Raw genomic sequence first — 232959 nt, 5'->3', positions numbered from 1 at the left:
GCCGCAGGGATCTCCATTCTGGCAAAGTTGCGTGGTTTTCTCTTCCACCTGGCCAAGAGGGGGTCTGCACTCTGCTGAAACTGCATGGCTCTCCCTCCTAATGGCTACAGGGGTCTACATCTTTCTAAATAGCGTGGCTCTCCCCCTCATCTGGCCAAGAGGGGGTCCTCACTCTGCTAAAGCCACATGGCTCTCTCGCAGGCACTCTCTCCGAGAAGCAGCTCCCAATTCCCAGCCTGGTTTTCCACCACTCTGCTAAAGCCACATGGTTCTCAAGCAGGCCCTCTCTCAGAGAAGCAGCTCCCAATTCTAGCCTGGGTAGCCGCCACTCCCTTCTCCCTGGCCCAGAACTTGGCCACAGCTATTTAACATATCTATGAAACCAGTTAAAGGTTATAGATATGTTAAATGACCATTCCAGAGGTTAGCTACAAAACTGTTGCTATGCAAAACAGCTCTCAATGGCCCTGCTCCATTCATCCCTTCCCCCAACTGACACCTGGGGGGGGGGTGAGGACATCTCAATATTTCCTCCAATATTCCTGTACACCTTGAGTTCTGGACACCATTCCAAATCTTTTCTGGGCCCCCCCCCCCCGGCTGCACCCTGTATCAATTGCAGCCCAGCAGAGGGGAAATGACAAGACCAGACCAGAATGAGCAGCACAGCCTGAGGGGGAACTTGCCCTGGGGCTGCCTCACTTGTGGGGGTGGGGGGTGGCCCTCACAGCCCTGGGGCTTCACAACTTAAGCAGCAGCACTGGGCTGACCCACACAGGTGCTGCTTCATGATTCACCTGTGACAACAGCGACCCTCCTAAAAGCCATGCTGCTCTCACAGCCATTACTATCACAATGGAGTTATTTACACTAAATAGTTTCCTTCTTCCCCACACCCCAACTCTGGAACTTCTGCTGGCATTGAATTGGAGCCAATGAGCAATTCACAGACACCAGATGCCAAATACAGACTTGGGACCCTAGACTCAAGAACCTGGACCCTGGAGCAGACCTAGGACTGAAAGCTGAACCCCAGACTCCGGCCCTAATCCCAAAACTGTCCCCACAACCCAGGCCAGACCATAGACCCTGAATGCCAGATGCTCAACACCAGAGACTGACAGAGAACCCTGGACACCAGATTCCATACATCAGACCCTGGAGCCAGAGCTGCATATGGACCCCACACACCAACCCAGGATGTAAAGCCACACCCGAAGAGATCCCAGATCCCAGACACACAGACAAAGACAGATTTAACTCCAGGACACAGAACCAGGAGACAGAACCCAGATCTGGAACCAGGACCCCACAGCCAGACTCCAGAGCTGGAGCTGGACAATGGAGCCCAGTTGCCACATGCAGGAGTGGAACTGAGTCCTCACAATCTAAACTGAGCCTGGAGTCAATAAAAAACATTCCTGATTCTCTAAGTCCAAGCAACTGGCCTCACAAATGTTTTTTTCATGCCAAAGCAAATGTACAAGAGAAGAAAATAAGCACCTCTTAATTATACCACTACTAAATCCCCGCACTACTAAATCATACCAAGCCCTTCAGAAATAGACCAAAAAGGCTGACAGAGCAAAAAGTGATAATAATGTTTACCCTTGCCAAGAGATGCCATGATCTCTCAGAGGCTGCACTTCCCAGAAGTTAGTGTCCCAGCCATGAATGTCACATGGCCAGCTCACCAAACCTGTGGGGGAATAAAGAATTATTTTTGTCGTACCTTCTAAGTTCTAACAGCTGAAATAATAATCAAATTCACACAATCTGATTAATGGGAGGAATTCTACATCTACTACATGCACTAAGAAAATTCATATTCAAATGAATACCAAACACAATGAGGTAATATTGGGTATATAGGGTATTTTGGAAAGTGGAAGAACAGAGTCTTAGATTTCAAATGTGAAAGGAGGGACATGCAGGTAATTTAGATAAAAGGCAACATACCTGGCAGGTTGATTTTTGTTGGGCAAGCCCCAAAACTTTAAGACCCAAAGAGAAAGGTAACAGGGTCAACAAGCTCTTGCCAGCAGTGTTACTGTCTGAAGCGGAGGTGACTGAGCTGAAGCTCTCTTCCTAAACCAAATTTTGGCAACTAAGCCTCTTAGGAAGAAATGAGATGACAATCCTAAGTAATTTCTCAGTCTTCCCTAACAGCCAGTTTAAAATCAACCTGCCAAGTCCAAAATGTTGGCCCTCTTCATTACCACCTTTGAATGTTTAAATAGAAGGTTTATACCCACAAGCTAAATTAGTACATTGTTCCACACTTCATTGTCATATTCAGTTTTGAGAGTCAGTTACTTCAGTTAAATTATTAAATCTTATTTACGTAAGTGATTATGATCATGTACTCCCCACATTCACCTCCTATGAAATATCTGACTGTTTGCTAATGTGGTGGAGAAACAATCCTTCCTCTAACCTCAGGAATCTCTGGGCTGGTCTGATAATCCAACAGGTTTGGTACAGATTAGCAGACGAAACAACCAAATTTGAGAAAGACATGAGCATGGAAACCTCACTCACAGGAGAGAGTGAGAAACCCCAGAAGAGCATCAGAAATAGAAAGGAAACGCGAGCACATAAAAAGTACTGAGGCTGTGATGGTGTGAGGGGCCCTGAGGCTTCAAAGTGACCTTGCAAAATGATGGGGGCAGATGCTATGAAAAGGGTGCTATTCCCATGATGTCCACTAGGTGGCAACAAAAAAATTTCCTGCTGACTTCCACTCAGATGCTATTCTAAAGATGCACGCTAGATGGCGGTGTGCAGCAGTGTGAGGCGGTACCACTCAGAGAGTGGGGGTCCTGCCGTCAGCTCTGGGTCCTCTGACTGCTGGGAGAAGTACTATTACCTAGGAGAGGATGGAGCCCCATAACATGAGCTCTGAGTCCTCCCAGAGCATAAGAGGTCGTGTCAGGTCAGCTCTGGGTCTAATGAGTAAGGGGAGGGCCCCCCTGTGACTTCAGGCCTGAGCCACTTGAGTGTGAAGAGGACCACATGGGAGATAGGAGTGTCCTGATACTGCACACCTGTGTCCTATGAGGGTTGAGAAAGGTCTCTTCCTGTGAAATGTAAGTATCCTGATCTTTCACCTTTGAGCCTGACGATTGTGGGGAGGGTCTGACTTGAGACAGCAGGGGTTCCTGTCACCTCAGCTCTGGGTCCTGGGAGCCTGAAGACAGCTACCTTCTGAGAGTACAGGGCTCTGCCACACTGGCCCTGTGACTGCAAGGTGCGCAGAGGCTCAGAGTCCATGACTGTGGGGACAGTCCCTGCCTGTGAGTATGACAGGCCCTGTCCTATCACCTGTGCACTGTGGGTGGGGTACAGGGGCTTCCTGGAGAAAGCTGGGGGCCCAGTCACTTCAGCCCTGCATCCTGGTTCCCCTGTCTCAGTTCGTTCCACAAGACAAAATTAATTCCCTTTCTTTGAAAAATACATGCCCATTTTTCATACCTTCTTATTCAGTCACAACATATCTTGTTTTTCTATTATACGGTTATTTTCTCCGTTGCTTTTTTGTGTACTTTAATTAGAATTCTGAATCTTTTTAAAAAACCTTCATTCCTAGTGAAAACTAAGAGTAAGGAATTATGGATTGCCTGTTACACCAGTATTCTTTAGGTTGATAAACAAATTCAATCACTTGTAGAGATATATTTAGAACACAAATTTTTTACTATTCCACAACAAAAGCTTACTAATAGTCTTGAATATCCTTACTTCCTCTATAATTTGCAACAAAACACAAATACATCTGTGTTCCTTCAGCCTAACCCTTACCCAAACTCTCACTGCCTTACACCACACAAAACCTTAAAAGCCCGCAATTTTCCTCATGGAGCAGAGCCAAACTCTGCTGTCCTCTGCAGACTGACACTGCCTCTGCCTCACCTGTTCCTCCTGGTCCCAGGAGACGCCAGCTGGGGGCTGCTGGGCGTCCAGGGATGCCATCACCCCGTATGTGTGCCCAAGTGCCTGTGGGACGTGGAGGTGGCTCTGGCGCCCCCTACGGGAGGGGCCGTGCAGCCCGCACTTCACAGTTCGGGGCCGGCCTGGAGGTCCCCTTCCAGCCATCCTGACTAAACTTGGAAAAATTCCAGCAGCAATGGAGCCACATATTCCGTGACTTCTCCTAAAATAGTTACACTGCAATCGGAAACTACAGTCCCCAGGAAAAGAGGCCTCCGGGTCTCCACATCACTCACTGCTCGAAGATAAGGACAAAGGCCACCAACGCTGTGGTCCCAGTTATTCAATAACGACAAGTCGCAGAACAGCACCAGCTCCGAGAACTTCCAGACTCAGCAACTCCTGGCAAGAAAGGTCCCAAATTTAACAACCTCAGGGAAAAGTAACACCTTCTCCCTCTGACACCTTCTACCTGATTCCTCAAGACCATGTGGGACCCGCCCAGTTTTGTTACAATATCAACGTTCACCTGCATGTGCGGGGAAAACTGGTCACCGTGGCTACAGCAAAGAAGATCCTCTCCATCAATCATGTCACTCATCGGACCGGAAGTGTCCCCAAACTCTGTCTCAGCCCTTCCCCTGGCCGAGCGCACAGTGAGCCCGAGACGTCCCCTGAGGTGGCGTCCGCATTTCTGACATAAATGCTGACCTTCCCTACTGACACCGAACAGCTGAAAAAAGGTCTGGAGAGAAAAGCGCGCGTGTCACCACCCTGCCGCCCGGAGGCCGCCCGTGTGCGCGAGTCCCCGGCTCAGGGGCCTTGAGCCTCCGCGTCCGAACGTGGGGTCCAGCGCAGCGCGATGCTGTCCCGGTCCTCGCACCTCGGAAAACGGGAGAAGTCTTTCGCTTCTTCACCACGCTCCGGGGACACCAATTTTCCCTATTTTTCCTTTTCATAACCAGGAAAGAGAGGGTGAGCCAGGCGACTTTGGAGAACGTGTCCACGTGAACCCTCGACCCGCTCCGCGAACCCCTGGACCTGCCCTGCTCCCCGCCCGCCCACGAGAAGCCGAAGGCCGTGCGCGCCACTCGCTCCCTCCTCCTCCCCACGGGGCAGAGGGACCCCACACCGATGGGGACGCCCCCCGGTTCCGTCTCCACCCCATCGCCCTCCCCCACACCGTCCAACCCCCGCGGGCCTCTCCGGTCCCTCCCTCCCCGGTCCCGCCTCTTCTCAGCGCCGCGCACCAGGGTCCGGTTCCCCTTCCAGACACGAGCCGCCCTTCCCCTCCCTCCCGGACTTCGCCCCCGAACCCGGACCCCGACCCGCCGGGGCCGCCGCACCTCCACCCCTCACCGGGCGGCGTCCTGGAGGTTCTCGAAGTTGCCGGGACGGGCGTCGCCCGCGTCCAGCCCCGCTCTCGTCCCGGAGATCGTCGCCCCGCGCCGCCCGCCGGTGCCCCTCAACCCCCTGCCGCTCTTGCTCCGGGTCCCTCCGCGGCCGTGGGGGCAGAAGGCGGACGGCAGGGCCGCGGGGAGGGGGCCGGACAGGCTGGACCTGAGAAGGGCTCCGGGACCGGGCGGGTCCGCGAGGCCGCCAGAACGCAGGGGCCCCGGCCGGGCGCGGAGGACGCGAACCGGAGGGCGGTCTCGCCCGGGAAGGGAGCGCTGACACTCGGGACACTCAGGTGAAGCTTTTGCTGGTGTCGGGCCCGGGGCCGGGCATCTCGTGTGTAATACAGGACACGCACTGGGGAGAGGGACACACATGCCTTCGTGGAGCTCACTGCTCACAGGGGTAGAAAATAAATGTATTACTTTGCACGGAGGTAAGTGCTGTGAAGAAAGAACAGAATAGTCGGACAGAAAAATGAGTGATCAGAAAAAAACAAACCTCTCTCGGAAGAAGCGGCGTGGACACTGAGACCCGAAGGGCTGGGCATAGGGCGGAGCCGGGATGGAAGCGTCCGGGCTGAGTGGACACCTGCCCAAGCGGAACGGACCAGACACCTGGGGAGACTGAGTCACGGTGGTGATGCGCTGCAGGCGTCTGAGGATGAGGGCCTTCTTTTACGGCGCACTCATCACTCCTTACTAACTGGCGTATAATATTACTAAAAATAATCTTATATTTTTAGAGTCCAAAATTCACCATCTAAAACCTTATTGAAAATGTGGACATTTGCCATACTGTGACTTCCTCAGATAACCTAGGAGGGGCCATCTTCACTTACAAAGTAGTTCTATCTCTAGAAGACTGTGGGTCCAAGCCCTGAATTCATTTCAAATGTTAAGTATCCACTTATTATTTCATTTAATCATTAATGAACTTACCACCAATAAAACTTTTTCCAAACTCATCACATTACCTGATTTGTTCATGTTTTCTTCCACACTTTACCTACTTTTACATGGATTTACATAGCTAAAGTAATGCAATTTTATTATTGTATACTACCTTATTTACCTCGATAAATCATGAGAAGCAACTTTATTACAAATAATGGAATTTATCACAGTGAAGGAAAATAATGTGCACAAATAAATATCCTTTATGCATATGTAGAAACAGTAGGTTAAAGATATAATCAAAGAAAAGAACCAATAGCAACAAGACAGATAAAATACCTAAGATTGACTTTAACAAGAATGTGTGTTATCTGTATGAACAGTGAGAGATACTTAAACAACGGGAAAGTAACATGTTCTTGGATTTAAAAAACACTAAGATGGCCCTGGCTGGTGTAGTTCAGTGGATTGAGCACAGCCCTACGAACCAGACAATCGTGGTTCAATTCCCAGTCAGGGCACATGCCTGGGTTGCAGCCCAGTTTCCGGCAGGGGCCAGTTCCCTGCAGGGGATGCACGAGAAGCAACCATACATTGATGTTTCCTTCCTCTCTCCTTCCCTTCCCCTCTAAAGATAAATAAATAAAATATTTTTTAAAAAAACACACTAGGATGTCACTTTACAAAGCTGTTTTTAAATTTAACATGGTATAGATAAAATATCATCAACATCTTTAAAAGTAAAATAAACTTGTATTCAGTTCACTGGTTAAAATAAATATGCTTTATAATTAATTATTTTATATTTATAAAAATATTTATCCCTGGCTGGTGTAGCACAGTGGATTGAGCTTGGGCTGTGAACCAAAGGGTCACCAGTTTGATTCCCAGTCAGGGCACACGCCTGGGTTGCAGGCCAGGTCTCCAGTGCAAGCTATGTGAGAGGCAACCACACATTGATGTTTCTCTCCCTCTCTTTCTCCCTCCCTTCCCCTCTCTCGAAATAAATAAATAAAATATTTTTAAAAATTTAAAAAATATTTAGAAACAAATATTTTTAGATATACAAAGAACAATTTAAACATATACTCAAAGAAAAGAAGCAATAGCAACAAAATTGATAAAATGCTTGAGCATAAACTTAATACTCATAATCTGAATGAACAAAATTTTTAAATGAACAAATGGAAAGTTACATTATATTTTTCATTAGAAAAATCATACATAGACGTCATTTCCCAAAGGTGTTTATATGTTTAATATAATCTATATTAAAATATTAAAAATACTTTAAAACAAGAATTTTAAAGAAAATTCTGAAAAAGCAAGGTACTAAATAGAAGCTATCCTAATTAGACATAAAAATGTAAATGTGTTATATTATAAGCTACAGTAATACAACAGTTTGGTTTTGTGAATAGACAAATTGATTAAACAGAAGTTCCAGTAATAGATGCAGAACCACACAGAAATTTTGAATAAAGAGATCTCCTTAGATCAGTGGGCAAATCATGGTTACTTAAAATGCTGAGCCATTGTTACACATAAATGCTGAGTCATTGTTGTGTACTATATGGCACCAGAGAAGAGCTTTTATTAATCACTTCGGCTGAGCGTTATTCCAAAGAGAGTAACTTTTTATGTTTACACACAATCAGGAGCTATTCAATAGCTTCACACTTAATGGCAGAGGAAAAGAGCCTTTTTGGTGACCTCCACCAAGACGTTACACACAAAATGAGCAAGAGACAGCAGCAAGGGAAGCTTTTTTGTGTGTCAACAACTCAGGTGTTACTCACCAGATGCACACCAACAGCAGAAAACTTTGACACACACTTGGGTGCAACTCATCGATTGTACACTAGATGGAAGCAGAGCAGTGTTTCTTCGTGACCTCAACCATAGCGTTATTTGTAATTTATGTACTAGATAGCAATGACAAAATGCTGTTCTTCACACCATGCCTTCAGGACATATTTCAAAGCAAAGAAGAGCTGTGGGGGGTGGGGTGGGGAGAGAACCAGCCCAGAATTATTCACCACATACAGATTCGATGGTAGCAGAAAACAGATTTTTATAACATGCAGGCAGGTGTTATTTACTAGGTCCACCCTAGAAAGCAGCAAAGTAGTGCATTTCCTGGTGACATTTACACAGACGTTACTCCCAATTTACACACAAAATGGAAGCATAGAAGAGCTTTCTCAGGTGAGCTCCACTCAGGTGAGCTCCACTCAGGTGAGCTCCACGATGTTCACTAGATGGCAGAAAAGAGATGCATTTTTGATAACCTTCAAAATGGGGTTATTACCAGTTTCCACACTAGACGGCAACACAGAAGTGCTATTCTTCATGACCTGAGTTAAGTTTCATTCCCAAAGGGACACTGCATGGTAGACGAGAAGAGGTTTTTTAATTGACAGGTGTTGTTCACCAGATGCACACTGGATGGCAACAGTAACTCTTTATTATAAGAGCCTTGTCAGATGATCTCCAATAATTTTTATGATGACATACAATGTTTTTAAAAAATGTTTGTTTATTTATTTTTACAGAGAAGGGAAGGAGAAAGAGAGGGAGAGAAATATCAATGTGTGGTTGCCTCTAGCGTGCCCCCTACTGAGGACCTGGCCAGCAATTCATGTATGTGCTCTGACTGGGAATCGAACCAGTGACCCTTTGGCTCTGAGGCCTGAGCTCAGTCCACTGAGCTACACCAGCCAAGGCCATACAATAACATCTTAGACACTACTTGCACAGTAAGTGGCAGCATAAAAGAGCTTTTTTGGAGACAGGAGGTCACATGGTATTCACAAGATGCACATAGATGGCAGAAGAGAATAACTTCTTATGATCACTTACACTCAGGTATTATTCATTAGTTGCCCACTAAATGGCAGCATAGCAGTGCATTTGATGGTGACCTGCATCAATATGTTATTCCCAAGATGCATGGGAATAGCAACTGTAACTTTTTCTGTTGACATATAATCAGGAGTCATTCACTAGTTGCACACTAGATGGCGGCAGAGAAGAGCCTTTTTGGTGACTTCCACTTAGGTGTTATTCTCAAGGTGAACACTAGCTGACAGCAGAAAGGAGCTTTTTTTAACTTAACTTTTTCTTGTTTCATTAAGGCCATTTCTAAAAGGAACTGTGGAGCCTGGGCTGTGATTTCTGATGTGTGTCCATTTTAAAGTACATATATTCAAACATCTTTACTATATGCAGGGTGCTGTGCTAGGTACGTGACAGTAAACGGCAAGTGACTTGTGCGGCTGCAGAAGGGCTCACTGGAGTACCCACTCATAGAGTACCCACACGTGTCTCTTCCCTGCAGCCATCCGTCCCTCTGTCCCTCCGTCCCTCCTTCCACCCACCCACCCACCCACCCACCCTTACACCCTGAAGGCAGAGGGGGCCCACAAGTGCCCAGTTAGAAGTGCAACACAGCATAATCGGAACTTGAATCCAATACCTGTCTCCTGTCCGGCTGGTGGGAAACTCACCTCCCGAGCTTACCCTACTGCTTCCATGCAATGCTGGGAGTGGGAAGAGAGCATTCATGAACTGGTACCTGGTAGGTTGTTTGATGATAAGTAAGGCTTTCTTTAAAGGCAAATTCTGAGATTCCCCATGAGCAATGTGTGCTTTTTCTGATGTTTCAACAGAATGTGATTCTTGACAGTGCTTAGTGTTTGTGTGGCGCCCGAAGTCTTTGCCCATTAGAGTCTCGGCTCAGCCCTGTGGGAGAGGCACGTGAGGCTTTTCTTCTTGCCGAAGAGCAGACTGGCAGGGGGTGAAGCGGCTCTTCTGGGCCTGTAGTTGGTCCCTGGGAAAGCAAGAGCTAACTGGAGTGATTGGCTTACTTCCTAGCATATGCTGCCTCGGAATGAATACAAGTATTTTTTATTATTATTTACTTATTTCTAGAGAGAGGACAAGGGAGGGGGGAGAGAGAGGGAGAGAAACATGGATGTGAGAGAGCAACATTAATGGGCTAACCTCTGGCACGTGCCCTGACCCAGGACTGAACCTGCAACCCAGCCATGTGCCTCAACTGGAAATCAAACCAGCAACCCTTCACTTTGTGGGAAGACACCCAACCAACTGGATGCAATACTGGATTCTCCCCATCTGTGGAGGCCTCTGGAATCTGGGTAGAGGGTAGAAGAAAACCTAGCAACCAGCACAGCTCAGTGGTGAGGAGGGATACCCCGACACAGGGGGCTGCTCTCCCAGGTTGATGGCGACAGTTCCCTCGCCTCTGTGTCCACTGTGCTTGTGCCAAGGAAGGGCAGAAAGACTTTTGTCTTTCAAATCACAGGACATAAGGGGCACACAGGTCCTGTCTTCGCTGAAAGAAGATGGTATCCATTTGGGTTTTCCTTGTGGGGACTAAAGTTCATACCCAGTTGGAAGATACCACTGTCCTGTTACTGCCATCCAGCCCAGACCTCATTGCCCTCACTTCTCCCACCAGAAGCCCCCAAAGCTTAAATCAGACATTGTGTTCCTTGCAGTTAAGGACCAGCCATGGCAATAAAGCGAGTCTCACTATAAAGGGACTCCTGCTTTCTTGCTGGTGGAGGGTCTTGCCTTCGATTTGTAAAAAAATCATACCAGTGATGTGTAATACAAAATGGGTGTCATCAAAACACTGTCACGTGGCCTTTGAGGTCCCTTCAAGCACAGACCCCAAAAATGACATCCCTCCCTTTATTTTTTGGTCCTAAAGTATTATCAGACCACAGGCAAATGGGGCTGTGAACAAATGAATGATTATACACAGGGACCCTGAAGAGAGAGGCAGGGACCTCCGTGAACAAGTCAGCTAAGGGCTCAGAAACGTGTTCCTAGAGTGCTTACAGCTGGAAGCTGTACTTATTTGCTCTTTTTCCCATTTTTTTTACTGTGGTGGAATACACAGAAAATTTACTGTCTGAACTATTGTTCAATGCACGTCTCCGTGGCATTACGTACACCCACACAGTTGGGCAGCCGCCGCCAGCATCCTCCCCAGAACTACCTCACCTTCCCAAACTGATACTCTGCCCCCTTTAAACACCCACTGCCCCTCTGCCCCCCAGCCCCCCACACCCACCATCTACTTCCCATCTCTGATTTTTTCTGCTGAGGCATTATTTGTGCATATGCATCACATCCCTACAGAAAGGATCCCAGGATTTTCCCTCCTGTGTGTGTTTGTCTGGCTTCCTCACAGTCCATGACACCTGCTGAGGTTGTCCGTACCATGAAACCAAACTGATGGGGTAGAAGCAGCTTGTGCTGCCATTTTTCTAGATCTTTGAGTTACTCATCAAAGTTGGGGCTGATGGCTCCACACTCGTCTAACCTGCCTGTGAGGTTCACCACCATTTTTGCAGCTCTGCGGTCACCAGTAACTGCCAATTCGCCAATGTAACCATGCTTCTTCAGCAGAGTCAGAAACCAGACCGTGACTCTGAAGCACAGGCTCACAGACCTGGCGAGTGCCCCTCTCTCCAGCGTTGGTGGTACTTCTAAGCACATCAGCCAGGACACTGTGTGCACCGTTGTGATGGCACCGAGAGACGTCTCTGGCCCTGACAACTCCACGCACCTCACGTGAGTGAGGCCTCTCAGCATTTGTCTCCTTGCGCCCGCCCGCTCCGCGGGGCATCGTGGCCTCCAGCTCCATCCATGCTGTATGTGAGTCAGGACTTCCTTCTTTCTGAGGCTGAGAAACCTCCCACTCTGGGGCGGGGCCACATTTTTCTTACCCATCCATCTCCCATGGACACTTGGGCTCCTTCCACATTCAGCTATTGGGGATAATGCTGCTGTGAACATGGGTGTGCAAACACTTGTTTTCATTTGATTTTAACTAATACTCTGAGTGTCCAAGGTACCAGTATGGCTCAACGGTGAAGCATGTGTCACAAGAGGTGACATGTGGTAAGGCCCCAGCCACACATGCATAGTGAGGCTGGGAGTTTCTTCTTTGCGTCTTCTGTATTCTACACAAAACCAATGTGTATTTACTTGTCTAAAAATGTAAGTGGTGTGTCATCTAACAGTGTTGCGGTTGGAAAAGTGATTATATCCCGTCGGCCCACGAAGTCTGTTCACAGTCGTCACAGTCCTCGGTGAAGGGGCTGCCCGACTGCGCATGTTTCAATGCTTGGCATTTAAGAGGCAGCAAGCGGGTCACTGGCTTGGCTGTTGATCACCCCCAACAGCAAAGTTCTAGGACACACGAGTAATTAAAATGTCTTTATTACCTTTGAAAACTGAGTGCAAGAAAACCAACAGCAGTGCCTTAGAGGGGCCAGTTCTCCTGCCAGAACCGACCTCGCAAAAGTGTTCTGAAGCTTCCTCCTGCACTGCTTTCTTCCCTGCAGCACGGAGGCTGCAGGTGTGCACTTAGCGGCAGCTCTGTCTCTGGGGTCTTCGTGGGGCTGGGGATGCCCCACAGCTCTGTGCCCTTGCCCAGGAGCCCAGGGATGGAGACTCTGCAGGGCAGACAGGCAAGAAGCCAGAAAGCAGCAAAAAAATTTTCTGGTCTTGACACAAATTTAATGTTTGTTGGAAAAAACCCTCATCGCCACACCTGGCAAGTTTGAATAAGGCTGTCTGCAGGGCCTGTTCCAACCTGTAAGCTGCCTGCAGAGACGGGGTTGCAGGCACTTCCTCCTGCCTCTTTCCTGAAACTACGTAACCATCATGATTTATCTCCATGTATCCTCTGGGCTCTGGTACACACAAGTCTCTGCCTAATGCTGGGGATGAAGCGGGAACCGACGGAGCCCCCAGCCCACAGCCGTGAGCTGCGCTGAGTCTGTGCTGCAGGATCCGGGAGGGCACCACCAGGAGAGGTGGGAATCAGAGTCGAGGAGAAGGCAAGTTCTCGCTACAGCTTTGCTGAGGAAATGCACTTGGTAGCGCTCTATGGCAGGACGTCTGTGTGCCTGCAGCAACAGCCCACCTCTCCCCTCCCTGTCCCTCTCGGTCAGACTCAGGGGCAACCCTGTGGGGCCCTGCGGGGTGGGGTGCTGGGGTGGGCAGCAGGGTGGGAAGGAAGGAGGGTTTGGAGTGGCACCATGGCCATTGTCCCCACGTGTGCAGTGAGGAGGATTTCGGGCATAGAGAAGCCCAAGCCAGGGGTGGGTACTGAGGGGTGTGCAGCCCTGTGAGGCGTGGAGGTGGCGCAGTGGCTTGGCAGGGCTGTGGGACCTGTGTGTGGGTCCTGGTGGAACCTGGTGGAGAAGTGTCCTGGGGGTGGACTTTCTCACACATGTGTGTGCACACATGTGCTGTCATTGCACACACAGGCACAGGGCCAGTTCTGCTCCGGAGAGACTGACACTCCTTGTCCCATCTGGCCAGGCTGCGTTCTCTTTCAGGGCTGAGTCACGTTCCATTGCAGAGATGCACCAAAGCTCCATCCCCTCATCCAGTGACAGACACTGAGGGTGTGGCCATGGCTTGCCTATTCAAAAAATGCTGCAACGAACATAGGGATGCATATGTCTTTTAAAGCTTAAAAGCTTATTTTGGGGTTTTTTAATACCTAGAAGTGGAATTGCTGGATCATAAGGTAGTTCTATTTTTAATTCTTTGATGACCCTCAGTGCTGTTTTCCACAGCAGCTGCACCAGTGTACATTCCCACCCACAGTGCACCAGGGTTCCCTTTTCTCCACATCCTTGCCGGCACTTCTTGTCTCTGTGGTGATGTCTCACCCGGCTGTGAGGGAGAACGTCCAGCTGCTGGAGCGTCCCTGACTTGAAACTGGGCACCGGCTGCTTCTGGCTCACATAGCCACATGGGCCTGACTCTTCTAGAGCCACTGGTGCCCGCTCTGTCGCTGCAACACTGGTGATGTCCTCCATAAGGGGACTGTGCGGCCGTGGCCCACAGGTAGTGATACCAGAACAATAGCGTGTCCATGGAAATTTTGCAAACCTGAGTCTATTTTGGAAAAGCTGTAACTAAGTAAGTATTCAGAAAAGCTTTCTCAAAAGGACTTCAAAAGAAGGTTCTAGGCCTAAGACATAACAATCTCCCACCAAACATGAGTATAATTTGATAATTTAAGATGATCCACTACCTGAGTTTGGGCCCATTTTCTCATCTGCAAAATGAGGTCAGTGCCTGCACCGGCACGCGGTGCGCGGCCCAGGCTTCCCACCTGCGCTGGCTGCTCCTGGCTGCTCACCGTCAGCACGGGCGTTCTTTCTGCTACTCAGAACACAAGGAAAGAACACCATTAAAAGCGAAGCAAACCTTTTTATTCTTTGATATATAAAACCAAGAATATGTTAACATGTGATACAACATAACTTCTTTTTAAAGAAAATGCAAGAAGTATAGAACTGGGTAGAAAAATACTCTCAAGAGGCTGTTCCACGCAGTCTCTGACCCTAAAATTATGAGTGGTGCACAAATTTGAGTAAGCCATTTCTTTTCTTTAGAAAAAGTATTCACATTTGCTTAACTTAAAACATGGTAAGAAATACAACTTCCTTTCTTGTCAACAGACCCAGTTATTTGACAAGACACTCATGAACCATCAGTGATGGTAGAAGAATATTTCCCTTGTGGTAGTAAATTAGCATTACATCTTTGGTTATAGACTACTTGTCACTGTAAAAATAAAAGAAAAACGTTGGGCCGCTGGCTCACCAAACCACTCGCACGCAGTTCAGCGGTGCGCCCCGCCTCTGGAAGTGAGAGCCTCCCACTGGGCCCCCGCAGGGGAGGGTCTTTGGTCTGCCCTGTGCCTAGGAACAAGATGGACAAAGAGCCTGGCATTCAAATTAAAAAGTCAAACATGGGCACAGGAAACAATTCCTCCATCAAAGCTATTTCTGAACAATAAATAGTTTCTGCACAAAAGAAAAATAATTTGCTTCTCGCTTAACATGTTCAGGAAAAATGAAAACAGTGAGATACAGTTTTCCTTCTGTTACCAGCCTGACATCCACGAAGGCGGGACAATTATGCCGCCCACCAGCAGGGGGTGCTGGGCCACAGGAGAAGCAGCCGCATTGAAAGGGCATCTAGAAAAATACTTTTACCTGTGTTTATACGAAAGTTTTATTTGGTCAAAGTTTAGTTCTGAAAATATAACTGTAACATTTTCTCCTCAACATCGGATTCAAACAGAATATACACTTCATATAAAATTTCATTGGTATAAACATGAATAAACATTCAAAATTACTAAATAGGTAAATATTGCTAGAAGACCAAAGTGAAGTGATAATGAACTTAGTCCATGTTAAAAATCGCTACGTTTTATAGGACCGGTTATTTAAAAATGAAGATAACCCATGTGCCCGAATGTCTGAGCTTTCAAAGTCCTGGGGAAATAAACGCCCCGCGAGCTGCGCTCAGAGTCCACGAAGCCGTGGGAGGGGCTGGCTTTTATCTCCGAGTAACACTGGCTTTCCTCCCAACCAGTACCTCGGGGCAGCGTGCCAAGTCCCGGCTGCCCACCCGCTGGCCCTGGGCCGCAGTCCCCGCAGCAGGGCCTCCCAGGGGCGCTTTCCTTCCCCGTGAGGTCTGGGAGCTCAGCGCCCCCTTGGCTACTGGAAATAGCACCTCGAACAACAAAAGCTGGAGGCATCGCAGGTGCGGGCGCATCTGTTCGCAGCAACCAGCCCGAACCTCCCGTGTTGGCGGGTCTGCAGGATCCGCGCGGGGCGGAGAAGCCTCGGTGCCAACAAGCAGCGTGTGTTTGCGTGGCTGAAGTTAAAGACACGAATTTGTCCTTTTAAAAAGTAATTTTAAAGCTTCATTTAAAAAATAAAAGTTATTGAAATTTAAAAATTAGCCCTGGACCTGTACCATCCTGGAGCGCACGTGCGTGCCCTTTCTGTTTGTGGATAAATTTATAAAAATAGACTGTATCGTCACTTTCTGTCCTTAAGTTGAAACAAAGAGTAGGGTTATGGAAGAAAAGGGAAGGATAAATAAAAACACAGAAGGAACGGTAACACATACAATTAGTTTCTTATTTTAAGACGAGAGTGCACATCTGGGAAGTGGGGCTGCCGGCCCGCCTCCGCCCGGACGCTACAGGGTCACGGCCGGGCCGTGCTCCTCCACCCCGCCCGGGGGCAGCGCCAGGCTGTGGCGGGGGTCGGAGCGCAGCGAGCTGAGCAGCCTGAGGACGCTGCCCTCGCGCCCCAGGCCGGGCGGTCCAGATGCTGGGCCTGCGCCGTTGACCCGGGTGAGGCTGCCCGGTGGCCGTGGTACCAGCCGGGGCTCCAGGGCCCCCTCGAGCACGACGTCAGGCTCCTCGTCGCTCTCCATGTCGTCGGGGTGCAGGCTGAGCGGTGCGGGGGCCGGCAGGCTGTGGCGGCTGCCCACGCTGTCCGAGGAGCGGCCAGAGCTGCCGGACGCGCGGCCGCCGCGCAGCACGTTGTTGCGCTGGTTGGCCGGCTTGACCGTGACAATGAGGTTGTGGCTGTTCGCGATCATCATGTCCGTAACCTGGTCCAGTGTCTTGCCCGCCACCTCGATGCCGTTTACCTCCAGCACCTCGTCGTCCACGGCCAGCAGCCCAGTGCTCTCGGCCAGGCCGCCAGGTACCAGGCGCGAGATGAAGATGCCGGGCACCTTCTCCAGGCCCTGTGGCGCCACCCGCACGCTGGTGCCGTCGCGGATGTAGAAGCCCAGCGGCTTCTGGCAGCCGTGCCGGTACAGCCTCACGCGCCGATGCGTCTCAGGCAGGATGTCCACGTCGATGATGGAGGACACGGGGCGGAAGTCGTGGGGGAGCCCAATGTGCAGGTGTGGGCGTCGGCGCGGTCCCTCCTCCCGCAGCGCCAGTGCCTTCCTGCGCCGCGACAGGGAGCCAGTGGCCAGGCCGTGCTCCGCCTCCTCTGGAAGAGCAGAGGGGACAGTCAGAACAGGGGACACGCAAGGACAAAGCACAATCAAATCACGCAGGAACACCCGGAGCCCAGGCTTCCTGCCATATAGCTCAGCTCCGTCTGTGATTGCCGCTCACCGTCCAGCCACTTCTCCCACGGCCAGCCCCGGGGAACCGCACACACACCTCGCATGAGCCTCAAGGGGAGCTGTCTGTTCATGCTGTCACCCTTGTCACACTCCCCTGTACTGCTACGTATCAAACAGCCCCCAGGATGCCATGTGCACAGCTGTCCTGGTGCTTACTGAGCTGGCCCAACAGTACTCACCAGGCAAACATTTGAGGCCAAGTTCAAGTGCAATTAACTTTCTACACATCTCCAAATTGACCCATAGCAGCCAATGAAATGAGGGAAGGTAAGAGGACCAGGACCAGGCACCACAAGGAAGAGAATTAACAGGGGACAGAAGGATGATGAGGACTTGCCGGGCCCCTAGAAGATGGTTACAAGGACGCACCAAGACCTTCTCCTCAGCAGGGGAGCTGCAGGGGCGAGACGGTCTGAGGCCACTATTTGGGAACTCTGGGGTGGCGCTGCAGGCTTACAATGCCAGGAAGAAGAGCTGGATCTAACTGTGGTCAGTTTTGGTACATCCCCCTACTGGTACCACAGCGGGGCGGCCTCCACCCCAGCCCCAGCAGGCCGCTGTGCACTGGTCACGGCGCGGCTCATGCCCAGTCGGTGGGAGCCCACAGAGGCCACCAGAGTCTGTCCTCCCGGCACTGGGGGTGGATGCTGGGGGCTGACTGCTGCTGTTGGTTAAGGGGGTGAGGACCAAGAGGTGGGCAGGGTTGTGGCTGCCCTCCCCCCTGCCCTGGCCCTGCAGCGGGCTCCTGCCCTGGTGGTTTACGTGGCTCCAGGAAATGTAAAGGGAGAGTGTGCAGGAGCCGGACATGACAGACCAGAACACAGAGGAAAGTCAGACAGTGACCACCCTTCCGCAGGGAACAGCTCGGAAAAGACCTGAAGAGACACTGTGTTCACACCTCCAGCTGATTCCAGGCACAGAGAGAACCCTACAAAAAATGATTTAATGACAAAAAACCCACACACCCTGAGGAAGGGGAAAGTCTGATTTCCAGAGCTAAGTTATTAGGTACGACTGTCCATGGTTCAGCTAAAAACAACGGCAACAACAACAAAAACACCCAAGAAATTCAAAGCAACAGGAAAGTACGGCTCATTTGAAGGGAAAAAAACCAAAACCAGAAACTGTCTGCGAAAAGACTGAAAAGAAGACAAGAAAGCAATGAGTGAATAAATTGAAAATATCAGTAAGTGAAAGAACATCTAAGAGGAAACCAAACAGAAATTCTGGAGCTGAAAGGTACCAACAACTGACATGAAAAATTCACCAGGGGGTTCAGATGTTGCTTTGTACACCCAGAAGGAGGAATGGATGAATGTACAATAAAGAGCTCAATGTAAGTTGTCATCGCTGAGAGGTCAAAAGAAGAAAACTGAGCCCTGACCAGTGTGGCTCAGGGGGCTGAGTATGGTCCTGCAAAGCAAAAGGTCAACAGTTCGATTCCCGGTGGGGGCACAGGCCTGGGTTGTGGATTCAGTCCCGGTTGGGGTGCACAGAAGAGGCAACCAATCAATGTTCCTCACCCTCTCATTCTCCCTCCCTTCCCCTCTCACTAAAAGTAGTAAAATCTTTTTTAAAAAATGAAGAATAGTGAACGAGCCGCCCCTCAGGACCTGCAGGACCCCACGAAGCACCATAAACCATGACGCCAACGGGGCCCCTTTAATGTGGAGCCGAGCTGCCCACCCGGAGGGACTCGCTTGCATGTCTCAGGTCTCGAATCTTTGGATGCTCGATCCGGACAAACTAACAGGAGAGGCCTCAACAAACTCAAGCCCCTGAAAACTGCAAAGATAACAAGGAAACAGTTGTTAGGATACTAAATGGACGACAACCAGACTGAAACCTGAAAACATTACCCAGAACTGGCGTCACTGTGCCATGTCATCGGCACCAACAGAAACACCCTCCTTCCAGGATACAATCGCCCCCTCCCCTCTCATAAACACCCCTTGTTTGTTTCCTGACCGGAACCCTCCTGGGCCTCTGCCCGAATCAGTGCTTCCTGAATGGCCATTCCTACTGATCTCACATAAACACTGGTTGCTTCTCTTTCTGAAAAGCCTTTTATTTTTAGGTTAACACAACTGACATGCGCATCATGGGAGTTTCAGGTGGAAAGAACAGGGTGGAGAGAACATTTGAAGAAATAGTGCCTGGAATTCCCCAAATTTGATGAAATGCTTGAATATAAACATCCAAGAAGCTCATCAAACTCTAAGTAAGATGAAGTCAAAGAGACCAAAACTGAAACGCAATACAATAAAAATTTCAAAACACAAACACAGGAGAGACTCTTGAAAGCAGCAAGAGAGGAGACAGCTATTACACACAGGGAGTGGGGGCTCGGTAAGATGGGCTGCATATTTCTTATTAGAAACTTCGAGGACTGTGGACAGTGGGCTGATGTGGGCAGTGGAAAGTGGGCAGTGGGCTGATGAAGTGTCACTAAAAGGAAAAGAACTGTCAACCAAGAATCTTATATCCGGCGAAACTGTGAGAAATCTAGATATGCCCAGACAAACACAAGCTGAGGAGTTTGTGAGCGCCAGGCCCACCGCCCCACCAGAAGTGCTCCAGGGTGTCCTGTGGGTGACATGAAGGGACCCTAGACAGGACCTCGAAGCCATATGGAGCAATACAGATCTCGGAAAAGGTAAATGCATGGGCAGTCGTCAACGCTGGAATCAGTCCAACCAAGGCCTGCGTTGGACTGCACTGGTTGTCCCTCCACGGTTTAAGAGGCCATGCGCTTAAAGGAAAATGTAAAGAAAAAAATAATTCGTCTGAAAACTAGTAGTAGTGTTACTTTGGTTTGCAACATCAAATCTTCTTTTCGCTAAAAGAAGTAAAGCATTTACAAGAACTGTTAGTTTATGTTGGGGGCACACATGTGTAAAGATGTGGTTTTGTGACCTCAACAACCCGAAGGACTTCGAGTGGATTGAGAACTGTAAAGGAGCAGGGTTTCGTCTGTTGTTGAAGTTACGCAGCTATAAATCGATGTCAGAATGTCCTACCTTTACGAAGATAAATGTGCTCTACGTGGCAATCACAAAGAAAACAGCTATAGAAGAGACATGAAAAGAAGAAAGGAAATTAGATATTTTACTATAAAAAATCTACTAAACACAAAAGAAGACAAATGCAGGGAATAAGGGACAAAACACCTATAAGGTAACATAGAAAACAAACAGAAATATGACAAGTAATTTCGTTCTTAATCAGTAATTACTTTAAATGTAAATGGATTAAACTCTCTAATCAAAAGACAGAGGTTGGTGAAATAAACGGATAAAAGCACATGACCCAACTATGCCCTGCCTGTAAGGGACCCACCTGGAAACCAGCGACACCACAGGCTGAGTGACAGTGCGAAAAAGACATTCCCTGCAGTGATGACAAGAGCGGGGGGGGGGGGGGGGGGGGGCTACACTAATACCAGACAGAGTTAGATTTGAGATGAACAACACACAAGGTAAAGAAGGGCACTATCCATTAATAAAAGGTTCGAAAGAGCAAGAAAATGAAACAATTATAAACATTTATACACCTAATGACCTGTCATCAAAATATACAAAGCCAAAACTGACAACACTGAAGGGAGAGAGTTCTGTAACAGCAACTGGACTTCAGTGCACGCCTCCCAGGACTGGCATCGCGGACAACCAGCAGGAAGGTCAGGGAGGAAACGGAGCACCTGGCATGATGACCCACCAGCCTCCGACAGGCAGGCACGCAGCCCCCCGGCGGCCCGCAGAGCTGTCTCACCTGTGCACACAGCACGTTCCGGGGTACAGTGTGTGTCAGGCCTCCAGTTAAGGCTCCACGGATTTAAAAAGACACACACCGTACAAAGAATCTTCTCGGACCAGAACAGAGTCAAGCTAGACATCAATCCCACAAAGAAACCTGGAAAATTAACAGACATGTGGAAACCAAGCAACACGCTGTTAGACAACCAGTGCATCACGAGGCTGAAACCACAGGGCAATCAGAAAACACACAGAGATGCGTGAAAATAAAACTGTAACTTAGCAAAGCGTACGGAGCCCAGTGACAGCGGCGGTGCCCTTTACCGCTTCCATTCAACACGGCGCCAGATGTTCCAGCCAGAGTGGTTAGATGAGAAAGAGAAAGAAAAGTCCTCCAAACTGGAAGAAAGAGTGTCAAATTATGTCTATTTTCAGATATGATCCTACACGTAGAAAACCCTAAAGACTCCACAAAGAGCTTTACATCTAATAACTGAGCTCAGCGAAGGCACAGGCTGCAGTCGACACACGGGAAGTGGGTGCGTTTCCGTCCACGAGCGGGAGTGATGTGAGCAGAAGCTGCCTGCCCGACTGGCAACAGTGGGGAACTGAGCTAAACGTCTCCTCAGTCAGAAACACAGCCTGCTTGGTTTCTCCCTCTTTTTTTCCCATACTCTGCTACTTTATTGTTGTTTGTTTGCTTGCTTGTTTGTTTTAGAATGCGGCTCTTTCCGAAAAGCACCGGGAGCAGAAGGAGGTGGTTTGTGGGGATGGGAGATGAGGGCCATTAACGCAGGGCCGCTGGGCAGGAGGAGCCATCCGGGAGCTGTGCCCGCTCCAGGGTGTGGCCACACGTGCAGGTCCAAGTTTGCACGTGGAGTCTGTGCTGCACCCCTGGGCCTGCCTGTTTGGGGCGGAAGCCGCCTCTGAGCTTTGCTGCTGAGAACTTGGCAAGGGGGCTGCCGCTCCTCACCCCCCACCTCGGACACGTGTGCCGCAGCAGCTACAGCAGGGACCGCGCACGGGCACCCACGGGGCAGTCTGTGTGTCAGCAACACTGGTCCCCTCCTCATGCGTCTGCGAGACAGAAGACGGATCGGCTACAACGCAGTGACCCCCAGAAGGCACGGGTGGGGCAGCTGGGTTGGAGAAAAGGGACCACGGGAGGGGAGCAGCTGGGAATAACCGTGGGCGCCGCCGGGAGATCGCCCTCAAACGCCTGTGGGGGAGGGCATGCCCTCCAGTTCGGCTCCCTCCGAAAAGGCCTCCACACCTCCCTCAACTGACGAGCCCGGCACCCACCCTCCGGGGCCCACCCCTGTCCTGCCTGGGTCAGAGGCGGCTTGGCCTTCGCACATCAGCAAGCAGGCTCGCTGCTTGTGGCTGCTTCTGGGGACCGCAGACCATTGGTCCAGCCCAGGAAAGGACTTCAAAGACAAAAGGACACCCATGTGCAGAGCGGGAAGTCGGGCAGCTTGGAGCCAAGGACACCGACAGGTCCGCACACACTGATGCCGACACACCTGGGCCTGCTGAAGGCTCGGCGCCCGGAGCCGGGGTCCCAGACCAGCCTTCAGCTGACTGATCCTTGAACTGATTACACCACCAAACTATCATCATTTTTTATTCCATGTTGATATAGCAAAGTCCAGAAGGACATTTGAGATAAGGTGCTTTTTAAAAAATTACACTTGTAACCCATGAACATATTCTGTTCTGCCCTGCAGATGTGCCCAGCACTGTGTGGACCCTTCCACAAGCTCACTGGGATCATGCACAGCTGTCTGCACCTTTGGCCCCTCAGGTCCAGTGTGGATGACCAGCTGGTGTGCTCCCACATGGTCCCCGAGCTCCTCAGGGCACGGCCATGAGTTAGAGACAGTCAGCCCTGAAGAGACCTCAAAGCTAGTGGCAGGGAGAGGCACAGACAGTTTTGAGTGAAACTGTTTGGAAAACGCAGTGAGAAGAGTAAGCACTGGACGTGGCGGGGACAGTGCCATCTCGGGTCGGGAACTCACCTCCCACCAGCTGGGAAGAGGAGCCAAGTGGAATGAGAGAGGCCAGGCCAGTTCACAGACTCACACAAACATTAATTACAGGAGACACCCTGCTGACATCGGATAGAGGAGACTTCAGGCAAAGGGGCTGCGGGGAACAGGGACATGGAGGGACACGGAGGGGCATACAAGGAGTAGCCCACAAATGACGCGAACTATGTGCAAGTCACAGGAAGCAGAACTAACATGCTGAAAAGACTAGCAAAACCCCTAGACGACCTGAAGAAAGAAAGAGGCCCCCAGCTACAGTGGGGATGCCGACCCTCCTCTCAGCAACTCATAGACCAAGTGCACAGAGAATAGGCAGCGCGGCCAGCCAGCGGGAGCCAGCAGACACGTCTGAGCAGCCCCGATGGTGGGCCACGCATCCACGCCCCCGGGGAACGCAGCGGAGACAGACGGTGTCCTGGATGGCGCAAACCGAGCTCCGCAGCCTTAAACACAGAAACCGCACCCCGCGTACGTGTGAATCATGAGATCGAACTAGAGACCAACACCAGGGAGACCACAGGTAAGTCTCCAAACACTCAGAAAACAACGGACACACTTCGAGCCTGCGGCTCAAAGGGGGCGCCTCCGAGGAAGACGCCGCACTGACCTGCGCGAACCCGACCGGCGGCCGAGCGTGCAGGGCTGACCAGTGCGGGCGGGCAGCAGCACCCACACCAGGGAGGGGAAGTCAGGGCAGTGCTCTAGGCCCCAACCTCAGAAACCTAGAAAAGGAGCAAAAGAAACCCACGGAGACACAGGATGGAAATTATGAGGGTAAAACGTGATTCGATAAAACTGAACACCTGAGGAGAGCAGAGAACATCAACGAAGCAGGGCCCTTCTGCTGCAGCTGGATGCAGGCCCAACTCTGCGGCCCCTCAACCTGCCCCCACCTGCCTCACGCTCAGGACACCAGGCCCAAACCACCGCCAGTGCGCCTGGTCCCGCTCCAGGGCTCCGGGGCCTTCCCCTTAAAGGGAATTCCCTTCACAGCATGTTCTCGTGTCTAAGGGGCCACAGTGCCTGAGCCCGTGGGCAGAGTCAGCTGGTTGGCGTCATTCCACCAACTGAAAGGTCACCACTGGACTCCCAGCCCGTACACCTGCCTGGGTTACAGGTTCAGGTCCCGGTGGCGGCGCCTGTGGAAGGCAGCCAACTCCGGGTTTCTCTCTCACATCGATGTTTCTCTCCATTTTTCTCTCCCTTCTCCTCTCTCTAAAATCAAAAAGAGGTTTTTAAGTTAGAGGGCAATAGCTTAGAGTTCTCATTTCAGCGTGTCTGTGGGGTCCACACCACTGGTCCCCGCCGTCCTGTCTGAATGTCGTGTCCACAGCAGAGCTGACCGTAGGGCCCTGGGCCTCTTCAGACCCTCAGAGAGGATGCACGCCAGGGCCACGCACACCCAGGGGTGAACAGCACCCCCTGCAGGATGAGGGCTCCACCTCCAGGCTCTGGTGTGGCAGGAGGGGACGCTCAGCAGGTGGGGGGAGGGACCCCCGCAAGCGCAGAGCAGGACACTGGGCTCTGGACCTGGGCAGCCCTGCTGTAGGGGGTGGGCAATGCCTCCCCTGCCCTGTGACCCAGGTCTGGGTGGTGACGATGCGGGTCAACTAGGCTGTGCCTCCACCACCCACAGGTTTTTTTACTTGAGATGGTGACAAAAGTTAGTGACATTCCCTAAGTTGGAAACCAGCTGCTGAAACTCACAGGTGAGCAGGTCCAGGTGTCTGTCAGAGTCGGCGGCTCCGAGGGGGCCAGTGTCTGTGACTCTAGCTGCTCCCCGGGCCGGGCCGCGCAGGCTCTGGGTGGGGCGGGTGAGGTGCGCAGGCAGGCAGACCTGCTGGGGGGTGGGGGCACTGGAAGAAGGCGCGGCTGCCCCGAGCCACCTGTGCCCACACCGGATGCCCCTCCCGAGCCTGATGCCACACCTGGTGCTGCACCTGACCCGTCGGAGCTCCACATGTGGATGGACTCTGTCCGTTGAAAATTCCCAACCGTCCTAAAACAAAAACTTCTCCTAAAGCCTCATTCCTAAGAGTCCAACTCAGGCTCCACATACTTCTTACAAGACCAAGCCGCCACAGCTTCTTTGTCAAGCAACCTGTCAAATCCCGTGTTTCCCCCAAAGTGCACTATGAGGCAGATCCGCCCTCCCTCTCCCCATCCTTCTCCACTTCCACCAACAGTGAGTGACATTTCCGTTTCCACTTCCAGGTCCCGTATCAGCAGGAGATCCCACCAGAGCGGGACCTGGCACCGCAGGCTCGGCCCTCAGGGTCCTGCGACACAAAAAAGTGCCGCTCAGAAGCACCTCCACGTGACAGCCGGGGACCTTGCCGTGACCCAGGGCCAGGCACACGCGGCAGCAGTGGACGCAGGTCGCCGACAAGAGTGCCATCGCGCTGCTCGCAAGGAACGTTCACTCTGCAGAGGTTCTTCTCTGAGATCCTTTCAAAGACCTGAGGAACCCCCCCCGCCGATCTGCCCGGACTCGTGTGTCCCCAGCCTCACGCTGCACCGGCTTTGAGACCACTCTGCCCCCTCACACACCACAGCCAGGCAGGCAGGGAGGGCATCGCGGGGACTTTCAGTGTCACTGTGCAGCGACGTCATGGGGCAATGATGTCACCATGCGAGGACTGCAGCCGCCTGCATGGGTCACGCACCTGCGTGACAGGGTGAGGTGACAATAGGAAGGACTGTGAGAAAGCGCAGTCCACACAGCGGCCGTTGAAAATTCATACACCGCAAACGCAATACCCAGAGCGGGGCTCTGCGCAGAAGCACCGAGAGCCAGCAGGCACCCTGTGGGATGACAGGACGCACAGTGTGAGGTGGGGGCTCCACCCACGCACCTCATTCTTGGAGCAGAAACCCGGGCGCAGGGCGGAGAGCGGCGTACTCCCTGGGAGGGAGGGTGGCTGGGCTGCCACGCCCTCCACCAGCTCGGTTGGCCCTGCATCGCCCACTCCCGTTCTACCACCGCGGAGAAGAGGGAAAAGAGGGAAAAGAGATTCCTAAGCAGCCAAACTTGACAACAGGGACACAAGATGGGCCGCTGGGAGCCCATCCCACCTGGTCCCCTGGGAGAATCATCAGGGCCAAACACCATAGAAAGTGAGCTAGTAAATGGATGTTGTCTTCCGTCAAAGCAGGAACAGTGTAGAAGTAAAGTGGGGTGCTATTTGCCGCTGTCTCTGACGCACACACAGGGGGGCCCGAGCACACCCCCAGTGACCGGACGTTGGGCCTCCGTCCGCCACTGCCAGGCCGGCTCCAGTCTCAACTTGTCCTGGGCAGGTGTGCACCCCACGCCTGAGCGAACACGCAGGCACACGCAAACCTTCTGGAAGGGCTGCTCCGCCGGATCGGAGCAAGTCAGGACAGGGCTTCTCTCTGACAGGCTCCGGAAATGTCAACGCCATCAGACGCCACCACGCAAGCCGAACAACAAAATGTGGCCCATTTCACAACAGGACCCACGACTCCTAGCAGTGTCCTCTGGCCCAGACTCTGTCCCGAAGCCTTAAACTGTCTCCTTGCTCTACAGGCCCCTCCTGCCCCCAGTGTGCACCGCTCATAACAGACTCCTGGGTGGGCACACGCCCGCCTCGCCCCAGCGCCTCCCTCTGCTGCCTGGGTGCAGGCGTGAGACTGGGCGGCACCCCGGCCGGCCGGCTGCTCCCGTCTTGCAGGAGCACAGTCCTTCGGGCTCAGGGCGGGAGTCAGAGGGCGTCCGGGGCCACCTCACCACACACACCCCTCCCCGCATGTCGGGAACTGGCTGCATGGGCTCCCAGAGTGTACGGCTGCTTTGGCCAGTCTGGTTCCAGACCCAGAGAAAGTTTAATGGACGTTTTTACCCAGTGACCACACGGGCTGCGGACGAGGATGCAGGGCAGCACCGGCAGGGCAGCACCGGCGTCTGGCCGAGGGTGGGACCGCTCCGGCGACGAAGCAAGTGGGGCACGGACGGCTCTTGGCGGGAAACGGTCCCTCCAGCCGTGAGGGCACTGCTCCATCCGTGCCCCTCAGGGAGCTGGGGTCCCCTGAACCAACCCTGCCCACCCCCGAATCTCAGACGTGGCCGGGCCGAGGGCTTTGAAATGCCGCCTCGCCGAAGCCCTGAGCCGATGCCGTCGCCTCCTCCACAGCCTTGCCGGTCTGGACGCGACGCACAAACAGGCTGACGTGCGGTGTGGCCTGTGAATCGGTCTCCTTTCACCCACCACCACACTTCCCAGGTCCCTTGGGTCGCGTCACCACGGTCAGGGCCTCCTTCCTTCTCGTGCGGGACGGACCCCACTGGGTGGGTCTATGCGTCCTTGTGGACGCTCGAGTTGTTTCCACGGTCTGGCTATGGGGAGTGTCACCGCCACAGACGGTCAGGAACAGGCTCCTGTGTGGAGGTGGGCACACACCCAGGAGCGGTGTGGCTGGTGGCACTGTGCCTCTGACGCCCGCCTCAGGGACCACCAGCTGCGCTGCCTGAGGGCCCAGCTCCTCACATCCCCAGTCTGTGTCTGTCCGTCCTTCCCGTCGGCCTGGGCACACCGGCCATTTGTGCGTCTCTCGGAAGGAGCAGGGGTGCAGACCCTTGGCCCACGTTCGGTGTTCCTTGCAGAGTCTAGATGCCTGGTCGCACAGGACAGACGACTCGGAACACTTCTTCTGCTCTCTTCATTCTCTTCTTGGACACCCAAGGGATTCACATTTGCATGAAATCCAATTTATTTATCTAATTTTGGTTTTTTGCTTTGTGATTTTGGTGTTGTATTTAGGAAACCACGCAAGGTCATGTTCCTGTGCATTTCCAAGTAAAGTAGCAAACGAAAGTAGTTGTGGCCCTTGTTTTAAAAACCACAGAAACGTAAAGAACACCCCGTACTTGGGGGCTGGTCTCAGGAGGTCCTCTGTCCGCCCTGCACAAGTTGCCTGGCCCACAATGCCAGGTGCCAGTAGGAGGAGCCTGGGACCAGCGTGACATAAAATTCAGCAAACCAAGCCCGCGAGGTGGACGATCCTAATTTAAGAAATTAAGTCCCATGCAGTTCAACTGCCAGTTTCCCCAACTTCGTGCGAGTGCTGGGGAGTCTGTCACGGAGAAGACAAGCTGAGAGCATGCGTGACGGCGGCACCTGGCCGGCAGGGCGGCAACCCAGGCAGACACACCTGGAAGATGAGGCGAAGGCACACACCAATCTTCGATTTTCCCGTGACGAGTTTCCTCAAACAACAGATCTTTCCTGAAAGCACCTCCAAGTGAAAATCGAGTCAACTCCGAAAGACATTTATCTGCTGAAGAGGAGCCACGCTCAAGCTCTGGAAGGCTTTGGATGGCTCCCTGGAGGCTCTGCCGAGACACTCTCAGCGCCCAGTGACTGCGCTGGGCTCCTGGGCAGCAACCAAGTCTGTCCTCTGAGATTTCGGGTCCAGGCTGCTGACAAGACTGCGGAGGTCGGCGGTGAGGGTCGCACAATGTGCTTCTCTCGGTGTCACAGGGTCAGGGCACGGGGAGCAGCCTGCTGTCAGCCGAGGCGGTCTCCCTCAGCAGGAAGCGCAAAGGCGCCTGCAAATGCCAGCCCTGCCCCAAGTTCGTCACCCCACCTACCCCCTCCAACCTGCTCTGGGTGCTGAGCAGCCCACCCCCCCGAGGACCCGAGAGTATGACAGCTGAGCTCACCCATCCTGGAAGCAGGGCCCAGGCCGGGGCTTCCTACCCCTTTCCTCCTGGTCCTCGTGGCCCTTGAGGTCACTGATGTCTTCCTTCAGCAGATGGGGACACTGAGGCTAGAGGCCACTAACGCTGCATAATAGGACAACCAGGTGCTGTGCTGGACGCAGGAGGGACCCTCGAAAGGCCAGTGCTTCTCTGTCACAGTGAAAATGTCATTAGAAAACTTGCGTTATCTCTGCTCACTTGTCACCTGTCTACACCGTGGGCGAGGAAGTGCTGAAACCCAGCTGCCGGAAGCAGAATGCAAAGAGGGCGGATCAAGTGGACAAGCAAGCCACATGGAAGGAAAAGCCTGGGGGGCCCAGCCCCATCCGGAAGGCTGCCAGGGCCGGTCTCCCAACTGTCCCGTGCAGCCAAGACACACGTGTGCCCATCCGGTCTCTCCGGGTACACGGAACAGATGGGACAGGTACAGATGCCCATGAAAGTTCTGCCCCAGGAACAGCTTGGGCAGGTGTGCCAGCTGGGAGGTCCCCGGCCACTCTCGAGCTGGAAACCCAGGAGCCCCTGGCGTGGGCTGGAGGTGGCCGACGCTGGCTCCCGCATCTGGGCCGCCTGCGGGCTCAGCGGGCTGGATGGCCCCCCACCATCTGCGTGACTCGGTCTGCTGACACGCCACCTGACCTGAAAGCGTCGCCCCCACATGGACAAGTGACGTCTTAGCCACCGAACAGGCACCCGTCAGGCCAGTCAGGCTGACACACCAAACTGACCATCAAAGTCCCCCCCCCACACACAGCAACACGCAGAACAACAGCTCGGGAGCTGTCTGGTGGCAGGACTGGGAGCGGGCGTGTCAGCTCCAGCTGCTGCAGCTGGACAGCACAGGCGGACAGCACAGGCCGGCGGCTGGGACAGCAGACCGTCACCCGGTGGGGCTGTGGAGGCTGAGGCTGCGCTCAGGCCCTGGCAGCCAGGTCAGTGGTGCCATGTCCTGGCCTGTGTCCTTGCTACACGGGCCAGCGACAGGCTCTTCCCTCCCTGTGAGGACCCAGCCCTGCCCATGCCCGATTCAAGCTCAATGCCCCTGTGGACCCTTGCCCTGGCACTGGGGCTTCACCGCATGGGCTGTGGGCACAACTCCAGCCCCAGAACTGTGCTCCCCGTCACAGCCAATTCGCCCCTTCCTGAGTCAGGACGGAGCCTGGCCACCACGCTGCTGAGGGCACACTGCTTCTGACGGGCTCTCCCTGCCATGCAGCCGTTGGGCTTCAAACCAACACGCAGGACCAGGGTGGGACGTTCCCTGCCAGCTCCTCCAATAGTGGTGACCCCGCCGCTCCCCTCCCCCAAGCCGCTGCAAGGCCATTCTGCCAGGAGGACAGTCAGACTGAGGGGCTTCCTGGAGGGGGGGCTCTGGAAGGAGAGGGAGGCTTATGGGTTTGCACCCAGGGTCTGTGGGGAGGGCTGGCCCAGGCCTGGAGGAGGGAGAAGGTGGGAGGAGGTCAAAGGGGTGGGGGGCGCATGGACACTCCCGAAACTGTCGGAATTCAGTTCTAACTGGAAAGTATCAGTGACAGAGAAGCACTCGAAACACGAGCACCAGTGGCTATGGGGACAGAGGTGACGAAACGCCGAGCAGACACCCAGCTGGCCCTAAAGGACATATCTGTGCTTTGTAACCAGCATTTCCTAACTGTCTGCCTGGAAAAGCTCGACACACTGAGAAGAGACTGATGGACGTGTCCCTGTGGCCAGTTTGAACATAGAATGTGCTTTTCCAAACCTGTCACTCCACTTCCAAAGTGCATTTCCTACTCCCTTCAAAACTGAAGATGAACTGCCCCCCACAGCCCCGAACAACAAAGCCAGCAGCTGCTGCAGGACCTCAGCTCCAGGGGCCTTGGCCTGGGGAGGCCCAGCACCCACACAGCCAGCCCTCTGGGCACCAGGCCCCCGGGTGGCCCCAGGCTGGGGCGCTCTGGGGAGGACTGGCCGAGCAAACCTTTGTCCGGGCAAGTGGCCATTTCCCAGCCCTGGAAACAGAGGAGACACACCCAGCCAGCCTGCAGTCCCAGGAGACAGCACGTCCCACCCCAGGCAGGAGCAGCGGCTGTTCCGTGTCCTGTTGTACCGGATGGAGTTCTGCGATCCACTCCTGAAAGCCACAGGAGCCCACATGGCCAGGACATGGCTGGGAGCGCCAGGGAGTCCGACGTGGTCACCGAGGGGGTGGCAGCAGAGTCACAGGGACCCGTGCACTACTTCCGACAGCCATCAGCTAAAAGACATTCTCAGTAAAAACTCCGCCCCAGCAGAGCGTGGCTCCCAAGGCCCAACCACCGGGTGCAAGGGCAGAAACTCTGCCTCCGGCTGAAGCACTGCGCTCAGTGCCTTTGGGGCCAAGTCCTCCCTGAGCTCACTGGCCTTCTGAGCGCAGCCCCAAGCCCCTTCCGTATCCTCAGTGGCATTCACGGCAGGAGCCTTCCCAGAGCCCTCTGCACTCCAGGATGCAGAGGGGAGCCCAGAGGCTGAGAGCCCGTAGGACCTGCTGGCTAGCAGGCAGCCCCGGCTGCACACTCCCTGGTCGTGGGTGGCCATTGCTCTCAGCCGGGGCCAGCCCAGAACAGTGATTCGAAAAGGGCTGGGCGGGTGGGAACTGAGTTTGAAGGAGCATCACCTTCAGCACCAACCTCTTATCACAGTTTTTCTGGGAAACCACGGAGCGTCTCCACCTCCACAGCAAAAGACCCGGTCAGCCAATGAGGGTGATGGAGGCTCACCTGGTGAGGGGCGTGTGGGGTCCCTGCCGCTCAGAAGGGACAGAGACCAAAGATGAATGAGCGGAGGGACACCTGGAGCCTCCAAGGTGACCCCTGAATGTCCTTTCCTGAGCCCACCCCTCCCTCCCACATACAGGACCATGTCAACTCCAGAACAGCCCGTGGTTTCTTGCCAGGTCCCGGAAGCAGTGGGAGGGAGCCGACCTGGGCTGGTGGGGGGCGGGGGGGCGACATGCCAAGTCCAGGGCAGAAGAGAGCCAACCCTCCAATTTCCCACATTTTTGCAGAAGCCACAGAGGGAGGCTGAGAAGAAAGCACCAATCAGAACTCAGGGTTCCGCCTGGAGCCCACGTGGGGGCATTTCTCACCAAACCTCCTGGCATTGTGCCCAGGGCCAGGCCCATGAGGCGTGGCCCCCTTGCCTGCCTGAAAGATGCTTGCAGTCACATTTTTTAACCAGGAGGTGACATTTTTACTCAGTCATCGTGGGAGGAAAAATCACCCAGGTGTCACTCAGTGAGGCAGCCTCCAACACAGCGAGGCCAGGGCACAGGGCAGTCACCTGCAGCCAGGCTGGCAGGCCCCGGAGCCCAGCAGGGGAGAACATTCCTCTCCTTACAGGGACGTGTTCTGTTACCACCAGCCTCGGAGAGCAGGGGGCTCTGGGAGGTGTGGGTGCAGCTGGCTAAGCACTGCAATCCAGACGGCTGTGGCTCAGCCCTGCCCAGCCCCGCAGGCTCCCCTGGGCCTGCGCAGCTGCCTCGCAGGAGGCAGAGGTCTGCCTGCAGCCCCACTGTGCCTCTGGCCGTAGCGAATGTCCAGCACTCTGCAGAGAGGGGCTGTAGGCAGCTGCGCACCCTGCTCCAGGTGTTCAGTCCTGGCAGCCCTGCCAACCAGGGTTTTGAGCAGGGTGAGGCAGTGACAGCTGGGTGACAGCAGGCAGGGACGGGCAGCATGGCCCATGGGATAGCTCTTGGCGCTGTGCCTGGGGAATGGACTCACGCTGTGTGGGTTCTCGGCCATGCCGAGAGCAAGGGGGACCCTGAGGCACGTGCCCAGCTCCCGGGCACTCCCCAGACCGATCTGACCAGGCTCAGGGTGGAGCCCAGGATGCAAGGTCCCTGTTCTTCCCAGTCCTGGTGACATTAACTGCAGCAGGGCTGGGAACTACCCAGTGCTAGGGTCTGCAGCTGCCCTGGACATTTCCAGAAGGACCATCGGTTTTAAACTGGCTTGTTTCCATCTCACTGGTGGCGGGGTCCTTGGCATGGTGTAAGGAGCAGGCCTGGCCCAGCTGCTGCCCATCACTGTCCCGCACCTGCACACCCAAGACCCCGGGGCAGCCTTCCTGGGAAGGCCAGCCTCAGCCTATAGCCCAGCGAGTGGCCGGCCTGAAACTAGACAGCCAGCACCGTGTGAAGACAGGGTCACACGAGCTGGCCAGCAGGGGTGGGGTAGGCACAGTCCAGCACCTCCGATCAGGGACACAGAATTCCCGTGGAGATGCCTGAACCCTTCTCCCCCAGTGTCCCCAACCCAGGTCAGACCCTGGGCCCCAGAGCTGAGAGGAGGCCTGGCCTTGTTCCTCATCCTGCTTGGTAGGGGCCGCCTGCCACTCTGGCCCTCCAGCCGAGGGTCCTGCCCCTCCCTATGTGAGGTGATGCAGGGCCTCGCCGGACAAGTGGGACCATGCGGCTGTCCCTGAGCTGGACCGCAGGATGCTGACACCTGCCCCACAGCGAGATCCCACGTACCCGCATCTGACTGCACCCTTCCCCCACTGGCGGGGAAACAGGCCGGAAGCAGGGGGTCACCCAGGACCTGAAGACCCCCCCCTTCAGCCACAGGTGCTGCGTCCCCTCCTGAAGCATCCGGCCCAAGTCTGGGCTGCACCAGTCACCCCACAGCCCGGCATACTCCCGCAGCTCACCGACACCGGGATCGCTTCCTTAGAAATTTGCCGTCATTGGGTGGGCAGGTCAGACGCCCACTGACACCTTTCCAAGTCCCTGCCACAGCCTGACTTTCCCGTGCTGGGCGCAGCACTGAAGCCCGACATAAAGCACCGAGGTGCCTCATCTGCCACCAGAGGCCCCTCCTCCAGCCTCATGTGGCCCAGGTGTCCCCCCTCTCGGACTCCATCCTGGCCCACCCTTGTGAGCCCCCTGTCTGAAGAAGGATCTGAAGGGAAACTGAGGAAGAAGGAGAGGTGGCCATGTGAAAGTCAGTGACTGACAGTGACAGCTGATTTCTGTCAAACAGGCTATGAATGAGCGGTGGGGGGAGGGGCACAGGAGGGTCACAGTGGGGAAATATGCTGGTCTTCCCAAAACTGCTTCTGAACAATAAAACTGAAAAACCCAAAGATGCAAAACTGCCAGGGTCTCCTCCTTCCTTTATTCCACATTTAGGAAACTCTCCGTGGCCCTGAGGGCGCATGCTGGCCCCCCCTTCACGACAGAGTGGGACCAGCTAACCCCGCTGTCAGCTGAGCCAGCCTCACACACACATCCCACCCCAGTACTGTCAGGGGCCTGTCTCCGTCTCCGTCTCTATGCTATGAATAACCAGCACTGCTCCCAGGAGGCCGGTGACACCTCGCTGGTTTCTGCACATTCCTCTGGCTTCCGCACCCCACTGTTCCCCAGACCACAAAGATGAGAATTTAGCAAAACCAGTCATAATGACCCTTCTCTACCCAAACCAGCCTTGACAACGTTTTGTATGACTTTTAAACAAAAAGGAATGGAAAATACAATGCAACTGATCCTCTAAATAGAGCTGTGGTATATAGTTTAAATTCCCCGAGCCAGGAAGTCGGCTCCGACGCCCTGGTGTGGGCCGAGAGCCCAGGGACACCAGGACACCACACGGACAGACACAAACCGCAGCTCGATTCCAATGACGTGCACGCAGGGAATGTTGACATGGCTGAAAGTGTTTTAACTCTTGTTTTTATGGACTTTCTTTTTATAACTATGTCAGTGGTCAGGTAGCTCTGCTGTCTTTGATCCTTTTTGGTTCCCAAATGAGATGGAAGTAAGAACACCGCCCTCCCCCAAAGGCATTTGCCCTGACGTAACAAACACTAGAACCCCATGCTCACTGAGGGAAGACTGGGTGCTTTCACCCCCAGGTCCATAGCAGCACTGTGGACCCTGAGAAAGAAGGGACCTACCAAGAGGAGCTCCTGGTGCCTTAACTGGTGGCTGAAAAGGAGCCATTCCTGCCCGGGGTGGGGGGTGGGGGGGTGGGACGGCCCTCATGCAAACCGCATGACAGGAAGCAGCCCACATGGACCTGCTTGCCTGCCCCCGGTTCCTGGCATCAGAGCAGCCCTTACAGCGGGTTTTTGGGATCCTGCTTCAACCAACAGGACCAAGGCTTTCCCCACTGAATCCGGACTGTGCAGCTATAGCCCCATCAGCATCCCACTGACCAATCTAGTGGCTCCATGCTGACCAATCGTGACAGTGCCTTTTGGACCAATCAGACTGTGAGGATTTGGAGTCTTCTTCTGCACAAGAACAGATGCCTCAGGGACCCGCAGAGGGGCTTTCTGTCTGTACAAGCCGGGTGCCCTATGGCTCTCAGAGGGCACCTTCCTTCCCCTCTGCAGACTGCTGACTGCATTTCCCCACAACCCGACCTGCAACACCAAAGAAGACATCCTGCCAGCACAGGGCCGAGCACACCAAACCTGCATGTGGAGCCGACCAGAGCAGGCCTGGGCAGCTGCATGGCTGTGCTGCTTCGCACTGAATGAAGTTTCCTCCTTCACCACAACCCAAACTGGGAATTCCTTTTCATACCAAATTGGAGCCAGCGACCATCCCTTAACAGGACAAGGGCGCCTGCTCTTCTATCTGACCTACACTGGAGGTTCTAGCCAGGGCATTCAGCAAGAAACAGAAGTCGGCCCTGACCAGTGAGGCTCAGTGGGTTAGGGTTTTCCTGCGAACTGAAAGGTCACCAGTTCAATCCCCGGTCAGGGCACCTGCCTGGGCTGCACACTCAGTCCTCAGTCAAGGCACCAGAAGTGATGCTTCCCTCTCACATCGACATTTCACTCCCTCTCTTTCTCCCTCCCTTCCCCCGCTACAAGAATAAATAAAATTTTATTTAAAAGATTAAAACAAAGAAAAAGAAATCAAAGGCATCCAGCCCTGGCTGATGTGGCTCAGTGGACTGAGTGCTGGCTTGTGAACCAAAGGGTCACAGGTTCAATTCCCAGTCAGGGCACAGGCCTGGGTTACAGTCCAGGACCCCAGTAGGGGGCACATGAGAGGCAAACACATGATGTTTCTCTCCATCCTTTCGCCTTCTCTCTAAAAATAAATAAATAAAATCTTTTAAAAAATAAAAGAAAGAAATCAAAGGCATCCAGGTGGGAAAGGAAAAAGTAAAACTATGTGTAGGAGTGGAATTGCTGAGTCGCATGTTAACTCGATGCTTAACACTTTGAGCAACTGCCAAGTTGAACTGAACACCTTCACCTACACAGTAACTTGCACAAGATCATTGTAAAAGTTTGCCCTCGATCCCTAAAATACGCTTTCCGACCCAATGTCTTCACACCTTTTCTGGTTCAGAACCATCTTAACAAATCAAGGAAGAGTCCAATAAGAGTTGCTGTGATGGTCTTGAAATCCAGTGGGGCTTCTTTCCACAATGAGACCAGGAAGCCTGACTCTGCATGGGGGGAGGGGCAACAGGCCCTGCACACCTGACCCCTCCCCCATGAACACTCCACCTTCAGCCGGGGCTTCGATGCCCTTACACTCTGCTCCAGGTGCCGGGAGCTGGCGCCCACAGGCAGCGTGAAAACGGCAGCTTTGGGGGGCCTGGTGACAGCGGTAGCCAGGGAGACGCTCCGCACTTTGGGGACAGGCGTTGGGCAGTGGTGGCTCAGGTGGGGAGGGAGCCAGCAGAGCCAGCCCTTCCCTCCTGCTGCTCAGAGGCCAGGAATGCTCGTCACACCTCCCGGGCCACAGGAAGGGGCGTGGCTGCTCACACTCGCGAGGCACAGCCTGATGTGTGGACCCTGTTCTGAGAGGTTTCCTAATATTTCATCACCTCGAACGGGTTTTGACAGGTGAGGAAGCCGAGGCACAGGGGAGACGAAGTGACCTGCCAAGGCCACACACTGGTAAGCAGAGGAGACAGGTCACTGAACTGCGGACCTGTGCAGGTGCCACAGCAGCCCCACAGTGGGAGGACGCCAGTGGTCTCCGGGTGTGGGACTGGAGCGCCCTGGACACAAAGAAGGAGCCTACACTGCGAACACTCAGCAGAGGCAGGCGGCAGGAACGGCCGACGCCGGTGCCTGGGACTCAGCCCACCCCTCTTGCTCAACCAGGTTCCTATACTCCTGAGTCGTGATGTGCATGCGGTCAGACAGGACTTCCTCTCAGGTCTCAGGCTCAGTGACCCCAAGCGGTGGGGTGTGGGTGACCACAGGCCCTCCTGTGGCCCACGTCAAGGACTAGCAACCCATCTTCCAACACCTGGAACCAAGACAGTAGCCGTTCTAGGGGCTAACTAGCTTTGTCAGTCAGCTGTCCAGCCCGGCCGGGTAACGAGCCACACTCGGGGGCCCCCACCCTGCAGCCCTGCACACCATGCTGAAGGCCAAGCCCAGCTCCGGTCCCCTCCCCTTCCCAGCTGCCTCTGAAGCCCAGGGCTGTGATTCAGCCTGTTTACAGGACGTGGCAGCAGTGACCAGACGGGACGACTGTAATCAAACAGCTGAAAATAACTGCTGGCAGGCAAGCCCCACACGTGGCGCGGACCCTCCATCGACGGACGCACAGCAGCAGCTGTGGCCATGTGGCCAAGGTGCCACACCCACTGTCTCCTTTCCTTTCGCAGAACTGAGGAGCCCACAAGGGCCCCGGGGGTGCCAGCCAGGTCCCCGTCCCATCTCAGCTCAGCCAAGGCTCCGGGCAGAACAAGACCCGCCAGCCACCAGCCCTTCCTTGGCAAGGGCCACAGGGCAGCCCCAAGTGCTACTGGGCCACTGTCTCGGCCGCGCTGAGCCTCCCCCGGCACTGGCCCCTTGGGCATGCGTCTCCACACCAGCAGCACCGGAGAGAGAGGCTGGGGGAAGGGCCCCCACGGTGACCTGAAGTCCAGCTCTGGCCTGTGTCTCCACTCACCAGACCTTGAAGACCCCAGAGGAACATGGCCTGGTGGGTGTCCCCATGTCACCTCTGTTATGTGAGACCTGCCTCCCAGAGGAGGGGCAGAGCACCAGCTTCCAGACCAGGTTCTGAGATGGTTGGACTGAGACGTGGTGCGGCGCCTGGCCCACCCGCCACTGAGCTCACGTGTGAGTCTGCACAGGTCAACAGTCCCTGGTGCACTCACTGCTACCTCCCACTGTTCATGGCCCCCAAAGAAGGCCCTGGGGGACACAGTGCACCCCTGCTCAGGTACGCGCTGCCAAGAGGCTAGTGGCCTCGACACACCCTGGTTTTCGGTGGTCTCTGCGCTGAGGTCCCACCGGGGTAGGCGGGGCCACTAGGAGCCCAGGAGGGGCCCCAGCCAACTGCAGCCCTGGGGGAGCCTCGGCCTGGGCAGGGCAGGTCTGATGCCACAGAGGGCCACTCCAGGGCAGCAGGTGGGCCTGCTGTGTGCATGGCCCAGGGTCCAGTGACACCAAGACACGAGGACAGGAGGGGGCCCAAGGAAGGCACCTCCAGCATGTCCCTCTGGGTGAGGAGGCTCCCCAGCCCAAAGCCTACCCATTGTCCCGCTCCTGTCCCTGTGGGCAGACAGCCTCTGGGGCTTCACAGCTTCAGAGAGGGGCTGTGGGGGCGACAGTAATTTTCTGTGATCTGCTTTGATTTGGAACTTCTCACAAGACTGTGGACAGATCTCACTTGTGAATGTGTCCATGCACATGTTACAGGAGGGTTACACTCCCAGGCACAGGGCTGCTGCTTGGAATCTGACTCTGACTCAGCCAAGTGGGTACTGTTGTACCGCAACCGTCCCAGATGGGAAAAGGAACCCATTCGGGAGAGGCGCGGTGGGCACACAACACAGTGAATGAGCTTGAAGGTGCTGAGTAGCAGTTACCCACGGCTACACTGGTAACTTCATGCTGTGAGTGCTCTGCCCCAATAAAACCCAGCCTCTGTTGTTACTCAGTACACGGGGGGAGCACCTCCCCGCCCCGCCCCGTACAGGCCCCCAACCCACCGCCACACCCTGTGCTTCCGAGGAGGCTGGGCACGCCCTGCACCCATGGCCCCACAGAGAGCAGCTCAGGAGTGGGCCGCTGCAAAGCCAACCGTCAGCCCCACCCCAGTTCTGTCTGCATCTGGTAGAGGCTGCGAAGGGCTTGGCGTGCACAGGAACCCGGGGGCAGGTGGAGCCCCGTGCTGAGGCCCTTTCCCACAGGACGGTGTGGACAGCGCAGAGGCACTGGGAGAAAACAGGAAGACAAACTGTCGCGCAGGAGGAAATCCCGATCTTGCTTACGCTGCTGGAAAAGAGGAGCGGCCAGGGTGGAAATTTTTACATCTCTGGGCTCCAAACGGGTACAGGCAAGACCCTCTGTCCACTGAACACTCCACAGCGATGCGCCATGGGCGTCTGCTGTGTCTGAGTGGGCACCAGGGAGGGCGGCGGAGGCTCTCGATCAGTGGCCTTCGGGAGGGTCCAGATGTCAGGGTGCTGTCGGGCTGAGCCAGGCACCACCCTCTGGGTCAAAGGGGAACAGAGCATGGACCCACTTTTGGAAGGCACCAGAGGCCAAACCCTGTGGCAGCACCCGTGGCCACCCACCCCCACCAGGGCCTCGCAGCATGAATTTAACCCCTTCTGTCCCAGAGCAGGTGGGGGGTGGGGGCCCTTGTTCTTTCAGCTTCTGAATAGAGCCAGATTTTAACCCCACACTCTCCAGACGCAGCAGGACCCTCCTGAACCGCACCTGCTGCAGGAGCCACTGCACAGAGAGCCTCCCCTCGTCCCCGCTGGACAGAGCAAGGCCGCCACACAGGGCCCGCCCACCTCCAGGGATCTGCTGTGCACCCACCGCCCCAGGAGAACCTGCGCGCACACCGCGGTGCCAGCAGCCAGTGTGCAGCCTGCATGGCCGGGGGCGGGCGGGGGGACTAGGGCTCTGCGACCCCAGCTCCATCCCAGAGGTCAGGCACACGGGAGGGGGGGCCATGGACTGTCCCAAGCAGAGCCATTCTGGGATCAAGGAACCCCCACCCCAAAAGCCGCACAGGCCCAGAGCCCTGACCTGCAGGCAGACATGGTGTGGTTCATCCTCCGAGGAGTTGGCCTCTCTTCCTTCCAGAGAGAAATCCCACCAACAGCAGTGGCCTGACAGCTGCCACTCGGGTCAGGGTCACAGGCTTAACCACGGAAAGAGCCCCAGACTCTGCTGGGCCCTATTTCCTGTCAAACATGGGGATCCTCAAGCTTGTCCTCATTGCGAACCAGCCTGAATAAATGTGTCCTTGACACAGTGAGCCCCTCCCATGTGACAGAGAAGAAACAGTGAGGGGGCCAGTCCAGCCACCAACACTTTGGCCTCCAGGGAAGCCACCTGTCCCCAGCGTGGCCCCGCCTTGGGGACGTCCTCTGCCACTCAGTGAGGCCAGGCTGCACGGGGCCCTCTGACCACAGGACCTGGAACACCAGGTGTGGGGGGCAGGGCAGTCGCTGATGGGGGTCCCAGACTCGCGGGGTCTGCGGCCGGCCACGCTGGGTGTGGTCCTAGCAGAAGGGCAGACCCCACCCCACACCTCGCAGGCCTCCCCCACAGCGTGGCACAGGCTCAGTTCAAGGCCCATCTGTTTCCACCACAAGCTCTCCAATTCAAAGTCCTTCTGCTCACGCCCTGCTGAAGACGGGCGCCCTGACCACAAACACGTGGTCCAGAACATGCGTGAATACACGTGCCCTTTAGTCCCACAAGGACTGCCAGCCAACCTGCACTGCAGCAGCCCACACGTTCATGATAGTGAGAAACTGGAATGGCTGAAACATGAGTTACTAAGGAACTGGTTACCTTTTGTGACATTCACACGACCAACCGATATGTCCGTTAAAAGGGTGACATACATCTAACTACATGTACAGAAGGTGAAAAATGTCCCTCTGGGCTAGAATAATCCCTACAGTACACACGTCACCTCCCAGTCTGGACATGGACGCTAGACCCCACCAAAATGGGGACAGTGGTCACCTCAGAGTGGGGGCTGTTTCCATGGTTTTGATTTCCTTTTACAAATACGCTATAAACAGAAAAGACTTTCAAAACAAAAACTTTCACAAAGAATTTAATGGCATAGGACATGGTTAGGATGTTCAGTTTTTTTAATGCATGAATCCAAACTATAAATATACTATGGACTTGAATATGTAAAAGTACATGTAATTAGAAAATAAATATGAGAAGAACAGAATCCAATTCCACTGTGCAAACTCTGGCCATTTACACACCAGGGGGGCTGCTGGGCTGTCAGAAGGTGGGATCGGTGGCGGGGAGATGCTGCCCGGACACAGGTGGACAGCGCTGCCCGCAGCTGCTCAGGGCAGCCGTCCGTCCGTTCAGGACGAGCCCCGGGCTCCCGGCCGGTGGGCGGCTCCGTTTCCCGTTCCAGGAGCTGCATCAGCACATTCTCTCCCATCATTCCCACTTGGGGGTGGGGAGGGGCTGAGGGTCAAACGTCTGTTCCTGCATCTTCCCACAGGAGGTGGTGGGAGAGGGTTTGCCCTCTTCTTCAATTAAAAATAAAACAGAAAGAAAGAAATTCTCCAAATACAAACACTCCCAGGAATCGGTGACAAGGGAAGGAGCAAATGTGTCTCAGGAGAAAGTGAAGGCCGTGGAGCCCCGGGGCCTGCAGACACGGGGCCCAACCTGGCCAGCCCGCGCCCTGCCCTCAGCTCAGCCGGCCTCGGCAGCCTGGCTGGGTCTGAGCAAAGTGTAAGACGGGGCAGGGACAGAAACCGGCAACACGGCTGTAACGCCAGGCGCATGGAGGGCTTCCTGCTTCAAGGCAAGCCCCAACTGAAAGCCCAAGATGCGGCTACTTTCCAGGAAGAGTCCGAGAAGAGCCGTCCGTCCGGATGGGCACTGACAGGCCCGGTGCCCTAAGGTCCTGCTGATGGCCCCACACGGTCCCCACAGTTCCAGGCAGGTAACTGGAAAACACCCCTCACTGTCTTTTCCGGCAACTCGCTTAAGTGAAATCGCAAAGACCGCCCCTCACCCCAGCTCCCAAACATGTAACTTCTAATAAAGCAAAATGTACAGATGTGTCTTCCTCATTCCAGGGACCCCAACAAGGGCCAGGGAACAGTGAACAAATACATGTGAATGCACTATAGTCAGGCTGGTTTCAAAGTAAACAGTGTGCGTGCTCTGATGGTTCTGGAATTCTGCGGCACACGGAAGGCTTCCTCAGCCTCTGGTGCCCTGGGCGGCCCAGGTCCCAGGGACAGACAGCAGCTGGAGCTCAGTGACGGTCCCACCTGCACTGCCGGCCGGGCCCGGGCCACAGAAAGGCCCGTCTCCCAAACACCAAGAGTCCAGCACCCGCTGGCAGGTGAAGTGACCATGTGGTAGGTGTTTGCACTTCCTGTTTATCCTGCGGGAATCAGAAAAACGGACTCCCGTTGTCTCTGCGGGTCTCGTCCCGCTCGCTCTCTGGCCGGCGTCTCGGGGAGGACAGGGGCGCACAGGGCACAGAGAGAAGGGCTTCCCTGACACCGGCTGGGCTTGTGACCCCAGACGCTGCCTCTGTCACCTCTCGACCGTCTCGCCAGAGTGGGCGAAGGCATAGGAACTCACTGAGCCGAGGAAAAGCCACAGCTTTCGACAGCAGCCAGCCTGGGGAGAGGCGGAAAAGCCTGGCAGGAGTGCCGCGCCCCACGGCCAGAAACCCCCTCCCGCGTCCTCAGGAAAAGCCCCAGCCAGGCTCCTGGGCAGAACGGCCCAGTCGGCTGTGGCCTGTGGTCCGAGCCCTGGGTGCCCACTGGGGGCCACAGCCTGAGGCACGAGGCCCTGGGCAGCCTCACGGGGCTTGGGAGCGAGTCTCAGAACAATGTTTCTCGAGCCCTAAAGTGAATAAAGTGAAACGCAGGGGATCACAGCACACGGTCACTGTGGAGACGATGATCAAGATACTGCAGCAAACACACGAGACCACATGGGCCTGCCATCCCTCAGTGTCCATGGGGACTGGTCCCAGGACCCCCTACAGACGCCAACATCCACGGTGCTCGAAGCCCCCTTTAAAACCGTGGCTTGTTGGTGTACAACCTGTGTCAGCCTCTGTGTCCTTTAAATCATCTCTGCACTCCTTACAGCTCCCAGTGCGAATGCCCTGGGGACCGTTGTCACACCACCTTGTCCGGGGGGTGACGAGGGAACGGTCTGCGCACACTCCGTGCAGACGCAGCCACTGCAGCCTCACTGCACGCTTCACTGCGCAGCACGTGTCTGCAAACACAGAGCGGTGCTGGGTTGACCCCGTGGATGCTGAGCCCACAGGCAGGGAGGGCTGGCCGAGGTGTTTTCTTACTAACACAGTAAATAACAATCTGTACCTTGTTTTATAATAACGATTTACTGAGACTGATTCTCAAGACATCTGGCTACCACGCACGACGGCACAGGTCCGTGATTCCTGCGGTGACCAGGCCCCAGGCCCACTGCGCCTGACAGGACACTGACGCTCCCGTGAACCCTGGAGCATCTTCCTGCTTCCGCCTGAAAACAGCCCGTGGGGCTCAGAGGAGGCCAGGAGGACCAGCTGGTCGCAGCCAGGGACCAGGTGCCAGACGGAGGGCTGGCACTCAGGGGCCCGGAGCACCTTGTTGTCACATGGCAGAGAAAGGCAGGGACTATGGGTGACACACTCGGGCTGAGAACAGGAGGGGCTGGAATGGGCCCCTTTGACTCGTCCTCCGAGGCCACAGGAAGGAGAAGTAGATAACGAAGCCAGGATGCAGGAGCTCGACCCCACGGGAGGGGCAGAGCTGTGGAAGTTCACACGTTCCCACCTGCAAAGCCAGACCGGAGCTTCCTGCGTCACTCGGCCTCAGGGACCCAGCTGTGACGTGCCAAGTGTCATGAGGACGGGCGCCCTCAGTCCCTCTCCATGCCCCACCCCACCATCCCACAAGCGGCAAAGCCCAACGGTCGCTGTGCACGAGGTGCCTCAGCCTTCTGCTCGCCTCCCACACTGACGAGCAGTTGGCGTGACCTGTGTGGGCAGAGCTGGGGGCAAGCCAGCCCCAACAGCAGTGGGTGGGCGCCCTCCGCAGAGGGTGGCGTGAACACCGCCTGCGTGCCACGCAGTGGGAGCTGCAGGGGCAGCTACAGCAGGGCCAGGCCCTGCAGAGGCGGAGGAGGGCCCTGGTGCCACAGCCACCCCCACCCCGGCACTGTGAGGAGGGGCAGCTGTGTTGACTTCTCAGACCGGCAGCAGGACACTGGGCTCAGCAAGAACACAGATGCGGAGCTTTCTGATCTCGTGCCAGACGGAGGCCAGAGGTCTGCTGCCGCCTCCGTCGCCACAAACAAGAAGACACAGCGGCTCACAGCCACGGAGCACCGGCCAGCGTGCTCTGAGCTCTCTCCGCATGCACTGCCCACTGGCCTCCTGACCACCTGGGCAGAGAGCGGCACCAGCCCGCCCGAGTGCCCTCGGGCCTCCACCCAGGACACTGTGGCTGCTGCTTCCAGCCAGGGCTCAGGCTCCGCCCCAGGGAGCCGCCCACCACCTGGAGATGGGGACCCTTCCCGTCCTGCCAAGCTCTAAGTCACAGCAGCACAGAGGTGAGCTTCGAGGGGCCTGAGCCGCTCCCCTCCTGGCGGGCCCTCAGCACCCACCTGCAACAGAAGGTGCCCTTGGGGAAGGAGGGGCCCTCATGACCAAGTCCACCACCAGACACCACTTTCGGAATGTCAAGTGCTCCCTCAGGTACCTCTCCCTGTCAGCACAGATGACCCTTGAACAGCACCATACGTCCTACACAGTCCAGTCACACACGCGCTTCCTGCAACGACCACCCGCTGCTTCGGGAAACACCAGGACTCCCAGTGCACCTGAACCTCAGGGACACTGGCAGGCAGGCAGGCGCGCACCGTGTCCCAACCCCAACCACACTGGCAAACTCACGTTTCCTGCCCGGGTCACTAAGGCCTTTTTGTTATTGAATTCACTTGCTGCAATTCACATACTGAAAGTATCAATACCATTTTCTCTTCAGCATTTAAAAACCAGAAAGCAACACTATTTCAAGCGGGAAATGCAGTTTACACATTTCTCAAGCCTTTCTAATAAAGTCGTTTTGGCCAAGCAGACGCGATTCCCCTCATCTCTCGCCACTGGCGAGAGTCCAAGGCCTGCGGCTCCGCCTCCAGCCGGGGGCAGGCGCCGCCCCCAGTACCTCGTTTCTGGATGAAGACCCTGAGCAGGGGGTTCGCGCTGGACACGGCCTTGCAGAAGTTGTCATCGTTGTTGATGGGCAGCAGGTCGCCGTGCACGTCCGCGTAGCCGATGGCGACCTCGGTGTGGGCGATGTGGTGGGTGTGCACGACCAGCCGGTAGAAGTCCTCGAACTTGCCAGGCTTCTGCCGGTCTAAGGAGAACCTCCGGAACTCAGCCCCAAACTGCAACGCAAGACACGGGCTAAATGAGCAGCCGAGAAAGGGCGCCGAGAGGCAGTAACAAGCGCACTCCGAGCCTCCACAGGCCTGGGCAGAGTGGCCGTCGGGGGTCCCCAGGGAGCTTGGGGAGCCCCCAGGGGACAGCTGCCGCTGCTTAGGTCGCAGGGGAAGAAAGCAGTGTCCAGGTGAATCGTCACCCAAGGATGGAAGGAAACAGGAGTTCCTCCCTCATCCCTTGTGCCCCTCCCCCACCGGCCAGAGGAGGCACAGCTGAACTTGGGGGTTTTTCCTAAGGGCATGGGACGTCCTGGAACACTTTTGGTTTAAACAAGGAAGTGACTGGATGTAATTTGTATTTTAAAAAGAACAAATAGAGGCACTTCAAAAGGATCAGAAGTGGAAGCAAATGAAAGAAAGAAGAAACCTGGTAAAAGGGTGCTTCACAAACCACAGGGGGACAGAGCAGGTCTCTCTTCAAAAGCGATGCTCCTCACTCCCCCTGCGTTGGGAGGCGCCCCGCCCCTCTTTCCCAGCCTCTGGGCCCTGACTCAGATGCCACAATGCTGGGCAGAGCTCCAGGAGAGGACCCCAGGTCACCTCCCACCGGGTGGCCTGTGCAGGGGTCCAGAGACGCCACCTCTGTTTGTTTGCACGGAGGTCTGGCTGCTTTCCTCACTTGGCAACAGGCAGGACAGTCTGCACTCCTCAGCGCAACTGCAAAGTCCTTCTGCTGGTTCCAAAACACACAGAAGTGGGATGCCTGGTGTTTACACAGAACCAGTCGCTGTGTCCTCTGGGCTCCAGGTCAAGGCAAACCCACTCACCCCACACAGGTCCACCGGGCTCTCGCTCCTGGGCAGGCACCGGGACGGCCCCGGTCTGCAACCAGCAGCTCGAGAATTTGCATTTCTCACAAGTTCCTAGACGAAGCCGAAGCCCGAGGTTGTTGGCCTGGGGACCCCACACACAAATCCCCTGGTTTTAAGGGAATTACTGGCCAGACGTCAACTTCCACTGACTCAGAGAACTAGTCTCCCGAGGCATTCCCCTTTTCAAAAGCAAAGGGAAGCAAACCCCTCCCCCACCCCGCACTGCCCCGGAACAAAAAACTCCCAGACTCACGCAGCAGTGGGACAGCCTGAAAGCACTGGTCTGGCAAAGTCCTCCGCCAGCAGCGGAGTTAGGGCGGCAAGGATGGGGGCTCCCAGGGCCTGGCGGGGGGCGGCAGGGCCAGGGGAGGGCTGGCCTGGAGCAAACCTGAGGCCTCCCCTGTTCCCAGCACAGCTGGCCCACAAGGGCCCCAGAGCTTTTGGGACGTAAGACGCCAAGCCCACAACTCCAGGGTGAGGCGAAGTTTTCCAGGTCTGGCTTCTGGCCACACTGGACATGTTCACTGGTGTCACCCATCACCTTTCCCCTCTCACACATCTGGTATCTGCCAGCTTCCCCAGCGATTAGTTTGTAATCACTGCACACCTCTCTCACCCAATACATAAAATAAGGACTTTCATCGTGTCTGATAGAACTGTACAAGTGTCTCGTCTCCCCACACTGAGCACCACACCCTCGTCCTCCTCTGGAGCACACAGACCCCCCCCCCACCGCGCCCCACGGCCTCCCGGGCTGTGCCCCACCCTGTGGTCGCCGTGAGGGACGCCGCAGGCCCCACATGTGGAACGCAGCCGTGTCTCTGTCAGAGTGGCACGTGACACTCAGTCAAAGACGAATCTCCATTTGTTTCTCAGTCCCTTTAATGACGTTCCTCAAATGTGTCTTAGCATGTCGACGTGCGACTTTTTTAAGCTGAAATGCAACTGTCCTCCAAACTTATGTGGGGTTCGGGTGCACAACAATTTTGATTTTAAGGGAAAGCGAGCAGAGATTCTCCCTGGCGAACGCAGGTCCGACCTGTGTTTGACCTCCGTTGGATGAGCTGCAGAGTTTGGAAGGAGAGGTGTGAAATGCGATGTAATTAGAAGCATTTTTCCCACTTCGTAATTGTGGCAAAATACACGGAACATAAGCTTGACCATCTTAACCACTCCTGCATTTCTTTATTTTCCAGAGCCAGGCCACATGCAGTATTACACCAGTTTCGAGCGCACGGCATGGTGGTAGGACAACCACACGGTTTACAAAGTGATGCCCCAGGAGAGTCCGGTGCCCACCTGGCACCACTCCGTTTTGACGGTATCACCGACTCTGTTCCCCAGGCTGCGCTTCCCATCCTTGTGGCGCTTCCCATCCTTGTGGCTCGTCTGGGACTGCGGGTCTACGCTTCTCGCCCTTCACCTTTTTCACTCAGTTCCCCAGCCCCGCTCCCACCTGGCAACCATCGGTCTGTTCTCTGTGTCTGTGAGTTAGTTTTTGGTTTCTTTTACTTATTTTGCTTTTTAGACTCCACAAGTAAGGGAAATTAGTTGGTATATGTCTTTCTCTATCCGACTGACTTCACTGAGCACAATGCCCTCTGGGTCCATCCATGTTGCTGCCAATGGAGAGGTTTCATTGCTTTTCACGGCTGAGTCACATTCCATTGCACCTCTGGACCACGACATCTTCATCCACCCACCTGCCGATCAACAGACCTCAGGTTGGGTCTGCATCTTGGTTACTGTGCATTCGATGTTCTTCTTTGTCTTGATACACTCTCTGCTTCACAGTCTGTTCTGTCTAAGCACTGCTGCCCCAACTTTCTCATCTGTTTGTTGGCAGGCATTTGCAGGAGACATCTTTTCCGCCCTGCCCTTTCAATCTCTCTGTCTTCTGAGGTGGGTCTTTTGGAGGCAGCCCATGTCCAGGTCTTGTTTTCTTGCCCACTTCAGCCTCCCTGTGTCTCTTGATTGGAGCATTTAGTCAATTTACATTTAAAGAGATTGTTCATAGGTATCTAGTTATTGTCATTTTCTTATTCATCTTTTTCACTTTTTCTTCTTCCTTCTCTTCAAGAAGTCCCTTTAAGGTTTCTTGTAATACTGATTTGCCGGTGGTGAACTCCTTCAGCCCTCCCCTGTCTGGGAAGCTCTTCATCTGCCTTTGATTCTAGATGACAGCTTTGCCCGGTGGAGTAATCTTGACTGCAGGTCCCTGCTTTTTATCACTTTGAATATTACATGCCAGTCCCTTCTGGCCTGCAAAGTATCTGTTGAGAAATCAGCTGACATTCTTATGGGAGCTCCCTGGTAGGTAACTCTTTCTCTTGCCCCTTTTAAGATTCTCTTTTTGTCTCCGATCTTTGGCATTTTAATCAAGATGTGTCTTGGAATGGCCTCTTTGGGTCCATCTTGTCTGGGACTCTCTGGTCCCAGCACACGTGTGTGCATTTCCTTCACCAGTTTAGGGCAGTTTTCGGTCATTGTGTCCTCGACCCCTTGCTCTCACTCTTCTCTTTCTGGGACCCTCATACCGGAACACTACTACATCTGATGCTGTCCCAGAGGTCCCTTGAACCACCCTCATTAAATTTTTTTCTTTTTGCTGTTTTGATTGGGTGGCTTTTGCTACCTTATCTTCCAAATCACTGATCCAATCTCCCATTTCATCAAATCTCCTATTGGTTCCATCTAGTATATTCTTTTAAAAAATTTTTAAAAATTTTAATTGTTGTTCAAGTACAGTTCTCTATCTTTTACTCCCATTCCAGCCCACCCACCCCCATCTAATGTATTCTTTTTTTTTTCAATCTTTAGAGGGGAAGGGAAGGAGAGAGGGAAAGAAATATCAGTGTATGGTTGTCTCTCGTGCGTCCCCTGCTGGGAACTGGCCTGCAATCCAGGCATGTGCCCTGACTGGGAATTGAACCGCAATCCTTTGCTTCGCAAGCCCACACTCAATCCACTGAGCTACACCAGCCAGGGCCCCCATCTAATGTATTCTTAATGTCAGTTACTATATTTCTCGTTTCTGACTGGTTCTTTCTTATGGTTAAAAAATTATCTCTCAACAGCCAAAGATGGAATTATTTGTGCATTTGATCATTAGCAAGGACCATAACTGCTGGAACACATACAGTATGTATATATAAATACACTTGTTTATAATAACTAAAAATTTATCCTTCACTTTCTGAATGAGGTCAGGAAAACAACCCACTGTTTTGAAAACTGGTAAAGAATCAAGTACTCTCTCAAAAGGAACATCATTTGTTATCAGGAAACTCACAGAAGTATACCACCTTATTTCCCAGAGCTTGCAGATAAATAAACTGTCCTTCTATTATTATTTTGATAATAATTACTATATTTCATAGCTGAACCCAGCTATTATTCCTACACTAGAACAGTAAAAAGGGGGTTACCTCTTAAAATTAAAAAAAATTATCTCAAACACAAAGTAAAGAGGCAATAAACAAAAGTGAACCAATCAGCTTCTGAATATAATTCATTTCTATTTCCTTTAAAAACAGTAAACAAGCAACAGCATTATGGTACTGCACCCTCCTCAGAAAAGAAAGGTTCTGTCTCTCTACCTCCCTCCCCACCAATCTAATTTCTCGTCACAGTCGAGGTGGGGAGGTGGCAGCGGGTGCTCCCAGGGTGAAGACCACCCCTGGTCACAGCGGTGACACGGTGCTGAGTGAACGAGCTCACTGCCAACGCTCTGTGACCCAGAGCAAGACGCTCCTCCTGGGCCAAGGAGACTGGACGTGGCCGAAACCCAAGACAGCTCGGCACCTGGGAAGCGCATGCCGTTGCCGTCTCCCGGCCCCACGGAGAGCCCCTCGGGGACGGTGGACTGAGTGGCAGTCCGCACAGCTCCACGCGTCCTGCGAGCAGCAAGAGCGCTGGCGGCGGCGGGCACAACCCACTTTCCAAGGATCGTGGGAATTAACCGCAGGTTGTGACCATTCGAGGCGTGTCGTTCCGAACCCCGGAGCAGCGAGCTCTGCGGAGGCTTCGCTTCCTCCCTCGCTCTCCTCGGCTTTGGCAACCAGCCGCCTAACAGCCGCCCCGAGAGGGCAGGACGGGGCGCGGCCCCCCGAGAGCCCCTCACCCAGGAGCTGTCCCCGGGAAAGCCGCACTCACAGGCTTGTCTTCACTGGACCTGAGGCCGAGCTTACTCGGGGCGACACCCCTCCCCTCCGGCATTTGTAAAGGACAGTCAGCGGCAACTGTTTAATGATGAAAGGTCCCACGAGAAAAGTTCTATTTTTAAATGAAATTTTCACAACATGGTAGAAATTACGTACTTTGTAGCTATATATTTACTGCGAGAAAATTAGATGCCAACTCCCGCGTATGTTATCACCCGTAGAGACGAAATTCTCAAAATTCTTTCAGGGGGTTGTGATGTTTGAAGACTCTCGGGGGACAGGAGTCCCGGGGACAATGCCCGAGGCGAGGTGTGTGCCACGGCAAGCCGGAGCCGGAGCCGGAGCGCCGAGGAATGCTGGGCGTCACACCCGGCGGGACGACCACTGTACAAAACACACGGGCTCACACCAAAAAGCAAGTTTTGGTGAAGATACGAAGAAATCAGAACCCTAATTAAAAACAGAATTATCCTTTGACCCAGCAATTCCACTTCTGAGTGTATTCCCAGAAAACCTGAGAGCAGGGTCTCAGAGAGACGTCCCCAGGGGGCTTTCTTCACAATCGCCAAACTGCAGACGCGACTCAGAACAGACCCGTGAAGTGCGGTTTGTGCCTTCGACGAGGAACTATTCTGCCTTAACAGCGAGGGGGTTCCGGCTGGTGCGACAGCTGAGTGACTCCAGGACAACGTTGTGACCGAGTGGAATGGCTGCCAGGGGCGGGGGGGTGGGCGGGAAGCAGTTGTCTCCAGGGCACAGAGTTTCGCTTTCATGAGACAAAAGGAGGTAGATGGTGGTGATGTTATGGCTGCATAACACCACAAATGTACTAAATAGCACTGAATGTACACTCAAAAATGCTTCAGATGGTAGATTTTGTCAAGTGTATTTTACTATAATGCAAAAAAGAGGAAAAGGATACGCTGGGGAGTGAGACGTTCATGGGCAGCTTGGAAATGCCTGCCACTTAGAAATCTGGAGGGCACCCAGGCAGGCGTGGGCTGTGTGGGCTGGGACCGTCCCAAGAAGCGCATCCTCCCTTTCGCCTGGCTGACCGTGGGACCCTGTGCCACCGGGGGCAGGAGGCTGACGGTGTGATGTGCTGGCGGGTGGAAGGTGCGCCCTGCCACGCGCACAGAGGCCGAAGCACAGGCCGGAAGGCTCGTTGCTCCTGCCACTGAAGGAGCTCTGTCCAGCTGTCAGGTGGCCGCCAAGCTGACTAGGCAGATGCTTCGGTGGCCACACATGAGAAGGAGTACACGGCGCAGAATTAGCCCAGGAGAGTCAGGACGCAAACAAACACCAGCACCAACCACAAACCCGCAAGAAGGAAGAGTCTTAATTCCAGAGTGGTGACACAGTATTTAAAGTGTCACCAAAAAGGAAAATATTTAGGAATAAGTGTAACAAAAGAAGTGAAAAGACTTGTGCACTGAAAACTACAGTGTATATAATACTGTTGAAAAACTAAATGCAACCCTCATAGTATTTAGATGGCTAAGTCAGTGGGCATATAAGCAGGATAAAGCAAAAGAAAACAGACTTTCACTCATGAAGTTTGACTATTTGAAATACAGTCACCTTGCTCTTCATTTCTGATACATGAATGACAGTTCTCTGTTCTGCCCAGTATTCTGCTCACAGTTATCAGCAAATATCTTCAGAGGACAGATAAAGTTACTCAAGGCATTAAAAACAGGAAGAAAAAAGACATTTGATGTTCACGGGTTGTAAGACAATATTTTTAGACGGCAGTACCCCCCAAGTTGATTAAAGATTCAGTTCAACCCATATTGAAACCCTAGCTTCCTTTTTTGCAGAAATCAGCAACCTGTTCCTAAAGTTTATACAGAAATGCAAGAGGAGCCTCCCCCCCGCCCCAATCCAAAAGATCCTTGAAAAAGAACAGAGAGTTAGAGGACTCACACTTTCCAACTTCAAAACTCACAGTGTGGCACCAGCACGAAAATAGACACACGACTGATAGGCCAGAATTCAGAGTCCGGAGAGGAGCAACCTTGCATTTGCGGTCCATCGGCTTTTGAGAAGAATGCCAGGAAGGCCCCGTGGTGGAAAGAGCAGCCCGTGGACAGATGGTGCCGGCTCCACACCGCACGCACACCGCTGAGGCCGGACTCCTAGCTCACATCACAAGCAAAAATTAGGTCCTATTGGATACAGACGCAAATGTGATACATTTATGAAATTTTAGAAGACACAGAATTACATTCTCATTACTTGGGCTAGGCAATGATTCTTTGGTCTAAAAGCATAAGCAACAACAGAACAAAATAGATACACTGGCCAGCATCAAAGTGAAAAACTATTGTACTTCAAAGGACACCATCAAGAAAGTGAAAAGAAAACCAACAGCATGGGAGAGACTACTGCAAACCATGTGTATAAATAATATGAGACTTGCGTTAAAGATACATAAAGAACACCTAAAATTCAAGGCTTCCAGCCAAGATGGAGGCATAGGCAGACACATTGCACCTCCTCACACAACCGAAATAAGGACAACAAAAATTTAGAAACAAAAAACCAGAACTGACAGAAAATTGAACTGTATGGAAGTCTGACAACCAAGGAGTTAAAGAAGAAACATCCATCCAGACTGGTAGGAGGGGCGGAGTTGGGAGGCCAGGAGGAGGGAGAGGGGTCATGACAAAGTGGAGGCTGGCGGATCCCAGGCGTGCAAGGCGACAGCAAGCGGACCCAGCAAGGCTGCAGATTGTGGAGGGGTGCGGTACACAAGGCGGCTGGAGGACCGGGCAGTCCCACATTCGTGCACAGATAAAACAAGCGAAACTGGGGATGGGATGAACTGCACAACCCAGGGTCCCAGCGCGGGGAAATAAGGCCTCAAAACACCGATTGAAAACACCTGTAGGGGTTGAGGTGCCTGGAGAAACTCCCAGCCTCACAGGAGAGTTCGTTGGAGAGACCCACAGGGTCGTAGAATGTACACAAACCCATGCACACAGGAATCAGCACCAAAAGGGCCCAATTTGCTTGGGGGAAGCAGCGGAAGTGACTAAAATCCAGCAGAGAGCAGAGCAAGAGGCATTGTTCCCTCTCAGACCCCTGCCCCACAGACAGCATGACAATCCAGTGACTGGGTTGCCGCGCCCTGGTGAACACCTAAGGCTCCACCCCTTACTACATAACAGGCACAACAAGACAAAAGAATGGCCCAGCCCTGGCTGGTGTAGCTCAGTGGATTGAGCGTGGGCCTGCAAACCACACGATCACGGTTCGATTCCCAGTCAAGTGCACATGCCTGGGTTGCAGGCCAGTTCCCGGTTCCCGGCAGGGGACGCACAAGAGGCAACCATACACTGATATTTCTCTCCCTCTCTTTCCCTTCCCCTCTAAAGATAAATAAGTAAAATCTTTTTAAAAATGGCCCAAATGAAAGAACAAATCAAAGTTCCCGAAAAAATACTAAGCAACAAAAAGATAGCCAACCTATCAGATGCACAGTTTAAAACACTTGTAATCAGGATGCTCACAGAACTGGTTGAATTTGGTCACAAATTAAATTAAAAAATGAAGGCTACACTAAGTGAAATAAAGGAAAATGTACAGGAAACCAATAGTGATGGAAAGTAAACTGGGACTCAAATCAATGGAGTGGACCAGAAGGAAGAAAGAAGCAACCAAACAGAAAAGAATGAAGAAACAAGAATTCAAAAAAATGAGGAGAGGCTTAGGAACCTCCAGGACATCTTTAAACATTCCAACATCCGAATTATAGGGGTACCAGAAGGGGGAAAGAAACAGCCACGAGTGGAAAACTTATTTGAACAAATAATAAAGGAGAACTTCCCCAGTCTGGTAAAGGAAATAGACTTCCAGGAAGTCCAGGAAGCTCAGAGAGTCCCAAAGAAGTTGGACCCAAGAAATAACATACATAAGGCACATCATAATTACACTAGCCAAGAGTAAAATGAAGGAGAGAATCCTAGGAGCAGCAAGAGATAAGGGGACAGTCACCTACAAAGGAGTGCCCATCAGACTGTCAGTTGATTTCTCAAAAGAGACCTTGCAGGCAAGAAGGGGCTGGAAAGAAGTATTCCAAGTCATGAAAGGCAAGGAGCTATCTCCAAGATGACTCTATCCAGCAAAACTTTCATTTAGAATGGGAGAGAAGTGCCTCTCAGATAAGGTCAAGTTCAAGGAGTTCATCATCACCAAGCCCTTATGATATGAAATGTTAAAGGGACTTATATAAGAAAAAGAAGATGAAAAAACATGTACAATAAAATGACAGCAAACTCACAATCATTAACAACCACATCTAAAACAAAAACAAAAATAAAAGCAAACTAAGCAAACAACTAGAACAGGAACAGAATCACAGAAATGGAGATCACATGGAGGGTTATCAGCAGAGTGGGGGGAGGGCAATGGGAGGAAAAGGTACAGAGAATAAGTAGCATAGACGGTAGGCAGAAAATAGACAGGGGGAGGGCAAGAACAGTAGGGGAAATGGAGAAGCCAAAGAACTTACATGTGTGACACATGGACATGAACTAAAGGTGGGGAATGTGGGTGGGAGGGGGTGGGCAGGGTGGAGTGAAGGTGGGAAAATGGGACAACTGTAATTGCATAGTCAATAAAATATATTTAAAAAAATAAAAAAGAACACCTAAAATTCAACAATAAAAAGGCAACCCCATTAAAAATGGACAAAAAACTTAAATATTTTTCCAAAGAAGATGCACAAATGGCCCATAAACATGAAAAGACCTCAGCATCATTCCTCTTCAGAAAGACGCAAACCCACCCACGACGAGGTGCAACTCCACCCCGGGGTGACTTGGACCACAGAGGCGGGGACAGACGGCGATGCTCGGGGAGGGTGGCGGAGGGACCTGAACCCTCGACTGTGGGAAGAAAGACAAAGTGGTCAAAGCTGCTTTGGAAATCAGTCTGGAATCTGAAGAGTGTTGGCCACAGAGCCACCACAGGGCCCGGAAACCCCACTCCTGAGGGACAAACACAGATGTCCACACCAACTGCACGTGAATGTCCACGCTGCGTCCTTCACAACACAGCCAAGAGTGGGAACAAGCCAGATGCCCCCACGGACGAAGGAGGAGAGAACGTGGTCTATCCTTACGGCTGTTATACATCCACGAGATGGAGGAAGTGCCAGCACACACCACCACAGGGAGGAACCTCGACAACACCCGCCACATGAGAGACGCCAGACCCTGAAGCCCAAGGTCACGCGATTCCATCTGCATGGAACACGCACACCAGCAGTTGCCGGGGCCTGGCCTTCGGGGGGACTGAGAATGACGGCCAACGGGAGGCAGTGACGTAAGTGCTCTGAAGTGAGTTAGTGGTCACGGTCACGCAACGCTGTGGATGTGTGAAAAACTACTGAACTCACACTGTAAAGTTGTGACTTCTATTTCCTGTGAATTACAGCTCTGAGAGCGATTGTTTAACTATTTCACCTACAGAATAATTTTTAAAAGACAGTTGAAAGGTGATTAAAAACCACATTCGCAAACACAGAAACCAGGGGCCACACTGCGTATGTGTAAATGAAGGTACTGCTTCTGCCCCAGACAGACGGGGCCCAACGGACGGGCTCCAACTATGGGCTGTCATCAGTATAGAAGGTGAAGACCTAAGAACTTGGGGAAGGCTCCCCATGACAGCCTGGCCTTGCAGCGGAGAGCAGGGGGTGACACTGGGTCCCAGCTGGCAGGGCCGGCTTTTCCGGTTCCCACTGGCCGACAGAGTTGAACTGGGGAGGAGGATCGAGGCCCAGCACCGGAGCAGGACGGAACCGCCCGTCACCCACACGCCCCGCTCCACCCTGACCATACACGGCAGAAGGCCCTCGGCCTCTCTTCTCCGACTTGGAGACTGGAGCTTCCTGTGAAGGGCATTTCGGGAGTCACAAAGCTCTGGCAACATAAATCTGTTTTCATCACTTAATGTCATGTGACCCCAAGGGGAATCCATTACCATGATTATTATTTTTTGCATGTTAAGGACATTAAGAATGCACAACTTTCTTCTTCTTGATACGTAATGTCTCCACACTCACCCATAAGTTGAAGCAAGTGCACTGTGGGGAGAAGCCAAAGTAACTCCATGGCAAAGGCATGTTTGCTGGGCACCTCAAGGCTGACTGCTGTCTGCGTGCTCACCACAGCGCTGGCAGGCTCCCCACTGGCAAGTGCCCTTCCGACCCCCACACTGACTGGTCCTGTCGGGGTGGCAGCTCGGACTCAAGGTGCTCTGAACTTGAGTAAGGTGAAGTCACCGAGCCCTGGGTTTGGAAGGTGCCTACGAGACACACTGGGTGTTGTCATACTCACCAGGCGAGGCTGCAGGAGCCAGGCACTAAGGAAGAGTGTTTACGAGTTAAATCAGCTCCGTAATTGGGTCACTCTGAGACACCTCCCAGACCCCAGGCAGCCACAGATGTTTAACCACCGCACGCACAAGCCCGTGAGAGCAGGTCTGGCTGGGGCAGCCCCGCACCCTCTGCGTGCAGCAGGCAGTCAAATCTTCATTGCACTCATGAAGATTTGCACTCATTACACTCATTGCACTCATTACACTGCTGTTAACCATTTTCAATAAAACTCTACAGGGTTCCACTGAGTTAGCATGACTGACAGTCACAAGGCCTGCACCTGCCTCACCTGTGACCCTGAAGCAGGGGCCACGTGTCAGCAGGAGGTGTTTCCACAGGTGCCACAGAGAAGGCACATGGGGACATGTGAGAGCGGACTCTCAAGAGGGGCCTCTCAGAGTGTCAAACCCATGTTCTCTGCAGGGAGCCAATAGGGCGCTTGCTGTGACTTTATTTCAGACTTCAAAGCTCAACACTGGATGCCAGTTTGAAAGACACAAAGTCTCACCTGCTCTCGACTAAACCCTAAGGCCACCCGAAGGCACTGGGCACTTCCTTGAGAAAAGTCAGGGTGGCCATCATCCTCCTGCACTGCTCCCTCCAAGAGAGTGGCCCCATGTACCCCAAACCACCAGGACCCTCATAGAAGCATCATTTAAAGTGACATGTGTCTCTTTACTTGAACTCCCTCCTCCAAACTGCCAACAGGGACTTACTGAACAGACACTGCCCTGCACTCGGCTTTTTATCAGTAAAAAACAGTGACCCGATTTCGTCCCCCACAGGCCTGGGCAGTCACAAGCACTCAAAACGTGTTCCCGAAAGGAGGGACGAGAGTGAGGTATGGGCCCTGCTTTCAACCACCCTCAGACTTCGTCTCTGGGCCCACACTGCCCTACACACCGGCGAGCGCAGTGAGCAAAGCGGAGCAAGGCCTGTCCTAGTGGAACTGGCCTCCTAGTGGGGAAGAGGGACGGTTCAGGAGCCGCGAACACAGCTAAGCAGTGCAGTGTGAGGAACGCAGGAGGAGGGAATGGGAGATGGGAGGGGCCCTCCAGCCCACCTTCCCGTAGGGACAACATGCGGGCTCAGGTCGACATGCGGGCTCAGGTCGCCCAGTGGTCCTGACACTGGGCCTGCTCCGGCCTCTCGGGGCTCCCATTAGGCACGTGAGGGCGGGGCTGTAGGGATTCGCTCACACAGCAGGTTGGGGCTGAGACCCCTCCGGCCCAATACTATCATGGCCCTGATCTGCAGGGACCAAGGGCCCTGGACCCCCAGCCCTCTGGTTCCGATCCTCCCACTCCCTCCCAACATCGCTGCCTGCCCCAGGCCTGGCCAAGGAGCCTGGGATGCCTTGGTCATTCCCCAGTGTCAGAGGTCATGTTCACCTGGGACACAGGTTCCTGTGGGCAGCAGGGGCTAGGATGCCCTCCACACGAGGACGGCCCTGATACCTGTCCTGCAGTGCACACCTGAACCGAGCACACGGTGAGGCTGGTGTGTGGTGACCCAAGCCCCTAGCAGATGAGCTGACGGGCTGGTCTTGCCTACTGAGGCCCCGCCCATAGCAAGGCCCCACCCTCGGCAGCAGCTCCCAGGTGGGCCTGACTGTCAGGTGTGAGCAGCAGCAGGTCATCAGAAATTGAGGATGGTGGAGAACGTTCATCAAAGCATTTACATCAGTGAAAAACGGAAGCTGTAAAAGCTCACCGAACGAAGCACGTCCCAGGGATGAGATGTGAAGAAGCTGCCAGGGTGCTGCTGTTTCGGGTACTGACCCTGGAAGCCTTACCGTATGGAAGCTGAATCCGAGGTGCGCCCCAGTGAGGTCAAAAATCACAGAACAGGCAGCAGGGCCCGCGGAGGGGTGGGCGTTCTCGGGGGCGGGCGTTCTCACAGCTGGAGCCCTGCACACCTAGCCCTGCACACCGGGGCCGCAAGCCCGGGTCTCTGGGCCAGACCCCCAGGTTCTGAGATGCCAGCCCTGCTCGGGAAGGCGCAGCAGCAGCAGCAGCGCACCTGGGCTGGCAGAGGCACACGGTCTGCATCCTGACCGCACACTGGTCTGAAACGCAGTGTCGGAAACATCCGGTAAGCATCTTGCTAGTGTCCCTTACAGGCTGGTTCATTCAACAAAATGGCCTGAACGCAGACAGGGGCCAGGTCCTGAGCCTCTGACGGGACTGACGGTTTGTCTGACAGCCCAATGGCGAACAACGGTGCAGTTATACACGATGCAAACGCAGAGACTTCGGCCCAGGCTGGGTTAGAAGGGCAGAGGGAGGGTAGGGGCGGCTGCGCCCACGGTGCTGCCCAGGGCGGCAGCCCAGGAACAGCAGGTGCAGCATGGGCGGCCAGACCCGCAGGCCCACGGCACGCACCTCTGGGTTCGGCAAGGATGGTTCTGCAGCTGGCATCTCTGATGCACCCTGTGCACCGGGGTGGGTCCTAGGGTCACGAACAGCACGGCACTCAGAGGAAGAGCACCCTCCATCACACTGGCAGGGGGTGTCCGCGCCCCTCTCTGAGCCAATCCCTGCAGGGGAGCAGGGCCCCCATGACCCTCACAGCCTCCCACCTCGGGAAGGGTCAGGGCTTCTGTTGTCAGCAGGGGCTGGACCCAACCAGAAGAGACCTACGCAGAGTGCAGGGGTAGGATCCACATGGGCATCTTGGGACCGTTTGGGGACAGGGCCAAGGGACCAGGTAGAAAACTGAAACCCCTGTTTGGGGAATGGTCGCAAAACAGCAGCACCTGCCAGAGTCTGCTGGAGCATCGGCTCTGCCGCGGCACTGCTTCCTGGCCTGGCCCGTTGGGGCAGGTCAGAGTAGGGCCACAGGCCTGTGAGTCAGTGGGTGGGGCCGAGCGAGAGCCCACCGCAATCCAGGGCGATGACGGGGCCCGCGGTCGGCACGGCAGACTTGCCCCGACAAGTCTACATCCTGGCGGAGGCCACCCAGCTCCTGCTGGGGACCGAGGACCCACTGCACCCACGGTCCCCTCAGTGGGCCTGCGTCTCGCCTGCACCCAGGGACCCAGCACCGCACCGCAAGCGCAGCAGGGCTGTGGGAGGGCAGAGAGGTTCAGGGCCCCAGCCTGTGGCCTCTGCCCGGCAGGGAGTTCCAGTTTAGGGGAGGTGTGGCCGGCACCAAGCACTGTGTGCTCACTCTTTCATCCTGACAGCAACCCAGTGTCCCTGCTCAAGGACAGCAGCCTGGGGCCCCCCAGGACTCCGAACCTGCCTGGTCTCAAGGCTCCTGAACAAAGTCACCCAGGCTGTCACAGGAGGGGAGGGGGACAACCCTGCAGAGCCCACGGCAGTGGAGAACTCCCCAGGGAAGGGCAGGGTGGCACAGGGGTGCCCCATATGGGCAGGAAACGCCCAGTAGGAAAGGACAGCTGCCTCTGTAGGCAAGGAGGGGAGCCAGGGTGCAGGTGTGGCGAGACCTGGGTGCTGGGAGATGAGCTGCAGAGGGGGCGGCTCGTGGGTCCCACGCGTCCCTGGGACATTCACACACCAGAAACCCACTCCGCCAAGGGGTCTGGACCCCGATCTGCACAGGGAAGCAGAGTCACATCCCAGCATGAGCTTGAGACGGAGGAAGCAGGCTGAGAAGGGGTACGGGCTGACCAGGGCTGCCTGGTCTCAAACCGTGGGGCAGAGCCTCTCCGAGCAAGGCCTGGATGGGAACAGCAGTGTAGACTCCTGGCTCGTTGCTGGCTGCGCAACTTGTGGCCATTTCAACCTGAGTGAATCTCCTCCTTTGCAAAACAGGGGGAAAGCGCATTCTAGCAGGGTTGGTATCAGAATGAAATTCAAGTGCACGTGCCAAGAGAGACCCCGCACAGGGCAGCGGCTCAGCAACAGCTTTCCAGGGCCTTCCACGGAGCCCCCTCCTCTGGGCTGAGCACGGGGGCAGGGGGTGCACGGGGGCAGGGGGCGCACGCCTCTGGGGAACCTTGTGCACCACGCACACCACCACTCTCCTGCACACGTGCTTTCCAACAGCAGACCAGCCTCCTGACCAGTCTCCTGGTCAGCAGACCAGCACGCCCCCTGCCCTGTGAGGCGCCTCCTCAGTGCTGACCAGGGAGATGGCTTCCTTAGGCCTGTCCCTTCCCTTTCGGGCAGGCTGTTATCTCTCAAGGCTGTGCTCACACGTGGAAACTCGGCCCAGCAGGTGTGCCCACCCCCCTGTGAAATTCAAGGGGCCTCAGCTAAGTGACATGTCCAGGTGACACAGTAAGGCTAGGGCCCTGAGAAGTCACTAATGACACTCCAGCGACAGCTGCAAAGAGCCTATGTAACAGGACAGGAGGAAGTGAGATAGGCAACCAGGGACCCCTACAGCCACCCCCCTCACACACACAGGCCGTGCTCTTGGGGGTCCACAGGCAACCAGGGTCCAGGACACCTGGGGAGGGAGGTGCTGGGACACAAGCTATGACTTCAGATCATGTCAGAGCAGGTGGGTGGTGTCTATTTCCCAGGACATGGAATCCAGGAGTAGGGGAACTGGATGGGACCAGGTGTGACGGCTGAGCGTTTAGGACCTGGTTCTGCCGCTTCAGGCCAGGACCGTGGTTGGCTGGGTGAGCGGACCACCAGGTCAAGCTCCCAGGGCCTCCACTCTGCAGCGAGAAGGAACCCAGGACTGAGTGACCCCTGAAACACACCTGAGATGGAACTGCAGGGCAGCCCCCAGCCCATCCACTCTCAAGGGCTGGTGCTCAGCTGGGCTGCAGCCAGAGTCTGCGACCCCCCGAGCCAAGAAGAGGCACCACTGACAAGCAAGGTGCCATGACATCCCTGGAACATGCTCCCAGCCCAGGACAGGGGCAGAGAGGCCAGGTCACGCCAAGCTCAAGGGGAGCGGTGGAGTGGGGCTTCCTCAGCACGCCACTCTCACAAGCGGGTCCCCTGACACCCGGGGTGTCTGTCTGCTGTCTGCGCAGCACACAGAGCTCCTGCATCCCCTTCGGGGCACCAGGAGCATTTCTGGGGAAGTCTGATTCCCACCTACCTATGCCTGCCCTGCAGGGCGGCTGATGGGCCGGAGGCCACTGCCCCTGCAACCGCCTCCCCTGCACGTCCCAGGCAGGGGAGTTTGGCCATAACAACACCCGTTATTATTTCAGACCAGTGAGGGAAGTGAGGTCAGGACTTGTGGGTGGGGAGCCAGCGGCTGAGGCCCCCAGGCCGTGGAAAACAGGATACCTGCATCACTTCAGTGCCCTGCTCCCAGCACAGCTGTCCAAAGGGCTCTCAGTCCCACAGCCCCAACCCAGGGGCTGCAGGGCCTGTGCACCCACAGCAGCTCCTGTCCCCGAGCGGGGCCACTGGGCCACACACCAGTGCTCACGTCACATCTCAGAAGCCAAGGCACAGGGAGCTCCGCTGGGTGGTGTGACTGAAGCGGACCCGGCACCCGACAGGCGCTCTGAGGTCACGTGGAAAGGTAACGCTCCTGCTCGCTAAGCAGGGGGCTTCGGGAGGGCAGAGAAATCCAGTCACAGAGCCCTCGCCCTCCTCCGGCACACGGGTGAGCTGCACGTGTTGCTCCACAGGTCTCCACAGCCCGCAGCCCACCCCCGGGAGGCTGCTGGGTCGCCCTCCTGTGTGGCAAACTATTCTCCCACCCTAACGGAAGAGCCTGTGGCCTGAGCTGCCCTGTGACCTGCGAGGAGCCCCCAGGCCCACCTGTGCTCCCCAACGCCCAGCCCGCCAGGGCAGCTGGCAGCAGTGGGAGAGGACAACAGGGCACCTGGAAGGACGGGAGAGCCACAAGTCAAACACAGGCCTAAACAAAGGACTTGGAGAGCCCTCCACACATCTGGTGGGGCCCTAACACTCCGTGAGGCAGGGGACACCTCCCAGCTCCGCCTCCCATGTGTGTGGACGGCCCCATAAGCTGGAGTTGGAGGCCTCGGGAGCCTATGGCAGCCAGGGCCAGGGTCCGCATCCACACACCTGATTTGGAAGCAGCCACCCGAGTGGTGGGCGAGACTCCTCGGGACCGCCCATCCTGTGAAGCTGGGGCTCTGGCAGCCAGGTGGCTGCTGAGACTGCAGGGGACCCACGAGGAGCTCACACACAGCCTCCAGAGGAGCGCGCGGCTCAAACTGCAGGGGCTGCTGGGACCGTAACACAGACCGATACACGGAGGAACCCCCGGCACCCTTGAGAAATCCGTCTGCTCCCTTGCGCAGCAGGGGCAGACCTTAGGGACAAAGCAGTGCGTGTGGACACTGCATCCTTGGTGACAGAGCCCCTGCCGGGGGTTACGTGAGTGCAGGCTGGCGAGGCAAGCACGAAAGAGCCTTCCCACGCACTGCTGGGAAGTTCCACACCTCACCCTGAACAGTGGTCACTGGGTGTGCACACATGAAGCCTAATCACGCTGCTCGCCTGAGATCAGTGAGCTTTGCTGTCACGCCCACTGGACACCCCACCGAGCTCCGCCCCCACCACCCCACGGAGAAGGCGGGCCCACAGCAGCTTCCAGAGCCTGAGCTTCTGTGGACGACAGGAGGAAACGACTGGGTTGCTGGACGCTCGGCTGTGGACTGGGTGGGGACAAAGGAAGAATTTAATGGCCGGGCCACACGGGAGGAGCCGGGTGCTTCCAACTCTCTAAGTGGCAAAGGCGCTTCTTCTTCCCCCTCCAAGTAAAATGCTGCACAGACGCCCCAAGTATAGACGGGATGCTGGGTTGGCGATGCGGACGGGGCCACCAGCTTGGTGGAAGCAAAGCCTTGGGGTGACTGAGGGATGGACAGCGGGTGCAAGACATGGCTGCAGTGCTAACACTTGGAAGCAAATCACACAGTTCCAACACCGACTGGCTGGGTGACTTTCGTGCCCAGCACAAGCCCCACACCTGGCACACGGTGGTTGGGGGTGAATAAACGAGTGGATGGTGGGACCAGACTTCAGGGACAGCTACAGAGCAGAGGATTTCCCTGGAGGCCGCAGAGCAGGAAACAGGTGCAGAGAAGCAGGAAAAGCAGAAGTTGTTCCCCTAAAAGCACCCTCCTGGGATCCAGATCCACACAGCCGAGGGGCCATCTCCTGGCACACGGCACAAGCCGGGAACACTCGCGAGGATAGGCACCAGGACTCAGGGCTGCCTGAGGGAGGGGTCAAGACAGGACAGCAGTGGGGATAGTGAGTGGACTCTGACCTGGGGCAGCTCCATGACTCTCCCGGAACTCCGTGTGGTTAGGATGGGGGTACACACAGACCCATCCCACCAGGTAGCAATGGGGACTAGTGAGCTATTCTTTGCAATCACAGTGCATTCTGAACAGCATCTGGCACATAAACATGCATCTATTTGGGGTGGGTGGTTAATAAATTTGAAGAAATACTTGTGCATGCAGCCTATACCAAGGGCAATGTCCAGCCTGGGCCATCAGGGGCGGCCACAGCTCCAGGTTCACAGAAGAGCAGAAATCGGGCCAGGAAGTGGGGAGCCTGTAACCATGACAACAGCCAGCGGAACAAGTGAGCCCCAGGACCCCTCCAGCACCCCAGCTGTGGGGCCCCCGCTGCAGTCGCTCCAACCTCCTTCCTTGCTGGCCTCTCGAAGTCCGGGAGGGCCCATCATCACGGGAAACACCGGGGGGCCTCCCCTGGGTGCTGATTCACAAATGAGAAATTCTGACACCTGGACACGCTGCATCTTCTGACCCTTGACACTGCTCCTTTCCTGAGGTCAGGGAGCAGCTATCTGAGATGCTAGGGGTGCTAGGAAGGGGCCTGAACCCCAGCTGGCTGGTGGCCCCCAGGAAGGTTCACAAGGCTTCCTGCCACACAGGCTTGTCATCGACACCCACAGAGCCCACAGACTGACATCCCCACTGGTCCCCCAGGACAGTTTCCTCTAGGTACCGTGTCACAGACCAAGTCACCCAACCTGTTGGAACAGGGCATGCACAGATATAAAACCAGAGCCTTAAAAGGGTGTAGCTGACACACAGGTGAGTCAAACCCTGTCAGGCAGTTCCCAACGGGCCTCAGAAGGCAAGGGTCCAGCGCCCGTAAGGAGCCTGGCCGGGAGCCAGCGCAGCAGACGGAAGGGCGCGTCCCTGCGGGCGGGCGGGCAGAGACAAGATGTGGGGACCAGGGGACACACGGACTCACAGCACTGTCACACCAGAACCATGGCGTGGTTGACTTGAGACGGGATATTGGTCAAATTAGAGTTTACAAATAAGATGGAATATTGTGTAATCATTTTTATAACGTGTTTTCTAAATATACTTATGACAGGAGAAAACACTCCCCATGCACGGAGAAGTGCAGTGGACCGGGCACCATGCCCGTGACGCCCGATCCCGCTCCTGTGAAGTGAAGCCACAGCACGTACTCAGCACAGAAGGGCCAGCAGCACGGGCGCAGCCCGGGCAGTGGCTCCCCTTTGGATGCCAGAATTACCCCCTCCTCTGCCTATTTGTTTAGAGTCTGAAAGGCCTTTAAGTAATGCTTTGTTTAAGCATTACTTAAACAAAGTAGCAGAGAACTGTGTCAAAACCTTCCGACATGTTATTCTGCTCCACATGCCCTCGTCCCTGCTGAGAGCCAGCATATGAGAAAGGGCCCCAGGATGAGGGCCCACAGAAAAGGGGCCAAAGGACAGGGGGCGCCCACCAGGTGCAGGCAGGGGATGGCCTCTCAGGAAGGTCGTCCCGACTGGAAAGGCTCAGAGACAGCATTTCCAGAGGGGCAGGGAACGTGGACAAGACCAGCAAGGGGCTGGCGAGGGCGTGGCATGCACCTGAGACGCACCTGGAAGGGTGTCTGCTCCCGGTGGACCCCCAGGAGCTGCCAGCTCCCTGGGACTGGGCACAGGGAATGGGGCAGGTGCGACCCAGAACAGCATTAATGTTAGTGTCGGCGACCACTGTGGAGGGGCCGCAGGAGGAGCCTGGAGACAGTACTGCTGGTGGCAGGAATGTGCACAGGACGGAAGTGGCTACGGCCACACATGCCAGCGCGTCTGCTGAGGTCCTGGATGGGTGGGACACTGTCTAGAATGTGTCACCTGTGAGGAGTCTGTGTATTTGACCCTGAAGCTGCCTGGGAATCTAGGATGATCTCAAAATAAAAGTTTAAAACACGAAACACCGCATTGCTCAGCTATTGTAGTGGACAACAAGCTAAAAAGGCCGCATTCCCTCTGGGCTAAACAAATCAACAGTTATTCGGAACTCGCACCCATGCCTGTGGGTTCCCCCACCCGCCGACACGACTTAGGGGGCATATTTGATTGGGGGGGCGGGGCACCGCCCGGCTAAAGAGCAGATGGGTTGGAGGGAGGGCCACAGAATCAGCATTGGGGGGACAAGACTGATCTTACTGAAAACTAGGGGTTCATAAAAAGTCTGTATGAGTGAAGATGAGAATAAAATCCTGCAACTCACTGCAGCTTCGAAACTCCCACAACCCCCTTCGTCCGCGGATGCCCTGGAAATCCTACACCAGAGGACCCCCTTCTCCAGTAGGGGCAGCCAGGTACCGAGCCGCGCACTCGGTTCCCTAGACACCCGGCCAGGGTGCACCGGACCCAACAGTGCGCACAGGTGGGGGTCGGAGCCCACCCCCCAGGCTGCTCCCCTCCCCCACGCCGGCTGGACCGCAGGGAGGGCACGCAAAGAGAAAGGCGAAGAGGGCCGGCTACCAGGCAGGATTCAGCGAAAGGCCCAAGGGGCCCCTTCTCCAGCACCCCGAACAGCTGCAGCTCTGCCTCTGCCTGCGGGGTTCCCCACCTAGACCCTCGCAGACAAAAGCGTCTAGGGCAAAGGAGCCGCCTCTGCAAAGTACCGAAGCGCCAGATCCTATCAGCTAGGAACCCAAGCGCGCACTGCTGCCCACAAGTTCGGGCACGCTCGGGCCGGGCGCAGGCAAAGGGAGCAGCCGCAGAGGGAGCAGCCGCGGAGGGCGCGCCCGGGGAGGCTGGGCCGGGGGCGCGCCGGGAGACTGGGGTCGGGTCCGGGGGTCCAGGCCCGCTTCCCTTTTCCCTTCGCGGGTTATGAGGTTCCTCCGCAGCTAAGGAGGCGGCACGGTCAGGGCCTTCCCCCCGCCGGGCCCCCGAAGCTCCCAAACCCTCCGGCGTGCTGGGAGCCTACCGCTCGTGGAACAAAAGAGCCGCTCCCGCGGAGGGTCCCGAGCCCGCGCGGCCCGGGCCACGGCTCAGCCCTCGGAGAGCCGGAGCTCCCGCTGGATGCCTGGGGCTGCGGGCTTTGTGTGTGCGCAGGGGCGGGAAGGGCGGCTGGACCCTGCACAGCGCAGACGGCGTCCGCGCGCCAAAGCAATCGCTTGCGCAGGCCCCCACACCTCCCTGCGCCCGCCGAGAACCCATTCATTCGCCGGGGTAGCAGACCGCCGGCGGAGCTCACCTTGCTCTTGACTTCCACCGCGCTGCAGCTGTAGAAGCGCAGGGTCTGAGACTTGTGGAAACTCCGGTTCATGGTTCCGGCCCCACTCAGCCCTGTCTTCGCCCTCGCCCCGCTCTAGGGGCTGCAGACAAACGCTGGGGGCGGCGCCCCCCGCCGCGGCCTCGGCCCCGGCCCGCGCTCCCCGGCCGCGGGGTTGCTAGCACTGCGGCGGCCGGAGCTGGGCTGGCCGCGCGCCTCTGGGACTTCAGCGGCCGCGCGCGGGAGGGGCGGAGGACGCCAGCGCGCCACCCCGAGCACAGGTCGTAAATCCCCGCCCCTAACTCCGCCCCGCGCGCCCAAGGACCCTCCCCCCATCCCCAGCCTTGAAACCAAGAACCAGCCCCAGGATCCTCCCCCAATCCCCGCCCCGCACTCCGAGGGCCCGCCCCATGAAGGCCCGCCCCCAATCTCCCGGACCTATTAAACCCTCTCCCAGTACCCACAACACCCTCCTCCTCCAAGCCCCTCTCCGCGGCCCAAGGGCCGGCCCCCAGAACACGGGGGTCTCGTCCTCCGAGGGCTGTCCGGGAGGCTGCGGATGACCCAAGGTGCGCGTTTCTGCCGCCGCCATCCCGAGCCCGAGGCTTGAAGCCAAGCCCCGCCGCTGGGTGCCTCACTCCCACCTCTGCTCCCGCTCTTTCTCCCTGGAGCTCGCCTCCACTTTCACCGCCGTGACCGGGAAGGGGGCTGCTTTGGGATGATTTTTGCCTCGTCTTGCCCGTCATGGAACCACACCTATCTGTACTAGCTGCCAGGTGGGGGGTGGTCAGGGCAAAGGTTCTGCAGGCGGCACACTCCTGCCGCACACCCGGCGCAGCCAGACGAGAGGGAAAGACTTCTTTTTGCCAAGGCTCATGGAAAAGCACGCGCCGACAGAAAGGGCATCGATTGTTACGACCCAGACAAAATCCTCACAAAATATACTGCAAATAATTATAATGTATAAGTTATATAATTATGCATTTATTATATATAAACTTATTGTAAAAGACATGTAGAGAATGTGAAGAAATGAAAGGGAAAAGGTGACAGTCACCAATAGTCACACTACTCAGCAATTTTATTAACCTTTTGGTATATTCTGATGTCTGTTTGTCTTCTGCATATACTTATGTATTTCACAACATTGTGAGGATGCAATCTGGCAGCCTCGTGTTATATAAAGAACATTTCATTTTGTGCTCTTGGAAAATATGGTTTTCAAAAGCTGCACATATGAATACAGCCACAATTTTGGATTCAATTCCATTATTGAATATTTCAGATGTTTCCAATGTTTAGCTTTTATACAGTGCTGTTTCTTGAATTCACTTATTTCTAATTATTTCATTAAAATCAACTCCTAAACATTGAATTACTAGGCCACAGAGAACACGTATCTCTAAACCCTTTAATACAGATTGCCAAATTATGTTACCTAATATTTGATCTTCATTTAACTTTCACTAAATGAACAGATTTCCCTAAATCTGCTCTGTGCAGAATCCAATCACAGAGGCCCAGAATTACAGTCCCTGTGCAAGAGGGAAACCCCAGGCTGGCCAAGGAACCAGACATGCAGGCAGAGTTCTAAAACAAGGCATCTGGCCAGGTAGCTCAGTTGGCTGGAGCGTTGTCCCAACAGCAAAGTGGGAGGTTCCATCCCCGGTCAGGGCTCACAGGAGAAGCAACCAAGGATCCATTGATGTCTCCCCTGCTCTCTCTCCCCAACACCTTCCTCTCTCTGCAAAACCAATAAATATTAAACGTCTAATAAACATTTAGGGCTGCTCATGCTTCTGGTCTACAGCTACGTGACACCGGCTCACAGGGAACATGAGAACGTGAGAGTGAGGGCAGGGTCCAGAGCAGCCTGGACACAGGCCTGAGTTGCACAGGCTTTGCAGGAGCCCCAGGAGCCTCTGGGGATGAGGGCGGAGCCACGTGGACTCTTTGGGTTCCCAACATTAATGACGGGTTTTGACCAACTCTAGCAACCCGTACTATGTATAACATAGTGATGAAGGCCACGTTTATCCAAAATTACCTACGAACATACCTCGGAGGTATTGCAGATGCGGTTCCAGACCACCACAATAAGGCGAGTCTCACAGTAAATCAGGTATTGCAATAAAGCGAGTCACGGGAGATGTTCGTTTGCAGAGGGTCTGCCTCGACGTTGACGAAGACGCAGTATCTGCAAAGCACCGTGAAACGGGAATGTCTTCAACAGCTGAAGCACTTTATCTGGTGTCATTGGGCCTCAAGCTGCCCTTCGTATTCTGATTAGCATCTCTCCCATACTGGACACGTCATCTAGTCTGACATAGGCTTCGACAGGCAGACAAATGTACACAGCACGTCCCCAGGGAAATCTGGTCCAAAGATCCTTCACGGACTTAGCAAGAAAGGTATTGTCTGTACAGAGAACTTTTTTGTTTCCCTCCCTTAGGGCATTGGGTTTCTTTTTTCTTTTTCTTTTTTATTGTTGTTCTGCTATAGTTGTCCCATGTATAGTGAACTTTTTATAAATTAATTTTGCTGATAATCTTTGAGTATGCATAAAAATAATGCTTTATTTATAATGAGGAATAGGACAGTCACATAATTTCAAAGTAGCTGTCCACACAGGTATTCATCACAAAGCAAAATAGCGGAATTTCACAGTGCAAAGCCTGACAGACACCATTTAACCAAGCGATGGACATGAGCGCCAGTCATGGGCCAAGTCACAACTGTGCACAGCCTGACTGGATGCAGCAAACAGGTTGCTAACATTTGGAAACACTGGTGGGAGAGCATAACATTACCCAATGTAGCCAGCAGCTTAATTTCTTAAATAAATGAACATTAAGTTTTAAATTAAACGCTAACTAATCCGGTCCTGTCTTCCTGGAGGTCCCTCCTGCACTTCGCTGTCCTCACAGGCAGACCTGGTGGCCTAGGTGCACAGACCAGGCAGGAGGGACAGTCTCGATCTTAAGGCTCGTGTGTTCATCTCCCTAGTACAGGTGTGCAGCCAAACAGCTGAGGTCAAGGTGGACTTCATATGACAGAGCACAGAGACCTGGGGTTGTCCTCAAGAATACACTGCATCTTCCTGTCTAGGAAGATAGTAATCTTTTCTATTTTTTTTTGTAGTCGCTTTAGAAACCAGTGGGAGAATGCGGCACAGATGCCCACTAATCTGTCCTTGTGCGGGTCCGCAAGTCGGCATCTCCAAACTGCTCAGGAAGTGGCAAAGACCTGCTCTCTGTTTCTGGTGCATGGACCGTAAAACATGTCATTATATTGAGGCCACTTCTTACACAATGACTTAATCCACCTCCTCCCTTCTGTCTTCGGTGGCAAAAGAGGCAGCAAGCACCTGGCGCAGGTTCTCAGATATGATAGGATAGGATTAAATGGTTCACATTCAGAACGTCTTAAGTGTTGAGAAACTGCATTGGGTATTTAAATATTACTAAGTCCCTCAGATATTATGGGTAAATAGTTTGATCCTGGAAACAAGTAGGTTTCAATTGGACAATATTGTGCTACTATAAACATATATTTAAGGACTTATTTCCAAGTGGGACTCAAAATGATAAACACTTTAAATATGGTATTCTCCCCAGATAATCTAACTTTATTATTGAATACATTTCATATTGAAATTACCAAGTTTGTCATTTTCATTTTTAAAATACTGAGTTGATACTATGTTTAACATTTCTGTAGCACTACATCTATTTTTAGTATCTCAACTTTTACCTTTAGTTGTCAAACCCATTAACACAGAATGTTATATAGAAGACAAAAAAATTGGAAGAAATAGCTGGAATATGGCTAGAAAATTGTATGGTACTGGAAAATTGTTGATCTATGTTTATTCTGCTACCTTCTAAATTAGTAACACACTGGACAGAGATGTTCAGAACCACCACGGGGAAATCCAACAAGTCAGCAGTGACATAGTGACCAGAAAACAGCACCAAGAACCCCTGTAGTGTCAACCTGCAGTTCTGGTCAGAGTCTACCGGCTTTCCAGCAACTTACTGAAGAGCACCCACATAGAACCAAGCAGGCAGTGGGCCTTTGTTAGCACCCTTGTCATGTGACTAGAGGGGAGAGCAGTCACAGGCGGGGGGGCTGGACTTGTGGTTTGCCCACAGCATTGGCTACCGTGCCCCCTTTTTCCTGTGAGTTGTCTTATTGGTCTACACATTCACCCTAGTTATTTGAAAGCACTTATGGCCCTGGCTGGTGTGGCTCAGTGGACTGAGTACCAGCCTGCGAACCAAAGGGTCCCAGTTTGATTCCCACTCAGGGCACACAACTGGGTTGCAGGCCAGGTCCCCAGTAGGGGGTGCATGAGAGGCAACCACACAATGATGTTTCTCTTCCTCTCTCCCTTCCTTCCCCTCTCTCTAAAAATAAATAAACATTTTTAAGCACTTATAAAATCTAGACAAAGTTAGTTTTTGAAATAACCAAAAATTACCTCCCCTGCAAAATGCATAATTTCTCTGAAACGAGTTCTCATACATTCCCCATGGTTTTCAGAAGCCATTTCCACAGGATGACAGTAAACTGGACAAAGCTCCTCTGCTGTTTAGGACCAAAGACACTTTCCACTTTCCTTGTGAGGAGAAAACCTGATCACTCACTGAATCTGTTTGAAAGCTCCTTCATTGTCAGAGAAAACCGTCTTAAGAAACTTAACTACTGAACCCATTAAAGCCTTATTATTATTCACTGCTAGTAATTATTCAATTTTCTCCTTTACTTTTATGTAAATTACTTAACATTGTATTAAAATCCCCATATTGTGGGTTTAAACGGCAAGAAACTAATTTCTGAAAAAAGATAATCATTCCTGGCTACTAATTCTGAATTTGTATTGAAAAGTATAAGCACACAATCTTAGTTTATGCATAGAAAACCTGTCTATACGGTTGCTGAATTTTGGTTTATAATTTTTAAAAAATTTTTGCATACAGTACAAAAGCTTTATTTACTGTTGAACGTCCTGTCCAGGGGCCACATTGTCCACCTAGACATCCAGGACCCAGATGCCAACTCAACGCAGCCTCAGCCCCTTGCTCTGACTCCAGGAAAGCAAGCATGTTGCCTTCGCGCACAGGGCCTTTCACGTTGCGGACGACGGAGTGGTTCGTGTTGTCCATCAGCTCCACAGGCACCTGCGTGCACTGCCCCTGCAGGCCAGTCCTGCCCAGCACCTTGGTGACCCTGGCTAACTTGATAAGTTACACTACTTGTGTCCATGACAGTGGCAGTGGTTTGGCGGATTGTAACTTAAATATTAACAATATTTTAAATTTTTATTGAAAAAGCTTCCCTTCTGAAAAGGACTTTATGTACTTTGTTTAAAAATAAACAATCATATTGCTCATGATTTCATGAGAGGATAAAGTGGTTTGGGAAGCACCTTCTTTCTTTCTTAAGATTTTATTTTATTTTTATTTTCCAGAGAGAGAGGGAGGGAGACAGAGAGAAAGAGAAGAATCAATGTACAAAAGAAACAGTGATCCATTGCCTCTCTCACACACCCCCAACTGGAGACCTGACCTGCAGCCCAGGCACCTGCCCTGACCAGGAATCCAAGCAGAGAACTTCCAGTTTGCAGGCTGGTGCTCAGCCCACTGAGCCACACTAGCCACTGTGGGAAGCACCTTCTTTTAAAGGCTGTAAAAAACGAACCTTAACTACTATTTGGCAATATTATATATTTTTTCTTCTCAAAGTGTGTAAATAGATCATTTGTGTGATTTGCTTGAATGACTAGTATTAGTAGTATTTGTTTTCAAAGTGACAATATGGTGGATTTATGGTGGACAACATGGTGGATAATATGGACCTCTATCAGATACAACAGATCTTGATTTTAAGCTGTCTCACCAGGCGGCCCTCCTGGAGAGAAGACCGGAGACTGTCATATGGTTTAGGTGTCTCCACGTGCCATTATCACAGGCCTTGGAGGTTGGTGGTGCAGGTAAATTCAGCTGTGCATTGTGGGAAATCTGATGATGTGATCTAGACTTAAACTTCTGTTGACATCACATCTTCACTCTATGGCTCATGAATCCTGGAACGCCTGAGGTTAGAGTCTGAAAGCACTGCCGGCTGCTGCTGCAAGGAGTGTGTTCCGGCGGCACGGTCACCAGAAGTAAGGGCTTTCCCTATGTCACATCTTCACTGGGAAATGATTTTTAAACTTGTAGTCACTTTTAAAGACTAAGTAATTCAAATTACCGAAAATTAGAAAACTTCTCAAGCTGAAATTTAATCGCTGCAGAACAGAAACCCTAAATTCTGGAAGCATCGGTTGGCAGCTGTGCTATGAAGTGAAGCTTCAGATGTAAGAAATGCCCCTTTAGGTAAGTACTCTGACCACCCACAAGATGAGAACTGGTCTGAAAACACTAAAATTATAACAAAATAAAATTCAACTCAAGTTTTTAAGACTAAAAATAAGTTTTCTGGAAGTAACTCCTACATGGACTTTTTATTCCTTAGTCAATAAAAAGCTCAGCATGGCCCTGGCTGGTGTAGCTCAGTGGATTGAGCGCGGACCTGCAAACCAGAGGATCGCAGTTCAATTTCCAGTCAGGGCACATGCCTGGGTTGCAGGCCAGTTCCCAGCAGGGGACGCACAAGAGGCAACCATACATTGATATTTCTCTCCCTCTCTCCTTCCCTTCCCCTCTAAAGATAAATAAAATCTTAAGATTGTCACCTTGTTCACCAGAAAAGTTTCAAGTCCCACCCCCCAGTGGGGGTGCATGCAGTAGGNCCAGAGGATCGCAGTTCAATTTCCAGTCAGGGCACATGCCTGGGTTGCAGGCCAGTTCCCAGCAGGGGACGCACAAGAGGCAACCATACATTGATATTTCTCTCCCTCTCTCCTTCCCTTCCCCTCTAAAGATAAATAAAATCTTAAAAAAAAAAAAGCTCAGCATGGCTCAGTTGGTCAGATTGTCACCTTGTTCACCAGAAAAGTTTCAAGTCCCACCCCCCAGTGGGGGTGCATGCAGTAGGCAACCAATGGATGTCTTCATGCGCTCTCCCCCTATCCCGCTTCCATCCTCTAAAATCAGTGAAAATTATCCTTGGTGAGGATTTAAAGAAAAAAAACTCAGCTATCAGTAGCAGGGGGGAAATACCCCTCAAGCACCTGAGAAGCAAAACCGTGCGTCTTCTACTGTTGTGCGAACCCGAACCTGAACCCAACCAAAGGGTCCCTCTCACTCCTCACTGCACCCCGCAATGCATTCACATGACGCCTGGCACCTGGCACCGTGGGCGGTTCTTGTCCACGTTGATACTGGAAGGGGAGTCTTGGGTCAGATGTCCCTTCGTACCGTGGCACTGAAGAGCTGCGTAGGAGTCTAGATAGCAGGGTCTCAGACACAGCAGTGCATCATCTACTGACATGTCACCTTAGGGAGGAAGCTGACCTTTGAGTAGGGTACCAACTTGCCCCTGCTCACCTGGATGTTTCCAGTCTGGGTGCTGAAAGTCCCGAAAAATCCAAGTCCTGAGCAAACTGGCGCAGTCAGCCACTTGACCTCTGAATCCATTTCTTCATCTGTACAGTGCAGACAAAATAACACCTGCGTCACAGAACCGCTGAGGTTTAGGTGGGTAACCTGAGCAGAGGCACGATCTTCTGAATGAAGCCAGACCTCCCCACTGTTGGCCCAGTTCTCTCCACCTTACTTCCCCCAGACCAGGGTCAAACTGGGCCTCTGGGTCTGCATGTGTGAAATGGAACACAGCCACCCACTTTGTGGTGAAACACATGCCGCCCTTGCAACAGTGCAGAGAACACAGCCAGCCCTGAGTGCGACGTTCCTACTATTGAAGTATTTGGTTTATTTCCTAGCAATGGTTGATGTTTATTCTTTACTAGGAAGGCCTGCCTAAAATCTATGGTAAAACAGTTAAAGTTTTGGGGCTGATTTGTTTCCTTTTCTTGGGCAGGGTCAAGTTGCTCTGCTCAGTGGAGTGCAGGTCCATCGTGGGATGACAGGGACAACTGGAAGAGTACGGTGGGCACCCCTCCCAGGTCACATCGGGACCTTGTGGGAGCAAGGCCACACTGACCTCAAAGGACACCCACCCACTGGGGACCCGGCCAGGTGCTGTCCCTGAAAGGGAGTCTCAAGAGTGTCCACTACAGCACAGTACATGTCAAGGCCCTCAGTTGGAGCTTCACAAAAAGCAAGCACATGGACCCCAAGTCTGGTGCCCAGTGCCACAGGCAGACAGCAGGTCTTAGATCAGCAGTAGCCTTTTCCTGGTAATGGCGAGGCCCAGCAATTCCCAGGGGCAGCACCCTGAAGCACCTCTGAGCCCAAAATACTGACATCAGGCTGCGGCTGGAGCCCAGCATGGTGCCACAGCAGCTGGGCAGAGCCTGCGTTGCCACATCAGTGGCTGGCAGATGGATGCTCATCTTCTGGAGGCTTTTTCACTGACTGGCTGCTTTGGCCGCACTCAGGGATGGAGGTGGAGGATAAGGAAGAGTGCCCTGGCGGAGCTTCCCCGGCCCAGGACCCTGGCCCAGTCCGTCAGCACTGGCACGATCAGCTCCAGGCTCAGGCCACCGCATCCTGGCTGACTCCAGTGCCCAGGCTGCGAGCAAGCATGCCCAGCACCTGCTGGTCCCCGTGCCATCCTCATCTGTTGCCCAGGTTTGCACCGTGGCCCATGCAACAAAGCAACTGCGGGCATGCACCCTGCAGCTTTGCAGGAGTCACGCTGTTTTTGTCTGGGCCAGCTCACTTATTCACTGATAATGAGGGAACTGATGTGGCTTTTATTTATTAAAAACATCGTTAAATGCCACTTAATTCAGAGAAGCTAAAATAGTTTGCTATATTTTAACTGAAGACTTCAAGTATACACTTTAAAAACTTACGCTACATACATATTTTACACCATTTTTTGTAACCATCAAAAAAAGTCTCCCTCCCTTCTTAATCTCTGGTCATCTTTGAAGGCAGTTTTAACAACCCCACCACCACCTATTACCCTGTAGCGCAGTTTTCCATTTTTAAATGATAAGTACAGGGCGGGCAAAAGCAGGTTCACAGTTGTGACAGTCTCGAGTTGGCGAAGCTGTTGCGACCACCTCCCCCTGCCTGCCTGCCCTGTCCAGCCACACGGGGGTCTGCGTCTGCCCTGCCCTGCCCTGCCCTGCACACTCGTCTCCTCACGTCTGCAGGAACTCCCACGGGCGCTTTCAGAAGCTCAGCTTACACCACATGTTGCCTAACTTTGGGGACCTGAAAAATGGCTCAGTAACCAACGGCTAGCCTAACAAGAGACTCAGCACCCTAAGCTGGACCACAGCTGACGGACAGTTTCAAGCCAGCATTTCTCTTGCGCAGCAGTTCCCGGCAGGACTGACTCTGCCCCCGGGGCACTTGGAAAGGACAACTTTGATTGTCAGGACTAGGCAGAAGCAGAGGCAGAGACACTGCTGCTGTCCTGCAACGCACAGGACAGTCACCCCAATGAGTTGTCTGGCCCAAAACGCCAACAGAAAGCCTGGTACACACAGCTACAGCAAGGCGGGGCAAACCAGGAGACCGCAGCCAGCCGCTGACCCCTCCCAACCTGGCCCACCCCCACCAGCCCGGCCCCCACACAGGTGACCCCTCTGAATAAGGACACTGACCCGTCAGGAAGGTCCAGCCACATGTCTCTGGTGAACCCAGTAACCGACTAGCCTCTTGGGTTATACTGGCTCGTTTTCAGTGACGAGGTGCGTGTGTGTTTTTTAAGAAAATACATGTGGTGCCTATTTCCATGCTGACATCAATCCTACAAGTCACAGTGACATCTTAATGATTACAAGAGTTAAACCATTCTATTTGTAGTGATGTAACAAATTTTAATTCAAAATAGACACTCTGAAAACAATAGGTAAAAAAAAAATAAACTTCAACAACCTCTTTTTGAATTTACAAGAGTACACCAATAATCACAGACCAGTTTCACAACTGCCTCAAAAAATGCACACTATAGCAATTACATGCAAGTATTACATTTTAAACTCATACAGTAACATTACCTTATCTCCCAGAGACTCATATCCTCTGAACATACTGGACAGGTGCCTCTGCTGTGTGTCACCAGAAGTAAATATGAATTAAGGTCTCACCTGGCTGGTCTCCATTACTGGTTCTGGTGCTTTAAGTTCTTTTACGTTGTGTGATTATGTGAAAAAACCCCGAGGTCCAACTGTCCAGAGAACAGTGTCGCAATGGAGCTCCTTAGCTATGCCCGGCCCATCAGCCAGCCACCAGGGTGCTCTGCAGAGCACCAATTCCCCCAGGACGGACATGCTGACTTCTAGGAAACTGTCAAAAATAATGGCCCAACCACAGAACTTGGCTCTGGGTCTACTGGTTTCCCGTTATCCCTGAAAACCTATGTCTACATGTCAGTATCCACACTCAGGGGTAAAAGCTTTATTCCTGAGTAACACGGTCCTTGTCCTTCCCTTCTATGGTTTAAGAGTAGCTAGGTTAGTAGAAGAATTTGTGTATTTTCAGTGTTTAATCTAAAGGCACTAAAGATTTATTGTCTCACCTTTGAATGAAAAAATGACTCATCACCATATCAAAAAGAGGGATAGTGTACACTGAAAAGTATTCCTGCATCTACAGAATTACTTTATTTGTAAAATAACTCTTGGCTTATGAGCTAAAATACCAGACTTCAGGTATTTATTTTCTAACCAATGAAAATATTTGGTTCTCTATGAATTATGATAAAAAATGGCTAAGACAAACCTGAAAAAATGTAAATGAAAACCATAACCTAGTAAGTATCTTACAAAGAAGCAATCGGCAGATGAAGGCCGTGCACCCTCAGGAGCCGCACACGTCACAGGGTTTAAGCTCACATCACTGAACGGTTACTGCATCACTTGCAGCTACACATGAGGCTGAGGGAGATCAAAGCTTTAATTTGCAGGTAATTAAGTATTCTGAAACAAGCTGAAATTTCCTTAAATGAAAACACCAACATGTGTAGATTTCAGTTTTTATCGTGCGGTCCTGCCACTACCAGGAAAGCAAGGCGTGCATGGAATATCGAGAGATTTAATTGACTCGACAGAGAAAAAAAACTAAAAATAACTGTGACAAAACCCAACTGCAGGGAATAGTAACTTTGAAAGAACTATCACTTCTTCATACAGAAGTCTTGCTGAGCACCTGAAATACATCTAAAGAGCAGCATAAAGACCACTGAAATTGATTAGTTCAATATACAGTGAAGAAAATAACATTTTTTAAAATCTCAATTGAAAAAACTACTACTTTCCTATTTTTTTACACGTTTTGTGGTTCATACTCAAAGTTCAATCTGTGTTTAACATTTTTAAGTTCAGACATATCAAAGCCTAAAAGGACAGAAGGCTTGTGACTTTTTATTGCTTTCATGCAAATGTATCTTCTTTTACCAAAAAATGAAGCGACGTCAATTTTCCATACCCACAAGAGTGAGGAAAGCAGCTCTATTTCCTTTTTACTAGGGTATGGTCTCTTGTGGAAATAATCTTTAAGAAATTGCTTTTTTTCTTCATACGAACGGTCTTCATACTTTTTGGGATTTAATGCTAAAATCTGAAGAGCGTCCTCATTAACAACAAGCGGTCCCTCCGTCCTGCTCTCATTCCTTTGTCGTTTAAAAGGCACGACACTCGTTACCTTCTCTGGAGCTGGGGCCACTTCGGTGTTTATGACCAGAGGCCGCTGTTCCCCTTCCCGCCCGTCTTCAGCCCCAGAGTGGCCCTCAGGGAGCTTCCTCTTCACAGCGAAGCTGGAGTCGTGCGCCACCTCGCCATTGACCAGCAGCAGCTCACTGTTCTGGATGAGGTCTGGCTGGACCTGCAGGTCCGAGCTGCTGTCCTTCGGGGCACTCCTGCAGCGCAGCAGGTGGATGGCGATGGCCGCCAGTGTCATGTTCCCAGTGTAAACCCCACAGCAGTGGATGCATTTGAAAGCTGGAGACTTCAGAATCGTGTGGACTGTGGGGGTGATGTGGTGCCTGTCCTTCAAGTGCAGCTCATACGTCTCGGTTGTCAGGAAGGTGCCAAAGCAAAAGGGGCAGGTCAACACCTGTTTGCTGGGGCCCCCGGGCACACCCTCCGTCTGCGGTCTCACCTTAATGTACACAGGAACGAGCGACTTGGAGTGCATCCCGGCCAGAACTGCCAAGTAGACTTCCCGCTCCCCCAGCTCTTCCTTTGGCAACACGGTAATGAAATCGAGGTGGGGAAAGAGCAGGTTGCCATTGGCATCGATGTCCAGCTGGAAACCTTTGTTACTGTAATCCACAGGCAGCTTCTTCTTCCCCAGGTGCGTGGTCCTGCTGTGCTCTGCGAGGCCCCTGATGTCGTGGAACGTGCGTGGACAGAAGAGGCAGCCCAGGCCGTGCATCAGCAGGTGGTGCACGAGCTCCTCCTCTGAGACCGTGCACTTACAGGACAGGCACCGGGCCGTCTTCTCCCTCATCCACTTTAAAAAGGGCGCACAGGCAGCCAGCTTCTCTGGCTCCAGTCTCTCAGCAGCTCCAGACTCACTGTGCTTATGAGCCACCTCCATGTGCACCTGGTAGACGTTAGATGGGAAGAGCTCGTTGCACACCGGGCAGGTCTTCCACTGCTTCGCCGGTTTGAGCCCCGGGCTCACTTCTGCCACGGAGCAGGAGGGCTGCAGGAACACATTCGGAGCCGCACTCACCACCACTGGTGGGGAGGGCATGCCCGCCATGGGACTGGCCATCTGTGTGGCTGCACCCGACTGCAGGAGCTGCATGGGCACCTGGGGTGGGGCGACACCTGCGACACCTCCAGGGGGCACGGGCAGAGTGACAGACACTGGGGCAAGTGTGTATGTGGGAATCCCATTCACCTGCTTCCCCGTAGGTATCAGCTGCCTGAGAATAGAGCCTGACGTCAGGAAGGCTGTGTTCTGTGAAGCGCCAGGTCTCACCGGCTGGTTCACAGGCAGGATGTTGGTGTTCACAGACTGACTGAGCTGCAGGACCCCAGGCCTCCCTGACTGGCTCACTGGAAGAACCCCTGACACAACCGGCTGGCTGAGATGCAGCACGCTGGAATTCACACCCTGACTCCCAGGGAGAAGGCTGGATGAGACTGTCTGGTTGGGAGAGAGGAGCCCAGGTGGGACCACCTGGCCTGCGGGGAGAACCCGCAGCGGGACTGTCTGGCTAGGAGGGAGTGGCCGTGGTGGCGCCGTCAGCCCAGGGGGAAGAACCCCCGATGGAGCCGTCTGGCCGATAGGGAGGACCCCAGATTGGACCATCTGGCCAGCAGGGAGCACCCCAGAAGTTGCTGTCTGTCCTGAAGGGATAACCCCAGCAGGGGTCATCTGGCCTGCAGGAAGGACGCCCGATGGGACAGTCCGACTCACAGAAATCACTCCTGGTGAGACGGCCTGAAGAACGCCGGGAGTGACAGACGGGCTGACAGGAAGGACAGCTGACCCAACGGGCCTATTTACTGAAAGAACTCCAGACCCAACTGGTCGGCTTACGGGCCCAACAGGCCGGCTGAGGGGTAAGACACCTGGGCGGATGGTCTGGTTCATGGGCAGGACACCAGTTCCAACAGACTTGACAGGGCCCACTGGCCGACTCAGGGGCAGCACAGGAGGGTTTGCTGGCTGGTGAAGCGGGACTCCAGGAGACAGGAAGACAGGTTGCGGTGGCGCAGGTGGCAGAGTGAGGCTGTTCTGGCCCCCGGGCAGGGGATTGGAGACCAGAGTCACGTGGGACTGGACAGCAGAGGGTGGAGAATGAGTGAGGCTTCCGGAAACGCCCGAGGTCACTGTCACTGGCTGGACCGTGCCCTGAACTGGCTGGACAGCGGTCTGGCTTTGACTGCTTGGTGGCAAGGTGAGATGAAAGCAAGGGGATGTGGCGGGGACACCCAGAGTGCTGCTGCTCGGGGGAATGGCAAAGTGTGCCACTGGTTTGGGAGCAATGTGCATTTGCTTCAAAAGTCCAGTCTTCTTGATGTGCTCTGAAATCACAGACCTAAGCTTATTCTCCAAATCCCTGTGTGTATCTGATGTCAAAATATGATACATTAATGCATCCTGGCTGCTGGCATTGGCATTGCATTTTTTACAGTAATACTTGTCAGAGGGTGGCATCTTCTCCGTAGGAGGGGGGTCATCAGTTCTGGGTCGCTCACTCACTTCCTCTGTTCGCAGGCCAAAGTAGGAATTAATCAGGTAGTGAAAGTGGGCTACCAGCACATGTTTCTTCATGCTGTAGTACAAAGTGTTGGAGAAGTTACACTTCAAACACGTAAAGCTGATGACATCACTCCTAGACGACTTAGTCTCACCTAAGATGTTCACCGTGTAGTTCTGGACTTTCCGAACAGGCGCATGGAACATTCTGAAATGCCTTCCCACCACCTTGGGCTGAGAGGAAAATACACAGTTTGGGCAAGGGATCACCAGCTCTTGGTCAATTTCATCTTCATGGTAGCGATGTAAATGATTTTTGAATGAAGTTAGCACTTTTGTAGAGTATTTACAGAGGCCACAACAGTATGGCTTTGTTCGGTATCTCTGTTAAAAGAAAAAGTCGAGCATCCTTTAATAAAGCTATGCGATGCCAGCTGCACTGTAGACAGTTCACAAGTACATGACTTCTTCTCTTGTGCTATGCTAGATAACCAACACTGTCACCTCTCAGGGAACAATGTGAGTTTTAAGCCAGGGCAAGCTTTTTCTTAAAGGGACAGAGAGTAAATATTTTAGGCTTTTGGGGCCACAAAGCAGCTTCAGCAGCAACCACTCAGCATTGGCTGGTAAGACAAATGAACGAACAAATCACATGAACACCCACGAGCATGGCTTTGTGTCAATAAAACTGTGCTTATTCAAATTTTTATGATTTCCATGTACAGAATGGTATTTTTTTCCATTTTTTCCTTCTCAAACAATTAAAGACTTAACAACTCTTCTTAGCTTCTAATCCATACAAAAACACACATGATCCATTTCCAAACCACCCACTAAAGCCACAAATCTCTTTCCTTTGTCTTATACTTCAAACTAACTACATCAATGAAAATCAACTCAGTTCTCTGCAAAGATATAGTTACTTTCTCCTCTTCCCATCCTATTTTTCTTATTTTTACTCCATGTTCTAAAACCTCCAGAACTTACCCAGGTAGCCTGACTTGCAAAGTGTGACACCCAACACAACTGCTACCCCCTACCCCTGTTTCTAGTCCTGGGGAGGCTAAGAGCCTGAAGGACCAAGCTCAGCAGGCGTAAGGACCCAAGAAACCATGTGGCACACTGTGCACATCCTCAGCTAGGTCTCGCTAGGGCTCAGGCCCCAAAAGACAGTGCTGACAAAGATGGAATATCCCTTTGAGGCCCATGTGGGGGAATGTGACAAGCTCAGGCATGAGAACAGGCTCTGAGCCCCCTGGCCAGCGAGGGAGGCCGCACAGGCACCCGCTCATCCGTGCAGCTGTTCCAGGAGGGGCCCTCAGGCCTCCGTAGCCTCCAGACCCTGGAGCCATGCACCACGAACACCCGGCCCTGGTGCGACCTGGACAGACTGATGCTTATTCCAAGGCCCCACTGTGGGCTGTGTGGATGTCATCCCCCATGGGGATGGGGACCCTGCTCCCTGCTGCAGTGTCCCCAGGTCAGCAACCCCCACAGACCTGAGCTGCCCCGCCCCCAAGTCCCTCTCTCACCACACACTGCGCTCCCGTCTGTGGCTGTCACCCTGTCTCACTCCTGCTCTTCATCATCCTGGGACCTGAACCACAGAGACCACCCAGACATGCTCAGTGACACGTCCCGCCTCCTCTGTGGTCAGCAGCCCCAAGTTCTGGCATTTCTGGGAGAAGTGACCATAAACCCAGGGCCACAGCCAACCACACACTAAAATCTCCATTTCTCAAAGATTCTGAGAGACTCCTTTTCGTGCTTCAGTGTCTCCAAAGTCTGGGAACACTTTACAGCTGATGGCTCAGTGGCACGCAGTTTAAGTGAAGTATGACTTTAGTTTAATCAGAGGTTCATCAGAAAACAGTATCTTATATCAATGAAACACTACATTGAAAAACAGGACACTCAGCAAAAACTACACTCAAGAAAAAGCCAACAGAATTCACTGACAACTGCATATCATCATCTTTTAGTGCGGAACAGATCGCTCAACTGGCAGAAAATGTCTTGAATACAATCCTTTTATTAAATAAAAGGAAAAAACAATAAACTAAACTTCATCAAGGTAAGACAGCTTCCGCTCTGTGAGAGCCACGGCACAAAACCAATGGCAGCAGCCCCAGGCTGGGGACAGCAGCTGCCGCCATGCACCCCCTCCACCCCTCAGAAATGAGCCAGCCCTCACGCCCAGCTTTGGAGGAAACACGAAAACTGAATGCAAAGATACATACCATTTTCTTTCCAGAAGGTTCCCAGAGAGAAATGTCTCCCCATGATGTGTTATGAAAGTACTTCTCTCCTGGGTCAAAGCTTTTAAGGTCCTTTTTGAAAAAGGGAAAAAGGAGAGAAATCATTACGGAATTTCAGCAGATAAAGAAATAGTCCTTAGAACCTAAAGGGATTCCTTGCCACCTAAGGACTCTACACGGGGAAAGTTAAATGAAACTGCAGCCCACCAGCAAACAGTGACAGAGCGCCTGTTAAGTATGAGACTGAGGAAAAGGTTGAAAGAATCCAAGTTAAAATTACAGTTTTATAAGAAATAAGCAGATGGCACTTCCCACAAGTAGTTTCTAGGAGAGAGAAGTCCTGAGCCTGCACCACTCCCATCGGCAGTGAGGAACGCCAGACGCTGGGGTGTGCAGGGGGGGCACGCAGGCCAGGACACCAGGCGTCAGCCGCAGGGAGGCCCGTGGGCCAGGATATGGTGCTTGTGACAGCGAGGGTGCCAAGACGGAAGGGGATGGCATCACTGAGAACCCAGTACCAGATGCAGCCTGGCCCAGAATGAGTACTGGCTCAACAAACCAAGTGTAAAAGATATTTGGGGGAAACTGGAGAAATCTGGATATAAACTGAGTAATAAGTAAGACAGACATTTAGTAACACAGAAAGCAAAGTGCAATCAACGGGAAATCAAGGTGTAGAGACCACACACAGAGATAAGGCTCAACACTCAGGTGTCAATACTGGTGACCTCTGCATGTTGGAAGTGTGGCATTTAAAATTCCACTTTTTGAAGAAATGCTACCTGCAGTTATTTCTCTTTCACAGTTTGTATTTCTGTTTTTATAATAAGGTCTTTTTAATTTATTACAAATACTAATTAAACAGAAGAAGACAGTTAATGTAATTGCTGTCTCTGCATATACCTGTGCTAACACACTGAGTCAGTTTAGAACCAGAGCACAGCACACACGGTGACAAGGACGCAAACTGGGAACACATGCTGTGCAGCTGTCTCACACCGCAGGGAGGCAAGAAGGGATGGCAGCACCCAGGTGGGAAGGGGGAGAGCATGCATGCCATCTGAACAGCCAATGATAGCACAGAGCTCATAAGCCAGTAATGGAGGTGAAAATGGAATCATAAAAATGCGCAATCCAGAAGAAGGGGGCAGGAGAAAGAACAGATGAGACAAGTAAAACCAAACAGCAAGTTGGGAGACTGGACCGGACTGTCCACAATCATCTTCAGCAACAGGGGCTGGTGAGCCTCTGTGAAGGCCCAACAAGGCCCTCAGCAAGGCCCTGCGGCAGTTCAGGCTCTGACCCCATGACTTGACCCCACCATTGCATACAGGGCAGCCAGAGACAACATGCAGGCCCCAGCAAGCCAGCTGTGTTCTGGAAAGTTTGCTGACAGAGCAGCCAGATTTGGCCCCTACTTTGTTTGGGCCACAGTTTGCCTATACCAGGTTGAAGTTCTCAAATTAAGAGACACAGACTATCAGATTGGGTATAACAAGACCCAATTATATGCTGTCTACAGAATTCTCACCATAAATATAGAGACACCCCATAGCCAGAAAGAACCCCCAGTGTCTTCCCTACTTCTCCACTGACCCCATCTGTGTTTGTTACTCCAACCCAGAGCTGCACTCCTCTGCCTCCCAACTACTGTGGAGCAGAGCCGCCATCTGAGGAACAGGCGCACCCAACCGGGGCAACCTCAGAGCAGAAACGGGCAGGACTGACCCGCGTTGTGGGTCTGGCGCACTCACATATGCCACATACGTTCCTAACAGCAGTTCTACAAAGAAACTTTTTGTCATGTTTCACATGGGAACTCTCAGCAAAATAACAAATATAAGTGAAAACATGCTAAGAGCAAATGTAGCAGAAAATTTCACACGGCTGTCCTGTAGCATTAAAATATAATTCAGCCCTGGCTGGTGTAGCTCAGTGGATTGAGCACGGCCTGTGAAGCAAAGGATCGTGGTTCGATTCTCAGTCAGGGCACATGCCTGGGTTGCAGGCCAGGTCCCCAGTAGGGGACACAGGAGAGGCAACCACACATTGATGTTTCTCTCCCACTCTTTCTCCTTCCCGTCCCCTCTGTCTAAAAATAAATAAAATATAACCTTATATATATATAAAGTTCAGCAGAAGCCCATGTGCTCCATGCCTCAGCTTCCTGGTGTTCAGAGAGGACCTGAGTAGAACATGTGGAGAGAAGGGGTCTCAACCTCCAGCTGCACATTAAAATCAAAATTACTTGGGAAGTGAGCAAAGAGGAAAAAAGTAAAATCAAACAAACAAAAAGGTGCTTATTTGAAAAAATTAACAAAATTTACAAATGTTTAACTACACTGACAGAAAAAGAGAGAACGCAAAAATTATTGAAATCAGAAATGAAAGTGGGGGCATTATAACTGAGCTCATAGAAGGAAAAAGGTTAGACAAGAATAAATACTATCAAAACTGTACGCACACAGATAAATTAAATGAACTGGAAAGAGTCCTAGAAACACAGAGAATTACCTAAACTGATTCAAGAAGAAACAGAAAATTTCAAAAGACAACTAACAAGTAGAGATTAAAACAGTAATCAAAAATGTCGAACAAGGAAATGTCTAGGGCCCTGATATCAGAGCCAAATACAGACATCGCCAGAAAAGAAAATTACAAAGTCTTCATAAATAAAGATGAAAAACCCTCACCAAAATACTAGCAAACACAACTCTACAGTATATGAAAAAAGACTGTATACTATATCCAAGTGGGATTTATACCAAAGACACAAGGGCGGAGTGCTCAGCATGAGAAAATCTACTGGTGTGACATCACGCCATCACGAAAGAAGGGAGAAAACCACACAATTGTCTTCGCCGACACAGAGCAGGCCTCCGACAGGGCCCAGCTTCATCCCAGGACAAAGCATATTCGGGGACTCCCTCAGCATGACACACGAAATTTTACCAAAGCCATCCTGCTCCATGGTGACAGACTGAAGGTTTCCCCTGAGATCAGGAAGAAAACAAGGGTGCTGGCTTTCACCACTGTTCGTCAATAGTGCTGTACTCAAGTTCTAGCCAGAACAATTAGTTCAGAAAAAGAAATAAAAGACATCTAAGTTGAAAGAGAAGAAAAACTATTTCTATTCACAAATCACATAATTCTATCTGTAGAAAGTGTCAAAAAATCCATACACACACACACCTACCAGGAGTAATAAGTTCAGTAGACCTGCAGGTTAAAAACCAACACATACAAGTCAGTTGTGTTTCTACAAACCTGCAATAAATGATCTGAAAAGGAGATAAAGAAAACAATTCCATTTTTGATACCATCAAAAATAATCTGCCTAAGCTTAAATTGAACCAAGGAGGTGAAAGTCGAGGACACTGAAAATGCTACCCGATTAACCGAAGACATTTACGACCAAAATAAAAGAAAGACACAGAGAAGACCAAGGGCAGGTCCCCAGAGCCCCATCTGCAGGGCTTGCCTTCTCCCCATCAGATGACTCCCAACAAATCCCTTTCTGAGTTGGTCACCGTGGGTTTCTGTTGCTTGAAAACAAGAAGCTCTGGAGAGACTTCCGCCAAGATGGAGGTGTAGGTGGAAACTCTGTGCCTTCTCCCACAACCAAGTTTGAATACAACAAAGGTTTGGAGAACAAAGACACAGCCAAAGAACAGAAAATTGAACTACACGGAAGTCCGACAACAACGAACCGTTCAACCCCACCGGTAAGAGGGGCGGAGCCAGCAGCGGAGTGGGGAAGTCCAGCGGACCCAGTGAGGGCTCAAGGCGGCGGGCTGGCTGCAGTCACACATTTGCGAGCAGATAAACCAGCAGGGGAGTGAGCAGTGAGACCGATCACACAGGCCCCAGCAGCGAACCCAGCCGCAGTGGGCTGACCTCGGTCGCACATTCGCACGCAATGGGACCCACTGCATGGCCCTCGATGGCGGCGGGAGGCAGCAGAGGGGGCCCACCATTGCTTTCCTTTGGCCCCACCCCCACATACAGCATCACAACCCAGCGACTGAGTGGCCCGGCCCTGGTGAACACCTAGGGCTCCACTTCTCACATGTAACAGGCACCAACAGTCCAAAATAAGGCTCAAGAAGAACTCAAAGCCCCAGAGCCGATAACTCTAAGCAACCAGGAAATAGCGAACCTCTCAGATGCACAATTCAAAACACTGGTGATCAGGATGCTCACAGATGCTCAGCCAATCACTAAAAGACAAATAACTGGTTGATTTTAGCCACAAATTAGAGGAACATATGAAGGCTAAATTAATTGAAATGAAGGGAAAAGTACAGGAAACAAATAGTGATGGAAAGGAAACTGGGGCTCAAATCAAGGGGGTGGACCAGAAGGAAGGAAGAAATGACCAAACAGGAAAAAGTGAAGTTACAAGAATTTTAAAAAATGAGGAGAGGCTTAGGAACCTCCAGGACATCTTTAAATGTTCCAACATCCAGATTATAGGGGTACCAGAAGGGGGAAAGAAACAGCCACCAGTGGAACACTCATTTGAACAAATAATAAAGGAGAACTTCCCCAGTCTGGCAAAGGAAATAGACTTCCAGGAAATCCAGGAAGCTCAGAGAGTCCCAAAGAAGCTGGACCCAAGAAGGAACACACCAAGGCACATCAAAATTACATTAGCCAAGATTAAAATGAAGGAGAGAATCCTAGAAGCAGCAAGAGATAAGGGGACAGTCACCTACAAAGCAGTTCCCATCAGACTGTCAGCGGATTTCTCAAAAGAGACCTTACAGGCAAGAAGGAGCTGGAAGGAAGTATTCCAAGTTATGAATCCAAAGACCTACATCCAAGATTGCTCTATCCAGCAAAGCTTTCATTTAGAATGGAAGGACAGATAAAGTGCTTCTCAGATAAGGTCAAATCAAGGAGTTCATCATCACCAAGCCCTTATAGGAAATGTTAAAGGGACTTATCTAAGAAAAAGAAGATGAAAAATATGAACAGTGAAAGGACAGCAAACTCACAGTTACTAACAACCACACCTAAAACAAAAGCAAACCAAGAGGACAGCTAGATCAGGAATGAAACCATAGAAATGGAGATCACATGGAGGGTTATCAACAGGGGAGTGGGAGGAGGAGAAGGCAGGAGAAGGTACAGAGAATAAGTAGCATAGACGGTAGGTAGAAAATAGACAGGGGGGAGGGCAAGAATAGTAGGGGAATATAGAATCTAAAGAACTTGAGACACGTCATAAACTAAAGGGGGGGAAGGGTGGGGGAGGGGTGTGCAGGGTGGAGGGGAATGAAGGGGGGGAATAGAACAACTGTAATGGTATAATCAATAAAATATATATTTTTTAAAAAACCAAGAAGCTCTGAACGCTACGGCAGACTAAGGGCGATGCGTGCGATGTGGGGAATGCTCTCACTGTGAGAGTCTATGCAAAGGGAAAAGACCTGCGTGGTCCCGTCCCGCAGGTGCCATCTGAGAAGATGCGGAAAACACACAACAGCAACAGCAATGGGTACTCTGGGGCAACAGCACACAACTCATTCTTCCCTTCCTCACTACATTTCTGCGTACACAGCATCTTCTAACTGCTCTATAATAAACTTTTACAGTACTTGAATTTTTTAATTTAGTAAATATAGAACCAACTACAAATGAATTAAGACAAAAAAATTTCCCGCAAAAGAATTAGTTAACATTTAACCCAGGAGTCAGTCTAACGATATTTGTAAGCTGTTCAGATCTTTTGTTTTATTTAAAAATAAAACAAAACCAATTTTGTAACAGAATTTCACTTGAAAACTGAGGTCAGCCCTGACCAGTGTGGCTCAGTTGGTTGAGTATGGTCCTGCAAAGCAAAGGGTCACCAGCTCAATTCCCAGTCAGGGCACAGGCCTGGGTTGTGGGTTTCGTCCTGTTTCTCTCTCACATCGATATCTCTCTCTAAGAATAATATCTTTAGAAATATATATTTCTTTAAAAAAGAAATAAAATAAAAGTAAAACTGAGTTCACACTGAAGGACCTAAAGACACATGACAACCAGAAGCATCACCTGACCCTGGCCTGGGCCCATCACTGTGGAGAACAAGGCGCTCTAAGCAATTAGACCAGACACGGGTATCTTACCAATGCCAAACTCACTTAGCTTGGTAATCATCCTGTGATGAGACTATTCTTTTACTTTTCTAAAAAGATTTTATTTATTTACTTTTAGAGAGAGGTGGAGGGAAGGAGAAAGAGGGAGAAACATCCATGTGTGGTTGCCCCTTGTGCACCCCCTACTGGGGATCTGGCCTGCAAGCCAGGCATGTGCCCTCCCTGGGAATCGAACTAGTCATCCTTTGGTTTGCAGGTTGGCACTCAATCTCCTGAGCAACACCAGCCAAGGCAAGAGTCTACAATTATTCTTAGAAAACACACTTGAAGCATTTAGGTAGTAGGGGTCATGAGATATGCGGATGACTCTCAAGTGTCTCAGGAAAAATAGCACACAGACAAACACACACATCCAGCACAAGCAAAGGAATGAGCTGTTAGAGCAAGTGTTAAATCCAGGTAAAAGGTAGTAGTATTCCTTGTCCATTTTTATTATTGTAAGATTTCTGTAAGTTTAAATTATTTCCAAATGGAACAATTTTAAAAAGAAACCTTGATCAACTTGTTCTGGTTTGATGGAAGTCAGTCAGCTGGGCGTGGCCTCTATCCTAAGTTCCTGGGTAGGAACTTCTCTCCCTCTCCATTCTTTCCAACAGTTTCTGCCCCACCTCCGCAATCAAGGCTCCAGTGCCTCCAGCCAGATGGGACCTTGCTGCAGGTTTCTCTCTAGTGCTGTTTGAGCTGGCCTCTCAGCTCCTACTGGACTGTCACCTCCCTCCTGGGGCTCAGGGTCTGACTGAGTCTCTCTCCTCAGTCACTGTCCCGGTGAAGACACTGAGGCCCAAAGAGGGACTGCACTGCCAAGGGTCACACCATTTCCCAGTAGCTAGGACTGAAATAAAATACATCTCTTTAACCCCAAATAATTCAGCAATATTCTCAGTCTGTTCACCAAAGGGAACTATTATACCTTCTCGGTTAACTTTTTTAGTATCTACCACACAAAAGGCACATTCTAGTAGTTTCCCATTTATTAATGGTTGAAATTTCCTCTCTATACATATACACTTGTGTTCTTAGCTTGTTTTTACACTCTGCAAATACTAAATTCATATCCTTCTTTATTATTAATGGACTATGTGTCTACTATCCACCTTCTTAACCTTGTATACAAATAATTACCCTGCTTTCTTCCTCATCGAGTCATAAACCATGACTTACAGACAGGGCTGCAAAAAACTCTGGGAGTTTTGTTATTTGAACACTGCTCCTGAGAAATCGTTTGCCTAAAAGCTTCCACTTTGGTATCTCCCTTTATTTCCAAATGAACTTTCAGTCAATCTCTTATTAAAAGTAGTTACTTTCACCGATTCCTTTAAAAATTTTGGTTAAAAGATATACATACATTTGCTAAGCATCTCTATGCCAGACATAATTCTAGCCAGAGGTAGGAGAGTTGACGACAAAACAGGGAGGCTCCCGTCTCCCTACACTCAGGGGTGGGAGGTGGAGAAGGAACCTGGCACTTCAGGGCCCTGGGAGCCACGAAGGCAGCAGCGCAGGCAGCAGAGCAGAGCACAGTGGAGAGGCCCCACCGGAGCGGGAGGATCTCTCTGGGGTCCTTTAGAAATGAACATTTGTCTACCTGCTGACCATTAATGAGAATCCTGGAAATTACTTCTCTTGCAGTATCCGAATGCCATTTTATAAGGAAAATCAATGTGGTTGAAAGTCTGAGATTTGAAAATTGAAAAAACTAAACTCTTCCCAGACCAAAATACTTTGAGTCAAATTCTTCACAAGTTTAAAAAAATCAAAGCAGACATTTCATAACTATTTTAATAGTTACGAATAAAACACGTTTAGAATTACCAATGGCTATAAGGTCACACAACGTGCCTTATGTAACAATTTTTACTTCTTTACCAGACATGCCAACCATGTACTCTCTCAAGTTCTAAGAAAGGATGTAGAATTATAAGTGAACACAACTTATCAGTAGTATAGTTGTGACCTTAATTTTTAAACTTTTGTAAGAATGAATATATTAAATTCACAAGTCAGAAAAAACAACACCCTATAATATCATGTATGCATCCCATTTATTTATTACTCAAACAATACTGGGGGATTACGTTAGGGTCTTCTGCTAAAATAATAAATAATTCAACACATTCCCCTCAAAGAGCAAAAACAAATACACAGTTAACACTTGAAGGACATGGGGGTTAGCGGTTGGAACCGCTAACCCCAGCCCTCTGCCCACAGCTGAAAACCCACATATAATTTTCAACACCCCAGAAGTGTGGTTGTCCCTGGGCAGCTACAGGGGATTGGTTCTAGGACTTTGGGGACCTTCAAGTCCCCTCTATAGAATGGCCTAGAACATTGCACACGGTCAGGCCCCTGCACCTGCAATTCCCAACCACAGGTCGGAACTATGGGTTTTGGTCTGCTGTTGGTTGAACCCACAGATGCGAAAACACAGGGACACAGAGAGCCGACTGCACATCTCCTGAAAGACCCGTGTACAGGTGGGCCCATGCAGCTTCAATCCATCACTCAAGGGTCAATGGTATATTAAAAATAATGACTATTAAAAAACCCTCATAAAAGTCACTTAAAAAACTTAAACAGCTTAAAATAACCCAGTTCACATCACAGAGATGTAAATAAGAACTAATAACAATCTCCACCTTGAGGAATCTTAGCCATTCTTCCAAAACTCCCAGGTCAACTCTCAGCTCCAAAAGGCCAACCCTGGGACCCTGGCACCCTGAGGGTCACTGGCTACTCTCCACCTGACCCTGACGATCTCTTACCTGCAGCAGCTCCTTGCAGCTCTCAAGCCCAATGTCCACAAGAATGCTTTTCACCTTTTTTCGTACCTTCCTGATGTTGTCGAGATTTTCCACGGGAATTTGAAACATTTTTGAAATTTTCCTTGGAAGGGAAGAAAACAAAGTGGAAGTAACAGGGTTGGTAAAACACTAAGAAGAGATTGTCAACAAGTCATGCTGGGTCAACTCGTTAACCACATGCAAAAGAGTGAAGTCACACTCTTTTTCTACACCATACACAAAAATCTACTCCAAACAGATGTGCACCTCCCATGTAAGAGCTATAACTTTAAAACTCACAGAAAAAACACAAGCGTAAACCTTCATGACCCTGGATTTGGCAATAGATTCTTAAGATGACACCAAAAAGCATCAAGAACAAAAGAAAAACCAGGTAAGTTGGACTTCTTGAAAATTAAAAACTTTTGTGCTTCAAAGGAAACCATGCAAAAAGCCAAAAGAGAATCCACAAAATGAGAGAAATGTTTGCAAATTTTATTCTGATAAGGAACTTATACCTGGGATATAAAGAGAACCCTGATAACCCAATCACTAAAAGACGAATAACTCAACTTACAAATGGGCAGAGGACCTGAATCCCTACTTCTCCAAAGACAATACACCAATGGCTGTTCAGTACATGAAAGATGCTCAACATCAGCCACGTGGAGATGCACATGGGAACCAGTGTGGTGACGCTGCTTCACACCTACTGGAAAAGCTGTAATTCTGAGAAGAGAAGAAAACAAGTGTAAGCAAAGACACTGGGACGGCACCCTCTCAACCTCACCGGCAGCACTGTCAACGGTGCAGCCAGTGGGAGGACAACCTGGTCACTCCTCAACAGAATAAACCGGGCGCCCTGAGGCAGCAACTCCATCAGATTCACAGCACGCATCCACACAAATACCTGCACGGGAGCAGTCACAGTGGCAGTGTCCCTAACAGCCAAAATGTAGAAACCACCCGAACACCCACCATGAATGGCTGAGTAAAGCGTCGTGCACTCACAGGATGAGTATTGTTTGGCCCTGAAAAGAGATAAAGCGCCAACACGTGTCACAGTGTGGAGGAGCCTTGGGGAACATGGTGCTCCGTGGCAGAATCCAGACACAAAGGCCACATATTGTCTGAATCCACTGTCGTGTCATGCCCAGAGCAGATGAGGTACACACAGACACAGAAGGTCAACACCGGCGGCCCAGGGCTGAGGAGGGGACAGCTGAGCAGAGGCTGAGGAGAACCAGGAGATGGTAAGCCGAGGGAACCAGTCTTCCTTTTCTTCTTAGATTTTATTTATTTTTTTAGAGAGAGAAGGAAGGAGAAAGAGAGGGAGAGGAACAGCAACGCCAGGAACATCGATTGGTTGCCTCTTGCTCACCCCTAACTGGGGACTGAACCTGCAACCCAGGCACCTGCCCCAACCAGGAATCAAACCAGTGATGTTTTGCTCTGCAGGACGATGCCCAGCCCACTGAGAGCCACATGGGTCAGGGCAGGGGAAGCTTCTTTTTGGATTAAAGACAATGTCCTAAAGCTGACTGTGGTGATGGTGGCATAACTCTGCAAATATACTAAAAGTGAACTGTACACTTTAAACAGCTCAATAAATATGCTTTTAAAATATCTGAAAAGGCATGAAATTAAAATAAGCCCTGTGATACTTGACTGGACAAGAAGGCACAGGTGTCGCTGTCCTGCTTTTAACCCACATACACACAGAAAATAACTGGGTGTGTACCATTTCACATCTCTGCCGTAGGAGCAGTCACACAGCCCAGCAGCAGTGAACACTCCTTGGGCACAAACCTCAATTTCTAAATACCACTGTCCATGAAAAGGAAACAGGCTCCTTAGAAAAACAGCCAATCTGAGGGCTGGAGCACAGAAAAGACAAGCTGCTCCTGAAACACCTTGTGCCAGAAGCTAAGAAAGGTGGTCAAAGAATGGTGACATGTGTCAAAAGGTCTCGACGGAAGCCAGTTTGAAGAAGTTCCCACAAGCCAAGTATGAGACAACTGGGGCATTAAACAATCAGAGTAACAGCCTATGCAGCCAGTGGCAGTCAGTTTTCCAAAGATAATGCAATACTATCTCCCACCCCACATGCTGTTCTTCAAACAGGATGTCAAAATGCCTTCCAGAAAGTGAGGGCGTCAAAGCCTCTGGAACCTGAACAGCACCTTATGGCTGCCCCCCACCCCCGACAAGGTAAGGCGGGATCAATGCCATGAGACCCCCAAGGCTAGACCATCAAAATGCTATACTTCTGCCTGTTCTCTGGGGCCCATCACACTTGGAATCCAGACCCTATGCTGTGATGAAGTTCAATGAGCCCTGGAGCCCACGGGTGGACAGTTCACACCAGAGGTGAGAGTGCAGATGCCTCGGGAACCCATCCAGTGTACTGCAGCCCGAGTTCCCAGACCAGGGCCCAGACACTGAGGGACAGGGGCGGGCCGTCTAGAGTAGGGAATCCTCCCTGAACTCCTGGCCAAAGAGCTATTGAGCTTTTTAAATACAATGTTTTATTTCACCCAATTCTGGTTGTGTGGTATGGCATGCAATGGTAACTAAAACATCATCCACCAGAATACAAACCTAAGTCCATGGTGCTCTAATTAAATAGATGAAAGTTTGATGAGAAATGGGATATTCACATGATGTCCAAGAATCTCCCAACAAAATACTTAATGACCAAGGAAAAAAAGTGTAGCTCACAGAAATCTGGCAGAGAACCCCAAATTAAGAGTGTTAAAAAAAAAAAAAACAACTAGCCTAAAATGGTCAAGTGTCCAGATCATACAAGGTAACACTTCTCATAGTAGCCAAAATGTGTAAACAGTCCACAAGTCCATCAAATGGTGAAGGGCTGAAGGAATGAGGCAGAACTGGACACAATGTGGCACTGGGAAGGGACTAGGGACTGACACATGCTGAAGCACAAGTGGGTCTCAAAAACAAGATGTTAGGTCAAAGGAGACAAATGCCAAAGCCCTCAGACTGTCTGACCCCAGGGATAGGGGACATCCAGAGAAGACAAATCTACACACAGAAGACAGATTAGTGGTTGGCCAGGGTAGGAACACGTAATGACTGCCAATGGACAGGTTTGGGACGAGGACCAGAGGAGTGCTGGGAATGTTTTAGCATTGGATTGTGGTGATGGTTGTACAACTCTGTGAATTTACTTAAAAACCAATTTATACACTTAAAAAATCATGGCCCTGGCTAGGGTGGCTGAGTGGACTAAGTGCCAGCTTGAGAACAGAAAGGTCACGAGTTCAATTGTCAGGGCACAAGCCTGGGTTGTGATCCAGGTCCCCAGTAGGGGGCGTGTGAGAGGCAACCACACATTGATGTTTCCTTCTCCCTCTCTTTCCCACTGTCTAAAAAGTCTTAAAAAAAGAAAAGATTATGGAAGGGAAAACTAAGGAACTGTTCCAGTTTGAAAGAAACCAGGTAACTAAATATAATATGCTGCAATTCTATCTCGATTCTTTTACTGTAAATGTCATCGGAACTGGCCAAACTTTAATGGCGATAATGTATTGATTTCCCGCTTTGATGGCTGTGCTCTCCATAGGTTAGAGAATATTCTCATTTACAGGAAATAGACAATATTTGAGGTAATGTGGCATCTTCTTTGGTAACCCACTTTCAAATAAATCAGGGGCAAAAGTTTTTGTACTTGCAACTTTCCATAAATCTGCAATTAGTTCAAAAGAAGTTTTTAAATATATAAACTATAAAAGCTAAAAACAAAATCAGTACAACTTCAGTTAAAGAAATGCCAGGTAAAATAACAAATGCCAAGTTTTAATGATCAAAACAATAACTTTTAAAGATTGACAATATTCACTAGTAGTGAAAGTAAGTAGAAAAATTGTAATTTATTCACAATTAGAGGGCAACTGGGTGGTACCTCCCAAGATTTTTGAGTGACGGTTTCTGTGGGTCAGCAGTTCCACCATGGGCCTTTCCTGTGACCCATTACCCCAGGAATCCCCAGAGGACCAGCTTGTAATTCCCTCATCACACTCACCTCATTGTGCTGTAATTACCTATTTATATCTATTTCCCCTATTGGACTAAGCTTTGGGGGAGGAATCATGTTTTATCTGCATGTCTGGGCCTATCACAGAGCGTAGTACATAGCAAATGTTTATAATAAATGAGCGAAAGGTATAAAAATAAAACAGTAAGAATCATGAGACATGGAGAAAGGGCTAAAATAACTGAGGTAAAGGAGGAAAAGTCTGAATATGTTTGGCAAAAGGTAAATTAAGCAAAAAAGGTAGACTGGAACACAATGGGAGGGTGGGGAGCAGGGAGGGTTAACATGTAAGGTTAACACTGTGGTCAATAACAAGAAAACATGAAGTTTTTAAAAAGCTGATTTGGAATGGGTAAATTTTTCAGACAAGTTATCTATGTGGAAAGTATCCTAGGCTCAGGAGGATGCAGGGGTGTCCGACCTCTGGCCAACAATGGCTATGAATGCGGCCCAACACAAAATCGTAAATTTACTTAAAACCTTTTTTTTTTTTGCTCATCAGTTTTCACTAGTGTTTGTGTATTTAATGTGTGGCCCAAGACAACTCTTCTTCTTCCGGTGTGGTGCAGAGAAGCCAAAACACTGGAGAGCCCTGGAAAAGATCATTTAGTATTGTACAACTCGGTAATAGTAAAATTATCAAAAGTAAAATATGTTGAATTGGGTTCTAGTCTTCAAAAACATCATCTGACAGAGGAACTGTCAAGAACCTCATGATGGCTTTCTTAAAAAGCTAGGTACAAGGCCACTTTCCAGCCCAAACTGCCTTCTTTGCAGAGCAAGGCCTCTACCAAATCACCTGTTAGATGCTTTCCGCTCAGTCAGACTTGTTTTCATTTCCGCCTTGAAGTTCCACTATCCTCTCTAACCCAAGGAGGCCAAGTTTATTGCTTGCAAAGAAGTCTGGCCCTACCTAGCACCTGATCTTATTACATGTTTTGAGAAACACAAAGAACAGGGATTGGTGGACTGCCCAGCAGCAGTTTGGGGATGGGCTGATTTCATAGGCTGGTGCCTGGAGGCTGCAGCAGAATGGCAGTCTCGGGAGGAGACTGAAAAGAGGCTGTGATTGGGCAAGTTTCAAATAGGCTCCACAGTCACCTGACGTTCAAGGTTAGGAGGAGGGTCAAGGAACTGTTAGTCTTCTCTCTTAAATTTGGAGAATAGAAAATTTTTATTCTCGCCCTGGCTGGTGTAGCTCAGTGGATTGAGCGTGGGCCTGCGAACCAGAGGATTGAGGTTCGATTCCCAGTCAGGGCACATGCCTGGGTTGCAAGCCAGTTCCCTGCAGGCCAACTCCCAGCAGGGGACGCATGAAAGGCAACCATACATTGATGTTTCTCTCCCTCTCCTTCCCCTCTAAAGATAAATAAATAAATAAAATCTTAAAAAAAAAAAAAGAAGCTAAGATTGCCCAAAGCAAGACTTTAAAAAAAAAAAGAAAATTTTTATTCTCAAATTGTACGTGTCCCCATTCCCTCATCATTGTTACTGTGCTTCCCCCCAAACCAAGCACACTGATCCCTTTTTTAGCAGTTTGCTGTTTAAGGATAACAAAAAAACAAAATAGGTAAATTATAAAAGCTTCATAACCTCTCAAGGGCCCCAGTCTAATGGTATAATTTTGGGGAAAAGCAGCTAAGTTTTACCAGGATTTTTCCATTCCAAAATACCATAATTTATCTAGTCTGAGATGCAGGATTCTATACAAAATGCCCAATAGATTAACCAGGAAAGAAACTGTTCAATGTTTTCACATTTACAGATCTTCCAATGACACTGCTCTCCATCCGTCCGTCCTTAGTACTCAGTTAGATCTGTGTGTCTGTAATCGGTGCACGTCAGGAAACAGCAGGCCATCAGCAGGCCACTGATCTTTCAGCCTCAGTTCACAGCAAACTACTTTTAATTTCTTAGTGCTGGACAGACCTGGAGTTACCAAAAAGTCCCTTGACATTTGGTACAAGCAAATGTTATTTCCCAAAGGGGCACTTAAAGGGTTTTCCTTTGTTGTTTTCTAATATCAGGACCATTTAAGAATATTCCATTATGGAAAAAAATACCCTCTAAAATACAGGTGGCAAATACATGAGGCCGCGGGCCGAATCCAGCCCAACACCTTGATTCTACCTGCAGCAGTGCCAAGCTCCTTGTCACTAGTTAAGGAGCAGTTACATTTATACAGTGCTAAAATTACATAAGGCCCTTTGAAGGCAACCTCGAAGCTGATGTGGCCCCCAGTGAAAATGAGTTTGACACCCCTGCTTTAAAACATAAAGTCAATCACATAATAAACACCTTTTAAGTCACAGAACCTCTTTACAGTTTCTCTGAAATCTCACTTCTAAAAGAATTTCACCTGAGAGGCACCACAGCACCATGACGGCACCGGCAAGGGTTCCAGTGCCACAGTGCCTGGGTGCAGATCGGCTCTCCAGGTCCTTAGCTCTGCAATCTGTGGCAATTCACTTAACCCCAGGCCTTAGCTGCTTGCGACACTGGCACAGACAAGCTACTCCAGGAAAGAGTTGTGAAGATAAATGAATTCATACAAGGAAAGCACTTAGAACATCCACACTGAGTCTGCTACTGGTCTAATTCCAAAAATCTAAATGAAATGTCCCAAGCATTGGAATACGGGACTTAAAATAAAAAAATAAAAAACTTCAAAAAACACCTGTTATTTGTGCCATACGCGAAAGCTCAATTCAGAAGGTCTTGGCTGGCTTTCAGCAAGTTATCAGCCTTCGTGCTTCCTCCTACAAAACATGCTGCCTTAACAGGTGTGTTAGCAGAGTGGAAGGAACACAAAATGTTGGGGACCTGGTCCTGGAAAGAGACCACCATCATAAATCCACCAACAGCCTATGCAAACTGGGTCCAAGTTCAAGAGGTACCCCAGAATATCTTCGACTAGAGGTAGGGCACGCCCCCCACTGCCACACTCACTCTGCAGCCCCCACTCCAGCCTCTGACTCGCACAGGTGACCCCTAGTCCCCATCCTCCAGCAGCAGCGCAGAGTCCCTCTACGAAGCTCGACTCCAACGGGAGACGAACGCGCAACTTTCACGACCCTCCTGCTTTTACGTGGGGTCATCCCCCACCAGCGCCTCCCAGACCCCGACTCACTGATGAAACCGGCAGACCCTCTTATCATAATTTTAACAGCGTCCAGGCAAGTCTCTCCTCCTAATGCAAATAAAACACTTGAAATGTTTCATCGTTGGCCATTCTGCAACTGCGCCCAATCTCAACTGGCAGTTAGAATTTCTGACATTCCAAAGCCAAATGTTAGCAGAAATTTGGCAAACAATCTGCGTCCACGCAATCAGCACATGAAAAGTTAAAATTTTAATGTAACACCTGCCTATTAAATTATCAGTATGCACAAGAAACGCTCAAGGCCAGAGGAATAGGATCTGCCCTCAGCGTTGCTGGATCCGTACGCTCCTTCTGGGGGGAAACACCACGGGGCCGACGAAGGTACGACCGCATCTCCCCGGCCCACACTCGCGCCACCCAAGGCGGCTACCGGGACGGGCTGGGGGAGAACCGAGCCGCCCTCCCCCGACCCGCGCCCCCTCTTCCCCGCTCGGTTCCTTCTCCACCACCCCCACTTCCCCGCCACTGCGCCCCAGTCCCGGCCCCTCCCCCTCCGCGGCCCCGCCCCGCGGCGACCACCCGGCTGCACGTGACGAGGAGGAACGACCGGCACCGTTCGGGCCGCGAACCCGCGCCTGGAGAATGCCTCGGGATTCGTGAGGCGGCCGCGGGTGTGGGCGGGGCGGGGCGGGGCCGCCACCCAGACTTTGCGGGCCGGGCCGAGTCGGGGGCGTCGTCGCGGGGCTGAGCCGGGGTCATACCTACCGCCGGGCGCCTGAAGCGCCACCGCGTCTCCCGCCGCCTTTCGCCTCGCCCCGCCGGGGCCCACTCCCGCCTCCGCCCCACGCGGCGGGACCCCCGCCTCGGCGCGCTCCCACCCTCGCGCGACCCTGTCCCCTCCTCCTAGCTCTGCCAGAAAGAGAAAATGGCGCTCGATTTGCCTCCGGAAGTGACGCGCATCCTTATTTGCATGCCAGTGCAACCAGCCAATGGGAAGAGAGGGTGCATGGGACCCCCTGGGCCGGGCCCCACAGACCCCTTGGGTCCCCTGCCTAAAGCTGGACTGGAAGTTCTGGGGTGGGAGTGGGGTTGCCCTGCAAGACCCCCTACCCTGACCACCTTCCTGCCCAGTGGACTGTCCTGCTAGCCCCTCACCATCATGTGTGCAAACTCTCGTGAGAGTTTGAGTGGGTAATGACGTCATTGAAGGGGTGGGGCAATGTGTCATCAACTGCGTGGCCAATCACAGGCTCACCAGAGTTTTGAACTCATTTGCATGAATTGGGGGTGGAGCTAGTGGCTGCAGCAGAAATGGATGGCCCCGCCCACATCTTGGGACCAATAGGAAACTAGCTAGGAGGGAAATGCTGCCATGCCATTGGAGAGTAGAACTTGGGCTATCAGGACTTTTGCAAGTGTGTCATTGAGTGATACATCTTGGTGAACTGAGTGGATAGGGTCTCCTCCTGACTGGTCTATGAACCCTTATGTCACACCTTTGCTTGAGAATTCTGATTTTTAAGTCAGAGCCACTATGTATTTTGTAAGTTAATTGCATACATTTGTAAAAACTCCTAAAGGGCTTTAAAGTTCACTTATGCCCAGATTTATTAAATATTGTGAAGCAAGAATATATTTTTCCAAATGAGTGAAAACATGGAGTAGCTTTTAAAATGGCTTTGGGTCTTCATCCATTGAGTCAAGCGCCCACAAGGACCAGATGGACTACACCGCCCGCAGGGAGCTTGCAGTGAATGAGGCCTGACGTGTTTGCCGACACCTACTCTCATTTATCGGTCCCTGTCCTACTCCCGCCCCCTAATGACTGCTCTGGACCTTCCCCGCTTCACTGAGACTTTCTGAGCAACACTTGCTTCTCCTCAACATACTTTTCGGGGGAAGGGCGCTCTCTTCCTCCTTCAAGAACTCCAGGGCCGTCAGACTTGGTCGCCCTGGGCCTCCCAGCCATGCATGCGCACCTATTTCCTCATCAACCAGCCTGACCGTGGACGCAGTTTCCGAGCAAGTGTCTGCTCGCGTTCAAGACCAGCCTGTCAGTGGCTGGGCCTAGTGTGCCCGCCCTGCAGGCTTCTCATAGTCTAGTCTCTCTAGAGACTCTCTCTCTCTCTCCCTACTAGGACCTTCCACTCAGTTTTAGCAATGTAACAGTCACTAAGTAAATGTCTGGTTGACCATAACTGAAGGACAGCTTTATGCTTATTAATTATGGCTTGATAATGAGATACAGCGATAAGTGGGTGTGCTAGCTCTCCATATGGCTTCCTTCGATACACTGAGTGTGATGCAAAGGCAATTCAAAGCCTTCCAGGCCATCGCAGTCCACCAAGAGTGCTGGGGCACACTTCCCCAAAGGACCTCTGGTGCCCCTGGCCAGTCCTCAGGCTCTCTGCCCCGCCCACCCCACTCTGCGCAGCGCTGTGGTCACCCGTCACCTCCACCTCGTTGAACCCAAGAACAGGTTTTCATCCTCATCTCTTTGTAACCCCTCTGCCTCCCTGGCGACTCCTAAAAAGGCCATGTAATTGTCTCCACCTTTCTGATGGCTCCTGGCTTCCTCATCAGCTTCCCTTCCTCACCGATCCTTGAAAGTGGGTCTCCATGGCCCTGCCCACTTGTGTTTGCTCCTCCCCCACATTCATCAGCCCTGTCTGGAGTGCCAAGCACTGCACTCGGCATGGAAAACCAACACCTATTGTGTGTTACTCTGCCTACTCTTCCTTTTACATCACAACAGCGGATTCAAACTTCACTGTTTCAGTTCAAAATTGGTATTTCCACTTCTTTCCTAAGTTTCACTTTTATTTTTCTGCTGCCAGTTGGGCAGCACCCACTTGGGTGCTTTAGAGGTACTTCAAATGCAAAATGTTTAACATTATACCCATTACCCCCTCCTCAACGGGCTCTCTTACAGTCAGCAGTGCACTGCCCTATTCTTTACTTCCCCCATTTCCAATTTCCCGGTCTCACATCCCAGACGTTCCTCAAACTGGCTCCCTCGGCTGCAGCCTGTCTCCTGGAGGAAACTCCAACACCAGCACCTACCGGCCTTCAGCTTCGGTGCCTCAGGGGCCTTTTCACGCCAGCCACCCTAGCTAGTGATCTCGGTAGCTACGAGCTTGTCTGACCCTGTCACTCCCTTTCATCCCTTCAGCCACCCCAAGTCCCCAGCAGTCCCCCAGAGGGTCAGCATGCACACACCAGCCCCCTGAGACTGACCCAGCGCAGCCCAGCCCATTCCCTGCTCGCGCAAACACCACCGGGTTTGTTCGTGGAATGTCTTTTCTTCCCACTACCTGAACTGATTTCGATCTCATTACCATTCAAGGCTGAGTTCTGTGGACCTCTCTTCCAGAAAGATCTCCCTGACCACCGCCGCCATACTCAATGTGACACATGACACAATGTGGTGGGTACTTGATATTTCCAGAACACTGCGAGTGCCTTTCACTGCACTTACTGTATTGCTTTACTTCCCCGCCCCCTGCCACGTGCTTCCCTCTGATGTGCTTCCCTCAGGAAGGCCACACCTTCCTGAATAGGAAGGGACCATGCCTCCCTATTCCTCACTGTTTCCCTGATGCCTAGGCTACTTTAAAACAAAGAAATGAATGTATTAATAAATATGAAATTTTAATAAATGTTGAGTGAAGTTTCCTTCAACATCTCATGAAAATCTTGGGACATACTGAAAAGTGAAATAATTGTGCAGTCAGCACCCCCTCCAAGATCTTACAACTAACCTCTTGCTGCATTCACGCCATCACCCAGCCGCCCAACTCTTCATCTCTTAACATTTATTCATTTATTTATTTGTTTATTTATTTATTTATTTATTTTTGGATCCAGACATTAATCCACTACTATCCCAAGTACTTCAGCATGGGTATATGAGAAATGGCATGTAAAATTGCAGGTAACGGCTTTGCTCCCGAAAGGACGGTCCCTCCCAGCACAGCAGGAATGAACAGTGTGGCTCAGTGGGACTCATCAAGATTATATATGCAATATATTCTGTTTCAAGATTGAGGAAGGCACGTGACAGCGATGACATTAAGTCATCCTAAACCAGGAGTCAGACCTGAGGACCTATCTGTGCCTGAGGGCATGTCACAGCCTGTGCAAGCTTGCTCTGCCTTTTCAGCCGACGCGGCATCACCATATGTTCTGGGGCTTTGCTTTCAGTGGTCCAGTTTGGTGTGAAAGTGAGGATGCTACGCTGCCCCTCTCCAACCCTCTCATCTGGCTCCCCTTAGAGTCGGCACCAGCACTTGTTAAGGTGCCATCCAGCACAAAGACAGCCACTGGGAGGCCCCAGAATACAGACAAATCTCACATGGGCCCAGAGTCTGTACATCAGCCCGCCTTTGTGGAAACTGGAAAAGGGAGCAAGCCCTGTGGGCGTGTGGTGCTGGAGAGCTCAGCTCCAGGACAAAAGTGCTGTTACCAAGTGCCAGCCCCTCTCAGGGTGCAGACTTGGGTAGTGCCAGAGGCTGGATTCCAGCTGCCACTCCCCTACCTTCGCTCTTTTCCATACAGCACACGTACAATGTACATGTACTCCTGCCCTTCTTGCCTCTGTTCTACGTGTGCTTTATGTGTGTCTACTAGGTGCCAAGCAGTCACGAGGAGCAGAAAAGCAGACTCACTCTCTGTTTTCCTACAGCTTAGGCCCAAGTGGAGAGGAATGCCACTGATAGAATGACTGCACAGTGAAGCGTTGGAAGGTAGGCTCTCCAAGCATCTGCGGCCAAGAAGACAGATCTAGACCAGCCATCTTGGAGATGTGATGACTTGAAGCAGATTGAAGCAGTGAGGTGGGCAAGAGAGATGACTCCAAGCACCAGGAATAGCCCCTGCGAAAGCCCTGTGCAGGGAGGGAGGGTGGCAGTCAGGTGGATGAAAGAAATAAGAAGGACTGCTGTGCAGGGTACAGAAAGGAAAGTGTTATGAGGAGAGACTAAGGACCAGACCATGAAGCCATTTGGTCTTTGTAAGACCAAGGAGAAGCCAATGAAGTGTTTTTAGTGGCTGGGTTGATAGAAGCAGATCTGCATTTGAAAAGTACGGCTGGCATTTTTCTTAAAAAAAAAAAAACCACCACCACTACCACAAACTTCAAGCTGGAGTACCACTGAAGCTGTACAGAGCCATACAAACCAAAGTTCTGCTTCTGATGCATTTAGTGTTTATTTCTTCAAACTTTTGTCTTACACTTACTTTTCCTTGCTTGCAAATAAGCATATAAAAATGGCAACAAACTGCAAATGACTTCAAGAGTATTTAAAAGTCTTTTAAAAGCATCCCCCCAAATTACTATTGATTTCTATTTACTTACCCTGGGAATGCACAGTATCTGAAAACAGAAATTGGTACCTTGCATACATCATCAGTAAACTGTTTGGTTTAAAATATGGTAGATAATTAACCAAGGTAGAATGAGTTTGTAATGTAACAGCTCTTGGGCAATATTCTTCATACATATTGGTGACAAGAGGTTGATATTTATTTTGACATTTGTTTGGTTATAGTGCAATATATTCTGTATGCAAGCAGTTTCAATAAAGCTTGAGCTTCCTTTATTAAACTGATGTGGATGCAGTTCTTACAAATGATTGCTTTTTTCAAGATAGGGAAATAAATCAATAGAAAAGTATTCTGCTACAAAATGTAACTGTTACAACTGGAAACATCACATCATAGGAAGTGAGCCATTATCTACCAACATTCAAGAGCTTGATCTTGTTTAATAAGGTGAAGGAAATCAGCAAAATGGTAGAGAAGCACACTGTGCCATTGCAAAATGCAGTAAGTCTTTTTTTTTTAAATAAAGGCTGAATTCAGCAAGGCACTAACTTGCCTAAATGTGAATTACTAACTTCTAAAACTGTAATTTGATTCACACATTTTAAAATGGAGTTGGAGTTTATTCATATTACAACATTTGTGTGCTAAACATGTATGTTTTCCAGTTCCAAGTCATGATCTTTTAAATAACTTATTAGAGTTTCAAAAATCTGGGAAAAAGAGGAAGTACAGCTGGCTGCCATGTGCACAGCACTGGAGGAAAGGCAGATGCAGGAGTGAGAGCGAGGGGACAGCTGGAGAGGGCGGGCGGGAGAGGATGGCAGTCGGGAACTGAAGAATGCGGTGTGCGGCACTGAAGGTGAGGAAGAGCGGGCAGGGTTGAGATACGTGGGGTGAAGTGAACAAGGCTTGACAATTGTCTGGCCTCAGCTGTGAGTGGAGAGTCAAGAATGGCAGCACTGAGGATGGAGTGGAAACGCTGGAGAGAGGATGAGGGGTCACAAGATTTGCTTCACCCTCATTGACTGTGGCTGTCGAGACCTGTAGGCGTCATTGTCAAACAGATAGTTGGAAATCCAGGTCTGGATACAAGAGAGCCTGGGGTAGAAATACGAATTTAAAGGCACCATAATATGGATGATAACTGGAGCCATAAACGTGGATGAGAGAAAACCTCGAGCCCAGCACAAAGGAGTGTAGCAGGCGGAGGTTGCTTTCTGAAGCCACTGCCACCGTGTGATTTTACTACCTGAATACAATAATAGTCAAAATGCCAATCACTTTCACAATTGCTTTCCCAGGTTTTTAGGACAAATAATGAACACAAGGTAATGAAGTCTTGCAGTCCATGAGCATGGGGTGTGTTTCCATTGATTAATGTCTTCTTTTTTTTTTTGAATTCTTGTAGTTTTCTTTGTATAAGTCTTTCCCCTCCTTGGCTAAGTTAATTCCTACGTGTTTTATTATTTTGAATTGATTGTAAGTGGAATTGTTTTATAATTTCTCTTTTTCAGATAGTTCATTGTGTATAGAAATGTCTATTTTTTTGTATTGTTCTATATCTTGCTCTCTGCTGAATTCATGTATTAGAGCTAACAGCTTCTTTGTGGAGTCTTCAGGATTTTCTACACATAAGATCATATAATCTGCAAAAAGATCATTTTACCTCTTCCTCTCCAATCTGCTGTAATTTTATTTCTTTTTCTTGACTAACTGGTCTGGCCAGAACTTCCAGTATGTTGAACAGAAGTGGTGAAAGTGGACATACTTGTCTTATTCCTGAAGGAAGGCTTTCACCATTTTCACCATTATTATGTCTGCTGTAGACTTTTCATACATGGCTTATATTGAGCTATGCATGGTGTTATATTAAGAAACTTTCCTTCTATTCCTATTTTGTTATTTTTCATGAAAGTATTGAATTTTGACAAGTGCTTTTTCTGCATCAGTTGAGATGATCATGTTTTTTCTCCATTAATTTTGTCAACATGGCATATTACATTCATTTTTCATGTGTTGAATCTTGCATTCCAGGAATAAATCCCACTTGGTCATGATGTGTAGTGCACTTAATACAGCTGAATTCTGTTTGCTGAAATTTTTACATCAATGTTCATAAAGATACTGGTCTGTAGTTTTCTTAGCTTGTACTGTTTTTGGCATTGGAATCAGGGCTGTGCTGGCTTCTTAGAAGGAGTTAAGAAGTGCTTCTTCCTCTTCAAGTTTTTCTCAAAGTTTGAGAAGGATTGGTATTCATTTTCTTTAAACATTGGGTACAAGGTAAAGCCATCAGGTCCAGGTAATTTTTGTTGTCTTTGGGAGATTTTTGGTTACTGAGTCAATCTTCTTACTTGTTACAGGTCTCTAGAGACTTTCTGATTTTTCATGGTGTAGTCCTGGTAGACTTCTGTTTCAGGAAATTGTCCATTTTGTTGAAATTTTCCAATTTGTTGGTATATAATTTTTAAAAAATATTTTATTGATTATACCATTATAGTTGTGCTATTCCCCCCCTTCATTCCCCTCCACCCTGCACCCCCCTCACCCACCACTCCCCCCCTTTAGATTATGACCACGTGTCTCAAGTGCTTTAGATTCTATATTCCCCTACTATTCTTGCCCTTCCCCCTATTTTTTACCTACCATCTATGCTACTTATTTTCTGTATCTTCTCCCCCTTCTCCTCCTCCCACTCCCCTGTTGCTAACCCTCCATGTGATCTCCATTTCTATGGTTTCATTCCTGATCTAGCTGTCCTCTTGGTTTGCTTTTGTTTTAGGTGTGGTTGTTAATAACTGTGTGTTTGCTGTCCTTTCACTGTTCATATTTTTCATCTTCTTTTTCTTATATAAGTCCCTTTAGCATTTCATATAATAAGGGCTTGGTGATGATGAACTCCTTGAACTTGACCTTATCTGAGAAGCACTTTATCTGTCCTTCCATTCTAAATGAAAGTTTTGCTGGATAAAGCAATCTTGGCTGTAGGTCTTTGGATTTCATGACTTGGAATACTTCTTTCCAGCCCCTTCTTGCCTGTAAGGTCTCTTTTGAGAAATCCGCTGACAGTCTGATGGGTACTCCTTTGTAGGTGACTGTCCCCTTATCTCTTGCTGCTTCTAGGATTCTCTCCTTCATTTTAATCTTGGCTAATGTAATTATGATGTGCCTTGGTGTGTTCCTTCTTGGGTCCAGCTTCTTTGGGACTCTCTGAGCTTCCTGGATTTCCTGGAAGTCTATTTCCTTTGCCAGACTGGGGAAGTTCTCCTTTATTATTTGTTCAAATAAGTGTTCGACTGGTGGCTGTTTCTTTCTCCCTTCTGGTACCCCTATAATCCGGATGTTGGAACATTTAAAGATGTCCTGGAGGTTCCTAAGCCTCTCCTCATTTTTTAAAATTCTTGTTTCTTCATTCTTTTCTGGTTGGATGTTTCATTCTTCCTTCTGGTCCATTCCATTGATTTGAGTCCCAGTTTCCTTTCCATCACTATTGGTTTCCTGTGCATTTCCCTTCATTTCAATTAGTTTAGCCTTCATATGTTCCTCTAATTTGTGACTATAATCAACCAGTTCTGTGAGCATCCTGATCACCAGTGTTTTGAATTGTGCACCTGAGCAGGTTCGCTATTTCTTGGTCAGTTAGAGTTATCGGCTATGGGGCTTTGAGTTCTTCTTGAGCCTTATTTTGGACTGTTGGTGCCTGTTACATGTGAGAAGTGGAGCCCTAGGTGTTCACCAGGGCCGGGCCACTCAGTCACTGGGTTGTGATGCTGTATGTGGGGGTGGGGCCAAAGGAAAGCAAAGGTGGGCCCTCTCTGCTGCCTCCCGCTGCCACCGCCGCCGCAGCTGCCTCCGTTGCTGGGGGCCCATGCATTCCATCCCACTGCGCATGTGTGCAACCTCCATCAGCCCGCCACTGGGTTCACCTGCTGGGGCCTGTGTGGTCGGTCTCACTGCTCACTCCTCTGATGGTTTATCTGTGCTCGAATGTGTGACCGCAGCCAGCCTGCCACTCTATGCCCTCACTGGGTCCACCGGACTCGGGGCCACCTGGGTGCCTGGGTTCCAGGGATCTTTCTTGCCCGTCCCCACTCCGCTGCTGGCTCCACCCCTCTTACCAGTTGGGTTGAATGGTTTGTTGTTGTCGGACTTCAGTATAGTTCAATTTTCTGTTCTTTGGCTGTGTCTTTGTTCACCAAACCTTTGTTGTATTCAAACTTGGTTGTGGGAAAAGGCAGTATTTCCACCTACGCCTCCATCTTGGCGGAAGTCCTCGGTATACAATTTTTTATACTCACAATTATGCTGCTTTTCATTTCTGTAAAATAGGTAGTATTGGCCCCACTTTCATTTCTGATCTTAGCGATTTGAGTATTTTTCTTACTTCATCTAAAGATTTCCCAATTTTGTTGCCCTTTTTGAAGAAACATTTAGTTTCACTGATATTCTGCAGTTTTTCTGTTCTCTGGTTCATTTATCTCTGCTCTAATCTTTTCTTCCTTCTGCTAGCTTTAGACTTCATTTGTTCCTTTTCCATTCCCTTATATTGTAAAGTTACACTATTAGTTTGACATTTTTTGTTTTTATGTAAGCATTTATAGCTGTAAATTTCCCACGAAGCATTGCTTTTACCACGTCTGGTAAGTTTCACTATATTGTTGTTTCACTTTCATTCACCTGTTTTCTCATTTGCCTGTGGTTTATTTTATCCACTGACTGAGTTGTTAGTCCTCTCTGCTGTGGCAAACATAGTTGGACCATCATCCCATAACCCAAAGTTGGCAGGTTTGATTCCAGGTCAGGGCACATACCTAGGTTGTGGGCAACAACCCCCAGTATGTGTGCATATGGGAGGCAACTAATCAATTCTTCTATTTCTCGTTGATGTTTCTTTCTCTCTCTCCCTTCCTTTCTAAAAGCAATGAAAAACTCATCACTACCCATCCCCATGGTAAGGATTAAAAAAAAAGAGAGAGCATGTTGTTCAATTCCCAGATTTGAATTTTCATTTTATTTTTATTGGTTTCTAACTTCATCCCGTTATGTCCATAGAAGATATTGCATGGTAGTTCTTAAATCTTCTGGGGCTTGAGACCTGATGGTCTGTCCTATGGAATGCCTCATGCACATGTGAGAACGTGTGCGCTGTTTGTTGTGTGTAGTACATTTGTTGTAAGTCCTCCACTTCCTTACCTATCTTCTGGTTCTTGCGTCCATCACTGTGAGAGGGGTACTGAAGTCTTCAATTGTTATGTTAGAACTGTTTCTTCTGCCACTCATGTTCATTTTTCTTAATATTTGATGGTTCACCATGAAGTGCCTAAATGTTTACTATGTGTTTTATTTTATTGAAACTTCTCTTAGTAAAGTTAATCTCTTCTAGAAAGCATATAGTTGGACAGTTTTTCTTTTTTTAATTCAAACTATGGTTTTTTCGTTGGAGAGTGGAATCCANCTGATGGTCTGTCCTATGGAATGCCTCATGCACATGTGAGAACGTGTGCGCTGTTTGTTGTGTGTAGTACATTTGTTGTAAGTCCTCCACTTCCTTACCTATCTTCTGGTTCTTGCGTCCATCACTGTGAGAGGGGTACTGAAGTCTTCAATTGTTATGTTAGAACTGTTTCTTCTGCCACTCATGTTCATTTTTCTTAATATTTGATGGTTCACCATGAAGTGCCTAAATGTTTACTATGTGTTTTATTTTATTGAAACTTCTCTTAGTATAGATCCTCCTTTGTCTCAAGTAACCTTTTCTATTTAAAGTTGCTTTTGCCTGGTGTTAGGGCAGCCAACTGCAGTATCTTTCAGTTACTATTTGCATGGGATAGTTTTTTACACCCTTTCACTTTCAGTCAATTTGTGCCTGAATCTAAAGTTAATCTCTTCTAGAAAGCATATAGTTGGACAGTTTTTCTTTTTTTAATTCAAACTATGTTTTTTTCGTTGGAGAGTGGAATCCATGTATATTTAAAATAATTACTGATAAGGATGGACTTCTGTTGTTTTGCTACTTTTTTTGGGAAATATTTTTAATTAATTATTTCTCTTTAGAGGGGAAGGGGAGAGGGAGAGAAATATCAATGTATGGTTGCCTCTTGTGCGTCCCCTGCTGGGAACTGGCCTGCAACCCAGGCATGTGCCCTGACTGGGAATCGAACCGTGATCATGTGGTTCTGCTATTTCTTTTCTGTATGCTGTATGGCTTTTTCTGTCCCGCATTTCCTGCATTACTCTGTGGGTTTCTTGTAAACATTTAAATTCCTTTCTCATTTTATTTTATATATCTCCCTGTATACAATCTAAAGCTATTTTCCTTGTTGTTACTACTGGGGTTACATTTAGCATCCTAAAACTGTAACATTCTGAATTTACACCGAGTTAATTTCAGGGACACACAGAATCTGTACTCTAAGAGCTACATCCCTGACCCTTTGACTTTTGTCACAAAGATACACATGTGTACATCATGTGCCTTAGAACATAAACTAATGGTTCTTTTAAATGCTGTTGTCCTTTAAATTAAGTAGAAAACAAAGATGTGGAAATATATTCACACTAGCTTTTACAGTATTATTTCAAAGGGGAACATCAATGTGTGGTTGCCTCTCCTGCACCCCCTGCTGGGGACCTGGCCCACAACCCAGGCCTATGTCTTGACTGGGAATTGAACAGACAGGAAACACTTTGGCTTGCAGTCTGGTGCTCAACCCACTGAGCCACACCAGCCAGGGCTATACTATTAATTTATTAAAATGTATTGGTCTCTTTTAAATCACAAAAAACTAAAGTAGTTACAAACTTCTCTTCAGTAGAACTAGCTTTTATAATTGTTCATGTATCTACCTTTGAGATCTGTATTTCTCCATAAGGCTTCAAGTCACTCTCTAGGATCCTGTCAATTCACCTGCAAGACTTTTTTTTTTTTTTTGAGACTCCTTTCTTGCAGGGCGGATCCAGCCATCACAAAGTGCTAGCTTCTATGTGGGGATATCTTAATTTCTCCCTCCCTTGAGGACACTTTTCCCAAATATAGGGTTCTTGGTTTTTTCTCTCCCTTTTACCACTTTGAATCTATCAGCCCACTGCCTCCTGACCTTCAAAGTTTCTGATAAGAAATGTTCACCTAATTGAGGATCCCTTGCATGTGATGATTCACTTCTGTTGGTGCTTTGGATTCTTTGTGTTTGGCTTTTGAAAGTCCAACTATGTGTCTCTCAGCTCCTCTTCCTTGGAGCACACTGAGGGTTCATCCATTGTAGAAAAGTCGCAGCCATTATTTCTTTAAATATTCTCTCTACCCCTTCCCTCTTCTCTCCCTAGGACTCCCACAGTATGTGGTCTGTTTCACAGTGTCCCACAAGTGCCTAAGGCTCTGCGAATGTCTCTCCAATCCTTTTTTCCCCCGTTCCCTAGACTATAATTTCAATTATCTTGTTTTAGTTTGTTTCTTTCTCATGCCTGCTCAAATCTGCATTTGAATCACTCTAGCGAATATTTCATTTCATTATTGAGCATTTCATTCCAAAATTTCTGTATGGTTTGTTTTTTCTTTGTTGCTAGCTTCATTTTGTTCATGTACCATTTGCTACATTTTCTCTGATTTTTAGCTCGTTGAGCACTTTAAGACAGTTTTAAAGTCTCTGTCTAGTAAATCTACCTCCAGAACTTTTTAGGAGACAGTTTCTGTGGATTTTTTCATTTGAATGGGCCATAGTTTCCTGTTTCTTTGCAGTTTTGTTGTTGTAGTGTAGTAACTCTAGAAATCAGATTGTGATCCTTCCGCAGCCTTTGCTGTCTTATTATCCTCTTTTTTTTCTCTCATTGTGGGTTGTATCCCTGACCTTGATGGGTGTGGGGCTTCCTCAGATGGAGCCAAACCTACAAGACACGTGTTGGTGGCATAGGCTGGGCGAGAGTGCCTGTCACCATTGTTGTATCTTAAGATCTTGCAGGCCTAAGCTCGTGCACAGGTACACACATACATAGTCACGCACACGGACACCCGCACAGGTGTACACTTGCACACATGGGCACACACACATTTTAGGACAGTGCTCTGAGGTTGTATATAGCACACATCCAGGCTTTGCTGGTTTATATGAAGAGAATTCAGGCAAAATCTGCAGTGAATCTTGTCATTTCTCATAGATTCTTCCTCTGCTTTTCTTCTTCTGGTAACTAAAACACACTCACAATTACTCTTGGCTTTCCCACTTCGATTAACACAGTCTGATAAAACCACTTGGAAGACCTAGTATTGGATCACAGGAGGCAGAAGGTGGCAGCTGACCCCTCACAAACTTTCTCGGCCCCAATGACGTGTGAGGCAGGTATCTGGCCCATGTGCCAATTTGCAAGTCATGGGCCTGAGCAGGGGCTAATGTCAGCAATTCAACTTGCCTAGAGGGAGGGACCAGCCTGCACAGCACAGAGGCCACTGTCACACCAGTCACTCTGCTGGAAGAACAGGGTGCCTCTCTGCATCACACATCGGACTCATCCCTGCATCGAGCCCCTCAGCAAACGCAGTGCCCAAGTGTCTGCTCACAAAGTGGAAGCACAGGGAGGCATGCAGTTTGGGGCAGAGTGAAGAGGCTTTAGTGGACACATATTTATTGAGAGTTCCACATAAGTTCTTCCCAGAACAGCTTACTTTTAAAAACCGAATGTGACTTTCTTGTGCTCCATGCTAAGAGGTACTATGTATAAGTGAACCTTATAAAAATAGGGTCACAGGGCATGCCTTCCACAGAACTTAGCATTATCCAGAGATAAATGAAATACTGCAGGCTAAAATTTTTCGGCTCTGCCTTCAATTGCTGAAAGTTTGTTTTTTAAAAAGATAGACGGAAACCAAATTGCTCTCATACCTACTGGGAACATCTGTGCTCCTGGTCAGGGCACATCCCTGGGCTGTGGGATCAATCCCTGGTCTGGTGTATGTTTCTCTCCCACACTGAGGCTTTCTCCTTCCTCTGTCTCTAAAATGGACAGACATATCCTCAGGTGAGGATTAAAACAAAAAAGACAAAAATGTGGACAACATGGCACGAAACCCACCATGAAAAGCAGCCATTTACAGCAAGACAGGAATGCCTGAACCTCCGTGGAGACGTGTGCATCACAGGACTCTGAAGCCCCACCTCTGTGGGTGCATCCCAGAATAAACGTGACTGGGGTCACCGGGATACAGCGAGGAGGCAAACCTGCAGGCCATGAGGAGCCAGCTCCCCATCACCTGTCTCACCTGGCACAGGGACAGCAGCCACAGGGTGGAGAGAGACAAGGTGGGCACCTCCGCTGCCAGTCACCAAAGGCTTTCCTGAGAAAACACTAGAGCTGACAGTGCTTCCTGAAGCAGAACTCCGATGGGGCAGCCTCAAAACCCAGGCCCGTCACCAACAGTAGCCTCAGTCCTCCTGCCCCCGCCTCTCTCTGCCTTTGTGTCGGGCTCTGCTTATCCTCGCTCCCACTTGCATCCTGGGGTGAGTTTCTTAGGAAGGGTCCTGCCACATTCCAGGCCGTCTCCATCCACCAGCTCCCACAGACAGTTCTCGGGGGAGAGCTCCTCGACTGTGTGGGGCCTGGCTTTCTTCCGCCTTTTCCTTTGTCTTCACAGCTCAGCCGCCGTCTCCAGCCCCAGGCACCCCGGGCTCTCACTCTCGCCCCTGCGCCCTTTCTCCTTCCTCCTCTTGTACTCCGCGATTTGCTTGTGCAGAGCCTCGTGATCAATCCCACACAGACTGGAGCCCATGGCAGGCCCTGGGATGTCATATGGTGAGGGGGCCTCTGGGGCCTCAAGGTCCCTGGAGGAGAGAAGTACAGATGAAGCTCCAGAACAACTGAGTGGGGCGCCTGGCTGGCTGGTGCTGAACCTCCCTGCGCCCTGTGCCCGTGAGCCATCCTCATGCCGGGCAGCAGCCTGCGGCACGTGGCAAGGCCGGCACAAGTCTGCAGCCCACGACCGCAAGGGGCATTGGTGTTACCTGCCTGTGGCACCAGCCATCCCAGTTCTGACGCTGCCATTTGCACTGTCATTAAACACGTTTTTAATTTTTCCCCCATTTAAACTTGGCCAATGCCCAGTGAAACAGTTGTGGGTGGGGACTTTGATACTCAGCCGACCTGATGAACCAAAGCAAGAGAGAAGCTTCTATGCTGACAGCAAACTGGGAGAAACCTTTAAACCTGAAATCGGCTGTGTCGCCCCTTTGAACCCTTCAACTCTCCACTCCGGAGGCCCCACACCCACAGCTTTGGCCCCTACCTGCCCCCGCCTCCTGCGGCTCCTCGCTGGTCCGAGACACAGCCCCGCGGTCCCCGAGTGGAGCACGCCTGGCTGGCTGGGGTCCTAACAGAGCCCAGGGAGGCGGGTGCAGCCAGTCTCGGACCCCGGGCCACAAGCCTGCTCGGGCTGTTCCCCTGCCTGGACCGGCCCCTCCACACACCCCGCAACTCCTCACCACCCTTTCCAAAGCCCACCCTGCAACGTCGCCTCACCCACCGCACTTGTCTCCACGTTCACTGCTGCCAGTCGGCCTCCCCACAAAACGCGGGCCCCACACAAGGCCGAGCGTCTGCTCACAGGGCTGCGCCGTGCAGCCCTGACCTACGAGCCTTTGCAGTGTCCGCAGCCCCCTCTGGGCCAGAGGTCCCAGCACTGCGAGCGGACGCCCACAGGCCCAGGGCACGCAGAGGCCTGTAGCCAGGCGCCCCCGGGCCACGCAGCCCTCCCGCCCACCCACAGACACAGCTGGGCGCCAGGGCAGCCGCAAAGCCGCACCCGCCACCCGCCGGAGACCTGGACGGACGTCCACATGTATCACCTGAGGTCCCTGTGTACAAGGTCTTCATCTGCCGGTCCGAGATCAGCGACTGCCAGTAACCGGCCCACCTGAAAAGGAACGGAAAGCCCTCAGCTCTCCAGATCACGCGACGTCGCGTCAGAGTGACGTCAGAGGGATGTACGACCGCCGTGGGCTCTTTCCGGCGCCGGTAGATGTCGCTACTGGAGGTGACAATCTCACCCCGTGTGCTTTCAAACAGCTGTTGTTCTAACAGCCCCGTTTTCTGATGAACAGTTTTTAAAAACTGTATTTAAGAATATAAAAAATATCAAAACTGGATTTAAATGTGTAAAAGTCAAGGTTATGACCCAGAAGCTGGACATCCGCTGAATTACCCAGGCAACTCGCACCGCCGCACGGGACGTGCTGAGGGCGTGGGGAGGGGAAGGCCGGCAGAGCGCGTCCCCTGGAGCCGGAGTGCAGGGTCACCACCGCACTGGGAACAGTCCTGGACGTCCGAGGACGCAGACCTGGGCAGCGTCTGAGCACAGACCTGGCAATGCTGCACACCACGGACAGGCGGGGAGGAAAAACTTGCAACGCGCGCTCTGACCAGGGATGTGGACTGGACCGGGCGGCTGCACAGCCAACCAGTGGGACCCGAAGGCATCACCGAAGGAGGGACGACCTGCAGGACTCCAGCCATGCACTGACCTCACCAGGCTGGGCACTCCCAGTCTGCAGGTGCCCATGGAGTGGGCAGCTACTACCAGTCAGCATAGGGCAACTGCCCACCACAGCCTCTCTTGGACAGACGACCACCAGGTGCCGACAGGTGGAGAGTCCCTGTGCTGTGTCCCCAGGGCAGATACCTGTCCCCAAAGGGGCCACACCCACAGGAAACACTGGGATGAGCCTTGAAGCACTGCCCGAGCCAGAGGCCCAAAGTGACAGTCCTCAAGGCCCAGAAATCAGCCAGGGGCGGGGGAGCCAGATACTCAGGGTGAGCAGGGAGGCGTGCATCCTGTGCCCATGATGGGAGATTACCCATCGATAAAGCTTATTTTAGAAGGGTTATCAAAGGACCAAATGCAGCCCTCAATTCTGACCTGTGAACGCTGGCGCACTGCGTCTCCAGGCCCATCCTGCAGGGGGCTCCACGTGCAGGCCCCACTGACTCCACCAGGCTGGCGCTCTGCACTCGGCCGGTGGACAAGCGAAAGGAATAAACCACTAAATTGGCCTCCAAGTCCATGCATTTTCTTTAAAAATTTAGACTTTTCTCTTTATAGTTATGAAAAAACTCCATTGTAAACACCTTCTGGTTGAAGTCTAAGATGTACAGGACAAGCACACAAGCCCCTCCACGCACAGCTCAGTGCCTCACACAGCAACCCCAGGGGACACCCCACCAGACTTTTGGAGACCAAGCCCTCCTTGACCCCCGCCCCAAAGCAGCCTGTGTTCTGACTTCCAAAGCCGTAGGTGAGGCACGCCTGTCCTTGCACTTCTTATAAACAGAACCGGAGCACAAGCCTCTCCTGGTGTGAGGTGCTGGGCACAGGAGGGCAGGTGGCTCACACCAGAGTACGTTCAGCTGCTGCTAACGTAAGCCCGGTGTCTGTGGGAACTCCACACACGCGCCCCCCCCCACTGCCATCAGTACCCCCAGGGGATGGTGGGGCACAGTCCACTCAGCTTCTGCAGGTTCACCCTCAGCCTCCAAAGTGGGGCTGCCCATAGGCCACTCCCCAGCAGCGCGGGAGACTGTTGCTCTGGTCGGGACCTGCAGTATCCTCACTACTGTCTGGTTAGCCTCACTGAGACAAGGTGTGCACTGGGACTTTTGTGGTTTCACGTATATGCTCCTGATGACCATGACACTGAGCCCCGCACCGGGCTTTACAAGCAGTAGTGGGCTCAGTGTGGACAGAGCTTATCACTACCTCTCTTTGAAATGTCCACACCAGTGACCTGTAGACCATCCTGAGAATGTACAGGAAGGAGGCAAAACTGTTAACACTACTACCATTTGCACCCCCTGCAAGTTTTCCACAGAGTGCACCCAACATAAGAAACCTAATAAACTGGTCGAAGACTCAAAGTTTCATCCATATTCCCAGCTTTAATTTTTGTGTCTATCCAAGCTGCCTTCGCATTGGCTGACTTCAGCCTATCACAAATGCAAGGGCAAACAGGAAAGAACGTGCCCTCAAATACTCCTCTGTTCAAATCTGAGACCCCCTCCTAGTCTGGCCTTTACTTACTTCTACCTGTCATGAGACAGACTTCAGGACAGTGAGCCAAGCCAAGACCAAGTCTTCACTTTGCCTCCACTCAACACCCAGGCTCCCCTGGGCGCTGGGCACCTGCAGGACCCACCCTGGCCGTGGGACACATAATCAGGTGCTTTACCACCTCCTCTGGGCACACGTGGGATGCAGTGGGACAGACACAGTGGGACGGACGCTGCACGGGCCTGAGGCAGCCTCCAACACACCCACCAGCACCAACTCTGAAGAAAGGGCCTCTCTAGAATGAGCATCTTAGGCACTTCCCTCCTTCTAGCAGCTTCTTCTGGACAGGAACCCACAGATCCAGGCAGGGCCTGGTGACTGCTGGTTCTACCACCTCAGAGGAAGGGGCAGGGCAGGCAAGGGAGCAGAGGGCTCATCCTCCTGCCAGGTCAGGGTTTCCTTCTCCCAGTTTGACCACATGTGTCGGGTGGATTCTTTTATTTCATTTTATTTTTTATTTTAGAGAGGGGAAGGGAGGGAGAAAGAGAAGGTGAGAAATATTGATGTGAGAAACATCGATTGGTTGCCTTCCATATGTGCCTAAGGGTAGGGGTCCCCAACCTCCAGGCCACAGGCTGGTGCTGGTTGGGGGTGAGTTTAAATGTAATGTCATTGAATCATCTCAAAACCATCTGCCCCAGCCCAGGCCATGAAAAAAATTATCTTCTCCAAAACCCGTCCCTGGTGCCAAAAAGGTTGAGGACCTCTGCCCCAGGGAACTGAACCTGCAACCTAGGTACATGCCCTGACTGGGAATCTAGCCAGCAACTCTGTGGTTCACAGGACAATTCCCAATCCACTGAGCCACACCAGCTGGGGCTTTGCTAGATTCTTTAAGACAAACACTGTAACTTCACTCCTTTTTTTCTTTTCCATCTGTCAAGGTTATTATTTGTATAATACTTGTAATATCACTTGTATAATGAATAATGAGACAAAAAAATGTCCAATTAGATATTTTTTCTCTGTGGATCTGAATACTTAGTTCTACAGTAAATAATAGCCACTTAATCTTAATATTGTAAATGCTACTTAGTGGTTTCTTTTGATAACCTTTTCCTTTTTAAAAACTTTATTTATATATTTTTAGAGATAGGAGGAGGGAGAAAGAGAGGGAGAGAAACATCAATGCGTTTGATTGTTTCATCTACTGAGCCACACCAGCCAGGGCTTTTTTTGATAAACTTTTTAAAGGTATACCATACCTTAATAACCACCAGTCAGATTAAAATACACACACACACATGCCCTGGCTGGTGTAGCTCAGTAGATTGAGCATGGGCTGCAAACCAAAGGGTCACCAGTTTGGATTCCCAGTCAGGGCACATTACTGGGTTATGGGCCAGGTCCCCAGCAGTGGGCACATGAGAGTCCACCACACATTTATGTTTCTCTCCCTCTCTCTATAAATAAATACATAAATAATACACACATATATTTACAGGTTTTAACCTTTATAATTAACCTATAACTAAAGCAAGCAAAGTAATTGTAAAATTTATAGTCACAGGGCAGAATGTAACCTTGTGAGCCTTAATGGTATAAAACAGCCGTGGCTGGGCTGAAATCCAGGGGAGTGAGAGCAGGCAGCTTTGACCACCTTGGGTTCATAAATCGAGACCTGGAGATCTGACTTAGTAGTTAGGAGTTACAGAGATAAACATAAAAAAATTAAAGTCAGAAAACAAGGTTACCTATGGTGACTGTTGCTGGGAATGAGCCTTGGGTCTTACTTGTCATGTGTACCCTTCCCAGTATTAGTTTGTAAAACTGTATATATTATCTTCTTGGAAATTCTACCTATGTAAAAGTGTACATTACAAAGTCCATTATTTAGAGGCCTCACCTCGGCCAGAGCTGCGTGGTCTTTGTCCTGAACAAACACTATTGGTGGCATGTTCCTCAGAGTCTGCTGGGACATCAAAAGATGCCTAGAGAGAGAGAACGCACATTAGTGCAGAGGCAGGTGACACTGAGAGGAGAGATGTGACAGTGCCAGAAACAAAAAATTTATGATGATTTCACACAGACATAAGAAATAAGATTTGCTTATCACATTACTCAAACATGAAAGTCTCACCCCAGAAGTCTTCTTCAGCCAACTGCGCGTCACAGAAGGAGTAAGAAATGATCCCTCTAAAGTCTAAATAACAGGGTCTAACTGGAGGCTCCCACCTGGGCATCATGGTGGCCATGGGCTCCATGGCTGGTCACTAACCACCGTCAACACTTCATCCTCCTGCCAATGGATATGCCCCACAATGACGCCACCCACCACCCAATGTCACAAAGAAGTGATCTCTGTGGTCTTCAGTTATGTAACAAGGAGATAAAAGTGACTCTGGGTGCAAGTATCCAGTGACAATGTGGCTGTGACACACAGCACATCCACTCAGTGACAGTGGATCGTGGAACACACTAAACTCAGGGCAACCAGAGGAATGAGGAAAGATGACATTCTGTTTAACTGAATTTTCTGGCTACCTAAAAATTGATCAGGGAACAGTACTTTTATGGTGACACTTGTTAGATTTCTCGTTTTCTTGTTTCTGTTAAATGTAAAAGTGATATGCACGTGCCAACCTTTAAGAAGCAGCTTTACGGACTCTGAGGGACCACTGTGGTGGATGTCTATGGTGGTGACAGAGGAGAGCCACACGGAGACATGAGTGAGGCAGCTCCTGTGTAACTCCGACTTCTCGGCATCTGCCCCCTTCTGACAGTGCAGGGGATACGGGAGAGGGACAGGAGTGGGGAGAAAGCCAAGGACAGTGGGAGGGAGGGATTCCAATTCTGAGAGGGCTGGCAGGTTGAGTTTCTGGGTATTTTAAGCCTGAGGAAACTGAGTAACTTCTCTACTATCACCTAGCTCAGCAGTTCTCAAAACCTCAGGGCTGCTTTACACTCAAAAATTACTGAAGACCCTGAAGAGGTTTTGTTTATGTGGGTTATATCCAGCAATACATACCATACTAGAAATTAATACTAGGAATATAAAATATATGTATGTATTAATTCACTTAAACCCACTAAATGTTCACATAGACATTTTTAATGAAAAATAACTTTCCTAAAAAAAATTACTGCAAAGAGTGGTGCTGTGTACACAGTTGCAGATTTCTTTAATGCCCAGCTTAATGGAAGGTAGCTGGATTATCATGTATGTATTTGCATCCAATCTGTTCCGATGTTATTTTGGTTGAAACATAAGAAGGAAACCTGGCCTCGCACAGGTCTGTGACTGGAAAACAGAGGGCTGTCTAAACACGCTTACGAGAAGTGTGGATCATTTTGGTGCTAAAAAAAACATGTAGTGTTTTTTTTTAAAGATTAGGTGCAATGTGGAATCAGAAACCAGACCAATGAACACGCCGCACCTTCACAAGGAACCCCCTGGGCTCTCTTACATTTGAGTTGACCTTTCTTCCTGCGTGGTTCTGTGATCTCACACCCTGGTCATCAGGAGACACTGCCTCACCAAGGTCTGCCATTTTCAGGAGGCTGACACCTGTCACCAACCGTTTCATCAAGAGGCTGCACGTGTTGGAAAGCTGCCAAACTTGTAGCAGTAGAAGCACTGCCTAAAAACCTGATTTTTACTTGAAGGCTTGACTTTTATCACTGGCAATAAGTATGATCGATTGTTTTCCCTGAAGTGACAGGTTCACTTGGCTCATTTGCAGAAAACGTCTGTCATAGTACCCAAATCTGAAAAACCATGGTTGGTTCTCTTGTTCCTTCGAGTGAGAAAGTCTATTTCCATGGGCACAGCATCTCCCCAGGGACAGCCACTCCACCCCAGCCCCCCACAGGGCTGCACGCACACTTCCCGCTACACACGATACGAAACAGATCCGTACCCCAGGGTCAGAATTTAATGACATTAGTAGCATTTGCTCATCCATAAAGGCCATTCTTAAATAAAACTGGCGCTGTGTTTACTGCGAGCAGGCAGTATGCAGGTACCAAGAGCTCAGGGCCTCTGGGCCCACAGCTCTACCCACCGGAGCTTTGGTGCAAACGTCCACATGGTGAGCAAGGAAATGACATCCCACTGTGACAACAGCTTTAACCTGACGGACACCCCAGAGATCTCAGGGGCCACTAGGGATCCAGGACCACACTCTGAGTAACACCCAGATTATGGCTTGTATGAAAATGTAAATTATACTGTGAAGTTAAAAAAAAAACCACTTCCGAAATTTTTCTCACAAGCAAAACTACACCACTAAACGGACTGGGAAGTTCCAGGTGCTACAAGAGCAAACACATTTGGCTGGCACAGTGTCCTCACCTCATACGTGCTGCATGCCCCTGCAGGGTGGCCTGGGTGTGCGGGTTCTGCTCGGCAGGGAGCGGTGTCTTCCAGTACACACGGCAGGCGGAGAAGTCTGCTGTCAGAGACACCTGAGGGCCCACCACCCCTTCGGAGTCAGAGGGTTTTCCGCAGACAGACAACACGCAGGACCCAAATGCTAGTGCAACGGCCGTCTTCACCTACCACCCAAGCTGGTGCTCCAGCCGCACTGTAGCCAGCACCACAACTCACAGCCAATGACACGGGGCCAGAAACTGACCCTCCCCTCCCTGACCCCAACCATATGGCACTCACGGAAAACACCCAACTGCCACTATTCTCATTATTTCTCTTCAGCTACACTCACCCTCAGTAGACCAATGGCAGGAAGTCACCTCCTTCATCTTTACTCCAAGACAAAGGTGACGTATCCATGTATCTGACCCACAGGTTTTCGAATGCTCCAGTCCTCACACTGACTGGGCATCTGACCCCGCACTTGGTGCCATCAGGTCAGAGACACCTCCCTCCCCTGCTCTGGCAACACATGCATCCCCTCCATCTGTCTTTAGTGCTGAAATGGCCACACTTAGCAACGCTCCTGCAACCCAGATCAAAGACCCTGGGAGTGACCCAGAGCCTCTTTCCCAGCAGCTGGGTTAGCAGTCCCCAGCCCTGTTCCTTCTCCGTTTGGCCCCTCGGCCTACCTTGGACAGCTCCACATTCAGGTCGTAGACCTCTTGGCTCACTTCAGGGGTGCACAGCAAATCGCTGAGCGCTTTGTAGAGGAGGCCGTTCAGGGTTCTCAGGCGCACGTGGTCCTCCTTCTTGGTTTTTCTTGAGGTGCTCTTTGTCAGGAAATCCAGCTGGGATGGCTTGTGAGTCTGCATTAACAAGGACACACACAAAGGCTAACGTTAGGCTCTACGACAAACTTGTATTAGCTTACAAAAAAGACACCACTGGGAAGAACTTGAACACCTTGTAAACAAGAAAATGTTATGCTCAGTCACCTTAGCTTAGCCCTGGCCAGTGTGGCTCACTCGGTTGGAGTGTCATCCCCTGCAGACCAAAAGGTAGTAGGTTCCATCCCCAGTTGGAGTGGGTATGAGAGGCAACTGATCAATGTTTCTCTCCCTCCCTTCCCCTCTCTCTAAAATCAATGGGCATGTCCTCAGGTGAAGATTTTTTAAAAATACACTTTATTTTACAGAGCTGGATCCTTCCAGATTTTATCTAGCATTCTTCCAAGATAAAAATCACTGCCAGTACATACTTTTTCAAGAAAAGCTTTTACTGAAATATAATCAACATATCATAAAACTCTCTCTCTTAAAATGTACAATACAGCCCTAGCCAGGTAGCTCAGTTGGCTGGAGCATTGTCCTGACATGCCAAGGTCGCGGGTTTGATACCCAGTCATGGCACATACAAGATTCGATCAAAGAATGCGTGAATAAGTGGAGCAACAAACTGATGTTTCTCTCTACCTTCCTGTCTCTCTAAAATCAATAAATTTTAAAAAATACAAATCAATGGTTTTTAGTACACAGTTTTTTCTTAACTAAAGTCATTCATTACATAGACTTTTACAATGTATCCATGTGTATGTTTGATACACACACACACACACACACTGAAAAGCGAGTGCATATTGCTGTTAGAATTTTATCGTAGGTATGAAATTCCGGAAAACTTTAGTGTCAGTTATATTTTTTACCATCAAAACTCCACGTTACCAGAACTTCCACCAGGATGGAGGCGTAGGTGGAAACACTGTGCCTTCTCCCACAACCAAGTTTGAATACAACAAAGGTTTGGAGAACAAAGACACAGCCAAAGAACAGTAAACTGAATTACAGGGAAGTCCAACAACAACTAACCATTCAACCAGGACAGTGAGAGGGGCGGAGCCAGGGGCGGAGCCAGCAGCAGAGCAGGGTTGGGCAGAAAAGATCCCCAGACCTAGGCCCGCAAGTAGCCCGGACCCAGTCAGGGTGTGGGGCAGACTGACCGCAGTCGCACATTCGCTCACAGTGAGACAGACCACACAGGCCCCAGGGGGCGAACCCAGTGGAGGGCTAACGGCGAAACACAGGGGCCCAGGTGATGGGCAGCTGCAGCAGACTGGACGCCATAGTTCCTCTTTGACCCCGCCCCCACATACAGCATCACAACCCAGCGACTGAGTTGCCCTGTTCTGGTGAACACCTAGGGCTCCGACCCTGCTACAGAACAGGCATGAACAGCTCAAAAGGTGGCACAAGAACGCAAAGTCCCAGAGCTGATAACTCTCAGCAACCAAGAAATTGCCAGCTTCTCAGAACCACAATTCAAGACACTGTTTGTTTATCAGGATACTCACAGAACTGGTTGATTATAGTCACAAATTAGAGGAACATATGAAGGCTAAACTAATTGAAATGAAGGGAGATGTACAGGAAACAAACAGTGATGGAAAGGAAACTGGGACTCAAATCAACAGTGTGGACCAGAAGGAAGAAAGAAACAACCAACCAGAAAGGAATGAAGAAATGAGAATTCAAAACAAATGAGGAGAGGCTTAGGAACCTCCAGGACATCTTTAAACGTTCCAACATCCGGATTATAGGGGTACCAGAAGGGAGAAAGAAACAGCCACCAGTCGAACATTTATTTGAACAAATAGTAAAGGAGAACTTCCCCAGTCTGGCAAAGGCAATAGACTTCCAGGAAATCCAGGAAGCTCAGAGAGTCCCAAAGAAGCTGGACCCAAGAAGGAACACACCAAGGCACATCATAATTACATTAGCCAAGACCAAAATGAAGGAGAGAATCCTAGAAGCAGCAAGGGATAAGGGGACAGTCACCTACAAAGGAGTACCCATCAGACTGTCAGCGGATTTCTCAAAAGAGACCTTACAGGCAAGAAGGGGCTGGAAAGAAGTATTCCAAGTCATGAAATCCAAAGACCTACAGCCAAGATTGCTTTATCCAGCAAAACTTTCATTTAGAATGGAAGGACAGATAAAGTGCTTCTCAGATAAGGTCAAGTTCAAGGAGTTCATCATCACCAAGCCCTTATTATATGAAATGCTAAAGGGACTTATATAAGAAAAAGAAGATGAAAAATATTAACAGTGAAAGGACAGCAAACTCACAGTTATTAACAACCACACCTAAAACAAAAGCAAACCAAGAGGACAGCTAGATCAGAAGTGGAACCATAGAAATGAAGAACACATGGAGGGTTAGCAACAGGGGAGAGGGAGGAGGAGAAGGGGGGAGAAGGCACAGAAAATAGCATAGGCAGTAGGTCGAAAATAGATAGGGGGGAGGGCAAGGATAGTGGGGGAAATATAGAATCTAAAGAACTTGAGATACGCGGTTATAAACTAAGGTGGGGAGAAGGGTGGGGAAGGGAGTGTGCTGGTGGAGGGGAATGAAGGGGGGGATAGAACAACTGTAATGGTATAATCAATAAAATATATTAAAAAAAATAAAACTCCACGTTACCAGTTCACCTGGTCCAGCCCCTACAGACCCTGCACCTCCCACTATGGGGATGGAAGGGCCACCCGCTGCAGCCTCCTGAAACCTCGCACGCATCACGGACACTCTACTCACCAGGTGAGAGCCCAGGGAAGGCCCTTCATACCAAAACTTCTTTCTATGGGGAGAAAGAAGAAAAACTGTGTTGGATACTGACAGCAAATTAAAGAAGAAAAAGTTACATAAGCTAACTCAAGCTTGCGATACCTCAGTGGTTTCTAAGGGGCTAAACTCTGACGTTGATGTTATGAGAATGAGAAACTACTTAACTGACAACGGCGGGGGCTGTGGGCAGAGACAGGAGAGGGCTCTAATTCCACCTCGGTTTCCACTCTAAGTCTCCCTCCCTCCCACAGGCAGAGAAGGAGAGTCTTACAAACAGGCCTGTCCGACTGCACGGGGCACTGCCCTCTACCCGATGAAGCAGTGAGCGCGACTGACTTGGGGCGGCGGAACAGCTACGCGAACAGGTGTGGGAGGAAGTTCCAGGTGAGCAAGGAAGGAAGCTAGAACCGTCCGTGTGGTAGTGGATCAGAACTGGAGAACTGTATGAACTCCAGTTTCACTTACGACAGATCCACCTGGTGACACGCAGAAATGTTTACAGGTAAGTGCGTTTGCAGGAGTGCTCCTGTTTTTTTTTTTTGCTTTGTCAGCTGAAACGGCCTAAAGACACACCCCAGTAGCTACGAACACGGCCAGCTCTCAGTGTATCTCAGGCCGTTCCCTAACCACCGAAACGTAACACTATCATCTCACCTGTAACAGAACAGAACAAAGGCCAGGTGGCGAAAACGGCGAAACGTTAACGGAGCAGCGGAACTGCTGGTGACCTTTCAATAACCACTAATCTGACAAGCAAATGCTACGCTTGCTGACGCGGTGCCCGGGGGTCCCACCCTGCCCCGCGGACGCCTGTTGTCCGCGGACCGCAGCCCGGTGGGCCTCGCTCCCGTCCCGAGGGCACCCCCTCCAACCCCATACCCCCAGGCACTCAGGCTGCGTACTTGGTTTTCGAGGCAAATTTCTTGAGCAGGTTCTTGCCGCAGGGGACCGGTGAGCCATGCAGGCCTCTGGCGCCGCCGGGAAGAATCCCCGCGTAGCGCCTACCGAGCAGCGCCCGGAACCCAGGGGATACCCCCAACAGCCGGGGGGCGGTCACCCACATGGCGATCTAGCGAACCCCGAGGCAGAGCAAGGAAGGGCGAATCGACGCCGGGCGGGACGTAAAGAGGCGGGGCCACGTGGGGCGGGGCGGAACCTGAACTCACGGGGCGGGGACCCGAACCAATAGGGCGGCGTGCGTGCAGGGCGGTGGGGACGCAAGGGGTGGTGAGGAGCGTGAGGAGCGTAGTGGAGAACGTGGGGCGGAGCCTAGAGGGGTGGGCGGGGCGAGAAGCAACGGGGCGGGGGCAGACGGCACCACGTGACTGCTGTGAGGGTGGGAGCGCAGCCTTTGCGGACGCTGGAACTTAACCAGTGAGGTTGTGTTGCAGCTCCCCTTCCACAAAGTAGCAAGAAGAGAAATCGGGGAGGGAGGGTGGTGAGACCTCTTAGGTTGTGGTTCGGGGGCATCTGGAGTGGAGCCCCTCAGGTTTCTGACTCCTGAAACTACCAGTCCCTTTGCTCACGCGGAACGTTTTCTTCCTGTGCCACCTCCTCAGCAGGTCGAAAACCACTGCGGAATGGAGGCACACTGCTGCCCGGCTCGTCCTCACCGGCACCCGGCGACCGCCGGCGGCCAACCTGCCAGGGTCCCCCCCGCGCTCGTTACGGGCTCTCAGAGACGCTGTGCTCCTTGGTCCTGTCCCCCACTAGTCAGCAACCCCTCGCCAGTGGCGACTCGTTCCCTGCGGAAGCCCCAGCACTGAGAACAGCTCTAGCTCCTGGAAGGTGCTCCATAGTCATTTTTTGGATGATTGAAATAAAGGCATGCACAGGGATTCGAGTTTAAGGAGGGCTACCGTGGAGCTGTGAGAATTTGATAGCATGAAAAGCAACGGCCGATGGAAAATCCACAGACCTAGCCCAGGCTTTTAATCCAAGTTGAAATATTTGCAACTTCCGGACGTTAGAGGGTTAACTGGGCTCAGGGTCGCGACAAATGATGACACCTCTCGTACTGCAGCCTTAAGGATGGAGTGAGAATGGAAGTAAGGCCCCTGGCGGGCTCAGTGAATGGTCAGTGTCGTTGCTATCCTTGGTTTTCAGATAAAATGATAGCAAACCAATCTATATGCTGGACTGTAACGTAAATACAACCCACAAAATGATATTTTCCCATTTAATCTGCCATAGTTCATTCCTCTGAATCCTCAGCCCACACATATCGTAACTAGCGCTTCATTAGAATGGGAAGGCCACTCCAGGAGGCTTCCAACCAAGTTTTTCATCATCTGCCGTCTGTCCTGATGGGCCACACTTCCAATATGAGGTGTCAGAGTGATATGATTAAACAAAGGATGATCTCCGAAATATAGATTAGTTGAGGAAAACCATTCAGAGCTGTTTTGTCTATTGAACTTCATATTCTGATTTCACATCCCTGCCCTGTGAGGGGAAGGCTGCAGGAGACTTGTGCACACTCTAAATCACACCTGGGTATGACCACCACTCATCCAACCCTAGTACTAGGAACCTTACATTTTTGAGTGCAAAATACATTATCTTAACTGCATCCAGGCCATTATCACACAATGGTACACCATGCATAGTGGATTAAATGCTGGCCCACCAGACCCAAAAGGGACTTTGGGGACATAGGTTATGGTCCCAGCACTACTGGACAAGCAAAATGCACCTTAGAGAAGCACTGGCACTCAGAGGAAGGTTTCCTAGCTAGAATGAGCAGATCAGAGGGAGTTCTCTTCCAAGAAGGATGCAAAGGAAGGTCTGGAAAGAGGAGGTTCCTAGGCAATGGGTCAGGCAGACTTAATGTGGTGATGGGTAACACTAGAACCCAGTGCAGGGAGAGGGCTGTAACCACCAGGGCTTCCTGACTACTTTAACACAGACAGGGGCCAGAGTAGCCCCATGACATTACTAGCTGTTGAGTGAACACCTTTGCGATCTTGTGGACCCCTAACTCTGTGGACATTACCTGGGGGCGCTTGTAACTGTGGTTGCCCCAGTCCACAGGACTGGCAGGCTTCAGCATATCCTGCCATACAGTTAGCAGGGATAAGAACTCTTCTGAAAACACTTGTCCTCCTGACAAGTGGTCCCTGCTATGTGACAGCACACACTGGAAACCGCAGGGTGACTGGCTTGGTCCCAACTGACTTGGAACCCAGCGGTAACTGAATCATGATCAACTGTAATACCATACATAAACTATCTAGTGTGGAGGCAAGAGCCAATTCTGTTGAGAAAGTGTGGCAAATACCTCTGTAACTGTTACTGATTTGTCCTGTAACGAAACTGAACTAAATCGTGATTGTATTGTGATATGGTGTAGCACTAGCATTGTTGGTAGAATTTAACTACCTCATGTAAATAAGTCATAAGATAATACTGCTACTGATGATCAATCGGGTTGGGAGATTGAGTTAAAGCCTCTTCAGAATATAACAATGGGCAATGACTGGCTCAAGTAAAAACTAGACTTAGCTAAACAGTAGCTAATTCATATACTCACGGTACAGCACAAGTGTGTCATAAGGAACAGAGAGTGGTAGAGCAATGGGCAAACAGTCAAGCTAGTACCAAAATACAAAAGTGCATGCAGTGGCTGTACAGGGTGGGTCAAGGGTTAGGGGATGACTGGTGAAATAAAAGGTTAACTCAGCAGACAGGCTCGTAGATCTCAGACTCTGCGCATTCCAAACACGGACCTCTGGGAGATGATCTCTGAGCCCTTGGGGTTCACTGCTTGATGGGGTGTCTCCTTATCCGTAGGACTTTGAGCANATGGGCAAACAGTCAAGCTAGTACCAAAATACAAAAGTGCATGCAGTGGCTGTACAGGGTGGGTCAAGGGTTAGGGGATGACTGGTGAAATAAAAGGTTAACTCAGCAGACAGGCTCGTAGATCTCAGACTCTGCGCGTTCCAAACACGGGCCTCTGGGAGATGATCTCTGAGCCCTTGGGGTTCACTGCTTGATGGGGTGTCTCCTTATCCGTAGGACTTTGAGCACAGCCAGATGGTTTGTGCTAAAAATGGAGTTTGGGGTGAATGCCTCCTTTTTGCTCATCTGCAACCCTGGCGCACTCTGTGTCACTCTGACCTCTGGAGAGGCTGGAGAGTAAGTATCTGATGTCAGACCTGTGGGCACTCCATGCCGCTTGATACGGAGGCTTGGGTGCGCTTCCCTGGTTGGAGATGCTGTGTGTGTTGTTAACTACCCGCTGAGGGAGGCTGACTGGAGGCTCATGACACGTGTCTCCTGGACTCCAGCGGATCCGCTGTGTATGTTTGCGGATTTCAGTCCACATCCTTTCCCTGTGATAAACTGTAAGTCTGAGTCCCAGAGCTCTTCTGAGTTCTGTGAGTCTTTCCACCAAATCCTTAAGCCTGAAGGTGATCTTGGGGACTCCTTGCACTATTGACAAGTGAACTTTCCTTTTTAAAATAATCTTGCAGTAAACCCTTGTGTAAGGTGAAGAATACTTTTGTAGTATGACTAAGTAACCCTAATATCTTTTTTTACAGTAAGCAACAACAAAATGTCTCCCTTCAAAAAATCAAGATGAAAACTCAAGTCTGTTTGATAAAGATAATATAGAGATTAGAAATTAACATGGATATATAAATTTAAGTTATTCATAAAATAATTTCTAAATCTCCTGGCCACAAAAGTTATTTCCCATGGGGCGCTAGCAGTGCACTGCCTATTGGAACAAACATGACTCTGGGAGACGACCTCGCCATTTGCCGCGTCACCTTGTCAGTGAATCTGAAAGAGCTCATTTTGGCAGACGAGACAGCATGGGTGAGCACATGGCCTCCAGGTTTCTAAGTAAGTGGACAACTGTTTAAAATGTTCATGCTTCTTAATTTATGTTGACATTATTTTTTGTTATATATTAGTAGTGCTTAAACACTTGTTCTCAGGACCTCATTACACTGTTAATGATTGAAACCCCATTTGTTTATGTGGGGATCTATCAACATTTACTGTATTAGCAATTAAAACTGGAAAACATTAATACAATAATACAGAAGCACATGTTTCTTTAGCTGTCAGAGAGAGGGTCACCACACGTCATCAGAATACTTCTCAGAACATGAGTGGAAAGTAAGCCACCTCTGACAGTATTATGAGTCCAGTTGTGACTTCACAAGCCCCCTGAAAGGGTTTCCAGACCACCTTTTAAGAAACACTGTTCTGCCCTGGCTGGTGTGGCCCAATGGGTTGAGTGCCACCCTGCAAACTGAAAAGTCACTGGTTCAGTTCCCCATCAGGGCACATGCCTGGTTTGCAGTCTGAATCCCCAGTTGGGAACACATGAGAGGCAACCAATTGATGTTTCTCTCCCTCTTTCTCCCTCCCTCCCCCTCTACCTAAAAAATAAATAAAATCTTTAAAAAAAAAGAGAAACACGGTTTTAAATAAGTTATTGTTTTCCTCAGAAATGCCTGTACGTTCTACGGTCAATCTTGATAAATGTAGATATTAAATTTGGTTGTAATGTCCTTCTCCTGACAGTGATTTGCTGACTAGGAGAAACCAAAGCTGGAGGAATCAGCGCACCGTAACCAAAAGGCAGCATCACATTTCACAGTCAACGACAGAATCAAGACTATAGCCCCAGCAGCCTGGGTCTTAGGGTCAAAACGCAAAAGCAAATGAAATGCATTAGAAAGAAATGTAAACTCCCACGCATATGCTTAAAAAACAACTGCAGGAATAACAATTTCAACTTTAGCTGACTAAAAACTTAGTAAGCTAAGGGCACAATGAAGCTCCTGCTAACACAAACTTTGCGTAATTTTCTACAGCAGTCAGGCTGTGACATGAACACTGTTCAGTCTTGAGAGCACGATTCCAGAGGACCTCAAAAAAGAGTGCTGTGAGACCACAATAATGTCTGGAAATTATGGAAATGCCATTGCTTAGGCTATAATCAAAGGACACACAGATATTTAGCCTAAAAAAAAAAAGACTAAGGGCCCTGGCTGGTGTAGCTCAGTGGATTGAGCGCGGGCCTGCGAACTAGACGATTGCGGTTCAATTCCCAGTCAGGGCACATGCTTGGGTTGCAGGCCAGTTTCCGGCAGGAGCCAGTTCCCTGCAGGGGATGCACGAGAAGCAACCATACATTGATATTTCCTTCCTCTCTCCTTCCCTTCCCCTCTAAAGATAAAAAAAAAAAAAAAGACTAAGATAAAACGTATTAGTTGTCTTAAACCACATGACTGTTTTTATTTTTAAAAAAGATTTTATTTTTTATTTTTAGACAGAGGGGTAGGGAGAGAGAGGGAAAGAAACATCAATGTGTGTTTGCCTCTTGCACACCCCACACTAGGGAACTGGCTAGCAACCCAGGCATGTGCCCTTACTGGGAATCGAACCAGTGACCCTTTAGTTTGCAGGCCAGTGCTAAATCCACTGAGCCACACCAGCCAGGGCCACATGACTATTTTTAAAAGAGAAGAAAACCAAAGTTATCCTTTGATACTGGCGAGGGCAACCCAGGACCAGGGGTTTGGGGAGGACTCCTGGAAGAAGGCAACTCGATGCAGAGTCCATCTACGTGGCCAGCTACCAAGTGCGTTGAGCTGGTCCATGGAGGTGCCAAAGCAGAGCACAGACTGTCTGCAGGACTGGACAGGTCCCCAAAGGCCTGCAGGCCCCTGCCAGCCCCTGCCAGCCAACACCCTACATTTCTGTGACAACTCAACAGCAAAAGCCAGAGCAGGACTGCAGGAGGCCCTGCCCCGGCCCCGCCCCTCCGTCAGAGAGGGCTGCAGGCTCTTTCTGGTGTCCTCACCTGGGCAGGGGCTCAGGGTGCGACAGGTCCAGCACTGCTGCCATAATGACCCAGGACTACAGAGCTTCCACCAGGGCGTCCTGATCGATCAGCAGACCTGCGCCAACGAGACAAGTCCTCTGCGGTCACCAGAGTTAGGGAGCTGCTATTCCAAGCACATCCTGACACAGGTGCACTGAAACCTCCAATCATGCACCATTGATATCTGTGTGTCGAACAAGCAAGCCAAGGTTCCTGTTTACAAGCTTGGCAAAGGCCACAGGCTCCACAACCCAGGTCTGAGCCTGGGCCTGGCTCACTTCTTCACACCACATCCCCAAACGGCCCCCCGATACCAGTTTTATATGCACTTTGTATACACACTAAAAAATGAAGCAGCCACAAATGCCACTTGTAACTGTCACTTCAACACAAAACAGCAGGGTGGACACTCAGAAGAAAACCCTTTCCTTTCAGCAGGAACCTACAAGGAGCCCACCACTGACCAGCTAGGAGCAGCTGCCCCGGTCAGGGCCAGTCAGGGCACAGAGCGCCCCTGGCTTGCCAATGTGGCTGTGGGAGAAGCCAGGTCCGAGGCCTGTTCCTGGAATGTCTGTTTCCCCAGAATCTTTACTGTGGTCACTGGCCTGTGACATCTCCTAAAACATGTAATGGCCATGAGGAAGATCTGAATTCTCAGAGAAGCTTCAGCAGGTTGGCGCGGCCAGTGGGGCTGCAGGGCAGCACTGTTTGCTCACAGACAAACCCCGAGGGGCGGGCCGGTGCGTGCCTGTGTCCTCGGCCACTGACCTTTGGAGCCAGCAGCTTGGCATCAGCCCTGACCCCCCTGTGTGCTGTCGCTGGTGGAGGTCACAAGGCCTCTGTGTCCCTTCTTTGTGAGTGCTGCCCCCACACGCCCCAGCACTCAGTTAAAGCACCAGCTCACCGCCTCCTGCATACAGACACAGGCGGCACTACGGAAACACTGAGTAACCAAACTGACACTGTCTTCTTTTAAAGTGAAGGCTCAAAAAATTCATCCCCGTAAATTTTGCTTAATTACACCTAGGAGATCAAACTGCAATGCCCCCACCCAAAGTGGATGCCCAAACCTGGATTTGAAAACTCCCTCACTGATCTGAGGTTCAAAAAGAGGTGAAGACAAAAAGCAGAAATATTTCTAAATAAGCACCTTAGCACCCCACCCATCGAAGTGGATTTTTCAGCCACTTGGGGAAAATGTCGACCGCAGATGGCGGGAATCTGGTGAGAACTCCTGCTCCGTGGCCTCCTAGCCATGGGGTCTGCACTCAGACAACGGGCGGTACCTCTACCAACATAGACAAGGATGGTGGTGGCCTTCATCAGCCTCAGCTCCCTCCTCCGGATCAGCCCCTGGGTCTGGGGTGTCAGGCTCACAGTCAACATCACAAAGTCTGATCGCCAGGTCATCCAGGCTCTCTCAGTAACTGGCCTCAACAGCTTCCTCCTCCTCCAATTTCCTGTGAAGAGATCGAGGAAGAAAAATAACATTTTCTAGTCAGAGATTCATTATGTTGCCCCAGCGAGGAGTTTCTGAAGGGAGCTAGGGACTAGATCTGTCCCCATCTGGGCCCAGGACTAGTCCTGGAACGCCATGGGCACCCGGCCTCTCTGCAGGGTCTCGCAGTGACCCAGGGCTCCTTGACACCAGGGCTGTCCTCTCACTCAGCTTTGAACCCGTGGAGCCTAGTACAAGCACGACTATGTGTCAGACATGCTTTCAGTCATGTCAGAGCATCTCTGAGTGTGGGCATCACCTGCATTACCATTTTCAAAAAGCAGAACAAAACAGGGGAGGGCCGAGAGTGCTGTCTGTTCAACAGACTCGAGGAGCCAAGCGTCTGACGGAGGTAGGGTTGTGCTTCGGTTCGGTTTTGGTCCAGTCTGAACTCCCGAGCTGGGCACCCAGACAGGTGAACACTCAACAGGAATTCCAGGCTCCAGGAGGTCTCAGCAGGTAGCTGCCAGTGCCACACAAGAGTGGAACACAAAATTCTATGAACCGGATGCACCTGGAAGAAAGCACACCCAGCTCCCTCTGCAATGCCCTGCCCACGTGGTGCTCCCTGTCCAGGGAACACTGGCCTCTGCCTTCTCCTCACACTGAGAGCTGTCTCCACTGCCCACTGTGCAAACAGTGGCTGAAAAGGGGGACAGGCCCTGACCTAAAATCCCCTGGCTCACCGCACCACCCTGGATTTCCCATCAGCTACAGTTCCATTCCATGTGCCAGGGAGCCACCACGACGGGGTGAGCAGTGTCATGCTGGCTGATGTGCAGAGGGGACTGGGCATTCAGGAGCAGACTGGCAGCCCCTGAGGGGAGGTGCAAGTGGAGTGAGACAGCAAGCGGGTTGGAGGGCTGTTTGGAGACAGAATCAATAGGGCTGGTGTTGCGCTGAATCACACATGAAAGGATATGGCCTTCGGACGGAGTAAGTGGGTGAGCACACAGCTCAGTACTAAAGAAACCAACCAACTTGCTCTGTGTGTGTGGAGGGCACCTCCTGTGATCAAAAGTCACTTGAGAAATAAAAAAGAACGGTTTTAGTGAGCTAACATCCCTTCCTGGTGAGTTTTCTAATGGAAACAAGTAACAGTTACATTCCTGAGTAATGTTAAAAATACACAATCCCTTTCTGGCCCATCAGCTCAGCTTTCTGGAAGGAAGAGCAGGGAGTCTTACAGGAAATGCAGAGCTCACACGCCCCAGCCACTGTCAGGGCAGCGCTGGTGTATGTTCTGCTGAGCTCACTTCAAGTCCACTCCAACTCTCACCTGTGTTTCCTGTTGTGGCACAGAATCTTCATGTCAAACGCCCTGGCCTGCTGAGCCACCCTCTAGCCAATTCTGCTCATGTCCATGATCCCCAGGGTGGCCCCCATCACTTTCTGACTCATCTAGTTCATGGAAAAGTTCTGTGTATCCAGTGAGATGGCCCGCTGGTGACCTAAGGTGCACGAGAAGACAGAGGGGAGTGGAGATGGCACCACACAGGAACCCGCAACCTTTCCTGAGACCTTTTTGTCAAGGTGACACAGGTAGGGGATGCTAGTGGCAGACCATGGCTCTCATGCATTCTCTGTGACAGCAAACAAATGTTTCTGAGAGGGAAGGAGAGGGACAGACAGCAACGTCCTCATAGCACAGCCAGTGCTTCCTAGAAAATGCTGTAAAAGAGCTGGTCCTTTTGAACTGGGGAAGTCTTCCTGGTTAAAGTCGGTTGGGGGTGTGTCTGTGTGTGTGACTATGTGGGTGGCTGTGTACATGTGTAATCTATCTGTGTATCACTGTGTGTGGGACTGCGAGTATGAACTAGCATTCGGAAACAGAGACCACTTCCTGCTTCTCTCTCCTCAGACCCTTCGCGCCAGAGCTCCATTGGAAGGATGGGTGAGCTGAGGGGATACCCCAGAGAGGTCCAGTGCAAGGACAGGTGGGATGCTGCGTACCCACAGGTAGGCCTTCACCTCCAGGTGGCATGCTGCCCAGCCAATGAATGACCCCAGGGCACTTCCAGAGTGGTGCTGAAACTACTGCATGCACACACTTCCCACCTGTTATGAGAATGAGTGGCATTTGGGGGGGGGGGGAATGGCTGCCGAAATAAAGGCTGCTGAACTATTTATGCCCAGAGTGGGGCCTAAGCACCCAATAGGATGCACTTGGCCAGGAGGGACTCCGATTCCCAGGTGCCACCAAGTCCTGGCCATAGTGTAAAGAAATCAGGGCTAAAGATTTGAAGTTTGAAAGTAATATTATACTTGTCATATGCTAATAAGTGTTTGCCATCGATCTTGGGAAAACCAGCATCTCCAACATGGCTTACCTTCCACTACTCTCTGGGCCGCTGCCAGTAGCAGAGCCATCCCCATATCAGCTGTGGGGCTGGACACAGCCTGCGGCATGTTGTCCACCTTCGTGCCAAGGCTGGCGAGGAGCCACGTGGTCTAGACTGGCTCCTGAGTTGGCAACAATCTTCAAGGCGGGCGGGCCCTGTAGGAGCTCCTGAGTAGTAGCTGGCTTTCCTCCCCAGATGTGTATGGCCTGAATCCTTGGACCCAGTTGTGCTTTATTGTCCAGAAATTCTTGGATCGTGATGAGATCAAAGTGTTTCTGCAGCTCTGCAACATGATCTTCACATGCACCAGATGCTCCTCGCAATGCAGACACCAGAATTCCTAGTAGGTCCTGATGCCCCATGGCCTGCAGAGAGACAACTGTGCTTTCTGCTGTCAACATAGAGTCTGTAGGACAACATGCGTGCTCCCCTACTCTTCAGATTTTCTAAATTACAACATGGCTGGAATTCATTTGAAAGTCAGCAGACCCGGAGCTCTGAAGGCACCCTCCTGGTGATCAGGCCTTGGTGTGACTCCAACCCTGGGGTGTGCTTCCAGTGAAGACAAGATGGCAGAGCAGGAGGTTTCTGCCCGACACCAGGAAGCAGCCTGTGCAGACACTGAGACTGAACTTAGAAGCAGGTCTAAGAGGCTGGCCCTCAACCAGGTGAGCCTTGAGATGTTGCAGCCCCTGTCAACACCTCAATTAAAGTTTCATGAGAGATCCTGAGCCAGGGCCACTCAGGTAAGCCACTCCTGGATTTCTGACCTAGATGCCTGGGAGGTAGCAGATGTTTGTTTTTCCAGCCACGAAAATTTAGGATAATTTGCTATATATGCAGCAATAATTAATAACATTGTGGACAAAAAAGGGCTCTGCGAAAAGTAACCTGTGAGGTCATAAATTCCTAACTTGGCAAATCACACCCCAGGTATATAACTCTTTTAGCAAAAGCTTTATCTTTGCCTTAAGAAAACCCTGTCCATTGTTTTTGTGTGTCTGGGTTAACATGGCTTTGAAATGCCAGGTTACTCTTATTTCTCACATCCCTGAAGTGTGGCCACCCTCAAGGGAGGCATGGTTTTGTCAGCTCCCCTGTAATCCAGTCCCCATCTGCTCTGTCTCACCTTCATTTCATCTTCCTCACATTCCCTTCTTGGTTCCAAATGCAGTTTTTAAAAAAACCCAAAACAAAAACTGCCCTGTACTGGTGTGGCTCAGTGGACTGAGTGCCAGTCCATGAACCAAAGGGTCTCTGGTTTGATTCCAGTCAGGGCACATGCCTGGGTTGCGGGCCAGGTCCCTGATGGGAGGCACGCAACCACACATTGATGTTTCTCTTCCTCTCTTTCTCTTCCCTCTCCTCTATAAAAGTAAATAAATAAAATCTTTTTTTTTAATCCTGAAAACTGTCATTCTGGGGAGCATTTGAGATCTTGCCTCCTGGCAATTTTCAGTTTTGCCTCAAATAAACTCTTATTAAGATTCTCTACAGGTTTGGAAGTTACAGAGACCATTTTTCTCTGTGAAAATAAGATATTTTTGTATTCTGTCAAATAAATAAAATAAGGTTTTATGTTCCTTATCACTCATTAAAAATAAGGTATTTCTAACATTTTATAGCCTTCCTCAAAAGTAAAAGCAGTTGTGTTTTGAGAATTGAGGCTAATGAAGCATTACATTTTTGTGTTATGACTTAGCTATACATATTTAATGCTTAGGGCATAGTTGGTTTAAAATATGCTTGGACTTTAAGTAAAAGGGTAAAAGAACTTTATTCACGATAAGAAGACTTTAGTTTACTTTTGCAGAGAGGAAACTTGATTCCTGACCATTTTGCATTTGACTTTCCATCAGCATCGGTTAAAGAGCAATGCCACACACCCACTACACCATTACTGCCAGTGTTCTATGTGGGGAAGATCTGAGACTCTCCAAGTGACTCGTGGCTGCTCCAAATCTCACCCGCTAAGACGGGGTGAGATTACCCCGTCGGGAGAAAGAGAGGTACCAGTGATGGAGCACTGGGCAGGTGCAGGGCTCACGCCTTTCTTGGTCTCTTTCTCTCGAACCTGACTTTGACTGTCGGGGATCACAGCCCGGAGTCCAGCAAAGGAGCACGTGATATTTGATTTGCTGGACAATTACCTGATTAGTACAGGACTAGATAAGGGAGCTAAGAGATTAAGATATGCTAAAGGTTTTACAGAATCCTTAAGGATCTGTTTGCTAGTTCGAGATTAATGAAACTGCACTGTGTGCCTTTTATGTAAGGTTTCTTGAGTTACCAGGTATTAACAGGTACAATATAATTTAAAATCAATATACTATCATACTGCATCTCAGCAAAAACAGGTATTACGCTCCTAAAAAACTGGATTCACGTAAGGAAGTAAACTATGAACTAAAATCTGATGTGGGTATTGTAATTTTACCCATTTAAAGCTTAAAGGGCCATTGCCTACAGCTTAGAAAAATAGTATCTGTCCAAATTAACCTTTAAATTCTGGCAGAGTCCCTGAAGCGCTTCAACTTCCCTCAAATGAGGTAACGTTGCATTTTCCCTGTAAAATCCTCCAGGACCCTTCTCTGTGGGTCAGGGTGGGTCTTAGGATTCTAATGCGGCCCACTTGTCCCAGGTGAGGTCTGGAACACAGCCAGACTTGTGCGGCAGAACTCCGCCCAGTCCTCGGCCCTCGCCACGACATACTAGGGGCACACGGCTCACTTACTTTTTCAAAAATCTTCTGCCCCGCCCTGGCTGGTGTAGCTCAGTGGATTGAGCTCGGGCCTGCGAACCACACGATCGCGGTTCGATTCCCAGTCAGGGCACATGCCTGGGTTGCAGGCCAGTTCCCGGCAAGGGGACTCACGAGAGGCAACCACACATTGATAGTTCTCTCCTGTTCTTCCCTTCCCCTCTAAAGATAAATAAATAAAAATTTTAAAAAATCTTCTGCCCAGATTTGAGGGATACACCGGTACACCGGCAGAACCCAGCCTCTCAGCCATGTACCACACAGTGAACGCCAAGGTTCAAAGGGCAGGGCGACCTCGCACGCGTCCAACACAACTCATCTATCCGCGCCATCTATCCCCGCCCCTGCCCCGCTTCGCCCCGGACCGGCCCCGCCCCCGGCCCGCCCCCGCCTGTGCGGGGACCAGCAGGACCGCCCCCTATCCCTCGGGCCCCGCCCCGGCCCCGCCTCAGCCTGGACCGACAGGCCCCTCCCCCTGTTTTAGTTTCGAGCTGGAGTGCCGCGGAAGCCGTGGCTGGGGCGCACCGGAAGTGCTCTTGCGGGCGTACGTGAGTACGGTGGCTCAGAAGGGCTTGACGGCTGTGGTGGCTGGAGCTGGGCTTGGGAGGGAGCCTCCTTCCGGGCCCTTGGCGAAGCCAGGGCGGGACCTGGCCCTGGGTGGTGGGGCGAGCATCATGGATAAGAGCCTGTGGAGAAACCCATCTGTAGGTTACAGATACTGGGAGTCTGTGAGAGCTGTTTGAGAGTTTCGGAGTGGGTGAGGCAGCGGTTTTAAAAATCTGTCTGAGGACCCTTGCGGCCTTCCCTCTGAACAGTAGCGAGAAACCACAGGGCCCGCCTACCGACACTGCAAGGTTGCGCAAGGCAAGACCAGGGTACAAAAATCAATTTTGTTTCTATACTCTAGTTGTGAAAAGTCTCAAAATATTTAAAACAGTCATTTAAATAGCACCAAAGAGAGTGAAACAACCAAGTGCAAGATGTGGACACTGGAAACTCACATAAATTTTAAAAAGTCTTAAATAAACGTAAAGAGTCCCATATGCATGGATTGGGGAAATTAATCTTAAATGGTAACACTCCTTAAATTGGTGTACGGGTTCAACACGGTCCCCACCAAAATCCCCAGCTGCCTTTTGCTGAAGTTGACATACTAACCCTAACGTTTGTCTAGAATGCAAGGGACTCGGGAGAGCCAAACTAGTCTTGAAATGAAACAAAACCGAGGAACTCGCTTCCAGATTCAAGACTTCCTACAAAGCGTCATGAATGAAGACAGACATAAAGCTACACACAGATCACTGGAGTAGAACTGACGCTACAGAAATAACTCCTTGCATTTAAAGTCAATTGATATTCAATAACGGTGCCAAGGCAATTCGATGAGGAAGGAGCAATCTTCCCAATAAACGATGTGGGACAACTGGATACCCATATGCAAAAGAAAGAAGTTGGACACCTAACGTACAAAAAAGTTAACTCAAAATTATCATAGAGCTAAATGTAGTAATTAAAAGTATGAAATTCTTACAGGAATACGGAGAAAACAGGAGTAAACATTCATGACCTGGGTTTCTTAGGTATGACACCAAACACAAAAGCAACAAAAAATAAATAAATTGGACTTAATCAAAATGTAAAACTTGTGTGTTGCAAATAATACCAATATATTAGCTCGGAGTACTCTTGTGTTAAAAAACTGCTTTAGGCGAGTAAAACAGAGTGTGCTTATGTCGCGAAAGCAACACTGCCAAAATTATTAATTTGGGGCCTCTGTGGAGAGCCTGGGACAAGCCCCGCCCCAGTTAGGGCGGCTCCGCGGTGAAGCGGCATCCAGTCCGACATTGCCCCGCCCTTCGGACCAAGGAGCATCCCTCGCGCAACCAGACTAGGCTACAACCACACTACTCACTCGGGGAGGCAGCCCCGGCGCGGACGCACGCACGGTGGACGCACGCACGGCGGGCACGCGCACGCACACGCCTGCGCGGCCGCATGCCTGTAAGCCCCGGCGGCCGCTGTGTTAGAGTTCCAGGGTCGGCGGAGGTCCGTGTGGGCGGGGGTCGGGGGTCCGGATCTTGGGGGTGGGTGGCGGGCGTTCGGGCCGGAGGGGAGCGGGGCTGGGTCGGGAATCGGTAGTGGGGTCCTGGGAGGAAGTGGGGCCCGCCGGGGGTGGGGGTTCGGAGTCCGGAGAGGGAGCGGCGATCGGGGCGGCAGTGCCCCCCGCCAGCGCCGCGTGCTGTGGTCGAGTCGGAAGCAGATCGTCCACCGAGTCCCTCTTTCACAGAGGCCAGCACAGTCGCCAACATGTCGTACATGCTCCCGCACTTGCACAACGGCTGGCAGGTGGACCAGGCCATCCTTTCGGAAGAAGACCGGGTGGTCGTCATTCGGTTCGGGCACGATTGGGACCCTACGTGCATGAAAATGGACGAGGTTCTGTACAGCATCGCGGAGAAGGTACCGCAGCCCCGCTCCCGAGGCGCTGCAGTCGCTCAGTGTCTTCTTTGGCTTTTCGGGTGGGTAGGGAAATTTAAAAGTGAGGGTGAAAGCTGCAGTTCGCACTCGTTCTTCAGGCCTTAATTTCCAGAAGCCACCAAATGAAGAGAACTGACTTGGTGAGGAGCTTCCTGAAATTGTACACAACAGCTTGGAAGAAGTTTCCCGCATTTCCAAGTTTTGAAAATGTGTATGGCCCCTCCCCCTAGATAAAATGACTTAAGAATTCCTAGCCATAGGGTGTTTTTCAAAATTTACATTTGTAGTACCGTGAACATAACACATTTGCAGACTTTGGCCAAGAGCAGGGAAATTCACTTTTAAAAGCTCAGCTTAAAAAGTTTGCCTTTTTTTTTTGGCACCACGTTCATTTGTTGTATTTATGAAGCAGAATGTTTATGTTAATGACATAGTAGATCCTGCTGTTTCCTTTTCTTTTCCTTTTCTTTTTCCTTTTCTCTCTTCTTTCGCCACCCCGGGCTCTTCGTGTCTCACTTGATGTGATTATTTAAATGCAGGGAACAGTTGGAGAACTTAGAATTGTTTCTTATTAGATCTGGTTTTCCTGATGTTTCATGTCATACATGGGGTTGTCTTGGGCACTTGTTTGCAGACAGTAAGTGTGCAAGTTGTGCGTCACTCTGTAACCAAGGCCTCAATTCTTTTTTTAAATTTCTTCATGGCGATTTTAAGATAACACACTTGGATTTTTGCAACTGCAGCAATAGAGCAAAAGGCAAATATACCAGAGTGTTAATGAAATAATTAACTTCTTATACCTTATGAATGATCTCAGAGGTTATTCATTTGATTGAAAAGTAAAAGTGGACACACTGAAACCATCTTCTTTTTAAAGATTTTATTTCTTTTTAGAGAGGGGAAGGGAGAGAAACATCAGTGTGTGGTTACCTCTTGTGCACCCCCTACTGAGGGCCTGGCCTGCAACCCAGGCATTTGCTGATTGGGAATCTAACCGGCAACCCTTGAGTTCGCAGGCTGGCAGGCAATCACTGAGCCACACCAGCCAGGGTGAAATCACCTTTTCTTTCATGGTAATAGGAGATGCTAACACAGGCCGGGTTAAAATGACACTTTGAGTCAATAGTAACAGAGATAGAGGTACATCTTGTACTTAGGAAAGGAAAGCTGATTTTTCAGGCTCCTGTTCAATGGGAGAGGTAGAGTGGGGTGGCACCGTGGACGTCAGGGACCCGTCTTCCATGTCAGTCATCATCAGTGCCACTAGGAATACTTACCAAGTGCGTCGTTGAGATTCTGATTCCATGGGTCTGGGGTGAGGTCCAGAAACAGTTTCTGTAACAACCTGCCTGGGGAATTGTGGTTAGACTTTCAGAAACCCGTCAGCAGAGGCCTGGGTCTGAGTATAAGTGTGGCGCCTGTCGGGAATTCCCAAGGCACTGAGGGACTTGAGGAGATGCCTGGGGAGCCCGGAGAGCCTCGAGTGGGGCGTTTGTTCATTGTTTTGGCTGCAGTGGTCAAGGGCAGGTGCAGCTGAGCTCAGCGGGGACGCTACTGAGCACCTTCCCGAGAAGCAGATGGCTAGCGTGCTGTCAACTAACCTAGGGTGTGTGTTCTGGGTTCTGCCTTGCAGGTGGCAGCGGCATCACCAGGTGGTGTCCTGATCCTGCTGCCAGCAGTGCCAGGCTAGGATGACTAGAGATGTGAGGGTTGGTTGGCTCTCCATGTCTAAGCAAAACTCAGTAAGATGCCCTTGGCTAGGAGGCAGATTTTATGCATTAACGTAAGTTTTTAAGGTTTTTGACCAGAGTGGTTCTTTTCCGACACCTTTATGTCAGTTTCAGAGTGAATTGTGGTGTCACCAGTGACCACACTCTTGTAGTGAACCTGTTGATGTGAACAGTTTAATTAGACTCACTTTGAGTGTTTTCCTCTGGCCTTTTGAGTTACCCTTTTTCTTTTGTCCAGAAATTTGGATTTGTATTTTAATAAACTTTCAGTATTGTACTATTACATAGCTATTCAAAATGCAAACTTGAAGTTTATTATAATGCTCTTAATGTTTTATTTCCTTCTTAGTGTAAGGGCAAAATATGAATTTATAATTCTGGAAGTTCTTTTGGGGAAGCTCAACAAGAATTTTTGAAATGTAAGATTTTAGTATAAAGAACAATTTAACTCTGTTTAAAAATCTCCCTCTGCAGAAATGGCAGATAATGGGGGATCTTCCTCATCTTGTTACGAGCCCCGTTTGGATATCCCAGCTGTTTTAAAGTGAGTAAAACTTCCCATGCTGAGGCTGAGATGTGGAGTGTTGACTTGATGCTCTGACAGTGCAAATCCTCCTACTGGATTCATTTTGAGCTGTACTGAAACAGGGAGATGCTCTTTACAGACGTCCCAAATTTGGTAGAGTGATAATAACAAGGTTTCTGTTAAGCAGATGGTTTTATGTGTAGCTTCTGCCCCCCCTCCCCCTTTTTTTACTTTGATTCCAGAGAGAGGGGAGGGAAAAAGGAGGAGAGAAACATTGATGTGAGAGAGAAACATCAATCGGCTGCCTCCTACATGTGCCCTGACCAGGGACTGAACCTTCAACCCAGATGTGTGCCCTGAGATGGGGAGTCAATCTCATGACTTTTTGGTTTGCGGGACGACACCCAGTCCACTGAGCCATGCGGCCAGGCCTGTATGTAGCTTTGAAGAGAGACTGGCTCTCGTCTCCCTGAGCTGTCTGCCTTTCTGTAGGAACACAGTCTGTCACAGCCCACTGTTACCTAAGTCTCATGAGGAGTAAGAGTAAGTGGAATGTTTAATTTTTGTGTTAAAAAGCCCAGAAAATAGAGTTTAAAACATGTAGCACCCCAGTGGTGTTGGCTTGGAATTACATGTTCTGAATGGAACTGTGTGTAAGGCAAGCACACTGACGGGACTCTTTGGGTGTGACCATGGGGAGCTTTTTGAAGCATCACATGACCTGAGTGGACCAGTAGAAGCTGGTGCTCATTCAGCGAGGAGTCTGATCAGAACCAGCAGAAAGTGCACTTTCGTATTTGCTGTGGGTTTGCAGCTCTGGTTGTGGCAGCCTTCCAGTAAGCAGCTTCGAGCTGCAGGACTGAGCAGTGGTTAAGGGTGAGGCCGAGCTGGAGTCTGCCACCTACTGCCTATGTGACCTGGAAGTCTGTAGGAAAGGGACACCGGGGCTGAACCCACTGGGAGCTGTGAGAGCAGAGTGGGCAGAAAGGCCTGCAGAACACTTCCTGTAATGTAGCGGTCCATGTAATGTCATTTGAAAGACGATTCCCATGGGTAAATGGGAAAAGAACTTGAAAAAGGGAAATTCTAGTGGTTAAGTAAACTTCATAGAAATACATTAAAACGGGGCACGGTCATTTCTTGTTTACGTCAGAGACAGAAAGGTGTGGGGTGTGCTCCAGCTGGGATGTTCAGGTAGTGGGACCGGTGTTGCACAAAGAGCCTGGCAAGCAGTCACCCTGTTCTCAGCACCCGGCCCCTCAGAGGCGAGGCTTGAGGCCCCAGAAGCCCAGGGCTGTCATTTACAGCAACAGCAGAAGCAGCCACAGTATCCAGTGATGGGGGGCGGAGGGGCCATGGGCCAGGTGCAGTGCCAGGTGGGACCCAGAGCCCTCCCATGGGTCCCAAGGGTGCCAGAGTAGGTGCCAGCAGTTGTCAGGGCATGGGCATTGGGGTTTAAACTGGAAACGCTTACCCTCCCGGGGGGAATGTTATGTGGCCATGAAAGACGGTTTTCTTCTGGCTCTAATGAACGTGAGGGAACGATGGTATCAGCTGCGGGAAAGCAGAGAGTACAGGCTGTAGCCATTTGATGAACTGTTTAATGTAGCCATAAAAGTTGTGTTTTTGTCAAGGACAATGTATACGAGAATGCTTGTGATTAAAGCCTGGCACTAAATAATTGTATCTGTATGATCACATTTTGTTAAGACAATATGAACAGATTTTCTTTTTTTTTTTTTTTTAGTGGGGAAGGGAGGGAGAAAGACGGGGACAGAAACATCAATGTGTGAGAGATACACCTATTGGTTGCCTCTCGCACGCCCCCTACTGGGGACCTGGCCTGCAACCCAGGCATGTGCCCTGACTGGGAATTGAACCAGCAACCTTTTGGTTCCCAAACCGGCGTCCAATCCACTGGACCAGCCAGGGCTGAACAGATTTTAACAATATAAATACGTATATACTAGAAAAAAATCGGAAAGAATACACTAAAAATACCTTTGCAGCAGTTAACTTTGTGTTGGTATTGAAGGGGATNCCCTACTGGGGACCTGGCCTGCAACCCAGGCATGTGCCCTGACTGGGAATTGAACCAGCAACCTTTTGGTTCCCAAACCGGCGTCCAATCCACTGGACCAGCCAGGGCTGAACAGATTTTAACAATATAAATACATATATACTAGAAAAAAATCGGAAAGAATACACTAAAAATACCTTTGCAGCAGTTAACTTTGTGTTGGTATTGAAGGGGATTTTTTTTTCATTTTTGGGGGTTTTCTAAATCTTCTCTGATGAACTTATAATTAAAGAAAATTTGACATAATATTATCTGGGATACTCGTCTTTCAGTATTTACAAGAGGTGCAAATACATCCTCCTAAGCACATGGGGAACGTACAGCTGAATTCCAAAGGCATGCTGCCAAGCAGTGGTTCAGTGCGCCCAATGAAGTATCTGTAAAAGTACAAGTTGGAAAAGTTTGTATAGATTGTTGCTAGATCAGTGTGAATAATAACACGTGTGGATATTTTCTGCAGATTCTTGAAACTTGCTATTCTAAAAAATGTTAAAAGGAGGTGTAAATGGCCATTGACTTGCTCAGAATCCTGAGCTTGTTGGATTATTTTCTGTGCTAATGCTATTGGGAAAAATGCTGGAGAGTTAGTTTGGAAACGGTTCTATTACACACAGATGGTTGTTTTTACTTTTAATGTGCTTTTGCAGAATATAAGAATGATTTGTTATTTTAGATTTTTTCAATCTTCTTTACTTTCAGGTTAAAAACTTTGCAGTTATTTACCTTGTGGACATCACAGAGGTCCCTGACTTCAATAAGATGTACGAGCTGTATGACCCGTGCACAGTCATGTTCTTCTTCAGGTGCGTGTCCCGTCTCCCCCCACCCCGCCACTGAGGTCGCCTTCTCATGGAGTGGTTGGTCTGGAAGTTTAATGTGGTCAAGGTGCCTTTAGGTCCTTTTATTCAGAAGGAAGTCAGTTACATAGCCTTGTCACTTACAGACTGTATCTTTTAAACAATTTCCAAAGTAACACAATTTCCAGTTTTAGCATTTCCTTAGTAACACATTACTCTTTTGGAATAACTTTGCCCAGAAACCTAGGTGAGGCGTAATTAAATGGAAGACATTCTTACTGACATTTAAGGTACCTTCAAATAACCTGTTGATGAAAATGTCTTTTAAAATAACTCACTTTTGAAATATGATATCGGTGACTCTATTTAGTGTTCTTTGTGAAACCTGCACTTAATTTCTTTGCTTACAAGTCATTTTATCAGCTTAGACATTCTGTTGTGGACTCTAGCCTGTGAATTATTGGCCTGAGGAACATCTCTAACTGCCGTAGGTGCATTCGATTCCACAGCTCATGGGCTTTGCTGCAGAGGAAGCCGTGGGCACGGACACCGGCCAGGGCCACAAGGGTCTGGCCCAGACGCCACGTACATTTGATGGTATTTGTGTAGCAGTCAAGTCAAGTCACATCATGAGTAAATAAATAGCTCTGTTGTGGAGGCTTCATTAGAAAGAAACCACCCTTGGACATTGTCACATGTGTCCAATGTCTCCCTGCTGCTGTCGCCACACAAGCCGGTGGGCAGCAGTGTCATGTCTGCTCCACACGCGGAGCCCCTGTTGGCGAGGGTGGTCCAGGTGTGCAAGGTGTGCAGGGTGTGCCTCCGCTTCATGAAGTCTGAGTGACCAGTTAGCACAGCTTTGTGGCTGAAAACCACTGTTTGTGAGCTCGGGGTCCCGCAGGCCCAAGGCGGGCAGGCTCTGCGGGTTCTCTTGGGACAGGGTGGTTGGGGGAGGATCCCCAGCGCTCAGCCAGGTTGTTGGCTGGGCCAGGGTCCCCTCGGAGGCTCTGATGCGCATGCACCTTTCCCTGCAGGAACAAGCACATCATGATCGACCTCGGCACCGGCAACAACAACAAGATCAACTGGGCCATGGAGGACAAGCAGGAGATGATAGACATCATTGAGACTGTGTACCGGGGCGCCCGTAAGGGCCGTGGCCTGGTCGTGTCCCCGAAGGACTACTCCACGAAATACCGATACTGAGTGCCTGCTGTGGGCAGGGCATGTGCACCGGGCAGCCGTTCTCCCGTGGAGATGGGTGGGACTCAAAGCCTTTGCAGAGGAGTTTGGGGAAGGACAGGGGCCTGCGTGGTCTCAACCCGGAGTTGGCCTGACAGCCGTACGTTCAAATTTGCAGATGTCTGTAAATACCTAGCTGAAGTAAACGAGTGTGTGGTGATGGGGACATCCAGGTGGTTGGCTTCTTGTGTAGGTCACAGGCTTGGGAGGAGCTTAGTTCTCTAGCCCTGGAGTGAAGGTCGGGGGTGCCCTGTGGCTGCTGTTTTGCCTCCCTGGTGGTGAGGTCTCCACTTCCCGGGCTGCTGGAGTGAAGGGCCAGAACCTGGGCCGCCGGGCAGACATTCGTGTCTCAACAGCCTGGAGACTGGACTTTGGGGCCCCAGGCATTTCTCAGCCCACCCCAGTCTCAGCTCTCATCTAGGCCTTCTCCCTGAGTTGTGTCTGTGTTCAACCTTTTATTATTATTATTTTTACAGAGAAACATTGGTTTGTTGTCCCACTTCCTGATGCATTCATTGTTTGAGTCTTGTATTGTGCTCTGACCAGGGATTGAAAACACAACCGTCATGTATTGGGACAATGCTCTAAACAACTCAGCTACCCAACCAGGGCTACATGCCCCCTTTTATAAGGACACCAGCATTGGATGAAGGCCGCCTGACTCCAATGTGACATCCTAACTGATCGCATATGCAACATCGCATGTCCACTAAGGTCACATTCTCAGGGCCCAGGGGTTAGGGTTCCCAACACATGGATCTGGGGGTAGGAGGGTACAGGCCATTCAACCCACAGTGGAATCCAGAGTATCTTCAGGTTATAAAAACAGTGCAATAAAATGACTTGGGAGGCCTTTCTTTTAAATATAAAGAGTACACTGCTTCTTATTCCTCCCAAGGTTGTATCTAATGGACTTAAACATACTGTATTCTCTGTAGAGTCCACAAACCCTCTTTCCGATAGCTTCCACTTCAGGTTCAAGTTTCTCCTCAAGCCGCCCAGGAGCAAGGAGGTGGATGGTGGGGTAGGAAGCGTACCTGGAGCCGCTGCCCCTCTCGGGTTTCACTGCAGGGTCGGGGTGGGCAGTCACTTCCTGGGCAAGTGGCTCAAGTCCAGAGTGAATGACAGTGACCGGAAAGAGGGTCTGTGGTATTCTAACAAGAGCAGCTAGCTACTCAGTGAGCGGCTGCCAGCCAGCTCACAGACCACTGCTCATGCCCTTGAGTGTGCGTGGGAACTCCAGGCTGATAAATTCTTTCACAACTATTTACACTTTTCTCCCAAACAAGATGTGAACACCCACTCACTCCTCCTGCTGCTGCTGCTGGTTTAAACTTTGTGCCCCAGGACCTGGCCTTTTTCTAGCAGATGAGTCATGGGTACAAGTGCTCATTATTGGTTATTTGTAGTAGCAAGAAAGCCTCGTAGAACCTCAGTGTCTGAAACAACAGGCTCTCAGCCATAAAAAGTGTGTGTGAAATGTTCACCTGGGAAAAACATTCATGCCCTGGCTGGTATGGCTCCATGGTTGAGTGCTGGCCAGCAAATCAAAGGGTCCCCGGTTCAATTCCCAGTCAGGGCACACGCCTGAGTTGCAGGCCAGGTCACCCCGGTAGGGGGCACGAGAGAGGCCACCACACATTTCTGTCCCCATCTCTAAAATAATAAAATATTAAACGTTCATGACATGCAAAGAAAGCAGGATATAAACACAACTATATACAACGGGGTGAAAAAATGTTAAGCTCTGAACAGTGGCTCAGTTGGGGCATCGTTCCAAGCACCAAAGGGTCCCGAGTTCAATTCCCGGTCAGGACACATACCTGGGTTGTGGGTTTGGTGGGGCACATGCAGCAGGCATACTTCTCTGGATCAAGGTTTCTCTCCCTTTCTCCCTCCCCACCTCTAAAGTCAATAAGAAAAAGGAAAAGATGTTGACAGTAGTTCATCTAAATTGTACAATTATGGTAGATTTTGAATGATGAACATGATTAATATGCGGCAATAGTTTTGTTTTTTTACAGTGAGAGCCTGTAACTGACCCTTTTGGGGGTGATCAGGATTATTTCACTCTAGCTCCACAGAGAGGGGAACTGGGTAACTGTTTGAAAGTGCATCTCCGTTACCTACAGAGACCTAGTTGCATCTGCATCTCCGTTACCTACAGAGACCTAGTTGCATCTGCATCTCCGTTACCTACAGAGACCTAGTTGCTAACTGCTTCCAGGGGGCAAGAGGCGAGGGTACCCAGGAGTCACCGGTGCTCTAGGCTCACCTGCCTCCTTGGTTCTCATTTAGGTTTTGTTGGGTTTGGAGAGCACAGCTCTCATAACCGGTCTGGACGACACAGATCAAAGTGAGTCTCTCCAAGACCACTTGACTGGAACTGCTGGGCAATGCAGCCATTGAAAAAGTGATTTCTACTAGGAAACTGCTGATGGTCTTTGAAGAAGATCTGCATAGACTTGAATTTAGAAAGAAGTGGACCTCGCACAGCTCACACTTCTCTTGCACAATTCCCAAAGTTAGGTGTGGATGGAGACATGTTCTGCCATCTGGCACACCTTTCGTTAGGGGGTTCATCACCTTCAGAGTTGCATTCTTATCCCATGGCCTTTGTTTTTATACTCTTATTTTACTAAAACAAATTTTCAAATGCTAAAAATCAGAATTCAGATTATTAAGAAGTTTTCGAGGACTTCTGGCCAAGATGGAGGTGTAGGTAGACACACTGCACCTCTTTGCACCACCAAAAGAAGGACAACAATTTAAAAACAAAAAACAACCAGAAATGACAGAAAACTGAACTGTATGGAAATCTAACAATCAAGGAGTTAAAGAAGAAACATCCATCCACCCTGTAGGAGGGGCAGAGATAGGCAACCGAGCAGAGAGGACTCACGGCAAGGCAGTGGCTGGAGGACCCAGCAGGAGGCGGATTACGGAGGGGTTGCGCAAGGCTGCAGCTGAATGGCAAGATGGCGAATGGTGGAGCCGGTGGTCCTGCATTCACACGCAGATAAACTGGGAGAAACAACTGGGGAGCAGGATGGACTGCACAACCCAGGGCTCCAGCTCGGGGGGAAATAAAGCCTCAAAGCCTCTGACTGAAAACACCTGTGGGGGTTGAGGCGGCAGCAGGAGAAACTCCCAGCCTCACAGGAGAGTTCACTGGAGAGACCCACAGGGTCCTAGAACGTACACAAACCCTCTCGCCCTGGATCAGCACCAGAAGGGCCCACTTGGCTTGTAGATAGCGGGGTAAGTGACTGAAATCCAGCAAGGACAGAACAAGCGCTATTGCCCCCTCTTAGATCCCTCCCCCACATACAGCATCACAACCTAGCGTCCTGGGTTGCCCCGCCCTGGTGAACATCTAAGGCTCGCTCCGCCCCTCACTACGTAATAGGTGCGGCGAGACAACAGCAACAACACCAACAAAAGGCCCAGACGAAAGAACAGATCAAAGCTCCAGGAAAAATACAACTAAGCAATGAAGAGATAGCCAACCTATCAGATGCTCAGTTCAAAACACTGGTAATCAGCTCTGGCTGGTGTGGCTGAGTGGATTGAGCACTGGGCCTGCAGACAAAAAGGTTGCCAGTTCAGTTCAATTCCCAGTCAGGGCATATGCGTGGGTTGTGAGCCAGGTCCCCAGTAGGGGACATGGGGAAGGGAGAGGCAACCTCACATTGCTATATCCCTCTCTCTCGTCTCTCTGAAAATAAATAAATCTTAAAAAAAAAAAAACCACTGGTAATCAGGATGCTCACAGAATTGGTTGAATTTGGCCGCAAATTACATTAAAAAATGAAGACCATGCTAAGTGAAATAAAGGAAAATGTACAGGGAACCAATAGTGATGGGAAGGAAACTGGGACTCAACTCAACAGTGTGGACCAGAAGGAAGAAAGAAACAACCAACCAGAAAACAATGAAGAAACAAGAATTTAAAAATATGAGGAGAGGCTTAGGAACCTCCAGGATATCTTTAAATGTTCCAACATCCAAATTATAGGGGTACCAGAGGAAGAGCAACAAGTGGAAAAGATTTGAACAAATAATAAAGGAGAACTTCCCCAATCTGGCAAAGGAAATAGACTTCCAGGAAGTTCAGGAAGCTCAGACAGTCCCAAAGAAGCTGGACCCAAGGAGGAACACACCAAGGCACATCATAATTACATTAGCCAAGATTAAAATGAAGGAGAGAATCCTAGAAGCAGCAAGAGAAAAGTCGACAGTCACCTACAAAGGAGTGCCCATCAGACTGTCAGCTGATTTCTCAAAAGAGACCTTACAGGCAAGAAGGGGCTGGAAAGAAGTATTCCAAGTCATGAAATCCAAAGACCTATATCCAAGATTGCTCTATCCAGCAAAGCTTTAATTTAGAATGGAAGGGCAGATAAAGTGCTTCTCAGATAAGGTCAAGTTCAAGGAGTTCATCATCACCAAGCCCTTATTATTTGAAATGTTAAAGGGATTTATCTAAGAAAAAGATTTTAAAAATATGAACAGTAAAATGACAGCAAACTCACAATTATTAACAACCACACCTAAAACAAAAACAAAAGCAAACTAAGCAAACAACTAGAACAGGAACAGAACCACAGCAATGGAGATCACATGGAGGGTTAGCAACAGGGGAGTGGGAAGGGGAGAGAGGGGAAAAAGGTACAGAGAATAAGTAGCATAAATGCTAGGTACAAAATACATGGGGGGAAGTTAAGAATAGTATAGGAAATGTAGAAGTCAAAGAACTTATATGTATGACTCATGGACATGAACTAAAGGGGGGAATGTGGGTGGGAGGGGGTGTGCAGGGTGGAGGGGAGTGAAGGGGAGGAAATGGGATAACTGTATTAGCATAATCAATAAAATATAGTTTTAAAACAATTTCATTTTATCAAATTTTCAAGTGACTGGTCCGCCGTCTGCAGGGGTAAAAATTGAAAGAGGTAAAGATCTGCTTATACACCAATTAATGACCAGTTAAATAAACTGAAATCCAAGCTTTGGATGAAGGTGCCTTCATTCCCTGTGATGATGAAGACACTCTTTGTGTGGGCAAACTCCAGTGTGCAGAAAAACGCGATGACGAGTGACCTTTGTTTCAGTCAGGTGGGGTCAACATGGACTCCCTGTGAGGACCAGTGAGCAGGGCACCACGTGTCCACTTTCCATCGCCGGGGTTCCAGGGGTCTGGAGAGGCCCCTCCTGTCTGTCAAAGGAAATGTGGCAAAGGTGTCACAGGTTCAGTGTAATGCAGAGACCGACCAGGAGCCCGGTCTTTCTGAAGGTACAATAGTGCTTTTGATGTTTTGGGTTATGGACTCCAGTTCCATTCACAATGCCCACAACAGGAACACGAGTTTGGAGGTTTGCTGAATCCACTGAAACCCACGCCACAGGCTCTGACCTAACATCACCAACAAGCACAGATTTAGCCAAATGGACCCGACCTTACCTAGGCCTTTTAATGTCAAGGGCACTGACCGTGTTAGAACAGACTTAGACACCTGCTGGCTCCTCTCTGCTTCTTTAAAGAATGGCTGCATGAGCATCAGAAAGTGAGGTCTTGATATGAATTTAATTAACCACATGATTTGATGCCCAGTATTTAGTGGGGTGTGACCAGATTTAAAACCCTGCTGGAATCTAGGTGATGAGGGAGGGAACTAAGTTTCCACACTGCCATCCTGTGCCTGGGGGTGTGCCCACTGGGGATCTTGTAGACCCTGGCCCACTGTCCCTGCCCTTGGGCACTGGCTTGTCCCCAGCAAGCCCTCAGGCGAATGGCCCAGTGTCCAGGAGGCCTAGAAGGGACTGCAGGGCAGGTGGGCCCACCTGATGCAACCTCAGCGGGGCAGGTGTGTCCGCACCCATGGAAGTGCTTGAGTGCCCTCCCCCGTGTTCTCCAGATGGAGATGTTTATGTCTCGGGCAGTGGACTAGCTCTGGTTTAGCAGGCAAGTATGGGCGATGTGCCCGATGACTTGGGTAACAATCGTCAAAGAAATGGGAGTGCAAAGGCATGTAATGATTAAAATAGGCTCATATAATCAGAATCAGATGTGACTAAACCATACGTATGTATCTTAATGAAGTTGTGCCTCTCCACATGCATCACATGGACGTAGGTTCAGTCCAAGACCTGAAGGTAAGCATTTATTTGCATCTCAAGGGTCTGTGCAAAATTCCACTACAAAGGCGGGGTCCTCGGGTGGAGGGTTTAATGCAACATGTATTCAAATGGTTCCATGAGTACACTGTCTCAAATAGAAACCGATAGTTATAATCCCCAGTGTCTAAATGGTCGTGGCTTGTGTTTTGCCTAAAGATTAATTGGAGGGGTGGGAGTAAACAAGTACTTGAATGAAATCCAATTTTTAAATAATAAAGTTTTTCGTTTGAAACGTGAACTTCTAAAGGAATATGACAGAGTGTTAAATTGGTCTATTAATATTTTTTTACTTACGGATTTTGAGAGACAAACAACATCAACTTGTTGTTCCACTTACTGGTGCACTCATTGGTTGTTTCTTGTTTGCTCCCTGACCAGGGATTGAACCTGACACCTTGGCTTATCGGGATGATTCTCTAACCCACTGAGATGCTGGGCCAGGGCTCAGCTGGTGTATTTTGAAAGGAGCATTTGTGAAAGACTTGTTACCTCTGAAGGTTTTTCAGGTACAAAGGCAGGAACTCCCATAGTGAACAAATACCAGATTGCGTTTTCCAGACGAACGCGATCCCAGGCTCTGCAGGAAGGAAACTTAGTCTCCTGGCCATAGCCTTACCGTGTGTTTCTCCATAGCTTTTGTGATCCCGGCTTGCACCATCAGCTTATCCACGTTGCTCTGCAGGTCCTGGAGGCGCCTCCCCATTTCTTCCAGTTCCACGTCAAGGAGCACAGAGCCCCTGCCCGGAAAGCCCTGCTTTAACCTGCACCTGCTCCTCCCTGGGCTGACAAACGCCCTCCCTGCCACCACCTGTAAGACCCCCGAGGCCAGTGCAGGTGCTTCCTGGAGGTCTTTGGGAGTTGTCTCTAAGCTCGGCTCTGAAGGCTTGGCTCCCCAGGTGTGGGCACAGGGGCAGGGATGGGAGGTGGTCTGGCATGCTCCACTGTCTTAACCAAACTCTAATGAGGTTGCAGATATTATGGAAATAACAACTCAGTTATTAACTCAGTTTGTCATGTTTAAGATTTTTTTCCTGTGGGAACCCACCTACAGAATCAGAAATTGCAAGTTCTACGTGCAAATACTTTGCACACAGTGTTTAAGGAGCAAGTTTGATTGTGAGAAGGGAGCTCACACTGGACACACCTAATAATTTAATAGTTGTCTTGTCTGGATCTGCTCAGCTGGCAACAAACATTCTCTCCTAATTGTGTTTGAATTCACGTCTCAGCAAAAACAGTGAGCTGTCAAAGAACAAAACAAAACAGGTCGGGGAGCCAGGTGGAGCATCCTGGGTTGGAGGTCTTCTGTGTTCTGTCTGTGGGCTTTTGTCTGTCTGTGTTCTGTCTGTGCGTGGCAGCACATGCGAGACTCCCTGAGCAGACCACAGATTTAAGGCGTGATGGGAAGGCGTGGCTATGGAGTCATGTGTGGTGTGTCCACATATTTTATTGCCACACAAAAATGCCTTGTGCTGCTGGCCAAGCAGGAAGAAATCGTCTGTGACTGGTAATTATTGCATCAGGATGTCACTTAAGGCACAGGTGGAAACAGGAATTCCTAGGTCAAAAATCCTCCACTAAAAAGCTATTCCATGATAATCTAACAGTCCAAAGCATTGCAGTTTTTGCTATAAAACAGAAAAGGATATTTTTGAGATTTAGTGTTGCAGTCAGAGCTTGGAAATGTTCTTCAAGTTCCTGAAATAGATTTTCTGCCTGAAAAAAAAAGAGCCAGAAGACAATGAAGGTAGTACTTGCTCCTGATGTCGGGCATTTCCGGCATGGTGGAACAGAACCTCGCATGCAGTTGATTTTTGACAAGGAAAGTCTTTTCAGTAAGGGGGGGGGGCAATAAATAAGCTGGTGGCCCCTCCCTCGCACCACACACAGAAACCAACCCAAGGGGACCCTGCACCTACGTGTGGGCACTTGACAACAGCAGGGAGCCCCTGGGTGGTCCGGAGCCTGGCCCGGGGGTCACAGCCACCGATGTGACCTCGGCCCCTGGCCTGGGGCATCAGCAGGCCGGCAGGCAGGACGTGCCCGAAGTGTGTCTGCCGCGGAGGACAGAGGCAGACGGGCCCTGTGCACCGGCGGCTTGGTGCTTCACCGGCGACCTCAAACCACCCGGGACGCGGCTCCTTCCTCACACAAGCGTTAGACGGGCCCGTGGGCCGCCCAGAACGCGTCTCGCAGTGTGAAGACCACTGCCCACAGCCAGCCGCTGTGTCCTGTACCCAGCAGGTCCCCTTCCTCCGGACCACGCAGGTGTAAGAACCTACAACATCCCACAGTGGTGCTTCCTGGTCCGTCCTTGACTAGCTTCGCCTGTCGGAGGGTGGGCGGGGGCGCAGGCGGGTTGGAAGGGGTGAGTCGGGGGGCGAAGGGAGGGGGCGGGGCCCCGACTCACCGCGCCCCTGAGCGCGAGCCCAAGGTCTCCGGGTCCCTGTGCATCCATGTGGAGCGGGGGGCGTGGGTCTGGCGGTGCCGGTGGGGCCAGGTGGCTCCGGCGGGTCAGAGTCGCGGTGCCCCCTTCTGGTCCGGCAGCCGCCGCCGAGGGCAGGGCTCCTGCTGCCTGGGGAACACCTGAGAGCCTGGCTGGGCTGTAGCATCTACCCAACCCAGATGCCCCCGTGAACTCCTGGGCAGGGCGTGCCTCCCAGCCCTGAGACACTGAAGCTGCCCAGCAGGTCCTGGGAGAAGGCCTGGAAGGTGAGGGGCGGCTTCCTCCTGAAGGTCACTGTCCCACGGGCACGGAGCTGCGACCCTCTTCGGGCACAAGGCCTCTGGTCTGGCCTGCGTTTCCCATCACTCTGGAGCTGAGAGAGGCAGCCCTAGAGCGCGCCCATCTCCTCCCCATCCTCCTCCTCGTTGTTATTACTATTACTTAGAATGCACACAACATAAACCCCACCGTGTTCATCATTTCTCAGTGCATGGCTCAGTAGCATGGGGCACATTCACAGGGCTGTGCAGCGGTGACCACCGTCCACCCACAGAACTCTTTCATCTTCCCAAACTAAACTTCTGCCCCACTGAACACTCACCACCCGTCCCTGGGCCCACTGTCCACTCTGCGTTCCATCCCTTCGGACAGCTTCTCCAACGGGGGCCTTGGGGGCCCGGGGATCTGGCCCTGTAACCACCCCTGCAGCAGACCATGCTCTCTGCGTGCCTGCCCAATCCACGGTCAACTTCCCAGTTAAGACCCCTGCCCTGCCCTGTGTGGCTCAGTGGGCTGGGCCCCATCCCGAACACCGAAAGGCTGCTGTGGAAAAAAATTCCTGGTCGGGGCTCACACCTGGGTTTCGGGCCAGGTCCCTGGTGGGGGTGGGCAGGGGGCATGAGAGGCAGCCACACATTGATGTCTCTCTCCCTCCCCTTCTCTAAAAATATTTCAAAAAATAAAACTAAGAACTCTACATCCTGTGACCAACTCCTGACACACAGCAGCTTGTGCACCTGGGTTCTGATGTCACCAAAGATCTGGAAGGAAATCCTCACTCCATGCCCCTCCTTCTGGTGCCCTTTCAGCCCTTATGGGTGGCAGCTCCTGGGTCCCTTTTTGGGTGGCGACCTGTTTTGCAACTCCTTACCCTGGAAGCTCTGTGGGGCAGGGCACCCCAGTCAGCCTGAGTCACCCCAGGGGCCCAGGGGCCCAGCTGAGCCACAGCCCGAGACACCTGGGGTGTGAAACGCGACCGCACATGCAGAGCTGCCCGAGACCATTAGTAATCAGCAGGCTGCAAATCAGAACCACCCTGAGGTCGCAGGTCACAGCCACGATGGCTACCAAACACAGACAATATCAAGTGCTGAGGAGAAGTGGCCCATCCAGGGCCTCACAGTTGCTGTGGGGATGAGAAATGGCGCGGCCAGAGTGGGACTAGCCTGCCAGTCTGTGAAGCCTCAATTCCACCTTTATGTATCGACCCAAGAGAAATGTCCGCCTCTTTCTGCACAAAAATGTGCACACAGCGTTCACAGCAACGCTACTAACAATATCAAGAGGGGAAGGAAACAGCCAAGAGTCCAATAGGTGAATCAACAGAACCTAGTCTGTCCCTGTCATGGCGCATCTCTCAGCTGCAGAAGGAAGCTCTGACTGTGCCGGGTTTGGCGCTGGATGATTCCAGTCCCGTGAAGTACCTCAGACCTCGAACTCATGTGGAAAGCAGACGGTGGGTGCCGGGCAGGGGCCAGTTGGTGTTTAGTGGACGCAGCCAGTGTGAGACGGGAAGGAACGATCTGGAGAGGACGGTGGTGACGCCGCACAACCGCGGCGCACTGAATGCTGCCGAGCCGTGCCCTCCAGCATGGCTGAGACGGTCAGTCGGCCTTCTATACATTTTACTACAACGTACGTTTTCAAAGTACATTGCCCAGCTCACCCTTTGAGCTCTAGGCTCAGAATTCCAGGGCTCCTGATTCCCTCTCCCTCCCCCTTGCGGACCGTCTCCACACACCCTGATAGTCCCTGAGCAGCAGGTGGCTGTGGGCTGGCCACCAATTTGCCCACACGTGCCAGGGAGACAGGACCAGAGGCGTGAACCAGATGCTGGCCCTGTGTCCCCGGGGCCACCTCTCACCACCAGGCCTTCCGTTTAGGGTTTGCTGTGGTCGAGGGGAGCGCTGAGGGGCTCCTCGCCCATCGGATCCTGGGGGCCCTGGGCACGCAGGGCTGGCTGGCCTCACACAGGGTCCTCCGGCCCCGCCACCCGCCGGGGCCGCCACTCCCAGCCTGGCCGCTGCATCTTTAGACTGGGTCTGGCTGCGGGGGGCGGGGGCGGGGGCGGGGGCGGGGTGGGGGGGTGGGGAGCGCCCTCCGGCGTCCCTGTTCCCTTCCCCTGCACAGGGCACCTTGTGGAGGCGCCCGCAGAACTGCTCGGCTGCACCGCGGCAGCGGCTGCTACAGCGTCTCTGGTGCGCGTGCTCTAGGTCTGGGGTCCCGCTGCAGGCTGCGGGCTTTGTTCGCGAGGAGCCGCCCGGGTGGTGCACCCGGTTAAACTCCCGAACTTCTGAGTCCCTCTCCAACTCTGGGGCCCGACTCCGCCAGAGGATGACCGCGCGGGAGGACTCCTGGAGTCAGGGGGGGCCCGCTGCCTGGGTCCCCACGCGGGGTGACGCCCGCGCTCACACCAGCCCGGTGCCGCGAGAGGGGTCCCCAGGCCTCGCGCTACCCGCTGCGCAGCGACAGGATCCCGTCCTCCGCTCCCGGAGGCCGAGCGCCGAGTCTGCACGCACGGCGCCTGCCCGGGGACACGCAGAGACGGCCCATGCGCGCACCCGGCCCTGAAGGAGCGGCCGCCGGACGGGCACCTCTCACGCGGGCGGGACGTGCGGTGGAGCGGGGCCCGCCCCCCACCTCCCCGCTCGGTCGCGCTCTCTAGGACCGGCCGGCGCCCGGTCCGCGAGGTGGGCGGGGCCAGGTATTGTGACGTCACGACGAGGCGGGGCCCCGGCTCGGCCCGGCGGACAGACAGACGCTGGCCGGACGGGCGGAGCCCACGCGGCCGGTGAGGGCTGGTGGGGTGGGAATCCGCGGTGCGCGTGGGCGCGGGGTGAGGGGCGGGCGCGGTGGTCGGGCCCCAGCACCGAGCTCCCGCTGCCGGGGCCGCGCGTCCGCGCCTCTTCCCCCGGCGATGCCGGCGCGGGCGCCCAGGACGCCCTGACCGTGCGCGTCCAGGAAGGGGGTCGCGCCCCAGCCCTGAGTTCCCGAGCCTCCCGGTGCGCCTGCCCCTCGCTGCCCGAGGCGCCGAGCCCAGTTCGTCCCCTCTTCTCTCCTGCCAGGCTCCGGCGGCGGCCATGTGGGGGTGACAGCGCGCGTTCCGGGAGCCCGTGGGGACTCAGCCAGGTGGCCGTCAGCCCGCCGGCCGGGCGGCGCAGGTGTGGGCGATGGACGTCCGGGGCTTGGACTGGCTTTTGGTCCCGCTGCACCAGCTGGTCTCCTGGGCTGCGGCTGGAGCCATGGTCTTCGGAGGGGTGGTGCCCTACATCCCGCAGTACCGGGACATCCGGAGGACTCAGAACGCCGAGGGCTTCTCCACCTACGTGTGTCTGGTGCTCCTGGTGGCCAACATTCTCCGGATTCTCTTCTGGTAAGTCGGGGCCCTCTGCCCGTGGGGGTGCTCCTCCTTTGGGGGTTTCCAGGGAGGCCCGAGGGTGAGGGTGCCTGTGCTCCGCGAGACAGAGCTGGGGGACTGGGAGTTGCTTTCTGAGGGAAGGCTGGAGCCCTGGAGGGGAGCCCCTCGCTCGAGATCTCAGGTCTTAGTCTCATTCCGTGTCGCTCGGGCATTTGTCAGGTGCGTGTCCTGGCCTTAGCCCTGGGACCTGTCCCTGGCCCCAGAGGACCTGCGTGGGGGATGGGGGAAAGAAAACAACGGAGTGATTGGTCCGAGGAACAAAAAGCAGTGACCAGTAGGAAGGACACTTTGCTGGCCAGTGAACCCCTCAGGAGGGGACATCTGAGCCTGCTGGGGCCTGTGGAGGGGAGGGCAACCCCTTCAACCTTCTCTGTGGGGTGTGGGGTTCTCTTTATTTTTGAATAGGAAGTCAACTTGCTGGAAAATACTTAGCCTCTTTTGCTTGCTCCTCCCAGCCTAACTTCCTCTTTTTATCATTTACATTCCAGTAAGGAACTTGAAATTAGTTTTAACAGTTGCTGAAGCCAGACAAAACCGGGTGGGCGGGGGTTCAGAGGAAATGAGAAGAGGTTTCGTAGCCTTGCTCTAAGGCCCCCAGATCTGGACTTTCGTTCTGTCCATCTGGACTCGAGGGTCCCTCCCATCCTCCGGAAGGTTGCTTAGGGGCAGGCCTGGCGCCGTTGGCATAACCATGCTCCTTGGCTCATTGACTTTCAGTCAATCTCGTTGAGGCGTGGTTTCCATTAAATACAATTGCCCATTCTGCATGTGCAGTTTGGTGAGTTTTGATGAACTCCCCCCCACCCCCCAGAGTTACTGTCACAATCAGCAATTTCCTGAGCCCTGACGAGCCTCTGCTCTGCTCCTCTGTCCAGTCCGGGCCACCGCTCTCCCTGGGCTGCTGCACCTGGGTGTTAGTTTTGCTCCTGTGTGGGGTTTTTAAAAGACCAGCTGGTGAGTCAGTCACATCTCAAGTTGGTCACACAGTGAGCCCACTTCTCAGGGATGGGTTGGTGGGGGCTTCTTTTTGTTCTGAACTTGAAAAGTAGCATTTTGAAGATTCCTCCCTTACCTTTGGCCAAGGGGCCTCTGAAGCGGAACACCTTGCTTTCCTTTTATAAACTGACCTTGAGTCCAAGACAGAACAGAGCGGGTTGAAAAGAAATTGACACTGTTGTTGACCCGGAGCCCCGGCCAGGCACCATGTCTGGGGTGGGGGGTGGGGGTGGGGGCGGGGGCAGGGGCGGCCCAGCAAGCCCTTTATTGTGGGGTAGGTTTTCTCCAGCAGTGGAGGGAATTACCAGAGTCGGGTTATCTTATAGGAAAATAGTTCCATTTAGAGGTCTTTCCCTCAGTGTGCTTGTCATTCAAAAGTGCAAAAAGAAAATAATAGCATATCTAATCTACATCTCGGGATCTTGTTTGGAGGAGTCTGAAGTTGAACCAGCTTCTCAAAGGTCGTCTCATTTAACAGGTGCCTGATGCCTTCGGACCCACATCCTCCCTCCACTGCAGGGCCTGAGCCTTTGAGAGGGGCCTTGAGCTCCCTCCCTAACCCAGAGCAGGGTGGCCACTGGCAAGTCTCTCTTTGCACATCTGATTTGCCCTTTCCCCCTGAGCCAGCACCCTGAGCTGTCCTGGGTCACTTCAGGGGTTCTGTGGCCCCATGTGAGCACACAGAGCTGCCTGCAGCCCGCATTCCAGAAGGCTGTAGAGACGTGTGGGGTGAAGGGAGGGTTGGCAGGGTGCTGGTCCCTTCTTGAGACTCTCTGGCCTGGGGTGCACTTTCCTTCCTCTCATACCAGCAGAAAGGCAGGCCTCTGTTTGCAACTTATGCTAATGCACAGCTCTCTGCCCAGCTGGTCCAAGACTCACTACTCAGAGGGCAACGCAGATGCTCTCTGTATTCCTCTCTCACTCCTGCATCCCCTCTAGGCTCCATGGGTTAGCAGTTTGTTTGATTTAATTGGGTTAGATGGTTACCCATGTGCCGGACACAGGCTGAATGCTGTGGTTTGCACTTTGGTGGGAGCGCTGTTTGGAATGTACCACACACACAAAGGTTGTGGGGTGTAGGGAGGGAGAGCACAGGTCAGCGGCTTGGCAGGCTCCATGGGAGGTGGAAACTGGGTCCACAGCAGAACTGAGCAGGAGGTAGGACTGGAGAGTGCCTGTCCCACAGCTGGCTGGAGCCACAGTCCTCAGGGCCCCAGTCCACCTGGGAAGCCCCTTGCCAGATCTGTGGGGCCAGGATGTAAGTGGCTCTGCAGGAGGGAACCACCACACTGCACAAACCCAGGTTTGGGACACTTGGGGAACTCCTGCACCCTATTTCTTACCGTCTTCACCATTCTTTTTCAAAACTAGCATTCAGCAGGATTTGGCCTTTGTGATATTAGAAGCCCGGATAAGGGCTAAGTGATGTTTTGTACCTAATATTTGTAAGCTTGTGATTTTGTAGAGACCAGGTGGGGGGCAGGGTTCGTGGATGGTGGTGCAGAGTCTCGCCCCTTCATGGAGACAGCTCTCAGGCCCATCCCCACTGCGTGAAAACATTGTATCAGGGATGCAGTAACACTGTATTGTATTGGAAATGCAGCAACATTGTGTTGGAGGTCTGGTAACACTGTATTGAAGCTTTAGTAACATTGTGTGAAAGATAGAGCAACATTGTATCAGAGATATGGTAACAGTTTACTACTAATGGCCATAGTACTCAGGCCACGCAGAGAAGTGGATACACAACTACTCTGCCACTTAAGATTTTTTTCCGTTGCTTTGAGAGGGAGAGATGTTTCCTGTAGAAACTTTTGCCTGGACTTGGTAGAACATTGCAGGTCCTCTGCAATGTGTATTTCCCTAGGGGCGAGACAAATGCACGCTGCAACCAGGGGAGAACCTGCCTCGACTGGCTTCTCTGAGTGCAGGCCCTGCGCCTGTCTGGCGGGCTGTCCCGTCGCCCATGATAGAAGAGGCTGTGCCAAGCTGCACTCTCGGGCAGAGAGGAAGTGCTGTCCTGACCTCCCTAGTTAAGGAAGAAAGTGTTTAACTAATTTCATGAGTAAAAAATGGTATCTTTCTCTTCTATTTAGCTTTTAAAAATTATTATTAGCATTGAACTGTGTTTCACATTTATTTTGTCCCTTGTCCCTTGTTTGTGGAAAGCAAGGGACTTTTGGAATTTTGTGTCCCGCTCGGTCAGCCTGCATCCTCAAATCAGCTAAGCACTTACTGGTGCCACCTGGCACTCACATTAAACGGTCTCATTTTCACTGTGAACATCAAGTCCATCTAGATTATTCTTGGTGCATTGTGTATAGAGAAGCATAAATGGTGTTTCCCTCCCAGTTTTTCTCACTCGTGGTTTCTGTGAACATTTAAAAAGTGGAACTGGCCTTTTCCACATCGTGGCCCAAGTTCCACGCTGGCAGACTTAGAGCTGGGAATGCGCTGCGTGGGAGGGGCCCCGATCTGACTTATTTTGTGCGATGCCGGCTGCTCTGCCTGACATGGAGCCTTTGCTGTTGCTGTATTACCTGCAGCCAGCATCGCAGATGCGTGAGTATACCTCCTGGATCAACTGGGCAGGCAGTGGGGACCAGTTCTTAGATGTGACTAGAAATGTCCCCAAACAGCCTTAAAGGTGGCACCTGCACTTTGTAGAAGAGATGGCTCGGGCCCGCCAGAGGGCCTGGGGGCTGCGGTGAGCAAGGGCCAGCCTCTGGCAGGCCTCCAGCCCCCACCTGGGCCTGGGCTCCTGGCTGAGAAAGCCCCAGGCACCAGCATCTCTACCTAGAGCACCTTCTCCGCACCCAGGCCTAGCTCATGAGCCCTTGCTTGTCTCACCCTGTCATTGGGGTGTGGCATTTGGAGAAGCCCGGAGTAATCTGGAGGGGCCCGGCTGAGGGGGCTGGTCTTGCTGTCGGGGTGCCCCAGCCCTTCTGCACCCAGCTGTGTTCCGGTCACACGGGATGGGGCTGTATGGCCCTGGTCAGACCTGGGAGAGGTGCTCGGATGAGGCTCCTGGCCTGGGGCAGCCCCCTGATCGTGATGTCCTCGTCCCCAGGTTTGGAAGGCACTTCGAATCCCCGCTGCTGTGGCAGAGCATTGTCATGATCGTCACCATGCTGCTGATGCTGAAGCTGTGCACGGAGGTCCGCGTGGGCAATGAGCTCAACGTCAAGCGCCACTTCTTCGCAGGTGGGCACCTGGCAGTGTGGGGGTGGGGCCACTGCAACCTCCCAGCCTGTGTCTGTGGCTGGCGCGATGGCCCCTCAGCCCAGTGTCGCCTGAGTGGCCTGTCTCATCGTGGGGCACTGTTGCCAGTAACCGATGTTGCTGTTTTCAGCATGTGTGTAACTTTGAATATCGTATCATGTGAAGGGATCCAAGAGAGCAGTCACTTCCGTGGACTCTGGGTGAGGTACCGCCTGATGGGAAGGGCTTGCTCACGGCTGGGCTGTCACGGAGTCTGTGCTGGACGGGAGGCCCGTGCCTGCTGGGCTCCTTTCTGTCAGGTCAGGTCAGGGTACAGATTTGTCTCTGACTTCTGGTGAGGCTGGAACAGAAAACTATTTCCTGCATCCGGCTTCTCATGTGCCTGGTTAGAAATGCTCCAAAGGCCCTGAATGTGTGGGTTGCAGGTGACTTGCCCCCTGGGTGCGTGTGCTCGGGCAGTGTGAACTCCAGGCCCGGCCCACCTGCTGCTGGACGTTCTGGCTCACTGAGCAGAAGATGCCTCTTCCTGCCTTTGCCTTCTTCTTCAGAAAAGCTCCTTCTGAGCTGCGTTCTACTTGAACTTCAGGCTGGTGGGCCTCCTGTTCTGCTGATGACTGAGTGTGCAACAGTCTCACTTGGCTGTGTGTGTGGCTGTGTGTGTCGTTTTCTTAGTGTTAGTTTGGGATGCCTGCGGGCTTGAGGTCCTGCCAGTGTCTTTATCCCTGGTGGTCATCTTTCCCTGCGAGTGGTCCCCCCGCCCCCCATTGGGGCCTGTGTTTGAGAGAGAGGAGTGTACGCTTGCTGTGGTCTTTGTGGAAAGTAGGTCACCCTTCAGCTTCGATGTGCTGCCTGGGCCAGTGTCACTTATACAATGAAGGTGACCACCCTGCTCCTGGCGTGTTCTCCCCATTGAGTCCATTCTCTCCTCGGGGGCTCTGTCCCTGTCCCTGGTGTCACTCAGAAAGTCATCCCAGAGCTGGCGTGAACGGTGTCTCTGGCCTGGCCTAGGAAGCAGGGCGCGGTGAGCGGGCCCATCTGGGGAGAGGCACTGGGCTCTGAACTTCTCTGGGACACAGGCTTTCTGCTCCCGTAGCTTCTGCTCTCTCTCACTGCCACCTGTGCTCCGGAAAGCCTCACCTCTCCTTTGGCACCGACCTTCTGGCGACCGCAGAGAGGTCGGGGGGGGCGGGTCTCAGTGCTACCGTGCGTACCCAGGAGGGCGGCCAGGCCATGGGTGGCACAGCATGCCCGTGTGGTGGCTCTGAAACCCGAGAGCAGTTCGTGACCTTGTCTGAAGTGCGCACAGTGAGGGAGGCTGCCAGATCCAGCAGGTGTGGGGGCCTCCAGGTCACGAGGCATCTGAGATTTAGCATTTGTGCGACCTCACGGGAAGGCCACCTGAGCCCACCCCCCACACTTCCTTCCCTGGGGATCTGCCTGCAGGTGTCCAGGTCGGCTTGGGAGGACACTGGGCACCCTGAGCAGGGTGCTGTGCCTTCCAGGGGGTTCTCCTCTCTTGGAGAAGGGTTCTCTCTTGGAAGGGTTCTCGGTGAAGTGAGCGGGATGGTGGACAGCTGACCATCTCTCTTGATTTCCAGTGTTCTGTGTAAATTCTTCCAAAAGGAGTGTTTCTGTCCTGTTTCTTTCCTGTTTCTGTCCTGTTAGCATGGGTGCTCTGGCCCCGCACTGGGGAAGGTGAACAGCTGCTTGCATCTGAACTGTACCTGCGCAGGAGCAAAGCTGAGTTCTCTCCTGCAGCCTCCCCCCCACCCCTCCCTCTTTTGGGACCTTGATCCTTAGTCAAGGTGCCAGCCACTGGTGAAATTGGTCTAAATATAAACAAATAGAAGCAAGAGGCTGCAGACATCCACATGACTCTGGTAGTCAGAGTCAGAAGCACCAGGGGTGCTGCTCAGAGGGAGGCGGGTGCGGCCGGGGACTCGGTGTGGACAGTGGTGTGTGGCCCTCCCACACCATCCCGAGTCCAGGCAGCAGGTCTGCTATTTGCTTTCGGCTGTTTATTGGCCAGTTTCCATGTTTCGGTGAGTCTGCATGGCCTGGGGCTGGTGACCTTCGATCCCACCTCTGCTTGGTGTTCACAGTACTCACTGTCCCGTGTAACCATCCGCCTTCCACGTGGGGCCCCACCTGCAGGCTCTCTGCTCCAGTTGTGTCTTCCAGGGCCCTGGGCGGCTCTCCTGGGCTGGGCGGCTGTGGTAGGCTGCAGCGCTGCCTCCGAGCCTCTCCCCTTTCTGGGTTGAACCAGCTCTAGGGGAAAGTCCTCTGAAAACGGCTTATTTCAAGCAGCCTTCCGCAGAGTTTTGACCCTGGCGCTGGGGCTGAACTGCAACTGACTGTGGCCTTCTGTGGGGGTAGGAGGAGAACCTGCTGAGTCAGGTTCTCCTCCCACCGTAGCAGTCAAGTGAAAATGTGGCTACTTTTCATTTTTTGTCCAAATTCCCTCCCACTTGTCTAAGCACTTATTTTGGAAGAGGGCGGGTTTGGAGAACAATAGTTCAAAGGTGGATTTCCTAACGCACAGAAACCAAAGTCTGTGGTCTTTTCTGCTCCAATGTTGTTGTCATTGTTTTTAAAGAAATGCAGCCCTGCTGGTGGGGCTCAGTGGACTGAGCACCCGCCTGCGAACCAACAAAGGGTCTCTGGTTTGGTTCCCAGTCAGGACACAGGCCTGGGTTGCAGGTCAGGTCCTCTGTAGGGGTCACGGGAGAGGCAACCACACGTTGATGTTCCTCTCCCTTTCTCCCTCCCTTCCCACCTCTAAAATTACATAAATAAAATCTTAAATACACACACACACACACACACACACACACACACAGCATTAAAAAAAGGAGTACAGAAAAGGCTGAGAGTTGCAGCTGCTTCTCTGTGTTAAAACCCGTCTGTTTTGTCTTTTCTTCCTTCCTGTCTCTCTCCTTCTTTAAATGTAGCTGCAGAGAATAAGGATGAGGAAGCCAAAGCCCCCCCCAGGCGGTCGTATCTGGGTATGTACCACCCTGCATGGGGCTGCCCAGGCGGAGGGGGTCATGTCACATCGGCTCTGTCCCCCTCTGTCGTCACTGTCATCGTGCTGTGTCTTGTCCAAGCGGGTGACCTACTTTACCAGTATGGCCGGCCGTGAGTCCCGCAGACCAGCGAGCCCATGGCTGCTGCTTTCTAGCAGCCTCTGGACGCCCGCGCTCTCTGTGTGCGGCTCTGTGAGGGGGCCAGGGAGGAAGGAAGGGGGACGATCGGAGGACAAGCTTTAGAATGTTGATGCTATGGTCACCGGAACTGCCTCCTTAACTTCATTTCGGATAGTTCATTGCTACTTTGTAGAAACAAATTAGGTTTTCGTGTATTGATCTTGTACCCTGCGGCTTTGATGAACTCATTTGTTGGGTCTCGCAGTGTTTAGTGGGTACCTGAGGGATTGCTGTGTACAAGATTATGTCACCTGCTTCTTCCTCTCCAGTCTGGTTGCGTTGCCTTTCTTCCCCTGCCTAGGCAGCCTGGCTGGAAGTGACCTGGGCGGACGTCCCTTGTCCCTGGTCTTCCCGAGAAGCCACATACCCCTCCCCACTGAGTGTGATGGGTTTTATGGGGTTAAGCAAGCACCCTCTTCTGAGTTTGCAGAGGGTTTTTTTATCACAAAAGCATGTTGACATTTGTCACGTGCTTTTCTGGGTCTGTTGAGATGACCATGAGGTTTTGGTCCTATATTCCATTATCGTACTGTAGTGTATAGATTGACTTTTGTATGTGTACCAACCTCACATTTTTGGGATAAATCCCATTGGATCAAGATTTATAGTCCTTTTTATAAATTGCTAGAGTCTGTCTGCCAGTAATGCATTGAGGATTTTTGTGCTCATAGTCACAAGAGATACTGATCTTTTTAATTTTTTTCCCTTGTGATGACTCTGGTTTTAGTATCAGGAAAGTGATCGTTTTATGAAGTAGGTTGGGAAAACAAAGTGTTCTCCTTTCTACTTTTTTTGAAAAGTTTGTGAAGGATTGGCACCTATTCTTTGTTAAATAAAAAATTTTACATTGAAGTATGACATACAACATTGTGTACTTAAGGTGCATGTGTTAATTGTATACATTTATCTGTTGCGACATGATTACCATTGCAGTGATGACTAGCAGTCTCTCAGGTTACATAGTTATTTCTCTCTGGTGGTTGCAATACTTCGTTTTAGTCTCTGAGCAAGTTCGATGATTGCGATACAATATTGTTGTCTATGTTTACTTGTAACGTATGTGATCTCTCCAGGGCTTATTAACTGCTTATTGCCCGTCTGCCAATTCTTTGAATGTTGGTGGAATTATCCAGTGAGGCCACCTGGGGCTGGGTCTTTCTTTGTGAGAAGTGTTTAACTTACTAAAGCAGTCTTTTAGTATAAGTCTATTCAGTTTTCCAATTGCTTCCTTAGTTTTTTTAAAAAATTGTCCATTAAACCTACATTATCTAATGTGTGGGGTTACAGTTGTTTTCAATGCTCCCTGTGTTTCTTTTCATTTCCGAGGTTGGTAGCGACAGCCCCTCTTTCATGGTTGACTTTAGTTTGAGACTCCTCTCTCTCTCCTTTCTCTTGTGGTCATTCTAGCTACATGTTTCTCAATTTTAGTGATTTGTTTTCGAAGAACCAACACTGGTGTTGATTTCGTCTATTGTTTTTCTACTCTGACTGGATGCTGATGACACCTGAAACTTCATCTACTCCCTAAAAACAGGGACTCAGGCTCGTGACCCCGGCAGGTGTCCCGGCAGGTGTCCCGTTTCCTCCTGACAGCAGGAAAGGGTTCAGTCAGGCCCGCCCTTGCATTTCCTGGTCTTCAGGAGCAGTTCCCTGACCCGGGCTCCTGCGGGTCAATTTGAGACCCATTGTCCTGGGTCCTGGGCAGCCTTTCCATCAGGGGCGTCCTGGTGCTGCCACCTCTGGTCCTGCCAGTTTCCACGGGAGATTAATCCTTGTTTCTGGGAAGCACTTTGAAAGACTCTGGCTGCAGATCCTTCTCAGATTTCCCAAGTTTACCGTCAACAGCAAGGACACAGGGCTGCCTGCTTCATATAGTGAGTTCACCTGTCTGTTCCGCCCTGTTGCCTGGGTTGTAGGTGGGTCCCTGCGTCCAGCCACCTCCAGATGGTCCTGGTGCCTTGGGCAGGTGCTGCCCAGCCGAGGACACAGCCCCTTCCCCTCGTTTTCCCCTTGATGCCTGATCGGGTAGCTTTCCCTGGCTGCTGCTTTGGGTTCCAGGGTCTTGACGGTGGGAGAGACCCTGTCCATGCAGCCAGCCTTTCCCACTTTAGTGAATTCCTGTGGCTGTGGTGGCCTTTGCCAGGACTTCCCAGGGTCCTCTGGCTGCAGTCCCTGGAGCTGCCGGACTAGGAGCTTCGCCCGGGTCTCCCTGACCGTGCAGACGAAGGGACACAGGAGTGCTTTGCTGTGGCTGCTGCCCAGGAGGGATGAGTTATTCGCGGTCTGCGGTCATGGGCGCCACTGGGCCCTGGCCCCTGTAGGTCTGCTGTGCCCTCCTCTTCAGCCATGGCAGGCCTCCCTCCCTGCCCCCACACTGGGGCCTTTCCAGCTCCCTCTTCCCTCTGTGCATTGCACTTCCGCTCGATTCCCCAGAGAGGTGGTTCTGGGTTATCTGCTGTTGCTTGTGCCTCACCATCGGTGGTTCCCCATGGTTTTATCAGGGTCTGCAGTCAGTTCTGATGGTGGCCTGAGTGGCAGGTGTGTGTGTAGGTTCAGGGTCAGTGTGGGAGCCCCAGGGTGACCAGCATGGGGAGTCCAGGCACTGGGGGCTGCCCAGAGCTTCGGTGGTGGGTTTCTCTACATTCCCAGACTCACAGAGTCAGTGTGGGTTCTGGGGGCAGGCTGGCTTCCACGCTGGCACCAGGCCCCCTGTCCCCTTATCTTGCTTCACATAGACATGAGGTCACGGTGACAGTTAAGGGAGGCCCTCTCCTCCTCCCTTGGGTGTGACCCAGACTAAGAGGGAGCTGCTGTCTGTGTGGTCACCAGCTGTCCTGTCCTAGCGATTGGTCCCAGGCCCTCGAGGCGACATTGTCATGGGCCCTAGTGTGTAAGCCCTTCCCAGGGCAGCCTTGTCAGGACAGCGCCGGGCACTCACGGCACCTGGGTGGGGCGGGGGGGGGGGGCGCTGCCTTGACACAGGGGGAGCACAGGAGCTCCGGGCCCCAGGCAGTTTCTGTGAGAGGAGAGTGGCCGCTGGTAGCCTGAGCCCACTGCACTTGGCACCTCTCTGGGCGTGTGGGGTCTTGTGAGCACAGGGACCCCTGAGGACAATCTCTCCCATGAAAGTGGAGCATGTGGAGGCCCCATGGTCATTGTGGGGCTCTCACCACTGTCTCCAGCAGGTTATTGTCATCGCCATGGCCACCACGAGCTGCCACTGTGGGGGCTGGGGGCCATCCTGTGTCCTCCAGGGAGGAGGACACAGTGAGCCTGAACCACAGTGAGGGCCCAGTTCTCTTGCTGCTTTGGGAGCAGGAAAAGCTCTGCCTGAACTGACAGGGGCCAGCCACACGGGGGTGCTGGTGGGCTGCCTGGTCTGGAGCCCAGAGGTTGTATAACCCCGCCATCAATGGGGTACTGCCTGGAAACCTCCCGGGGAGGCCGGGAGCACCAGTGGGTCAGGCCTCTGTCCCACACCCTCGGTCTGCAGGGTCACAGGGTGGCCTGGGGCCCAGGGCCTGTCCGTGCCCCTCTGAGTGGCCGGGGTGTGTGCGTGAGGGTCACCTCAAGGGCTATGTGGATCCTGTGACAGCGTGACCCCCACAGGGCCCCTGGGCAGGGTGGCACCATCACCCTGGGGCTCAGGGTCACACAGCAGGCAGGGCACCTCCATCCTTAACCTGCATAGGCAGGGCAGCACCCTGTGAGTCCCTCCTGGAGGCTGTGGAGGGGAGGGGCGGGCGCTCTAGCCAGGGAAAGAGACCCGGGGCTCTGGGGCGCCTGGGTGTGCCATGCCAGGTGGGTGGAGGGCTCGGCCCCATTGCGCTGAGCGGCCGTCTGCAAGAGCTCAGGCTTCCTCCAAGGTGCCTTGCTGCAGGCAGGTGGAGGCTCACCGTTCACACCCTGCTCCCTCAGGCTGACCTTGACCCCCTCACCCAGGTCACATCCCTCTCCTCACGCCGACTTTGGCCTCTCCCCCTCTCGCCCTAGACTTTGACCCTCACCACTTCTGGCACTGGAGCAGCTTTGCCGACTACCTGCAGTGCGTGCTGGCCTTCGCGGGCGTTGCCGGCTATGTCACCTACCTGTCCATCGACTCGGCGCTGTTTGTGGAGACCCTGGGCTTCCTGGCTGTGCTGACGGAGGCCATGCTGGGAGTGCCGCAGCTGTACCGCAACCACCGCCACCGGTCCACGGAGGGCATGAGGTGGGTGGGCGCACGGCGCGGTGGCTGTCGTCCACAGCAGGTGCACGCACACTTGGCGGAAGTCAAATGGGCACAGAGCGGCTGCTTTAATTTCGGTCACGTCTGTCAAACAGCCAGTTAGAGAGCAGTGCAGGCGCGAGCACTTGGTGCACTGACCTTGCGACGCGTGAGCCTTGTGTGTGGGGGTGAGACAGGTGGGGAGAGGCTGAGACCTTTTCTGGAGCAGGTGACAGGTCTCAGATTGGAGAGCTGCTCCTTCTGGGCCATGGAGCCAGAGGCGCGGGAGTGAGGGGAGCAAGCTGTGCCCGCAGCAGCAAAGGCGTAGCCCCAGGCCCCGTGTGACCAGGCACGCTCTCAGGACACAACCCGGCAGGTGTGGGACTGAGTCCATACCGAAGTATTTCGTTTGCTTGTGAGCACCTGTAATCGGTGGTGCATCTGAAATGACGTTTCCACGTGCTTGCTAGTGCACAGAAGCACAGTGCCCTGTGTGTGGGTCTCATAGCCAGGCTCCAGCGTGCTCTGAGGGAGGAAGAGTCTGTCCTCCAGGCCGCTGAAGCTGCATCACCCATGGTTTTAACTGACCCTTTGTCTTTGTGCGGACACTCTTGTCTGCAGCGCAGCACACACATCTGTAGCTGTCTCGCAGGCTGGCCTGGTAATCTTCCTCTTCCTGATTTTTGTATCGATAGGCATGTTATTCTTTTAACTATGTTCCTCTGCTTTTTTTTCTTTCCAGCTTCTTCTTCAAGGAGGCCCTTTAACATTTCTTGTGAGATTGTTTTTGTGGTCACAGACTCCTCTGGCTTTTTCTTGTCTGGGAAACTCCTCTTATTAGTGTTTGACCAGAACATCCATGACCTCCAGATGTGCCCTTGCCCGGGTGCCCAGATGTTTTACTCTGGTGTCTCAGCTGCTTGACTGAAGGCCCTGAGGGGAGGGTTGTGTCCCGTTCCACTGTCTCCCTATCACCTGTTGCAGTGTTTGAAAGATTATAGCAGCTCAGAAAACATTTATTGAATGAACAAAGGAAGAAATGCAGCACTTGGTTTTCTAAACCACCTGTATCGCCTTTGGAAGCCAGGAGAACAGCTGGGGACATTTATGAATGTGGAGGGTCACTCAGTGCAGGCGCCTGGCTGATCGTCCTAATTCTTTTTTTTTTAGGATTTTATTTATTTATATTTAGAGAGAGGGGAAGGAAGGGAGAGAGGGAAACATTAATGTGTGGTTGCCTCTTGCACGCCCCCTACTGGGACCTGGCCCACAACCCAGGCACGTGCCCTGACGGGAAATTGAACTGGTGACCCTTTGGTTCACAGATTGGCACTCAGTCCACTGAGCCACACCAGCCAGAGTGATTGTCCTAATTCTTGAAGAGCTGGTAGCAGGGGAGCACTGGAGGGAGACCCTGCCCAGGCTGGCCCACCAGAGTCTAAGCCGCTCTGCCGGAGCCCAGGGTGGGCTGGCATGTCCCCAGTCCTGCTTGCAGTCCACCCAGCTCCTGTTCTCTGAGGCCTGCGGCTGCGACCAGTTTGTGCGTAAAGCGAGTGTTCGGCCCTGAGAAGGCCACAGTTCCCACGCTGGCCAGGGGACCTCGAACATCCCTGGAATCCTGACTTCAGGGTGTAAAGGACGGGCATGGTCTTCAGCTGCGGTGGCCCCAGGCCCTCTCCCCCAGAAGGCTCCTCCACCCGCCCCACTCACCTTCTCTGGGGGCAGGGGGTGCTGAAGGCAAGGGGCCAGGGGGGGGTGCTTTACAGCAGACCCAGGTGAGCAGGAGACTCTGGTTACCTTGATGAGGCTGGGCCTGTGCAGTGAGAGGTGCGAGTCTGTGCGAGGACCTGGGATGGGGACCTGCACAGAAGGCTGTGGTGAGCAGGTCCTGTGCCACGGAGCGGGGGCCGGCCTGTCAGGGATGGAGCCACCGCGTCTGTCAGGTGCAGGGCGGGGCCTGTCGAGACCCACATCACCTCACTGGGACACTCGCTTAAAAACAGCTCACCACGAGTGGAGGGTGGGGCGACTCGGTTAGGTGCTTGTTCAGCATGGCTGCCGTGTTAAATAAGCCACAGGACGCCTGCCTGGCAGGGTCCCCAGTTGAAGGGCTTGGCCTGGGCTTCTGCAGCGTGTCTGCAGGGCCAGGCCATGGGGGCCCCAGGGCCTTGAGCCCTTGGCCTGTGGCCCTGCCCTCTGCCCGAGTGGGGCCTGGCGGTCCGGCCCATGCCTCAGCTCATGGAGAGGGGAGGTGGAGGAGGAGCTGGAGGGAGCAGTTTGCCGGGCCTCGGAGGGTCACAGGTTTTCTATTATGGGCGGGCACCATCCCATTTCCTTCCTGGACACTGCGTGTGCCACAGTCAGCATGGGAAGGTGTCCTCTCCCGCGTCTGTTTAGGGAACATCCTCTTTCTTCGGCGAGCGCAGACTGGACGTGGGTTTGGAGGGCAGTGCCTGGTGGAGCCCAGTCAGAGCGCGGTTTCCTCGGAAAAGGTGTTCATTTCAAAGATGTCCGTGTGAGAGAAGCTTTAAAGGTGTGTCCATCCAATGATGGACTAAATTTTGAACACATGTGCAGACAAGCCAGCCCAGCTTTGCCTGATGAGGGGGACGGTGGTTTGACCGTCTCCACAGGCTTCTCCCAGCGGAGCACGCGGCAGCCGGCCGGGCGCCATCTCCCCTCCCGAGCACTTGGCCGTGTCTCCCCTGAGGTGTCTGCCCCAACCCGCCTTCAACTACTGCAGCGCCTGCCACTGCCTGAAGCCACTCCACCCTTGCTGTCATTCGGTCTCCCTCCCCGGGGGCCTCTGCTCTCTTGCACAGCCGCGTCCCCAGCAGCCAGGGCAGCTTGGCAGTCGGAGGCCAGGGAACCCCACTGCCTGAGCCCAGAGTGGGAAATGCGCATGCCTGTGCGTCCGGCAGACTGAGTGTGTTTCCTGGCAAACAATCTCCCTTTCCTCGTGACGAGTGGACAGTGTGCATGTGACGCCGGCACCCACACCTGTGTGCAAACACACTGACAAGAGGCCACACGTACCTGAACACAGGCAGGGCAGCGTGGAGTGCTCTCTCCTCCTTCCCCGGAACCACCAGCTCCCGAGCCGCGCGTGCGCCCTCTTTGCCCCGGCTGCGGGCCGCCGGCCGGAGCTGCTCAGCGCGAGGACGCCTCGGGCCACGTCGGGTGGGCGGGGCCCCGGGCCGCCACCCAGGCAGGCTCCACCTGGCACACCTGCTCCTCACGCGCACGTGTGTGCCTCCGCACACATCGGCCCCGTGCACTCCGGTGCTCACTAATGTGCACACACACACCCACACTTGGGCACATGCACACATGCTTTTTTCTGCTCTGGAGCAACTTCCAGAAATATTTGAAATGATTTTCCTTTAAAAAGGTGTTGAGTGGTTGTTGCTTCTGAACCAGTAAAGCAGTGATGAAGTTTTTGGAGCAACTTCACTCATTAACGCAGGAAACTCCGAGAGGCAGATTCCCCGGGACTCTTTGCCGCCTCTTTCCTCCAGGTTTTGTAGGTTTAAACTGTTTCCCAGCACGTAATTGTAGGAGAGCCCGGGCAGTGAGACGGCAGAGGGGCCCGAAGCTTCGGAGGAACTTGGGGAGGGTGTGCCGGAGACGCTGGGACTGCAGGAGAGCAGGGCTCAGGGGTCCAGACGGTAGTGGTGGGCGCCCACGGCAGGCCCGGGGAGGGGGTGACCGGGGGAGGGAGGCTGCCCCCTGTGGCGTGTGTGGCACTTGTCCCAGCCGCTGTGGGTTGTGGTTGAGGTGCAGCCCCACGCTGTGGCGCTGGTGGGTAGAATTCGAACCCCGCTCCCTGGGCTGCCCCGCCCCTCCCAGCCAGACACTCGGAGGTCATGCCCGATGGTGCAGCCTGAAACTCTCTCACCTGGTCCCTCTCAGCATCACATTGACCCCTGGAGGCAGTAGCTTGGGGTCTCGGTTGCTTGGGAGGTAGGACAGGTCTCCCCGCCCTGGCCACCTCACCACTCTTTGTGCCTTTTTGACATAATACAGGCCAGGGAACAGTGAGTGGGGTGTGCTATGCACATGTGTGGTTACAGGCATGTGTGTGCACGTGCACACACTCACTATACGCACACACACCCGTCCAGTCAGCAGCCCGAGAGAGGGGGCTGGAACTCCGAAAAGTACTTTCACTGGGGCGCCACCCACTGAAGTGTGCGGTTGGGGGGATTTCCCTGTTTTCAGAGTTGCACAGCCGCCACCACAGTCTAATTTAGGACATTTCCACTGTCCCGAAAGGAAATCTATACCCTCAAGGACCAGGCCTCATGCACCCCCAGACCCTCCCCTGGCCAGGTCCCCCAGGCCCGAGTGCTGCCTGTGTGGGTCTGTCTGCCCCGGGCGGGGCTTTCCTGGCTGTAGGACAGACAGGCTGTGGATGAGGTGAGAGGTATTTTGGGAACAGTGATCTGGCGGCCCAGTTGGAGAGGCAAAGCGCTGGAGCCCAGAATGAGGTCACTGGGGTCAGGATTGAAATGGTGGGTGGGGTTGGGGGAGGGTCAGGTGTGGGACACAGCAGCTGGAGCTGGGGGCCGCGTGAGGGGTGCTAGAAAAGGGAGCCCAGCCCCCAGGCACCGGCCTGGGCTGGGAGAGTGAAGTCTGGGCCCTGGGAGGTGATGGTGTCCCCTTCCCCTCAAACTGCCCATCTGCAAGGTTCTCTTTGCTTGGGGTGGGCTTCCAGGGGGGGCTTCAGGCCCTGTCGGAGCCTGTGCTGCCTGAGGTTTCTTGCCACCAGGATGAGGCCAGACCTGGCTGCTCTGCACTGTGTTTGCTTGGGCATCCTGGCGTGCTGCACTGCGGGAGCAGGGCCTCTGAAGACAGCTGCGGGAGGACGGGTTTTGGAACACCCATGGGGGGGGTGGAGCTCCTGGCTCGCTGAGAGCCCCCCTTCACGGCTCTCTGACTGCCTGCTGGCCCCGCTCTCCCTGAGCCCTCACACAGGCAGCTGCATTCCTGTCCCCATGCAGTGGCCAAGGGCCCAGGCCAGGTGAGGCATCTGGGCAGCTAAAAATGTCCCCGAGCGTCAGGCAGAGCCCAGCTCCATCGATGACCTCAAGTCTTCACTGGCTGGGGGGGGGCAAGTGCACCTGTGCATCGGGGGCTGAGAGGCCCCACCTGGCCCTAGGCAGGCGGCCCCAGCACAGCGACAGGTGGCCCTGGACCCCCTGCCCCACTTGGGGCTGTGCAGCCTCTGTCCTCCTGCCCCCTGGGCAGCACCTGCTGTGTCACTCAACCAGCCCATGCCTCAGTTTCCCCTCTGTGAGGCGGGAGCCACGCAGCCCACCCCATCGTGTTTCAGGGCAGCAGGCGGCAGGCATGTGTGAGGGTGCCGCCTCCTTCACGGGTTTCTCAGTTCTCGGTGTCGAGCAAACCAGACCCCGAAGCTGCACCTGTCAGCTCCGGCGCAGGTCACAGCGTGTCCCCTTTATGGCCCCGACTATCTGACCAGGGCTGTGACCTGGGCACTTGGGGGCTGAGAGTCCAGCACCTGCTTCTGTTCCTGTTGGTGCGATGAGCTCCCCTGCCCCTCTCCTGGGGGCCCCAGCAGCCAAGTGGCCCCACTGTCCCTGGGCTCCCCAGGGCCGTGCACCCGTGACCGATGTATGAGCCCGCCCTTGGGAAGGAGTCACGAGCCAGTGTCGGCTGGAGACCCGGGAGGAGAGCACTCGGATGTGTCTTTGTGTTGGCATTTCTGCAACGAACTCCCCAGGGAATGAAGTGTGTGGCTGGTGCAGGCAGCCCGCAGGCAGGTTGCATCCAGCCAAGTGTCTGGGGAGTTAGGGGGGCATTTCCAGGGAGGAGAGCCCCGTAAAGGAGCCTGGAGGTGGGGACTGGGTGTCGCACCCCTGCCCTCCACTCTGATTCACTGGACACGGCAGGTGGGAAGGGCGGGCGCTGGGTAGGCTGCTCCTAGGGTGTCTGATGCGGCTTTGGGGTCATTCCAGGCACTTCTGCCGCTTCTGTGGCCCAAGTACAGGTGGGAGGCTCTGTGGGCTGGAGGTGAGGGGCGTGGGGGGTGGGCAGTGCCTCCAGGCCAGGCTCGTCCTGCAGCCCATGGGGCACAGCCATGCCGGAGCCAGCACCCTGTGTCCAGGCCACCCTCCCAAGGTGAAAGCTCCCAGGCGTTGCTGCCCCCAGAGCCACAGAGGCCCTCCCTNGGGCATTTCCAGGGAGGAGAGCCCCGTAAAGGAGCCTGGAGGTGGGGACTGGGTGTCGCACCCCTGCCCTCCACTCTGATTCACTGGACACGGCAGGTGGGAAGGGCGGGCGCTGCGTAGGCTGCTCCTAGGGTGTCTGATGCGGCTTTGGGGTCATTCCAGGCACTTCTGCCGCGGCCCAAGTACAGGTGGGAGGCTCTGTGGGCTGGAGGTGAGGGGCGTGGGGGGGGGGGCAGTGCCTCCAGGCCAGGCTCGTCCTGCAGCCCATGGGGCACAGCCAGGCCGGAGCCAGCACCCTGTGTCCAGGCCACCCTCCCAAGGCGAAAGCTCCCAGGCGTTGCTGCCCCCAGAGCCACAGAGGCCCTCCCTCCCCACCCCCCAAAGAGCCCACACCCCGTGCCACTGGGAGGGGGTGGGTCTGCCCCATGCGGGCCCGGCCTCTGCCCCAGAGTCTGAGGGTCTCCCCCAGACGAGGGGCCTCCCTATCCCTGGGGCTGTCAGGCAATGACCTCACTGTGAGGACGGGAGGGCGGGAGAGAGGGGCCAGCTTGGCTGCCCCCTGACCCTGGCTTGTGTCTCCATAGCATCAAGATGGTGCTCATGTGGACGAGTGGCGACACCTTCAAGACGGCGTACTTCCTGCTGAATGGTGCTCCGCTGCAGTTCTCGGTGTGCGGCCTGCTGCAGGTGCTGGTGGACCTGGCCATCCTCGCACAAGCTTACGCCTTCGCCCACCACCCTTTGAAGCCCAGCCCCCACACAGTGCACCCCACCAGTGCCAAGGCCCTCTGAGGCAGCCGGGAGAAGGAGGACATGTGACTGCTGGCCACAGGCACTGGCAGGTCCCCTGTCCTCCTGTGTGGGCTCCTGGGCCAGTGGGCGGGCTCACTCGCTGGAGGGCAGCACGGCAGGTGTCACCCCCGCCCGGGATGGCAGTCATTTCCAGGTAATGGGAAATCAGGCTGCGTGTCCACTTGCTCTCAGAGCACCAGGGGAGCTGGGGAGATGCCCACGAGCTGGGAAACAGAGGAGCAGGCTGCTGCAAGAAGGATGGGCCATCGGGAGGCCTGGCAGATGGCCACAGCCAGAAGTGGCCTGAAACCCTGGCCTTAGGCACAGAGTGGAGACGACACCGGGAGAGCTCAGGCCCCAGCACACAGGGCCCTCAGAGCAGCTGGGGAAGAACACGCTGCTGGACAGCGTGTGGCGAGGGGCTCAGGGCGGGGTGAGCCTGGCACAGAGCGCATGGCCCAGGTGCCGTGGTCATAACAAGGGGAGCCACAGTGATGCACGTGACATGTCCCAGTGTCGCTGGGTGGCCTTGCCTGGGCCACCTCAGCACCACCGCCTCACAGGACTTGGAAACCAGCCCTTGCCCTCGGCTTGGCTCAAACCTGGAGGCCTTGTTGCCACGCTGGCCTCCTCCCAGGGTGGGCGAGGGGACTGCCCATGTCTGTGCCAGCCAGGTGCTGGCCAGAGCAAGTTCAGGGGCGTCTGACCCTTGTGGAGGCCAGAGCCCTCCACAGGCCTTGGCTGCACGGGTGGCGTTTCTCCTCTTTCCCGGGAAGTATGCACATCTCAGCACACAGCCTGTGACACCCATCTGCCAGTATGGTGACGCAATGTGTGGCTTTGCACCCCACGCTCTGAGCTCCGGGGCCTGAACTGACCTTCCAGGGCAGTGGGGTGGCCTGGTGCGGGCGTCCCTGCCCACTCTCTCCTGTCTGCACGGCTCTCCGTGTCCGCTGCATGTGGTGGTGGTGAGGCCGCTGGTCTGACGCCCGTCACCCACAGTTGTCCGCCTTCCAGTCATCCACGGGCACCTCCACTGGGCCAGCCCTGTGCCAGCTCGCAGGCCCCCAGATGCCACGTGTTCCAGAGGCTTCCGTGTGGCTCCCACAGGCAGCACTTCCCCATCTGCCGGGTGGAGGGCCCTCCGTGCCAGCAGTGCCCAGGGCCACGGGGCTCGAGGTGTCTGTGGCGGCTGGTGGGAGGCTGTCTTCTCTGCCTGAGTCCCCCTCCACAGCGCCTGAGTGTTGGAGTGGGACTCCTGCTTAGTCCTCTGGCTCGTAAGCTGCTTTGAAAACATTTATTTAAAAACGATGAAAGGAGATGTCTGTAGCAGTAATTGCCTCCAAATAAAAACATCACTGATTATAGTGGTGACCGAAGTGCCCGAGGTTCTGTCAGTATGGTGACTCTAAATCCGTACATGTGTGAGGACGCAGGTGGCTGAGTGAGTGGAGTGCGAGAGGGGCCCAGGGCCCGGGGAACGGTTGGTCCCGTGTTCTTATTTCACCATGAGGGTCTCCAAGGAAGGGCCAGCCCCCCCCACAGGCCTCTGCCCAGAAGTGTCCACATCCCCTAGGCTGGACTGACACGGCTCCTGGGGCCCCGCTCTGGCCTCCGTCCTGTGAGACAGGCCCCCCGGGACAGACCGGCTCCAAGGACAGTGACTCAGAGGAACCAGGGTGGACACCTGACCAGGCAGTTGTGCAGGCCTGTCTGTGCACACAGGCAGAGCGACAGGTGTCAGGCCAGGGGCTGAGCCCCCCTCACCCACCCTGGACAGTAGAAGATGGGCCTTGCTTCCCGTGGTTGGGGACCCTCAGCTCGGTCTGACCCCTGCAATTTCTCGGTCACTGGTAAGACCAAGGTGTTTGTTTCCTGGGCCCCTGTCCACCTGACACTGACCAAGACTCAGTCGGTGGGGCCCAGGCATTCCCATGCCGGCTGACCCATGGCTAGGAGTGAGGAGGAAGACAACAGGAAAACCCATGGTCCTCACGGTGGCCCAGCTGGCCTGTCCCTGCAGAGCCCTACTGAGCACGGGTGTGCCGGCTGCCCCGATGCTGGCCAGTCCCCTGGGGCACTCAGCCCCATCCTGGGGGGGGGCCAGCGAGAGGTTGGGGGTACTTGGAACGAGAGGGCCATTTGGGCTCTGCGTGCAGGGGTGCTCCTTGCATGCGGCGGGGGCCCAGGTAGAGGGCCCCACACTCTGCATGGCCAGACTCCCTGTGAACAGACAAGCCCCTTCCTGGCCCCCAAGTCCCTATGCCCTGAGTAGGGTGCCTGTGTTGCCTGAGAGAACCAGCAGGAACATTCTAAAGGAGGCCGCTCCCTGGCCTGCCGCCCCCTCCCCAGCTCAGGCATCCACCTGGGACCCTGCCAAAAGGCAGGAGGGGCGGTGGTGGGCAGGGGCCCTGCTTCTGTGGGCCTCTGAGTGGTGCGGGATCCCCTGTGGCTGGGTCTTTGGCAGAAGTCACGGCTCAGCTCAATGATTGGTGGGTTCCATCCCCCCCCAAGGAGAAAAGGCTCCTGCCTCAGTGACAACAGGCTTCCAGTAGCTGAAGGCCCAGGGCCCCTTCCCCAATCTCCTCCCTGAACCCCCTCCAGGCCTGGAGCTCCAGGGAGGTGTCCCCACAGGAGACGAGGGTCCCCGAGGATATGGTGCAGTCCCCTGGCAGCTGAAAGGGTGGTGCGTTTCAGGGGACACCTGTGAGGAGGTGACCCAGGGAGATCCCTGCAGGACAGGGCCAGTGGAGGAGGCCAGAGGTCAGGGCTGCACCCCCAAAAGGAACTGGGGGTCTGTGAGCATCCATGTGATACCTCTGTGCCTATTGTTTGGCAGGGATGTGGACTTCTGCAGAGTCGGGTGCCCAGGGAAGGCCGTCCTCCTGAGGGCATAGCCCACCCGGGTGACATGGCAAGAGGGACTGTCCCCTTCCCCTGGGAACTGCCCCCCAGACACCTCCTCCAGGGCTGCACGCCAGTGCACCCCACCCCCACCCTCACCTCTGCTCCAACGACCTCCAGGCTGAAGAGCAGGGAAGAGCAGGCTGAGGCCTGGGGCAGTGTGGCCTTCTGGTATCTCTACAGGCTGGGATGTCCTGGGACTTATCAGCCAAGGAGCCAGAACTTCCAAGGGAATCGAGGAAGGACAGGCTGGGTGCCTTCTCCGGAACCTGCCCAAAGCGCAGGACAGCTTTCGACACCACCTCCAGGAGGGAACCAGCCTAGGCCTAGTTCTGCTGCCCGGCTCCTCACAGCATGCATGCGGGCTGGATACGGCCAACTAGAGGGAGGCCCCTTTGGGCGCTAGGAGCTGCTGCACCCAAGGGCAGTCCCTGTCCCTCTGCGTGGTGGGAGGCAAGGACCGAGATTCTGTTTCTAGCTGGAGAAGAGCAGCCTCCACTGACGGCCACTGGCCTCCAGCCACGGCCACCTCTGGGTGCAGCCAGGGTCCCCACCTGGGTCAGGCCGGCCCCGCGCGTGCCCACTCACTGTCTGCAGAGTCCCCGGCCTCGCAGGCGCCATCGGGACCCTGCGAGCTGTCCTCGGTGGCACAAGCAGAGCGTGTGCTGTCCTCGCGCAGGGACGGCTCGGGGCTGGCGGCCCGCTGCTGCTGCTCCTTGAGCTCGGAGTAAGAGCGCGAGAAGGTGTGGAAGATGGAGGTGACGGGGAAGGCCATGAGCAGGATGCCGCTGAGGATGCTGCTCAGTGCCACCACCTGCCCGGGCACGCTGCGCGGCACCATGTCCCCGTAGCCCACGGTGGTCATGGAGATGACGGCCCACCAGTAGCTGGCCGGCACGCTGGAGAAGTCGCGGCCTGCGCCCAGCTCACGCTCAGCCAGGTGCACGAGCGGCGCGAACAGGGCCATGGCAACGCAGAGGAAGAGGAGCAGCAGCCCAAACTCGCGCGCACAGCGACGCACTGTCAGGCCCAGAGAGCGCAGCCCGAGCGAGTGGCGCGCCAGGCGCATCACGTAGAGCACGCGCAGCGCACGCAGCAGCCGCAGCACCAGCCCCGCCCGCTCCAGCAGTTTGTTGCCACCCGCGCCCGTGCCTGCCCGTGTCGCGCCGCCTGCTGCCAGGCCCACGAGCAGTGACACGTAGAAGGGCAGGATGGCTAGGATGTCGATGATGTTGAGCGGCGTCCGCAGGAAGGCACACTTGCTCTCGGCCTGCAGTGAGCGCAGCAGGAACTCGAAGGAGAACCAGGCGACACACACCGTCTCCAGCACGAAGAGGTTGCGGCATTTGCGGGAGCACTCGCCCTGGGGAGAAGAGGGGCACGTGTTGGGAGCTGGGAGATCCGGGCCCTTGCTTCCCCAGGGTGGGGGATGTCACACTGGGGCGGGGGGCCCTGACTCTCGACCCCAGCCCATGCAAGCGTGCCACTGCAGGAGCTCCGGGGTATCCACAAAAAATGCCCGATTCCTGTAAAAAAGATCCATTTGGAGATGAGGTTTCTACAGGAGCTCAGCTGACCTGTTCCCCAGCAAATATGAAAAGCATTTAAAAAACAGGCAGAGCTTTTGGAAATGGTCCTAAGGGTGAGCAGCAAACGCAACATCCGGGCAAGACCATCTATGAAAATCTGTAAAGGCAGGGGGTCTGCTGTGGGACCGTAGCCTCCCTTCCTGACTGGAGGCGCGGTAGCCAAGGGTCCCCCAGGAGAGAGGCTTCGGCTTCCGGGCCAGACCCAGGCCAAAGGGTGGGGACAAGTGGCTCAGTGGAGGCTGGGTGCTGCGTCGCGGGCCCTCCTTGGGCTGGAGGTGAGGCCACTGGAGGCCCCACCAGGGCCACGTGGTCTTCTGTGCCTTGCAAGGCCCTGCACCTGGCTCAGGTCCCTCTGGGCACCTGATCCTCAGGTGTGAGAACAGATCCTCACACCTGACCAGCTGCCTGAGGCCTCTCAGCAGGTGCTTCGTGGGGATGGGGGACCGCAGTGACCTTCTGCCACCCAGAGTCAGCAGCTCAAGACCCACCTGATGCCTCAAATGGAGATCAGGTCAGGGGTCAGCAGTCAGCTTTTCAACACCTTGGAACTCAAGCACACAGAGGCTGCGGGGCCCCACAGGGCTGCTCCCCAAGTCCTGCCTCGTCTCTTCATGCCAGACATTGACGTATATCACTGGTCTACCAGGAATCGGGCAAACAGGGCCCCTGCAAACTCCCGAGGACCAGTGCTCAGGGCTGGGTTACGTGTGCGTTGAGTGGAGCTCCCCATTAACGAGTTTTCGGAGCCTCACACCGTGGCCACTATGCTAGTCATGGTCCCCTGGGTGGGCTCGGAAACTCTGGCCATGGACTAGCTTCCCTGGGGGGCTCCTGGACACGAGGTGGTACCCTGGCTTCTGACCCTCAGCACCACTCCAGACCCTCCTGGGCCAGACAGAGGGCTGGCAGCCCCTGTGGGAGGTGCGCTGGGCCTCCCGCCCCACAGCCGGCATCGCCCCTGAATAAGAGCCCCGCTGCGCTGTGGCTCTTGGTTGCCTTTGAGCTCAGCCTGGGAGACAGCCTGGAGGAAGGGTCTCTGTGGCCATGGCCCTGGGGACCGGTGTCCCCCTGGACCTGTGCCTGTGCCCACACCCAGTGGAGCTCACAGCTTATTGCTTCTAGGGCTCAGGCAGGTTTGGTTCCAGAAGTTTCTGATGCCCGTTTGTTGCCTGAAGGTGGTGAGGTCTCGTCAATGTTCAGGGCTGCCTGGGCCAGTGGCAATGCTGAGTCTGGTCCTGGGCCTCATGGGGCCGCAGGTGTGGGCTCTGAGCCCCCACGTTGAGCCTGGGGGACACCAGGAGGGGTCTGACTTTGCCGTGCCCCCTGTCCAGCTGGGTTTAAGCTCCCAGAGGTCAGAGGGTGTCTCAGGACAGAGCAGGAGGGCCTTTCTGCTGGACCAGTCCTGTCACTGGATTTGGGGGAAACCCAGGTCCATGAGTTTTTAGTCAAGACACAGCTGGGGCCTGTGGGGACTGGGACAGAGCTGGTCCGAAACCTATGCTCCACTCCAAGGAAGGGAGGAGGAGGGGAGCCCACACCCTGGGGGCAGTGGGGGCTGACAGGAGATGGGTGGAGGTCAGGCACAACACCAGGTCAGGGCAGTGACGCATCCACCGGGCCTCCGCCTGAGCAGAAGGAGCCTGATGACCTCAGCCCAGGGAATGTGGGGGTGCCGTGATCCGTGAACCACAGCCCCAGACACACCCCCCGCAATGCCCCTCGTCTGGCCCCCATGTCCTGGCACAGGCACCCAGCCAGGTGCAGTGTGAGCCCCAAACCAGCGTGTTTGGGGAAAGGATGCTGCAGTCCCTGAGGCCCTGTGGGGGCTGGTCCAGGAAGGACCCCTGCCCTTGAAGGAGGAGCTACCCCGGTGCCAACCTGCAGCCAGATTCACCCTGGTGGATTCTGGAGGAGACAGGCCTGTGGGAGCCCTGATACCCCTCCCCCACCTCTCCTTAAGGACCAGCTGTGCAGGTCAATTGTAGGGAGCTATTTCTGGAACTTTTAACCCAGAAAACAGACCTTGATTTATCATAGTTTGACACATCTGGCCTATTTGGCCAAAATTGGGTCAGAAATAAATCTCCCTTCATCTGGCTCGCCGGGCTTTGACGCCCCGCTCCCCCAACTAGGCAAGTCTGGCTTTTGCTTGTGTTTCGAAGATGTCCACAGCTTTCATGAGTCCAGTCTCCGGCCGGACGCCTGTACGTATTCATCAAGGCCTGTGCGCCAGGTGTGGCTGCCCCCGTGGCCCCACCCAGCCCAGCTGGGCGCCTCTGAAACTTCGCCTACCCGGCCAGCTGCACAGCACCATCTCTGCTCCCAGGCTCCCATCAGACTGACCACCAGGGTGGACAGGGCGTCCTGCTGACAGCTGCCCAGCTGGCTGCTCCTGGGGGCCAGAGGGTTCCGGTTCCTTTTCAAATGTGTTTTCTTTCCAGGGCCATAACTGGGCCTCCTCCAGTGACTCGTGGCTCAAGAACTAAAGCCAGCTGCCCCCAGGGGAGCAGCTCAAGGACAGGTGAACTTTGAGCTAATTACAGGTCCACTTATGGTCCGTGGGGAGGGATGTGCGTGTGTACCTGGCCCCCACGTGGGCAGCGTCATTCGCTACCACAAAACCCAACCAAACACAAGATGGCTCGGAATGTGCCATGCCCTCAAGCTGTGGGACCCAGCTGCAGGTGGGCTGGAGGGGCCAGCAGAGTCCTGGAGGGGCCGTCCACGCCCAGCCAAGGAGGTGCAGGCACAGGCCGGCCTGGGATGGTGACAGCAGTCCAAGGTAGCTTTGGGAAAAGCAGCATTTTGGAAACCACTGTTCGGAGGCACAGCCTCCACACATGGTGTCCAATTGGCACTGTTTTTATTTTCTAGTAAAAATAAATGAGCCCTGGCTGGTGTAGCTCAGTGGATTGAGCGCGGGCCTGCAAACCACACGATCGCAGTTCGATTCCCAGTCAGGGCACATGCCTGGGTTGCAGGCCAGTTCCCAGCAGGGGACGCATGAGAGGCAACCATACATTGACATTTCTCTCCTTCCCTTTCCCTCTAAAGATAAATAAAAATAAATTATTTAAAAAATAAATAAATAAAAATAAATGAAAGCTTGGGGCGAGCCTTGTCAGTAACGGAGGCCTTGGGGCAGTCAGTGGCTGACTCTTGGGAGAGGCCTGGCCCTGGTGCATGCCCACCCTGGCCTTGTTCTCATTTCAGAGCATCAAAAACTCAGCAGCATGAGCCCTGCCAAGCACACGGCTGGTTCCAGTAAAGCAGGAGGTAGAGGCAGCCAGTGGGAATTCCTCTCCATGAGCCAGTGATCGGGGAGGGTCTGGCGGAGCCCCTGCCGTAGCTGGGCTGCAGGTCCTGGCTGAGGTCCATCCAGGACCCTGAGGCTCCCAGGCTCTCCTGCTCTCTGTCCCCAAAGTGTCCACATCCCTTTGCTGCCTGCATTTTCTGGACAATGAGGCCCTCATCTCCATCAGTCTGCCACGGGCGCTGTTTGACCGGCCAAACAGACCAGTGGGTGATGGTCCACAGGAGCCGTGCAGACAGAGCCTGCAGACAGCACTGGGCTTGTGGGCCTGTGGGCTTGACGGCTCTCCCTGACTGCGCGCCGAGGGGCGTTTAGCCTCCCCAAGTGCCCAGAGGAAAATACTTCACTCATTTCACTGACTACGAATTTATAGTTCGACTTTTTTTCTTCTGTCAGCATCTACCCCAGGCTTCGTGCCCTGACCCTGTGTCGGGCCACACGCTCCCCCGACAGACCCCTCCTGCCACCACAAGGTGCATGCAGCAGCTGCGTGGGGACCTGCTGCCCTCGTCCTAGGCCCCCCACCCTGGCTCAGGTCCGTGCACAGCCGTGGGGGTGGTGCTGGCGCCTTAGTCACAGGAAGTGTGCACACTGTGGTCTCCCGTGCAGAAGGTCAGGGGGCTCAGGGCCCCTTTTGGAGACGTGTCGTCAGAGATGCTGTTTTACCTCCTTGCCCACACTTTCCTGCTCCCTTGTGGTCCGCGGGCAGGGCCTGGGCAGTGGGCGTTCTGTGAGCTGCCTGTGGGAGTGTGACCGGCGCCTTGGCTGTTCAGGGACCGCAGGACTCAGGCCTGGTGTTGGACCCTCGGGATCCATTGGGGAGGCAGCGGGGAGGGCCCTGCAGAGCCTGGGCCGAGCCTTCTGGGCACTCTGTCCGGCAGGGCTGCCCCTTCATCCCAGGGCCACAGGGGCTGTGCTCAGACTCGGGGAGCTGCCTGAGGCCCAAGGCCCCAGGAGGGAGTGCGAGGGGGTGACGCTGCTGCTCCGAGAATCACCAAGACTTGGGAACAGCCGAGACGTCACTCGAGGGCCCTTCCAGACAGTGAAGATCTGCTTCGTGATAAACAGAAATGGCTGTCCAGCCATGAAAAGTCCTGGAGGGACCCGATGTGCACTCTCCTCAGTGACAGAGTCAGTCTGCAAAGACAACGTCCTGTGTTACATTCCAAGTATGTGACCTTCTGGAAAAGGCCGAACCGTGGATTCAGGAGGCAGACCCCTGTGTGGCAGGGCTGGGGGTGGGCAGGAGGCGTGTCCGTGGGACACCGTGGTGGCTGGCGCCGACATTTCCCACGGTCTGGCCCCCAGCAGCGACCCAGCAGCTGGCCACAGGTGGGGGTGACGGTGACGCCTCGGTGCAGGCCTGTCACTGCCCCACAGGTCCCTCCTGGAGGCTGCGGTGGAGTGCGGGTCGACAGACCTGGGAAATCTCAACACCTTTCTCCCAGTCCTGTTGAGAGCCTAAAACTGCTCCCCCAAAATAAAAAAGCCTTAAAAAAAATCTCGTAGCTTCTGTTCCAGGCATCTGAGCACAGGTCATTGTTTTCCAGATAAGCACAAATCCAAAACTCAAATCCCCTATTTTTTGGCTGCCAAATTTGTGCAGAAAATAGACGGAAAAAAGTCCCGAGGTTTATGTTTATCCCTTGGCAAAGCTGGCTGTTGCTGGTGGCTTAGAGCCACAGCAGGGTCTCGGTGAAGACAGCCAGTGGCTGCTCCGATGTGGGCGCTGATGGTCTACCAGGCCCGGGATGGGATTCTGGGCGGGGTGGGAGGGCCTGACCTCATGGGAGGGGCTGATGTCTGGAGGAAGGGTGCCTCAGCTACACACTTACATCCGACCCCTGGCAGCCTGAGAGACGGGTGTGGAGTCGGGGCCTGAGCCTGGGCACCCGGCTGCCGACGAGGGCAGGCCACGGCTCGGGGCGGCCGCTGTGTTTTGCTGACTCGGGGCTTAGAGGTTCGCTCACACAGGGTGGCTGTAACAGGTCAGGGCAGAGTGGGCCGCTTGACCAGCACACACTCAGTTCTCTCGGTTCGGGGAGTCCTGGATCCTGGGACCGCAGACTTGGGGTCTGGCAGGGCTGCTTCCTGCTTCCCAGACGGTCATCTGCTCCATGTGTCCTCACGTGGCAGGGGCGCCCGTGGGAGACTTGAGATCCCACTCACAGGGGCTGCTGCTTGGTGACCACACCTCCTTCCAAAGTCCCCACCTCCTGGTGCTATTGCATTGAGGGTTCAGTTTCAACTGAGAAATTTGGGGGACACGACGTTCAGCCCACTGCACCTGCTCTTTCCTAAGAAATGGGTTCTTAGCTCAGAAGCCCCCACTGGCCAGGGCCTGGGCCCGAGTCTCTGCTTCCCCGCCTGTGTTCAGGACGTGGGGGTGGGGGCGGGACAGTCTTTATGCCACGGCTCCATGGAGGCCCCGTGACAGGTCCTCCTGGATCCTGAAGTGCGATTTGTCCTCCCTCGGGGCCCCACCTCATGGGGACAGGACTTTCCACCTGAGCCGGACACACGGATCACGGGGGCCGGACAGTCAGGCAGATGTGACTCTGGGTCTATCCATGAGGGAGCTTCTGAGTGAGACTGTCGCTCAAGTCGCTGGGCCCCCCGTGAAGCCAGTGGTCCTGAGGGTATGGGGTAGGCCTGGTCCAAGCAGTCGGAGGCCTGCACGGAACAGAAGGGCTGACGTCCACCGAGCAGGGGCCTGTAGCCTGCGTTCAAGGCCGGGGAAGCCTTCCTGTCGGCCCTTCCTGGGTCTCCAGCTGGCCGACCCCGAGCCTTGGGGAGGCTCAGCCTCTGTCACAGTGGGGCCAGCGCTTTGTGAGATGTGCACACACAGGGTGGGCTAACAGTTTTTTGTGTGGAAAATGAACAGTGAATAAAGACAAAGTAATGAACTGTCTCCTGTCCGCACAACTGCAAACCTGATTTTGCCCCCCTGTGCACGCATCTCCTGTTGGCTCCATTCTCTGGAATCCAGCTAGGGCCTCCAGGACTCAGTGGGTGCCGCTCAACCTGTGCCCTTGGGCGGCAGAAATGGTGTCACTGGCTTCCCGCGCCATTGCCAAACATCTTCAGTGAATGTGACCACTGCAATCCCGGTTGTGAAATCTATAACTAATTAGGTGGGTCTCGATTGAATCACATGAGCCAAAAGGAAAAACATCGACTCCCAGAGCCAGACACCAGCGGCAGGGAAGAGGGCGTGGCGGCTTCCCTGCAGCGTGGCCCCACCCCGAGGGTCTGCCAGACCACCCTGGTCCCCACAGGCCGGCAAACAGCCTGCCTCACCCTCTGCTGGGCCCTGAGGTGCTCAGCACCCTCTTCAAGCAGCGCCCTGGCCGACACTGCACAGTGGAACCCCAGAGCCATTTGCTGGGACACCAGCTTCTGGCCCCACCCTTTGCCGGCCCTGCAGGCCTCTTCTCCAGGTCCTGTGCACCTTCCACCACAGCCTACACCCGGCCATGACCTTGACCCCTCCGGCTATGGAGAGAGTGCTGGGCCTCAGTGACCATGCTGTTGTCAACATCCTTCACTCCAGACACACTATCTCGGATATTCGGAAGGTTATCCCACAGGAACTCGGGTGCTCGGTCACACCTGGAGGCTCGAAGGTGCCTCTGTGGAGAAGCCCGGCCCTGAGCGGGGTAGGCAGAGCCGTGAAGGCTGAAGACCCACCAGAGATGCCATAGGGGCAGCAGAAAGTGGGGGTCTTGACATGCCCTCTGGCTTGGGGCTCCCATAGTGACAAGGGCGGGGGGCCCTTGCTGTCCGAGAGCCAGAGCAGCCCCTTCTGCTGAGCCTGGTCCTGCTCAGAGACAGGTGACAGACCACCACCTTCTGCTCTGAGTTCCCCCCCACGCCCTCCCCGCACATGGCACCAGAACATCTACCTGCCTACTGACTCCAACCTGGGACGCAGGTGACAAGAGCCCTCAGGTGTCACTGCTGCTGTGACTGCTTCTCCCCAGAATCACTGCAAAGCAAGGCTCCCACCAGGTGCGCGTGGATCTTGTGGAGCAGAGGGTGCATTTTGGGATCAGAAAATTCAGAATTTTTTGTGGATGCTTAGGGTTGTGGTGCTGCTACCCCCAGGCAACAGGGGACTATCGAACAAGTCACCCTGAGGCCTGGGTCTGGGGACCTGTAAACCTTTCCTTCCTCAAAAGCCATGGCTGCTGCGTGGATGGTCCCGCCGTGGACTGGCGCTGGGAGGCGAAGACTGTCTCGGAGGGGCCGTGTGGGCCACAGGCGTGGGCCCTGCAGGTCTGGCAGGTGGAGGCCTGGGGTCCCATGCAGCTGGGGATGCGCAGGTGAGGTGCGGATGGGGTGGGTGGCCTTGCCCCCCTCTCTCTGGGCTGAGGGGTGCCCTGGGTGCTGCAGAAAGGAAAAACATCCTGTTCCAATGGAGATGCTCTGCTGAGAGCTGTTGGGGCCCCAGGGCCTCAGGGCGAGAGCTTCGCTCAAGGACGATGTGGAACTGAGTGTCCAAGTGTCTTCTGGGCGCTGTTCCTGAGCCCTCCCGTCATGGCTGGACGGCTGACAGGTCTTCACTCTGCAAACATTCCCGCTTCTCCCCAAGGAAGCCACAGTTCTGTCCCGGAAGCTCCGGTGTCCTAGTGCCGTGACTCTGCTGCGGTTTCCTCACCTTCAGAGCCTCTCCCACAGGCAGGGGGACCCTGTGTGGAGGAAGGGAGGTCCCCCGTCTGCCCCGTGAGCATGGAGCAGGGAGTGGGGGCGCAGGGGCGCCCCGGAGTGTCAGAGTAGCAGGCGCTCTCTGTGGCTGGGGGACACGTCAACAGCATAGGGACCCAGACGGGGGCCTGAAGGACAGGTGGAAGGAACGGCTCCCTCACAGGTTGTGTGGCTGGGGGTGGCTCTTGAGGCCTGGGGGACATCCATGCCCTGGTCCCCTGACCTGTGGCTGTGTCACCTCCCAGGCAGGAGGGCCCTGCAGGTGGGATGAAGGTAAGGACCCTGAGCCAGGGGGTCCTCAGCTACAGGGGCCCAGTGCAGTCAAGGTCTTCATGTGCGGGAGGTCAGAGGGTCAGAGGCAGGATGGAGAAGGACCAGGGTGCCCACCTGGAGAACAGAGGAGGGGCATGACGACAAGACAGAAGGGCGCAGAGGACCCTCCCTGGAGCCTTTGCAGAAACCAGCCTACCGATGCCAGCACCTCAGCTCCCAGCCCCGGATTCACGTGGACGACCCAGGAGAGCCAAGCACAGGCAGGGTCACCCTCCTCACCCCGGTCTGCAGTTGTCTGGGGGGGCCAGGCCCGCCTCAGGGTGGGCAAGGTCTCTTCCTAGGCAGCCCCTGGGCCCCCCAGTGAGGGCCCTCGGCGCCTGTGACTGGCTATGCAAGCTGCTTTCCAGGACAGGGAGCGGAGGACGACAAGGACACACAGACATGGTTGCCCTAAGGGTTCCATGAGGCGGCTCAGCCACCACTGGCTGAAGCAGCCCTGCTGCCTTCCCTCCCAGACCCTCCTCTAAGTGGCTTTGGTTCCGCACACTATGTAGCGTGGTCCCTGCTCTGACAACCGGAACACTGTGGGCGTCTTTTCAGCAGCAGAACCCGACAGTAGGGCCTGGTTCGCACAGCCGGAAGGGGCCCGGGGAGCGGATGTGCGAACCCCGAAGGGTGCCAAGCCCAGCTCCTGCAGTTCACCTTCAAATTTCACCTACAGGGTGGCCACGCTCGAGGCCAGGCCAGCTGGTGGGTCCAGGGGCACGTGGCCCGTCCCTCCAGCTCCTCACTGCAAGCTGCGCAGACTCGCCAGATTGCCGGGTGAGCTCTGCCGCAACCCCCAGCCCCGGGGCCCTGCCTGAGGGAGGGCTCCCTGGAGCCAGCACCAGCTCCCGCAGTGCGATGGCCCCTCACCCCGTCCCTGACTCCATCAGGAAGCACGGGGCCATGTTCGCAGGGCAACACTCAGCAACAGCCTTCAAGCCCTCAGAGTGCCCTCTTCTCGCTGGACAGCACAAACCCCAGGACTCCCTGACCGTGTTCTGGGCACATAGCTGCTGGCTCGAGAGTGACATTCCCTGGACAATCCTGTGCTGGCATTCCCACAGGATGGGGGCGGGGGCGGCGCGGGGGCGGGGGTGGATGGGAAGCCCACCCTGTGCTCAGAACAACGCCCCCTTCTGGACAAAGCCAGCACCTGGGTCGCCTGAGGCACACTCCTGGCTATCACGCCTTCAAAGAAGTGGAGGCCACACTTTCTGGGTGCAGGATGCGCAAGTCTTCAGGACACTAGGTATTTCAGCCCCTTGCCAACCAAGCGTCCAGGGCCTGTGGCGGGGGCGGTTCTGGGAGGGGCCTGCTGCCCTGACAGCCTGGCTGAGCTCTGGACGTCGCTATAATCCTAGCATCTCCTGTGAGCGCACATCCCTGCAGCAATGGCAGCCTGCGGGGTGGGGGGCGCCCAGGGCGCATTAAGCAGCACACCAAGGGGGCCCAGCGCTTGTAGTTGCGCCACCAGCGACAGAAGGTTTCTGAGACCCCACTTAGGAGGGGGTTCCCTAAACCTGGCTGCCTCCAGGCCCAGGACCCAGACCCAGGCCCGGGCCCCAGCCCGCTGGCTGCACCCTGTGCCAGTCCACCCTAGCCCAGCCCTAGCTCCCAAACCAGCCCCAGCCCGCGCTCACCCGCTCCTCCTCCGCGCGGATGTCCGGCATGGTGCTCAGGCAGAGGCCGACTGCTGTGACAGCCACGAAGGCCACGGACACGCAGGCGAAGAGCTTGCCGGCCAGCCCCGAGTGCGGGTTGTCCACCATGTCGCGCAGGCACCGTCGGCCGCGCGCCAGCCGCCCGTGGGACCCCAGGGTGCAGCTGGGACTTCCCGGCGCTGTGCGCTCCGCGGGTCTCGACCCCGTGCGCGCCTCGGCAGCCTCCTCCTCCCGGCGGCGCAGGCGGCGCAGGCAGCAGCGCTCCAGCCGCGCTTCGTCGATGCCCCAGTAGGCCAGCTCATCGCGGAAGGCCAGGGCGCACGGGCCGCGCAGCAGCCGCAGCTTGTCGGCGCGCAGCAGCGCCACGATGGCGCGGAACGCGCACGGGCTGCGGTCGAAGAAGAACTCGTCGCGGTTCACGTCGTAGTCGTCACACACGCGCAGCAGCTCCTCGTGGCCACGGCAGGTGCGCAGACGCTCGAGGCGTGCGAGGGGACAGCGGGCCAGCGCGGCCCAGGCCAGGCGCACCCTGCAGCCACCAACATTGATGATGACGTGCCGCGCGTGGGCCCGGCTGCTGCCGCCTTGGGGCTCCGTGGGCCCGGGGAGCAGGGCCATGGCCCCATGCGCGGCGCTGTGGTCAGGAGGCTGGGCCTGTGAAAGGAACGGAGAGAGTGCCTTAGGCTGGGGGATTCCCAGGGCCTGGGGACCCAGTGGAACCAAGGACTCCCTTCTGCCTGCCCTCTCACCTTCCCTCTGGCACTCCTCCCGTCTGCAGGTGATCCAAATGGCGACCCCCAAAGAGAGCCAAATGGTGACCCCAGCCTTTCTCCTAGACCCTGGCTAAGTGGTGGCCTGCCTCAGTTTATCTCCTAGAGACTAGCTAACCAGGTGGGGAAGGAAGCCTGCCCTGCAGAGGTTGCATCTGGAAACCTGGGCCAGGGGCCAGACACCAGTCTGTTACCTGATGGTCACCCAGTAAATGTCAAAGGGGAAAAGGACGTTTTAGCCTCAGGGACTTTATCATCCTTGCCTGGGGACCAAGGTCTGGCTCCTCCCATTCCATGTCCCCACGGGCCTACGTCATGGATCTTAGACCAGGCTGGTCACTCCTTTTGTAGCCACATCAAATGTGTGCCCCCAATTCTTCGCAGGTAGGGGTCTTCATCACGACAATCCGTGAGAAGCCTGGGTAACCAGCAGAAGCTGTAATGCCTGCTGCCAAGTCCGCGTCCCCCAGAATCTACATCTGCAAGCACAAGCGTGACTGACGTGCTGCTTTGTAAGAGTCTAAGAGAGAGACTGACGACAGCACCACGGAAACAATGGGCAGGGTGTCGCCAAGATCACAGGGCAGAGTGGCACCAAAACCCGAAAAACCAGGGGCAACTTCACTTGCGACGGCAGAACTAAACATCTCAGACCCTTCCACACCTCGCCAGGGTGCGAGATCCCCAAGAGACGCCTGTCTGAGACAGAGGGTGGGCTGTGCCCCCGTGACAGGCAGGGCAGAGTCGGCATGAGCCCTGCAGGAAGCGGGACCCCACTGGGCTGCACGCTCAGGGCCAGGGGTCCAGGGGGAAACTTGGCTGAGGGCGTGGAAAGGCTGTGAGGTTTCCCTGCCTGCTCCCAGGTGAGACAGAGTGTGTGTGTCTGCTTCCTATCTGCACGGTGAGTTTGAGGTGGGGATGTTGGTCTGTGAAGCAGAGCTAAGAAAGGAGCCCAGAAAGAAGTGGTCTCCAGTGGGTGGCCTGTCTGAGGTGTGGGTCACCACCAGACACACACTCGGGATCCGGCAGGGCTCCTCGACCGGGCAACTCTGCCCCAGGGGCGTCAGGCAGGGGCAGGACCGGGCGTGAGCCGCACTGAGTGGGTATAAACCAGGGCACTGCCGAAACCTACAGGACAAAGGGCTGGGACCCAGCCCTACATGTCAACAGGGCCACTGTCGAGGGGGACACACCATCCGTTTAAGCCTCGTAGGGTGCTCTCTGATGAAACCCCAGCCGAGACAACTTTATAAACCCGAATTACGAAACACTCAGGGCAACACCCTGCGTGGGCAAATGCCAGCAGACACACAGTGACAGGATGAGGCTCCTAGGGGCTTCAGAGAGAGTCAGAAACAGAGATGTGACAGAAGGCATTAAAAGCACGGAGGAGATCTGACCTCATGGAGACGACGAGGAGGGCTCAGTAGGGGATGCAGCTCCCGGGAGTGACAAACAGCCCGGAGATGAGGCTGCAAGTCACAGAGGGATGCGGCGCGGGCAGCGGCCTCACCCAGGGGCACACAGGAGCCAACAGGAGGCAGACACCACACACCACACGGAGGAGACAGCGACGTTATTTGTTGATCAGGAATCCCAGAAGAAGAGGCAACCTCAGCCAAGAGGGGAAAGGTGTGGGGTTCAGGGTCTCCAGTGTTAGGGGTGGTGCCGGACAGGTGGAAAATTCCACGCCTGGTGCATTATGGGGGGCTGGGGAGCATTAGCCCTAAAATAAACACATGCAGTGGAACCTGATGGGTTTTAACCTGGAGGAATCTCTTGTGCTTTTGCTCAGGGGAAAGATGGGCCTGAGTGCTGACTGCCCGTGGCCACCAGCCTCCCTGGCTGTCTCAGCTGTGCTGTTCCCAGTCCAAGTCCACAGGACACTTGGTACTTAGGGCCAGGACATACTTGGCGGGGCACAGCAGAAAGCCTGGGTCCACTCCTTTCCCAGGCAAGTGCGCTCAGAGGCCCGGAGAGGTGTCCTCCCCATCACCCCGCGGTCTCCATCTTGGAGTCCTGCCTGGCAGCCTCACCCCCGGTCCCTGGAGCTGTGAGCCCGCTGCCCACGCGAGCCTGCAAACGGCAGCAGCCCCTGGCAGGGAACCAGGGCCCGCAGCACCAGCAGGCTCCTCGAGAACAGAGAACACAAACTGGGGGAGGAGGCGCCAGCTAGGGGCAGCCCCGCCTGGGGGCTGCGGAGGCAGAGCTGGCAGAGAGTGAGTGAGCCTGTGTGGGCATGTGTGAGTGTGAGTGGGTGTGTGTGGCCATGTGTGAGCATGCGCGGGCAGGGCCTCCTCGTCTCTGGGGAAGGGGAGAAAGGAGGAGAATGCACAGACCGGCAGTGGGGTCCCAGAAGGCCAGCCCGCAGTGGAGGAAACCCTCTGTGGCCAAATCTCCCATTCTGAGCTTGGGTTTAAGGACATGACCTGGAAGGGACTCCAGCCTCTCTAGCAGACCATGGGGTCTGGGGCTTCCAAAGACATGACGGATTCTTTTCTAGGAGAAATCTCTTTCCTTGGCAGAAAGAGACAGCATCTATGAGGAGAAGGTCATCTTTACAATGAGACCCTGCTTAGACTGGGAGCTGGAGCAATGCTGTTGGGCCCCCCTGTCCCCCACGTCCCCCTGTCCTCCACATTCACCTCTCCCCCACATGCCCCCATCCCTCACATCCTTCTGGCCCCCGCATACCGTGACCCCCAGACCCCCAGCCCCTGGACCCCCTGTGCACACACCAGTGGACTCCCAGCTGCTGGCAGGTCCTCCTCTGCTCCCCTTCTCTGGGGGCGGGGCTCGCTTGTTGACTTGCTCTGCCCCCACCCTGTCCCTTCCTTGTGTTGCTCCTGACAGCCCCCCGGTTTTGCTGGGATGGTTCCCCAGATGAGCCGCTTGCCTTTAAGTCCCTGTCACGGGATCTTCTTGGGAGGAACCTGAACTCAGACAGTCGGGAGGTGAGTTTGGAGCCCAGGCATCCTGAAACTTCTCGGAAACAGGAAGAAAGTGTATGACAGAGAATGTGCATAGTCTCACTCACTCACTCACTCATTCACTCACTCAATCATTCATTTATCCACTCATTCATTTACTCATTCATTCATTCATTCATTCAGTCAGTCACTCACCCAATCACTCACTCATTCATTCATCCAACGAACAATTTTCAAGGCCTCCTGGCCATCAGGCCCGCCACTTAGAATAGAACTTCCTCTTCCTGTAGTAGCAAAAAGGAACCTAACGACTCTATCTTGGGTCTTTCATAACAATTAGAACTATTTTATGATGTGTCTGTGTGCCCCCAAATGCCCTGTTTCTGCCCATCGTTTTCTGTCCCCAGGCAATTTAGGGAGTCCATGTCACCTGACGTCCATGCTGGGACACTCTTTGGAACAGGGTGCTGGTAACAGTGATGCCAGGAGACTAGAGTGTGTGGGCTGTCCCGCAACCAAGAGGGATGCCACCTGATTCAGGGTCCCGTGGGTGCTGTGCACCAGGGGGAGCAGAGGGACCGGGCAGGCCCTCTGGGAAGGGCCAGGGCCATTGCCTCAGGCCCATGGCGGCCTTGTGTCTGTTTCTTACCCAATCTCCAGACAGCTTGCTCAGGCCTCTCATGGAGGGAGGCCACACGGACCCCAGGCATCCCCACTCCTTTGTCAACCCGGCCACCAGAAACGAGACTGAGAGAAACAGAGGGTCCCTGGAGCCCCACCCAGCTGCCCAATGAGCAGTGTGGGGTGGAGGTGGCAGGTGGGGGGAGGCAGGGACAGCTGCTTCAGTGACCTGCTGATAGAGGACTTTCCAGAGTCCGCTGACCTGAAGGTGCACGAGGCCCCTGGGTGGCGCGGCAAGACACTTGTAGGGACGCTCACCGGGAGCACAGACTCGACACTAGAGAGTGAGGCCAAGACCGTCTACACCCCGAGCCCTGGCAACCACGTGAGGATGTGAAGGCTGGCAGTGAAGGGGGCTGACAGGGGAAATGTATCTACTTGAAACATGGCATTGGAGGAGAGCCCCGCAGAGACCCTGGGTCACCAGAAAGATGGACAAGTGTGGCCGAGAGAAAGTCAAGGACAAGACAGCACAGGTCAAACAAGTCTGCCCTCCTTCGTCACGTCAGCAGAAGGCAGGTTCCTGGGAAAACTCGATGACGCTGGGAACACAGGGGCAGCAGTAGGAGAGGCCAAACATGAGACGGACGCCTTCCACACAAAAAGCCACCGGTGGAGTCTGCGGGGCCAAATAGGGACATGGGGACAGGACACTGGGGACGTCACTCATCCGTGGGGCCCCCAGGACTCGGAGCCACCCAGTGGCACGTCACATACACGGGACCCTCAGGGATAACTTACAGATTGGTAAACTGAGGCACAGAGTGGTTCACTCCCCAGCCACACCCTGGAAGTGACAGTGAGGATCCATTCGCACCTGCCCGCAGCTCAGATCATGCGGATCCATCAGGGAAGCCACAGGCCCCGCCCCCTGCCCATCTGCTGTTGCAGGACGAATCAATTACTGTGGGAGGGGGCTTGGCTCTGCTGGCTGTTCTCAATAATAATAATAATAATACCTGGCTGGTGTAGCTCAGTGGATTGAGCTCGGGCCTTCGAACCACATGATCGTAGTTCGATTCCCAGTTGGGGCACATGCCTGGGTTGCAGGCCAGTTCCCAGCAGGGGACTCACGAGAGGCAACCCTACATTGATACATCTCTCCTTCTCTCCTTCCTTTCCCCTCTAAAGATAAATAAATAAAATCTAGAGAAAATTAAGAAAAATAATGATCATTCTTAACATAATCGGGATGACAGTCCACGATGGGGCCGTGAGTGCTGAGTGGGAGCCGGATGCACTGGATGTGTCCCTTTAAGGAAACACAATCAAGGGAAGATCTGCTTTTCTTCCACGACCCACCAGCCCTGTCTGTGGCTGTGGCTGAGGGGTTAAAACAAAGACATGCAGCCCTGGCTGGTGTAGCTCAGTGGATGGAGCGCGGGCTGCAAACCAAAGGGTCGCTGGTTCGATTCCCGGTCAGGGCACATGCCCTGGCCTGGGTTTTGGGCCAGATCCCTGGTGGTGGCCACGTGAGAGGCAACCACACGCTGATGTTTCTCTAAGTCTCTTTCTCCTTCCTTTCCCCTCTCTGTAAAAATAAATGAATGAAATCTTTAAAAAAATTAAAAAGAATAAAGACATGCACAACTGTCCCTGAGCAACAAAAATAATAAAAAAATAAAGATGTGCCCCCTCTGCTCACTGTGTTCAGTTCTTAGTGTCCTCGCGAGACACATGTCATATGAGTTACAAATAAAGTTACCCACGGGGTCAGAATGAAAAGCCCAGTGCAAACACCTAACTTCATGTGAGACACAATGCTTCAGGAAGTTTTCAGACTCTTAAAGAACTCTTAGGGTCATTTCCATAATTTGTCTCTGATTGTGAAGCTCATTTGTGTTTAATTACTTTGTTTTGAAATGGATTTATTTTCTGTCAAAGTTACACACACCACAAAGGCTTCTGGGGTGCGTATATGAGCAGAACTCAAAACTCACTAATTAGATCTATTTTCAGCCATGTCGTTAACAGAAATTGATGATTTCTTTTGTTATGATGTATGAGAACCCCATAGAATCTCCAAATCCAGAAATGTGGTAACTAATAACTCTTACCCCCAAAGAAAGGTGCACAGAACCCAGCTGATGTACAGGCCTGAAGATATTTTTAAATCACACTTTTAGGGAGACTTCTGCCCAAGATGGAGGCACAGGTAGACACATTGCTCCTTCTCACACAACCAAGAGAAGGACAACAACAATTTAAAAACAAAAAACAACCAGAACTGACAGAAAATTAAACTGTTTGGAAGTCCAACAGCCAAGGAGTTAAGAAGACACACCCAATCAGACCTGTAGGAGGGGTGGAGACGGGCCACCGGGGTGGAGGACTGGGGCGGGCAAGGCTGCAGCTGGCTGGCACAGCGGTGGCCGGTGGGGCCGGTGGTCCCACAGTCATGTGCGGATAGACCTAGAGGAACACCCGGGGAGCGAGACAGACCTCACAACCCAGAAGGGAAATAAAGCCTCAGATCTCTGATTGAAAACACCTGTGGGAGTTGAGGTGGCAGCAGGAGAAACTCCCAGCCTCACAGGAGAGTTCGTTGGAGAGACCCACAGGATCCTAGAATGCACACAAGCCCACCCACCAGGGAATCAGCACCAGAAGGGCCCACTTCGCTTGTGGGAAGCGGGGGAAGTGACTGAAATCCTGTAGAGAGCAGAGCAAGCAGAACTGTTCCCTCTCAACTCCCTCCCCACACCTAGCAACACAACGCAGCGATGTGGGTTGCCCTGTCCTGGTGAACACCTAAGGCTCCACCCCTTACTATATAATAGGTGCATTGAGACGAAAAAAAAAAAAGGGCCCAAAGGAAAGAACAGATCAAAGCTCCAGAAAAAAATACAACTAAGCTATGAAGAGATAGTCAACCTATCAGATGCACGGTTCAAAACACTGGTAATCAGGATGCTCACAGAATTGGTTGAATTTGGTTGCAAATTAGATGGAAAAATGAAGGCAATGCTAAGTGAAATAAAGGAAAATGTACGGGGAACCAACAGTTTTTTAAAATTAATTAATTTATCTTTAGAGGGGAAGGGAAGGAGAGAGAAAGAAATATCCATGTGTGGTTGCCTCTCGTGCATCCCCTGCCGGGAACTGGCCTGCAACCCAGGCATGTGCCCTGACTGGGAACTGAACCACGGTTGTTTGGTTCGCAGGCCCAAGCTCAATCCACTGAGCTACACCAGCCAGGGTGGAACCAACAGTGATGGGAAGGAAACTGGGACTCAGATCAACAGTGTGGACCAGAAGAAAGAAAGAGACATCCAACCAGAAAAGAATGAAGAAATGAAAATTCAGAAAAATGAGGAGAGGCTTAGGAACCTCTGGGGCATTTTTAAACATTCCAACATCTGAATTATATGGGGTACCAGAAGGAGAAGAGGAAGAGCAACAAATCGAAAACTTATTTGAACAAATAATAAAGGAGAACTTCCCCAATCTAGCAAGGGAAACAGACTTCCAGGAAGTCCAGGAAGCTCAGAGGGTCCCAAAGAAGTTGGACCCAAGGAGGAACACACTAAGGCACATCATAATTACATTAGCCAAGATTAAAATGAAGGACAGAATCCTAGAAGCAGCAAGATAAGAGGAGAGAGTTACCTATGAAGGAGTGCCCATCAGACTGTCAGCTGATTTCTCAAAAGAGACCTTACAAGCAAGAAAGGGCTGCAAAGAAGTATTCCAAGTCATGAAAGGCAAAGACCTATATCCAAGATGACTCTATCCAGCAAGGCTATCATTTAGAATGGAAGGGCAGATAAAGTGCTTCCCAGATAAGGTCAAGTTCAAGGAGTTCACCATCACCAAGCCCTTATTATATGAAATGTTAAAGGGACTTATCCAAGAAAAAGAAGATGATCAAAACTATGAACAGTAAAATGGAGAAACTTACAACTATCAACAACTGAACCTAAAACAAAAACAAAAACAAAGCAAACAATAGAACAGGGACAGAACCACAGAAATGGAGATCACATGGAGGGATAGCAACAGGGGAGTGGGAGGAGGAGAGAGGGGGGGAAAAGGTACAGAGATTACGTAGCATAGACGGTAGGTAAAAAATAGACAGGGGAAGGTTAAGAACAGTTTAGGAAATGTAGAAGCCAAAGAACTTACATGTATGACCCATGGATATGAACTAAAGGGGAGAATGTGGGTGGGAGGGGGTGTGCAGGGTGGAGGAGAGTGAAGGGGGGAAATGGGACAACTGTAATAGCATAATCAATAAAACATATTAAAAAATAAATCACACATTTAGTTCTGAGGCTGCAAGGAGCCGCGTATCCACCGCGCGGTTTGCCCAGTGGTCGCATCTTGCAATGCAAACTGCAGCCCTGCCTTCCAGCCCAGATGCCACACGGACATGGGCCAGACATACCGCCACCTGGCATGCACCCCCACACTCGGGCGTCCCAAGGCGGCGTGGAAACGGACCCCCTCGGTGATCTCTGCCGCTGTGCCAGGCCCAGGTACTGATGCCTCACGTGCAGGACACCGGGCTCCTTCCAGCACCGGAGACGTGAGCAAGTCTGTGCTCCACAGAAGAGGTGCTCTCCTCTGGGACACACGCCCAGTGAGGTGGAGGGTTTTCCTTTTGAGAAATTCCAATGTATCGTTTCTTCTTTTATTGACTGCACTTTCGGTGTCAAGGGCAGTTTGCTAGGTCCGACATCCCAAAGGTATTCTAAAATGTCCATCTCCCCCTTTCACATTTAACCACGATCCACTTGGAGTCGGTTTCTGCGGCAGGTGTGGGACTTAGGCCAAGGCTCCTGGCCCACGGCCGTCTGATGGTCCCGGCACCACGTGCTGAGACGACCACCTTGCCTCCGCTGAACCACCTTCATCAACCTCGCGGGCGGTTCTGCACCCAACACGCACACACGTGTGTGTCCAACATGTCTCTCTGTGCCTGTTCCTGAGACATTTAGAGAGAACATTATGCTCCGGGATAGTGCCAGCCGCCGAATCGGCTCCAACGCGCAAGGAAGAGAAACAGAGCTGGCACGGTGTCCGCAGATGTGCCTTTAACCCGTTTCTGCTGCAAGGAGCCTTTTATGTAAGTAGCTGTGCTTCTGGGACCCAGAATGGGCTCTATCCCCCACCCCTCTGAGGGCCGGAGCTGGGGGCCTGGCCGGCAGGGGACAGCCTCACCCTTCTGCCCACCGGCGGTGCTGCCAGCAGTTCAGAGGAGACGTGATCTGGAGGGAGAGATGCCCCACCCTGAGCATCTCTCCCCTTGGACGGTCTTGGGGACAGTGGGTGATGGGCCCTGAGCAGGGTTTCCATTTCTGCCAGGGGACGACTGTGCACATGACACACCGACCCACAGCCCCTCTGTGTCCTCAAGTGCTGAGACTGGGAAGCTTGAGGGCCTGCTCCCCGCTGGAGGGGCCTGAATGCTCTCGGGCCCCATGGTGTCCCTGCCCCACGGTGTCCCTGCCTGAGACGACGAGTCCAGCCTGGCCCTGGATGCAACCCCGAGAAGACACTCTCACGGCGACTGAGCCACTGGACTGAAGGGGACACAAAGGGGACATGGTCTGAACTTCTCCTGGGTCCACCGCCATGGGGTGGGTGGAGTGTGGGGCCATATACCTATACCCCCCTACACCACCAGGTGTCCCAGCACCTGAGGGGTGGGGCACACCTGGAGCAGCCCCCCACCCTAGGATTCTCTGAGCCTTATGTGGGGGTCCCCAGGATGGGCCCCAGAAGGGGCCTGGGCCACCCACTGCACCCCATTAAAGACCAGCAGGCACCTTCCCACCCCAGAGAGGCCGGGGCTGGCACCTCGCAGGCACCAGACAGCACATCTCAGTTCCCTGACCTCAGAGGGGAGCCAGCCAAATCCAGTGCTCCAGACCCTGAGTATCTGCTTTTAAGTCACGACAGTTCTTCAGTCAACACTGCTGAGCAAGGGTACCCCAGGGACCACCTGGACCACACATGATGCAATTTTGTGGGGAGCTGCACCGGAGGCCACCCCACCGCCGTCGGCAGTGCAGGCCTGGGACAAGCTGTGGAGAAGCCCCTTGCTCCTGTGACCCTTCAGCGGGGCAGCCCCAAACCCTGGCTGGCTCTGCAGAAGTAAGTCTCCCACGAAGTCAAGGCAGCTGCCGCATGTGGCAGTCTGCTCCAGAAACTGCCGTTCGGTCAGGGTGACTGTGGTGTGGCCCACAGAGCAGGACCCGGACATCCCTGTGCCCCACACAAGGGCCACCCGCTCCCGGCTGCAGACCTACGGGACAGAGCCCAGGGCCTCCCCTGCCGGGCTGGCGTTTCTCCTGTGTGCCTCCTCTTCAGCCTGGGGCTGTGCCCAACAGAAGAAGCAGGTCAGAGCCCAGCGCAGACTGTGTGTGTGCACAGCATTTCCCCGTGGGCAGAGAAACTTCCCAAGGAAAGGCATCAGCAGGTTGTTAGTACGCGGGTGTGGGCAGCGGAACTTCAGGTGATTTCTACTTTTTAATTTTGTTTTTCTTTCCTCTTTTAAGCAAAAGATACAAATAACTTTAGTATCTAGAAAGAGGAATAAAATATCCTAGTTTTAGAGGGAAAATCCCATCGTATAGTCTCTTACATGATGAGACTGAAGCCTCCTGAAATGCCAGTGTGATAAGTACACGTCTGTGTTAGACCCGTACTGGCATTTAACATCCCGAGCGCCCAGCCCGCAATCCCCAGGCGACAAGCCTGCTCTCTAAGCAGCAGCTGATGGACAGAAGAGACACTTTTGTATCCAGACCTCAGTGGCCCTTGAAAACCAGAACAAACAATACACTCTGTAACGTGTTGCTTTGCAAACAATAAAGCTCAAAATTGTAGGATGAGATTTTCCAGTTACTCCATTTAAAAACTTTTCCTTTCTGCAACCACACGATTATATTAAAAAATTTAATTTTTGAAACAGAAGACATTTCAAAAACCACAAGATACCCTCTGAAGTCGTCTATGTGAGTAAATGGGGAAACAGACCGGCAGACCTGGAGTCTGCCGTGGCCAAAGGTGACGAGGAAGAGCTCTGAGTGGGGCGGCTCCGTGTGTGCTGTGAGATGAACAAGCAGGCTCAAAGGACGACCCAGAGCACGGACACTCCGGGCGGGACAGCCGGTGCGTGATGCGGGGCAGGCGCCCACAACACCTCGCAGAAGAAACCCAGGAGGGACAAACCAGGTAGAAAAGAGACTGGGGGTGGAAGGTCGGACAGAGCCCCACGTGACTTCGCCGAGGCCCCTCGGCGTGGCCGGTGTGTGCCACTGCCTCACATGCCGCTAGACCAGCCCCAGTGCCAGCGGAGAGGGAAACAACAGCCCACGCCAGAAGAAACGAAAGAAGACACACACACTCCGAAATGCACCCGTGGTTGTGGACAGGAAGACTTGAAATTGTTACGATTCAACACTCCCCAAAGTGGTGTGCAAATTCAACACCCTTCAAAACCCCACCACATTTTCGAAGAAATGTTGTAGAAAACCCATCCTCAAGTTCATGTAGGATCTCAAGGACCTTGAACAGCCAAGGCAACCTTTGAAAGAACAGAGTTGAAGGTTTCGTTCACACACCATAGTGTGGGCCTGGCATAAAGACAGACAGACCAATGGGACAGAACAGACACAAGCCCTCACATACATGGCCCAGTGACTTTGACAATGGTGCCAAGACTATTGAATGAGAAAGGACAGTATTTCCAACGAATGGTGCTGGGAAAACTAGATGTCCACATGCAAAAGACAGAAACTGGACCCTTACCTAACAGCATATACAAAAGGCCCAGCCCTGGCTTGTCTGGCTCATTGGACTGATGACAGCCTGTGAATCAAAGGGTTGCAGGTTTGATTCACAGTCAGGGCACGTGCCTGGGTTGAAGGCCAGGCCCTCAGTAGGGGGCGCACAAGAGGCAACCACATATTGATGTTTCTCTTCTCTCTCCCTCCCTTCCCCTCTCTCTAAAGCTAAATAAATAAAACCTCAAAAAAAATCAGCCCAAAGTGGATCCCAACCTAAACATAAGAGCTGAAGCTGTAAGACTCTGAAGGGAAAAGCTTCATGACATTGAACTTGGAAACAATTTCTTGGATAGTATATTAAAGACACAAGCAATAGGAGAAAAAATAGATTAACTGTACTTCATTAGCATTAAATAATTTTGTGCACCAAAAATCAACCAAGTGAAAAGACAACCCACAGATCAGATTATAGGGAAAATATTTTAAACCATGGCTCCGATAAAGGATTAATACCCCTAATATGTAGAGAGGACTCTTACAAAAACAATGAAACCCTCCATTTAAAAAAAAATGGGTGAAGGACGTGAAAAGACATTTCTCTGCAGGAGAAGATAAACAGATGCCAACAACTGCATGAAAAGATGCTCAACATAGTTAATCTCTATTAATCTCATTAATCTGATTATTCTCATTAATCTCTGTGGGAGAAATGAAAATTGAAACCACACCGAGACAGCACGCTGCACCTATTAGGGCTGGAACGCAGTTCTCTGCCATCCCTTGGCTGCCTCTACGGTGGGGGGGGGGGCTGGGGGGAGGCCGTGTGGCAGCTGTGAGGAAGCTGCCATACCCCCCCCCCCCAGAGGCTCTGGGACCCCGGTCCACTCTGTGAGCCTGGAGACGGGAATTCGAGAGTGAAGGTGGTTCTGAGAGGCCAGAGTCCTCGTGGACCCGGCCAGGTCCACACCAGCAGCCTGGGCCGTGGTCAGGACGAACTTACCTGCACAGGGTTTCAGCCCCTCTGTTGCCCCATGTACACCCCCCCCCCACACAGNGGGGGGGGGGGGCTGGGGGGAGGCCGTGTGGCAGCTGTGAGGAAGCTGCCATACCCCCCCCCCCAGAGGCTCTGGGACCCCGGTCCACTCTGTGAGCCTGGAGACGGGAATTCGAGAGTGAAGGTGGTTCTGAGAGGCCAGAGTCCTCGTGGACCCGGCCAGGTCCACACCAGCAGCCTGGGCTGTGGTCAGGACAAATTTACCTGCACAGGGTTTCAGCCCCTCTGTTGCCCCATGTACACCCCCCCACACACAGCACCTGCCCCCTCTCCTCTCCCCAGCCCACCCTGCTGCACGCCTGCTCCCAGGGCAGGCACACCCAGAGGCCCTTGGGGAAACGGCCAGGGTGAGACTCCCGCCCAGTCAGTGTGTTGTAATGTGGTAGAAAGGTGACCCATGGGCAAACATGCAGACAGAAACTTCTCCACGCCCCCCACCATCTCACTACCTGATCTGAGGCTGTCCCGGCCACGGCCACGCTCTTCCCTGCGGTAATTATGCAGGACACACAGACAGAGGCTGGGTCCAGGAGGCTGCAGCAACAGCCACCGTAGGTATTGCACCTGAAGCCAATCACACAGGAAACGCAGCCTCGGAAGGCTTAAGGGTTTCTGCCCCCAGCCAGGTGGCTGAGATCCAGGTGACGCCCTGGGGCGCCGTTGGCAAGTCAGCCAACCACTCTGGGGCCAGGTTCTGCGCCTGTCACGGCAGGAGGTGATGGGAGTACCCTGCGTCCCTGAGCAAGGACAGGTGGGGCCGTGCCTGGAAGTCACGTCCTTCATGTCACAGTCTTCCAACCAACAGCAGCTATTTGCATGGGGACAGCGGAATGTGACAGTTCTGTCCTGGTGAGCGTGCATCTGCCAGCTTGCTCGTCAGGAGCGCCAGCCGGGGTGGGAACGTGGCCAGTCTTGCGATCCCGCGTCTTTGGGGCCAGAAAGAACCGCACCCTGAATGAGCGCCTCCAGACGAGGGGAAGCCTTTGCGGAAGCTCAGCAGAAAACCGGGCTTGGCGGGGGGCACGGCGGGGGGCACGGCGGGGGGCACCCCGCCCGGACTGACCCGGAGGTCGTTCGCTCTTTGCATCATGTGCTGTATCAGCCAGAGCTCCCGAAAGGAAGAGCTGCGTCCCTGGCTTCAGGATTGTGTTCTCTTCCGTCGAGACAGCTTCTGCCGAGAATGCTTAGCTGTCACGGCAAAGTGCGAAGACCTGGCTCAGGAGGGGGCGGGGAGGGCGGATGGACCAGCAGCGGCAGCGGCCACCTGCCAGGGCCAGTCTCCTGGGGGCTGACGCGGGTCCTGCACAGGATGCGCCCTGCTCTTGCATCCTTGCCTGTGTCCGCACCGCGGGCTCCCCCTGCCCCCCTGTCGAAATGACAGGCAGCTGTCGCCCTGTTCTCCTGCCTGGAGTCCTCGTCCAGGTGGCTGTCCTGTGGCTGCTGGTCCCGGCACTCTGGTGTGGTACGGCAAACTGGTTTGCAGCCACGGGAGTCCCGCTGGGACAAGCCCGGAGCCTCTGTCCTTGGCCCAGTGGCCCTTTCCTCTGGCCAGCCGTCAATCTGTCCTGTGGGGTGGCGGCCACCCCGGTCACTGGTGAGGCACCATAGGAATGAGGTGAGGTGGGGCCCTGCTTCTTCCCTGGGAGGCCCCAACATCCCGCCCCAGGGGGCTTCACAGCACCGTCCCCCCCCCACCCCGCCCCGAGCAAAGCAGGCACTGGCTGTGCTCAGGGACAAAATCAGACACTGGTGCTGGGGAGCGTGTCCCGTGGTCCTGGCTTTCTCCCCACAGTGCCCAGGCCACACCTCCACCCCCAGGCCACCCCTCCCCTGTGCCCCCAGAGCCCTCAGGGGTGTGGACAGTGTCACTCAAGCTGAGCAGCACCTTCCCCTCACCCACTCCATCAGGCCCATGAGAACATGGTTTCTGGCAATTTTGTGTTCATGAGAAAGAGCACTTGACACATGGTTGTCAGCACATGTGCCCACATGCTCTGAATTCAACTCAAAATGGGCCCTTCAGCCATTTCTGGAAGAAACCACAAAATGGGGATAACCTGAGCAGCTCATTCCCGTGCTGTCCACATGCTGAGCAATAACACGCCAGGCACATGGGAAAAGGGGTGCCCCCTGGCCCGGCCCAGGGCAGCGGGAGGAAGAGCCCCCCCAGTGGACAGGCACCTGCGTGGTGGTCCCCACGAAGGCCTGCTGTCTCTGGGTCTCAGGTACGTGACCTCCCCACATGTCACGGGGTCCCTGAGCCCATCTGAGGGGTGTGTCAGTGAGGGTCTGGCTTTCCACATGCACAGGTTGAAAGGGGGTGACTCCCAGCATGCCCATCACCCGACTACGAGCTGGGGGGCTCTGCCTCGACTTCCCCATCAGCACTTTGGCCCCCCCGAAATGTCCCTGAGTCCCCACAGCCCACCTTGCAGAGGCCACTGTCTGGACAGGACTCTGGGAGTTAATTCCACCAAAATGCATCATCGCGTGAACCCTGAGATCAGCCACCACCAACACAGGAAGTTTGCGCTTGTCCATTTGGCAAAACCCACGGGCTACTGGTCAGCTGCTGTGCCTGGGAGGGTGTCCCAGGACGGGTGGCACTGCCATCTGACCCTGTTGGACCTCAGAGGGGACGTCTGGTGGCTGCTTATTCCTCTCTATGTTAATCTGCCTGCATGAGTCTTAGACGTTCTTGTCATAAAAAGTAAGGCCCCGATTACACAGCTGAGCCACGAGACACAGGAGAATTGGACAGCACCACAAAATAGAAGGAAAACCCTCCAAGCCCCCCCCCCCCCGAGACACCCACTGTCCCTGCCAGGCGTCTACACGTGGTTTCCCTGGGTGCCGGTGGGACACAGGGCACAACTGGTGGGTGCGGCTGCGGGAGGAAGGGTGCCACACCGCAGAGGCAGGAAGCTGCCCCGGGGCTCGGCTCCCACGTGGCGTCCCTCTCCCCTCTCCCTCCCGTGGAGTCCACAGGAAACAGGTTTAGCAGGACCTGCAATGGGGAGAGTTTGGGGCGCACAGCGTCTGGCTGGACAGGGACCGTGGGCATGGCCGAGTGAGAGTGTCTGTGCATAATTTGTGTATAAATCCTGACAGAAGGAAGTGCCCCAATAAATCAGGGCCCGTTACCCCGCAGAGGGGCACCACCTAAGATGCTAACAACGTGTGTTTTCCTTCAGACGTTCCGGGTCCTCTCCGAACACAGGTGCCTCTCTCCAGGGGAGGAGAAGCTGCGACAGGCAGCCGAGATGGCGCTTGCTGCCTCGGGAAGGCGTGACTGGCTTTCCACGCCACCCTCCTTTCGTCCGACAGTCTCCTCCCCGCTCACTCAGCAGGCGTCCCCTGCCGACCCCGCCAGGACACACGGGCCGGTTTCCTCACGGGGCCAGGCCCGAGGAAGCCTGCCCATCCTCACGGTTCTCAGAAAAATGGCCCGAGCGTGCCGTCCATCAGCTCCCCCACCTCCGCATTCCCTGACAGTCTACAAGTCTCCATTTTTAATTTGGTGAGTATTAAAGAAGCCAATGATATTGATTTCTCCTCTTTCCTCATCTAAAAGATGTTTTTTTCTTTTTTTTTGTTTTCAAGGAAATGTGTTCACAGTCAGAAACTGTCATTCTCTTGCCCTAACTGTAATCAGTGGCCACTCCAGGCGAGAGATGAGGAAGACGGACTTGACCTCCCCAAGACATCGAACCCCAGGTCCCTGGGGCTGACGCGAGGCTGCCTGGCTGCGACTCGCCAGCTGATCTGCAGGCCGGGCCTTCATGCGGTGGGTCTCGCCGAGATTTTCAGCCCATTGCTTTAATTGCTGTGGTGTTAAGTAAAATATTGCCACGTGCTTTTCTCCCCTGTTAATAGACAGAGATGCCTGTCCCGACACCCTTCCCTGCAGAACCCAGAGAAAGCAGGAAGGGAACCCTCTTCCTGGCTGTAAGTTCCGGAGGCGACAAGAGTCGCTGGGCAGGGGCTACACGAGCCCTGATTCTGCCAGAATGGACACGCCAGGTTGGGGGCAAGACTTACCCTCTTGGAAAGTCTAGACCTCACTCAGCTGGACTCAGGGGAAGGAGGTCGGGCACGCCAGCTGGAGGCAGACCCTCTGTGGCACCCCCACCTCTGCAGGCTGGTGAGAACAGAGCCAGGAGCAGTTAGTTTCCGGAAACAGACCCGCCTCTTCAAGCCAGAATCAGAGAGAGCGCTGCGACGCCCAGACTTTGAGGCTTTGCCGGTCCCACAGCCCCAGCCTTTGATTCCCACGCGCCCAGCACTCTCTGAGTCTGCGCTAAGACCTGAATGCCACCATTTAAGCATCTGAGAAGGTTGAACACATCCAGGAAGGTCACTGCACTCTGGGAACTCCTCCCTGGGGCTCGGGCCATGCCCGCACTAGCCGCCCTTCCCCACCCACACACGCATGCACGCGTGTCCCAGTGAGGCTCAGCCCAGGTTGGGCATGGAGCAGTAGTGGCCCAGCAGGTGTGCCAGCGAGGCAAGGGAAGGGACCCCAAGTCAAGACAGGCCCTGAGTTTCAGAGGGAGAGGAGGCAGAGGATGGGGGCCGCCCCGGCCCGCCCACAGAGCACCAGGACCCCGGAGCAGCGCCGGAGGTGGGGCCGGGGAGCTGTGGGCTCTGTGAACTCTGTCGGGGTCTTGCTGCATTGGTTTAATTAAGTGACATAAAGGTCTTCTGTGCCATTTCTACATGACACTTCCGTAAGTCTTTTCTAAACATACAATCAAATTGAAACCCTGGGTGTTTGCATTTACAGCGAACGTGTGAGATTCCCGATCGTTCATTTTGACACAAGTCCCCCCTCTGAAGTCAGAGGGCCCAGCAGGCAGCCAGCCCTCATCGGACTCAGGAGGCCTCGGATGTGAGGGTGCAGATCTGCCCGACTCACAGGCCGGGGACCAGCGCANAAGTGACATAAAGGTCTTCTGTGCCATTTCTACATGACACTTCCGTAAGTCTTTTCTAAACATACAATCAAATTGAAACCCTGGGTGTTTGCATTTACAGCGAACGTGTGAGATTCCCGATCGTTCATTTTGACACAAGTCCCCCCTCTGAAGTCAGAGGGCCCAGCAGGCAGCAGCCCTCATCGGACTCAGGAGGCCTCGGATGTGAGGGTGCAGATCTGCCCGACTCACAGGCCGGGGACCAGCGCAGGCCTCACAGGAGTGCGTCTCTCGGTTTCCGAGGGTGTGGTCACCACAGAGCTCCAAGCAGCCTGTTCCTCTGTCGCCAGCCAGTCTGACCTCCCAGTCACACGGGCAGGCTGAATCGGGCCATTTATGAGTTCCTCCTGGGAGCTCTGTGGCTCCAATCAGCCCCGCAGCCCCTCATGGGGGCCTTTTTTGCCTTGACAGTCGGTTAGGTTGCTCCTCCAAGTTTTCTGATTTAGGTTTTTCTTACAAACAAACCAGCCAGACGAATGGAGCCCGGGGCAGGCTGCAGGCGCCCACAGTGCGACCCCAGTGGAGAGGGAGTCCGAGCTGAGGGGCCAGTTGCCTCCTCCTCTGCTCCACTCCCGCTGACCCTGGGAAAACTGCCAAAGCTCTCAGGAAGTGCCTGACGGCAAGGGTGACATGGCCCAAGAGGGCCCTGAGTGGCCCTCGCTGTGAGGTGCAGATCAGTCACACAGAAAGAGGCAGGTCCCATCCAATCACGGGAGTGGGCTGAGCGCTGCGTCGCTGACCAGCCCCGGAGCCTGTCCCTCGGTGCCCTGAGCTGGCTGGCCCTGGATCCCCTCACTGCACGGGGCCTGGGGCTCCATAACTGCCTCCCTACACTGTCCCCATCCCTCGTGAAAGTGCCCATCCACACGCAGGCTCAGAGGTTCAGACACGCATGCCATCTTCTCAGACCCCCGGGACCCCCACCACCCTCACCCCATAGCCACAGGCGCCCCTTCTGGTGCGTCCCGACCCCTAGCGCCCACGCTCCTGGGCGCTGTCCCATCTGCTCCCCTTCCCTGCCGCCCCCACACATCCGAACACTGCAGAAGTGAGAACCTCCTCCCACAGTGCCACCCGCATCCTCATGGCCCCGCCCTCCGGGTGCCTGAGTGGCAGGCTTTCCTGGAGGGCAGCCAAGCCCTGGCCGCAGGGGGCCCAGGCTGCAGGGCCCAGCTGCCAACCCACGGGACGCTCAGACCCACCTGCTTGGCCAGGGCCAACCCGACTCGTCATTCCTACCCAGCTCTGCCCGATGGGTGAACTACGGCGCGCACACCATAATGGAGATGAGCTGTGCCAGCGCGCCCTGCGCGGGGACTCTCAGCTATAACTCAGCGAACCCACCAGCACATATTTTGGAGCATCTGGCATCGCGGACTCTGCCAGGCACCGCGAAGAAAACCGCACAGCCTCCCGCTCCACACCAGCGGAGGACTCGCTTCCCTCCCTTTCCTCCGTGCCCACAAAAACACCCGATTGCTTCTCAAATTATGGAAATCTCAAAGTATGAAAAAAAAGACTGCAAAGTGGAATATATAAATTGAAGAGAAAAGGATTCAGAACACTATTTGGCACTGGCCTCAGAAAGAATCTGAAAACTGTTTTCATAACATGTACCCAGTTCGGGCACAGATATGAGTCTTTGCTTGGCAGTGTCACTCAGTCCTGAGTGTGTGGGGCTGGGGTGCACCCAGCTCCCACAGCCAAGGGGCCAATACCCCCGTGTGGCCTCCAAAGTTCACAGTGTAAGAGAAGCCAGAACAGTTCCACCCCATTGACTAAGAGAGAGCCGTGCGGGGATGGAGCCTGGCAGGCCAGCTGCGTACACGGTACATCCCGCAGACTGGGGGGGGGGGGGCTTTCCTTTGCTTAAACCTGCCTGGGGTCTGTGGGAGCCATGCTGCATCTCTCGGCAGAAACGAAAACTCCTTAACTTAGTCCACTGTGCTTTCACGGCCTGGAAGACAGGGTGACCTTGGGGAGCTCACCTAACTGATACCCCCTCTCCACTGTTGCCCCTGAGCAGGGCTGAGGGGTGCACCAGCCTGGGCAGTTGGGGCTCCTCAGAGGCCCCCCCAGGAGCCATCCTGATGCATCTCATCAAAATCCAGCTTACAATCAGCCGCTCCACATTTGGCATTGAGCCCCAGGGAAGGGAGGAGAGAAGAGGCCCCAGGCAGGGGAAGAGGGTTTGCTGGAATTGTAAAGGCTGCGATGTGGAACCCATCCAGCCCGAACCGAGCTCTGGGCTGTGGTTCTGGAAGAGGTCACAGAGGGAGTTACAGTCCACCACCTCCAGGGTAGCCTGTTCCAAGAGCCAAACCCTGAAACCCAACTGGGAAGTCCAGGCAGGCTGGGGGGCTGCACTGGGCACCCCAAAACTGCTGGACTGCAAACAGGGAGAGTACACAGACCACGAGGCCCCAGGAGACTGCGGGCTGGGGCAGTTTCAGGGGAGCAGAGAGAGCCCAAATTGCCCTGCCTGCCATCTGCACAGCGGTTGGGGACCTACTCAGTACCCCTGTCCCCCCAACCCGTCCTGACCCTGGTCGGCTCCCTCCCCAGCAGGTGGAGGAAGGTGGGCCTGTGTGGAAGCCCCCTGCCTCATCCTCTGCTCAGGGTCGGTGTTTGTAGAATTCAAGGGACTCAGGTCCGCACCAGGGTCGTGCCCAGGCCAGAGAAGGCCGGGCTGCGAGGGACCCGTGCAAGTGTGAGCATGTGCACGCATGTTCGCGTGCATTTCTGTGCGTGCCTGTGCAAGCATGTGCACATGTGTGTGAGTGTGAGCGCGCGCGCTCATGGGGGCGATGCTCACTACCACAGGGGCGGCAGGGAGGGGCGAGGAAAGGTCCGGGAAAAGGCCCTAGCGGCGCGGAGAACGCGCCCACGTTCTGCCTCCTCCTTGCCGAGCGGCGCGCCCACCAACCCAGCCAGGGTGCGCCGGTGGAACACTGTCAGCTCACTCGGGTGTCCCCATTGACCTCCCACCCAGGTGTCCTGCCCCACGTCGCAGACGCTGCTTTGCCACTCCTCCCGCTGCTCTCACCTGGGCTTGGGCAGGTCCCACGCGGACAGACGGGGGGCGGGGGGCGCGGCTGGAGCCGGTCTCCGGCCACCCGCTGCCCGAGAGCGCATCAAGCTGCCGAGCTTGCCGGGAGCGAGGGGGCGGTGCCCAGCACAGCCCGGACCCCAGCTCTAGTGGCAGAGAGCGGGGTGCGGAAGGAGGGCGCTTCCAACGTCTCTCTCCATTCTCCTTCGTCCCCAACCCACCACGGAACCGGGTAGAAACTGCGCGCACCTAACCATCTCCGCTTCGGGACAGGTGCTTGCAGCGCCCCCCCCCCCCCCCCCCCCCCCCCCCCCCCCCCCNCCCCCCCCCCCCCCCCCCCCCGCCCCCTGCTCTGCTCACCGTGGGTCCCGTGGTGTAGGTCCCTGACCACCTCCCCGGATGCCCCGGCATAGACTCCCAGCCCCACCAGACGCCCAACTTTACCTCGGGACCGGGCTCCTCAGCTGCCGCTTGTCTTGCCCGGCCGGTGGCCTCCACGGGGCGAAGTGCAGCGTCTCCAGAGCCCGCAGCCCGCGGAGTCCGGCACCGCCCCGCGCGCCGCCCCCGGCCCAGCCCGGCTCAGGAGCTCCACACGGCTGCGGCGGCACTGCGCCCCCTCGCGCCCTACCACGGGTCGCGAGGGCCAGCAGACCCCAGTGCGGCTGCCAGGAGTCCGTCCCCAGTGAACCCCCAGGTACTAGAGCCTTGGATCCGCTGTGTGCACTGCGCCCACCAGGCACTGGCGCTCACACACACTGCGCCTCCCACGCTCCAAGCAACCCTGGAGCAAAGGGCGGACGAGGGGTTTGCCAGGCGGGCGCTGAGGGACAAAGGGAAGCCGCCTGGGGGGTGGAGACCCTGATGTGGGGCCCGCGATGCCGCGGGATAAGGGTGACCAGCCACACTCTGGTGAGGAATCTCACCGTTTGGTTTACCAGAAGGCAGTGTTCTCTGCAGCTTGGGCCTGAACACCCTGGCCGGAAAGAAGGCTTTTTCTCCATAGAAACACTAATTGCATTTAGAGCTGGAGAGGCCATGGGCCACAGCAGCCCTGGAAGGCCTCCCCCCTCAGTTAGGAAGGCTTCCTCGTGGTCTCCCCCACGTGTGCCACCATGGAGTGGACCCCCGTAGCTGTGTGGAGACCTGGGCGAGATTCCCTTCAACACAGGACGCCCCCAACCCCTGCCCCGGAGAAACACGCGCTGGGACAAGCAAACAAGATGCCTCACTGGAAGCTCTCCCAGTGCCTGCCTGGCACGGGCATGACCCGCTGGTGGTGGCCTCACTTACATAGGTCGGTGTGTGTGACTTCTCTGCTCAGTGGTTCCCAGTCCCTGACTGTGCTCATGGGAGGGACGCCCCTGCCCCAGCCCCACCCAGGCTGCCTCCTGTAGGCCCCGCGCCTTGTGCCCAATCCCTGGGCCACTGTGACCCTGCAGAGGGAACCCAGCTGCCACCCCTTCCCTGCCCCTGCCCCTTGGTGACCCAGCCTCTTCTGGCACCAATTCACATTTCCCATCAACCCTGGCTTTTTAGAAAACAAATCCCGGTAGATCGCTCTGTCTGTGCTGGTGCAGTGGTTTTTAGATTTTTCCTGACCCGTCAGTTTCAGCTGTTTGGTTCTTGAAGCTCTGGGTGCAGTTTATCACAACACATTTGCTCCTATTCGGTTTTATTCCATTCGTTTTTATCGACCTTTCTGGTGAGCCTGCCAGGTGTTGCCGAACCTTGATCCGATCACACAGCAGGCTGGGCACCGCTAGCCCAAGTCATCCTGAAGTCGTCACTCCACAGGGAAGGGCGCCTGGGGCCAGGCGGTGGGGTCCAGGCCTCGGTGCAGACCGACAACCAGTCAGGCGCTGCTCCAGGAAGTCTCGGTTTCCATTTTGTTTAGGAGGCATCCATGGAGACTGGCAAAGCCCTTTCTGAAATTGAATACACCAGTCAGGCGTCTGGACTGAAAAATCCACCAAAAGGGCCCCCTCCTCCCCTTAAAAGACAGCAAACAGTGGTCTGTTTTATACGACTTTTTGCAGCATTGGACTAACACTCAACCTTTTCTTTCTGAAACAGTGTGTTGTGACCCTGCACCCCGGCAGGTGTGACTCCTAGGCCACCACGTCGAGGTTTGTGTCTTTCACCAAGTTGCTTAGCTCTGTGGGCCCCGGCTCGCTCATCCGCACCACGGGATCCAGAGCAGAACCAGCTCCACTGCTCCTTGTCACAGCCGAGTGAATGGATACAGGACCCCGCAGGCCCACCATGAACACACAGAGAGCCAGGGCTGTTTTGGGGGCTCACACAACAGTGATGGCCTGGAATGCTTTAGGGATGTTAAAACGAGATGGCAAACCCAAGGCACCCTTGGAGATGTCACACAGTCTGGCTGCCCCCAAAGGCTCGCCCTGTGTCACCAGGGGCTGACGGGGCCGCCTTCGCAGCTGCAGAGCCCCAGCTGGTAAGCAGGTGTGCACAACCTACATCTTGGGGACTGATGTCCTTTTAAATGCCTCTTCATTCTGTGTGGGCCTCTCACCTCTCCACCCCTTCCACGCCCTCGCTGGCTGCCGCTCGGTCCCCTGGGTTGCCCTGATCGCTGGTTTCTGGATGTGTGACTCTGCTTCTCCCCTCACATGGACATCGCAGCTACGAGGCATCAGTGAGGGGCTGACGTGGAGGTCCTGGTGGCCAGGCATCTGGGATCCCAGCCCTGGTCACAAGGCCAGAGCAGCCGGGACAAGATTGCAGAGGGTGGCATTCGTCCTTCCCAGCAGACTCCTTGTTGCTTCTTCTGAATAATGTCAGGCCTGCGTCTGGCGGTTGCATCTGCACTGTGTGTAGCTTCTATTTTAGGAAAGGAGGAAACATTTACAAAGCACTGTTGTATGTAATAAATGGCCATTGTAAAAAATTAGTAAGCTTTCTGTGAAAAACACAAAGGAGAAAATAAGAAACTTCCTGTGTCTCCCATCTGCATGATCCCAACATTTTCCCCACTTCTGTTTTGGTACCAAAACACTTTGGTCTTTTTTAACATAAAACCGTGTCTGTGTTTGTTTACCCATGAAAATACCATCACATTACACGCCGGATTTTTATCATTTGACAGGAAATGAACACTTTCAACCATCTGCAGGCTCCCTCGTCATTTTGAGTGAGGGCATCGAATGCCACCCTGCTCTAGGTCCCCCCTTTAACTGGAACTACCATCAAACACGTGTTCTCCTGGTTTTCAGCGTGTAAAGCTGGCTGCCTCACACGCCTCCGAGGCTCAAGCTGAGCCACTGCCTGGACCACAGCTGCCTGTTGGTGAGTCAGTGGCCAGGCCCCGGGCAGGGCAGGCCTGCTTGGGTCCCCGTCCGGCACACACTGCTGTGCCTGCGAGCGGTCGCTGAGAGCGCCCCAGCAAGGAACCGGGAGGGCACCGCGCCTACGCAGGTGTCTCCTCTCTTCCTTCGCCAGTGGTTTCCCGGTTAGCGATTTTCCTCTCAATGTTGAGCTGTGATTTCCATTTCTTGGCTGATTTTCAAAACAAGATAAGACATTTCCTCCTTTTTTTGGGTCACAAGTTGACTGAGAGAGAATTCAGACCCCACGGAATCCACACGTTCCCATGCGCAGTTTGCTGATTTTGGGGTGCTCAGAGCTGCTCACTCATCTCCCCAAAGAACATTTCGCCACCCATAAGGGGACCCGGGCCCTTCATCCCTGCCCGGCCCTCCCAGCCCCTGCAGCGTGACTGGCTGCGGTCTGTCTGTCTGTCTGTCTCCCCCGGGGCCGCTGGGCACCACAGGGGGAGTAGGCAGGGGCTTCTGCTGCCCATGGGCAAGGCCCCCAGGCTCCCCTCCGGCTCCGTGCCTTCAGACACAGGCAGGCTTTCTTTTCCGTTCTTTCTTCTTCTCCTGGAAGGAGGACTCATTTCTGACCCTGTCTCCCGCCCTCTCTGCACAGGGCGGCACCCAGCCCTCTTCCCCGCCCCGTGGTGGGCTCCGCCCACGAGCGCCACCCTCCCGCACCTCCGCATCCAGGGCCCCCAGGACACCTCGCCTTCCTGCGTTTCTGCTCCCTGGATTTCTTCCTTCTGAGGGTTCTCCTGAGGTTCCTGGTCGGCCTCTCTCGTCTGCCCTGACATTCGCTTTGAAAGATCAAACGCGTCCCGCCACAAAGCGACGCTCTGAGCTTCTCCAGTTTCCTCCTTGAAAAGTTCGCTACTTTTCCTCCTCTGCCCTAAGTCCCTGGGCCTGCATGTCTGTTACCTCGCCTCCTATCGTGGTGATTTGAGCTCCACACGGGGAGCATGTGCGCATTCAGTCGTCCCCCGCCCCGGCCGCCACCGCGTGCTCTCGACGCAGCGGAGCTCGCCGGGGTCTCGGCCGGGCCGCGTGGTCCCGGGACGGACGTTTCCACGCAGGAGGCGGAAGTGCGCCCGAGCTGGCGCCCCTTGCAAGTCTGTGAGCGGGTTCAGGTGGCGACACCTGCGTGTGGGCTCTGGTTTAAGGCCCTCCCTCTGCGCCGCACAGTTTCTGCCTCACCTCGCTTGCGTGGGGGCGCTCTCGGTGGGCCAGGTCTCTCCTGGCGCCTCGCCTGGGCAGCAGCTCCCTGCTCCGCCTGTTGGCTCCCGGGGTTTCTCTGCTGAGGAATAACAGTAACGACCCACCGAGGCTCAATCAGATCACGAGGCGTTGACGGCACTTTGGGGGCTGCCCTGCCAGTCCGCCCCTGCCTCCAGGGGCACTGGGCTTCCCCGCGGCTGCCGGGGAAGGCCTGTGATCCCCAACCGGGACGGGGGATCTTTCTGTCCGCCACAGAGGTCCGCTCACTCTGTCCCGGTCCGGAGACCCTGAACCCGGGGTGGCCCCAGTGCCCGGGCAAGGGCAGCCCGCTGCAGTTTGTCCGTCTCTGCACCGAGTTCATCATATGCCTGTGGCTCCTGTCGGCCCCAAGGCAGGACCCCTGGGGCAGGTGGCTGGGGGTGCGCACCCTGCTTTGCCTCTGCACGGATAGTAGGGTCCCTCCCCCCGCCCCCCGCAGGCCTGGGGGCGGGGGCGGCTGCAGCAGGTGTGTGCACACCCCCGTCCAGTGACGCAGGCCCTTCCGCCGGCTGCCACCGCTGCCTTTCATGTGGTGTCCCGCCGAGCCCTTTTTTCTCAGATAAATGGAACCGCCCTGGAGCCATCCTGGCCACTTCTCTCCCCCCGGACGTTTGAAGCCGTCACGTCCTGTCTTTGAACCTCCACCCGTCCCGTCGCTGCCACCAAAGGCCACCCTCGGCCCGAGTGCAGCCAGAGGAATCTGAGAAGGCAGTGACAACAGTGGTCGGGGAGGGAGAGCAGGCGCACCAGGGCACCGTCCCGCTCCCTGGCGTTCAGGGTGGGTCAGTGCCGGGGAGTCGTTTGCCAGGGTGGGGGAGGGGCTGCTTGGAGGGACACTGGCATCTCGTGGGTGCAGGTAGGAGGCCTCCAAATACAAGAGCCCCCTGTAGCGATCCACCCCATCGTCCCCGAAGTCCCAGACCTTCACCATGGGGACCTCGGAGCCGGAAACAGGATGTTACGGGTGATGAGTGCAGCCTGCCCACCCCTCCTCTTGGCTCGGGGACTCCTGCCGGGCCAGCAGCTTCCACAGGCTGCATCTGTGAGGCCCTCCATGACCTGTGCACGTGCGGGGCTGCACTCTGGCCACGGCTGTCAGAGAGACGGGACGTGGGTCACACTGTGCTGACCACAGGCGACAGACCAGAATCGACAGGCCCTTGTCGGCAGCTGAATCGTCTCACTGACACATCACACTTCACCTCAAATTCGCCACATTGGTCCACAGGGACAGGTGCGTCGACAGAGTTTCCTGTCACCGCAAAGTAATCCTTCCCATGCTCCCAGAGCTTTCCAGAATCACCTTGGCAGCTCGAGGTCTGTGCCGGGAGCTGGCGGCGCAAAGGGTTCCTGTCATGGAGGACCCTCCATGCTCAGAGCTGCAGACAGGTGCAGGTGGAACAGCGCAGGGGACGGACGTGATGGCCAAGGAAACAGAGGCTTGGGGACACGGTACTCTAGGCAAAGGCATGTGCCTGGCTGCAGGGGGACCTGTCCTGCTGGGGACCCGGGGACACTGGGGTGACGTTGGACGGGTGGAGCCTCACCCCTCTCTGGCTCCAGCCACCTTGAGCAGGTTGCCTGATGTCCGGGGTGCTGTGCTGGGCACGGCCCCTTGGACAGCACCCGTGCCCATGGCAGCCTCCGGGTGGGAGGCCAGTCAGCGGTGCAGGTGCAGAGAATGAGGCAGCTCCGAGGCCGAGTCGTCCGCCCTGTGGCCATGTGCGAGGGGACATCGAGGACAGCTCCGCTGGGTCCAGGCTGGCCACACCCCTTTGACTGCTGTTTATCTGTCCTCAGCAGGCCACCGCCTTCAGGGACCCACACGGGCCTGGCGCCACGGCCGATTCCAGGGACTGTCAGACACTGAAAGGGGCCCGATGCTGCGGGTCGTCCCACACGAACTGGGGGCCATCGGAGGCTGGATCTGAAGGGCTTCTCTGTCCCCGACTGTCCCGGGTTCGCTGTGCAATGTCCAGGAAGTGCTGGAGTTGCCAGAGGCCGAGAGGGAAGGCCCCAGCAGGTAGACGCAGCCCAGCCACCAGAGGCCCCACTTCCCTGGAAGTGCTTGCCAGGCGGCCAGAGCAGAGACACAGTTGCTACTGAGAAGAAGTGCCAAATGCTGCCAGGTTTAGGGTTTTCTTGTCTGTCACACTGGACTCTGGCCAAGTATGAAACTGAAGAGGTGGATCTAGAAGGAAGTGAGCCACTGACTGGTTCAAGAGTCTCGGCCAGTCGGGCAGAAGACCAGCCATGGTTCGCAACCGACCAAAGGCAGAGCACTGTCCACAGAGGTGGCCCTGCACCCTGTCCAGGTGTGACTGCGTGTGATCTGGAGACTTCTCGGCACCCATGCCCAGGGTCCATGCCCCCAGTGGTACAGGACTTGGTGGGGTTGTCCTGTGTGCGCCCAGAGACCTCCGAAGTGTTGCCCTCCAGAATAAAACATCTTTAGCTAAAATTGCTGGACGTGGGTTTGCACATGACCAGTTCTGCCCTTGTCTCCCATGGGAGAGGGCAGATGGTCCCGGCTTCCTCCCCTGGGCAGAGCCCCCTCGCCTCTGCCTGGGGACCTGCACAGGGCTGGGGGCACCCATGGAGGAGACTCACAGTGTGAGGGGGCCTTGAGCTGGGTGGTCCGTCAGGGGGGGGGCGACTGCCTGCCCAGCAGCGGCTGCACAGGGTGTGGGGCTTCCTCTGCCAAAGAGCCTTGCAGCTGCTCACCTGTGTGGAGGGTGTGGGTGGGTATGAGTGTGCGCACGTGTGTATGCCTGCACGCCTGCGTCTGCAGGTGAGGGTGTGCTATGTGCACGTGCGTGTTGGGGGGTGGTGCTGGAAGAGCTGAGTCCGTAATCAGTTTAGGGAGAAGAAAGGCAGGTGAAGGTTGGCTGACAGGAGCCAATGAGAGGAAGGAGGGACAGCAGCCGAGTGTAACCAGCGAGTGGCATGCTCTGGGGGGTGTTCTGGGGCCTCTCTGGGCAGCAGGCCCCTCGCCTCAGAGTCAGGGGAGGGGGGTGCAGCTGTGAGAGCCTGTTGGAGACTCGGGCCCACCCCTGACCCCTCACAAGATGCCCACCCACCATGCATCGAGAAAGTTCCAGAGTGCGCCCCCCCCATCTCTGGTCTCTTCCGCTCTACATTTATTTGATTCTATGAAAAGAACAGAGGCTCTTAAGAGGCTATAAAGGGACCAGCCAAGCAGGCGAATGTTGATTGAGAAGGCTCACTCACCTTGCGGTTGCCAGGGGCCAGTGCGGGCGGGGCGGCGGGTGTGGGGGGCTGTCTCGGGGCTGAGAGAGCAAGGCAGCAGCCACACAGCCATTGTAAGAGATTAACTCATAAACTGACCACAACGGAGATGCAGCAAAGAGCAAAGCTCATCCCTCCCCAAGTCCTGCGTTTTCTTGTTATCTTTGCTGGAGAGGTGACGAGGTCATGTCTGACACTGGCCCAGTGGGGGCAGGGGGCTCGCACTGGAGGTCAGCAGATGCAACAAACCAGCCCACCCATGGCCGAAAGAATTCTAGCGCAGATCTGTCAACCGGCTCACCTGTGACCGCCGTGGCGAGACCCCTGGTTCGGGTGAGCTGGGCGGGTGGGGACTCCGCAGCTGCATGCCGCAGGGCCAGCGAGAAGCGGGGCCTGTGCCCGGCGGGTTCGCAGTTGGCACAACCTTCCCAGACACTCGGCCGGAAGCCCGCAGCTGCCCTGTCCCCAAGTGGCCTGGGCTGTGTGAACCACAGGGGAGACATTTGCACTCACTGGCCTGGGAAGGCACAGTGGGGGTGGAAACCAGAGCAGCCCCTTGGCCACAGAGGGGTCTAGACCTGGCCCACACCCCGGCCTCAGGCCACAGCCACCCCTGAGGACCTCGGGCCTGCTCTCACAGGACGAACCTGCATTTAAAACAATCGAACCCGAGTCTCAACAATGGACACCTGGTCTTACCTTTCTCCATAGCCTGGCGGCTGGCATCGCCTGGGGCACCTCCACCCTGCATCCCTGAGCTCCCAGCCCCTCTGGACTCTGTGCTTCTGGTGCTGGGTGGCCAGACTGCCAGCGCCAGCCACCCCCTCCCCCAACCCCAGGCTCTGACCTTGTTCCACAGCCTTCCACCTGGGCACTCGATTTTAAAGTTTAAAGCCTGACGAGGTCCATTCTCAGAGACCGGGGACCCTGTGATCGGAACTGCCCAGGAGGCCACCTGAGCCGGTCCCTGCACTCTGAGCTGAGGGCTGTCCTCCTCCCTGGGGGTCGGGGGCCTGCGGAGTCCTGGGGCCTTTCCCACAGACGGTGGGGCGTCCCTGTGGGGTGGCAGCTCTGGGTCCGCAGACCACAGGCAGCTGGGAATTAGGATGTTTGAGTCAAAGCCCCGGACCCCTGCTGCCTTCAGCCTCCAGGACAAACTGGCCACTGGCCATCACGCCCGTGAGCTGTGCCTCGTTTCTGCCATCAGACCTGGTCGCTCCAGGACGGGTCCCTTCTCCAGCACCCATGCTCCTGCCTGTGGACAGGGCGAGCCGCAGCCCAGCCTGTGTGCCAGTGCGACCTGGGGGTCAGTCCTCGGGGCCTGTCAAAGCGCGAGAGGTCGACGCAGCGAGCCCTGCGTGTGGGTCTCACGTGTACACTGTTCTGGTGCTGGGGCTGAATACCCCTCACAACACATGCAAACGTAAGTCACCTCGCCGGTGCGTTTGAAAAACACTTTCTCACCTCAATACGCTTCAAATAACATTTTTTTTTTCAAACGCACGCGAGACCTTCGCTGTGGCTCGCTGCTCTGCTGAGGGTGCTGGGTTTTTGTCCCTCCCTGCAACTCCCACGTGAGGACAGGCCACCCCTGAGCGTCAGTGCAGTCCAGCCTGGTCCCCGTCCCTGACGGCCATCTGGCTCAAGCTGTTCCCCCCGTGGACCTAACCACAAGGCAACCTGAGAGAAGGCCACGTTCTCAAGCCGAGGTGCCCAGATGAGGCCTGAGGCCCGGGGCTGGACCCCGGGGCAGAGGCAGAAGGGGTTCGTGGGACGGCCTGGCCTGCCCTTCTCGGCTTGGAAGACTCAAGTCGGCTCCACGCTCAGCGCACACCCTCATCTTACCATGCCCTGGGACACGCGCACACAGGCAGCCCTGGACCAGGATGCCCGGCCCCGCCCAGCAGGGGAATCACCCAGTCACCCCACCCGACTCGCCCAACCTGGTGGGGGGCCCTGGGAACCCGTGTTCCTTGTGGAAAACACACAAAGGAGCACAGCTACGTTTTACTTCTTCCTGCGCATTTCAGTCTTTGCTCCTTGAGGGTCTCACTCCGAAGGAGAGAACACCACCGGTCAGCCCGAGGATCCCTGGAAAATGCCAGCAGGATGTCCCCAACCGCAGGTTGGAGATAGTGTGTGTGTGTGACTGGTGAGCCTGGGGACCAGGACTTGGGAAGGTCATTAGCAAACAGAGCAGGACAATGTGGCGGGGTCCTGCCAACTCAACCCCAGCCTGTGTCTTCAGGTCCTGGTTCCCACACCTGCATCCACTCCCAAGCAGCCTCCCCCTGTCCAGGGGCCACTCCGGGCTCAGAGGCCACTGCCTCTTGCTGAGGGCAGGCCTCCCGTGGGCCGGCTCTTCCTGTCCCAGTGCTGGGTCCAGTGGGGCTCACCATGTGCCTGGGCTCTGCGGGGGCCCACGCACCCCTATTGCAGGGACAGCCTGAGCCCCTGCTGGGCCACCCATGCATGTGCACTCACGGTGGGGGGGGCTTCTCCCCCTCCCACCCCCCGCTGACGTGTCCTGGGTGGTCTGGAGGCCATCTTGGGGTGTGGTCTGTGCCTCTGCTGCCCAGTGGACAGCAGACAGTCCTGTGGGGGGACAGCTCCGCCCAGGCAGGTGAACCAGTTACAAAACCGACAAGGGGGGTGTGCTCAGGAGGGCCGATGTTCCCCCTCCACCCCCCGAAGGGCCTGGGTCCCTCTGCAGCTTGGGGCTCCTCCTGGTGCCCCTGGGGCCAGGAGCTCCTGCAGCAGGACTGGCTGTGCCTGAGCCCCGCCCGCCCGGGGATGGGACTTCCGCAGAAGCGGGAATAACCGGGACGAGCACAACCGGGGCCAGGCCAGGTGCCTGGACACTCAGGACACCCACTTGGCCCTGAAGACTGACACCGGAGCCACCAGGCCTCCACCTCCCGTGTTTAAGAAAACAGCCCTTTGCTGAGGTCGGGGAACGCTCGGGGTCCCAGGGGCTCGATGCCCAGAGACGCAAGCTGCTGGGGAGGAGCAGGCCACGCTGCTCACAGGGGGCCACACAGCTCCCCCATGGGGATGGCAGCTGGGCCGCTGTCCCACATACCCTCTGGTGGCCTGGAGCGACCACCCTGACCAGGCGCATCCTGGGCTGCGGATGCTCGTGGCCTCCTGTGTCCTCAACTGGCAGCCGAAGCGCAGCAGGATCGGAGGAGGGGCCCAGGGGCCTCAGGACAATGGGGGGCCCAGACGTCCAGCTGACCCCCTGTATGTGCCGAGCACTGTCCCACAGCTTGCCAGCGAGGGGCTCCTGTGCCCAGCACTGCCGTTTCTGCAGGTTCTTACGTCTCATTTTTCACGAATGGAGTCATCAGCATTGGCAGCAACCCCCACATGCCCAGTGCCTCACCACAAGCTCTGAGTAGTGTCTCTGAACAAGAGGGACCCACAGCCACGGTCAGCTGAGAACAGACCCCCCCACAGTGGCCCTTCACCTGGGCACCTCTGGGCACGGGGCGTGCCCTGTTCCACAAGCTCTCTGACCGAGGACAGACCCACTCGCTGTGACAACAAACGCACCAGACAGAAGAGCTTACAAAAAGGATTTTATTAAATGGAGGAACGGCCACGCGGGGCGTCGGGTAGGAAATGTACAAAATGTCACATCGGGTCTGAGGAGCGAGAGTAGACGGCCGCGGGGCCAAGTGCCAGGGACCCGGCACCACGTGGAAACGAGCCCTGAGGGGGTAGGGGCCGCAGCGCCCCCAGGCCTGTCCACTGGTGGACGCCTCTCAGAAACCCCGAACATCCAGGAGCTTCCACGTGATAAAGCACAGGCTGCTGGGTTCCTGCCACGTCCTGCACCTCCACGTCCCATCAGGTTCCCCGCCTGCACCTGGACTGTCAGCTGCGGTGTTCCCAGGAAAACACCCCGAGCCCCGCACGACAACGGGAACCACGCCCCAGTCCCACGCAGCCCGGCTCTGCGAGATCTTTGGCATGGCCCATGCTTCCTGGTAGTAAAACTTCTCAAAACACCCATTTCTGCAAAATAACGTGTTTCTGTACATGGAGCTTTGCAAAATATACACATCTTTCTGCAGAGAAGGAAACCCCACGTGAGGGCCGGCACGGGATGCTGAGGCTGGTCCACCTTAGGCCTCAGGGGTCACACGAGGTCGAGCTCTGCCTCCAGTGCCGCGGCCATCTCGTCCGCCTCCGAGCTGCTGCCCTCCTCGTCCTCACAGCTGGACGCCCTGCTGGACTCGCTGGCCACATCCTCCTCACTCAGCTTCCTCTTGTGGCCCCTGAAAGAGAAGTACTTGCTGAGACACTGGCACATGTGCCCCCTGTGGCTGTCGGCAGACGCGGGGATGCCAAGGGGCGTCCAACCTCCACTCGGAAGCCGGCCCCAGTGCGGAGGCGAGGCGGAGGCCACCTGCTGGGCCCCGCCCCCTGGGAGCACTTGCCGGAGTGGGCCAAGGGGAGGCAGGGCGGGCTCTGGCCAGAACCAGTGACCTGCCAGTCCAGCCCACCCTGGAGCCGCCGCTCCCCTTTCTGACACACAGCTGCTTGCTGAGCGTGGCTTGTACAAGGAGCCCCCACACACGAGCGTGTTACCCGGCCACACGGATGATGGACGAGTCTTGCAGACAGAGTGGAGGCCCAGCCCAGGGAGCCTGTGGCTCTTGGTGTCCTCAGGCAAAACCCGTGACTGTGATGCTCACTCAATGGCAGCCACACAGGCACATCCTGGGAGCAGCCTGCGCGGCTGCCCACCACACAGGCCCTGCAGACTCAGGAGGGACTCGCTGAGCCCCACCAGCCACAGATGCTCGCCGTTCTCCCCAAGGCCTCAGAGACCCTGATGTCCCACTGCGCCAGGGATACTCAGCCACACCTTGAGAATGGGTGCCAGGCAACCCCACCTTGCCCTGACTGCATCCCCACCTGGGACCAGGCAGAGCAGCCTCATGTCACAACCCCAAAGGGTCTCCTGCAAAGACTGTGCTGAGACAGTGGTCCCCTGGGACAGGCATGACACTAGACCTGGCACAAGCAGATGTGCAACACATGTCCACACAACACAAGGCAGTGTGTTAACATCTGCACACAGCCCTGGCTGGTGCGGCTCAGTGGACTGAGCACGGGCCTGTGAACCGAAGGGTCGCCAGTTTGACTCCCAGTCAGGGCACAGGCCTGGGCTGCAGGCCAGGTCCCCAGTGGGGGCACAAGAGGCGACCACACAGCGATGTTTCTCTCTCTCCTTCCCTTCCCCTCTCTCTAAAATAAGTGGAGTCTTAAAAAAATACATGAAGACAGCGCCTGGCGGCTGTTGATCTGGGGCAGGGGTGAGTCGGGTCTTGGCCCAAAAGCACAGACAGACCCGACTCCTTCTGGGACAGCACAGTCGTGTTCAACAGCACCCGGCCGCCTCTGAGCAGCCTGGCCGCCCAGAACCGGCAGGATGTGCTGCCAATGGCATCGGGCCTCAGCCAGCACGAGCGGGGCCAACGGCGACAGGCAGGCACTGGCACCCGGGGTGGCTTCACCTCGCCGCAGACAGAAACACGGCTCCCGTGCTCTGTGGCTCCGCTTGCTCTGAGTGCCCAAGGCTGCCCTGGCCCCCGCAGGGCCCACCCTCACCTGGGCCCCCGGCCGTCCGCCACGCCCCTCTCACTGGGCGGCCTGGACTCCGGCACGGGCCTCCTCGGGGCCGCTGGGGCCTCAGGCTCCTTGGGCGCAGCCCTGCCCTCCCGCTCCTCCTCCTCCGGCTTCTTCTTCTCGCTGTCGCTGTCGTCGCTGCCTTCGCCCAGGATGTCGTCCACCTGTGGGGACCAAGAGCTGCTGCGGACCCAGCGCCGGCCACGCACCCCACAGGCAGGTGCTGCCCCTCTCGTTCGCAGCAGACACGCCTGCAGCACGGCCCGTGGGCTGCGTGTCTGATGCGGCTTTACGCTCCCGCACGGGGCCCAGCGCGGCCACACCGGACACCTAGGATGGTGACCAGGCACTCCGTCACCCCATGCCAGCCCTCAACTGGCAAGAGGACACTGCCACCACCGCCCGGGGGCTCAGGCGGGACAGCTGTGACGGTGGTTTGGCTTTTCCCAGGAAGGCAAACGGACAAAACTCCAACACCCAGTGACCCTGCACATCCCCATGACGAGACTGGACAAGCGGGTCCCCTCTGTGAAACGAGGAGGCCTTCGCGGACCGGATTCTGTCCCGGTTCCCAGTGCGGATTCTTAAAACCCTGAAGTTTCCTGGGCAAGAGCAGTGACTTCTGTCCCTGTGTGACTCTGGTGGCCCCTGGACAGAGCTGGTCACCAGAAAGACCAGGCTGTGGTAACAAGCTTGGATCCCTCAGCCCCCTGCAGCCTTCGGGGACTGGGGTGGGGGGGCTGTGGATGCAGTGGACGGGCAGTCACACCTCCGCGAGGAGGCCCCTGGCCCCGCTGACGGAGGCTGTCCGGGCTCTCCAGGTGGGAGGGCATGTCCATGCGCTGGGCGGTGGGGTCCCCTGCTCTGCGGGACAGAAGCTCCTGCACTTGGAGCCTCTGGGCCTCGCCTGGGAACCCCCCACCAGCTGCAAAGGTGAGCCGTCCAGCCAATGGCGGAACGAGTCGGGGACATAGGGACATGGGAACCCAGACGGCTGTCAGGGCTGAGGCCACAGCCTGGGGCACCTGATATGGGACAGCACCTTCCACCGGGGGTCTGGACGTCAGTGTCTGCAGCACCTGCAGTGGACATCCACGCTCTGGTCACGGGAGCCCCTCTGGGTGATGTGGGACCATAGCCACCCGTGACAGGTCAGGACAGTCCAGAGCCAGCTCTGATCACTGCCACCACCCGGGGCAGGCAGAGGCTTTGCCTTCAGGGCCTCGCTGGACAGATCTGCCAGTGGCGCCCATGGTGGCGCCTGCTGGCATCAAGGGCACTGGCCCGGCGCCCCCTGGTGTCTTCACTGGGCGCGTTACTGTATCGATAAGCACGCCTCCTGCTAGAACACTGCATTTCGCCCTGAAATACTTGAAGTCTTTCACTGCATCACACATTTTCAAGAGAACAGAAGGGACTAAAACCAGCTGTTCTAAGTCTGACCGGTTCAGTCCCGTCCCAGCAGCGCAGGGCCCACGAGGTGGCCCAGGGTCCACAGCGCATCCGGCCACGGACGAACCTCACTGTTGGCACCAGCACACGGGCCCCGGCCAGGGGGCCAGCCGTTCTCAAGGCAGAGACGCGTCTGGTCAGAGACACTAAAGCCACGGAGCCGGCCTCACACTCGGGCCCCGACTCCCGCTCCCCCACAGATGGTGCCCGTGTGTCGGCGGCGTCCCGGGCGTTTTGTGTGAAAGGGCCACTTTGTTCTCTCTGAGTCACCTGCGGGCAGCTGCTCACCTCATGTCATTTTACAGGGCAAAGGGAAATATGCTAAAATCTCGGAAATCTGAAAGCAGGTGTGTGAGGAGAAACAAAATTCACCTTTACTGAGTTAGCCACTGAAATCCTCCCGAGTTGGGTCACACATATGCTGCTACCGCATACGTCTCCAGCGACCCGGTGAGGGGCACGGGACCCCAGAACGAAGGGAACTGACCTGGAAGCGGGGCGGGGGGGCTCGCCGCTGTCCCCAGGGCGAGACCCCACACACAGCTCTCAGGCTCCATTTCAGCCCCTGGTCCCAGCACCCCCTCCTCCGCTTCCTGTGTTTGGTGAGAACCTGTGAAGAGGGGGAATCTGGACAGGGGGCCCCTCCCCGAGCCTCGCAGAAACGAGCACGCTGTGAGTGTTGGCTGAGAGCAGAGATGGGGGTGCCGATGCAGGTGGGGGAGGTGCTCAGGAAGACCGCACCGCCTCCTGCAAAGGGCCGCCGCCTAGGCGGGACAGCCAGTAACAGGGTTCTAGGCGCTGGCCTCAGGAAACAGATACCTGTGAGGCCCGATGCCACCTTCACAAAGGTGTCTGGAACCAGCGTGGACTCAGCCCTCTCCTGCCGGAGGAACACCCCCTGTTCCTCTGGCGCTGCGCCCTCACTCACGGGACAGAAGCGCTTACAGACACGTGGAGGTTCAGCCTTTCCAACGAGGGAAGGCAGCGTGCACAGCCTCTGTGGTCCCCCACATTCCCCAAGCCCTTAAGGGGCCCCACCTTCTCCCCCTTCTGCTCTGCACACTTCACCCCACGTCCGGGTGCCGCCCCGCACTGGCTGACCGAGCCAGCAGTCTGCAGACACGGGCATTCCACGACGTGAGAAGTAAATCGGGATGTGTTGCACTTCTGCAACCAGAACGTCGACATGCCGTTTTCACAGGCACCCTTCCGTCGGGGTGAGAGCCGCACGTGTCTCCCACTCAAGGTGTCTGGAACATCCGTGACCACACGGCTCCCGCCCCCGACACACACATGCTCCACATGCAGACGCGGGTTCTCTGGTGCTGGGGATCGCCACCACCAGCCCCAAGTCTCCGAGCTCACTGGCTGGCCCATGAGCACCTGCCCCAAAGGGTCGCTCGGCCACACCTGGTGCTGACTGCAGGGTGGCCAGGCCACTCGCGTGTCAGTCATGCTGAGACACAGCAGACGGCCCGGGCCTCGGGAGACAAACAGCAGCCCTGCAGCTCCCACAGTGGGGGGACCAGCCCCTCCCAACCTGGCCCAGGGCCCAGCTGCACAGCCACGTCTCTGTGTCCCTCTGACTTCCTCGGAATATTCTGGAATGTAGCCCTTTTCCCAGAGCCTGCCAACCCTGGGGCAATGCAGTGCTCGCAAGAGTGAGACTCGGCTGGTGCGGCTGGCCCTCTCACCACCTGGGAGGTCTCTGCCCACCGGCGTCTCTCCCCTCTTCTGGGATCCGATGCCAGAGGGGTAGGACTTCCCCCTGACGACCTACAGAGACCCCGATGGCACCACCTCCCCCCAGGGGCTTGGCCCCTGACAGGCAGTGAGGGGCAGAAGGGCCATGGGTGTCCCCAAGGACGTGGGCTGAGCAGGACCGGGATGAGCTGGTGTGAGAGCTTCTGTGGTTTTCAAAGACAAACCAGGGATGGGCAGCACCCCGGCCCCACCTGCATGACACCAGGAGCACCCCCTTATCAATGACACATCGGGACCCTGTCAGGTGCCCTGAGGAGGGGGTGGGGCGGGGCTTTGGGGCCGGCACACGGCTCACCTCCTTGTCCATGCTCTCCAGGTCCTCCTTACACAGCGTGTACAGCGGCATGGTCTCGGACATGCTGGGCTGCCGCTGTCTCCGACAAGGGCTGGGCCGCACGGCGTCGGGAGCTCCTGTTGGCTCCTCCCCAAACAGCTGTGGCTGGTGGGGATGGACAGCTCTGCAAGGAAGAGGTGAGGGCCCACATGAGGGAGGCCGGCTGGAGGTCCCTGTTCCCGTGCTGAATCAGACACCTGACCTGGGGCAGGTGCACACGCATGCACATGCACTGTCTGCTCCTTGTCTGGGCTGTGCAGGCTGAGCCAGCGGAGAGCCAGCTCCCTCCCCCGCTCCCAGGCACCCATGCGGCTTTACTCATTTCCTAACAAAGGGAAAATGGGAAGAGCAAAGACAAAAAACTTCCCAGAAACCAGCAGGAAGTGTTACTTATCCTCAAAGTAGGGTCAAACCAGCGGTAAGACTTAAAATTGGAAACTACTCCAATGTGTCCGAGCCGTGAGACAGAAAACCCGAGACGCTGAGGTTCAGAGACAGGACAGCCCTCAGGGAGCCGCGCCCACTTGAGACGAAGCTCTGGGAACGAGGGGGTGGGCCCCCCGACTGCAGCCGAGACACACTCAGCGTTGGCCCAGGTGCTCACGTTCCAGGGTGTGGGTGGCAGCCCCTGCACTCCATCCACGGCCCTGGCGGACCGCACAAGAGACGGAAGCACAGAGCTGCAAGCCCCGCAGGTGGGAAGAGACAGCCCTCTCTGCGTGGGAACCTCTGTTCTGCAGGCGACTCCGCAGGAGGGCGTGGACAAGGAGCAGAGTGGGGACGGTCTCTGCCCGCCACGGGAGTGACGGGGGCCTGCGCGCCTAAGTTGTCTCAAAACCCCTAACGAGGAAAAGCACCCCCTCTGTGTCGCTGAGACGAGACACAGGCCCGCCTTCGGGCTGGGGGGCGGCAGCTGGACTCACGATTCCCCTGGGAGTAGCCTTCGAGAGCACCCCCAGGCCCCGCAGGCCCCCACTGCTCAGAGCCCCTGGGCTTTCCAGGCTGCACGGTGGGGGAGGTTAAGACAGGGATCCCTCTTTCCTTACAGAACTCGGACATCCCATCACCTGGGACGCAGAACT

At 53.6% G+C, this 232959-nt stretch overlaps 8 protein-coding genes, 1 long non-coding RNA gene and 1 pseudogene across 17 annotated transcripts in view; 2 read left to right on the top strand and 8 right to left on the bottom strand.

Annotated features, from left to right (window-relative positions):
- Nucleotides 1-14472: 14472 nt before the first annotated feature.
- Nucleotides 14473-67202, bottom strand: PARD6G (par-6 family cell polarity regulator gamma). The gene is made up of 3 exons (XM_037036248.1): nt 66968-67202; nt 44923-45145; nt 14473-17095 (listed from the first exon to the last, which is right to left on the bottom strand). Exons 1-3 carry the CDS (start codon nt 67037-67039, stop codon nt 16284-16286), a joined length of 1107 nt encoding a protein of 368 aa, XP_036892143.1. The 5' UTR covers nt 67040-67202; the 3' UTR covers nt 14473-16283.
- Nucleotides 67203-76874: 9672 nt separating this feature from the next.
- ADNP2 (ADNP homeobox 2) lies at nt 76875-100484 on the bottom strand. Of its 2 annotated transcripts, XM_037036229.1 has the most exons (5): nt 100338-100484; nt 92990-93141; nt 92395-92515; nt 83469-83558; nt 76875-81612 (listed from the first exon to the last, which is right to left on the bottom strand). In XM_037036229.1, exons 3-5 carry the CDS (start codon nt 92500-92502, stop codon nt 78337-78339), a joined length of 3474 nt encoding a protein of 1157 aa, XP_036892124.1. In that variant the 5' UTR covers nt 92503-92515; nt 92990-93141; nt 100338-100484; the 3' UTR covers nt 76875-78336. The 2 variants fall into 2 exon arrangements, with proteins under 2 accessions (XP_036892124.1, XP_036892129.1); XM_037036234.1 differs by lacking the exon at nt 92990-93141.
- A 13381-nt stretch (nt 100485-113865) lies between these two features.
- Nucleotides 113866-127040, bottom strand: RBFA (ribosome binding factor A). The gene is made up of 7 exons (XM_037036224.1): nt 126817-127040; nt 125885-125927; nt 122986-123162; nt 122276-122388; nt 119828-119912; nt 115724-115791; nt 113866-114703 (listed from the first exon to the last, which is right to left on the bottom strand). Exons 1-7 carry the CDS (start codon nt 126975-126977, stop codon nt 114511-114513), a joined length of 840 nt encoding a protein of 279 aa, XP_036892119.1. The 5' UTR covers nt 126978-127040; the 3' UTR covers nt 113866-114510.
- Nucleotides 127041-128108: 1068 nt separating this feature from the next.
- On the bottom strand, nt 128109-137071 carry LOC118979912 (glyoxylate/hydroxypyruvate reductase B-like; annotated as a pseudogene).
- Nucleotides 137072-141326: 4255 nt separating this feature from the next.
- On the top strand, nt 141327-148378 carry TXNL4A (thioredoxin like 4A). 2 transcript variants are annotated; one of them, XM_037036208.1, is made up of 4 exons: nt 141327-141411; nt 141653-141825; nt 146879-146982; nt 148011-148378. In XM_037036208.1, the coding sequence occupies exons 2-4, from the start codon at nt 141673-141675 to the stop codon at nt 148180-148182; spliced, it is 429 nt and encodes a 142-aa protein (XP_036892103.1). In that variant the 5' UTR covers nt 141327-141411; nt 141653-141672; the 3' UTR covers nt 148183-148378. The 2 variants fall into 2 exon arrangements, with proteins under 2 accessions (XP_036892103.1, XP_036892113.1); XM_037036218.1 differs by lacking the exon at nt 141327-141411 and adding an exon at nt 144048-144117 and having other exon boundaries at nt 141736-141825.
- Nucleotides 147066-159175, bottom strand: HSBP1L1 (heat shock factor binding protein 1 like 1). Of its 3 annotated transcripts, XM_037036185.1 has the most exons (5): nt 158988-159175; nt 156809-156969; nt 156048-156114; nt 155015-155109; nt 147066-148004 (listed from the first exon to the last, which is right to left on the bottom strand). In XM_037036185.1, exons 2-5 carry the CDS (start codon nt 156854-156856, stop codon nt 147825-147827), a joined length of 390 nt encoding a protein of 129 aa, XP_036892080.1. In that variant the 5' UTR covers nt 156857-156969; nt 158988-159175; the 3' UTR covers nt 147066-147824. The 3 variants fall into 3 exon arrangements, with proteins under 3 accessions (XP_036892080.1, XP_036892072.1, XP_036892089.1); XM_037036177.1 differs by lacking the exon at nt 158988-159175 and having other exon boundaries at nt 156809-157280; XM_037036194.1 differs by lacking the exons at nt 147066-148004; nt 156809-156969; nt 158988-159175 and adding exons at nt 153303-153436; nt 156318-156743.
- Nucleotides 150187-150939, bottom strand: LOC118979901 (uncharacterized). The gene is made up of 2 exons (XR_005065004.1): nt 150425-150939; nt 150187-150354 (listed from the first exon to the last, which is right to left on the bottom strand). It is a non-coding gene; the product is annotated as an uncharacterized LOC118979901 (long non-coding RNA).
- A 1019-nt stretch (nt 159176-160194) lies between the features above and the next one.
- Nucleotides 160195-180532, top strand: SLC66A2 (solute carrier family 66 member 2). Of its 3 annotated transcripts, XM_037036152.1 has the most exons (5): nt 160195-160496; nt 164608-164741; nt 167711-167764; nt 171959-172175; nt 178951-180532. In XM_037036152.1, exons 1-5 carry the CDS (start codon nt 160294-160296, stop codon nt 179156-179158), a joined length of 816 nt encoding a protein of 271 aa, XP_036892047.1. In that variant the 5' UTR covers nt 160195-160293; the 3' UTR covers nt 179159-180532. The 3 variants fall into 3 exon arrangements, with proteins under 3 accessions (XP_036892047.1, XP_036892051.1, XP_036892058.1); XM_037036156.1 differs by lacking the exon at nt 167711-167764; XM_037036163.1 differs by lacking the exons at nt 167711-167764; nt 171959-172175 and having other exon boundaries at nt 178951-179012.
- Nucleotides 180533-182129: 1597 nt separating this feature from the next.
- KCNG2 (potassium voltage-gated channel modifier subfamily G member 2) lies at nt 182130-194300 on the bottom strand. Its single transcript, XM_037036147.1, is given in 3 exon segments — nt 182130-183425; nt 193630-194247; nt 194250-194300. Coding segments are annotated over 3 exon segments (1449 nt in total). The 5' UTR covers nt 194277-194300; the 3' UTR covers nt 182130-182621.
- Nucleotides 194301-226251: 31951 nt separating this feature from the next.
- Nucleotides 226252-232959, bottom strand: part of CTDP1 (CTD phosphatase subunit 1) — a 24821-nt gene continuing 18113 nt past the window's right edge. The window contains exons 11-13 of one of the 3 annotated variants that reach the window (XM_037036136.1): nt 231839-232001; nt 228310-228491; nt 226252-226970 (exon numbers count right to left, since the gene is read on the bottom strand). In XM_037036136.1, coding sequence (XP_036892031.1) covers nt 226832-226970; nt 228310-228491; nt 231839-232001 — 484 coding nt within the window. In that variant the 3' untranslated portion in view covers nt 226252-226831. The remainder of the gene's footprint in view (nt 226971-228309; nt 228492-231838; nt 232002-232959) is intronic. The other 2 variants (XM_037036142.1, XM_037036138.1) reach the window with 2 other exon arrangements.

This window comes from Sturnira hondurensis, unplaced genomic scaffold, assembly GCF_014824575.4.
Source record: "Sturnira hondurensis isolate 20B ecotype Veracruz unplaced genomic scaffold, ASM1482457v3 Scaffold0001872, whole genome shotgun sequence".
Taxonomy (NCBI): domain Eukaryota; kingdom Metazoa; phylum Chordata; class Mammalia; order Chiroptera; family Phyllostomidae; genus Sturnira; species Sturnira hondurensis.
The sequence above is the reverse complement of the archived record's forward strand: the minus strand, read 5'-3'. Positions and strand labels throughout refer to the sequence as shown.

Excerpts from the sequence above, each read along its gene's own strand:
- ADNP2 (XM_037036229.1), bottom strand. The coding sequence starts at position 92,502 with ATGTTTCAAATTCCCGTGGAAAATCTCGACAACATCAGGAAGGTACGA. Across the intron at positions 83,559-92,394 it reads GCTGCAAGGAGCTGCTGCAG|GACCTTAAAAGCTTTGACCC; the intron begins GTAAGAGATCGT and ends TTTTTCAAAAAG. Across the intron at positions 81,613-83,468 it reads AACCTTCTGGAAAGAAAATG|AGATACCGAACAAAGCCATA; the intron begins GTATGTATCTTT and ends TTCTTTTAACAG.
- HSBP1L1 (XM_037036185.1), bottom strand. The coding sequence starts at position 156,856 with ATGGATGCACAGGGACCCGGAGACCTTGGGCTCGCGCTCAGGGGCGCG. Across the intron at positions 156,115-156,808 it reads GGCTCGCGCTCAGGGGCGCG|GCAGAAAATCTATTTCAGGA; the intron begins GTGAGTCGGGGC and ends TTTTTTTTTCAG. Across the intron at positions 148,005-155,014 it reads AAGCTATGGAGAAACACACG|GGAAAGGTGCATGCGCATCA; the intron begins GTAAGGCTATGG and ends TTGTTCCTGCAG.
- PARD6G (XM_037036248.1), bottom strand. The coding sequence starts at position 67,039 with ATGAACCGGAGTTTCCACAAGTCTCAGACCCTGCGCTTCTACAGCTGC. Across the intron at positions 45,146-66,967 it reads CGGTGGAAGTCAAGAGCAAG|TTTGGGGCTGAGTTCCGGAG; the intron begins GTGAGCTCCGCC and ends CTTGCGTTGCAG. Across the intron at positions 17,096-44,922 it reads GGTCTTCATCCAGAAACGAG|AGGAGGCGGAGCACGGCCTG; the intron begins GTACTGGGGGCG and ends CTGCTCTTCCAG.
- SLC66A2 (XM_037036152.1), top strand. The coding sequence starts at position 160,294 with ATGGACGTCCGGGGCTTGGACTGGCTTTTGGTCCCGCTGCACCAGCTG. Across the intron at positions 167,765-171,958 it reads CCCCAGGCGGTCGTATCTGG|ACTTTGACCCTCACCACTTC; the intron begins GTATGTACCACC and ends CTCTCGCCCTAG. Across the intron at positions 172,176-178,950 it reads CGGTCCACGGAGGGCATGAG|CATCAAGATGGTGCTCATGT; the intron begins GTGGGTGGGCGC and ends GTGTCTCCATAG.
- RBFA (XM_037036224.1), bottom strand. The coding sequence starts at position 126,977 with ATGTGGGTGACCGCCCCCCGGCTGTTGGGGGTATCCCCTGGGTTCCGG. Across the intron at positions 125,928-126,816 it reads AAATTTGCCTCGAAAACCAA|AAAGAAGTTTTGGTATGAAG; the intron begins GTACGCAGCCTG and ends TTCTCCCCATAG. Across the intron at positions 115,792-119,827 it reads ACCACGCAGCTCTGGCCGAG|GTGGGCCGGTTACTGGCAGT; the intron begins GTGAGGCCTCTA and ends GTTCCTTTTCAG.
- TXNL4A (XM_037036208.1), top strand. The coding sequence starts at position 141,673 with ATGTCGTACATGCTCCCGCACTTGCACAACGGCTGGCAGGTGGACCAG. Across the intron at positions 141,826-146,878 it reads TGTACAGCATCGCGGAGAAG|GTTAAAAACTTTGCAGTTAT; the intron begins GTACCGCAGCCC and ends CTTTACTTTCAG. Across the intron at positions 146,983-148,010 it reads ACAGTCATGTTCTTCTTCAG|GAACAAGCACATCATGATCG; the intron begins GTGCGTGTCCCG and ends CTTTCCCTGCAG.